The sequence below is a fragment of the Hemiscyllium ocellatum genome, chromosome 12, assembly GCF_020745735.1.
Source record: "Hemiscyllium ocellatum isolate sHemOce1 chromosome 12, sHemOce1.pat.X.cur, whole genome shotgun sequence".
Classification (NCBI taxonomy): domain Eukaryota; kingdom Metazoa; phylum Chordata; class Chondrichthyes; order Orectolobiformes; family Hemiscylliidae; genus Hemiscyllium; species Hemiscyllium ocellatum.
The window spans coordinates 85,566,437-85,854,794 of record NC_083412.1 but is presented as its reverse complement, the minus strand read 5'-3'; the positions used below and the strand labels follow the sequence as shown (position 1 = coordinate 85,854,794).

At 42.9% G+C, this 288,358-nt stretch overlaps 3 protein-coding genes and 1 pseudogene across 9 annotated transcripts; 2 read left to right on the top strand and 2 right to left on the bottom strand.

Annotated features, from left to right (window-relative positions):
• Positions 1 to 77,832: 77,832 nt before the first annotated feature.
• LOC132821185 (interferon-induced GTP-binding protein Mx3-like) lies at positions 77,833 to 117,958 on the bottom strand. Of its 2 annotated transcripts, XM_060833825.1 has the most exons (15): positions 117,689 to 117,958; positions 113,102 to 113,202; positions 107,083 to 107,307; positions 105,566 to 105,758; positions 98,855 to 98,992; positions 95,083 to 95,237; positions 94,518 to 94,656; positions 92,369 to 92,567; positions 90,419 to 90,497; positions 89,361 to 89,483; positions 88,088 to 88,232; positions 84,830 to 84,988; positions 84,173 to 84,249; positions 82,742 to 82,939; positions 77,833 to 78,843 (listed from the first exon to the last, which is right to left on the bottom strand). In XM_060833825.1, exons 2-15 carry the CDS (start codon positions 113,156 to 113,158, stop codon positions 78,616 to 78,618), a joined length of 2,115 nt encoding a protein of 704 aa, XP_060689808.1. In that variant the 5' UTR covers positions 113,159 to 113,202; positions 117,689 to 117,958; the 3' UTR covers positions 77,833 to 78,615. The 2 variants fall into 2 exon arrangements, with proteins under 2 accessions (XP_060689808.1, XP_060689809.1); XM_060833826.1 differs by lacking the exon at positions 113,102 to 113,202.
• A 12,640-nt stretch (positions 117,959 to 130,598) lies between these two features.
• On the bottom strand, positions 130,599 to 157,406 carry LOC132820622 (interferon-induced GTP-binding protein Mx-like; annotated as a pseudogene).
• Positions 157,407 to 170,952: 13,546 nt separating this feature from the next.
• Positions 170,953 to 217,437, top strand: LOC132821183 (interferon-induced GTP-binding protein Mx3-like). 6 transcript variants are annotated; one of them, XM_060833821.1, is made up of 14 exons: positions 170,953 to 171,031; positions 176,866 to 176,933; positions 178,576 to 178,768; positions 181,588 to 181,725; positions 183,715 to 183,869; positions 187,145 to 187,283; positions 192,318 to 192,516; positions 201,338 to 201,416; positions 202,027 to 202,149; positions 207,421 to 207,565; positions 209,518 to 209,676; positions 212,114 to 212,190; positions 213,438 to 213,662; positions 215,926 to 217,437. In XM_060833821.1, exons 3-14 carry the CDS (start codon positions 178,579 to 178,581, stop codon positions 216,148 to 216,150), a joined length of 1,854 nt encoding a protein of 617 aa, XP_060689804.1. In that variant the 5' UTR covers positions 170,953 to 171,031; positions 176,866 to 176,933; positions 178,576 to 178,578; the 3' UTR covers positions 216,151 to 217,437. The 6 variants fall into 6 exon arrangements, with proteins under 6 accessions (XP_060689804.1, XP_060689802.1, XP_060689807.1 ...); XM_060833819.1 differs by having other exon boundaries at positions 176,866 to 177,047; XM_060833822.1 differs by having other exon boundaries at positions 170,960 to 171,053.
• A 13,237-nt stretch (positions 217,438 to 230,674) lies between these two features.
• LOC132821182 (interferon-induced GTP-binding protein Mx1-like) lies at positions 230,675 to 287,924 on the top strand. The gene is made up of 14 exons (XM_060833818.1): positions 230,675 to 230,696; positions 236,969 to 237,079; positions 240,863 to 241,055; positions 251,985 to 252,122; positions 259,851 to 260,005; positions 268,335 to 268,473; positions 271,319 to 271,517; positions 272,586 to 272,664; positions 272,774 to 272,896; positions 274,582 to 274,726; positions 280,332 to 280,490; positions 282,691 to 282,767; positions 285,247 to 285,510; positions 287,664 to 287,924. Exons 2-14 carry the CDS (start codon positions 237,014 to 237,016, stop codon positions 287,886 to 287,888), a joined length of 1,962 nt encoding a protein of 653 aa, XP_060689801.1. The 5' UTR covers positions 230,675 to 230,696; positions 236,969 to 237,013; the 3' UTR covers positions 287,889 to 287,924.
• Positions 287,925 to 288,358: the final 434 nt, after the last annotated feature.

Sequence of the window (288,358 nt, the reverse complement as noted above, 5' to 3'; positions counted from 1 at the left end):
GCTTCCTGATGGCTTTTGCCCAAAATGTCGATTTTCCTGCTCCTCGGATGCTGCCTGACCTGCTGTGCTTTTCCAGCATCAAATACTCCATTGCCCCAGGCCTTGTCTAACAGACTCTCTCCTCTTCCAGGGCTTTGGCCTGTAGATTCACATCTACCCTGAGCTTTGTCTGGCACTTGTCAGGGAATTGGGTTCAAATCCTGCCATAACAGAATTCAATAAATATCTGGAATTAAGTTGAATGAGGACCACAAGCCCATTGTCAATTGTCAGAAAAAAGCATCTGGTTTATTAACGTCCTTCAGGGAAGGAGACTGCTATCCTTACCTGTCTGGCCTGTATGTGACTCCAGACCCACAGCAATATCCTCTGGGCAATTAGGGGTGGGCAATAAATGCTGGCCTAGCTGGGGATTCCCTCATCCTGCAAAAAGTTAAAACGAACCTCCCATTTCTCTGCCATCTTCTGAGCTTGCAGACTCATTAGTGTTTCCCCTGCCAACCTGTCCTCCCTTCTCCACCGTCGGACCTCTTACTGAAGACTCTTCCCGTTAGCCCATCTAGGCCTAGCCTGACAGACTTGCTCACCCAGCACTGCTTCTCCAATCACAGGCTACGACCCTTCGCAGTAAATCTGGGGAGAAGTGGCCTCCTGATTGGATGAGGAGCCTCTATCAAAAAGTGTCAACCCATGTGTTGGGGGTGGGTGGGATTTCTTCCCCTCTCATCTCACCCTTCTCTCCATTATTCACTTTTCCTGGCCTTTTGGCTACTTCCAGAAGGGATTTCACCTTCCACTTCTGTGTATTTAAGCATTGCTGAAGGGGCCTGTGTATCCGTAACTAGTCCGTGCCCCTCCTGGGACTAACCCTTGAATGTTTGCCATCCAGGTGAGAGTTACCAGTTTATAATAAATAATGTGGCTTGTGGAACGCAGAGTGAATTATACCAATCAAACCTAAGGATTGATCAGAGTCAGACTCTTTGTGTGTGCTAACTGGGATGCATGTATTTGAAAATACTTCATAACTAATTGACCACAGAGCTGAGCAGATGGGGAAGAAGGAGATATCTTCCTCAAATATCCCATGTTCGAAGCATTTTGTTGTATTGTATCGTGTAATATTTTCATGAATCAGAGCAGTCTCAAAGGCGTACTTTTTAAGATTAGGTTCCCTACAGTGTGCAAACAGGCCCTTCGGCCCAACCGATCCACACTGACTCACCAAAGAGGAACCCACCCAGACTCATTCCCCTACCCTAGATTTACCCTGACTAATGCGCCTAACACTACGGGCAATTTAGCATGGCCAGTTCACCTGACCTGCACATCTTTGGGTTGTGGGAGGAAACTAGAGCTCCCAGAGGAAACCCCCACAGACACGGGGAGATTGTGCAAACTCCACACAGACAGTCGCCTGAGGCAGGAATCGAACCCGGGTCCCTGGTGCTGTGAGGCAGCAGTGCTAACTGCTGAGTCACCGTGCCACCCAAGGCTGTCTCGATTTTCTATGTTTCAATGTTCTCCAGAAGTGAATGCCCAAATCATTTTTAGACACCATGATAGATCCTGAAAAAAAATCTCCTAACTTTCATTAAGCAATTATCCTAAATGCATCATCTTTAGTTACTCACTCAATGAAATAGTGTTCCATTTCCTTATCAAAAAACTTCACAATTTTGACTTTTGATCAGATCTCACCTTTACCTTCTCTGTTTTAATAATCAGACGCTTGTTTTTCTAAAATTTCTTCATAGCGGAATCCATTCATTGTTGATATTAGCTCACACAGAGATTTGTGAAACTTTATTTCTAATATTTGTGCCTGAGCCAAAAACTATGACAGCAATGATTTACAATGAGTTAAGTTGCATAAAGATTTGGAACAAACATGTGAATATAAACTCCAACGGCATTTAATTCTGGTCTCCCTGCTATAGATTAGATTAGATTCCCTACAGTATGGAAACAGGCCCTTCGGCCCAACCAGTCCACACCGACCCTCCGAAGAGTAACCCACCCAGACCCATTTCCCTCTGACGAATGCACTTAACACTATGGGCAATTTAGCATGGCCAATTCATCTGACCTGCACATTTTTGGACTGTGGGAGGAAACCAGAACACCCCTAGAGGAAACCCACACAGAGAATGTGCAAACTCCACACAGACAGTTGCCCGAGGCTGGAATTGAACCTGGGGCCCTGGTGCTGTGAGGCAGCAGTGCTAACCATTGAGCCACCATGTGTGAAACTTGAAAGGGTTCAGAAAAGATTTACAAGGATGTTGCCTAGGTTTGAGCTATAGGAAGAGGCTGAATCAGCTGGGACTGTTTTCCCTGGAGTGTCAGAGGCTGAGGGTTGACCTTATAGAGGTTTATAAAATCATGAGGGACATGGATAGGATGAATAGACGAGGTCTTTTCTCCAGGCTGGGGGAATCCAAAGCTAGTGTGTATAGGTTTAAGTGAAGGGGAAAAATTTAAAAGAGACCCGAGTAGCAATGTTTTCACACAGAGGGTGGTACGTGTATGGAATGAGCTGCCGGAGGAAGTGGTGGAGGCTGGTACAATTACAGCATTTAAAAAAAACATTTGGATGTGTATTTGAATAAGAAGGGTTTAGAGGGATGCTGGCAAATGTGTCTACACTCAGTTCTTCCATAACATGATGGTTGCGTTTTCAGCAACTTTGCATTAAAGAAATATTGTGATTTAGAAACAATGCTGAAAGTGTCGGTGATGTAATCGCTTTACAACCAAACTATGTTTTAAAAAGTTGTGCTTTAGAAATTGTGTTTCCAATTTGTTAACCGCGTTACACTAAATACATGTTGATGAATTGTGCATTATAGCAGAATGACCTGTAGATTAATTTAGGATATCTGGTCAGCATGGATGAGTTAGGCTGAAGGGTCTGTTTCCCATGTTGTGCAGCTCTGTGACTCTATGACTGGTTAAATGTGTGGAGGATTGTGGTTGTTAAGACTGTAACATCTATATGTAACCTTCGTACCTCTTCATACATTTCTAAGAGAATGGATGCATGCCAATTAAATGGGCTGCTACTCCTCCCAAATTTGGTATCTCTAAGCATGGTTCCAATGCACCCTCTACCCACTATCTGCCAGTGCTCCCGCACCATCGTTTGTGACATTAAATGCCACTATCAGTGCTCTCTCCTCCTATTGTCAGTGTCCCTTCACCACTGCCAGTGATCGCTCATAAAACACAGGAGGATGACGAATAGGAAGGCCATTCTGCCCTTCAAGCCTGCTCTGTCATTTGATAGCAACATTGCTGAGTTGACTAATGTCTCAACTCCATTTTCCTGACTGCCCCACTCCACAAGCCCTATTATCTCCAGGCTGTGCTCCCTCCCACAAATATCAGTGACCACTAACACACCATGAGGAGCCCCAGTGCCAATGCTTCTCAGCTGCTTTCCTTCCCACCCTACTGTTAATGCTTCGTCTCACCAATGACCTTACTCAGTCCACCCATTCTCAAGCGCACCCTCCTTTGACTATCAGTGCCTTCTCCTCCACTGAAAACACCTCTCCTTCACCAACAGTGGCCCCCCTCACTCCTCCATGCAACAGGAAACTCCCTGAGACTTCACTCCACAGTCTGACATTTCCCATGCACCCCCACCCCCCAACAATGACCTGAAGTAATCCGGGACCCGGCGCTTCCTTTCTGACTCCACTCGGTGTGCCTTCACTCTTGGAAACTGCAGCTAGGGAACTATGGACAGCCAAGTGTTTGTGTGGCACATCAGTGAACACCGCCGAAATGCTCACTCAATCATGTCCCTCATAGTATGCTCTGTGCTCTGTGCTCTGTGACTGTGATAACTAAGTGAAGAAGATTTGGTGTTTGTGGACAAAATTATCACAGAAATCCATTTTACCTGAAGACGTTTCTTTTGCAGGAAAGAAACCCCTACTTGAATTCGAAATTTTCGCACAGTAATCATCATATATTTCATGAGTATGCATCCAGTCACTACCACTCACCAACCTACAATGTCTATGAACCTCCAATTTATGGGACTCAATCATTCAATCAGAGAAGTTTTGTCGCTGTGCCAGGTATGCACTTCTTCCTCCCTTAGCATTTGCTCCTATAGATGGTTGTGTGCACTTCTGATAAAGATAGACTGAAAAACCTTTTCCTTCTCATGGTTGGTTTGAGACAGTTTAATTATGCCCAGGAGAGACAATTAAACATCAGTGTGTAAGTAAATCACGGGCCTTGGTCTAAACTAGGCTGAAATTGTGGGGGATATTGAAGGCAAACTACAACATTTACAGTTTCAGGACATCCTAAATCTCTCTCCTAAAGGGAGTTTCCTTGACGGAACACCTCCACTCTGCTCATAGGAAAGGCCCCACACCCTTTTCATTGTAATAAGCATCTTGATTGGGGAGGCGTTGGCCGAGTGGTATTATCACTAGACTATTAATCCAGTAGACTGTTAAACTCAGCTAATTTCCTAGGGGCCCAGGTTCAAATCCTGCCACACGGCAGTTGGTGGAATTTCAATTCAATAAAGAATCTGGAATTAGAGGTCTAATGATGACCATCAAATCATTGTTGATTGTCAGAAACATCCATCTGGTTTACAAATGTCCTTCTACTATCTTTATGTGGTCTGGTTTCCATGTGACTCTCGACCCACAGCAATGTGTTTGACTCTTAACTGCCCTCTGGGTAACTCAGGATGGGTAATAAAGGCTAATCTAGCCAGAAGCAGCCATTTGTGAATAAAAAGAATCTCACACTAGCATGTCCATTTTGGGTCTGTGACAATGTTCCAATGAAATACAAGCTCAGTTTCTGCTCATGCACCATACAATTTCTAACACTCAATATTGAAATCCACAACTTCAGAGTCTCTGTATCATTTGTTTTACTTAATTTTCTCATTTCATCCTGTCTTTACCACCTCCCCCCTCACCCTTGACAAATACAGAGACACACAGACATATAGCTGTGTCTTGTTGACATTGCTCAGCAGAGCAGATCCATTCTCACCTTCATTTACACTTTTCTTACATTTCTATCTTTCCTTCATGACCATCAGCAAAACTTTTGACATTGGCTCTGGGCATCCTCAACATCTGTTCTATGTTCTCCTCTGGATATAGCATTGAAACATCACTTTCCAACCCCTTTCAGTTTTGATGAAGAGTCATGTTGAACTTGAAATGTTAACCCTATTTCCCTCTCTCTGCAGATGCTGCCAGACCTGCTGAGCTTCCCCAGCATTTTCTTTTTTCAGATTTTCAGTATTTTCCACAGAATCCATACAGTATGGAATCAGGACATTCAGCCCATCAAAACCACATGGACCTTCCAAACAGCATCTCACCCAGTCGCACACCCCTACCCTTTATCTGTAACCTTACATTTCCCATGGTGACATTCACGTTCCTGATGTGGACAATTTAGCATGACCAATCCATCTAACCTGCCCATCTTTGGACAGTGGGAGGGAACCGGAGCACCTGGCAGAAACCCACGCAGACACGGGGAGAATGTGCAAGCTCCAGACAGTTGCCTGAGGCTGGATTTTCAACCCAGGTTCCTAGTGCTGTGAGGCAGCATTGCTAACCACTGAGCCATCGTGCCACTGAAATCATTCGGTTTGCTGTTGTGTCTGCTTTGTAACTTGCAATCTGTTACAAGTTAACCCGTGGAGTTAACCAATCCTTGATGAGCAGTAGAATATTGCTTTTCCTAAAAGTCTCTTTCGTTAATGGAGTATTTGATTTGAAGTGTAACTCTCAACCTCATGTAAGAAATGTGGTGTCGACCAATTTGCACAGAGTACAATGAATAAGAGACATAGAATTAAATTGTGGCATAAATATTGTCTGGGACAATGGGGAGAACACCTTATCTGAAACAGCACTGTGGGATCTTTTATACTTGCTTGAGAAAAGGCAAGATCTCAATTCAGCATTTTATCTGAAATAGAATGCATACACAATGGTGTACAGCTCCCTCTGTGGTGTACTGTACTGAAACGCAAACTGAGATTATATGTTTGAGTTTCTGGAACAGGACTTGAACCCAAAACCTTCTAACTGTAGAAGTGGGTGTGCTACAAATCAGTCAACGCTGACACTAGAGCACATAATAAGCACCTACAGAAGTATGGATCTATTGATGCTGTGTATTATTAGTGACAAAAAGAGCTGTTACTTGTCCTTCTGGCTTGCGGTTTCATATATAAAGTAGAACATAACTTACTGAGTAATGTTATAAGTGAGAGCAGTCCTTGCCTTTCCAAACTGTAAGAAGTCAGTCCTATCAGCCCTCGGATATCATTGCAGGAAGTCCTTGTGGTACTATCCTTGGCCCAAATATTTTCAGCTGTTTTATCAATGACCTTTTGTCCATCGCAAGGTCAGAGATGAGATTATGTGCTGATGACTGAGCACTGTTTGCCGCCACTCAGACTCTGAAGCAGTCTGTGTACATGTGCAGCAAGATCTGGAGAACACTCAGGCTTGGCCTGAGAAGTGGTAATTAACATTCATTTCATACAAATGCCATACCATGACCATCTCCAACAATTGAGGGTCTAATCATCTCCTCTCGAGTTTTTATGGCATTACCATGATTGGACTCATCAAAACTTTTTCAACAGCGTCTTCCAAACTAGAACATCTACCACCAAGACAGCCTAGAGCGGGAGATGCATGGAAACACCAACACCTGCAAGTGCCTTTGCAAGTCACGCAGCAATTCGATTTGGAGGTATATCGCTGTTCTTTTAAAGTCACTAGGTCAAACCATGATAGTCAATGGGACAAAGGATAAAGGCTGGAAGAACATTTTTTGGTGGGAGAAAGTGAGGACTGCATCTGCACAGCACCACACTCTCAACTCTGAACTCCGGCATCTACAGGTCTCTCCACTTTCTGGATCTCTCCATCACCATCTCTGGCGACTGACTAACCACTGACATATACTACAAGCCCACTGGCTCCCACAACTAACTAGACTGTACCTCCTCCCATCCTACCTCCTGTAAAAACACCATCCCTTATTCCCAAATCCTCTGCCTCCTCTGTATCTGTTCCCAAGATGATCAATTCTATCTCAGAAAGTCTCATATGGCCTCCTTCTTCCATGATGTAAACTTCCCTCCCCACAATACCACCTGCTTTTCTCCTTTACTTCATGCACTGCCATCATTGAACCCCACCCCACCCAAAGCAACAAGGACAGAATCCCGCCCCCACCATCCTCACCTTCCACCCCACCAACCTCCGCATCAACACACCATCCTCCATCACTTCTGCCACCTCCAAACAGACCCTACCACCAGAAATATATTTCTGTCCATACCCCATCAGCATTCCGAAAAGACCATTCCCTCCGCGACTCCCTCGTCAGGTCCACACCCCTGACCAGCCCACACCCCACTCCTGGCACCTTTCCCCGCCACCACTGCCTTCTTGCAGATCGTTTCAGAGAACATCTCTGGGACACCCACACCCACCAACCCCACTGCCCCATGGTTGAACACTTCAACTCCCCCTCCCACTCTGTCAAGGACATGCAAGTCCTGGGTTTCCTTCTCTGCCAAACTGTTACCACCCGATACCTGGAGGAGGAACACCTCATATTCCACCTTGGGACCTTGCAACCACATGGGACTAATGTGGATTTCAACAGCTAACTCATTTCCTCATATCCCACATTATCCCAATCCCAAGCCTCCAATTAGTCACCGCCCTCTGAACCTGTCCATCACTGCCCTCTCTGACCTATCATGTTCTCCCTCACCTTCATCTACCTATCACTTTCCCAGCTACCTCCCCCCAACCCCACCCCCTCCCATTTATCTCTCAGCCCAGGCCCACAAGCCTCATTCCTGATGAAGGGCTTATGTCCGAAAACGTTGATTTCTCCTGATCCTCGGGATGCTGCCTGACTGGCTGTGCTTTTCCAGCACCACACTCTCAACTCAGAACATTTTTTGTGACTTGAAGGTTGCTTCCTGCATGACTTAATACTCTTTACTATTCTGTTCATTGTGTATGTCAATAATCTTCTATACTCTTCGTATAGGTGACGTTGTCATAATGTTTACAGATGATCTAAAATTTTACAGTGGATTCCTGATGAAGGACTCATGAAACATTGATTTTCCTGTTTCTTGGATGCTGCCTGACCGGCTGTGCTTTTCCAGGACCACACTCTTGACTAAAATTTACAATGCTTTTAATTGTGAGGAGATAGCTGTTGACTGCATGAAGTAATTGGCAAAAGGAGCAAAAGTGATCTCAATAAAACAATTGATGACAGTCTCATGGCCAACATTATGGAAGTTAGCATTATATATCAATTTATTAGTTGCATTCGAATTCCTTAAAAAGTTACAGATTTGTGTGTCATTAAGAAGTGAGTACATTTGCAGTAAGTTGCTGGTCTTGCCAAAGTTACCTTTGAAATAACTTGCTCATGGAAATGGCAGACATTACTGGAGAGAAGTCAGAGATCATAACCAGTAAATAACCTGCAGCCGGACAAGCTTAATGCCCCAGTGAGTATCATTACAAAGTCCCATTAAGGATGTTTAGAGGAACATTGGTTACAGAATTATCCATTTGTGAATGCTAAGTGCTACAACTATGCAAGAAGATGCACCATCTCACCACCACATGTTGGAAGAAGGTACAAGGAGGATGGAAAGGATAAATGGTACTTGAACAGCAGCAGGTTGATGAGGTGTCAACTGAGATCCCTATAAGAAGAAGCACAAGAATGTCCAATGAAAATTCCTTGCATTTGCAGTAACATTGAGTGAGCCCCTATGGACATGACCCATTCAGACATAAAAAGACAAAGAAAAAGAGTAGGTAAAAATGAGGACTGCAGCTGCTGGAAACCAGAGTCTGGATTAAAGTGGTGCTGGAAAAGCACAGCAGGTCAGGCAGCATCCAAGGAGCAGGAAAATCGACATTTCGGGCAAAAGCCCTTCATCAGGAATAGAGGAGACCACTCAGCCTATTAAGCCTGTTCGCCACCATTCAATAAGATAATGATTTCACCATCAACTCTGCATTCCTGCATACTTCTGATAATCTTTTACCCCTTTGGAAATCAAAAAATCTATCAACCTCTGGCTTAAAGATTCTGTATCCGTTCCCTTTTGAGGAAGGAAATTCCAAAGATTCTCAACCCTCTGGAGAGTTTTCCGCCCTCATTTTTCTCATAAGTGGGTGACCTCTTATATTTAATCAAGACCCTTAGTTCTAGATGTTCCCACAAGTGGAAACATCTGATCTACATTCACCTGGTCAAGTCCCCTCAGGATCTTAGATGCTTATTTACATTACCTCTGACTCTAAACTGCAGAGGATATAGGCCTAGCCTTTCTAGCTTTTTGTCATAAGGCAATCCATTCATTACAGCTGTTAGTCGAGTAAACTTTCTCTGAACTGCTTCCAATGCATTAACATCCTTCTGCAAATATAGTAACCAGTACTGTGCACAGTACTCTAGATGTGATCTCACCAATATCCTATGTATCTGAAGCCACCCAGAGAACAGTTAAGAGTCAACCACATTGTTGTAGATCTGGAGTCACACAAAGGCCAAACCAGGTAAAGAAGGCAGTTTCATTCCCTCAGGGACATTAATGAACCATTAGTAAACTGTTCATTAGTGAACCGTTCTTTGCTCTAAGGAGTGAGAAAACAGTAGAAAGTTATGTTGACAAAGTTAGATGTTGAAGTGTTGAAGAGGCGTTTTATTTAACATCAACTATCAAGATGTCTGTTTCTATGCTGTGTCATTCGATATAAAGATGAGCATACTGTCCGTCTGATGATAACTGACTTAAAGTCATGTACTGGACTGTCAGTTTTGCTCTAACACCCTTGATATGGTTGTAATATTACAGCTAAGAAGACAAACCTATTGGTTGCTTTGATTATTGGTGGTGTGCTGCTTTTTTTGGGGATTGCATCTGCTGTCGCCTGGTATTTTAGTGAGTATGACAATAGTATTTTCCCAACGCCCTTTTTTACAAATGTATTAAGCTTTAAAGTTTAAAAATATGTACCATCTCTCCAATCTCTTCTTTGAGAAATACTAGGCAGATGAATAAGAACAGTGGAGCTCATTGTATGGTGTGTAACTGTCTGTAACATCGTATTCTGAGGCTAAAGCAGAAAGTTTGATTGGTTAGGAAACATTATAAAGGAAAACGGAGAATTAGTTTACTTAAATATGTAAAGCTTTATGCAGATGTTAAAATTAAAAAGGATGATCACACATAGAATTATAGAATTGGAGACAGATTAAGTAAGAAAGAATTTGCATTTAAATAGAGTCTTTTATGGCCTGTGGATGTCCTGAACCAATCTCCCCATGATCCCGCTCATGGGAATCCATGTTAAGTTCAGGTTTCTCCTGCAAGAATAAGAGTGCTGCCCACCTGCCGCTAATATGGAGGTGGCAGATGACTTAAAGGCCTCAGTTGGAGGTAGGGAGGGAAGCCTCTTGACAGAAAGGTCAGAAAGATTTAATCAGAGCAAAAGGTGAAAGGTGACATTTCCACCTGCCTCCTTCCCTTGCGTCTTCGATGTAATTAGGAAAGTGTTTGCTCAAATGGAATCTAATCTTTTCCTTTTTATTATTTCAGTTTCGACTTCCAACTGTATACCCTGTGGAAAGAGTGATGGATGTGTGAGTCCATCACATTGGTGTGATGGGGTTCCTCAGTGCCGTCATGGCGAGGATGAAGAATGCTGTAAGAGAAACCTTGCTATATAGTTTTGACTTGTATTGAAAGTGCTGATATAATATTCTTGCTCCCCATTGTGTATTCCAGACTGTAGTATTCTTTAATGTTTAACCATGTGATATTTGATCACATGGCACTTAAACAAGTCACACTGCTTATTTTCTGCTTGATCAAGTGGCATTTGGTTGCATATTCACCCACCATGTTATACGTAGCAGTAACGGTACCTGTTATTGGATTCAACTTATTTGAATATCACCAAGCCACGAATAAAATATTTTGAATTTTTTTAAGTGGGATTAATAATTCAATTTAAAAATGAACGGGTTTCAAAGAGAAAAGAATTTAAGGATAACTATTTTTAAATAATCACTGCTCCACTGATCGTCCTAAGTATTGCCCGCATAAGAAACATCATATTTAGATTTATCATAAGCATGAAGGAAATTAACATTTGTACAGGAGAAATTATGAGGCGAAAAGTTGACAAATTCCCAGGGCCTGATGGTATTTATCTTAGAGTGTTGAAAGAGGTGGCAATAGAAATAGTTGATACATTGTCAATTATCTTGCAAACTTCTGTAGCATTTTAGAATGTTTCCTGTGGTTTGCAAGTTAATAATACCATTTGCTATGGAAAAAGGAAGTGAGAGAGTAAACAGTTAACTGTAGACCTACAGTTACCTGTAGCCTTATATCAGTAGGAGGGAAAATGCTAGAATTGGTCATAAAATGGGCATGGACACATGGATTTGTGAATGGAAAGTTGCATTGCTAAAAACCGTTTTCCTGAAATAAACTTCACTTGAATATTCCCAAGTCCCATGCCATTATTTTTTCAGACTGCAGGGAATTTCATTTTAGTATTTAAAACATCCAGAAAGCTTTCAATCAGAATTAGGGAATAAAGGTTTCTTCACATAAGAGTTTCTTTACTATGCTTCAATACCATATAATATATTAGTTTAATCACAAATTATCTTTATGTATCTCATATTGGGTTCATGAGATTGGCACAGTCTGGTCATGTGCCCACTACATCACAGCTCAGTGCTTCTTTCTTTTCCTTTATCATGTAAGTGCTACAACGTCACAGTTTTTCATTTAAGGGAAAATTTGTTTTAACTGGCAATCTATCAACCAGCACTCTAGATAAACCAGCAAATGTACATACCTCAAATACCACAATCTACTGCGATGTCCAAGTGTTTATGCTGTAAATGTATAACAGTGATGTGTATACCCACTACATTACATTTCTATCGCATACTGTGTGTTTTAGGAACTGTGTTGATGCTTTTACATAGATTTTTTAAGGGATGTTGATGTCTGTAATCTTCATTTGGTCAGGATTTACTGTGGTTTTACGTACCTTTTGATTAACTGGAATATTTGTTCAAGTAACACAGACCCGGTCCTGAAGGTGTCAGTTAATAAAAACCTTGCTGTATTTCAATACCAAATCTCTTCTGTAAATATTTCCAACCAGCACAGCTTCTGGATGAGTAAGGAAATCTGGGCAACATCTTTGTAAATTCCATATTTCCCTGTGGATGGAAGTTGCTGTCCAACTTACTCTTTTACAATAGTTAATGCTGATAACCTTATCATTATCCTTCTTGCAAAGTCAGGACTAATAGCTCATGAATGAGTCTGCAGAATTAAAACATCAGGTTGCTGGCATATTCTAATATTTCTTATTATGTCTCTGTTATGGCATGGATGCCTTTGATTTAAATATGTTTGCTAAGTCTCAGCACGGCGTAGAAAATAGCATGTTTAAAATCTGAAATAAGATAATTCATGTCTCTGCATTCAAGAGGATAACAAAACAGGAGATGGAGTGTCATAAAATTTTGAGATTTAAAACAAAATTTTACACAATTATATCATACAATACAGCATAGGAACAGACCCTTTGACCCACCAAGCCTGTGCCGATTCCTAACCCTTATTTAGACAGTTATTTACTGTCATGTGCAGTAACTATCCCTTTGTTCACCTTCCATTCATGTGTCTAATAAGAAACACTTTAATGTTGCTAATGTGTCTGCTTTCACCACCTCCACTGGCAGTGCATTCCAGATACCCACCACCCTCTGTGTGAAAAACTTTCCCTGCACCTCTGTCCTAAACTTATCCCCTCTCACCTTGAACCTGTGCACACTTGTAGTTGACCTTTCCACCCTGGGGAAAAGCCTCTGATCATTCACCCTATGTACACCTCTCGTAATTTTGTCGACTTCACTCTACCAGGTTGCCCCTCACCCTTCACCTTTCCAGTGAAAACGATCCGAGTTTATCCAACCTCTCCTCATATTTAAAGCCATTTGATATTACCCCCAATACCACTGCATCTTAGACTAGACTACCATCTAAATGAGGTGCTCTTTTATCAAGGAAAGAGTAAATGCCATTCGTTATGTTGCAGTCACAGTTACACTAGGAGAAAGTGAGGACTGCAGATGCTGGCGATCAGAGCTGAAAAATGTGTTGCTGGAAAAGTGCAGCAGATCAGGCAGCATCCAAGGAGCAGGAGAATCGACGTTTCGGGCATAAGCCCTTCTTCAGGAATGAGGAAGGTGTGCCATGCAGGCTAAGATAAAAGGTAGGGAGGAGGGACTTGGGGGAGGGGCATTGGGAATGCAAAAGATGGAAGGAGGTTAAGGTGAGGATGATAGGCCGGAGAGGGAGTGAGGGCGGAGAGGTCGGGAAGAAGATTGCAGGTCAAGAAGGCGGTGCTGAGTCCGAGGGTTGGGACTGAGATAAGGTGGGGGGAGGGGAAATGAGGAAGCTGGAGAAATCTGCATTCATCCCTTGTGGTTGGAGGGTTCCTAGGCGGAAGATGAGGTGCTCTTCCTCCAGGCGTCATGTTGCCATGGTCTGGCGATGGAAGAGGCCAAGGACCTGCATGTCCTTGGTGGAGTGGGAGGGGGAGTTAAAGTGTTCAGCCATGGGGTGGTTGGGTTGGTTGGTGTGGATGTCCCAGACATGTTCTCTGAAACGTTCCACAAGTAGGCGGCCTGTCTCCCCAATATAGAGGAGGTCACATCGGGTGCAGTGGATGCAGTAAATGATGTGTGTGGAGGTGCAGGCGAATTTGTGGTGGATATGGAAGGATCCCTTGGGGCCTTGGAGGGAAGTGAGGGGGGAGATGTGGGCTCAAGTATTGCATTTCTTGCGGTTGCAGGGGAAGGTGCCGGGAGTGGAGGTTGGGTTGGTGGGGGGTGTGGACCTGACGAGGGAGTCGCGGAGGGAGTGGTCTTTCCGGAATACTAATAGGGGAGGGGAAGGAAATATATCCTTGGTGGTGGGGTCAGTTTGGAGGTGGCGGAAATGACGAAGGATGATACGCGGTATCTGGAGGTTGGTGGGGTGATAGGTGAGGACCAGTGGGGTTCTGTCCTGGTGGCGATTGGAGGGGCGGGGTTCAAGGGCAGAGGAGCGGGAAGTGGAGGAGATGCGGTGGAGAGCATCGTCAACCACGTCTGAAGGGAAATTGCAGTCTTTGAAAAGAAGGCCATCTGGATTGTTCAGTATTGGAATTGGTCCACCTGGGAGCAGATGCTGCGAAGACAAAGGAATTGGGAATATGGGATGGCGTTTTTACAGGGGGCAGGGTGGGAGGAGGTGTAATCTAGGTAGATGTGTGAATCGGTTGATTTAGAGTAAATGTCCATGTTGGTCGGTCACCTGAGATAGAAATGGAGAGGTCTAGGAAGGGGAGGGAGGAGTCTGAGACGGTGTAGGTAAATTTGAGGTCGCGGTGGAAAGTGTTAGTAAAGTGGATGAACTGTTCCACCTCCTCGTGGGAGCACGAAGTAGCACTGATACAGTCGTCGATGTAGTGGAGGAAAAGGTGGGGGGTGATGCCAGTGTAGTTGCGGAAGATGAACTGTTCCACATATCCGACTGGCAACAGTCCATTTTCCGCAGCTACACTGGCAACGAGGAGGTTGAACAGTTCATCCACTTTACTAACACCTTCCACCCCAACCTCAAATTTACCTGGACCATCTCAGACTCCTCCCTCCCCTTCCTACACCTCCCCTGTTCTATCTTGGGCGACCGACTCAACACGGACATTTGTCATTTCCGCCACCTTCAAACAGACCTCACCACCAAGGACCTATTTCCCTCCCCTCCCTTATCAGTGTTGCGGAAAGACCACTCCCTCCGTGACTCCCTCGTCAGGTCCAAACCCCCCACCAACCCAAACTCCACTCGCGGCACCTTCCCCTGCAACTGCAGGAAATGCAAAACTTGCGCCCACACCTCCCTCCTCACTTCCCTCCAAGGCCCCAAGGGATCCTTCCATATCCGTCACAAATTCACCTGCACCTCCACACACACCATTTACTGCATCTACTACATCCGATGTGGCCTCCTCTACATTGGGGAGACAGGCCGCCTACTTGCGGAACGTTTCAGAGAACACCTCTGGGACACCTGCATGAACCAACCCAACCACTCCGTGGCTGAACACTTTAACTCCCCCTCCCACTCTGCCAAGGACATGCAGGTCCTTGGACTCCTCCATCGCCAGACCATTGCAACACGACAGCTGGAGGAAGAGCGCCTCGTCTTCCGCCTAGGAACCCTCCAACCACAAGGGATGAACTCAGATCTCTCCAGTTTCCTCATTTCCCCTCCCCCCACCTTATCTCAGTCCCAACCCTTGAACTCAGCACCGCCTTCATGACCTGCAATCTTCTTCCCGACCTTTCCGCCCCCACCCTCTCTCCGGCCTATTACTTTCACCTTAACCTCCTTCCACCTATCGCATTCCCAACGCCACTCCCCCAAGTCGCTCCTCCCTACCTTTTATCTTAGCCTGCATGGCACACCTTCCTCATTCTTGAAGAAGGGCTCATGCCCGAAATGTCGATTCTCCTGCTCCTCAGTCACAGTTACACGTCAAAATTGAACATGCTTCAATCCTGTTCAAAGAACTTTGTGATGTAGGCAACAGGTTTTCTTACAACTTTGTGTTTCCTTCTAAACTACAGTTCTGTTGGCAAACTCAACTTTTGTGCTTTATGCCAAATCTGCGGATTATGGCTGGAGACCAGTATGTCATGACCACTGGAACAAGGATCATGGACAGCAAGTCTGCAGCAGGATAGGTTACCCCAGGTAACAGTAAGAGATTGTATCAATGTATTTTCTAATGCAGTTCCTCCAAATGTAGTCACGTTCACTTCATAGATGTTATCCCAGTGAAAGCCCTCTAAATAAAATAGCATTACATGTTGTAACCAAATTTCTTGAGGGCACGGAATTTACAAAGTAATATTGGAAGTCACATTGAGAAACCTCACAAGGATGGGTCGTGGAGGGATTCAAATGCTATATTGTTGCAATTGAAATTGGTCTTGAGTGTCTTGGGTCATCATTTGAAGAAAAGTAAAGGACCTTTATTCTAACTTTAGGCTGTGTGGAACCTAACGACTTAATATTGAGTTCTCAACCCATGAAAAGATAGGGAACAGTATTACTTCTTAAATTATAGAGTCATCGAGATGTACAGCATGGAAACAAACCCTTTGGTCTAACCCGTCCATGCTGACCAGATATCCCAACCCAATCTAGTCCCACCTGCCAGCACCCAGCTCAATCCCTCCAAACCCTTCCTATTCATATACCCATCCAAATGCCTCTTAAATGTTGCAATTGTACCAGCTTCCACCACTTCCTCTGGCAGCTCATTCCATACACGTATCACTCTATGTGAAAACGTTGCCCCATAGGTCTCTTTTGCATCTTTCCCCTCTCACCCTAAACCTAGGCCCTCTGGTTCTGGACTCCCCAACCCCAGGGAAAAGACTTTGTCTATTTACCCTATCCATGTGTCTCATAATTTTGTAAACCGCTATAAGATCACCCCTCAGCCTCCAACACTCCAGGGAAAACAGCCCCAGCCTGTTCAGCTTCTCCCTATAGCTCAAATCCTCCAACGCTGGCAACATCCTTGTAAATCTTTTCTGAACCTTTTCAAGTTTCACAACATCTTTCCGATGGGAAGGAGACCAGAACTGCATGCAATTCCATGTCTGGAGGAAAGATGTTCATGACAAACAAAGCTCAATAATTTTTAAAAATTGAATGGAAGCAAGCAACATAAAGAGGACATTGTAGAGGTGCAAGAATGTTAAAAATTCTTTGAAGAAAATATTTTACTGATAGAACATAGAACATAGAACATAGAACAGCGCAGTACAGGCCCTTCAGCCCTCGATGTTGCGCCGATCCAAGCCCAACTAACCTACACTAGCCCACTTTCCTCCATATGCCTATCCAATGCCCGTTTAAATGCCCATAAAAAGGGAGAGTCCACCACTGTTACTGGCAGGGCATTCCATGAACTCACGACTCGCTGAGTAAAGAATCTACCCCTAACATCAGTCCTATACCTATCACTCCTTAATTTAAAGCTATGCCCCCTCGTAATAGCTGACTCCATACTGATCTTGAAGACAATTTCATTTCAGATAATGCTGGAAAAAGATTACCCAAATTCATTAGTTCAAAAAAAAATTATTCATGGCTGTGGGCATCACTGGTCAAACCAACTGTTTAGACTCAGCCATGTTGCTGTGAGTCTTGACTCACATAAAGGCCAGAGCAAGTATTGATAACAAATTTCCTTCGTGGAAGGATATTAGTGAACCAAATTGGTCTAATGGTCACCATTCGACTAGTTGCTTTGTAATTGAATTCAAATTTTAACCACTTGCTATGGTGGGATTCAAACCCTTGTCCTCAGAACATTATCATGGGACCGTGGGTAATTGATCCAGTAACATTACCACTGCACCATCACCTCTTCAGATGACTGAGCCTTTTTCACCAAAAGGATAGACCTCATCTACAAACAATTGACCAATGAGAATTATTGTCATTTGTTGATAACGTATTTTGAATCTGTGGTTTCTTGTTAACTAGTAAATTAAGTGTTTGCTTAATCTTTCAGGCCTGTGGTTGGATGGGAGACAGTATTGTAAGATGGCAGATTGACTAAATTATTCACTTCGCTCCTCCTTTTAGTGTTAACTCTTTCTGCATCTTTAAAATTAAGAACGCAGATGCATTATCACCATTCATTTAGGCAAAATATGTAGAGAGAAACCAGTCAGTCCATTGGGATTCTGCTCGTTATGGACAGCCTCCAACTGATCTCTCATTGTATAGCGACCTGTCTTCTCCTTCTCATTATATTATCCATACAACTGTGGTCAGTGTTATCTAAACATTCTTCACTTATTCCAAATGAGGAATAATATTCTTTCTAAGGTTGTTTCTTTCTAAAGCCAAGATTCCCATTCTGACATTCTATCCCAAGTTTTTAAAATGAATAAACTTTTCTTTTCTGTTCCTGCAGTGTTCAACTTTTATCAACTAATGTAATGTTACCGATTGATTAATCCATGATACGTTATTCTGTCTGTCACTCTTGTCCCTCTTTATCTCCATATTTCTTTGTTATTGTCACAGCCTTTGAGTAGTATTAGAATATAAACATTTCATATAGATTCAAAAAAGTTGACGACGCTTTCCAAAGCTCGACACCACTGGGATTGTCTCTCATTCATGGTTTGTTGTCGACTACTTGATCAACATTAGCTCCTCAGGTCAGCTCATCCATGATCATTTACCAAGATGGTAAAATCTGAATGAAAAACTTGATTGCTTGTTGCTTCAGTTATATGTTTCTATATTCTAGTGTATTAGTGTAAAGCCACTCACCTCCTGTGAGTGTGGTGCTGTCTCCAGCATTTAACACCATCAAAAAAGTAGACTGTACAATATCTAACGCAAATGGAAGAGGTGTGTGTATGTGTGTATAAGGCATGTTTTGTTCCTGGGGCTTTCTGATGTGAAGTGTGTTCCACCAAAACGATCGTGATGACCTCCTAACTAAAATTCAGTCACTACAATCCTCCGAATAAACGGACAGCAAAAACTGTTTTAGTACAGGAGTACAGAGTTTTCCAGGGGTTTTTTCCAAAGTGGGAGTGCGATGCACCAAACTGATTGCTATGAGTTCCTATATCATTTAACTGCCAGCATCTCTAAATTGAAAAGAATTTTCTTTGTAACAATTTCTTAGCACTGCATCAGCTGTTACTGTATCCCACTTGGAACAGTGCCAAGTGCAGGAATGGTCTAGGGGAGCCAAACTTGAACAATTTCCAAAGTATTGAATCACAGGAAGCTGGGAAAGGAGTGCATCATTTGTCAATCTGCGTCCACTGCACTAATGAGTTGTACAAATGAATGACGCTTTTCCCCATTCATATCGACATGTGTAATTTCGAGTTCTTTGTTTCCATGCAGATTGTGGAATTTCTTCCATTCTTCCAGCTGGCCAAAGCCATTAAGGAAACATCCCTAGCTTGATATAAAGTTGTTTTGTGGTTGCTTGTACTGGGCATTCCAGCTAACATACCAATGCTTTTTACCGCTAAACATGTGTTTCACAGCAACAGCTATTCCTATTATGGATCAACCTCAGCAAGCACAGTTGAATTTTCAGAGTTCCTGTTACTGAATGAGAGTTTATCAACAAAAAACACATACCAAAAGCTGAGCATCAGGTCAGTTCTTTGTCACATTTCAATGTATCACGCAACTTTTGATGTTTGTCCATTATCTGTTAACACACTACTCAGAAATATATTTTTCATTTACAGCCAAAATTGCTCTTCTGGATTGCTGGTCACATTACGCTGCATAGGTAGGCATTATTTCATTATTTTGTGTTTCACATTATAAGTTCTCAACCAATTAATATTTTCTATCTCATTCCACTTCACATTTGCACCAATGTGTCCATCACAATCCCAACCACAAGACTAAGTTGATTACACAAAGGTTAACTGAGCGCCATCTGACGTGATATTATTGCATTTCAATCGGTACCTTTAATCTTTTAAAACATCCAATGGTGCTTGCGATTAAACTAGGAAACTGTAGACGGATTATCTTAGCACGTATTTTAAGGCTCGTTGAGACTTTTCAGATTTTTTTTCATGGTATATTTGTGTCTCTGGCATGGGCAGGATTTATTGCCTAGCCCTAATTGCTTTTGAAGTGAGTGATTTGGAAAAAACATTTCACAGTGCAGCTCAGACTCAATCAAATTGCTGTGGATCTGGAGTCTTGTATAGACTAGACCAGGTAAGGAAGGCAGAGTTGTTTCCTTAAACAACATTAGTAAACCAGTTTTATACAAGTAATGAGCCTTTGAAGCTTGGATTCAAACCATTAACTCTGTCTCTCTTCTACTGTTGTTTCCAGACTTGCTGAGTTTCTCCAGCACTTTCTGATTTTATTTCAGCCTTTGGAGCATTCTACTATTTTGCAGTTTTATGAAAATTAATAGTTCTTTCACTGCACCATTTCTGAGACTAGCTTTACAATCCCTATGCATGAATTATATTTGAAGTCTTAAACTTGCAGGTTTTAAATTCATATCCCCAGAACACTCTGTCACTATGTCTCCATTAAAGATTGGATGGCAGATGTCTTGAAAATTTTTAATTGATCAGATTTGCAGAATACATCAACACTGATTAATCTAATTATATTTTTTTTAGAAAAAATGATTAAAGAGGAGGACAGGGGAATGTGTAAGGGTGTTGTGCATATAGACTTTGAAAAGTTATTTTTAAGCTGGAGAGGGTCAGCAGAGATTTACCAGGACGTTGCTGGGAATGGAGGGTTTGCATTATAAGGAAAGGCTGGATAGGCTGGTACTTCCTTCACTCGAGTGTAGGAAGTTGAGAGGTGACCTTACCGAGGTTTATAAAATAATGAGGGGTATGGATCAGGTGAATGGCAGGTGTCTTTTCCCTATAGTGGGGTATTTCAAGATGAGGGGGCATCTTAAAGTGAGAGGAGAAAGATTTAAAAAACACATGAGAGGAAATGTTTTTACACAGACAATGGTTCATGTGTGGAATGAACTTCCAGAGGAATTGATAGGTGTGGGTACAATTACAATATTTAAATGACATTTCAATGAGTACATGAAAAGGAAATGTTTGAAGGGATATGGGATAAATGCAGGCAGGTGGGATTAGTTTAGTTTGAGATTATGGTCAATGTGGAGTGGTTGGACCAAAGGATCTGCTTCCATGTTGTATGACTGTATGTATTTGATAAAGTCCCTCATAAAAGACCATTAGCTAACATTGAATCTTATAGTGTTGGAAGCAGATCATTGACTTGAACAGCCGAAAACTGAAGAAGAATAACACATTGGTGCTCTATTAAACAAAGTCTTGTGGTGTCCTCCTTCATGTTGTCTAGTACTGCCACTATGGAATCAATTTTACTCAAACCTAGGAACCCATGAATCACTGGGGACCATCAGCAGTTGCAGAACTATACTCAACCATCATCTGTAACATCAAGGCCTAACAAAATGCCCCTCTACAGATCTGCTCTGAGCTGGTCTAATCTGCACATTCCAAGTTCCAGATTGGATTTGAATGGAGGCAGCCACTCAGTGAAATAGCCAGCTGCCTTGGGGAACCTTGCATGTCTCAGTCATGGACTGTCCTCTATACCTGGTCCCTGCAAAAATGGCAAAAGCCAGGCTTCAAGTGAGACGTAGGACTTTGAAAATCTTTCAGAATATCTTTACCATGATAGGTCTCCATTGTGGTGAAAATCTGGGCTGTAGTCTCACTGATACACTGAGCAGCTCAGTAACACTTTCTTACTTTTTTATATTCCATTCTCAGTTACAATGCAAAACCTAATTGAGAATCATTGAATCGTCCAATGGATTTCATTCAGCTCAACATATCCGCTCCAGCTCTCTGAGTAACAATGTCATATTTCTGCCTTTTTCTCATAATCCTGCAGATCATTTTTATTTAAGTAGTCATCCAATACCCTAATTAATGTCTCAAATGAAACTGCCCTCCACCAGATTACCAGGCAATTCATTCCAGAGAAACGTTACTCACTTGGTGAAAAAGTTCCTTCTCACATAACGTTTGCTTCTTTCACAAATCTGTGTCCTCTCATTCTTAGTCCATTTATGGGTAGGAACAGTTTATCCATATTTCTCCATTTCTCTCACTACTCTCACTTCTGGTTGTAAGAGCTTGCAATTAGCAGATTGGCTGAAGTATTTCCCTATTATTACAGCTGGGTTCAAACTATAACACACACAGGCGATGGGCTGAGGAGTGGCAGATGGAGTTTAATTTAAATAAATGTGAGGTGTTGCATTTTGGAGTGGAAAATCAGACCAGGACTTATACACTTAATGGTAAGTTCCTGGGGAGTATTGCTGAATAAAGAGATCCTCGAGTCCAGGTTCATACTTCCTTGAAAGTAGAGTCATAGATAGATAAGATAGTGAAGAAGGTATTTGGTATGCTTTCCTTTATTTGTCAGAGCATTGAGTATAGGAGTTAGAAGGTCATGTTGTGGCTGTACAGGACATTGGTTAGGCCATGTTTGGAATACTGTGTGTAATTCTGATCTCTCTGAAACTTGAAAGGGTTAGAGAAAGACTTACAAGGATGTTGCCAGAGTTTTGGAGGGTCTGAACAATAGGGAGAGGCTGATTAAGCTGGGGTTATTTTTCTGGGAACACTGGAGGCTGAGGGATGATCTTATAAAATTGCGAGGGGCATGGATAGGGTAAATAGCCAAGGATAGGGGAGTCCAAAACTAGAGGACATTAGTTTAAGATGGGAGGGGAAAGATTTAAAAGAGATATAAGGGGCAACTTTTTCACGTTGGGGCTGGTGTGTACATGGAATGAGCTGTTGGAGGAAGTGGCAGATGCTGGTACAAATATGACATTTAAAAGGCATCTGGATGGATATATGAATAGGAAGGGTTTGGAGGGATATGGGCCAATTTCTGGCAAATGGGAATAGATTAATTTAGGATATCTGGTAGCTTGGATGAGTTGGACCGAGAAGTCTATTTCTGTGCTCCCCAGCTCTATGCCTCTATTATTCTAATAAGGGGGTGCCAATTTAAGACTGATAAAAGCAGGAATTTCTTCTCTCAGAGGGTTGTGAGTCCTTGCCTCAGAGAGCTGTGGGGCAGAGTCTTTTGGAAAATTAAGGCTGAGATAGATAGGTTCTGGATCAATAGAGGAATTAAGAGTAGCAGCGAGTAGAATCTTCGGAGCAGCGAGAGGCAGGAGCCAGGAGGAGGTGACGTTGGTGCGAGGTGATTGTCAGGAAGGCCGGTAAGTATATTTAAACTCCTTACCTTGAGGCCAGCGAGAGAGGAGCAAGCAAAGGACTTCTGGGAAGGGTAAGTAGAACAGTTTATATTTGCGTGGTTGCGTTACCCGAGACACTACTCGGGTAGTGTCTCCCACCCATCCTCCTCCTCTAACCTAAAAAAAGAGTTTAGATTACTTACAGTGTGGAAACAGGCCCTTCGGCCCAACAAGTCCACACCGACCCACTGAAGCACAAACCACCCATACCCCTACATTTACCCCTTACTTAACACTACAGACAATTTAGCATGGCCAATTCACCTGACCCGCACATCTTTGGAATGTGGGAGGAAACCAGAGCACCCGAAGGAAACCCACGCAGACACGGGGAGAACATGCAAACTCCACACAGTCAGTCACCTGAGGCGGGAATTGAACCTGGGTCTCTGGCGCTGTGAGGTAGCAGTGCTAACCACTGTGCCACCATGCCACCCATTAAGTTGTGGGAGCCAGGTTGACAAGGTGAGGTAACTAGTTTATTTCTTAATTTTTTTTTAGTAGTCACTTTGGGAGTTAGAATAGTGGGAATGGAGCTTAGGGCAGTGGAATGTTCCTCCAGCAAAATGTGTGAAGTAAGGGTCACCACTCGTGTCCCTGCTGACTACATCTGAGGGAAGTGCATCCAACACCAGCTCCTCAAAAAACCCATTCCTAAATGTGATGGTACAGAGAACACCTAATGGAGAATTCACCACAAAGGTATACAGGAAAGCCACACACACAGACCAAGTCCTGAACTATGAAAGCAACCACTCCAACACACACAAAAGAAGTTGCATCAAGATACTGTTCAAAAGGACCACAACACACTGCAGTACACCAGAACTGTAAAAAGAGGAAGAAGAACACCTATACAATGTATTCGCTAAAAACGGATACCCGCGCAATTTCATCAACAGATGCCTAAGGGAAAGACAACGGAACGAGGACATGCCGCAACCCAAAGGACTAGCCACACTACCATACATCAAGAGCATTTCTGAACTGACAACCAGACTACTGCGACCACTAGGACTCATAACAACACAGAAACCAACAGCCACTCTCAGGCAACAACTCACCAGGACAAAGGACCCGATACCCAGCATGAGCAAAATCAATGTAGTGTGCAAAATCCTATGCAAGGACTGCACAAAACACTACACAGGACAAACAGGAAGACCGCTAACGATCTGCATCCATGAACACCAACTAGCCATGAAACGACACAACCAGCTATCCTTAGTAGCCACACAAGCAGATGACAAGCAACATGAGTTCAACTGGGACAACATTACTATTGTAGGACAAGCCAAACAGAGAACAGCCAGGGAATTCCTAGAGGCATGGCACTCATCCACAAATTTAATCAATAAGCACATCGACCTGGACCCAATATACCGACCACTGCAGCGGACAGCTGGAGCTGACAACCGGAAGCGGCAGAGACAAACCACTATAAATGCCGGAGGAAAGATCACAGAAGTGCTTCACAGGAGGCTCCCAAGCACTGAGAATGTCACCTAGAGGTTCACAAGGAAGAGGTATTAGAAATACTGCAGAATGTGAAAATAGACAAGTCCCCTGGGCCAGATGGGATCTATCCTAGGATCCTCTGGGAAGCAAGGGAAGAGATTGCCAAGCCTTTGGCATTGATCTTGAAATCATCATTGTCTACATGAATAGTGCCTGAGGACTGGAGGATAGCAAATGTGGTTCCCTTGTTCAAAAAGGGTAGTAGAGACAACCCTGGTAATTACAGACCAGTGAGTCTCACTTCAGTTGTTGGTAAAGTGTTGGAAAAGATTATAAGAGATAGGATTTATAGCCATCTAGAAAAGAATAATCTGATCAGGGACAGTCAGCATGGCTTTGTGAAGAGTAGATCATGCCTAACGAATCTTATTGACTTTTTTGGCAAAGTGTCCAAACAGGTAGATGGGAGTAAACCGGTTGATGTGGTGTATGTGGATTTCAGCAAGGCGTTCAATAAGGTTCCCCACAGTAGACTATTATACAAAATGTGGAGGAATGGGAATGTAGGAGACATAGCAGTTTGGATCAGTAATTGACTTGCTGAAAGAAAACAGAGGGTTGTAGTTGATGGAATATGTTCATCTTGATGTCCAGTTACTAGTGGTGTACTGCAAGGGTTGGTGTTGCGTTCACTGATGTTCGTCATTTTTATAAATGACCTGGATGAGGGCTTAAAAGGGTGGGTTAGTAAATTTGCAGACGACATTAAGATCGGTGAGTTGTGGATATTGATGAAGGATGTAATAGGTTGCAGAGAGACATAGATAAGGTACAGAGCTGGGCTGAGAGGTGGCAAATGGAGTTTAATGTGGACAAGTGTGAGGTGATACACTTTGGACGGAGTAATTGGAATGCAAAGTACTGGGCTAATGAAATCTTGGGGAGAGCAGATGAGCAGAGAGATCTCAGTGTCCATGTACACAGATCCCTGAAAGTTGCCACCCAGATTGACAGGGTTGTTAAGAAGGCATACAATGTTTTGGCCTTTAATAATAGAGGGATTGAGTTCTGGAACCAGGAGGTTATGCTGCAGCTGTACAAAGCTCTGGTGCGGCCGCACTTGGAGTATTGGGTAGAGTTCTGGTCACCGCATTATAAAAAAGATGTGGAAGCTTTGGAAAGGGTGCAGAGGAGATTCACTAGGATGTTGCCTGGTATGGAGGGAATGTCTTACGAGGAAAGGTTGAGGGCCTTGAGGCTGTTCTCGTTAGAGAGAAGAAGATTGAGAGATGACTTAATAGAGACATACAAGATAATCAGAGGGTTAGATAGGGTGGACAGTGGGAGCCTTTTTCTAAGTGTGGGAACGGCAAACAGGAGGGGACACAACTTTAAAGTGAGAGGAGATAGGTATAAGACAGATGTCAGAGGCAGTTTCTTTATTCAGACAGTAGTGAGGGTATGGGATCTTTGCCTGCAACGGTAGTAAATTCGCCAAGTTTAAGTGCATTTAAGTCATCATTGGACAGGCATATGGACGTACATGGAATAGTGTAGGTGGGATGGGCTTCAGATTAGTATGACAGGGCGGCGAAACATCGAGGCCCGAAGGGCATGTACTGCGCTCTAATGTTCTATGTTCTATGTTCTAAGAGTGTTAGGGAGAGGGCAGGAAAGTGGAGGTAAGGAATGTCAAATCAGCCATGATCCTATTGATTGATGGAGCAGACTTGAGCAGCCAAACAGCTTCCTGCTTCTATTTCTTATGGTGCTATTGTCTCAACCAAAGTTAGGAGTTGGGTTTCCTGCTCATTTTGGGGCAATGGGGTGGACTGTCAAAGTTAGAGGGGTAATTAGAGATTGTTAAGCTTCAGAGAAGCACCCACCTGAAGTAGAAGGTAAAAGAAAACTGAGCAAACATTTCAGAAAGGATATGTTGGCTCAGCTGTTAATTTAAAAAGCAGTAAAAGCAATCACAGAGGTAGGGGGGAAGAAGAAATATACCCTATTTTAGCATGGCTTCCAGCTACAACCTGCTCAGATGGTTAGGCAGAGCCTGCAGACCTCCTTAGAATGCCAGACACTGACAGCCAATATCCCTATCATCGTTCTTCTTCCTAACATGCAGGCATTTGGAGGTCAACAAAAAAGCAATAGTTTGGTCTTTTGAATGTACCCTTTAAGATGGCTCTTATTGAACCTAATTGCCCATCTTGTGGGCTCACGCATACCCACATCACACGCTTTATGAATGGAGGCATTCCATCTCTTTAGCTTAGTTAGTAGACTCCTTGAGAGCTAGGTAAAGTAAGTATATTACTGTTAGCCAGGGGCTGCAGAGAGAGAGAGAGAGAGAGAGAGAGAGAGAGTTAGAGAGAGAGGGGTGCAAGCTGCTGACATGCTGCAGAGAATACTGAATGCAAAACTGCTGACACGTAGGAAAAAGCAGCTTGTGAGCTAAAAATGGCTTGGGTCCAACTATTGGTTTGAGCTGATTGAAACCGGTTTGAACTAATTAAGTTCTGCAGAAAGCAAGGAAGATGGAGTAATGGAAAAACATTATTTGGACAAGGAGTAATGAGGAAATCTTACCTTAGTCCTTGAGCCAAGACCAATAAGGAAAAGACATGCGATAAATGAATGAGCCTGAGCCGACAGGAAAGAGACAGCACAGCTTGAAAGAGATAAGGAAAAGAATAAAAATGAGGACTCATGGGCATAGAGCTAGTGAAAACTCCAGAGACTAACCATCACAAAAGTGGACCCTACATCAGAAATGTGGTGACAACATTGTGAGAGAGAGATAGAGGAAATGGAACGCCTGGCCAGAGTCAGTTCACGTCAGCATCAGCAGCTATCTTGCTTGGGTATTAGCTTTTACATTCTGTGACTACTCAGGGAGTGTCAGAGGAACCTATTGGGTGTACAAATGGGCTCTAGCTTTTGTTTTATGCCAAAAAAATGTATAATCCACATGTGTATTGTCTATCAACATTAATAAAGTGACTTGTGAGATTGATTCTTCTCCTGTCTGTGCAAGCCAATAGCCAGATCTCACATTTGCCGAGCTCCAACAATTACACTGCTTTAAACTTGGAATAAATTAAATGAGTACTTATGTCAGTTTTGCTGTTCCTCCTAGAAGCCTTTTATGTCTCTTCATTGACTGTCCCAGACTAACTCTGTGTATATGTGATATCATCACAATGAGTGATGCTAATTGCACACCTCCAGGCATAATCTTCTCAGGGCTGTATAAAGAACAAAGAATAAAGAACAGGCCCTTCCGTTACAAAAATGTGTCTGATGAGGACTCATGGGCATGGAGCTTGTGAAAACTCCAGAGACTAACCATCACAGAAGCGGACCCTACATCAGAAATGTGGTGACAACATGGTGTGTGTGTGAGAGAGAGAGAGAGAGAGAGAGGGAACAGAATGCCTGATGCCTTTCTAAACTAAAAATCTTTCGCCTTTCCATGGTCCCTGTCCCTTTGCTCCTTGTCTATTCATCTGTCAAGATACCTGTTAAGCATTGTTATTATATCTGCTTCTACCATCTCTTCTGGCAGCACAATCCAGGCACTTATCACCCTCTGCAGAAAAATGTTGGCTTTCACATCTCCTTCAAACTTACCCGCTTTTATCTTAAACCTAAGTCCTCGACTAAATGACATTTCTGCCCTGGGAAAAATATACCTCCAACTATCCATTCTATTCATGCCTCTCATAATGATAATTTTATCAGGTTGCCTTAAGCCTCCAAGGGTTCAAGTGAAAGTAAACTAAGTTTGTCTAATCTTTCCTCAGAGCTAATACCCCTCAAACCAGGCACCATTCTGGTAAACATTTTCTGTAGCGTCTTTGAAACCTCTTCATTCTTCTGGCATTGTGATGACCAGAACTGTTTACAATATTTCAAAGTTCTATAAGCTGCAACAAGACCTGCCAATTCTTATATTCTATGCCTTGGCTGATGAAGACAAACATGCCATATGCCTTCTTCACCTCCTTATCCATCTCTGTTGTCACTTTGAGGGAACTGTGTATCTCTATGTCTAGATCCCTCTGTATGTTGATGCTACTAAAGATTCTGCCATTTCCTGTATACTTCCCTTCTACATTAGATCTTCCAAAATGCATCACCTCACATTTATCCACATGAAATCCCATCTGCCATTTCTCTGTCCAGGTCTCTGGCTTATTTATATTCTGCTGTTTCCTCTGACAATCCTCTTCACTATCTACAGCTCCCTCAGTATTTGTGTCATCCAGAAGCTTACTAATCAGCTCAATTATATTCACCTCCAAGTCTGTTAATATATATTGCGATCCCAACACTGATCCCTGTTGAACACCACCTGTCACAGATGTCCAGTCAGAAAAATGTGGTATCAACACAAATGTGTCTTCTATGACTAAGAACGTTCTGGACCCATCTTACTAGTTTCTCATGGATCCCATGTGACTTCACCTTCTGTAGCAGTCTGCTATGAGGGACTGTGTCGAAGGTCTAGTTAACGTTCAAACAGACAACATCTACTGTCCTGCCCTTATCAATCATTTTTGTCACATCCTCAAAAAATTCAATTAAGTGCATGAGATACATGGATGAAGCAATGCTGGTAACGCTGATAAGTCTTTATTTTCTCAAATATGAATAAATTCTGTTCCTAAGGATCTTCTCCAGTAATTTTCCTATCAAGAATCTTCTCCAAAATTTCATGTACAACATCTCCTCACAAGTCTTTGCCCAAACTATTGTATCATTATTACATACATTCATCATTTTTTATGTCTATATTTAAGGGGAGTATCAGTGAACTAGATGGATTTTTACTAAATTCAAATATAGGTCATTCTGCTATACTGTGCTTTCCGTTAATGCAAATTTGCTATAACGTGATTGACGAACTGGGGACACTGTTTCCAAAGGGCAAACGTTTAAAGCATGTATTGGTTATAGTGCGAATCTGATTCCATTAGTTTAAATGGTGCTGCTATTACGTGATTTTCTTATATCATGGGATTGCATGAGAATGGAACAACTGCATTATAGCAGTACCAACTGTATTATCACCGACCATGGCAGGATTTGAAGTGATTACTCTCGAGCATTATCTGAGTCACTGATGAATAGTCTGGTGATAATTCCTCACAGGTATCGCCTCACTAAATTTCTTTGCTACACTTATTATTTCAAGCGATTGTGATTTTCATCACCTTGATTGATCTGATCCTCTCTGCTTTGATCACGTAATCAGACCTTTTTACTTTCCCACAGCTTTGCTAAATTCTAAGTATGGCATACTTTATTAAAAATCTTGAGTTGTCTCTTTCTCTATGGCTTCTCTTTGTCTTTAGGTTGCATTCTTGGCAATAATTACTTAGGGAGAATAGGAAGTTTATTTTGAAATATTTTTCCCATCAATAATTCTAGAGATTCCGGTCCCCTTTGTCAGGGAATGGATCTGTAGGTCAAAAGTACTGTTGGAAATACATCATTCCTTTTCAAAAGTGCCTTATTCAGCTTTACCTTTGGGCTGAGGATATGTTGGAAAACTTTGTAATATGTTCAGTACAGGTAGTTCTGGGATAATGTACATTTCGGCAGCACAATTTGGCAATAACTTTGCTGAAGAATTAGGGAAAAAAATGAGGTCTGCAGATGCTGGAGATCAGAGCTGAAAATGTGTTGCTGGTTAAAGCACAGCAGGTTAGGCAGCATCCAAGGAATAGGAAATTCGACGTTTCGGGCATAAGCCCTTCATCAGAAGAATTAGGGAATACAATTTTGGGAATGCTTCCTCTGTTCAGAATAGCGCTGTTCCAGCATGCATTGGTTCACGCGCTTTGTTCTGTTCATGTGCAATGACAGTGCCAGTGTTCATGTTACCGTGTGCATGTGCTGATGTCCGTGCTGAAATCTCCACACCATTCTGCACATGCACTGTGGTCCACGCTGAAATCTCCACACCATTCTGCACATGCACTGATGTCCATGCTGAACTCTCCACGCCATTCTACATGTGCACTGATGTCCACACTGAAATCTCCACACCGTTCTGCACATGCACTGATGTCCATGCTGAAATCTCCATGTCATTCTGCACGTGCACTGATGTCCATGCTGAAATCTCCACGCCATTCTGCACGTGCACTGATGTCCACACTGAAATTTTCGATAAAGGGTTGTCTTCCAGTAGTGTGTTAAATCTTCAGGGTGATGCTGGCCTCGCCTGTGACATCACATCCCATGAACCAACTAAAAATATTAAAACTTGTCAGTTGCAGTTTTAACAAAGCTGAAAGGAAAATTGTGAATACTTGAAATATGGAATTTGGAATCTCAAATCAATGTCAGAAGAGATTGGGAATTATGTCAAATAATAGAAAGACTGGCTTTTATTGGGATTTTGATCAGAAAGTATTGTCTAAGGAATTAAGCTGAAATTAACATTGTTTTGCTGCTAAATGTCTGAATCATGATTCGCTACAATTCAAGAACCAATCCTGTCCCAACAGTTGTTACTTTGCTCCATGTAGATTCAGCTACTAATTGGTCTCAATGCCATGACCATTCTATTGCCCGACTCATTACCAACACTTCTTTTGAACAATCCACTTTTGCAAACAAATGCCAATCTCTCTTAAAAAAAACTCACAGACTCAACTTCAAGATCCATTCACGTTATTAGACTTACAGTGTGGAAACAGGCCCTTCGGCCCAACAAGTCCACACCGACTTGCTGAAGTGAAACCCACCCATACCCCTACATTTACCCCTTACCTAACACTACGGGCAATTTAGCATGGCCAATTCACCTGACCCGCACATCTTTGGACTGTGGGAGGAAACCGGAGCACCCGGAGGAAACCCACGCAGACACGGGGAGAACGTGCAAACTCCACACAGTCAGTCGCCTGAGTCGGGAATTGAACCCAGGTCTCAGGCGCTGTGAGGCAGCAGTGCTAACCACTGTGCCACCGTGCCGCCCACAAATGCAGATCCATCTCCTAATAATAACAGCTAAATGTAAATCTAAAATCGCCTTTTGTTATGGCTCACTGGGGTGACACACTGGAAATCAAGTTACACTATACCTGGAGTTATGGCAAATATTAAAGGTTTTATGCAGGATTCCCCAGTTTACCTGCTCATGTTGACAAAAAGCATGGACCAAGTTTCTGTATTTAACAAGAATCACTATTTAAGGTGATTGATAGATGAGCTCTGTATGTTTTTGATGCAGGAGTGCAGGGCTTTACTGGGACTTTCCAAAGGGAAGTGTTATAAACCAAACTGATCGCCATGAGTACCCATATTGAATATACCAATGAACATTTAACTGCCCTAAACTACCATAATCCCCCTGAAAAAAAAGAATTTACTTTGCGTCACTTTCTTAGCACTGCATTAGCCGTTACTTACTGAACTTGGAGCATTGTCGAGTGCAAGAATGGGTCGGGGCTCAAAAAGTCAAACAGTTTCAAAACTATTGAAGTGCAGATAACCTGCAAAGGAGAGCATCATTTGCTTCTCCTCAATGAGGGCACTTTTTAATCAAAATTTGAAGTAAGTAGAGCAGACTTGAAGTTTTCTCTTGGATGGTGTGGAAAAAGGATCTGCCACCCTGCTCACCCACAGCATGGCAACATTAAAAAAACACAGAAGGTGACCTGTAAAACACTGAAATCAAGCCTGCCAAAATATACAGAAGCTACCCAGAGTGCTCTAGTCTTGACCAAACAGGCTAACACAAAAAAAAACAGACATGGCCAAGCCCCTTCCCTAGACCAGAGAATACACTCCCTAAAATAGTTTTTCACGATCAGCTTCCAGCCCGATTAGCCCTGCAGTCTCAACACTCCAAGGGCACGCTAATTTCCCATTGAAATCAATACCGCATAAACAAACAGGCAGACCGAGAGGCTCCAGGAGACTTCACTTGCAGGACGATCACAATGGACACACCTGGATGCCAGGAGAAAGGATTTGCAAATATGGGGCATACAAAGAAGAATCATCCAGAAGACATTCTCACCCACACACTGAGATGGCTGGAATCTCCTGTGTCAACTGCAAATGAATTGCTATCGCCATACTCTTGATAAATTTCCATTCTGTTTATTCTTGTTTTAATCTATTTACAATTTTCACCGATGTACTGTAACTGCTTTACAATTATCACCTTTGAGTTGTACCCTGACAAAAATATGCCAACACTTCTGTTCCGGGAACAGCATTTGGCCATCTGTGCAGAGAATCAGTTCTGAGTCAGCCTGGTTAGTTTCTCTTCCGCAATATCGTTTTGTGTAATAAACCGCGCGTCTATTTCACTATGATCCTCGTTTGTGGCCTCTGTTCAATTGGGCTCAATTCTCCGACAGGTGGTTTTGGGGAAAGGTTAAGGAGGTGGATTTGTAACAACGACCTGTGACTGTACAGTACAACTGTTGCGGCTTTAACAACCTGATCTTCCTGTAATCAGTGTCAATAACGTGACATTTTTTAAACTAGTTTTTACTTCACTGTAGCCATCGTGAGAGCAATGTCCAGTGGATCATCACTGAATACTGATCCCAGTGAATGATTATCCCACTAAATGATCCCTGACATCTATCTGATCAACAACGTCAATAGATCTCATTCAATATTAAAATCATCACCATGACTTTGGTCCAATGGGCCAACTATTTACAGGTAAATAGATTCTACATACAGATAAACAGCATATAACACTGCCATTTATAACTCTAAACCTCTTATAAACTCCCTTTTGCACACATACACACAAATCAACACACAGGAAAAAGAAACGTGGGTGCTATGGACAGAGGGGAAAACTGAGAGGGCACTCTTCTGCTTTGTTTAGGGAATTGCTGAGCTGATTTTCATGATTGTTGTACTGATCAGAATGCTGCTTTTCAATTTTCCTTCTCTGGATACTTTCACTGGTTTCTAGGAGGTGCAAGGGATAGGTTCACTCTTACAGCAATTGCTGAAGGGCATTTTAACAGGTTTTCTTCAGACAGTAAATAGTTTTTAACTGCAGAGAGTGGACACAGGTCTGGAGTTTGTGGAGATCTCTTGTGACTCCTCTGAACCATGTTCACAGCCCAAGTTGTTCAGCCATCTGAGAAACAATGACTTGGTTGTTAGTAGGTCAGATGTCTTTGTCATTAATAACTGGTTACTAGTCTTATTTACTAAGTTGTTACAAACCAAAGCTCTCTTTATACATAACCCTTCGGTTCCAGCTCATCTCAAAATACATTCCAACTACTGCTGGAATCAGCAGCTGTGTAAACAATGTTTAGACTGTCAGGTTACTTTCTTTCAAAGCAAACAACACCAGGTTAGAGTCCAACAGGTTTAATTGGAAGGACTAGCTTTTGGAGGGCCACTCCTTCATCAGGTGGTTGTGGATTTTTAACTTTGTACACTCCAGTCTAACACTGGCAACTCTAAATCTTTCAAAACCATGGAGTAATACTTCAACAAACCTAGGTCTTAAAATAGTTGTCCACTCATTTCAATCCACAACTAAACAAAATACAGAAATAACGTTGTCACACTTTCCAGAGGCCTTTATCTTTTCAGCTGTGGTTTAAATTCCGTCTCCTCTGTATCTCCCCATGCAGACTGTGGAGTCCGCAAGCACAACAGAAATATTTCTGGACGAATAATTGGTGGACAAATGGCAGTACCAAACGAAGTCCCATGGCAGGTCAGCCTCCACTTGGACAACCGCCATATCTGTGGGGGCACCATTCTCACACCCTACTGGGTGATTACAGCCGCACATTGTGGAGAAAGGCTAGTCAATTTTTATTTTTAATTCAGACATTATGACACATATCCATAGTAAGTTGCAATGTTCGAATGGGCTAGTCATTCTGTATACCTTAAAAATTTTGCAGATTCTTTCTTTTGAGGTACGTAATTGATTAAAACAATCAAGTAGCCTTGATAAAGATAAGACTCTTGATAAGGTAAATATACAATGAGTGAAAAATAAATTAATATTAGATAATTAACATTGTTTTGCCAAAGACAGGTCATGTCTGTCAAATTTAATTGAGTTATTGGAGAAAGTGACACAGGTAGTGGATGAGAGTAGTGCTGTAGATGTTGTGTATTTGGACTTTAAGAAAGTATTTAATATGGTGCCACATGACAGATTGGTTACCAAATTAAAAATGTTTGGGATTGATGGGTCCTTGGCAGCATGGATTAGATGTTGGCTAAAAGATAGGAAATAGAGGCTAGATAAGAGTTCAAAATAGTGCTCAGATTTTATTTCTAAAGTATGGAAATAGGCCCCTCGGTCCAGCAGATCCACGCCGACCCTCCATAGAGTAACACACCCAGACCCATTCCCCTACTCTATATTTACCCTGACTAATGCACCTAGCACTATCGGCAATTTAGAACGGCCAATTCACCTAACCTGCACATCTTTGGATTGTGGGAGGATACTGGAGCACCTGGAGGCAACCCATGCAGACATAGGGAGAATGTACAAACTCCACACAGACAGTCACCCGAGGTGGAATCGATCCTGGGACCCTGGTGCTGTGAGGCAGCAGTGCTAACCACTGAGCCACCGTGCTGCCGATGCCAATCAATGTTGGGATTCTTGTTTATTTCAGATTTATATAAAGAGGTGGGTGTTAAGGGCAAAAATTCTAAATTCGAAGATGATACTAAGTTAGGGAGAACAGTGAGTTGTGAAAATTATGCTGAATGCCTTCAGAGGACTATTGACAAGTTTGCTAAATGGGCAGGCACTTAGCAGATGAAATTCAATGCAGCAAAATGTGAGGTAATACATATTGGTAGAAAAAACATGGAGTGAGAGTCCAGGCTCAATGGTAGAACTTTGAGAGGTGTACAGGAACGGAGAGACCTAAGAGTTCCAGTAAATAATTCTCTGGAGAGTAGGTTGGAACAGTTGTTAAGAAGGCTTACAGGATCCTTGGGTTTATAAATTGAGTCACAGCATATCAAAGCAAGGAAGTGTTGCTGCACCTCTATAGATCATTGGTCAGGCCACATTTGTGGTATTGCATTTAATTCTGGGCACCTTATTTAAGGTGGGGGAGGGGGGAGGTGGGTTGGGGATGGGGAAAGCAATGCTAAAACTTTGGAAAGAGTGCGAAGGAGATTTACCCAGAATTACACCAAGAATAGATACAAGGAAAAATTAGAGAAATTAGGCTTATTCTCATTGGAACAGAGAAGATTAAGAGGTGAGCTTAGAGAGGCGTTCAAAATGGTGAATAATTTTGACAGGGTAAAGAAGGATATTCTGTTTCCACTACATCAATAAGCAGGGGTGACATTTTCAAGATTGCCAGCAAGGGAGTGAAGAGTAAGATGAAGAGAAGCTTCTTTATCCAGAGAGTTGTTAGAATTTGGAATGTGCTGCCTGGGACAGTAGTGGAGGCAGATTCCAGAGGAGGGTTCAAAACAGCGCTGGATATACATTTAAAAGTAATAAATTTAGAGGGCTATGGAGAGTGGGTTGGAGACTGGAGCTGGCTGGGTAGCTCTTTCAGGAGCTGGTACAGACATGATGGGCCCAAAGGCTACCTTCTGCACTGTAAATTCTATGACTGTAAGTAGCCTGTTGTGGATGGCACCCTCCTGTCAGTGTGCTTCAGCTATAGGTCATGGATAGTGAGCCTGAAAGTTATAAGGGACCTGAGAATGAGCACTTTAGTTTGAAAGCTCTCCATTTGGCCAGCTCAGCCAGCTTGATTGTGTTAACCCAAGGATTTAAGGTTTTCACGTCTATCAGGTTATAACTGTCTTTCTTTCAGTCAAGAGAAGTATATTCAGATCTATCAAAGCCTACTTGCTTGGCATCCATTCAGTAACATCCAGATACATGCTAATTTCCTCACAGTTTTCACTGAGAGCATTGAGAGTCTCCTGAATTAGATTGAAAGCATCCTATGGCCTTAACACAGAAGGAGCAAATTACTGCATTTGTTGTTTTCAGGCCTTATCTCTGTGACTGTCACGATTTCAGTGTTTGAGACCAGAAGAGAGAGCAAGCTTGATGAGGATTAGGAAAATAACTAACTTGAATTGAGTGTCCTGCAGGACAGCAGCTGTTGGTTGAACACACAATGTCTGACACACTGAGTGATGTCAGCAAGGAAATCAGAAAGTTGTTGGACAAGACTCTGTTAATCACTCAGTCTTGTCAATCCCCACTGTCCTCTATTTTGCCTGGCAATTCTGGGAAGCGCAGGAATCTTACATGTGAAGAATTAAAGTCAGAATTGCAAACTAAAACTGCCTGGATGAGATTCCGTCTTCCATTTCTCTGCCCAAATCTCCAGCCTATCTATATTGCACTGTATGCTTTTGCAATCCTCGTCACTATCAGCAGCCTCCTCAATCTTTGTGTCATCGGCAAACTTACTAATGAGACCATCTACATTCTCCTCCAAATCATTGATTTACACTTCCAAGCAATCATATATATTTGAAGCAAGTAGTCCACAGTCCAATTATGTGGGAGCTGCTGTTGGTCAGGGGGTCCTGGTCCTGTTTGTCACAGCAGACCCCACACCCAATCCAAGGATTTGGCCACTGTCACTCGTTTGCTCTGGGGCAGTTAGTGGATCTGTCAAACTGCAGTCCAGGGAGTGGCAATAGTGTGTTCTGTAGGGCCTACAGGAGTCAGGGGAATCATGGATCCTCAGTTAATGGAACTGCAAACAGCATCCAGTCAGGTCTAGGAGTTACTTATCAAAGTAGATTAGAGATAATGTGATGAGATTAGGGATCCATGTATTGAACATTGAGGACAGTTTGTTGAGTGCCAGTATCCAATCTAGATATTTTTCAAAGCAATCCACTCAGAGATATTATTACAACCTCTAGAGAAGGTGGGACTTGAACCCGGACCTCCTGGTTCAGAGGCAATGATTCTACCATTACATCATTAGAGCCCTCAATGACCAATGTAATCTGTTTAATCTCAGCTGAAACACCTTTGAATGCTTTATCAAGTTAAAATAACGGAATTAGGTTGGAACTAGGTTCAAGTTCTACCTGCACCATACATGTGTAATAATGTCTCTCATTAGGCTATTTCGACAATATCTGAAATTGGACTTAATCGGAGGTGGAGGCTTGTATGCGGAACATAAAGACCGAGGTAGACCTTACTAATAATGAAGAGGCAGGAGTATGTCCCTCAACTCTTTTAAAACAGGAAAATAAAAGTTACTCCAACTCTTGAACTGGAAGAAAGTTCCAGTCACTCTGGGAAAGAAAGAAAACAAATGAGCAAACAAAAAATAGCTTTCCTCGAATCTGTCCCCACACTTGGGGTTGGGACAATGAGTTGAAATGTGTAATAAACATTCCTTGACTCAGTCAAATGAAAATGAAACTAAAAGTCAGACCCCATCAGCTCCGTTGTCATCAAATGCTCCTGGAATAGTGACAACAATGGTCTAAAGGCTAGGGGGAATGGCACCTCTATCCGTTGCAAATGAAAATAAAGGTCCTCTTTACACTGTCCCCATCAAGGACTTCTGGGACAGAGACAACATAGGGTTAAAATAAAAGCCCCCTTGGCTTTTTCAAGAGGCCCAAAGCTGATACTAGGGGAAAATAAAACAGGTCCGTTCCTGGACACCAAACCAAAAACAAATGCAAACTCAAAATTGATGAGTAGGCTCTCTCAGCCCCTTGATCCTGCTTCACTATTCTATAAGATCATGGGTGATCTGACTCCTCTCCCCCAGATGAACTATCACCTCCTTGATTGACAACTTTCCATCCAGCTCTGCCTTAAAAATACCCAAAGGTTTTGCTTCCACCACATTTTGAGGAAGGGAGTATCAAAGACTCCAAAGGATTTATATTGAGAGTCCAGTTGCCTTGGTGAGTATGGTGGTTCAGTGGTTAGCACTGCTGCCTTACAGTGCCAGGGGCTTGGGTACAACTTTAGCCTTGAGCAACTGTCTGCATGGGTTTCCTCTGGGTGCTCTGGTTTCTACCTACAGTCCAGAGATGTGCAGGTTAGGTGAATTGGCCATGCTAAATTGCCCACAGTGTCCAGGGATGTGTAGGTTTGGTGCATTAATCAGGGGAAATGCGGCATAACAGGGGAGGGGAATAGGTCTGGGTAACTCTTCAGAGGGTTGGTGTGGACTTGTTTGGTCAAATGGCCTGTTTTCACACTGTAGGGATTCTAAGAAGAAGGCAGTGCATGCTGACATGACATTGGCTGGTGTGGGAACAGAGCCTGTGTTTTAGGTGCCATTCTGCATCAGAAACCAGCCGAGGTAACTGACTCCAACCCCTTTAATTTTAATCAGGGTCGCTTTATTCTAGATGCTCTCACAAGAGGAAATATCCTCTTCACATGCTCCCTGGGAAGGGGTGGCATGGTACCTCAGCAGTTAGCACTGCTGCCTCACAGTGCCAGGGACCTGAGTTCGATTCCACGCTGAGGTGACTGTGTAGTGTTTGCACGTTCTCCCTGTGTCTGTGTGGGTTTCTGCTGGGTGCTTTGGTTTCCTCCAAACTTGAGATGGATTGGCCATGTTAAATTGCCCGTTGTATTCAGGGGCAGACTATGTAGATTGAACATAGGACATGCAGGGTTTCAGGAATGATGGGATGCTTGTCGGAGGGTCGGTGTAGATTCAATGCGTCAAATGGCCTGCTTCCGCACTATAGGGATTCTACGATATTATATTTTCAATCAAGTCACATCTTACCAAAGAGGTACAGTGTCATGCTTCAGGAGCCTGTGTTATATGTTGTTGCTTTGAAAGCTCTAACTAGATTTTATAAAATTTGGAGGAGGTTATTTTTATAAATCTTTTGCCCCTTTTTTTTGCAGGCATCCTTTCTCTTCCCGCTGGCGAGTGTATGGTGGCATTCTACATCAATCTGAAACACGTGTTGTAGCTCCACGTTTTGTACAGAAATTTATCACTCATGAAAAGTTTAACAAGGCAAACAAAGATTATGACGTTGCTTTACTGAGGCTAAAAACTCCTTTCACGTTTTCAGGTAATTTTCAATGTATTTTGTGAAAATGCTTGGCTCATCTCCCCTCTACACTCATTGGATTACAAACCCTGGGGATTGAATTCAATTAGGAATTTGATCAGATGACCTTACATCTGGATTTTCCCACCTGGTTCTTCCCAATAGTTTAATGACCAAGTAATAAACAACAGAAGTGACTTGTATTTATATAGTGCCTTTAATGTGTTTGGAGATAGTGATACACATTATTATTTTCCCAAAAATCCTTCAACAGTTTTTTCTAAACCAGCAACCTTGACCACCTGGAAGATTAAAGGGATCAGATATTGAAAGCATCACCTGTCCCTCCAAGACACTTATCATTTTGACTTAGAAATATATCACTTTTCACACTGGCTCAAAATCCTGGAATTAATCTCTTAGCACTGTGAATGTACCTACACCACATGGACTGCAGCAGCTCCAGAAGTCAGCTCATCAATAAGGGTTGAGAAGCAAATGCTAACTTCGTCAGATCCATGTCCACCAACCCCCCCCCCAACCACCAACACCAGCCCAGACCCCAAACCCAGTATCTTCCCCAGGAAGTGCAAAACCTGCGCTCATACTTGCCCTCCTCACCTCCGTCCCGGGCCTCAAAGGAGCCTTCCACAATCGACAGAAATTTACCTATACCTCAACCAAACTCTTCTACTGTGTCCATTGCACTCCTCTACATCAGAGAGACAGGATGCCAACTTTTGGATTGTTTCAGAGATCATCTCTGGGACACCTGCACCAACTAACCCCACTGCCCTGTGGCTGAACACCTCAACACCCCCTCTCACTCCACCAAGGACATGCAGGTCCAGGGCCTCCTCCATCGCCAAACTCTGACCACCCAATGACTGGAGGAAGAAAGCCATATATTCCACCTTAGCATCCTGCAACCACAAAGGATCACGTGGATTTCACCAGTTTCCTCATTTCCCCTCCCCCCACATTATCCCATTCCCAAACCTCCAACTTGGCACCACCCTCTTGACTCGTCTATCACCTTTCCACCTCCTCTCTGACCTATCACCTTCTCCCCAAACCCATCCCCTTCCCAGTTATCTCTCAGCAGTCCCCCACCCCCACCCCAGCTAACAAGTCTCATTCCTAATGAAGGGCTTATGCCTGAAATGTTGGCTCTCTTGCTCCTTGGATGCTGCCTGACCTGCTGTGCTTTTCCAGCACCACACTCTCGACACTTAACAATGATGCTCACATCTCAGAGCTGGATAATAGAAAGCCTGGCAGATCAGAATGCATCTGTGGAGAATTAGAAAAACAATTGAAGACAAGACATGCTGGTGTAGAGTCAGGGAAGTGAAGGGAGAGTACAGAAGAAAAGAGGAATTATAAGGTGGAAGACACAGCTATTTGGAGAGCATGTGTTTTCAGTATTGCTGCAGAAATATTGTCAGGGCCCAGTGCCTCCAGCCCTTCCTTGATATCACATGGAATGAATTGAAGTGGCTGGGAAAAATGGCATCTGGTACTGGGGACTTCTTCAGGAGACCAATATCCATCCATCCACTCATTACTTTTGGCTGAAGAAGGATGCGAATGCACAGCCTTGTCACTTGCATTGATGTGCTTGGCTCCACCATCATCGAGGATGTGATAATGTACAACACCATCCTTCTGTAACTTGTCACATTGTCCATCACCATTCATAAATGGTTGAGGCAGGACTGCAAAGCTTGAGATCTGATTTATTAATAGCGGGATCTGTGATGATGCTGTCTCTTTAAAAACATTATACTGTCCTGGGTTGTTATTGAAGAAAGGCAAAGATACTGAAGTGTCTACTAGAGTCGACCTAAGTCAATAATTTAAGAGGCATTCTGTTTTTTTTCTACAACAGAAGGGGATTGACTAGTTCTCCCAGATCAGGATTTCTAGTTTTTTTAGCTGTTGCTCTCAGAAGCTGTTTCGGTCCCAGAAAAGTTGGAGCTACAGTAAAATGACTCTCAGCTGTGAATTTCCCTGAAATCTGTCTCGGTGTTGAACAGCATGTAAGAATCTGCGTCTAAATTTACCTTTTCGTCAAGGGATGTGTTCAATGTGTTCATACCACATTGGAACAGGAATTAGTAATAGGTGTTATAGCTATTATTTGGTTAAGTTTTTTAGTGCTGAAAATGTGTTGCTGGAAAAGCGCAGCAGGTCAGGCAGCATCCAAGGAACAGGACATTCGACGTTTTGGGCATAAGCCCTTCCTCGAGAAGGAAGAGCTTATGCCCGAAACGTCGAATCTCCTGTTCCTTGGAGGAGGAAGGGCTTATACCCGAAACGTCGAATTTCCTGTTCCTTGGATGCTGCTTGACCTGCTGCGTTTTTCCAGCAACACATTTTCAGCTCTGATCTCCAGCATCTGCAGTCCTCACTTTTTCCTCTAAGTTTTTTAGTGGTAAGTTATTATAAATTCCTCTTCCTTTTGTTTGTATTTTACCTATAGTGTTTAAATGAATTATATTTTGCTTAATATTGAGTGGTTTAGCCAGTTACATCACACCTAGAACACTGCTGTTCACATCTCCCTTTGAAATAAGAAAAAGCTAGGGTCGAGGCTATCTTTTCAAACTATTGTGAGGGAGTCTGATCTGGTCCATACCAAATCACTTCTCCACAGATGCATTTTATTTCCATTGTTTGAGATGTTAAGTAGTCTTGTTTGGCAGCTTCACCAGGTTGACACCTTATTTTCAGGTATGCCTGGTGGTGCTCCTGGCATTCCTGATGAAGGGCTAATGCCTGAAACATCGACTCGCCTGATACTCCGATGCTGCTTGACCTGCTGTGCTTTTTCTGGCACCAACTCTTTGACCCTGTTGCTCTTGCAATGCCCTCCTGCACTCTCCATTGAACCAGATTGATCCCCTGGCTTGGTTGAGTGGGGGATGTGCTAGACCATGAAGGTGGAGATTGTGCTGGAGTACCATTCTGCTGATGTTGATAGCTCAAAGTGACTGCCCTGTTTCTTGTGTTGCTACATCTGTTCAAAATCTACCCACTTAGCATGGTGATGATGTCACACAACACGATGGAGGGTATCCTCAATGTTAAGAGATGACTTTGTCTCCATAAGGACTATGCGATGGTCACTCTTACGTCTACTGTTGGTTCTGATGTAACGCTTGTTTCTTCAATGCGAGTTGGCTGTAACAACTGAAGAAATTAGATCGTGATTTGTCGAACCCGAACTTTCCTTATTGGTATTGGCTATAACATGACTCCAGTCCCATTAGTTTAAATAACATGGCTATTGCGCAATATTCTTATAATGTGAGATTGCATGAGAATAGATCTCTAGCATTATATCAGAACTGACTGTACCACCATGGACAGGTGTATCTGTGGTAGGTGGGTTGGTGAGGATGATGTAAAGTACAATCCACAATGCCTCTGATCCTGCTGAAGAACCCCCCCGCCTCTGCTGCAGAAACCTTGGACAGGACCCTCCAACGGAGCTGAAGCCATCATATTGCTTCCAGGAGAGCAGAAAGAACCCACCAAATTGCTAACTCTGAGGCCATCCATCAAGGCCACTCCAGCCAATGCCAAAGCCAGGAGACTATCTCAACTTTTGAGAATTGAGGGACCACCCAAGCTCCCAAGGACTGAGGGACTGTACATATCCCTGAGGATCAAGGGACCGTCCAAACTCCTGAAGATTGAGGGACCATCCAAATGCCCGAGGATTGAGATTGCAACAGGATCTGGACCAGATGGGCCAATGGGCTGAGAAGTGGCCGATGGAGTTTAATTCAGATAAATGCAAGGGGCTGCATTTTGGGAAAGCAAATCTAAGCAGGACTTGTACACTTAATGGTAAGGTCCTAGGGAGTGTTGCTGAACAGAAAGACCTTGGAGTGCAGGTTCATAGCTCCTTGAAAGTGGAGTCACAAATAGATAGGATAATGAAGAAAGTGTTTGGTATGCTTTCCTTTATTGGTCAGAGTATTGCGTACAGGAGTTGGGAGGTCATATTACAATTGTACAAGACATTAGTTGGGCCACTTTTGGAATATTGTGTGCAATTCTGGTCTTCTTCCTATTGGAAAGATGTTGTGAACTTGGAAGGGTTCAGAAAAGATTTACAAGGATGTTTCCAGGGTTGGAGGATTTGTGCTACAGGAAGATGCTGAACAGGCTTGGGCTGTTTTCCTTGGTGCGTCGGAGGCTTGAGGGGTGATCTTATCGAGGTTTACAAGATCATGAGGGGCATGGATAGGATAAACAGACAAAGTCTTTTCCCTGGGGTCGGGGAATCCAGAACCAGAGGGCATAGGTTTAGGATGAGAGGGGAAAGATATAAAAATGATCTAAGGGGCAACATTTTCACACAGAGGATGGTACGTGAATGGAATGAGTTGCCAAAGGAAGTGGTGGAAGCTGGTACAGTTGCAACATTTAAAAGGTAGTTGGATGACTATATGAATAGGAAGGGTTTGGAGGGATATGGGCCGGGTGCTGGCAGGTGGGATTAGATTGGGTTGGGATGGGATGGATGGGTTGGACCAAAAGGTCTGTTTCCATCTGTATGACTCTATGACTGAGGGACCATCCAAATGCCTGAGGATCGAGGGACCGTCCAAATTCCCGAGGAAATGCAATCACCTGCCACGTTGTTCCAGCTACAACCTCCATGGCCATGAGGAAACAGATAGGATCTGTTCCTACAGCAGCTCCCTTCTTTCACCACAGCCACAGAAAAGAAGAAACAATGAAGTTGATACGACAGGGAAGTGGAAAAATAAAAACGAAAGAAGGATGCAGGTTGCAGGGTGAGCTGGAGCAGACGGGTCCCGGAACCCGAACACTCCTTACCTTACTGCCTCTGCAATCTTTAGCACAGGAGATCAGGCCCTTCCTCCTTCCAGCTCTAGTGGCATCAGAATTTGGAAGAGAAACAAAAAATGAACTTTATATGAACTTGTCTCAAGTATTTCTTTTTATAATTACTGTAGTTAACATGGCACATGCATTATGGTGACTTATAAACATTTCTTGCATTTTCATTGATATAAGTGACAATACATTATAAACACCTGAGAATGAGGGTACTACTTGCCATAGACCCAAACTAGCAGCAATGTCCTTTAGGTACAGTATTTGTCTTGATGGAAGTGGTCTGTTGCTTGCTCCACGCAATGGCTTCAGACTTCCAAATGTTTAGTTGGTGGGAGTTCCTGAGCATTGGCCTGACAATGACTGATGGTTTGTGAGAGATGCTGATGAGCTCAATCTCGGTGTCATCAGCAAACATGTGGAAAGCCATCGCCATATTTGAAACCAATCCAGCTTGGAGCAGCACAGAAAGGGGAAATCGGAGTGGGCCAAGGAAGAGCATCTTACAAGTGATTCAATGGCTGCGTCTGGGTGAATTAGAATGGAGCTGAAAATGTGTTGCTGGTTAAAGCGCAGCAGGTCAGGCAGCATCCAAGGAATTCCTGATGAAGAGCTTGTGCCCGAAACGTCGAATTTCCTGTTCCTTGGATGCTGCCTGACCTGCTGCGCTTTAACCAGCAACACATTTTCAGCTCTGATCTCCAGCATCTGCAGACCTCACTTTTTACCCTGAATTAGAATGGAATCAGGTGGGTTTAGTCCGGCCCATTTGCAAAATGATGGTGAGAAATTGAAAAGGATAGATAGAAGACAGGTACATGAAAAACTGCTGACAGAGGTTTGTTTTGCCACAAAGCTTATGTCTCCTGGTTCAGTTCTACACATCGGAGAGATGACTATTCTTCTGTCTTGTGGCAGCCTATGGCCTGTAATTGTTTCCCTTACCTATGAATGACCACGATCTGTTTCAGTTGCTGCAGACTCTTTTGTTTACACATTGTTCATAATACTAAGTACATCTCTCACAAGGACAGTCTATTTTTCATATGACTACTGTTATCATTGTTACCTCAATGAGTACAACACCATCTTATTACCCCATACATTCTCATTGTGCTATGGACAGGTACCAAATGCATCAACAGGGATGTCAGTAATCATTCCACTTCAAATTAGTTCACAGCTTGAGGTGCTTTGAAGAGATATGATGAGGTGCTATATAAATGCAAGTTTTTTTTGTTCTTTAGTAGGATACTGCCAAACCTGAGAAACCATGCAGTTGGAAGAGATGTAACTAGCCCATTTATGAATTGGTTTTGAAACGTTTCCACTTGCAGATAACAGCTCCAATATTTTGTTCTGACACTAGATTCGATAAGACCAGTGTGCTTGCCAAATTATGGGCAAATATTTCCTACCGGGTCTAATTGCATAATTTCTGGATGGGGAGACCTGTTGGAAGGAGGTAAGAGAGTACAGATTGCTATTCAGTCACACAATGTGCTTACAGCTCACCTAGAGCTAATGGGCTGAGGTTCAAGGAATGGCAGACTGGTATCTCAGACCTGCCCCTCCCTCTGGTGTCTGCAACATCCCGACTAGGCGCTTATTCCTCCACCACCACCCCCCACATCCCCTCCCCGCTGCCGCCCCCCCTCCACTTCCCCCAACCTCCTGACATTGCCCACACACACTCTCAGCCACAAACTCCCCCTTGGGGAGGCAGAGAAATTAAAAGGCAGCAGCAAGGGCCAGTAATTGAAAGAAAGTCTTCTTCCCATCTCGGGTGATCAAAAACAGTTCAGTAACATTATTCTCACCTTCTAGCTGACAGAATTGACCAATCCAATCTGGCCAATTAACTGCCAGACAATCTACCCTCAATTAAATCATAGAGTCCTTACTGTGTGGAAGCAGACCATTCAGCCCATCGAGTCTACACCGACCACTCTAAGGAGGATCCCACAGCAGACCCACACACCTACTCTACCCTCATAACTCAGTATTTTCCACAACTGTCCCTGGACTCCCATGGGCAATTTAGCATGGCTAATCCACATCGCTATCATAGCCTTGGACAGTGGGAAGAAACCGGAACACCAGGAGGAAATCTATACAGACGTCAGGGGAATGTACAAACTCCACACAGATAGCCGACTGAGGGTGGAATCAAATCTGGGTCTCCCATGCTGTGAGACAGCAGTGCTAACCACTGTGCTGCAGAATTGTCAACAAAGTGATGGAAAGTGGGCACATTTTCAATAATACCTTCAGTTCAAACGGTCCAGTTTCAGCAGCAGATCTCAGCTCCAGAATTCATTGTCACCTTGATCTAAACATGGCCAAAAGAGAGGTTAGAATATAATAGGTACGCTTACATAACGTGAGAGAGGAGAGTGACTGGCCTTGATAGAAAGACCATCCTTAATCAAATGTGACATTAAGGAACCCTAGCAGAGCTGAAGTCAAGGGAGGGGGGAGCCTGGTTGGAATTATCCTTTGCATGATGGGAGTGGTATCCGCCTCCAAACGTCTCAATCCTGAGATCATTGCAAGATTTTCCCAGGGGTACTCCATCGATAAAATGCTTTCAGGTCAGGTGTAGGTATGTTGATAGATAATCCGTTTGTGACTCCTCAGGTCTAGCCTGTGCCCAGATGCAGTCAGACCTGAACAACATTCAGGTTTAGGTTTTGATAAGCCATAAGCAATCTTGATGCCATGTAAGTGAGAGGCAATGACCATCTCGAACAATAGAATATTGAACCATCTCCCTTCGGTATTCAGTGACCTTGTTATCTCTGAATCCACCATCATCAACATCTTGTGGGCTACTATTGACCAGAAACTCAACTGGACTCATCACATAAATACAGTGGTGACAACAGCAGGTTGGAATCTTAGAATACTGCAACAAGTAACTCAACCCAGACTCCCCAAAGCCTGTTCACCATCTACAAGGCACAAGTCAGGAGTGTGAGGGAATGCTCCCCACTTGCCTGGATGGCTGCAGTTCTAATAACACTCAAGAAGCTCCACACTCTCCAGGACAAAGCAACCCGCTTGATTAGCACCACATCCACAAACATCAATTCCCTCCACAACTGACGCACAGTGACAGTAGCATGTATCATCTACAAGATGCACTGCAGCAGCTCACCAAGACTCGACCAACACCTCCTTCCAAATTCACGATCACTTAGAAGGGCCATATCAGCAGATGCCACCAACCTGCAAGTTCCCCACACACATCATCCTGACTTGGAAATATACCGCTGTTCTAACACTGCCACTGAGTCAAATTCCTGGAGCTCCCCCTCCAAAAGCAATTTGGATAAATGAAAACAATGCGAGTAGTAAAACTTCAATAACAAAACTCACCACCACCTCCTCAAGGGCAATTAGGAATAGACAATAAATGTAGGCTTTGCTGATGAGGCTCAAGTCTTATATTATAAAATCTCAGTGGTCTCTTCCCTAATCAAGGCCCTTTCTAGCTTCCTGTTCCTCAACACCAATCAGTACTGTAGCTGTGGTCCTTCATTAACCACTGCATCAGCTCAGGGTAATGAACCTTGACTCTTCTCTGCTCTTGCTGCAGATTGTATGTCGGGTTAGTATTGGATCAAGCAGGATTAATGTCGCTTAATCAGTTATTACATTCTCTGTTCATTTCATCAGGATCTCCAGCAGCCACTCTACATTGGACTGTTGTGCCATTACTTACTCACTATGATTGTAAAAAACGATATTACGATACCATCACACCTCGCATGTTGTGCGCAGGTTTGGAAGAGGGTGGACGTGACGCTTGTCAGGTATTGTTAACATTCATCATGTGTAGTATGAACCCTTCCCCCCTCACCCCTCCCTGGTTAAATCTCCGCTCTGCACAAACATCAGCTATACCACCAAATAGAAGCAGAATGAATGCTCCCGTTAGTTTTGGTGACAGCATGTAATCAGGCAGCTTGCTCACTTTGCTGATTGAAATGGTAAGAAATTTGGAAAAGATGACCTTTGAATGTTCACAAATTGTGAACTGCGTGTGCTGATGTAGGGAGCAGAGTGTACAGAGAATGAATTCATTAAAACATGGAAACATAGAAAATAGCTGCAGGAGTAGGCCATTCAGCCCTTCAAGCCTACACCACCATTCAATATGATCATGGCTGATCATGCAATCTCAGTATCCCATTCCTACCCTCTCCCCATTCGCCTTGATTCCTTTAGCTGCAAGGGACAACTCCCTCTTGAATATATCTAATGAACTGGCCCTAACGGCTTCCTATGGGAGAGAATTCCACAGGTTCACAACTCTCTGAATGAAGAAATTCTTCCTCATCTTGGTCCTGAATGGCTTGCCCCTTCGTCTTAGACTGTGGCCCTTCCTTCTGGACTTCCCCAAAACCAGGAACATTCTTCTTGCATCTAATCTGTCCACTTCCATTTGGATTTTATGTTTCTATGAGATATCTCTTCATTCTTCTGAAATCCAGTGAGTACAAGCCCAGACGATCCCGACTTTCTGCATATGTCAGTCCTGCCCTCCCGGGAGTCAGTCTGATGAACATTTGTTGGACTCTCTCAATGACAAAAATGTCCTTTCTCAGACTCAGAGACGAAAACTGCACACAACACTCCAGGTGTGGCCTCACCAAGGCCCTGTATAACTGCAGCAAGACATCCCTACTCTGATACTTACATACTCTGACTATGAAGGCCAGCATGCCATTAACTTTCCTCACCACCTGCTGCACCTACGTGCCAACCCTCAGCGACTGTTCCACCATGACACCCAGGTCTCGTAGCACCTCACCTTTTCGTAAATTGCCACCATTCACAGAATGATCTGCCCTTCTGTTTTTGCGATCAAAGAACCTACCCCCTCAATTGAATGAGGCCTTGGTTTCTCTCCAAGCCAGAGGTATGAGTGGCTTGATGGATGGAGGAGAAATCTGCAGTTTCCAAGCTATAATAAGGTTGCTTCCCCTCCTTTAAAGTGAATGCTGCCATATGGATTCTTTAAAGAATATATTCCCTTAGGAAAAGTGTGGGCACAACGGTTCCTTTACAGAAGGAAGGGCCATGGCCTGAGAGGAGGAAGTGCCGTATCCATAAATGAGTGTAGCTGCATGAAGCTTCACAAAGACATAGCATGAATTACAATGAAAAGAATGAAGGAAGATTACTTAATAGGACATTTTGTACAACCTTAGACATCACAAAATGTTGCACAACTAGTTCGGTACTTAAGGAGTGCAGCTACATGTGTAGTGTAGGATAGTTTGCCATTAATTTGTTTCAGGTAAATGCGAGGTGCTGCATTTTGGGAAAGCAAATTTTAGCAGGACTTACACATTTAATGGTAAGGTCCTAGGGAGTGTTGCTGAACAAAGAGACATTGGAGTGCAGGTTCATAGCTCCTTGAAAGTGGAGTTATAGGTGGATAGGATAGTGAAGAAAGCGTTTGGTATGCTTTCTTTTATCGGTCAGAGTATTGAGTACAGGAGTTGAGAGGTCATGTTACGGCTGTACAGGACATTAGTTAGGCCACCGTTGGAATATTGTGTGCAATTCTGGTCTCCTTCCTATCGGAAAGATGTTGTGAAACTTGAAAGGGTTCATAAAAGATTTACAAGCATATTGCCAGGGTTGAAGGATTTGAGCTATAGGGAGAGGCTGAACAGGCTGGGGCTGTTTTCCCTGGAGCTTTGGAGGCTAAGGAGTGATCTTATAGGGGTTTATAAAATCATGAGGGGCATGGATAGGATAAATAGACAAAGTCTTTTCCCTGGGGATGGGGAGTCCAGAACTAGAGGGCATAGGTTTAGGGTGAGAGAGATATAAAAGAGACCAAAGGAGCAACTTTTTTTTCACTCAGAGGGTGGTACGTATATGGAATGAGTTGCCAAAGGAAGTGGTAGAGGCTGGTATAATTGCAACGTTTAAAAGGCATCTGGATGGGTATATGAATAGGAAGGGTTTGGAGGGAAATGGGCTGGGTGCTGGCAGGTGGGACTAGATTGGGTTGGGAATCTGGTCGGCATGGATGAATTGGACCGAGGGGTCTGTTTCCATGCTGTACATCTCTATGACTGTATGACTCTACAATATGATTGCTCAAAAAACATATGGGTGGCACAGTGGTTAGCATTGCTGCCTCACAACGCCAGTGACCCGGGTTCATTTCCCACCTCAGGCAACTGTCTGTGGAGTTTGCACATTCTCCCCATGTCTACGTGGGTTTCCTCAGGGTGCTACGGTTTCCTCCCACAGTCCAAACATGTGCAGGTTAGGTGAATTGGCCATGCTAAATTACCTGTAGTGTTAAGTGAAGGGGTAAATGTTGGGCAATTTGTTTGGGTGGGTTGCTTTTTAGAGGGTCAGTGTGGACTAGTTGGGCCGATGGGCCTTTTTCCACACTGTAAGTAATCTAATCTAATCTTAATGTGGAAGTTAAGGGACAAATGTTGTCTGGGAGAATTGTTATTCTTTGAATAATCTTTTAGGTTGATTGACGTTCACTTGAGAAGGAAAACTTGACCTTTGTTAACTCTCATCTGAAAGAGAACACCTCTAACAAAGTAGCACTCCCTCAGAACAAAAGTGCTGGGTTGAACTATGCACTACCATCACTGGAGTGAGGCTTAAACACTTGGCCTTCTAATGTTGGTCATTGACTTCATGTTTCTCTGGCCATAGTAATGAGGGTCCTTTCATTATTGCTGATCTATGAGGGCCTTATGTTATGCCTGCACTTTGTGAAATTTCTGTGACCTGTCCAGCAGATTCTTGGTCCAACATTGAAAATAATAAATCCCTATGACTATCATCTGTGAGGTCAATCTATTGACTGCCTGTGTCCCATATTTGATTAGATTTATTGTAGTCACATGCATCTAATTAGAGTGAAAAACTTTGTTTTATGTGCAGTGCAGGCAGATCATAAGAAAGACTTCAGATTATTGAACAGAATGAGGCTTGCAAAGTTACAACTGTACAAAAGCAAGATCAATACTAAATTTGAAATTTGAGTGGTTCATTTGGCAATCTAATAATAGGGTGATGAAGCTGTTCTTGAACCTGTTGAATTATGTGTTTAAGCTTCTGTATCTACTGCCTGACTGGAGAGGTTGGAAGAGATCATAACTGGGGTGGGAGGGGTTTTTGATGATGTTAGCTGCTCTTCTGCAGCAACAAGAAGTGTAGATGGAATCAATGGATGGGAGGTGTGGCTTGTGTGATGGACTGGGCTGTGTTCACAACTTTGGGTAAAAAATGAGGTCTGCAGATGCTGGAGATCACAGTTGAAAATGTGTTGCTGGTTAAAGCACAGCAGGTCAGGCAGCATCCAAGGAATAGGAAATTCGACGTTTTGGGCTTAAGCCCTTCATCAGGAATGGGAGGGCTTATGCCCGAAACGTCGAATTTCCTATTCCTTGGATGCTGCCTGACCTGCTGTGTGTTCACAACTTTCTCTAGTTTCTCTTGGTCTTGTGAAGAGCAGTTGCCGTACCATGCTGCGATGTATCCAGATAGAATGCTTCCTATGGTACATTTGTCAACGTTGGTCAGGGTCCATATAATGCCTTGGATAGTTCGAACAGCATAAACATTTAGTCCTGTGGAAATTTTCATGGGAATAGGAAGAGTTTTCCTTTGAAGTTGTCTGTTGGTCAATAAAAATCTCTGCCATTAAGAAATTGTTTGCCACAAGTTGCTTTCCAGTAGGAAACAGTACTGCAGGAGAAAGAGCTAAACAACATTCGAATGGGCAAATGGTGCCCTCCCCAGGATGAGCAAAGAAAGCAGGAAGCAACATGTCACCCAGAAAAGATCTCTCTGAATAAAACAACTTAATTGAAGAATGACAGTCTAATTTTAAACGTTGAGGCTAATGCATTATTTCAAAGGCATAACTTTGGAGTGAAGGGGTACATTTAGTGTTAGACGTAAATACGTGCTGTTGAAGGGCTTATGCTTGAAACGTCAACTCTCCTGCTCCTCGGATGCTGTCGGACCTGCTATGTTTTTCCAGCGCCACACTTTTTGACTCTAATCTCCAGCATCTGCAGTCCTCACTTTCTCCTGTAAGTTCATTCTTTCAAGGTTTTTGTATTTGATATTTTAAATTGAGTCCGTGAGCATGGAAAATCTTTTGAGACCTCTCATTAGGTTTTCAAGTGAACTCAGAGCTTGTACTCTAGTGTATAATTGGTAAGGGTCCTGCAGCATCTAAGGATCTCCCTGAGGCATTGATGAGAGAGTGAATTGGATCACGGACAGACCCATTTTGCTTGCTTCTTGTACAGGGCATGAACCTAAATCCACTGGGTTTTGCTACAAATTAGCCCCTCCTCTGCTACATCCCACCCACTCCCACAGTTGATGCATCCTTGCACGCATGATTGTCAAATTTTACAGCATGGATGGAGGCCATTCAGCCAAGTGTAATTTTCTATTGAAACTTATCCATCCTAATGCACTTTCCATCTCTTAATCTAGGATGCAATCCGCTAAGTGTAATTTGGTTAAATGAGAATAATTTCTGCCACTTCCATTCTTTCAGGCACTGAGTTCTCGACTCTCCACTAAACATGCGCGGGTCTGAGGGGTCTTGGCAGGGGTAGTTGTGGAAAGGTTGTTTCCGTGTGTTGGAGAGTCTAGGACCAAAGAGCATAATCTGCGAACAAGGAGTCACACATTTAAGATACAGATGAGGAAGAATTCCTTTTCTCAGAGGGTTGTGACAGTGTGAGACTCTTTACCACAGAGGGCTGTTGAGGCTGGTTTGTTAAGTATGTTCAAAGCTGAGATAGAGAGAATTTTAGTGAGTAAGGGAATCATGGGGAAAAGGGAGGAAAGTTGGGCATTATCAGATCAGCCATGATCCCATTGAAAAGTGGAGCAAACTTGTTGGGCTGAATGGACTACTCCTGTTTCCACGACTCATGGTCAATATCCTTTAGAGAAAAAAAACCTCTCAAAACTCCTCAAGGTTTCATAGTTACTCAGAGAAAGCTCTGGACATCAATACGTTGAAGCCTCTAATAATAACGTACTGAATAATAAAGAACTAAGGGGAGGCACTGAGGGTTATGAGAATGTGTGGTCTGCAGATGCTGGAGATTAGAGTTGAGAGTGTGTTGGTGAAAAAACGCAGCAGGTCAGGCAGCATCGAGGAGCAGGAGAATCGACATTTCGGGCCGAAGCCCTTCATCAGAAATGGATTTTTGTCACTTTGTACCCTCAGCAGTCACGAATCCAGTGTCAGGGACAGCCCAGTAGATCTAGAGTAAGGATCATTCATACTCCATTGTGAAATACTGCCTCAGAAAATGCAAGCTGAAAATGTGTTGCTGGAAAAACGCAGCAGGTCAGGCAGCATCCAAGGAGCAGGAGAGTCGACATTTTGGGCATGAGCCCTTCTTCAGAAAATGCAATACAAACATAAGTACAATATATGAAATACACCTACAAAATGGTAATTTATCACAAAATTATTACAGGTGCAAAAGGAGGCTATTTGGTCCATTATGTCTCCATCAGCTCTGTTATCTAGTCCAGCTCTGTTATGACTGCCACTTTCCTGCCTTTTCCCTATATACCTGCACACCATTTCTATCCAAATAAATATCCAATGTTCACTTGAATACCACAACTGAACGTGTCTCCATCACATTTCCAGGGATTGCATTCCATTCCCTAACTATTCACTGTGTGAAAAAAGCTTTTCTCTCACACACAATTGCTTTATTTCCACATCACTTTAAGTCTACGCTCTCTCGTTCTTGTTTCACTTACAAGAAGCTTCACCCTAGCTACTCTGTCCAACCCTCCTCGTGGCAACACTGCACTTCCATGGCAACTATCTTATACGGTCCATGACTGAGGTCAAGAAATAAAGAAAGATTGAGCACATTAGCCCCATCCTCATTTGGAATTGGATCCATGTTGCCTGCCATAACCAGCTGATCAATGAAGCCATTGTTTCTTCTGTAGGTAGTTACTGAATTATAAATACCTAAGTTAAACTGTTCTGCATTGCAAAAATATTTTCTTTTTGTGACACAGGGTGACAGTGGTGGCCCTCTGATTGCAAAGCAGAAGTCATTGTTGTGGTTAGTTGGCATCACAAGCTGGGGATACGGATGCGCCAGAATAGGAAAACCAGGAGTGTACGTGAGGGTCACAACATTTTTGGACTGGATTTATCTGCAACTGAAGGCAAGTGAAATGTATTGATGTGGACCAGATTATCTGAGAATTCGATTCTTGGCAGTGTGGAGGAACAGAGGGATCTTGGGGTCCATGTCCATAGATCCCTCAAAGACAGGGTTGTTAAGAAGATGTATGGTGTGTTTGCTTTCAAAGAACATAGAAAAGTACAGCACAGAACCCGCTCTCTGGCCCACGATGTCATGCCTAGGATTATTCCTAAATTAGCACAGGGATTGAGTTTATGCTGCAGTTCTGGTTAGACCATACTTGGAATATTGTGTTCAGTTCTGGTTCTGGTTGCCAGATTTGCCAAGATGTTGTCTGGACTGAAGAGGATATCTTATGAAGAAAGGTTGAGCGAGCTAGGGCTTTTCTTATTGGAGTGAAGAAGAATGAGAGGTGACTTGATAGAGGTGTACAAGATGTTGACAGGCAGAGATACAGTGGGTAGACAGAGACTTTTTTCCATGGCAGAAATGTCGATCATGAGGGGGCATAATTATAAAGTAACTGAGGAACATTTAGGGGAGAGGTCAGAGAGGTACTTTACACTGAGAGTGGTGGGTGAGTGGAATGCATTGCCAGCAATGGTAGTAGAATCAGATACATTCGGGACATGTAAGCACTCTTAGATAGGCACATGCAAGTTAGTACAATGAGGAGATGTAAATTAGTCTGATCTTAGAGTAGGACAAGAGGCCTGCATAACATCAAGGACCGAAGGACCTGTACTGCGCTGTACTGTTCTCTGTTCTATGTCATAAAGTCATAGAGTTGTACAACACGGAAACAGACCCTTCAGTCCAACCCGTCCATGCTGACAAGAGATCCTAACCCAATCTAGTCCCACCTGCCAGCACCTGGCCCATATCCCTCCAAACCCTTCCTATTCAGATACTCATCCAGATGCCTTTTAAATGCTGTAATTGTACCAATGTTAACCACTTCCTCTGGCAGCTCATTTCATACACACACCACCCTTTGTGTGAAAACGTTAACCCTTAGGTCCCTTTTATACCTTTCCCCTCTCACCATAAAACTATGCCCTCTAGCTGTGGACTTCCACTACCTCAGGGAAAAGACTTGTCTATTTATCCTATCCATGCCGCTCATGATTTTATAAACCTCTATAAGGTCACCCCTCAGCCTCTGACACTCCAGGGAAAACAGCCGCAGCCTGATCAGCCTCTCCCCGTAGCTCAAATCCTCCAACCCTGGCAACATCCTTGTAAATTTTTTCTGAACCCGTTCAAATTTCACAACATCCTTCAGACAAATGTTCTATGAACTTTCTACTTTCTTCTTCGGTTGTCTGGTGCCCTCTCCGATCGATGCAAGCAATGATTACAGCCCGTGCTGTTGCTGCAATCATCTTCTTTGTTTATCTCTCAGTTTAACACTGCAGCTTAAATTGACATCAGGTTACAGACAAAGCTGCCTCAGACTCATTAAGGGACTGAGGGAATACCTGCAGGGATGGGGAATACCCGGGAAGGCTCCAGTCACTCAGATGGATCTCTGCTTCTTTTCTGAACTCTGAACTCCTGTTTATGTGATGGTTGTTTCAAGGATCTGCCGCCAATAGCTTGAAACCATATTTTTAAGTATTTTCTCTTGAAATTTTCAGGAAACCCAACGCATGTCAAGGTCGATTGTGACTCTAAAATCATCCATCCAAGAGACGTTCATTTCATTGTCCTCCCTTCTATCTTTAATGTAATAGCCTTGATAACCACAAGGATCAAGCAGGCTTTTAGCAGTCCTGATCACCAGATTCCTGCTTAACAAGAGGGGCCTGGTTTTGCTTTGTGTTATTGTTCCTGTGAAATTCATAGTATTCCTACATATGGAAGTCGACCATCAGATCCACACCACCTCTTTGAAGAGCATCCCGCCCAGACCCACCCCATCCCTGCATTTCCCATGGCTACCTCACCTAGCCAACACATCCCTGAACACTACGGGCAATTCAGCACAGTCAAATCACCTAACTTGCACATCTTTGGATTGTGGGAGGAAACTGGAGCATCCGGAGGAAACCCATGCAGACACAGGGAGAATGTGTGATCTCCATATAGACAATTGCCCCCGAAGGTTTAATCGAATGTGGGTCCCTGCTGCTGTGAGGCAGCAGTGTTAATCTCATGCTGTCCCCAAGTTAGCAAACCTTTTTTCCCATTATCCTCGTTAACCATTCTGGTACAGTTCAGGAAGCAAGATATAGTCACACTTCTACAGAGAAATGACAAAGCTGAGCCATTGCCTCATGGGTTCCCTGTATTTTCCAATGTCAAATGTGGCTATTTGGACACGTGTGAACCTGGGTATGAATGTAGATAGATTATGTGGTAATACTGGGGCAATAGGGTTATGGAGTGGAAAACAAATCACAATTGAGTTCAGGGACAAATTACTGCAGATGCTGGAATCTGTACTGAAGACAGCAAATGCTGGAGATCAGAATGGGTTATACAACATCCATGGAGAGAGAGCAAGCTAACTTCGTCAGAGTTGATGAAGAGTCATCTAGACTCAAAACATTAGCCTTCTCTGTCTTCATGGATATTGTCTGACCCCCAGTGATCGCCAACATTTGTTGTCGTGAGTTCGCAATTGAGTTCAATCTTGTTTTAGTTCCAAGGCCTGCATTGTTACTGTGATTTGGTTTGTTGGACTCTTATAGATTTAAGACTGAGTGTTTAAGAAAAGGCAAGACCTGCATTTTCAGATGGCCTTTCCTAACCACTGGATATGCTAAATGCCTCTTCACTTACTTTGCTGTTACTATTATAGCCACATTTAAAAAGTGAGGAATTTGAGCTTTTGCAGGTTGTTAGTGAGACCTCTGCTGGAGTTCTGTGTGCACTTCCAGCTGCTCTGTTATAGGAAGGATATTTTTAAACTGGAGAGGGTTTAGAAAAAATTTGCCAGGATGTTTCTGGGAATGGAGGGTTTGAGATATAAAAATAGACTGAAGGGATTGGGACTTTTTTTTAGGAGGTTGAGGGGGGACCTTAATGAGGTCTATAAAATCATGAGGTGCATAGGTGAGGTGATTGACAATAATCTTTTCCCTATGGTGAGGGTGTTGAAAGTTTGGAGGGCGTATTTTAAAATGACAGGAGAAAGATTTGAAAAATGCATGAGGGGCAACTTTTTTATATAAAGAGTGGTTTGTGTGTGGAATGAACTGCCAGAGGAAGAGGTGGAGAAGGTACAGTTACAATGTTTAAAAGACATTTGGGTACATTCATGAATAGGAAAGGTTTGCAGGGATATGGGTCAAGCGCAGGCAGATGAAATGAGTTTAGTTTGGGAACATGGTCAGTGTGGATGGTTGGACCGAAGGGTCTGTTTCCGCACTGTATGACTCTATGATCCTATCTTGCAGTCAATTTGTTCAAGGCAAGAGCTTTAGAAGAAGGGTCACTGGACCTTAAACATTAACTTTGCTTTCTCACCACAGATACTGCTCGACCTGCTGAGTTTCTCCAGCAATTTCTGTTTTTGCTTGTGATTTCTAGCATCCCCAGTTCTTTGTTTTGTTTTAGTTGCTCTGAATGACTGAGCTGTGTCTCCAGCTGTTCTAAAAGTTATGAGATATCTTGTCACGTTTTTGTCCTCCCTAACCCACGCTCACCTAAATTATATTTTGCTAAATCAAAATTAGTTACGTGAAGAAATCAAAATCTACACAATAGGCTACATTGGTAAACTGACCTGAGCATAGTTCACAGTCAGCCTGGCCTTGTACCTCTCAAAATTAACCTCGTCTGACCTTTAGAGATCTCCAATTTCCACCCATTTTGGTGCATTCCACTTCCATGATATATATTGGTTGATGTGCCATCACGATTCTAGACCCAAAGTTTTGGAATGCCTCCTTTGCTGCTCGATTCTCTCCTACTTTTGGATGTCCCTTGAAACTTATCTCTTCGACTAAATGTCTACCTCTTAAAGGCAATTAAATTGTAAATGTTTTTTCATCATCCTCCCATTAAGCAACTTCAATCAATATTCAAGCAATATCAACTCCTATGTCTTATGATCTTATGGTTATATTACAGGTGCTATGTGAACCAGTTTAAGGCAAGGTATGGTTATATCTGAATGTCCAGACTTACATGAACAAAATTATATCTCTCTGAAATGGGAGAGGTCCCTTATTGAAGTATTCAGAGTAGAACACAGGTCAACTGAAATCTAAATCTAAATCTGATTAATTTTGAGCAAAGTATTGCAGCTGCTGCAATAAACATAGGAAGGTGCTGGGAGAACTCAGCAAGTCTGGCAGCATCTGTGGAAAGACAATATTGCTGATCACCTGATGTCTTTACATTGATGATCTTCATTTCGCTTATTATGTAATTGTCTGATTTCAGAAATACCGCTGATGATGGACAAGATTAGAAATGACTGCTTTTTTTGAGAAGATAAAGAAAGGACAAGTGTCAAGCTCCTTGATGCTTCTTTCTAACTACCTTGAGGTCCCTGCGACACTTTACTTAAGGATTTCTCTAATAGTATACAAAAACCTCATTTTTAAGAGAGAGGATAAGACCAATGACTTGCTGAGAAGATTTGGAGAAGAAATATAGCTTCCTGATCCAAATAGTGATGGTATACATATTGTGCTGGTTAGATACAGCTCTGTAAGGAAACCATTCAGTGTACATATTGTCGTATTGTTGAATGACTCTGAAGCAAAGTTCAGCAATGTCAGCTGCTTCTTTGAGTGAGTGAATACAAAAGGAAATGGCCTATTGAAATGACTGCAGCTGCTGAAGACCTTTTATAAAACATAGCCAATTGAATATGTGGTTCAGATTATCAACTGGGATACCTGAAAAGTATGATTCACTTACCATCTTGTACAGAATTTTGGTGGCACCATTGCTTACAACAAATTTAGATGAATCCATAGGAATCAAGAGCTCCTGAATTGAGTGCAGAGTTGGGAAAAATCTTGTCTCCGCAAACTCAACACGGAGGGGGAGATGCTCTGGATTTTAGTTTCGGTTGTGTGGGTAGGACCATAACTCAAGTTGGGCCCAATGCCCCTGGAGGGAGTTCTAAGGGGCTGCATTGTTAAAAAAGAACAATACAGAACAGTCTCTCAACTCTTCAACACCCCCACCCCCCACACACGCCTCATACCCAATCTATGCCAACTTGTGCCCTTGCATCATTTGTCCCATGGCCCTTTACAGTGACTATGCCAACTCATGCCAATTGAGGTCCCTAAACCTTCACCCTTTGCCCTGCACCTTTCACGCTAACACACCCATTATCTACCATGAACAGATATCAAGACCTAGCCTAAGGTGAAATTAAAAGTGTCCACTGATGAAATGACTTTTAGAAAAAACTTGTATTTATAAAAAAGCTACTCACTACATTTAGATTTCTTCAACCACTTAATCTCTGATAACGACACGTATTTGTATTTCTAGCCCTACTTCAAAGATTTTTTAAGGTCTTGGAGCTATCAATCAGACAGTGAATGCTGAACAGGCTATTTTTCCCTAGAGTGTCAGAGGCTAAGGGGTGACCTTATGGAGGTTTATAAAAGCACGAGGGCCATGGATAGGGTAAATAACCAACTTTATTCCTAGGATTGGGGAGTCCCAAAATAGAGGGCATAAGTTTAAAATGAGAGGTGAATGATTTAAAAGGGACGTAAGGGGCATGTTTTTCATGCAGAGGGTGGTGTGCGTATGATGGAGACTGGTACAATTACAACATTTAAATGGTACCCATCTAGATGGGTACGTGAATAGGAGGGGTTTAGAGGGATATGGGCCAAATGCTGTAAAATGGGATTAGATTTACTTAGGATATCAGTTTGGCATGGATGAGCTAGACCAAAGGGTCTGTTTCATGCTGTACAGCTCTATGGCTCAAAGACTTATGACAGATTATCCACTGTGAGATAAGTCATGCAGCACAAATTCTTTAATGATAACCAACCCTCATGTTATATCAACGCACAGAAACTCAGGAGCAGGAGGGAGCCATTGGACTGATCGAACCATCTCTACAATTCTATTAGTCATGGCTGATCATCTATCTTTGTTGTAGGGAACCAGACATAGTTTATTGAGTAAAACGCTTTCAGGAGAAGCATGTGACCTCACCAGGTGTTGAAACCAGCTTCTCAATAGTTACATGGTGCAGCTATCTTTTATACCGTTGTTTATGTTTTCCTAGTCACATACACACAGTTACACATTCCTGTGAGCCAAACAAATGCTGCCTTCTGATACTGTAGCAATAGTTAAAAATTCCGTGTGTCTTGATTTGGCGTTTTTCTTGGTAACAGCCAAAAGCTTATCTTGCTTGTTCCTGCAAACTCATGCTGGTCAGCATTTTTAGTAGCCATTAGTCAATCATCCCAGCATTCTCTTCAAATTTAGTCAACAATCCCAGCATGCTCTGCTTCAATCCCCCATAATGGTCAGAGGCTATGGTCAACTATGGACTCAATACCACTTACAGCCATACTTCAAGGGCCTCTTTGTCCCCTATCGAGGGATGTTCAAAGGGCATAACCCTTGCCATCAAAGTTTACTGCATTAGTTAAAGAGCCATAATAAGACAATGTGCAATTACATTCACAATGAGGACAGTAAATTCCTGCAAACGATACGAGCCCCATGAGTTACCTGGTAGCCAATCTAGCCATCCCGGTGGGTTATAATTTTGGAATTGTTTCCCTTCCTGCTGTATCTTATCAGCCTCTAGGCGTATGTGATCTGCTAGGTTAGTTATATTGTCCGAAGTGTCTGGAACATAGGTGCAGCACCCGGGGTCAATAATAACACAGATACCACCCTGTGCCTCTTGCAAATAGTCAAGGGCCAGATAGTTCTGCAAAGGAAAAGGAGTGTCATTTTTGTTTTCTCGCTATCACTACAGCTCACTATCATGATTTTGTTATAAATATTTTTATTGAAAAGAAAAATGTTTTTAAGTTTCTTATAAAATTACAACACTAATACAAAATAGTGCAATCATTTTACAGCATAATGACTATCAATATAAAAAAAACTAACTACTAATCTACTCTACAAACTACCATAATACAAAATAAAATATAAGAAAAAAACTATATATTAAAAAAAACACCACAGTATAGTAATAACTAACAATAAAAAGAAAAAAAGGAAAAAGTATATAAATAAGCATTCAAAGTAAAATTATATCAAGTCATAACAAAACCCGTATTTATACAGGATTCTTCCTCCCGGGGCCCTCGAACCAACTGACATAGTCCTCATGGCTAAACAAGGCCCTAGACAGTATGGTCAATACATATGCATCGGTGTAGCTCAGGAAGGATAAAACAATTCCATTTTTTGGTGCACCATATTCGTAAGGATGTCTCGAGGGATATGTTCCATAACTATCCTATGCCAATTTGAAAGTCCAGGGAGACGTTCAGACACCCAGCTTGCTAATATAAAGGAGAGGATAGAAAATAATTTCTTCCCATATCCATCTAGAGAGGGAAGATTTGAAGAGCCCAAAAGGAGAGACATTGGGGTCTAACCCAATCTCCGTTCCCAAAATCTTTGCCAAGGCATTCGCTACTTTGTCCGCAAACAATGAGTGAGAGTACCGACTTCAATTTTACATTTAGGACACATTGGAGACGCTCCTGCCTTAAACTTTCCAAGCTGCTCTGGTGATATATGGGCTCTATGAAGTAACTTCAATTGAATAGCTCGAGTCCTATTATATATAGAGATCTTCCTGGCATTTTCCCAGATGTCCTCCCACATCTCTAAGGAGATTCCTGAGTCCAGGTTTTATATAACCGTTCCATGTCCTTCAATGCATTGCTACATAGAGTGTGATAGAGAGTACTGAACAAGGGTGCACCCATTGGCCGAAGCACTCTCCTTTCCATGTCTGGTTTATAAGGATTGGTCATCAGTGTGGTTTTTTTTGTACAAAGTCTCATACTTGAAAATATCGCAAGAGATCCTTACTAGGCAACCCAAACTTCTGACGTAACTGTTCAAAGGGCATCATGACCTCCCCATCAAATAAATCTCCCAAACAGGAGATTCCTCTGGACTCCCAAGTTTTAAATCTAGCGTCTGTCAAGCCTGGCTGAAATCCCATGGGTTTCCACTATAGGGGTAAAGGGGGAGATTTTTTTGTAGATTACCCTCACCCTGTCGTATCATCCTCCAAACTTTGATTATGTTTAGGACAATCGGGCTTTTACAATGGTCCATGACGTTTCTTATTTTATCCAGAAATAATAGATTGATGAGGGGGCATTTTGATTAGGAAGCCTCAATATCTAGCCAAATTAATTGTGGATCACAAGAGACCCAGCCAGCCATACATGATAGCAGAGAGCTCAGTTGATACTTTCTAAAATCCAGAAAATCTAGACCTCCCCTTATTAGTAGGAGTTATAGTTTATGTAATTTAATAAGGGGCAATCTGTGATTCCAAACAAAGGAACCAAGCCAACCATAAAGTTTATGCAGTGCCTGTTTCTGCAACATCAAGGGAAGCATTCTCTTGGGGTATAATATTCATTTTAACCAAAGCTATTTTTCCTAACCAGGATATTGGGAGATTTTCCCAATGCTGGAGGTCCTGCCTTAGTTTATGTAATGGATGAATATAATTAGCTTTATAGAGCTGACCAAATGCCGGGGTAATAAAAATACCTGAATAGTGAAAACTGCCCAGTGATCACTAAAAGGGGCGGGATCCATCCGCAAAGTTGGATATGCTGCTCAGACCTCCTCGCGGTATGGCCTCTGATTTCATAAAGTTAATTTAGTACCCTGAAAACACACCAAATAAATTAACCACTTGAATTATGCAGGGCACAGATGTCAATGGATCATTTAAGAAAAGAAGAACATCATCTGCATAAAGAGTAATTTTATGCTTGCCTGATCCTTCCTCCGGGGCTGTTATACTGGGGTCAGTTCAGATGGCTTCCACCAGCAGTTCGATCACTAGTGTAAATAATAGTAGCGAAAGAGGGCATCCTTGACAACAACCTCTGCCAACACTAAAACTATCCAATCTTATGCCATTGGTAATCACCGCTTCTTTCGGGTCATTATATAAAACTGTAACCCATTTAGTAACAACCTCTCCAATACCAAACCGCTCCATAGTATAAAAAAGATATGGCCATTCTACCCGATCGAATGTTTTCTCTGCGTCTAGGGAGATAACTAATTCCTGTATCGCTCTTTGCTGGCAGGCTTGTACCATATTTAATACTCTTCTGATATTAGTAGATCTGCAACCTTAAATAAACCCTGTCTGATCCTATTTTAGATAGGATACTGAAGAAGGCATTTGGTATGCTTTCCTTTATTGGTCAGAATATTGGGTACAGGAGTTGGGAGGCCATGTTGTGGCTGTACAGGACATTGGTTAGGCCACTGTTGGAACATTGCATGCAATTCTGGTCTCCTTCCTATCGGAAAGATGTTGAGAAACTTGAAAGGGTTCAGAAAAGATTTACAAGGATGTTGCCAGGGTTGGAGGATTTGAGCTATGGGGAGAGGCTGAATGGGCTGGGGATGTTTTCCCTGGAGTGTCAGAGGCTGAGGGGTGACCTTATAGAGGTTTACAAAATTATGAGGGGCTTGGATGGGGTAAATAGACAAAGTCTTTTCCTTGGGGTGGGGGAGTTCAGAACTAGAGGGCATAGGTTTAGGGTGAGTGGGGAAAGATATAAAAGAGACCTACGGGGCAACTTTTTCACATTGAAAGTGTTACGTGTATGGAATGAGCTGCCAGAGGATGTGGTGGAGGCTGGTACAATTGCAACATTTAAGAGGCATTTGGATGGATAAATGAATAGGAAGGGATTGGAGGGATATGGGCTGAGTGCTGGCAAGTCGGACTAGATTGGGTTGGGATATCTGGTTGGCGTGGGCGTGCTGGACTGAAGGGTCTGTTTCCATACTGTACATCTCTATGACTCTATGACTCTAAATGGCAAAACCCTCTTAATACCAGCACTCTCAAGAGGATTTTAAAGTCCACATTTAATAAGGATATAGGCCTGTACAAAGTACAGGGGGCTTTCCCTTTCTTGAGGATGAGAGAGATATTTGTTTCTCTCAAGGAGGGAGGGAGGGAGACAACCCTGACTAAATGAGTAGTTGTGTATGTCTATAAGTGGTCTGGCCACTTTGTCTATAAACTCTTTATAAAACGCAACCTGGGATCCAGCTGGCCTGGGCGCTTTGCCACTCTGGAGCTGCCTTACCACCTCCTGCACCTCCTGAGTTGTCATACTTCGAGGCTATGCCTGAAAGATCCAGATTCTTAAAAAAAGACTCCATCCTCCTTGTTCTATCCTCACAGCCCTCCGACTGGTTCAGCTCAAAATAAAACTTTCTAAAAGCTGCGTTGATCTTTTTAGGACCACAAGTCAAAGTACCAGCACCATCTCTAATAGATGTAATGGATTGGAGAGCCTTCTTTCTGGCAAGGTATGCTAGGTACCTGCCCAGCTTATCGCTTCTGCTTTGCAAATAGTATCTCCCTCTTTGCTGTTTGAGTAAGTATATCATTCAAGGTAGTCCTGAGGGCTGCATTCCACTGTAATTTAATTATGGATGGCCTATCAGCATACGCTGACTCAGCTACCTTCAGGCGAGCCTTGAGCAGACACTGTTGTTCTCCACTCTGTCATTTCCAGGTCGCAGAATCTGAAATAATTAAGCCGTGCGCATATGCCTTAGCAATCTCCCACATCACCGATGGGTTACTGGCCGTACCTGAGTTAATGTTCCAGAGAGCTTTAAATTCCTGCAAGAAGTATTCTATGAATTTACTATCCTTCAGTAGGAAAGGGTCCATACGCCAATGTCAGGAGTCTATCTTAGCAACACAAGTCTTCACCTCCATATATTCTGCTGTATGGTAAGAAATAGCTGTAGTCCCTATATTGCAGTATAGTATCGAGGGGACAAAAAACATATCAATTCTGGTATGGAACTTGTGCGGGTTAGAATAAAAAGTGGGATCTCTACCCTCAGGGTGAACACACCTCCACACATCTACCAGTCCCAACTCCCTATTCAGATCAATCAACTGCCTAGATCACAGAGATATGCCTGCAGAGCTCCTAGGTATCAATAATACACCTTGTGATCAATAATACAATTAAAATCTCCCCCTATAATCATGTGATATAGCCCAAAGGCCATCAGCCTTTGTTACGAATCTGTTATGAATTTTAAAGAATGTGCCGGGGCAGTATTAATTCAAAATCCCATACTCCTCTCCATATATGAGAGCTTTAAGTATTATAAACCGTCCAGACTCATCTTTTATCTGGCCTAACATTGGGAATGAATGATTTTTCCAAATAAGAATGGCCACTCCCCTACTTTTTAAGTTGAAGGATGAAAAGAACACCTGACCAAATCCTCTTGCTGCAGCTCCAAGTCCTCCTTGTCACTTAGGTGTGTCTCCTGTAAAAGGGCTACATCAACCCTCTCTTTTTTTAAGGCTTTTTAATATCTTTATCCTTTTTATTGGTAAGTGGCTTCCTTTAACATTCCAGGTGCACCATTTAAATGAATGGCTAGCCATGATCGTTCAAGAAAGTCCAAGAGTCCCAGGAGGAGGAATCCCATGCAACAAACATTGAGTTAAGTCGTAAATGATTCACATAAGTTTTAAAAAAGCAACCTTTACAAAACTAATAAAAATTGCTCCTAAAAATAATAACGTAAAATATAACTAAAAGGGGACTTTCCTCCTTGTCCACAAGGGGACACTCCTACTGAACGATAATTCCTCCATGACTCCTTCAGCTCGAACTATGTCCTCGCCCCAGACATCGCAAAATATAATGAATAACTACCAATGTCTTATAACAAGGAAATTAAAAGTGGGCATCCAACTCATCCCCTCCATATTATTACTCTAGGCATTCTTAATAAAACGGCATCATGAAATTATATACATAAAATTACAATCCCAGAAAATATTAAAGGAAATCTCAAAAAACTCGAAGACACCCCCCAACAACCAGATAAACCAGGCAAATTAGAAATAAAAGTTAAAAGACAATCCCCCCCGCCCCCCCCAAGAGAAGATAAGAAAAAAAGTACAGGGAAGGAAAAATAGGGTAAAAAAAAATCCATATAATTCAGGTCCTTCAGTCTATTTAAGAGCATCCAAAAATTCTTTTGCTTTTTCCGGTGGTCTGAACTTATACACAGAAATCCGTGACTGAAGTGCAGCGTTGCCAGGTATCTCATGGAGTACTGAATATTTAAATCCCTCGTGGGCGGCACGGTGGCACAGTGGTTAGCACTGCTGCCTCACAGCGCCTGAGACCTGGGTTCAATTCCTGACTCAGGTGACTGACTGTGTGGAGCTTGCACGTTCTCCCCGTGTCTGCGTGGGTTTCCTCCGGGTGCTCCGGTTTCCTCCCACAGTCCAAAGATGTGCGGGTCAGGTGAATTGGCCATGTTAAATTGGCCGTAGTGTTAGGTAAGGGGTAAATGTAGGGGTATGGGTGGGTTGCGCTTCGGCGGGTCGGTGTGGACTTGTTGGGCCGAAGGGCCTGTTTCCACACTGTAAGTAATCTAATCTAATGCTTCTTTACCTTGCCAAATGCCTTCCTCTTACGTACCACGACCAGAGAGAAGTCCTGGAACAGCATTATTTTGGATCCTTTGTATACCAGTTTGGAGATCCTTCCCCAAAGCTCTGGAGACATCCAGCAACATTTGCTTATCCCTGTAGTGCTGGAGTCGTACCAGCAACCGAATATTCTTCCGACGACTTCGATTTTCAAGGTCATCAACCTGCTCTTCCAAGGCCTAGACTCGGTGTTGCAGAGCCTGGACCTCACCCACAGAGGATTCAGCAGCGGTCTCGGAGGCTGCGGCCCGTTGCTCTGCACCTCCGACACGCTGCCCGAGTTTCTCGATCTCTCCGTCATGCTTCTGCAGCACAACCGAGATTGACTCCCACCTGGACCGAGTCTCTTCCATCGAAGCATCGATCTTCTCTCGGAGCTTGATAAACTCCGAGATCAGGCTCGCCTCTGTCGCTGAGGGGGATGAGGGGTTTCCTGCCTGTTGCAAACTCCATGATCCTTTTCCTTTAGTCATTTTGAAATGTACCAAACTGCTATAGTTTGGTACAAAATGGCTATAGCAGCTGGGAGATAAAACTATTTTTCGTGGTTTAAAATGTGAGAGGGAGGTGGGTACCCTACTTTGTCTGCGTCTGGGCAGAGCTCAGCAAACTCAGACCTACTGGATAGCCGCCATCTTGAATCCACTCTCGCTGTTTTAAAGCTTCTCTATGGATCATGTGTCAATGCCTTATTGTTTAAGCTATGGTCCTGTGCCCTCCCAAGCCACACAAATCCATTTGTCAAGCAGTGTACGTGTCTAAGCCCTGTCCTTCCGTGCAAATGTTTTTTTACAGCATTTACGCAAGTCTGTTAGTTCTGAGGTAACAATCACATTTTCACACCTACATAGGTATCCCAAGACTGTCACACATTCTTGACTCCATATGATCTTATTGAAAGATCTATGAGATTTTACTCTTCTCCCCACGTAAAGTCCCGATGCCTCAGGTGGTGGCTTGATGACCAAGGAAAGAGAAGGACACAAGCATCACCAACAGAAAGCTATCAGTTCAATACTCTCACCTAAACTTCCTTTTCACTAAAACACACGATAACTTCAATCGCCATTTCAATCCATCCCCAGTTGTTGATTGTTTTTTCCATAATTTTACCCATATATCTTAAAATTACTTTATCGATCATTCTAGGCATTTGATATATTTCTATGTAAATTTGTCCAAATTCAAAATTCTGTTTTGAAACCTCCTATACTAATCCCTCTTTTCATCATTTGAACATTTTGGGCCCAACCTGTGTGTGTGATGGAGACAAAATCGCAATCAAAAAGGTGCTTACAATGAACAGTACCCGAGTGGGCACAATTCCATTGATAATCCAACTCACCTCCCCCCAACCCCTCTAACCCTTGGCTACTAGGCAAAGGGGAGTTATACAATGGATCCAAAGGCTGTACCACCCATACACAACAACCTGTGCTCCTGGTCCATGTGCAACAGCCATGCATACACAAATGAGGTCAGCGAGCTCCGAGACGAATCAGTCTGAAAACAAAGCAGAGGGTGAGGATCCTTACATTGGGACCAATGTTTCCAGACCCCCTCCCTCGCATGTCAACACAAGTGCACGTGTCCCCGCTAATGATAACCTCATAGGGACCATTCCACTTGGGGGCAAAACCAGGTTTATTGGGTAGAGTCCTAACCCTAACTTATTACATGGCAATTGGACCTTGGGACAATCCTCTAATTGCCTCTGTTCATGCTATCCTTCCTTTTTGTCCCGAACTGTTTTTCGCATTTCCTTCAGCTGGGCACTTAGCTCGAGCACATAGCGATGTGCTCTATCATGAAGAGGACCCAACATCAGAACCCTCCTGTGGTGATGATGGAGTCAGGTGGTTGCATTGCACTGCCCATTATTAACTCATAAGGGGTCAACTAGTCAACTGGCTTGTGGTCAACCTGAGTCACATAAGGATCGCAGGCAGGAACTCCGTCCAACACTTACGAGAGTCCTGCAAGGCCTTAGCAAGGGAGGTTTTAAGGATCCTACTCATATGCTCCACCATACCGAAGCTCTGTGGATGGTAGGGTATGTGGAATTTCGGTTTAATGCCCTTTCCCGCTGACATATGGTTTTTACGATTCTGCCAGTAAAATGGATCCTCTGATTAGAGTCAATCTGGAATGTCACCCCCCCACCTGGAAATCACTTCCTCAGCTAGAATCCTTGCAACAGTGTTAGCAGAGCAGTTCTGAGTAGGGTAGGCCTCCACACACCTTGTGAATTGTTCAATACTCACGAGGCAATATGTCTTCCCATGGGGTTGGAGGAGAGGCCCCGTAAAATCTATCTGTATATGCTTCCAGGGCCCCCTTGGGCACAGCTGGTGCCCCATTCTAATTTTAATTGGGCCTGCCTGGGCTGTGCTGGGCACATGTTACACAGCGGTGACAGAATTGAGCTATATCTCTGCCCATGCCTTTTCACCACCATTCCTTCCCGACACTGGTCACCATTGCATCGCACCCCAAATGGAATGTGCCATGGCCTAATTGCATAAGAGTATGTTGAATGCACTTGGGGACCATGACCTCGCCGTTTAATCTCCAGGCACCTTTCCCTTCTAGCGTTGCCCTCTGCACCCTCCACTTAGCGCTGTCACCCAAGGGGAGTTAGCAGTTGGGTGATACTTATGAAGAGGCCATTCTCAGCAAAGGTGGCAGACAAGGGATGGATGTCTTCCGTCTCTAGGGCTGACTGAGCAGCTTTGTCGGAAGGCGAAAGTGAGGACTGAAGATGCTGGAGATTCAGAGTCTGTATTAGAGTGGTGCTGGAAAAGCACAGCTGGTCAGGCAGTATCTGAGGAGCAGGAAAATCAAAGCAATGTTCATATATGACTCTCAGAAATATGTAGACGGGTGACCATGAACAGGATGGGCAGGTGTAAACGTGGACCTCTGAATTCTTTGAGCAGGTAGAATAGAGGGACACCTGTCAGCCCAGGTGACGGAATTAGTGGCCCTCACTCAGCTCTTCATGGAGGCAACGGGGAAAAGGGTTAACATTTACACTGATAGTAGATATACGTTTGGGACTGTCCACGATTACATGACTGTTTGGGGAAGATGGGGATTTGTCAACACAGGACACCTCTGTCAAACATGGGCCGTTAATAGAGACCTTATTGGAGACCAGTGAGTTCCCATTGGAGGCTGCGGTGTTGAATGTCAAGGCCCACCAGAGGGAACCAAAAAAAAAGAATCCTGAACCCTGGGGAAGTCTGGTCCAGGTATACTGTTTATCCCCGAAGGTAAATGCAAATTTATCTTGGGAATCACGATGGAGAGGGATGGACCAGAATCCATTTGCAATGTCCAGCACTGTAAAGAATTCTTGGGTCGGAGAGAGTCCATTTAAGATTGTGGATGGACTGGTGATTATAGGGTGTAATTTAGGAGTGACCCTATTTAGGGCCATGTAATCAATTGTGAGACAGTAACTCCCATCAGGTTTACTGACTAACCAGGCAGGGGAATTAGTAGTATCGTAATCTCTCGGAGAATTCCCCTCTCCACCAGTCCTTCCACAATTTCCTCAACCACCCTCTGGCTTCGGGTCTTACGCGGTATTGGTGGTACAGTTTGTGTTGTGGACCGCCTCCAGCTATGGGGTCGATTTTAATTAGGCCTGTATCCAATTTAGTTTCCGCCCATACTCCCAGGACAGAGCCACAAATGCACCGAAACGTTGTCCTCGAGTTGCCAAACACATCCCGTGGCGGATGCGAGTTGGGCAATGCCCAGGTGGCTCACATATGTTCTCATTTTTTCTTTCCTCCCATCAGGACGGGGTCAAACTAATTCACCCTTCCCACAATCTATAAGGACTTCGTAGTCCTTCATTAAATCATTCCCCATAATAGTTCCTTCATTATTTTTAAACATGTAAAAACGCATCAGTATGAACAGGTTATTGATTTCTACTAGAGTGCTTTCACTCAAATAAAAGGAGTTCGTTATCCATTAATGCCTGTCACATAAATCATTTTGTTAACTGTGGGCAGGGGTAGATCAGTAATTGATATGGGGAGTCCCTTGTCCACTAGCATCTCACACTATCCGTCCCCTACAATGTGGACACATAAATCCTACTCTCCTTACTTCCCGTACCTATGGGGGCTGCTGGATGTCAGTTTGACATATTCCGGTTGGCTGTGGGTTTGTCATGTTTCCCAGTTTTTGTTTTGGAATCAGGCCTGTAAAAACATACATGTAATAATTAGGCTTGTAATAAACATACATGTATGCTAAAGGTGTTCCCTTCTGAGGGTGCACCTCATGAGAAACCTTGTTCCACATTCTTTTGACAACTGTCTCACACACACACACACACACACACACACACACACACACACACACACACACACACACACACACACACACACACACACACACACACACACACACACACACACACACACACACCCGGGCACACACAGACAGACAGACACACACGCACAGACAGACACACAAGCACACCCAGACAGACAGACACATGCACACAGACACACACACCACACACACAAGCACACACAGACACACACACACAGACAGACACACACACACAAGCACATACAGACAGACAGACAGACAGACACACATATACATACACAAGCACAGACAGACAGACAGACAGACACACACCTTTAAGCACCAAACAGTATCTCTAACTCGTGGTTGTAAGATTTTTTTTCTCCTCTATGGTTAGGCCTATAAGGCTGGCCAATTGATGCACCATGAAGACCCCAGTTTTCTTGGTCCTATCTTTCTTTTTGTTCTAAGAGCTGAAAATGTGTTGCTGGAAAAGCGCAGCAGGTCAGGCAGCATCCAAAGAGCAGGAGAATCAACGTTTCAGGCATGAGCCCTTCTTCAGAAATGGCTCATGCCCGAAACGTCGATTCTCCTGCTCTTTGGATGCTGCCTGACCTGCTGCGCTTTTCCAGCAACACATTTTCAGTTCTGATCTCTAGCATCTGCAGTCCTCACTTTCTCCTTTTTGTTCTAAGAGCCAATTTCACTGTTGATTGAATTGAATTGAATTTATAGTCACATGTACCGAGGCACAGTGTAAAGCTTTGACTTGTGAGCAAGTAGATGATCTAGGGCCTGGGATGGATACCATTCCCCCCTTTTTCATCTGTTTCATGAGCGAATGTCTGTCTGTCATACACTGGCTAATGGGAGACCCTGGGGGTCCCCATTGATCTTCCTGTCTTGCCATAATAAATGATAGGTTTATACTCATGATCTCTCGACTGCGTTTAACCCACCTGCCACATTGTATTTGTGTTTTCCCACTGGCCACGTCTCACTCGGGGTTATCCCTATCAGAGTACGGTGATAGCCAAATGGAGAGTGATCAATTCCCTGTATCCTGCATTCGTTTAATATGGAGTAATATAGAAGATGAATTTGTTATGTTCATCAGAGATTGTTCTTAGAGCAGTAGCTTGCAGAATTTACCTGGAAGAGATTATTTTAGATTGAGAAATGAGCAATGAGGTAAAGTTAATAAGAGATCTCGTGTTTAGGAATTCTCTATGAGGTAATGATTATAACATGGGAGAGCAACAGGAGAAGGGAGTAATGATCAAAGAAGTGAAAGAAACTCTGATCTCAAAATAATGCCCTCAACTTAAATTAAGAAAAATTACGCAGATATGAAGAAATAGTTGTCTAATGTATGTTGGGAAAAAATTCCTAAGACAACAGTCAGTGGATGAGCAGTGTCAAACATTTAAGCAGATATTTAATAATCCTTAGCAAAAATGTATTCAGGTTAAAAAATGATTCAAGCAGATTCTGGGTAATCCAAGATGGAGGACAGGAAAAATTTCTGACCATAACAGGCTGCTCCTTTCTGAGGTATTTTAGGTGTTGGAGGTGATTTCCTCAAATTCCAGGAGCAGCAATTATGTTTTATATGCTATTGTATTGTTTTGGAACTTTGGAGAAAAAATAGTCAAAACAACAGCAGTTTCAAAAGGGAGAGGAACAACACATGGTGAGGTCAGTGCAGGACAGAGAGAAAGAAAGAAAGAAACCGAAATGCTAACTGACAGAGCAGTGAACCTGCACAGTTACTGCCTTTGCTGTTGATTTCATGTATTGCAGGACATCGGAGTGCATCTGGGAAAATTAACGAACAGTGACATTCACAACCGTTCTTGGAGGAACTTCTTTTGGAAAGGTCAGAGCACAGAGACAGATAAGTGAATAGTTTTATGTGTGGCCTTGGGATCAAGCTGTGAGTCTGTATTAGTGAACAGAGCGGGTTCTTTCTTGGTTATATGTTTTAAAAGAGATAATACTGTGTGCAATTCTGGTCTCCTTCCTATCGGAAGGATGTTGTGAAACCTGAAAGGGTTCAGAAACGATTTACAAGGATGTTGTCAGGATTGGAGGATTTGAGCTACAGGGAGAGGCTGGATAGGCTGGGGCTGCTCTATTCCTGATGAAGGGCTTTTGCCAGAAACATCGATTTTCCTGCTCCTCAGATGCTGCCTGACCTGCTGTGCTTTTCCAGCACCACTATAATCTAGACTAGGTCTGTTTTCCCTTGATCATTGGAGGTTGAGGGGTGACCTTATAGAGGTTTATAAAATCATGAGGGGCATGGATAGGTTAAATAGACAATGTCTTTTCTCTGGAGTGGGAGAGTCCAGAACTAGAGGGCATAGGTTTAAGATGAGAGGGAAAAGATATAAAACAGATCTAAGGGGCAACATTTTCACGCAAAGGGTTGTACGTGTATGGAATGAGTTGCCAGGGGAAGTGGTGGAGGCTGGTACAATTGCAAAATTCAAAAGGCATCTGGATGGGTATATGAATAGGAAGCATTTGGAGGGATATGGGCTGGGCACTGGCAGGTGGGACAAGGTTGGGTCGGGATATCTGGTCAGCATGGACGTGTTGAACCAAAGAGTCTGTTTTCATGCTGTATATCTCTATGATTCTATGCCTCCATGAAAGACTTATGGGCAATCTTAGTTTGTACAATGTGTGGCATCAGTTGTATGACACCATGACCTTTAGCTATACATTCTGTGTCCTTTGATCCTACCCCACTAGCTACCTGATGATGGACGATAACCTGGTGTCATTGACTTCTAAATATTTCCACCTCAGTCTAACACCGGCACCTCCACATCATAAATTCCAGTAAGATGTCAGTGGAATAGGGCGTCTGAGTCCGCGGCTTGTCCACTCCATCCACTTTTCTTTTTGCTTCTTTTGTCTTCCCTTGTTTTTTTTTAATTTTTTTTCCTCTTTTATTTTGCTAACCTCTTGTTGGAGAACTTGGGTCTGGCGACAGCATTGGCAGCGAGTGGGCCCCGTGTGGATTCGTGTCAGTGGTATCCGAGTTGAGTTTGGGTTCCCAGTGCTACTGCCTCAAAGTTGTGCCAATGCATGACTGCTGCTGGGGAGGTGAGTTTGGGTTCCTGGTGGCATCTGTTTCCATAGCACATTAATGGAGGTGGCGGCGGAGGCAAATTTGGGACTGGTGAGAGTTCTTGTGGCATTGGCAGTGGCTGCATTGGCGAGGTACAGCGAGGACTCATGGTGGCAATAGCTTCAGGGGAGGCAAGATGGTGCTGGAAATTGGCAACTTGCATTCCAGCCTCGGTGGCACGGTGAAGGTGACTCCTGCCTTGCCATCAAATCCATGGCCCATGATGGAGTGCTTTATCAGAAGGACTGTAAAGTTGGACACTTTTTCTTTATTCTTCTGCCTCTTTATTCAATGTTTTGGTTTATTTTTCTGTGTTTTAAATAGTATTGGAGAGTGACGACACTCTACAACATTTTTTTACTTTATGTTGTAACAAGTTACACGTGAAATGAATAAATAAATAAACCTACATATTAATTAAATATTTAGTATTTAAAGTATGAAGTTTGTGCCTGATATGATATTTGCAAAGTCTGGATAGGAACAATTGGATTATATTGAGGGCTATTGAACATTTTAATTTCAGCACATTGCAAATCCAGTGAGACAGAATCTGAATTGGCCTGGCTTACTGTCTCTGTGTTGAAAACCAAGTTTATGTAACTGTCTCACTTTATGTCCTTGTAACATTGTAGTGAATCTGTCAAACATAAGGTTTGTCCAAATCAATATCCATCACTTCCTCACTGTTGATTCCAGTCTATTAAGTCCAAATCCCGGCCTAAGTTAATATATTTCTTTTTAAATCAGGTTAAATAGTGAGATGCCATCTCTGGGTGTCAATTTCAAGTTTTAAAGAGGAAGGAAAAGTAAGAAACTTTGATATCCTGTGCGGGATCATGTTCAAATAGCGACCGAAATTGGTGAGTGACGGAAATAACCACTTTATCTGCAGTAGCACAGTTCAAGGTGATGATGGAATCTGATGTAAGTTCTTGCAGTAGCCTCTTTATACACAGTCGTTACATACATTAAAATTCAACCAGCATGGTGTCACATAATTGCATGTATTGTACACAAACTTCTGCGTAACCTCTATTTGGGGGAAGCAGGAAATGGAAAATGGGACTAGATTACTTGAGGATATCTGGTCAGCTTGGATAAGTTGGACCAAAGAGTTTCTTTCTGTGCTGTACATCTCCATGACTCTATCACTCTATTTGCTAAATGCCAGCTGTCACTCCTGATGGGATTAGAGTGTCGAGCTGGTCTCCTTGCATAATTAAGAGGTGTTAGTACTTTTATCATTAAAGTTAACGAATGGTAGTAAAAATATGAGACCTACACGATCTAAATAATTTAGAAATTATACATGTACTAAATAAAAGTAAAGAGGTTATGAAACTGATTCCCACAGCTGGGTTGTGAGATTTTATTTACTATTATCGGTTTGACAGTACTCATTCATTCATACAGTTTCAAGGAAGCATTGTTTTGGTCTTAAGTTTCTTCAAGTGGCCCAATTTAATATGTATTTAAAAGGTACATTCTGGTTGAGGAAACTGTTCGATGGTACTATAATCTATTCATGTCCCGAGAGACAGTTGCTAAGGGTTGATTAATATTATAATCTTCCCATAGTTTTGGGTGAGTCATGGAGACACGATGGCAGGGGTGGCATTGTTCTGAATAGGATACACGATTGATACTTATATTAGGGTGGCACGGTGGCTCAGTGGTTAGCACTGCTGCCTCACAGCACCAGGGTCCCAGGTTTGAATCAAGCCTCGGGTGACTGTCTGTGTGGAGTTTGCACATTCTCCCCATGCCTGCATGAGTTTCCTCCGGGTGTTCTGGTTACCTCCCACAGTCACAAAGATGTGCAGGTCAGGTGAATTGGCCATGCTGAATTTCCCAAAGTATTAGGTGCATTAGTCAGAGGGAAATGGGTGTGGGTGGGTTACTCTTCGGAGGGTCGTTATGGACTGGTTGGGCTGAAGGGCCTGTTTTTACACTGTAGGGAATCTAATCTAACAAAAAACACCGTTTTATGAATGAATGAAAGCATGACATCGTAAACATATTGAGCTGTTGAGTGAGTTAGTACAGAGTTATAAATGAATGAATGGGAATGCAGTATTGGTAAATATAGTGTTTGTGAGTGGGTTAGTAAAGCGACCTATAATACATTATCTCACACCTGAGACAGAATAAGAAGCACATATAAATATTTTGACATTGTTTACCATTGTCTAAAAATATTATATCCTGTAAATGCCATAATTTCCAAGTTCATCTTTAAAAAAACAGAAAAAGAGAAAGCCAGTTATTGAATAACTGGTCCTTTGGAGCCCAGGGAGGAGTCAAGCATTTACTAGCAACATATATCTTGAGAAATTGCTGCCATAGGTTTTCAATTTCCACTTATCAGGACAGGTTAAGAATGTTCAAATACAAAGGAAAGAAGAACTAATTTATTCAACATGAGAAAAGGGTGCCGATTGGTTTGCAAGTCAGCTCTGATTGGTCAAGGAGCAGTTCATGGAGAATACACTGGTGAACTATTATCCCATATGCTTTTAAATGTGAGAATATGTAGCCACTAGTTAAGTGTAAGTGAGCTACATTGTGAAGCCAACTGATAATCCTAACATACTCTGAAAATAGTGAAGATATTATCCTGTAATCAATCCCAGAACATTTACAAGGGAACTGGAATCCAGTTCAACTCAGGACCAGTATCTATTAGTAATCGCATTAGGATATAATCTTAGAAAGGAAGTAATACGTTGTCACTACATTGACTAACATCCTATCATTATTAAATAGCACAAACTCACCTAATTTGACCTAAACTGTGGGAAACTCTCAGCATAGTGGGGAAACATTAATTGCCATTTCCCCTTGTGAAAGTAACAACTTGTGATTATCAGATTTAATTTCTTCTGAATATGACAACAGAAAGTACTGGGGAAACTCAACAGGTCTGGCAGCACCCTGGGAGAGAGAGAGAGAAACAAAATTTAATTCTGCAAATGCAGATTACTCCTCTTCTGACTGAACAGGTTTCATACTAGACAGAGTTAACCTCGAGTCCAGTATGAAACCTGTTTGATCAGAAGGGTAGTAATCAGCATTTGCAGCATTAAATTCTGTTTCTCTCCTCACAGATGCTGCCAGACCTACAGAGTTTCTCCAGTACTTTGTTTCCGATGTGGATTTCCAGCTTCTGAAGTACTTTATTTACTTCTACATACTCCAGTCTAAACCTTTTATGAATTGAAACAGATTGTCACAGCAAGTTTCACAAACTGCATTAGATTCTCAATGCATGACATTCTTTTTAATTCAATCTGTTCAGAGATGTCATCATACACCTTTGGAGCAGGTGGGACTTGAACTCAGATTCCTGCATCTGGGACACTCTCAATGCACCACAAGAAACTAACTATTCTAGAGGTTTGTGATAGTAACTCTGAAGAAGTTAATTTTTCTTTGGAAGACATTATGCAACATCTCAAAGACAAGACCTTGAAAGTTCAATCCTCAGCGAGTAACTGAGTCATGCTACCAAAGAGATTTCAAAGCTCAGCCCATAGCCTATACCATGTTGGCCAACTTCAGTCAGTGACATTCAGAGTTATTGTATGACTGGAAAGAGTGAATGAGTGAAGATTGATCAGCCTGATGACTTCCCAGCGAATCTTGGTGAAAGTATGGATCTCAAGTGAGGAAGATAACGATGATCCTCCACCTTGTTGTAATAATTTGTCTATGATAACTGTCAGTAACCTTCAGACACATACATTCAGGTTACTAGCAACTGAAACTACAGAAAATTAACACTTGCATATGAGGTGATAATTAGGCAAGTAGAAAGAACTACGCATCAAGTTGTTAATCAATAAGCTTTTAAGCAAATTCAAACAAAGCCTTGTGTGCTTTTATCAGTCGACTCATTTGGTTTTGAAGGGTCTCTCTCTTCCTCTTTGTGTCTTGATCCTCAAACAGGTATTCATTGATGCGGTCTCGATCTTGGAGGATTGTGAGCATCTCTGCCTGTAGTTTATCAGCAAATTCATGTAAAATATGGTAGCATATTACCAGGGGAATCTGGTCAGCCAGTCGACAAGAAGCAATCTAAGACAGGAGAACAAAAATAAAGGAGGATTAAGTGTTATGCATTAGTTCTACTCCAATTGAACTGACACAATTAAATTAGAGAATCACTGATTCAAGTACAATCATACAAGTGGGTGTGTTACTGGAGTACAATTATGATGCCTGATCTAATGATGGGGAAACATGGAGTTCAAATATCACTTATAGTGGATGACAGACTTTGACTTCAATTAATATAACTCAGGCATATACTGTGTAGAGGTAATGCCTCTGGATTAGTCATCCAGTGGCCCAGGATAATGCTCTTGTGACCGTACATAATCTTAGAATAAGAAGATGTTGCACATTTCAGGTGGAAATGAGGAGGAATTTCTACGCTGAGGGTTGTGAATCTGTGGAAATCTTTACCACAGATGGCTACAGAGACCAGGATGGGACCATTTGCCACAGCAGATTGTCCGCCGATGATTATCACTGCCCTTTGACCACCGAGGACGCTTATCCACTGCCCATTGGCCACTGAAGACGATTCACCACCGCAAATAAGTCGTATATTTTGAATATTGGTGGTAGTGTTTACTCGTTTTAATAACCATTTATTTTTGTTAAAATAAATTTATTTTTATTTAATAACATTTAAAATGTTAGAGAACAAGCATATCTAAACTATATAAATTGTCGTTATATTGGTTAAGGTAATATTTGCGTTGTTACAATAACAACTTATTTTCGTTACAGGAGAGTTTTCTTTAAGCTTGTATTTTTTTTCAATTTACCCTCAAGTCTTCAAAATGGAAACAGAAATTATTAGTAAACATGGAAATAAGAAGTTTTACCACGATGGTTTTATATATGTTTTTGATAATACTTGAATCACTCTTGTCTGGTTTAAGTTTTGGCGATGTGAACAAAGGGGCCGATGTAATGGACGGATCCACACCAAGAGTGGCACTGTGATAAAAACAATAAAAGAACATGCACATTTCCCTTCCGCAGCAAGTGTCCAAATTGCAAAAGTGAAAACAAGTTTAATACATTGTGCAGAAGCAGCACAGGAAGTAACGAGTGTTCTTATTAACCAATGTGTAGCTGATGTCCCTCAGTTAGTCCTAGCATCTTTAATAATTGTTTAATATTAATGTGAGATTTTACTGCCATTATAAAGATTTTAAAAATATATTTCCTTTTTCTGGTTAAAGTTTGTAACTCATTTTTATATATAAACCAATAGGTGTTCAAAGTTTGGGAGAAGATTTGTAGCTCGGGTGCTCGTTGTTGTGGTTCTGTTTGCCGAGCTGGGAGTTTTTGTTGCAAACGTTTCGTCCCCTGTCTAGGTGACATCCTCAGTGCTTGGGAGCCTCCTGTAAAGCGCTTCTGTCATGTTTCCTCCGGAGACTATAAATGCCGGAGGAAACATCACAGAAGCGCTTCACAGGAGGCTCCCAAGCACTGAGGATGTCACCTAGAAAGGGGATGAAACGTTTGCAACAAAAACTCCCAGCTCGGCGAACAGAACCACAATAAACCAATAAAATGATATTTATTTTACCTCTTTTTTGATCAATATGTAGTACATAGTTGTATAAATAAAGGGGGCGGAGAAGTAGGAAAGAACAGGCAGGAGGGAAAACAATCAGTACATGTACATATTTTTCTGGTGGCGAATAGTCATCTCCAGAGATGAAACGACCCCAGAGGAGAAACGCTGGTGGAGAACTGGCAGTGGCTAATCATCAGTAGCGAATCTGCTGTGGCAAGTCGTCACCAATCCGCAGAGACTGGGTCATAAAGTATAATTAGGCCCAAAATAAACAGATCATTAATCTGTAAGAGAACCATGCATTATGGGGAGAAAAACTGGAAAGCAGAGTTGAGCTGAATTAATAGCTAGGGTTATGTCGATCATGCAATCATCATTGTCTGTCACAAAAAAACCCATCTCTTTCATTAATGTCCTTTAAACAAGGAAATCTGTCTTTATTACCTGGAGAAACATGTGGACCAGACCATCAGTGCTGTTGATTATTAAATGCTCTCTGAAATGGCCTGACAAGCCATTCAGTTATATTCTTCAAGATATTAACAAAAAAAATAAACTATTTTCACTGGTTGGGGACTTCAGAACAAGGGGGCAGAGTCTGGGAATTAAGGCCAGACCTTTCAGGAGAGATTGTTGCAAGCATTTCTAAATACAAAAGGTGGTAGAGGTTTGGAAACTCTTCCACAAATAGCAGTCAATGCTAGATCATTGCTAATTTTAAATCGGAGATTTTTTATTAAACAATTATCTAATGTATTAAGGAGTATGGGTCAAAGACAGGTTATAAAGAGTTAGACTCGGATCAGCTATGATCCCACTGAATGGTGGAACTGAGGGGCTGAATGGTCTATTCCTGCTCCTGTGTTCTTAAATCAAACTGTTGTGAAGCCTAAACGAAATAAAAATCAGACAGTCCACTTGGCACTGACCCAGGCAGCAGACATGACAACAGCAATGTCTGTCCTGTCAACAGTACAAACTCCTCCTTACTAACATCTGGAGGATTGTACCTAAATGAGGACAGCTGCCCCACAAACTAGTCAAGCATCAGCCTGTGACAGCTGTTCTGATGGAATCGTACTTTACAATGTCCCAGGCACCGCACTCACCAGAATGGTGGCGGCACGGCAGGGAGCAAAGCATCCTACAAGTCTGTGGCATTGACTCCGGACCTCATCAAGCCTCATGGGAACAGGTAAACATGGGCAAGGAAGACTCCTGCTGATCACCTACACTAACCTATTCATCACCTGATAAATCGAACCCCCTTCTCTCTGCTCTATCATTCCTGTCAAGCTGAAGGCTGCAACAGTGTACGGAAGGCAAATGTAAATATGATGCAGCTTAACAGCAGAAGCAGCATGTAACAGATAGGGCTAAGGTGATTCTGCAAATGGCAAATCAAATTTAAGGTCTTTGGTCCTGCCGCATCCAGTCATGAATGGTGATAGACAATTAAGCAACACACTAATAGCGGAAGCTACTGTACGTTTTCCCTGTGTCTGTGTGGATTTCGTCCGGGTGCTCTAGTTTCCTCCCATAACCCAAAGATGTGCGGGTTTGGTGAATTGGCCATGCTAAATTGCCCGTAGTGTTAGGTGCAGGGGAATGGGTCTGGGTGAGTTGCTCTTCTGAGAGTCGGTGTAGATTTGTTGGGCCGAAGGACATGTTTCCACACTGTAGGGAATCTAATCAAATCTAAAGTCCACACCAACCCTCTGAAGAGTGACCCATTCCCCTACCCTACACTATATTTTCCCCTGACTAATGCATCTAACACTATGGGCAATTTATCATGACCAATTCACCATGTCCATTTGGCATAATAGTGTCCTTGCAGGAAGGAAATGTTTTGCACTTTGACTTTCTGTCATGTATATTCCTTTAGATCTACAGAAATAGGCATGTTTCTGAACTGCTTTTTGAAATGGTCTTGTATTTTGCTCAGTTTTATTTTTGGGGGATGCTTCATTACCACTTACTCAAAGAAAATTGAAGGAAAGCAATAAATGATGATGTCTGCACTGAATAAACAGCATCAATGGAGACCACTTAGAGACCATACTGGGGCTTTGACAGAGATTTCTATTTTAACCCAGTCTCCTATTCTTTCCTCAGTTTTGTTCCATAATATTTTCCCTCCCAGTATTAATCCAATTATCGTGAACTATCGAACCTGCTCCCAATTTCTTTTCAGGCAATGCCTTTCAGATCATTACTGTGTTAAAAATTTTTAATCATGCCATTACTAATTCACTTGCCAATTATCTTAATGACATGAAATAGGGAAATAATCAATTGTCACTCATCAACAGTGCACAAGGTTTAGTGTTAACTGACTTTCCTTTGGTTATCTTGATGATGTATTTATAGTACCTTGTAGTATGTTTGTACATGGTGTGACATTTCCTGGACAGTGGCATTTGCAAATATTGTTGCTGTGTTTTTTGTTGTACTTAAATTACTGCTGTAGATTTTGTCTTGGGAGTACACCATGTTCTCAATCTTGAACTGTGCCTTCAGCATCTTCTCTGCTTCACTCTCTTGTTGATGGCTAATGGATTCGATTTTGATCTACATACAAAGACAAAGAGGTGCAGTCAGTTGCAAGGAAGTGAGGAGTGAGAGAAAGCATTTGCGTTGTGAAGCTTGTATTAAAAACTGCCAAAATTTTTAAGAACAGGAGTGAGTCACTTGATCTCATGCTTTAATTTCAACAAATTCCTCAAAATAAATTGCAAGTGGATGTAACCTTTCGATAGGATTGGTAATTGAGTTGGCAGCAAGTGACAGAGAAAGAGAATGCACTGTGCTTGGTGAGATGGGACAAATGGCTTGCATTGGGGTCTCAGGTTATCACCATGTACCAAGATCTCAGGTTATGACTGTGGTCTTAGGTGTTCACCGTGTACTACCAACGTGACGCCAATGAAGAAATGGACAGGGTTTTTTTTCAAAGGGTGAAAGTGAGGACTGCAGATGCTGGAGATCGGAGTCGATATTAGTATGGTGCTGGAAAAGCACAACAGGTCAGGCAGCATCCAAGGAGCAGGAAAATCGACGTTTTGGGCAAAAGCCCTTCATCAGGAAGGGTTTTTTTTAAATCCTGGCTTGCAGATGATACAAAGTGATAAGACACAGCACATTGTGCAGATAGAAACAGACATTTTAAAAGGGGGGCAGATAGATTAATTGAGTGGACAAAACTGTGACAACCTTAAATATTTCCTCAACCAACACATCATGGTTGCAGTGTGCACCATCTGTAAGATGTACAGCAACAATTTGTCAAGGCTCCACCAACCACAACTTCCAAACCTGCGAGTTTTACCTCCTGGAAGGACAAGGGCAGGGACACATAGGAATACCAATACCTCCTAATTCACTCCAAGTCACATGAACTTGGAAGCATATCATTGTTTCTTCACTGTGGCTGGGTCAAAATCTTGAATGTCCCTCCCTGAAGGGTGTGTCAATTGTAACAGTCCAAGAAGGTGGCTCATTGCCATCATCTCAAGGGCAAGCAATGCAACCTGATGACACCCACACCCCAATACAAATAAAGAGGTGAATGGAAGGTAATTAACAAGATGGATAACTGATTGGAAATCAATCACATTGGAATTGAAGAATGGACCATGCCTGAGGAACTAAGAGATCTCCTGCTGTTCCATTGTTCACATATGTTATACAAAATTCAAATATTTGAAATAGATGATTTGCCATTGATAACAAATCCCAGCCACTGCCTACCAATAGACACACCTCATTCAAATGATTTGTCATCGAGATATATTTATATCTTACCTTGGCAAATTTAAAAAGGTTGGAAAAGGCTTTGAAATGCTCTTCAGCAATTTCAATTGAAGCTGTTCTTGTCAGTTCTGGAACAGAAAACGCGGATAAAATCACATTTTCCACTCATGCGACCATTTTTAATGTTTCTTAATGGTTTCGTATTTTTTGGTTTCAACCTTATTTTAGGTCTTGATGAACGCACATTGGGAAAATGTCCTTTCTGGGAGTTAACAGTTCAGAAAAGTGATTGGATTGTACAACAATAAAGACAAAAAGTTCTAGAAATACTTCACAGGACTAGCAGCAGAAATGGAGAGAGTCAACATGTCAACACTCACATTTTGTGAGAGCTGGTAAAGGTCAGAAATGTAACAGAATTGAAGTAAATACAGAAGAGGAGTGTAGGGACCATGGGCAGAGATGGCAGAGGAAGAGAAGTTTTGTGATGGGTGTACAGTTAAAGGTAAGAGTAAATAAAACCAAAAGGGATGATACCACCATATAGATAATAGAAGGGACCAACAAAAGTAATTATTGAGGATTCCTTGATGATTCCTTGATGAGGAGTTAAATGAAAATCCTTTCATACCCTGAAGAGATAATTATTCTTGTCATTCAGGGTGTTCTTGCAATACAAAGTTAACATTTATTATAACAATCACATACCTGTGACAACCTTCAGTTTATTAATGGCCGGCTCTTTCAATTCTACAATGTTGTCTCTTACAAGTGATTCAAACGTCTTGTAGTTGACAAATCCTGGCAGTTCCCTTCCACGGTAGTTATTTTCAAAATCTCGAATTTCATTACGCAGGTCATCCCGGACTAATAAAGAGAAGAAACCAAGAGAGAGAAAAGTAACTCTAAGCTAAAAGTGCTTTTGTGTTTCACTGGTTTGATCTCAATCTCAATTTAATCACTTACCTCAATTAGTTACAAGTGATGGGAAGTAAAATAAAAGCTTGCATTTTTGATTTAGGAGATACCAAGATACTTTACAGGTACATTAGAAGTGTAGCCATGTTTCCTACATCATTGTGCATGCCAATGAGATAAAAAAAATTAATTAATTTGTTTCAATGTGGTTGAATAAGGGATATGTTTTGAGCACTACATTGTGAATATTAGTTTGCTTTTAGTCAATTAATAGCATCAGGCCTTTTATAACCAGGTAAACAAGAGCTGGGAGTGGCATGTTGGCTCAGTGGTCAGCACTGTTGCCTCATGCAGTGCCAGGAACATGGGTCCAATTCCAGCCTCAGGCAATTGTGTGGAGTTTGTACCTTCTCCCTGTGTCTCAGCGGGTGTGATCTGGTTTCCTCCCACAGTCCAAATATGTGCAGGTTAGGTGGATTGGCCAGGCTAACTGCTGTCCGTATTTTCCAGTAATGTGCAAGCTAGGTGGAGTAACCATGGGAAATGCAGAGTTGCAGGGATTGGGTTGGATGGTCTTCAGAGGGTTGGTGTGGACCTAATGGGCTGAATGGGCTGCTTCCACACTGAAGGCATTCTATTCTATTCTAAACAAGAGATGGTAGGGCTTTCATTTGACATCTCATCAAAGGATCGGTGCTGGGTCCTCTACATTTTGTCATTTACATAAATGATTTGGATGCGAGCATAAGAGGTACAGTTAGTAAGTTTGCAGATGACACCAAAATTGGAGGTGTAGTGGACAGCAAAGTGGGTTACCTCAGATTACAACAGGATCTCGACCAGATGGGCCAATGGGCTGAGAAGTGGCAGATGGAGTTTAATTCAGATAAATGTGAGGTGCTGCATTTTGGGAAAGCAAATCTTAGCAGGACTTATACACTTAATGGTAAAGTCCTAGGGAGTGTTGCTGAACAAAGAGACCTTGGAGTGCAGGTTCATAGCTCCTTGAAAGTGGAGGCAAATAGGACAGTGAAGAAGGCATTTGGTATGCTTTCTTTTATCGGTCAGAGTACTGAGTACAGGAGTTGGGAGGTCATGTTGCCGCTGTACAAGACATTGGTTCGGCCACTGTTGGAATATTGCGTGCAATTCTGGTCTCCTTCCTATCGAAAAGATGTTGTGAAACTTGAAAGGGTTCAGAAAGGTTTACAAGGATGTTGTCAGGGTTGGAGGATTTGAGCTATAGGGAGAGGCTGAACAGGCTGGGGCTGTTTTCCCTGGAGCATCGGAGGCTGAGGGGTGACCTTACAGAGGTTTACAAAATTATGGATAGGGTAAATAGACAAAGTCTTTTCCCTGGGGTCGGGGAGTCCAGAACTAGATGGTATAGGTTTAGGGTGAGAGGGGAAAGATATAAAAGAGACCTAAGGGGCAACTTTTTCATGCAGAGGGTGGTACGTGTATGGAATGAGCTGCCAGAAGAAGTGGTGGAGACTGGTACAATTGCAACATTTAAGAGGCATTTGGATGGGTACATGAATAGGAAGGGTTTGGAGGGGGCCGGGTGCTGGCAGGTGGGACTAGATTGGGTTGGGATATCTGGTCGGCATGGACGGGTTGGCCTGAAGAGTCTGTTTCCGTGCTGTACATCTCTATGACTCTATGACTGTATAGTACCTTCGCTGGTGCAGCAGTCATTCAGTATTAATGTGGGTTATGTGCTCAATCTTTAATGTAGGACTTGCTCAGAGAGCTGGCGCAGAAATGAGAGGCGAATGGCCATCTTCTACATCACAGCAGTTCTGAGATTCTGTGACTTGACCCAGATATGGGGAAGGTTTTATCATTGACCCTTATTGATGTAACAACTAACAATAAATCAAAATCTTAGTACACTACTTGGTTCATTGCGATCTTACTGCATGTGGGAAAATAGTTGTCAAAGTTAGAGGCTAGTGGGTGACTATGGCAATATTTTTCATTAGTGGGATAGAAATGATTGCTTGATCAACTCACAAGATGAATCTTCTGTCTGCAAGACTACACAGAATTGAAACAAGTGACAAAATATTGTATTTCTTTCTTGAATGTGTTGCCTTTTCCATTGGCCTGTCATAGTTTAGCATCAAAGTTTTAAAACAGGTCTGCACCCATTTTCTATTGCAATTCTTTTTAATGTTCCCTCTCTCCTCAATATTCATCCTGGATTATTCACAGCAATATTAATCTAGAAGACTAATCTTTAAAGTCTGAAGACTTAAGGATAGTATTTTAAGTTTGGTAGCATTATTTGTCCGTGGCTTTCATATTTGATTGGATAATACCAGTCTTTTTGATGTTAAACAGTAGTGGTGGGAATGTTACAATGTGAGGAACGTTTGTCATTATCTCCAATGTACACCTGCTTGAGATATATCCTCAATTTAGAGGGAGGTTGATGTCACTGACCAGTGCTCAAGAGGGCTAGGCATGCTCATGGTGGTTGGCAGTTGATGGAATTCATATTCAATTAATAAATCGGGAATATAAAGATCATCTAGTTCTGAAGGTTATTAAACCATTGTTGATTGCCATAAAAAACTACCTGGCTCAGTAAGGCATTTTAGGAAAGAAAATCTACCAATCCTCCTTGGTCTGCCCTACATGTGACTTCAGATTCATAGCAATGTGGTTGACTCTTAAATATCCACTGAAATGCTGGGGAAAGCCACTCAGGCCAAGTTTAGTTAGTGATGGGCAACAAATGGTGACGTTGCAAGCAATGCCTGCATCTCAAGAAAGAGTAGTAGAACCCACCATAGTCCCAGAGGACCAGAGGGTTGCTTCTTCATCAGAGAGAGATAACCTGTGGTGAGTTTGACTTGGAGGGTCACCACAACTTAGAACTGAACCCACGCAACTGGTTCCACTCTGCATTGCAAATTAGCCATCTTAACTGATCACCCCTCCTGCCTCCTTGAAAGAATAAAAGAATCAAAAAACTAGATTACTAAAGGTAGCCCAGCCAGGATCCCAAATTTAAAGCTCACTCATATGATTCCTACTCACAATTTAACGACTGCTTCTCCAGAAATGAATTCCATTCTTCAAACACCTTTCGTACTTTGGTGATGTATCTCATCCCATTTATGAGGATCTGAGTCTCTTCCCCGGATGTTAAATTTTTTATTTGATGACAGAATTTGTTGATTTTCTGTAATCAAATCAAAGGTATTGAAAAGTGGCCACTGTGAGAACAAAGAAAAGCATTAAAGAAGAAACAGTCGCTCAATCATAAAGCGTTGCTCCATCCATAATAGACTCTATCCATGCATTAAATCTTCTGAGGAAAACTTCAAAACATTTTCTCTCTGAAAGAAAAATAAATTCACCATAAAAAGGTCATGCTGCAGCTGCACAAAACTCTGGTGAAGTCGCACTTGGAGAATTGTGCACACTTCTGGTCACCGAATTATAGGAAGGATTTGGAAGCATTGGAAAGGGTTCAGAGGAAATTTACTGGGATATCGCCTGGTATGGAGGGAAGGTTTAAAAGGAAAGGCTGAGGGACTTGAGGCTGTTTTCGTTGGAGAGGAGAAAGTTGAGAGGTGACTTAATTGAGACATATAAGATAATCAGAGGGTTAGATAGGATGGACAGTGAGAACCTTTTTCCTCAGATGGCGATGGCGAACACGAGGGGACATAGCCTTAAATTGAGGGGTGATAGATACAGGACAGATGTCAGAGGTAGTTTTTTTTTACTCAGAGAGTAGTTGGGGCATGGAACACACTGCCTGCAACTCACCAACTTTAAGGACATTTAAATGGGCACTGGATTGTGATCTGGATGAAAATGGAATAGTGCAGGTTAGATGGGCACCAGATTGGTTCCACAGGTCAGCACAACAGAGGGCTGAAGGGCTTGTATTGTGCTGTAATGTTCTACAAAAAAGAGCAACCCTCAAGCCCAACAATTAATTCTCAGGCTGAGGTTTCCTCTGTGCGATGCTCCAACAATGATTTCCATGTCCATTGAAGTTGGTTTCGAGGTTGAGGTGTGACTGGGGATGAGTGTGAGAAGGAATCATAGGCTGGCCAGTCATACCCCAATCTTTCTGTCAGGAACTTGGTTTTTGATTAATTCAATGATCTGTTTCAAATCAGGGCTGGAAGTGAAAAGGATTGGAGATTGTAAAATTGACTTTCGATGGTAATATGAACTTTAACAATAGACTTTACATGTGATGTAATCAGATTTTCCATCGAGCACTGCTCCAGCTATCCACTGAATGTTAAAAAAACTGAGTAAAAAGGAAGTCGTTCAACAGAAACAATTTTACCTCGATCATGAACATCAATTTCTCTTCAGGTGCATCAGGAACACCATTGCTGTAGTCTTTCAGACTTTGCTTTGTTTTGTTCAGTTTCATTTCAACATCCTTTCTCAACTGTGGCAAAGATTTCTAACAAAGGCAAATGAGATGAAGATCACTTATCAAAATGGGATTCAGCATGCAGTGCCAGTCAGCTCTCTCTGAACACCAGATGTATCAACTTTAGATGTTATGTTCAAGATCTTTAGACTGGGGTTTAGTCCACAGTGCTATACTAACCCTCGTTTGACCATTTGCATCAATTCATGCTTTCTCAGTAGATGGGCCTCCCTCTTAGCTCATGCTTCAACTCAGATTTGACTGAATAAGAACATCAAAAATTGGACCAGGGCAGGCCATTTGGACCCTCAAATCTGCCCTGCCAGTCAACAAGAACATAGATGATATACCTGAGACTGTAATTCCTCTCTGATGCCAGCTCCTCTTAGCCATTAGCTCCTCAATATTTCAATAATCTGCCTATCTCCTCTTTAAAAACTTTCAATAGTCTAACCTCCACAATTCTCTGGTGGCTTATGATGCCCCTTCCCATGATTAAACGTTCTCATTTTTAAATTGTGCCCCTCCATTTAACTAATAATATTAACTCAGGAGATAGGTTTTTAAAATTAATGCTCTTGAGCAGAAAATTTTTAAAATTAATGCCCTTGAGCAGAAAATTGCATTCTGAGATCTCAGGTTGCTGGTCAGAAACCCGAGTGTGATTTTAATCTCTGTACAATCCCATTGGATTCCCAAAATGGACTTGGATGAAATGAAACTCTCACTGGGTAGATATTGTTAATCGACCTGCTCAGGTATATTATGACAGGTATCTGGAGCAAATGGGACTTGAAACCAGACCTGCATGTCTTGAGGTAGGGACACTGCTGCTGTAGCACAAGAATCCTAAGCCATATTGAGTATGCTTACTTGTAACAGCCTACCCGAGATACTAATGAGAAATCATTGTGACAATACAGGTGTGAAAGAAAATACAGATTGTTTCAGAAAATATAACTTACATTGATGTGGCTAACAAGCTCGTTTGTCAGTCTGCCAGCTAAGCATGGAATAGTGGCTACCCCATTGTCCAGAAGTTGCCTAAATATTAAATGTAAAGAAAAATCCCAGAATTAGATTAATGTATGAGTGAGAAATATAGCAAAATGCTAAATTGGTTAAAGGGATTTTTAAAATATATTGTCACATGTATCATTGTTTGCAAATCTCTCCTGGGTTCACCCCTCCCTACTTCTGTAGCCACGTCCAGCTCATCCAGCCTCTGATCTCTGCAGTCCTCCCATTCCGGCCTCTTGTGCTTCTCAGGTTTTCATTCTCCACCCACCAATGGTCATGGCCTCAGCACAGTTACTGAACCCTCAAAGCAGTGGACTGCCTTTTGTAAAGCTCTCACTGCTGTAATTCTTTCCCTAAGGTATTAGTTCTGAATGTTAGAATCTCCCTGGACCCCTGTCCAATTTTGGATGTTTGGGGGGGGAGGGGGTGGGGGGGCTGGGTCCCAGCACAAGACATTTGTTCAGTGCTGGCTGTTGATTTTCTTCTGCAAAATAAACACTACCAAAGGGCCAATGGCAGGAGTTGTGTGCCTGCCATTGCAGCAGTGACAACATTAGTAGAAATTCAATCTTTGAGCAGCACCTGAAATGACATACATTCTGCTAGGTAAGACCTGGTCTTCTGCCCTCAGATCTCTTGAGGGGAAGCCAATCTACAGCATCTCTGGGCTCCTGAAACAGCCAGGATGGAGAGGGGAGAGGAGAAGATAGGCTGTCATCTGGGAAATTTCAATCCATTGCTAAAATAGGAGGAGATTGCCTTGTATGTTCCCTGATTGACTACCCATTGCAGCCAGGCAGATGGCTGTCACCCACGGGTCCCTCCTCAGGGAAAAGTGTATGAATTCAGGAGCTAATTCAAGAGAATTTCGTCAAAACTACCCGGACCCCACTCACGGCCATCAAACTTTGTTTTATGTTATTTTGTGGAGTGCTTCAGTGAGAGGCACTATATAACTGGAAGCTAATTCCATTGTTGGAATTAATAATCAGGCTAGGAGTTGAGGGAAAGGTTGAGTCAGTTTTAGGCAGAGTGTACACTACTTGAGGGTGACAAGGCTGAGGTGGGACATTAAGGAGGCTGTAAGAGGACAATGTGGGTGCAGTGAAATAGAGGGTGCGCTGGGTAGGCTCCAAACTAGACTAGTGCCACCTGCCTGCTCCTGGTCCATATCCCTCCAAACATTTCCTATTCATGTACTTATCTAAGTGTCTTTTAAATGTTGTAACTGTGCCCACATCCATCACTTCCACAGGAAGTTCATTCCATACGTGAACCATACTCTGTGTAAAAAAAATGCCCCCCCCATATCTTTTTCTAATCTCTCTCATCTCACGTTAAAAACATGCCCCCTTGTCTTGAAACACCCACCCACAGAAAAAGACACCTCCCATTAATGTTATATACCCCTCATTATTTTTACTTGTTTATCTTTACTGCTCACTAAAGAACCAACATCCACATGCTGCTAGTTTGAATCCAAACTCCTAAAATAATACCAATAAACTTATAAATTCAGACATCCTTCATCATGGCTAAATATCAACATTCTTTAAATCACTTTAGATTACTGTGAAGAAGCTCTCTCAAATGTTTTGTGTTTGCTTCAAATACTAAATCCTGTCAAGCTAATATACTTTCACACCCAGTCTATTCCACACCATTGACCTCAAGATCTTTGAATATTCCTATATATTCAGATTAATTAAGTCACTGGAATCAACCTTAAGTTCTGATGTTGAGATCAATAATATGAAAAGTACTCACACCTGAAAAATTATAAAATTAAAGCAATGAAGTGTAAAATGAGCTGACAACAAATTGACAGACAGAAGTGCTGTAGTCAGAAACAAAGACAAGAGGATATTAATTGTAACTAGGTCTTCACACATTACCTAAAGTGTTCGTGATCTTCAAAAAACATTCTTTCCTTTGTGATTGCATCATCAAGGGTCAATTTGTCATCAATGTCCTTTTGTCCACGGCACTTGACAATCATGTAACCTTTCTTTAATTCCACTATTATGTTCCGCATAATGTCAACAACACTTGCCTCTGTTCCTTTGTCAACCAGGTCAGGCTTTGTTAAAATGCCTTTATATTTAAAATAAAGTCAAAATAAATTTCCTCGGTTATGCCATTTCATTTTGAAAAGTTCAAAGAGGAATTGAATTTGAAAAAGAATGTGGCTATGATGTAACCATGGATTTAGTGAGTACAGGTTGTTGGTAAGAGTGAGAATTTGGAGTGTGTGGGAATTTGGTGCAGTGAATGAAGTGGTGTTGTTCACAATATATATGAATAATTTGGTTGTGGGGACCAAATGTAATATTTCTAAATTTGTGGATGACACAAATGTATGTTATGAGGGAGCTGTAAAATATTTTCAGGAGGATTTAGATAGTTTTAATGAGCGGGCAAGAATGGGGAAAAATGTGTAAAAGTGTGAGTTTTCACTTTGGTAGAGGTTAGAAAGTGTGCACATTCAGAGGGGCCTCAATGTTCTTCTCATAAGTCATTGAAAGCTAACATACAGATACAGCCAAGGTTGTTAGCCTTTATTGCAAGAGGAATTGACTATGGAAGTAGTGAGTCTTGTTTTAATTGCATAGAAGTTTGGTTAGACTGCACCTGGAGTACTGTGTGCAGTTTTGGTCTCCTTATTCTGGAAGGATGCTTTAGTCATAGAGGGAGAGTAACAAGATTCACCAGACTTGTTCCTCGAATACTAGTACAGACCTATTTAGAGAAATTGGACAATGTGGACCTGAAGTTTCAAAGAATGGGGGGATGAACCCATTGAAACTTACAAAATACTAAAAGGGATTAGACAGGATACATGCAGATAAGATGTTTTCCCATTTGGGGATTCTAGAATTGGGGTGACAATTTAAAAGTAAGGGAGATACCATTTTGGAATGAGCTAAGAATTTTTTTTTAAACTCAAAGTGTTGTAAATCTTTGGAATTCTCTACTGCAATGTGTTGCCAAAGCTCAGTCTTTGAGTATGATAGATATCTGATTACCAGAATTGTACAGTTGTAAGGATAATGTGGGTAAAGAGCTTTGAATTTTTTGACCAGCCATGGTCATATTATACTCCAGAGCAGACTTGATGGTTTGATTAGTCTACTCTTATTCCGAGGTGCTTGAACTAAAATGTTGATCTAAATAAAATTAATAATTTAGACTAAGATATGCCAGAGCATGTTTCCTCTGCTGGCGTTTATCAGCAGAGTCACTGCCCTTCAAGGTGACAGTGTTTAGCCTGTAAGAACCACTCTCATGCTCCCTACTTTCAGGGAGGGATCTGACTTCAGATAATTTCATCTCCCTCAGCACAATTGTACAGCAAACGAAACTTCACAGTTTGGAACCATAAACACAGACTAATTTATTATTCATTCATGGAATGTAGGGGTCACTGGTCAAGCCAGCATTTATTGCTCATCCTTATTTGCCCAGAGGGTAGTCAAAAGTCAACCACATTGCTGTGGGTCTGGAGTCATGTGTACGCCAGAATTCTCTTTCTGAAGGACATGACTGAACTAGGTGCCACCATTACCTGCTCTGGTCCATGTGACTCCAGACCCACAGCATTGTGGTTCACTCTTAACTGAGCTGTGATAGGACAATGAAGGATGGGCAATAAATGCTGGCCTTGTCCGCAATATCCACATCCCATGAATGAATTAAAAAGCAGTAATATCTAACTGTCTTCGAGAGCAAACATAAATTAGTGATTGTTAGTGAGGCTGTGCCAAAAGATTATGGGTCATTTGGCCTATCTGTCTGTTCATATTAGCCAAACCTACAATCTCCAGCATGGCATTTATTATTCAACTTCTTTAAAATGGATCTGGATAAAGACCATGTGTGGAATAGGACCAGAGCTGCTCAGACACTTCATGACACATGATGGCTTTGACAATGAACCGTTCTTTCAAAACCTTTTAGACTATTCTCTGAGCAACACTGTAAAACTAACATTTTCTCAGCAGTGGGGCCTAAGGGCATCTTAATTCCCTCTCTTTATGTAATTACCCAGAGTCCTTTCTCCAGAAGGGTCCACTTCCTGGGCCATTTTCAGAGCTTCTGTAGTTGCTATGTCAACGTTGCATGGCACAACCACCAGGTTAATTGTTTCTTGTTTCTGGATGAATGACTTGATGAGTTTCTTAATCTGAAAGGAAACACAGATCACATAACTTCAGAATCAAAGGCAGACAGTGAATAACTGTATGCACAAACACAAAACACAACAACACAGCAAGTTATTTTTCTTTCATGGACAGTAAGATTTACCGCTTGCAAAAGTAGATCCAGAAACACCTTTAATGCATTTGAAGAGATACAATAATGTTGGCACAAGTACATAGATCGAGGAAGTAAGTGCAATATTTGGTAATGAGTCTTAAAGAGAAGACAAATTTGTAATTATGTCCCACAATGTTTTAATACAAATGGATTTGAAGCAAAGTCACATTTGTAATATAAGGATCATGGCAGTGGGCCTGTGCACATCAAGGCCTCATAAACAGCAACGAGTTAATTGTCCTTGTGTTTAGCAAATTGGTAACTGATAATCCATCAACTGAGTTCTCTGTACCTGGTCTCCAATATTTACTGGTTGGTCGCCAACTGCCACTCTGGCAATTCCTGGCAAGTCTATAAGGGTCAGATCAGGGACGTTGCTGGATTCGATTTCAAGACTGATTAGTTCAGGGCTGATTCCAACTCCTTGTCCTGCGATTGTGTTCTGGGCTGGAACGAAGTCACATATTGATAAACAACTGGATTAGACATCTTAATCAGGCATACTAGCAGTCGGTAATTGGCATGGCTTAAAAATAAATCGTGCTTAAATTTACTGGTGATGATGCTCATTACAACATCTTCCCCAGCTACGCCTTGCTGAAAGCTATGAACTTATTTTATGCCAATTACCCAACTGGTTGCAGCCAGCAATGTCAATAAGCATTCAATGCATTGTCACAAATATGGGATTCTGTATCACTGCACTTCGATTCATCATCTGGTGTTGGAGATGTTACATTCACCAAAAGCCCAAATATTTTTTATGGATCTGGTCACATCTCAGTCATAAGTCAACTTAATGTGGCAACGTCTCGGTTTGGTCTCAGTTAGAATACTTTTCCAGTTTCAAACTACTCACATGGTGGGTGATATGGAAGCTCTTGGAAGTGTAGAAAGGAGGGTGTTGAGCTTAATTTTAAGCCTAAAGCATTTTAGTTGTCTAGTTTAGTTCATAGACTTCGGGTGAAATTCAATCTGTTCTACTTGCTATAGGAAAGATGCTGTTAAAGTTGAAAGGATTCAGAAAAGATTGACAAGGACGTTGCCAAGGTTGGAGGATTTGAGCTACAGGGAGAGGCTGAACAGGCTGGGGCTGTTTTCCCTGGGGTGTCAGAGGCTGAGGAGTGACCTTACAGAGATTTCTAAAATCATGAGGGACATGGATAGGATAAATAGTTATGGTCTTTTCCCAAAGGTAAGAGAGTCCAAATTAGAGGGCATTGGTTTAAGGTGAGGGGAAAGATTTAAAATGGACCTAAGGGGCAAATTATTTCATGTTGAGGGTGGTGCATGTATGGAATGAGCTGCCAGAGAAAGTGGTGGAGGCTGGTACAGTTTCAACATTTAAAAGGCATTTGGATGGGTATATGAATAGGAAGCATTTAGAGGGATATGGGCCAAATGCTGGCAATGGGACTAGTGTTAATTAAAATATTTGGTCGGCAAGGACAGGTTGGACTGACAGTCTGTTTCCATGCTGTACATGTCTATGACTCTAAGTTTAGATTAGATTAGATTCCCTACAGTGTGGAAACAGGCCCTTTAGCCCAACAAATCCGAAGAGTAAGCCACCCAGACCCATTTCCCTCTGACTAATGCACCTAACACTATGGGCAACTTAGAATGGCCAATTCACCTGACCTGGACACCTTTGGACTGTGGGAGGAAATCGGGGAACACAGAGGAAACCCACGCAGACACAGGGAGAATGTGCAAATCCACACAGACATTTGCCCAAGACTGGAATTGAACTCAGGTCCCTGGTGCTGTGAGGCAGCAGTGCTAACCACTGAGCCATCGTGTTGCCCCTAAGTATTCATTAAGGGAAGAGCAGGCTGAGACATGTTCTTACTGATTAAAGTTCATAAGATGATTAAACACATTGTGTTTGATATTGTTCCAAATAAACAGAAACATGAGGGTTAGAGAGAAGGTTGAGAGGGGGCTGTGTGGTGCTACGTGCTTAACAATTAAAGCAAGAACTAGACTGCACATTTATCAAATGTGGATGAAGCTGGTCACTGATGTAATTGATGTCTATTTGCTGAATTATTTCAAGTAATCAGTTGGTACGGCTAAGGATTAGCAAGAGGAAGGCTTTATTTTGTTGCCTCTACATTGACTGGGCTTTCTGCTCCTTCCAGAGGCTTTTCATTGTGCTGAGTATATTTACTGTCTAAATAAACTGTGCAAGGCTGGATGATCTAATGGATCCTTTTCTGCTTGCCATTGTGTGCTGATCCGAAAAGAGGGTTTGGATCAGGGAAATTGTTAAGTCCATATTGTTCAGTTCATATTTTGAGAAGGTAGCTTAGACCCTAACTTTTTCTTATTTTAAAGTTATATGTGAAATGCCATGTTCCAAATGCAATACGACTGGTCAACTTACCCAATGTTAAGCATAATGCAAGTTATTTAAACACTATAATTCAAATGCAAACAAACGAAAGAGGAATTTAGAATAATTTAACTATTGGCATACTTAACCAAATAATAGATACAGTACCTAATACTTACACCAAAAACGTCAATTCTCCTGCTCCCCAGATGCTGCCTGACCTGCTGTGCTTTTCCAGCACCACACTCTCAACTTGATCTCCAGCATTTGCAGTTCTCACTTTCTCATATTATTTATTATTTATTCCAATGTAGTAGCATCCCATAAACACAGCCCTTGGCAACAAGGCAAATTCAGACACAGATTTTTATATGCAGTTTTCCAATCCAGGAGCAAGAAACATCAAGAGAAAATTAAGAGATCGGAGCCACCAAGGGACATTCACTGAAGCTTCCAACTCTTTTGAGACGCCAAACAGCTGCTGATGTTCCTGTAAAAACTAAAAGCCAGAAATCCGGGTCTTTCAGCCATTTAGGCTGCTTCCATTGTTCCAACTTAAAAAAAACCCGAAGTCCTCACGAGTTATTTATTCTAGTGGTTCTGGTAGACTATGCCTCTGCCTTACAACATCTCTACAAACAAAAATAAGGACAAAATAACCTTTTAAGGTGACAGTACCTTCACAATATGCTCTAACCCATTCAGAATGTTTGCCAGCTTCTCACCATAACATCTAAATCACAAGACATCTGTTCTTTTTGTTGTCTTTCTGAATTCTTTCTTAAACTGCAGCAAGTTTTACACTACGGTCAATTAACTGCAACCACAGAAAAGCAATTTACCTGAGGGAAGATTACCATTGGAGGCAGTCAAGAGTTGGGTCACTAGGTTGATCCTGGGTCTTGAGGGATGATCTAATGACTAGGGGCTGAGTAGGTTGAACATGTACTTATTGCAGTTTTGAAGAACAAGGTGACCTTATTGAAACTTGCAAGATTTTTAGCGGACTTGAAAGGTTAGATGTGGAAAGGTTGTTTCCTCTCATGAGAGAGTCAAGCACTGGAGAGTATAATCTCAGAATAAGGATTCATCCATATAAGACAGAGATGAGGAGAAATTTCTTCCTTCAGAGGGTGATGAGAAAGATGGTAGTGTGGAATGTTTGTAACAGCAGAGGACTGTAGAGGCTGGGTCCTTCAGCGCATTCAAGACTTTTTTAAAAAATCAATGGAGTCAAGGGCTGAGGGAAATGGCAGAAAAGTGAAACTGGGGGTTATCGAATGAATAGACTCATTGGGCTGAATGGCTTACTTCTGCTCCTGTGTTTTATGGTCTTATTTGATTAGAGAGTTAATTGTAGGATGCATTTGGTTAAAGTGCTCAGGTCTCAAAAGAGCAATTATATTAAGACATGATGTAATATTTATTCACCAGCTATTAAAACAAGGGAAGAAAATCCTTCTCATATGGGTAGAAAAAAGCTTTCTAAAGGCTTTGTTATTCATTCAACACACTTTTTAATACTTGGGAATATTTGATAAAGTGCTACGTTGGAGCATAATCACCGGGTTTGTAGCTGAGAGTATAAATTCCATCTATGACATTGACAATTCTATGTGCTCCCTCAGAGTAATTCTTACTGTGTCTCAAAGTAATCAAGTTCCAGCGCTAACCTACCCCACATACATGGCAATGATTATTGGAAAGAAAAAGAATCAGAACAAACCTTTGTGGATTTCTTGTTCCACTTCAGTGGTGCTTTTGAGTATTTGCACATAGTCCTTGTACTTTATTTTCCCTTTCCAAACATTCTCCTTTCTGACTTTTTTGAGCTTCAGTTCCAATGGGCATCTTGTCACAATCCCTGCCACACATTAAAACAACATGAGGATAAAAAGACCATGCCAATTCAGGTCAACCTTTGCATTGTGATGGGATTACATTTGAGAGTTTTCATCAGGACAAACCAACGTGATAAACACTTGTCTGCCGTACTGAATCTTTAAAAAAAAAATCATTCATGGAACGTGGTGTGATGGGATGAGCTATTATTTGTTATCCATCCCTAATAGTCACTTGAAATAAGTGGCATGTTTGGCCAAGTCAGAGGGCAGTTATGACTCAAGAACAGTGCTGTGGCTTTTGAGTCACATGTATGGCATACCAAGCAAGGATATCGAAAGAAATCCAGTTCTTTGAAGCTGTTGCTTTTGAGGGCTTCTTGTGAAGGAGTGAATAATCTGAAAGATTTGTGCCATTGACCCATTTCCTCAGGTTTTCCATCCCTCCATTCATAACATTTCAAATAAACAGCAATTCTTGTTACATATTGAAACTTGGTCCATGCGTTCTATTAACCTAGATCTAAAAAGACAGGTGAATTGGAAAATTATACACAATTTGATAAAAGTCTTTAACTTTTGTGATGTTACCAGGGCTTGATTTCCAGCATCCTACCCAAGTGAGGCATGACATAGACAATTCTGCCCATTTTGGGGACCTCATCTCACTGCCACTGCTGTTAACTTAACTGTAAGCAAGGGAGTTACCATAAAGGAAGATTGACAAACACACTTTGCAGGGATTTCATTTCTGAGGGGATATATGTCTGATCTTCGTTGTCAGGGACTAACTGATTGAGGGATGTGAGCTGAGGAAGAGGAATCTTTGAGATTACTGGAGATGTCTCCCCACCAAGTCACAACCCACTTGATGCCAACACTTATCCATGGCCTGGGTCTCTCAGCAAACATTGACTACCTACAGCTATCAGTGACACTGCATGCAAATGCCTCAGTGCCTGTTGATTGTCCAGCAGATAGGGGATACGGAAGGGGTGGGTTGGGCAACATGCATCCAGGAGTCTCGATTCAGCAGACCCTCCTGACAGTAGGTGACAGAGGTCTCTCAGGTGTCGCTGGGGTGGGGGGAGGTTACAGTTTTTGGGTTTGGGTCAGAGGGACGGTGTTGCGTTTCTAGCAGGAGGAGAGGATATCTGTCCAGGGTGGAAGGGATTGTGTGGCTGGCAGGGAGTGTACATAGAAAGATTCTGGGTAATCCATGATGGAGGATGGGAAAAATGTCTGGCTGTAAGAGCTGCTCCTTTCTTTGAGGCATTTTAGGTGCTGGAGGTGATTTCCTCAAATTCCAGGAGCAGCAATTACTGTTTTATATGCTGTTGCATTGTTTTGGAACTTTGGAAAGAAAGAGTCAAAACAACAGCAGTTTTAAAAGGGAGACAAAGGAAGCACATGGTGAGGACAGCGCAGGAGAGAGAGAGAGAGAGAGAACCTGCACAGTTACTGCCTTTGCTGTTTTTGAATTTGTGTATCGCTGGACATTGGAGTGCATCTGGGAAAATTAACAAACAGTGAAATTCACAACTAATCTTGGAGCACAGGTGAGGTGCCGGAAGACTTGAGGTTGGCAAACGTGGTGTCACTGTTTAAGAAGGGCGGTAAAGGCAAACCAGGGAACTAAAGACCAGTGAGCCTGACCTCAGTAGTGGGCAAGTTGTTGGAGGGAATCCTGAAGGACAGGATGTACATATATTTGGAAAGGCAAGGACTGATTTGGGATAGTCAACATGGCTTTGTGCGTAGGAAATCATGTGTCACAAACTCGATTGAGTTTTTTGAAGAAGTAACAAAGAAGATTGATGAGGGTAGAGCAGTAGATGTGATCTATATGGACTTCAGTAAGTTTTCAACAAGGTTCCCCATGGGAGACTGATTAGCAAGGTTGGATCTCATGGAATACAGGGAGAACTAGCCATTTGGATACAGAACTGGCTCCAACGTAGAAGACAGAGGGTGGTGGTGGAAGGTTATTTTTCAGACTGGAGGCCTATGACCAGTGGAGTGCCACAAGGATCGGTGCTCAGTCCTCTCCTTTTTGTCATTTACATAAATGATTTGGATGTGAGCATAAGAAGTACAGTTAGTAAGTTTGCAGATGACACCAAAATTGGAGGTGTAGTGGACTGCAAGGAAGATTACCTCAGATTACAACAGGATCTGGACCAGATGGGCCAATGGGCTGAGAAGTGGCAGATGGAGTTTAATTCAGATAAATGCGAGGTGCTGCATTTTGGGAAAACAAATCTTAGCAGGACTTATTCACCTTGGTGGTAAGGTTCCAGGGAGTGTTGCTGAACAAAGAGACCTTGGAGTGCAGGTTTATAGCTTCTTGAAAGTGGAGTCACAGGTAGATAGGATAGTGAAGAAGGTGTTTAGTATGCTTTCCTTTATTGGTCAGAGTATTGAGTACAGGAGTTGGGAGTCATGTTGCGGCTGTACAGGACACTGGTTAGGCCACTGTTGGAATATTGCGTGCAATTCTGATCTCTTTCCTATCGGAAAGATATTGTGAAACTTGAAACGATTCAGAAAATATTTACAAGGATGTTGCCAGGGTTGAAGGATTTGAACTACAGGGAGAGGCTGAACAGGCTGGGGCTGTTTTCCCTGGAGCGTCGGAAGCTGAGGGGTGACCTTATAGAGGTTTACAAAATTATGAGGGGCATGGATAGGGTGAATAGACAAATTCTTTTTCCTGGGGTCAGGGAGTCCAGAACTAGAGGGCATAGGTTTAGGGTGAGAGGGGAAAGATATAAAAGAGATCTAAGGGGCTCGTGTATGGAATGAGCTGCCAGAGGATGTGGTGGAGGCTGATACAATTGCAACATTTAAGAGGCATTTGGATGGGTATATGAATAGGAAGGGTGTGGAGAGATATGGGCTGGGTGCTAGCAGCTGGGACTAGATTGGGTTGGGATGTCTGGTCGACATGGACAGGTTGGACCGAAGGGTCTGTTTTCATGCTGTACATCACTATGACTCTATGTTGCTGGGATGTTGTCAGTTTTATAGCTTGCGAAAAGGTACAGCAGCTTTTAGTTCCTCTAACGTGTCTTAGGTAACTGTTCAAGTCAGTGAGTTGGGACACTCTGATTCTAACTCAACGTTGACGAAGGCTGGGTGATTTACACCAGTGTTTCTCAACCTTTCCGTTTTCAATGCCCCCTTCTTATTCTTGAAATCATGCAACGCCCCTAAATCACTAGAATCTGTTTTTGCACATATAACTGCAATACACTGCAGTGCTGAAAACGGAAAACTTTTGTGAAATATGTTTTCTTTGCAACAAAAAATAAATGTTATCATTTATTACTGTTGTTACTGTCCACCTATGTTTGGCTCACTCTGTATAAAATTTTGTCTGTGATAGCAAAATAGTCAATGCGATCCTTGTGGTTCATGTTGTCTTGCTAAATCATATACATCTGGTTCAATTTTTGTCAAAAGCAATCTCAGGTCACCATGCTGAACAACACCCATGCGATTGCGGGTCTTATCTTGTATTCTGTCGACGGCACTGAATCCTTTCTCAACCAAATAAGAGTTAGGAAATGGTAATGCAAACCACTTTGCCTCTTCGCTTAATAGCAGGAAACGACATCGGGTGGTATCTTGAATCCAAACAAGGGCTCACCCATTTGCAAAAACCGAATTTTCATGGCAGTGTCATTCTGGAGCACTATCATTTCTACCTGAAGGTGAATGTCCATTTCTTCTGCGCATGAGATAAAGGGGTCAGTCAGCTATGTAGGGATCTCCACCTCGATAAGATCAGCAAATCGTATTTTCATATCATGCTGCAGGACACGAATGTGAGCTGAGTAGATAAGTAATTGATCATCAGTAACATCCTCCACGATATTGTTTAAACTCGGGAACTGGTAAAACTCACAATGACTGATATTCCGATGAAAGAGATCAAGTTTTGCAATAAAAGATGTAACAGCATTCCTTGCTTTTATGAAACTCACATTATCTCCTTGTAACTGCAGTATCAGCGAATTGCACTTATCGAATATATCTGCGAGATATGCAAGTTGTGTTTTACGGTTTCGGCTTTCATACAAAGGTTTTCATTATTTCTGTGTAGGAATTCGATGATAGAATCGAACAGATCATGGAAACGATTGAGGCATTTTCCTTTCGAGAGTCATCTCATTTCTGTGTGTAGCAGCAATTGCAGAAATTCATCTTCATTATCTTTAGAGAGTTGGCGGAGAAGTCATTCATTCAGAGCATGTCTCTTTATATAATTTACCACATCTACCACCACTTGTAGAGAATGGTTGAGGGCTTCACTAAGTTGCTTTGCAGCCAGATGCTGCTGATGGATAATGCAGTGTACTGTGAAAACATGTGACACTTCTCTCTTTAATAATGCGACAAATCCCCGATGTTGACCAGTCATAGCATGTGTGCCATCCGTGGCACAAGCAACAATGTTTTTGAGGGGAACAGGCTTTTTAATCAAAAAAATCCTTGACACAGGTGAAGATAGTCTTACCTTTGGTATCTGTTGGTAGATCCAGAGCAAAACGTAGTTCTTCTCGTAATTCATTTTTGTCGATGAAACATGTGTACCCTAAAAGTAAAGCTTGATTTTTCATATAGTACTTTCATCAATTTGTAAGGCGATTTCTTTCGATATCAAAAGGGAACATAATTTATCCTCAACATTTGAGGCCATTTCATCGATACGCCTTCTCACAGAATCGTTGCTAAGAGGAATACACTTGATAGTCATTGACGGTTCCTGATGTAGCACAGTTGATAATACTTCGGCAATAGCTGGAAGCACCAACGATTCACCCACGGAATGAGGTTTACCACATTTTGCAATTAGCTTTGCTATGTTGTATGATGCCACCAGGCTATCCATATTTGTGACTCCCATCTTTGCAAAAGCAGTGGAAATCATTGGTCGTTGAGTGAGTTTTTTCTTTAATGTTTGAAAATATTCCAAACCTTTGTCCTTTTTGTCACTGTGTTTCTTTTCCAAATGTTTAATAAGATGGGAAGACTTCATGGCCTCGTTGGAAAAGCTTTGTTCACAGGGCAAGCACAGTGGTAACTGCTTATTAGATGGAGATTGAATAAAGCATATCGCAAATAGTCCATGCTATACTGTCTGCATTTTTTCTTACTTGATGAGGCCATTTTTACACTGTCGCTCGAATACCCTGATGGAATCATGGGCATTACCTTATCATAATAATTTTAAGACGCTCAGACTAGTGGCAAAATTTGATTGGCTAATTAGCTGTAATGAGCATTCATTCTGCCACCTGGTAGAACAGTTGAAAAGCTGTGTTTCGTCTTCCTAGAAGCGACACGAGTTAGGTAATATTGATCTCAGCAGTAGAATCAGTGCCAACTGCAAATGAGTTCAAATGGCGTGCCATTCACAGAGAAGACTATCAATAATAGCGCAGCAACCAATCAGAGCGCACGCCTCCATGGGTGCAGGGAGACTCGAGTTATGCAACTATCCATCTGCACACAGCAATGTCCTTCAAGGACACAGCCATCTTCCAAGTGATTAGTAAGCTCTCTACAAAGTCATTCAGTGCCTCCTTGCCGTCCCCTTTGACTTTAACGCCCACTGAAGGAAGGCAAATGCCCCTCTGGGGTGCTTCCGCCCCCGTTGAGAAACACTGATCGAGACAATTGGTCATTGGAAGTTTAAATTTCTCAGACAATTACTGTTCAGTGAGTGCGTTACAATTTCTGAGAGACTCTGACATGCAGCTATCAGGATACACCTGGGTTGCAAATATCTGGAGACCCGGAGATCTGTGGCTATGTTTTCAACATAGTGAGGAAGGAGTCCCTGCTGGATCAGTTTATGGGGAGTAAGGTGGGCCATGCCCATAAATGTAAGTAGAGGATTATTTTGAGATGCAGGATTATAATATCACGTGATTTGAGTTAGCTACTGAAGCAAAAGTAGTTTCTGGGGGAGACTCAGTGTTGATGGGGTGAGACCAGTCCTGGCCAAGGCAAATGGTAATTCTGTTCAATGGTTAAATAGAAAAAGATGTTGAAGTTACTTGTTTGACCATGATTACTATAAATTGTAATCAAGTGTTGGCTGGCAAAAGTCTAATGGACAATGGCCTGATTTTAAAGAGGAATAGTTAAGGCAAATTTTCATGAAGGGGAAAGATAGAATTAACAAAACCAAAGTTCCTTGCATGATGAAAGAAATAGAGGACAAGCTGAAGTAGAAGAATCGCGCGTAGGACAGATGTCAATTGGATAATAAAAAAGTGACCTTACCTGCTAGCTGTTCGGTTTGGGAATAAACTTATTGAATGTTTTTATTTTAATATGCTGAGTCTTTCAACCAATGAACAGTGTGAACTGTTTGAAATACTCAGCATTTTAAATGAAAACAGTGTGAACTGTTCATTTTCCTAATCTTGTAAACTGCACTACAGGGTGAACATGCAGCGTTTGGTAAAATAGTTTGATGGTATCTTACGACAGTGAGCTCATTGTTCATCTATTGATATATTTCCTTTTCACCCAGCGTGAGAGTGTTGAACAGGTAGTGACTGATTCCAAAATTTTCTTACCTTTTCCTCTGGGAAGTGACACCCCGGACAGTGCCTCCAGTACTGAGCTCTTCCCAGAGCTCTGGTCTCCAATCACAGCGATGGCTGGAAGTCCCAGATCTTTGTCGACACCAAAAGCTCTCAGTTGGTCAATGAGATCAATACAAGGTCGTACTTTACTTTCATACTCATTGAAAAACACAGTGTCCATTGCCTGAGGGGAAACAGCAGTCATTGTCAAAAAGTAATATCAACATCTTTTACAACTTAACCTTTGAACAACATTCCCATGGTAGGAATAAAAAATATGTTTCATTAACATGATAACTGGTTTTGCAAGACTGCAGATCTCTGCAACGTGTGTAGGGACATTCTGAGACCACTTCAATGGTTTGACTGCTCCTGAGGACGAACTAACATAGAAACATAGAAGATCAGAGCAGAAGGAGGCCATTTGGCCTTTTGTGCCATTCATCAAGATCGTGGCTGATTGTCCAATTCAATAGCCTAATCCTACTTTCTCACCATAACCTTTGATCTCATTCATCCTAAGAGTTATACCGAGCCGCATCTTGAATATGTTTGATGTTTTGGCATCAACTACTTCTTGTAGTAATGAATTCCACAGACGCACCACTCTTTGGGTGAAGAACTGTCTCCTCATCTCCATCATAAATGGTCTACCCTGAATCCTCAGACTGTGACTCTTACTTCTGGTCATACTGACCATCCTCCCTGCATATACCCTGTCTAGAGCCTATAAATCTCTATGAGATCTCCCCTCATTCATCTGAACTCCAGTGAAAACAATCCTAACCTAGTCAATCTCTCCTCATATGTCAGTCCTGCCATTCCTAACTGCTCCCCCCATACTTGATTACTTCCAGTTAGAACAATCTATTGTTGTATTATACAAGTGATGATAGTGCTGAAATTGAGACTCGATCTTTGCCCACATTAAGATTTAGGAGAAAGTGAGGACTGCAGATGCTGAAGATCAGAGTTGAGAGTGTGGTGCTGGAAAAGCACAGCTGGTGAGGCAGCATCTGAGGAGCAGAAGAATCCTGCTAGATTCTCCTGCTCCTCGTATGCTGCCCGACCGACTGTGCTTTTCTAGCACCACACTCCCAACCCACATTAAGAATTGTCTGCCAAGTTCTTCTGAAGAAGAGTCATACTGGACACAAATTGTTAACTATGTTTCTCTCTCTACAGATGCTGCCAGACCTGCTGAGTTTCCCTAGCATTTTGTCTTCTCATTGTCGGCTGTAGAGCTTACTGTGAGTAAATTGGTTGCTGCACTTCCTACATAACAATAATGACCACACTTCAAAAAGCTGTACGATGAGATACATATTCTTCCCATTTATTTCTTATGGATACTTAGAAAGAGTACCAAAAGGCCACTAGTTCCTGTGGAACCTTCCCTCCTGCAAGTTTATACCCTCAAGAGATTGTCTGGAAAAAGTGGAGGTCAAAGGTCAGGGGACAGATTGGAGGAAGTTGGCTGAAGTTAATGCATTACTTTCAAGACTTGCCTTAATTGATTTTCTTCTCCTTTCTTCCTTCTGTTCTTGTGTCTCCAACACACCAAGTGCACTCTTCCAGATGTCCTTCTGACAGGTAAACCCCTTGGAGTTAGCAAATCCTTGGCTACAGATCGGCACAGCACTCACACCAATGATTGTGGGTACCTCAGCTGGTATATGTTGTGTTTGCATAATGCCGTTTGTCTGTCCCGAATGTGTTTGCCTGTTTGGTTCCTAAAGGATTGGAAATAGCGTTATAGCTCTACATCAATGGTCACAATTTCAATAGCTCATTAAGCAAACTCCAGTCTAAATATTCAGTGCAAACTCTACAATATTAATCTCACCACCTTCAAACTCACATTCCATTCACTCCCTGCATCCAGCAGCAACAGAATCAACATTTCATGTTCCTGAACCTATTTGTACTGAATCACCTTGACACAGCCAAAAGAGGGAAGTGCAAAAGACTTAATGTAAGTCAGCCCGATTCCCTTATAACCATTGCTGTAGGAACATGAAGATCCTGCAAGGTACCTAAAGGTCTTTGTCTCATTCTATCCTGTAACCTTCAATTCCAATTAAATATTATGCTTTGTTTTGAAGAAATGATTAAGTTCGTTAGCTAGGAGTCTGTTGTATGTGCCCGTAACTGTGTGGCGTAAAAAACACGTTAGAGATTCCTTGGGGTTTCTAACTTTAAAATCTGTTTTCTTTTCTTGCTCTGAGTCCCTAGTCTGGAAATCCTTTAATGTGTTACATGGTTCCCTAGTTAACGTGAATAGGCGACTTTCACAAATGGAATAATATTATCTGTTGTAGGAATATCTGACTTGTATGATGAATCCTCACTATTGCACATCCCACTGTAACAGCTATCTGGATAAACAGTTGTAGGTGTAAAATCCCAGAACTCCATCCCTATCAGTATAGTCATGGACTGCTGCTGTTCAAAATGGCAGCTCAACACCACCTTTTTGATGACAATTAGTGTCAGGCAAGCTAGGAAAGCAATGGCCTAGTGACATTATTGCTGGACTGTTAATCAAGAGATCCAGAGAATGTTTCTGGGGACCTGGGTTCAATGGTAGATGGTGGAATCTGAGTTAAATGTTTTTAAAAAGCTGGAATTAAGAGTCTAATGATGACCATGAATCCATTGTTGGAAAAACTCATCTGATGCACTAATGTCCTTTATCTGTCATCCTTACTTGGTCAGGACTACATGTGACTGCAGTCCCATAGCCATATGGTTGACTCTTAATTGCTCTCTGGGATGGGCAATGAATACAGATCTTGCCAGTGATGCCCTCAGCCCATAAAAGAATAAAATAAATGCCTTTCCAGCAAGTGATGTCCATGTCCCATGGGTGAATAAAAAATAAACTGCTTACAGTAATGAATGCTTGCTGTTATCATCCTTACCTTTTTTCATGCAGCTCTCACCCAGCTAGCTACAAACACAGCCTTATTTACAACTCGTCCTGAGGATAAGTTATAATGGACTCGGAACGTTAAGTCTGTTTTTCTCTTCATGGACACTGCTGGACCTGCTGAGATTCCCTAGCATTTTCTATGCTTGTTTCAGATTTCCAGCATCCGCAGTACTTTTGCTGTTATTTTAAAAGGTACATGTGTCTTTTCCCCAATAACTTAAAAGAGTAGAAACAGGAACAGGTCATATTTTCCAAAGAAGTTGCTTCATCATTCAAAGGATAGTGAAGGTGGTGTTTGGTATGCTTTCCTTTATTGGTCAGAGTATTGAGTCCAGGAGTTGGGAGGTCATGTTGCGGCTGTACAGGACATTGGTTAGGCCACTGTTGGAATATTGCATGCAATTCTGGTCTCCTTCCTATCGGAAAGAAGTTGTGAAACTTGAAAGGGTTCACAAAAGGTTTACAAGGATGTTGCCAGGGTTGGAGGATTGGAGCTACAGGGAGAGGCTGAACAGGCTGGGGCTGTTTTCCCTGGAGTGTCAGAGGCTAAGGGGTGACCTTATAGAGGTTTACAAAATTATGAGGGGCATGAATAGGATCAATAGACAAAGTCTTTTCCCTGGAGTCGGGAAGTCCAGAACTAGAGGGCATAGGCTTAGGGTGAGAGGGGAAAGATATAAAAGAGATCCAAGGGGCAACTTTTTCACACAGTGGGTGGCACGTGTATGGAATAAGCTGCCAGAGGATGTGGTGGAGGCTGGTACAATTGCAACATTTAAGAGGCATTTGGATGGATATGTGAATAAGAAGGGTTTGGAGGGATATGGGCTGGTGCTGGCAGGTGGGACTAGATTGGGTTGGGATATCTGGTCGGATTGGACGGGTTGGACCAAAGGGTCTGTTTCCATGCTGTACATCTATATGGCTCTATGACTCTATAGCTGATTTTGCACAGTGACTCCATTCAGCAGTTCAGTCAGTAACACATACATTCCTGATGAAGGGCTTTTGCCCAAAACGGCGATTTTACTGCTCCTCGGATGCTGCCTGAACTGCTGAGCTCTTCCAGCAATTCCAGAATACAATGGGAATTGACCAGGCAAGAAATTCCAGGCTTGATTTAAAACAAAGCATAAAAAAGGGAATTGCTGGAGAAACTCAGCAGGTCTGGCAGCATGTGGGGACAGAGAACAGAGTTAACATTTCGGGACCAGTGATCCTTCTTCAGAACAGGTGAGAACTTGACGAAGAGTCTCTGAAGAAGCATCACTGGATCCGAAACATTAACTCTGTTTTCTCTCCACAGATGCTGCCAAGACCTGCTAAGTTTCTCTCATGCTTTCTTGTTATTTCGGTTGTTTCAGATCTCTAGCATCCACAGTTCTTTGTTTTACTTCAATATTTGACTTAATGTGTATAAACTCAGAAGATGTGTGAAGCCTTCCAGTGTTGATGAGGCTGACACTCATGTATATAAATGTAGAAAACAATTATTAACCTGAATTGGAGTTTCCTATCAGTTTGTTGAGTTCATTGATATATTGCCTGAGTCCTCGAGTTATTAAAAATCTATTGATCAATATGTTGGATACTCTCATTGAGTGAATTTCAATGATTTACAGTCAATGATTCAGAAGACAATTTTTTTATCTCTGTTCCAAATGGCCAATCCATTGTGCACATTTGTACAGTGATCATCCCACTGTAGTGTGAACCGGAGGCCAGAGTTAATACTCGAATGAGTGACCTTTGTGTTTTAAAAAAACTGCCATGGCTTAAAATTCAATTGATTCACAAATCTGGAATAAACATTGGACTCATTAATAACAAATATGTTTGAGCCAGATTTTTGTTAAAAAAAACCCAGCAACATCACAAATTTCCTTCCAGGGAGGAAATGTACCGTCTAAACCTGATCTGGCTTCCTAGTGATTGAATCCAATGTGGTTGACTCTTAACTGACCCTCAAAATGACCTAGCAGTTGTAGGTGATCCATGTCTACTATTCAAGGGCAATTAGGGATGGGCAATCAATGCTGGTAATGTTCACGTGCCTGGAATCAATAAACATTCAAGAAAATTTGGGCGGCACGGTGGCTCAGTGGTTAGTACTGCTGCCTCACAGCACCAGGGTCCCGAGCTCGATTCCAGCCTTGGGCGACTGTCTGTGTGGAGTTTGCACATTCTCCATGTGTCTGCTTGGGTTTCCTCCAGTGCTACAGTTTCCCTCCCACAGTCCAAGGACGTGCAGGTTAGGTGAATTGACCATGCTAAATTGCCCATAGCGTTAGGTGCATTAGTCAGAGGGAAATGGGTCTGGGTGGATTACTTGTCGGTGTGGACTTGGTGGGCCGAAGGGCCTATTTCCACACTGTAGAGAATCTAATCTGAGACTACTATCCTGAGTTCTGGACTTATCAGCCTTGGAAATACCTTCAAGACCTCTCAGTATTTTATAAGTGAACAAGATCACCACCTGTTAATCTAAAATCAATTTTCCTCCATCGCACTCTTGTCCCAGGAATCAGTCCAGTGAACATTTGTTGCATCCATTAAAGGCAAATGTATCCTTTATTAGATAAGGGGCCAAAGCAATCCAGAATACTTTCACTATGGTCTTAACTGAAGCCTACCAGCACCTGAGTCACCATAGTCCCAGAGGCCTGCTCTCTCATTAGAGAGTGAGAAAGAGAGTAGGAGAGAAGGAATGAGAAAGAGAGAAAGAGCGAGAGAGAACTCAGTTAATTCAGCCACATTAGAGCGATTTGAACATTCCTTGGATATGCATGTGGTTGATGATGGGATAGTGTAGGATGGGATAGTGTAGGAGGATGGGCTTAGATTATTTCATGGGTCGGTGCAACATTGAGGGCTGAAGGGCCTTTTCTGCGCTGTATTGTTCTATGTTCTATGAAAGAGTGAGGGAGAGAGTGAGAGGGTTTAACCTGAGGGTCACCATGCCTCAGGTGAGCAATGAGGCTGAGAAGATTGGACCTTCATTGTATCCTCAGTCGTTGTGGGAATTAAACTTGCGCGGGGGCTGAGGTGGGGGTGTCAGTTAGTTCAGTTGAATGGATGGTTGGTTTACAATGCAGAGTGATGCCATGTGGTGGAAAGTGCGACTATTGTAGATTCAGAACAGCTTTTTGTCAGTGCTGGAGGGCATCTTATGCACTGTATGATTCTGTGAATTTACAATTATCAGATTTAGAAGCTATCTGGGCCATTCTCGGCATGTAATATTGTCTTGGGGATAGAAGGCAGAGAGGTTCGCATAGTGTGAGTTCCCATAGATACAACTGAACTCTGAAGCAGCTTTGAAACAAGTAGAGGGGAGATCTGCCAGGAGCTATGGAACAACAATGACAACAAGAGCCAAGCATTATTTTCTGATCTGGAGTCACTAAGCAAGAAAGCAATGGGACTAATATTTGAATTGTATGTCCCACAATCTAGAGGGTTCTTGTAGGTTTCCTATAGTGAAAAGATGTCCAGAAATCTCTTAGTTTGCAGAATAGCAGGGGCAGTGTTTTTGAAAAGTGTTCACTGAAAGTGAATTCCTGAGAATTGTGGCATTGTTGCTTTGGTCCCAGGAGAAGTGAAGAAACCCTCAAGATCATACAAGACGAGGAAAATTTTTGAATGAAGATAGAACGAGAACAAGAATTGTCTTCTTGGGATGTTTTTAGTTTAAAAAGTATGTGTTTACAAAATATAATGTTAAGTTAGAAGCACCTCTTATTTCTTCTCTAGTAGAACAAAGTTTATTTGTTTAACATGTGAAATCTCATGGCACAATTTTTCCATTTAATAACTGGGAGTTTGAATTTTTCCCATAAAATTTCTGGTCTTCCTCAAGATCATTACAGAGGGATTGTACATTTGTGAAGAATTTTGAATCTACTTTTAACTGCTTGCCACTGCTAAAGTTTCCACTCCACTCACCTTTTGTACCTTCATAATTCACATTGTGTGAGACCTTAATTGCAGACTGAACCACACCTTCATACACAAACCATCATGGTTCAAAATTCCATTCTTAGTCTTTACTCATTAACTAATCTCAACACTATTAGAAACAGGAAAAGAGCAGCTTTCCTCCTGAGTAGCCTTGTGCTGCAGTGATAGTGTCCTTACTCCTGCGACAGGTAGACTGGGTTTAAGTCCCACCTGTTCCAGAGGTGTGTAATAATATCTCTGAACAGGTACAAGCATACATTTCCCCTTTGAACAGAGGAGAATAGTAAATAAGCCAAGACGACACAGGTCTGTTGGCCAATCGGGGAATGTCAATCAATATTGGTGTTGGGAAAGCAGAACATAACATCTTTAATATATTCAAATAGCATGTAAACACTTGGAAGTGGATCTTTTTCAGCTGATGAAGGAGCAGCACTCCAAAAGCTTGTGGTTTCTAATAAATCTGTTGGACCTGGTGTCATGTGACTTCTGACTTTGTCCACCACAGTCCAACATGTATCCCACTTTAAAGAAGTGGTGAAGGAGTTGTAATTGGATAGTGGGTCCTGACCCATCACTCTCTCATGTCCTTTGCCAATTTAGTGCCTTTTTACACTACAGACATGCAATACCTGTACGATCACCACACTTTTTCCTGATCTCTTGTTCCGGTGCTGCCTGGAATTCATGCTTGCCACCAAAAGCCAATCTCTAGGAAAGTCTTGGGATTAATCTGTGGAAATTATTGCAATTTTCTGTTCCAGTTTTATTTCTTTGCAACAAAAGACATTAACCCAAAGGGTAATATGTTCATGAGATTTGGGTTGTAAACAGTCAAATTTTGTTCATTGAAAAATAAAAATGTATAATAGATGAACTAGCTATCATTTTATCATTTCACATAGATAGGATATATTTAGGGAATTAAAAAAGAATCCAGCATTGCTTACATATTGAACTCTATAAAATATAATATAGAAGGTTAAAGCTTGATGTGATTGATGTATTTAAGATTCTGAAGGAATTGACAGGATAGACAGCGAGAAATGTTTCTCACTGTTGAATGACTCTGGGATGAGGTTTCAGGTCGAGTTAAGAAAGATTTTTGCATTCCAAGGCTGGCAAAAATGCTGAACTCTCTCATGACAAGCAATAAATACAATCTCGATTGTTACTGTGTCTCAAAAATCCATCAATTTCAAGAAAAAATGTGGTATGTTTGCTACACAAAAGTAAACAGTGGTCTTGAACCAAGGCACATGGATAAGGCTATGATTTCTGGCTCAAGGTAATGGCTCAAAGGGTAAAAACAAGGATTGCAGATGCTGGAAACCAGAGTCTAGATTAGAGTGGTGCTGGAAAAGCACAGCAGATCAGGCAGCATCCGAGGAGCAGGAAAACCAATGTTTCGGGCAAAAACCCTTCATTAGGAATAGAGCTAAATGTCATAACCGCTATAAGCAACCCTTTGTGTCACATGGAATGATATCCAGACATTACGGACAATATCGCTGTACACTATACCAATGAGCTTAGCTCTAAATGGAGCTCCGTGCCGAGTCCTCTGGGTGTGTTTTCGACAGGGGCCATGTGAAATAAATGTGATTGCCCATCCCCCCCCCCTCACAATTTCTCACCCAGTCCCAAGCTCGACGAAACAGAGAAGGGGTTGACATCAACCCACTTTATGTCAACGAATCCTGACCCTAAATCGAATCCCAACATCATGCGGCCCGCGCAGCATAGATCATGCCTAGTACACCTAGATTTCTCACATCTATGAACTGGAAGAACATGACTTACTTGGAATGTGAGGCATCCACTTATCTCAGGAAGCCTTTTCTAACATTTGTTTGAATCATGACTGAACTGTCACATACCTCCATGTTCCACATCCCTCAATACACTTTCTGAACAAAAGCCTTTCAATATCAGGTTTAACAAATGAAGTTATATGAAGCTGCTGTTCCAAGAAGATCACTCAAAACTTTTACCACTTGGGCAGTGTTTTCTAACTTAGTTCCTGAAAGACTTCAACCCAATTTCTCGACTAGTCCCCCTTGTCTTCTACTCACTAGCCAGCAGAAGTAAATAGTGCCTCTCTAACAAATGCAATGAATGCTGGAGAAACATAGCAGGTCTTGCAGCATTTGCAGAGAGAAACACAGAACTAATATTTTGAGTCTAGTAGGACTCTTCTTCAGATCTGGAAAGTTTCTCTCTATCTGCACTTGCTTTTCCCATATAATGTGAAAAGTTGGATCAAATCACACCTTAACATTTTAAATTTTTAGGAATACAACTTGAGATTATATCATCTCTCCTGGAAATGTAAATACTTGGTGTCCAGGAATCATTTCAATCAATCTATAATGAACTCCCCCACCCGGCCAGTATAATTTTGTTTTGTAATCAACCTGCTTACAGATGCTGTGACATACATCTAGAGCAGATCCTCCGGGTGCTCCGGTTTCCTCCCACAGTCCAAAAAAAAATGTGCAGGTCAGGTGAATTGGCCATGCTAAATTGCCCGTAGTGTTAGGTAAGGGGTAAATGTAGGGATATGGGTGGGTTGCGCTTTGGCGGGTTGGTGTGGACTTGTTGGGCCGAAGGGCCTGTTTCCACACTGTAAGTAATCTAATCTAATCTAATCAAATGAAACTTGAACACGGGTCTCCTGGCTCAGAAGTAGGGACATTACACAGCAACCCCGCCCCAAGTATATCCAAGCCAGTGTATCCTTAGACGTGGAACTCAGAACAGGTCAGTACTCCAATATGGTTCCCTTGTTCAAGAAGGGGAGTAGGGATAACCCTAGTAACTATAGGTCGGTGAGTCTCACTTCTGTTGTGGGCAAAGTCTTACAGAGAATTGTAAGGGATAGGATTTATGAACATCTGGATAGGAATAATGTGATCAAGGATAGTCAGCATGGTTTTGTGAAGGGCAGGTCGTGCCTCACAAACCTTATTGAATTCTTTGAGAAGGTGACTAAGGAGGTGGACGAGGGTAAAGCGGTAGATGTGGTGTATATGGATTTTAGTAAGGTGTTTGATAAGGTTCCCCATGGTAGGCTACTGCAAAAAATACGGAGGTATGTAATTGAGGGGGAGTTGGAGGTTTGGATTAGGAATTGGCTGGCTGGAAGGAGACAGAGGGTAGTAGTTGATGGTAAAGGTTCATCTTGGAGTGCAGTTACTAGCGGTGTTCCGCAAGGATCTGTTTTGGGACCATTGCTGTTTGTCATTTTTATAAATGACCTGGAGGAGGGGCTAGAAGGCTGGGTGAGCAAGTTTGCGGATGATACGAAAGTCGGTGGAGTTGTTGACAGTGAGGAAGGATGTGGCAGATTACAGCGGGATTATAGATAAGCTGCAAAGCTGGGCAGAAAGGTGGCAAATGGAGTTCAATGTAGGTAAGCGTGAAGTGATTCACTTTGGTAAGAGTAACAAGAAGATGGGGTACTGGGCTAATGGTCAGATACTTGGTAGTGTGGATGAGCAGAGGGATCTTGGTGTCCATGTACACAGATCTCTGAAAGTTGCCACCCAGGTAAATAGTGCTGTGAAGAAGGCATATGGCGTACTGGCTTTTATTCGTAGAGGAATTGAGTTCCAGAGTCTTGAGGTCATGTTGCAGTTGTATAAGACTCTGGTGCGGCCGCATCTGGAGTATTGTGTGCAGTTTTGGTCGCCATACTATAGGAAGGATGTGGAGGCACTGGAACGGGTGCAGAGGAGGTTTACCAGGATGTTGCCTGGTATGGTAGGAAGATCGTATGAGGAAAGGCTGAGGCACTTGGGGCTGTTTTCATTGGTGAAAAGAAGGTTTAGGGGAGATTTGATAGAGGTGTACAAGATGATTATGGGTTTAGATAGGGTTGACCATGAGAACCTTTTTCCACGTATGGAGTCAGCTATTACGAGGGGGCATAGCTTTAAATTAAGGGGTGGTAGGTACATGACAGATGTTAGGGGTAGATTCTTTACTCAGCGAGTCGTGAGTTCATGGAATGCCCTGCCAGTAGCAGTGGTGGACTGTCCCTCTTTATGGGCATTTAAACGAGCGTTGGATAGGCATATGGAGGATAGTGGGTTAGTGTAGGTTAGGCGGGCTTGGATCGGCGCAACATCGAGGGCCGAAGGGCCTGTACTGCGCTGTATTTTTCTATGTTCTATGTTCTATGTTCTAGAGACTAACCAGTGTGAAAGCACAATCTCTACTGCCACATGCTGTCTTCATCCCTTTCCCTGGGAAGCATCTGTGTCAGAATCAGACTGTTCACCACTTCAGTGTAAATTTTCATCATAGCATCCCTACAGTGTGGAAACAGGCCATTTGGCCCAACAAGTCCACGCCAACCCTCCAAAGAGTAACCCAACCAGGCCCATTCCCCTACCCTATTACTTTACATTTCCCCCAACTAATGCATCTAACCTACACATCTCTGAATACCATGGGCAATTTAGCACAGTGAGAGGAAAGCAGAGGATCTGGAGGAAATCCACACAGACACGGGGAGGACATACAAACTTCACACAGACAGTCGCCCAAGGCTGGAATGAAACCTGGGTCCCTGGTGCTGTGAAGCAACAGTGCTAACCACTGAGCCACCATGCCACCTTGTCTGTATCGCTTTATTTTCACCTCTGTAATAATGCCAACACCCTTTCTCAGCACATCTGCTGCTGAAATTGTCACTGATTTATTACCTCTTGATTTGACAATTCCAAAATGATTCCCATGGTCTACCCTTCCTAAGTCTGACTTCATGAAAAACTCTGAATTCTTTACCCAGAATATCCTGTTCATTCATCGGCCTGTTGTCCATTAATATGCATCAACTTCCTGTTAAAGAATTTGCAATTTTTTAATCTTCCCCATCAATAGGAAAGAATACAAGCCATTGTTAAAAACAAACTCCAAAGAAGGTACAGCCCTCAGAGGAACTGGCCTGACCAGTATCTCACAGTAAAGAATTCAACAGCAACAAAATGAACCAAAACAAATCTTGTTCAAATTCAAACTTAGTTAGAAATGCATGTGCCAGGTATTAAAAAAATGTTGCTAAATACAAAAAATATGACAAGAAAACATCAGCATTTATATTTGGAAAATGGTTCTTACAGAATTGAGGCAACAAAGTGATGTTTGAAATTGAAGTGATTTTGAATCTACAGTAAGATAAACAATTCAGTCAAGTGTTAAGAACTACATACCTGCTGTATTGGTCTGACAGACAGAAACGGATATGTTGAACTAAACCGGCCAATGTGTAATATTATGAAGACGTCGTTACTGTTCTCAATGAGAGGAGCTCAAGCAATTCAACTTTGAGCTCTGATGCCGAAGCCACATCAGAAATTTAAACGAATATCTCAGTCTGTGGAAAGAAAGTTGCTAAGATGTGTGCTGTCAGGAATACCACTGCGTGTGTGCTGCAACTATTGTACTGTCGACCTGGAATGATATACTATACAACTGAACAAATAATCTAATCTCACGGGAAATTGAATCTGTGCTTCACAATCAGCTGAGTTGTGTTTTTGGTGAAATGAAACTGAAACTTAAGTCTGACTGCAGACACTGCTGCCCTCTATGGCAAGGTGAAAAATCACACAACGCGAGGTTATAGTCCAAAGGGTTTGTTTGAAAACATTAATTTTTGGAACGCTGTTCCTTCATTAGGTGCTACTGAGAGAGGGAGACCTGAGACACAGAATTTATAAAGAAAAGATCAAAGGGTTATAAAACCCTTGCAAATGAATTGAACACACCTAAAATGACTCTTAAGTCTTGAAAGTGATTAAACTCCAAGGAAGGGTGAACTGTTAAATATCCTCCCCCATGTCCCTTTGGACCAATTAAATCAGGACATGAATTGATCAAATCTAATTGCTGACGTATAGAAACTATAGGTTTGGTTTTATGTGGTGATATTGGAAGAGTGGTAGCATAGTGGTAATGTTAGATTAGTACACCAGAAATTCAGGCTGCTATTGTGAGGGTGTGGATTCAAATCTCAGGAAGCTAAAGGAAATGTAAATTCAAATTTGCTTGCAATTAAACATCGATTATTTATGGAATTGATCATTTCCAGACCCAGATAATTGTACAGTTCAGGCAATTTCCAGTTCACATTGTTCTGTTGGCAGAACAGACCTCGTCATGTAGCACACAGTCTCTGATCAGGGTGCGGCCAAGGAAGTGTCCTCCTGCATAGTATTGTTCCTCCAGCCCTTCCTAGATGATTATAAATCCTATCTCTTATAATCCTTCCCAAAACCTTTCCTCCAACAGAAGTAAGGCTCACTGGTCTATAATTACCTGGGTCATCTCTACTGCCTTTCTTGAACAAGGGCACAGCATTTGAAATCCTCCAGTCCTAAACCTGTAGATAATGACTCAAGTATCAAAGCCAAAGGCTCTGCTATCTTCTCCCTAGCTTCCCAGAGAATCCTCGGGAAAATCCCATCCGGCCCAGGGGACTTGTCTACTTTCACTCCTTCTAGAACTGATGACATCTCTTTATAACTAACCTCGATCCTTTCTAGTCTAACATGTCATATCTCTTTCTTCTCCTCTACCATATTCTCCTTTTCTTGAGTGAAAACCAATGAGAAATGTTCATTTAGCACCTCTCTGATCTCCACAGGGTCCACACTCAACTTCCCACATCTGTCTTTGACTGGCTTAATCCTACCTTAGTCATCCTTTTATTCTTCATATACCTATAGAAAGCTTTAGGGTTCTCTTTTATTCTAGTTGCTAAAGACTGCTCGTGGCCTCTCTTTGCTCTTCTTAACTGTCTCTTTAAATCCTTCCTAGCTGATCTGTAACTCTCCATCACCTCATCTGAACCATCTTGTCTCATCAACACGTAAGCCTCCTTCTTCACTTAACAAGAGATGCAATTTCTGTAACAAACCACAGTTCCCTTACCTTATCACTTCCTCATTGCCTGACAGGGACATACCTATCAAGGACACACAAAACTGTTCCTTAAACCAGATCCACATTTCCATCGTCTGCATCCCCTGCATTTTGCTTCCCCATTCTATGCATCCTAATTCTTGCCTAATCGCATTGTAAGTGCCCTTGCCCCATCGATAACTCTTGACTTGTGGCATGTACCTATCCCTTTCCATCGCTAAACTAAATGTAACTGAATTATGGTCCCTCTCTCCAAAGTGCTCACCTACAACTAAATCAAACACCTGGCCTGGTTCATTACCAAGCACCAGATCCAGTGTGGCCTCCCTCTTGTTGGCCCTTTGACATACTATGTCAGGAAACCCTCCTGTACACATTGGACAAAAATTGATCTATCTGATATACTAGAGTTATAGCATTTCCAGTCAGTGTTGGGGAAGTTAAAGTCCTCCATAATGACCACCCTGTACCTTTCACTCCTACCCAGTATAATTTTGCTAATTCTCTCTCCCACCTCCCTGGAATTTTGTGGAGGCCTATAAAAAACTCCAAGCAATGTGACCTCTCCTCTCCTGTTTCTAACTTTAGCCCACATTACCTCAGTAGATGAGTCCTCATCAAAAGTTCTTTCAGCCACCATTATACTATCCTTGACTAACAAGGCCACACCTCCCCGTCTTTTACCGCCTTGCCCGTTCTTAATGAAAGATCTAAATCCTGGAACCTGCAACAACCATTCCTCACCCTGCTCTATCCATGCCTCCAAAATGGCCACAACGTCGAAGTCCCAGGTACCTATCCATGCTGCAAGCTCACCTACCTTATTTCAGATACTTCTGGCGTTGAAGTAGACACACTTCAAACCAGCTTGCTGATTGTCAGCACATTCCAATGACCCTGAAATCCTGTCCATGCTGCCTCTACTCTCATCCTCCTGTGCACTGCAACTACACGTCAGGTTCCCGTCCCCCTGCTGAGCTAGTTTAAACCCACCCGAATAGCACCAGCGCAAATTTCCCACCCAGGATATTAGTACCCCTCTGGTTCAAGTGAAGACCGTCCTGTTTGTACAGGTCCCACCTTCCCCAGAATGAGCCTCAATTATCCAAGTACCTGAGAACCTCCCTCCTGCACCATCCTTATAGCCACGTACATAGCTGATATCTCTCCCTATTCCTTGCCTCACTATCACGTGACATGGGTAACAATCCAGAGATAACAACTCTGTTTGTTCTAGCTCTCAGCTTCCACCCTAACTCCCTGAAATCCTGCCTTACATCCCTAACCCTCTTTCTACCTATGTTGTTGGTACCTACACGGACCACGATTTGAGGCCGGTCACCCTCTCCCTTCAGGACCCCAAAGACACGGTCTGAGATATCACGGACCTTGGCACCTGGGAGGTAACACACTAACCACGAGTCTCATTCATTCCCAACAAACCTTCTATCTGACCCTCTAACTATTGAGTCCCCAATGACTAACACTCTCCTCCTTTCCCTCCTTCCCTTCTGTGCAACAGGGACAGACTCTGTGCCAGAGACCTGCGCCCCACTGCTTGCCCATGGTAAGTTGTCCCCCCCAACAGTATCCAAAGCGGTATACATGTTTTTCAGGGGAACGACCACAGGTGATCCCTCCACTGACTGCTTGTTCACCCTTCGAACAGTCACCCAGCTTTTCTCGTGCCTAGAAATAACTACTTCCTTGTGATTCCTATCTATCACAGACTGCCTCCCGAATGATCCGAAGTTCATCTTGCCCCAATTCCCTAACATGGTCTTGGAGGAGTGAGAGTTGGGTGCGTTTCCTGCAGATGTATTTGGATGGGGCACTAATGGTGTCCCTCACTTCAAACATCATGCAGGAGGAACATTGCTCTCTCTGCACTGCCATCCCTGTTAGTCCCCTTATCAGAAAGTAAAAAAGAAGAGATGCTTACCTGATGTGTCCCTGGTCTTTAATGTTAGAGGAGTTGGGAGGCCCTACAAAGGTAGGGCCTTGGGTTTAGAAAACATTGACTTATGTAGCTTGATGGAAATAAAAGGTCCCTCCTTCATAGAAGCCTCTGCTCTCTGATTTCAAATATAAAAGCTCAAATCAGTGACTCACTGCTCCCAGCACAAGCCTGGTCCAAGCTCACGCCCTTCAAGCTGCTGAGAAACAGAAATGGAGGACTCCCGCACTCGAGGTAAGTTTTTAAAGGTTCACATCTGTGACTCATATACCCATCCAGGTGCCTCTTAAATGTTGCAATTGTACTAGCCTCCACCACTTCCTCTAGTAGGTCATTCCATACACATATCAACTTCTGCGTGAAAAAGTTGCCCCTTAGGTCTGTTTTATATTTTCCTCTCTCACCTTAAACCTATGCCCTCTAGTTCTGGACTCCCCGACCCCAGGGAAAAGATTTTGTCTATTTATACTATCTATGCCCCTCATGATTTTGTAAACCTCTATAAGGTCACCCCTCAGCCTCCAATGCTCCAGGGAAAGCATCCCCAGCCTATTCAACCTTGCCCTATAATTCAAATCCTCCAACCCTGGCAACATCCTTGTAAATATTTTCTGAATCCTTTCAAGTTTCACAACATCTTTCCATTAGAAAGGATACCTAAGGGGCAACTTTTTCACGCAGAGGGTGGTAAGTGTATGGAATGAGCTGCCAGAGGAAGTGGTGGAGGCTAATACAATTGTGACATTTAAAAGGCATCTGGATGGGTATATGAAAAGGAAGGGTTTGGAGGGATGTGGGCCAGGTGCTGGCAGGTGGGACTAGATTGGGTTGGGATATCTGGTCGGCATAGACGGGTTGGACTGAAGGGTCTGTTTTCATACATCTCTATGGCTCTAAGTCCAGAATTGCATGCAATATTCCAAAATTGGCCTAACCAATGTCCTGTACAGCTGCAACATGATTCTGGGTAATCCAAGATGGAGGACAGAAAAAATTTCTGGCTGAAACAGGTTGTTCCTTTTTTGTGGTAGTTTAAGTGTTGGAGGGGATTTCCTTGAATTCCAGGAGCAGGAGTTGCATTGAACAAAGAACAAAGGACAAAGAAAATTTACAGCCAAGGAACAGGCCCTTTGACCCTCCAAGCCTGAGCTGATCCAAATTCACTGTCTAAATCTGTCACCCATTTCCTAAGCATCTGTGTCCCTCTGCTCCCCACTAACTCATGTGTCTGTCCAGAACCATCTTAAATGAATCTCCCATGCCTGCCTCTACTATCTCTGTTGGCAACGCGCTCCAGGCACCTACCACCTTCTGTGTAAAGTACTTGCTGCATATATCCCCCTTAAACTTTCCACCTGTCACCTTTAAAATGTGACCTCTCATTATTGAATCCTTCTCTCTAGGAAAAAGCTTGTTTCTATCCACCCTGTCTATATCCTTCATGATTTTGTAAATCTCAATCAGGTCCCCCCTCAATCTCCTTTTTTCTAATGAAAATAAATCTAACCTACTAAACCTCTCTTCATAGCTAGTACCTTCCATACCAGGCAACATCCTTATAAACCTTCTCTGCACCCTCTCCAAAGCATCCACATCCTTTTGGTAATGTGGCGACCAGAACTGTACACAGTATTCTAAATGCGGCCAAACCAATGTCTTGTACAATTTTAACCTGAACTGCCAGCTCTTATATTCTATACCCCGTTCAATGAAGGCAAGCATACTATATGCCTTCTTGAACACTCCTACCACCTTCAGGGTACAATGGACCAGCACTCCAAGAACTCTCTGCCCATCAACTTTTCCAAAGGCTCTTCTGTTCATTGTATAATTCGCTTTAGAATTAGTCTTGCCTAAGTGCATCACCTCACATTTATAACCCCTCTGAAAAAATCCAGGATATGACATCCTTGAGAAAAGGAACAGCTTTTCAAAAAAAGGAACCAGCTTTGAAACACCTCCCATCTTAAAAAAATGAACCATTAATACCAAAAGATGGCTTCATTTGTAAAACTCTTCAAAACCCGGTTAGTAGTGTAAACACACATATACTCTATACTATCTATAAACATGCAAACATGTACAACCACATGCTAATTCAGTCTGCGTCACACCCGCCAATGAACACCTCCGTATCTCATTCGAGTCTCGATGACGCATCGGCAATCACGTTTTCGCAACCTGCCACATGCATAATTGTCAAACCAAATGGCTGCAACAACACGCTCCATCTAAACAGTCTGGCATTTTTGTCCTGAAATTTTTCCACAAGTGTCAAAGGGTTATGATCAGTGTATACGATTGTCTCAGATGCACTGCAGGCAATATAGGGATTGAAATGTTGTAATGCCAGCACCAAGCTTAAAGTCTCTTTCTCCACCGTTGAGTACTTCTGTTGATGATTGTTCAACTATCTGGAAAAATACCCAATGGATCTCTCTAGACCCTTGTCATCTTCCTGCAGGAGCACCGCACTGACACCCACATCACTGGCATCGATGGCCTCCTTGAAAGGCTTCATGTAATCTGCTGTGACTAATACTGGGGCAGTGGGTAACACAGCTTTGGGCTGTCAAATGCCTTTTGACAGTTCACTGTCCACTGAAACTTCTTGCCCTTTTTTTAACAATTCAGTGAGTGGAGCAGCCACGCTGCTAAAGTACGGCACAAATTTTTGGTAAAATCCACTCAATCCCAGGAACCGTCATACTGCTTTTTTCATTGACGGTGTGGGAAATTCCCCAATTACTTTTGTTTTCGCATCCCATGGGGCCATTGGTCCATGTCCAATAACATTTCCCAGGAAAGTGACTTCGGTTTTGGCAAATTCACTTTTAGCTTTGTTTACCACCAATCCTGCCTTCCAAAGTCGACCAAACAAGCCTAATAAATGCTCCTTCGATGAGTAACTAAAATTCACCAGGTCATCAATGTACACCACACCATTGGGTACTCCGGCTGTGACCTTATTAGTCAGTCTCTGAAATGTGGCTGGAGCATTTTTCATACCAAATGGCATGACTTTGAACTGGTGCAGTCTTGGATGTAGGTTTGCTCGCTGACTGCAAGGTTTATTTTCAGACGTTTCATTACAATACCAGGTAACGTCTTCAGTGAGCCTCCGGATGAAGCACTGCTGGTGGTTCCTGCTTTCTATCTATTTGATTTCCTTTGGTTGGTGATGTCATTTCCTGTGGTGACATTATTTCCTATGGTGATGGCATTTCCTGTTCTTTTCTCGAGGGTGGTAAATGGGATCCAAGTCAATGTGTTTGTTGATGGAGTTCTGGTTGAAATGCCATGTTTCTAGGAATCCTTGTGTGTGTCTCTCTTTGACTTGTCCTAGGATGGGTGTGTTGTCCCAGTCGAAGTGGTGTCCTTCCTTATCGGTATGTAAGGAAACTAGTGAGAGAGGGTCATGTCGTTTTGTGGCTAGTTGGTGTTCATGTATCCTGGTGGCTAGTTTTCTACCTGTTTGTCCAATGTAGTGTTTGTTACAGTTCTTGCATGGTATTTTGTAAATGACATTAGTTTTGTTTGCTGTCTGTATAGAGTCTTTCAAGTTCATTAGCTGCTTTATTTTTGTAAATATATTTATTAGCAATTTTTTTTAACTTTACAAACATATAATATTATTGAAAAATACAATCAGTAACAAATATCAGTATAATAAAAAGAAAAACAAATTACAATACAACTATCGTCTACTAACTACTAACCTACCCTATAATACAATACAAACCCTAACACTGTGCAAAGCAACACCAATGAATAAATAAATAACTAATAGATCAAAAAAAAGAAAGAAAAGCAAAAAAAAATACAGAACAGCAATGCTTGGTGCAAAGCTCCCAAAAAAAGGAACGGGAGCATTGTATATATATCCATATTAACTCAAACAAGTCTCCCGAACTAGAAACTCCTCTCACTGCCCATAGTTTGAATCCTGAGTCCATAATCCCTGGTCAGAACACTGGCATGCCAACTTTTGGCATAAGTGGCAGTCTTGCATGAGCAACCCTCACTGATGCATCTCCCTGCGTGCCTTGACTGTATTTTGACAATGGGGTTCCGGCAGTGGTCCATAACTGTCCTCATCTTATCCATGAACAACATTAATAAGAGGGCAATTTGCTTGGGAGGTCTTGATATCCAGCCATATTGAGTTTGGATTGTTACCTACCCAATCGCAGACAAAGGACAGCAGGGAACTCAATCGATACCTCCTGATGTCTGGGAAATCAACTCCTCCCCCTCCTTGAGGCAACTGCAATTTAGTAAGTTTGATGAGGGGCCGCCCACGAAGCCAGACAAAAGAACCAAACCACCCCATAAGCTTGAAAAATGTGTTGCTGGAAAAGTGCAGCAGGTCAGGCAGCATCCAAGGAGCAGCAGAATCGACGTTTCGGGCATAAGACCTTCTTCAGGAATGAGGAAGGTGAGCCAAGTAGACTAAGATAAAAGGTAGGGAGGATGGACTTGGGGGAGGGGCATTGGGAATGCGATAGGCGGAAGGAGGTTAAGGTGAGGGTGATAGGCCGGAGAGGGGGTGGGGGCGGAGAGGTCGGGAAGAAGATTGCAGGTCAAGAAGGCGGTGCTGAGTCCGAGGGTTGGGACTGAGATAAGGTGGGGGAGGGGAAATGAGGAAGCTGGAGAAATCTGCATTGATCCCTTGTGGTTGGAGGGTTCCTAAGTGGAAGATGAGGTGCTCTTCCTCCAGCCGTCATGTTGCCATGGTCTGGCGATGGAGGAGGCCAAGGACCTGCATGTCCTTGGCGGAGTGGGAGGGGGAATTAAAGTGTTCAGCTACAGGGCGATTGGGTTGGTTGGTGCGGGTATCCCAGAGGTGTTCTCTGAAACGTTCCGCATGTAGGCAGCCTGTCTCCCCAATGTAGAGGAGGCCACATCAGGTGCAGCGGATGCAGTAAATGATGCATGTGGAGGTGCACGTGAATTTGTGATGGATATGGAAGGATCCCTTGGGGCCTTGGATGGAAGTGAGGGGGGAGGTGTGGGCGCACGTTTTGCATTTCTTGCGGTTGCAGGGGAAGGTGCCGGGAGTGGAGGTTGGGTTGGTGGGGGGTGTGGATCTGACAAGGGAGTCGCGGAGGGAGTGGTCTTTCCGGAATGCTGATAGGGGAGGAGTGTGAAATATATCCCTGGTGGTGGGGTCTGATTGGAGGTGGTGGAAATGACAAAGGAAGATACGATGTATCTGGAGGTTGGTGGGGTGGTAGGTGAGGACCAGTGGGGTTCTGTCCTGGTGGCGATTGGAGGGGTGGGGCTCAAGGGCGGAGGTGTGGGAAGTGGAGGAGATGTGGTGGAGAGCATCGTCAATCATGTCTGAGGGGAAATTGCGGTCTTTGAAGCAGGAGGCCATCTGGGTTGTTCGGTATTGGAATTGGTCCTCCTGTGAGCAGCTACGGCTGAGACGAAGGAATTGGGAATATGGGATGGCATTTTTACAGGGGGCTGGGTGTGAGGAGGTGTAATCTAGGTAACTGTTGGAGTCGGCTGATTTATAGTAAATGTCCGTGTTGAGTCGGTCGCCCGAGATAGAAATGGAGAGGTCTAGGAAGGGGAGGGAGGAGTCTGAGATGGTCCCATAAGCTTCCGCAGCATTGACCTGGGAAACATTATAGGGAGCATACGCATGGAATAAAGCAAACGAGAAAGAACATTTGTCTTAATGAGAGATATTCGGCCCAGCCATGAAATCGGAAGAGCCTCCCATCTCTGGCGATCTCGCCTAACATTGTCGAGCAAGTGAGCAAAGTTAGTCCGAAATAACAGTTCAAACTTGGTGGAAATAAAAATGCCTAGGTATTGGAACCCTGTCCATGATCACTTAAAAGGGAACTTAGAGCCATCTTCTACTTCTGGCACATCCTTAAGGTTCCCCAAAGGCATAACCTCTGATTTTGCAAAGTTAATCTTATATCCTGAAATACCCCCAAATTCATTGTATCAAATAGGAGAATGGAGGTCATCGAGTTCGATAAAAACAGAAGGATATCATCTGCATACAGTGTAATCTTGGGTGCCCTCGATCCCACTTTGGGAGCAGTTATATGGACATTCTGACGGCTCTATCACCAACGTAAACAACAATGGTGAGAGGGGACAGTCTTGCCGACTATCCCTACTAATGCTAAAATCCCCAGACTTCACCCCATTGGTGATGATTGTGGCCAGAGGGTGGCGATATAAAACCTCCACCCACCTAGCAAAGACCCCACCCAACCCAAACTATTCTAAGACATAAAAAAGATACAGCCATTCCACCCAGTCAAATGCTTTCTCTGCATCTAAGGAAATCACCAACCCCATATTCAGCAACCTTCTAATATCATTAGAGGACCTATGGCCCCTTATAAAGCCTGTCTGGTCCTCTTTAACAATATAGGGCAACATCTTTTCCAATCTCAGCGCCAGGATCTTGGACAGAAAATGAAATCTGAATTTAATACAGAGATGCCCCTTTATGAGGCACAATCCTAAGGAACCTTCCCCTTCTTAAGAAGTAAGGAAATATTAGCTTCTCTCAAAGATGGTGGTAGGCATTCTTGCAGATAGGAGTGATTGTACATCTCCAACATCGGCCCTGACCGAATCCCTATAAACTCCTTATAAAACTCACCCGGAAGACCATCAGGGCCAGGCGCTTTCCCACTCTGAAGTTGCTCAGTTTCCCCTTGTATTTCCTGAACCATCTAGGGGGCATTAACGAGATAGGCCTGTTCCAAGGTTACCCCTGGGAGGTCCAGGTTCATAAAAAAGGCCTCCATTTTAGCCCTTCCGTCCTCACACCCTTCAGACCGATACAATTCAGAGTAAAAGCTCCGAAAAGCCTCATTCATCTTTTTAGCATCGTATGTAAGGACCCCAGCGCTGTCTCTGATTGCAGTAATGGATTGGGGAGCATGCTTTTTCCTCGTCAGGTACGCTAAATATTTCCCTAGCCTATGCCCATATTTAAACAGTCTTCATCTAGCAACAGCAAGTTCTTTCTTTGTGTTTTGTGTCAGTTTGAATTCAAGGCAGCCTGGAGGCCATGATCCGCTGTAGCTTAGTCACTGAAGGCCGCACAAAATGTGCTGCCTCGGCGGCTTTCAACCACATCTCAAGTAGACGTTGCTGTTCCTCCTTCTGTCGTTTACGGCTAGCCGAATAGGAAATAGCTAATCCCCTTAGCAAAGGCCTTAGCAGTCTCCCATAGCATAGACGGATGACTAGCCTGAGTTGATAGTCAAGAATTCCTGAAACTCCTTCAAAAAGTATTCCCCAAATTTGGAATCCTTAAGGAGAAAAGGGTCCAGATGCCAGTGCTGCAAACCTAGCCCCTCAGTCTTGGCCTTAACTTCCAAATATACCATTGCATGATCAGAGATAGCTATATTCCCAATTTTACAACCCATAATCAAATCCGGCAGGGCCGAGGGATCCAGAAAGAGATCAATCCTTATGTGATGTGGGTTTGAAAAAAAAGGTGAAGTCCCTGCCGGTAGGGTGAAGACATCTCCAAATATCCACCAGCTCCAACTCCTCGCATAAGTCAGCCACCTGCTTGGCTTGGGAAGAAATATTTGGGAGCCCATAAGGTAACCTGTTCACTGTTGGATCCAAAAGAAAATTAACCCCCCCCCCCACCCCCGTATAATAATGTGCCATGCTCTGAAAGCATTCAGCTTAGAGAAAGCACTAATCAAAAATTTGAGGGGATGCACCAGAGGGCAGTAGACATTTAAAATGCCATATTCCTCCCCATGTATCAGGGCTTTAAGTGTCACAAACCATCCCTGCTCATCTTTCACCTGATCTAATAGTGTGAGTGGAAGATATTATGGATAAATGCATTAACACATATGATCTGTTTTTTAAGGCTTGCTTCACCTCCTGGTAAGCCTGCTCACATTCGCGAGTCCATTTCCCAGCAACTAATGCAAGCATTTTAACACGGTTGAGAGATCAGACATGAACTTATCACAGTAATTTACAAAGTTCCAAGAATGATCTCAGTTCAGACACATTGTCTGGTCTAGGAGCCTTCATGATAGGCACCATCTTGTAGGCCGCTTTATGATCAAATGTCCAGATACTTGATGAAGTCTGCGTAAAACTCATTATTCTCCCCTTTTACTTATAGGTTGTGCTCCTACAACATTTTTGGGATTTATCCTAGGTTTTTCAAACGCTCCTCTTCAGAAGTACCTGTAACCAAAATATCATCCGAATAACATTGGACACCTGACAATCCACTCAAAATTTTATCCATGGCCCTCTGAATTAGATGTGATGTGACATCAAAGGGAATTCGCTTGTAGCAGGACAACCCTCTGTGTGTCACTATTCTTAGCAGCAGCTGAGACTCCTTTGTGACACCCATGTGCAAGTGAGCCTGGGACAGATCCATTTTTGAGAATTTCTTACCCGCAGCCTATCCACTGAACAGGTCCTCAATGCGTGGAAGTAGTTATTGGTCCTCACTCAGGCCTGGGCTGACTTTGACCTTAAAGTCACCACAAATCCTCATTCTGCCATCTGTTTTTAAGACCAGAACGATTCGAGTGGCCCATTCACTGCCGGTTACTGCTCTTAGATTCACCAGCCGTTCCAAATCCACTTCCACTTTAGGTGAGTGGCGTCCATTACTTTGTGTACCATCAGACTCCTTAGGCAAGCTTCCTGTTTCAATTGGTAAGTTTAATTTCTGCTCCTTTCATTGCTCCCAAGGCTTCCCTTGAAGCGATCATTATAATTGGTCCAAAATCTCTTGCAAACTCATTTTGGAGTCTGCCAGTTTATTAACCATGCTCTCTTAAAGGGGAAGCATATGCCCACTACTTATATAACAAGTATCACCTTTTCAAGGATTGGACAATTAAGGTTGAGCTGAGCTGTCTACATCCCAAGTATGAATAAAAGAAAACTCTCACGTAATATCTGTAAAGGCCAGTGGAGATTCAATGAGCTGAATCCAATTCACTTACACATGAAATGAATAACTCTGAAAAAATTCTAGGTGATGAAATTATTCGTACAAGAGGTAGGGAAAAAAATGAATGAATATCTTCTGTTATGACCAACTCAAAAAAAGCACCGAACAAAGCAGGATGCACTTAGCATTGTTTAATTACTGAGGAGGAGTGGTAAGGGGTAAGGGCATCATTTAGTGCAAGGATGGAACAATCATCAAAAAAGATGATTGTTCTGGTACTTAGAGAAGAATGATTTGGATTTCATTCTTTGATGAATAATGTTTCAGTTGACACACCAGTAACTTTCTTTAATGTCTGAATGGCAGGTCGTTGTAGTTTAACAATCTGTGCTTCACTATTGACTCAAACGTTTTGTAGTTGACGAACCCAGGCAATTCCCATCCACGGTAGGCCTTCTCGTATTCCATCACTTTATTATGAATCACCTCAAAGACTGTTATTGAAAATAAATAAATTGAAAATTACATTTTCACAGACAACTAATATTTCATTGTGTGATACAGTAGCAGCAATATAGTTGCTCTGGACATAGGCAAGAGAATTGGTTTTTTTTTGTAGATATTTTTATTGAAATTTAACATTTTTGCAAATTTACAAAAATAAACAAAACTCTCAAATACAAACATTGATGTACAATTAAATCATATATACAATAGTCATAATTTAACAAAGAAAAGAGAAAGAAAGAAAACAAAAAAAGAAAAAAAAGAAACGAAAAAAGAAAGAAAAAAAAAACTCAACTTTCTACTAATCTAACCTATAACTAACCAGAGTGTATACCTAAGTCTCTTACATGCTCGGAACGTATAAACATCAAATATAATAAAACCCGTATTCGCGCAGGATTCCTCTCCCAAGGGGCCCCGGAGCAGCCCGGTCTGAAATCTTCACTAAATAAAAGCCCTTGTTAGGATAGCCGAAATATCTGCATTTATATAATTCAAAAAGGGCTGCCATATTTTATAAAATAATTCAGTCTTTCGGTGCACCATATTTGTGAGGAAGTCAAGGGGGATATATTCCATAATTAATCTGTGCCAATTTGAAAGTCCAGGGGGGCCCTCAGCCACCCAGTTCACCAAAATATTTTTCCTTGCACAGAAAGAGAGAATAGAAAATAGTCTCTTCCCGTGCATATCCAGAGATGAGAGGTTCGAAAAGCCCAAAAGGAGAGATACAGGGTCCACCCTAATTTCCGTTCCTAAAATTTCTGTCAGGGTATTTGCCACTTTAGTCCAGTATCTGCGGATTTTCTGACAAGTCCACAGACAATGTACAAGAGTACCCACCTCTATTTTGCATTTGGGACACATTGGAGATGCTCCTGCCTTAAATTTTGCCAGTCGAGCCGGAGCTATATGGGCCCTATGAAGTATCTTTAGTTGGATAGCCTGAGTTCTGTTACAGATAGCAATTCTTCTAGCATTTTCCCAAATGTCATTCCACATATCCTCAGAGATTTCTAGCCCCAAGTCCTGCTCCCATGTTTTAAGCAGGTCATCCATGTCTCCTGAGACTCCTTCATGTAGCAAATGGTATATAGTACTAACGGAGGATGCCCCCGCTGGTCGTAAGACATTACGTTCTCTGTCTGATTTATAAAGACTATCTATTAATGTAGTCTTCCTCTGTATATAATCTCGAACTTGGAAGTATCGAAAGAGATCCCCATTAGGTATTCCGAATTTCAGACGCAGCTGCTCAAAGGACATCAGGATCCCATCTTTAAATAGGTCCCCTAAGCATGAGATGCCCCTGGATCTCCAGAGTTTAAAGGTGGCATCTGTAATCCCCGGTTGGAATCCCCATGCGCCTACTATTGGTGCATGGGGGGATGTTTTATGTGAGTTACCCTCATTTTGCCGCATTATATTCCAGGCCTTAATTGTGTTTAATATTATGGGATTTTTACAGTGGTCTGTAATGATTTTCCTCTTATCTGAAAATAAAAGGTTAATAGGTGGGTATTTTACTTGGGAGGCTTCGATATCCAGCCAAATTGATTGTGGATCAGATGAAACCCAATCAGCTATGTAACTTAGTAGGGAGCTTAACTGATATTTCCTAAAGTCTGGGAAGTCCAGTCCTCCCCTTGCCTGTGGAAGCTGTAGCTTCTTCAGCTTAATAAGGGGCCGTCTATGGTTCCAAATAAAGGAGCCCAACCAGCCATATAATTTATGTAGGGCTAGCCTTGGCAGCATCAGCGGGAGCATTCTCATAGGATATAAGAGACGGGGCAGAACATTCATTTTAATTAATGCTATTCTCCCTAGCCAGGAAATCGGAAGGTCTCTCCATCGCTGGAGGTCCTGCCTTATCCTTTCCATTAATTGTACAAAATTAGCCCTATACAGCTGATCAAATACTGGCGTGATAAAAATACCTAAATATAAGAAGCCCTCCAGGGACCAACGGAAGGGAAAAGGGGATCCGTCCATTAAGTGGGGTATCATAGCCAGACCACCCATTGGCATGGCTTCCGATTTTGAAAAATTAATTTTATAGCCTGAGAATGCACTAAATGTATTAATAACTTGAATTAGACGAGGCACTGACATTAAAGGATTACTAAGGAATAAGAGAATGTCATCTGCATAGAGGGTAATTTTGTGTTTACCTGTACCAATCCTCGGGGCCATTATATTAGGATCAGTCCGGATGGCTTCTGCTAATGGTTCGATTATCAGTGTAAACAACAATGGTGAGAGAGGACATCCTTGACGGCAGCCCCTACCCACACTGAAGCCATCCGATCTTAACCCATTAGTAATAACAGCTGCTTTGGGGTCATTATACAATGCTGAAACCCATTTGGTAAACACCTGTCCAACGCCAAATCTTTCCAATGTGTAAAATAAATATGACCATTCAACCCTATCAAATGCCTTTTCCGCATCCAATGAAATTACTACTCCTGGTATCTTTCCCTGATGACAGGCTTGGATCATATTCAAGACCCTTCTGATATTATTGGATGATCTGCGGCCCTTAATAAATCCCGTCTGGTCCTCCTTTATAATATATGGCAGTACCCTTTCTAGTCTTAGTGCTAACATTTTTGAGAGAATTTTAAAGTCTACATTTAGTAAGGATATTGGTCTGTAAGATGCACAATCTTCTGGGTCTTTTCCTTTTTTGAGGATAAGAGAAATATTTGCTTCTTTCAGCGTGGGCGGGACACAGACCTGACTATGCGCAAAATTATACATATCCATAAGTGGGTCAACCAATATTCCTGTAAATTCTTTATAGAATTCAGCTTGAAAACCATCCGGGCCCGGTGCTTTTCCGCTTTGAAGTTGCCTAATTGCCTCAAGTATTTCTTGGACTGTTAAAGGGGTATTTAGGGCCGACACCTGTTCCGGAGTCAGGCCCGGGAAGGTCAAATTTTAAAAAAATGACTGCATCCTCCTAATCCTATCTTCACAATCCTGCGATCTATATAGTTCAGAATAAAATTCTTTAAAGGTCGCATTGATCTTTTTATGATCATGTGTCAGGGTACCTGTACTTTCCTTGATGGTCGGAATAGTTTGAGGGGCTTTCTTTTTCTTTGCAAGAAATGCTAAGTATCTACCCGGTTTGTCGCCATATTCATATAATCTTTGTTTCGCAAATAATATTTCCCTTTTAGCCGTTTGAGTAAGCGCGGTGTTTAAAGCTGTCCTAAGAGCTGTAATCCTCTGCAATTTTGTGATAGAAGGTCTATCAGCGTATGCTGTTTCGGCTGCTTTTAGGCGAGCTTCGAGCAGACGCTGTTGCTCTCCCTTCATTTTCCTCTGGGTCGCTGAATAGGAGATGATCAAACCTCGTGCATAAGCTTTGATGGTCTCCCACATCATTGACGGATTGCTAGCCGTACCAGTATTAATTTCTAAAAAAGTTTTAAGTTCTTGGGAGAAGTACTTTAAAAATTTGCTATCTTTTATCAGGAAGGGGTCCATACGCCAATGCCGAGCAGATGTCCCATTGTTCTTTACCTTAGTTTCCATGTATACAGCGGCATGGTCAGAGATTGCTATAGTACCTATTTTACAGGTTGCTATAGAGTTTAGAAAAATCGATGGGGCAAAAAACATATCAATTCTTGTGTGACATTTATGTGGATTAGAGTAGAAAGAAAAATCTCTACCCTGTGGATGGAGACATCTCCATACATCTACCAATCCTAATTCTTTATTCAGGTCCGCCAGTTGTCTAGATCTGGGAGATACTCCAGCGGCACTCTTGGGAATCCTGTCTATTTCCGGATCCATAATACAATTAAAGTCTCCCCCTATAATTGTATGACGGGCACCAAAGGCCATCAGTTTTGAAAAAGCTTCCGTTATGAATTTAAAGGGGTGTGCCGGGGGGCAGTATACATTTAAGATCCCATATTCCTCTCCATTTATGAGGGCTTTAATCAAAATATATCGTCCAGATTCGTCTTTTATCTGATTTAGAATTTTCAAAGGGAAGTTCTTCCGGACAAGGATAACGACTCCCCTGCTTTTTGAATTAAAAGAGGAAAAAAAGGCCTGATCAAATCCGCCCTGTCGTAATTTTAAGTGTTCTTTATCCGACAGGTGTGTCTCCTGTAGGAGAGCTATATCAACTCTCTCCTTCTTAAGATTTGATAATATTTTCTTCCTTTTAACTGGCGAATTACTCCCCCTGACATTCCAGGTGCACCACTTAACCGACTGTTCAGCCATAATCATCTGGACAGATCCGAGACCCCTCGGGAGGGGAAACCCTATCTAGAACATCCCGAGCATGGAGCATACAAGATTTACAAAAGTAAAGATTCTCTGATACACTCAAAACAATATAACAAAAAACTCTTTCTAAGTATAAAAAATATAAAACATTCCGAATTGGAGATTTTCTCCCTTGTTCCCAGGGAGCGTCACTTCCTCTCCCACAGTCCATCTTACCCTCTTCCAACCAGTGCCCCACCCTTGACCCAGGTGTTCCTCAATAAAATGAGGAGAATTCAAATATAATATAAAGCTAGAGTTAACAGTGAACACCCCACCCCCACCCACACCCACATCTAAATATATTTGGGAATATTAATACCATATATAACTATAAGATTACAATCTCAACACGTAATACTTAAATATAATACCACAAAATAACAGGGGAAAGAAAAACAACCCCGCTCCTAAAAACAGAAGTAAAATAGAATAAGGTAACCACCTCCCCCCATCAACATTAACCAAACGCCCCAACATATATATATATACATACACACATAGGGGGAAAGATAAGAAAAGATGAAGGGATGTAAACCAAAATAATGGGAAAGGCAGACCAGCGTCCACAATCTCTTACAGCTTATTTAAGAGAGTCCAAGAATTCCTTAGCCTTCTCCGGTGATCCGAAGTTATATATGGATCCTTCGTGGCTAAGGCGTAGCGTCGCTGGATATCGTAAGGAGTACTGGATATTTAAGTCCCTTAAACGCTTCTTTGCCTCATCGAATGCCTTCCTCTTTCGGACCAAAGCTGGGGAGAAGTCCTGGAACAGCATGATCCTGGATCCTTTGTGGGTCATAGCTTGGGGATCTTTTCCCAGATTTCTTGAGGCTTCCAGGAGCATCTGCCTCTCCCTATAGCTCTGCAGCTGGAACAGGACCGGGCGTGGGCGCTGGGTTGAGCCGGGCCCACGTACTGTGATCCGGTAGGCCCATTCTACCCTTACCCGGTCTGATCCAGCCTGCAGTTTTAAAAATTGTGGCAGCCACTGCTCTAAGAATGCTGTCAGCTGGCCTCCCTCTTCCTGCTCGGGAAGGCCCAACAACCGAATATTTTTCCTACGACATCGATTTTCGAGGTCATCAATGTGGTTTTCTAGGTTCTGGACTCGGTTCTCGAGAAAACGGATGTGGTCGGCTGCCGATTTTATCGCAGTCTCTGAGGCTGCGGCCTTCGACTCCACCTCTCTGACTCGGCACTCCAATTCCTGAATGTCTCTGCCCTGCTTCTGCAGCTCGGCTGATAGTGCTTCTCTGCTCTGCCGAGACTCATCGATAAAAGCATCAATCTTCGCCTCCCACCTGGCAAACATCTCCTCAAAGCTCATCTTCATTGGTAAATCTCCTGAAGTAGCTGAAGACACCTTTGTTGCAGCTGAAGAGGGAGAGGGTGGGGGAGGGGTCCCTGCTTTCTTAGAGCCGCCTGTTCCCTTCCCTTTACTCATTTTCCAGCTAGTATTAGACTATTTAAATGTACTAATAGGTAACTATTTAAGGTTAACAACTATTATAAATGGTTTAGTGAGTGTGGTGGGGGTGGATAGCCCACTTTTCCCAAGTTTTGGGTAGAGCACTGTGGACTCAGTCTTGCTGGGTCGCCGCCATCCAGAGAATTGGTTTTAAAAGATTAAAAATCACACAACACCAGGTTATGGTCCAACAGGTTTAATTGGAAGCACACTAGCTTTCGGAGCGACGCTCCTTCATCAGGTGATTGTCACAATCACCTGATGAAGGAGCGTCGCTCCGAAAGCTAGTGTGCTTCCAATTAAACCTGTTGGACCATAACCTGGTGTTGGATGATTTTTAACTTTGTACACCCCAGTCCAACACTGGCATCTCCAAGTCATGGTTTTAAAAGAGGCTGTTGTGATCTCAGATGTAAGTAGCTATTCATTATTATATAAAAAACCTACTCTCTTTGTCAAAATTGAACACATTTCTGATTGAATTAAAGACTTTGTGTAGCCGTCTTTCCCCACATGATATTAGTAACTTTGAATAATACCAGAAAGAAGGATTGGTGGCAACAAATCTAATCAAGACTTCTCGCATCTATTATCAAATAAAGAAGTTTTCACTGGTCAGAGTATCAAAAACACTGGGACTCAGTCTCAGGATAAAACGCCAATCATTAAGTTCTGAAATGAGGAGAAATTTTCTTACTCAAAGAGTTGGGAATCTATGGAATTTTATATCTCCCAGAATTAAATACATCTTAAATACATTTTTTGTTTTTGGTCTTTAAGGGATATTTCTTCCATGAAGTGGAATGGAATCTGAAGATCAGTCATGTTCTATTTAAATGGCAGAGCAAATTAATTGGGCCATATTGTGTACTCCTGCTCCTATAGGTTGCATTCTTGTGGATGTGCGTTATGTTGTTATGTACAAAACCCTGAAAGGCATAGTAATGTCTCGTAAACAGTGGTGTGGTCATTGTATACAGAACAGTGTGGTTCCTGGCACTTTTCTTGGAGTTGCCGAGCAGTGAAAATCATGTCCATAGTTCTACGGGTTTGGCCACACTGACTGTCAGGAAGGATTTCCTTAGATGGGGAGAAGTTGCCAAGTGAGGATTTGGGCAATGATCTTCCCAAAGATGGAGAGCAGGAAGATCCCTTAGTAGTTCCCACAAGCCACTTAGCCTACTTCCTGGAAGACAGCAGCAATGGCAGCATCTCTGAGATGGGTAGGGATTTCTTCTTTGTCACAGATTTTCACAAACAGTTGATGGGGATGATGGCTGCGTTTTGCTCCTATAAGTTTGAAAATCTCACTGGAATCCCATCTACTCCTTTCCATTCCTCATGTGCCCTCGGAGGCTTCAACTTCTGCCAGACAAGACAGGAGCGGCAGATCATATTTGATGCGGGGTGTTGGGGGATTTCCTCAAACATGTCTTAAACATCCCTTTTCAGAGCTGTCTCCATTGGATGCTGATGTTTTCTCTGTCTTTCTTTACTCGGCACCAATTTGAGGCCAAGAGCCTTGATGGCACTGAAGAAATTCTTGATGTCATGTTTATCAGCAAGGTGTCTCAGTTTCTTGACTTACTCACCCCATCATTGCCTCTTGGTTTTCTTGCTCTTCTTTGTAACAACAATGTCCTTGCTGTTTGGCAAATTCCCCTCTTGACTCGTTGGTGTTGTATTCCCAGACATAGGAAGCTTTCATCTTAGAACCATAGAGTTATAGAGATATACAGCATGGAAATAGACCCTTCAGTCCAACTCATCCATGCCGACCACATCTCATTGATGAGGTCTTTGATGACAGTCATTCTCATTGAACCAGTCTTGGTGTTTCTGGGTATTGTAGCCAATGGTTTCTTCACAGCATGAGATGATGTCTGTCTTCAGCTCTTTCTGGATTTCTTCTACTCAATTTGCAATTTTAGAAGTTTGCTAGTCTGCTTGGCTCTTGAAGTCACTCAGTATTGAGCTTTATTTTGAACTATTTCTTCATCTTCAGCTGCTTCTGATTGCATTTGATGGACATTGAGGAGCAGATGAGCTGATGGCCTATGTTGATCATTCCCATCGCCCCTCCCCCAAGTCCCTCCTCCCTACCTTTTATCAACCCCACACCGAGCAACGTCACCACGTCTAACTCCGCCCCTACATTGATCTCTGTCTCCGCCCCTAACCCCGCCCCCACTCCCAGCTCCAGTCCCACACCAGGTCCTAGCTCCCAGCCCTGCCGTGTTTTCACCATCCCTCCAGACCTCCCCCTCTCTGAGGATGAAAGATCAGTCCTCAGCAGAGGCCTCACCTTCATTCCCCTACGCCCTCGGATCAATGAGTTCAACACGCGGCGAGATATTGAACAATTCTTCCGCCGCCTTCGCCTCCGCGCCTACTTTCACAACCAAGACTCCCGCCCACCCTCTGACGACCCCTTCTCCCGCCTCCAATGCACCCCATCCACCTGGACACCCCGTGCTGGCCTCTTACCCGCCCTCGATCTATTTATAGCCAACTGCCGCCGCGACATTAACCGACTCAACCTGTCCACCCCTCTTACCCACTCCAACCTCTCACCCTCAGAACGTGCAGCCCTCCACTCCCTCCGCTCCAATCCCAACCTCACCATCAAACCGGCAGACAAGGGAGGTGCGGTAGTAGTTTGGCGCACCGACCTTTATACCGCTGAGGCCAAACGCCAACTCGCGGACACCTCCTCTTATCGCCCCCTCGAACACGACCCCACCTCCCATCACCAAACCATCATCTCCCAAACCATCCATAACCTCATCACCTCAGGGGATCTCCCATCCACCGCCTCCAACCTCATAGTCCCACAACCCCGCACCGCCCGTTTCTACCTCCTGCCCAAAATCCACAAACCTGAATGCCCCGGCCGACCCATTGTCTCAGCCTGCTCCTGCCCCACCGAACTCATCTCCGCATACCTTGACACAGTTCTGTCCCCTTTAGTCCAAGAACTCCCCACCTACGTTCGGGACACCACCCATGCCCTCCACCTCCTCCAGGATTTTCGCCTCCCCGGTCCCCAACGCCTTATTTTCACGATGGACATCCAGTCCCTGTACACCTCCATCCCCCATCACGAAGGACTCAAAGCCCTCCGCTTCTTCCTTTCCCGCCGCACCAACCAGTACCCTTCCACTGGCACCCTCCTTCGACTGACTGAACTGGTCCTCACCCTGAATAACTTCTCTTTTCAATCCTCCCACTTCCTCCAAACTAAAGGAGTTGCCATGGGCACCCGCATGGGCCCCAGCTATGCCTGTCTCTTCGTAGGATATGTGGAACAGTCCATCTTCCGCAACTACACTGGCACCACCCCCCACCTTTTCCTCCGCTACATCGATGACTGTATCGGCTCTGCCTCGTGCTCCCACGAGGAGGTTAAACAGTTCATCAACTTTACCAACACCTTCCATCCCGACCTCAAATTCACCTGGACTGTCTCAGACTCCTCCCTCCCCTTCCTAGACCTTTCCATTTCTATCTCAGGCGACCAACTCAACACAGACATCTACTATAAACTGACTGACTCCCACAGCTATCTGGACTACACCTCCTCCCACCCTGCCCCCTGTAAAAACTCCATCCCATATTCCCAATTCCTTCGTCTCTGCCGCATCTGCTCCCAGGAGGACCAGTTCCAACACCGCACAGCCCAGATGGCCTCCTTCTTCAAGGACCGCAGATTCCCCCCAAACGTGGTCGACGATGCCCTCCACCGCATCTCCTCCACTTCCCACTCCTCCGCCCTTGAGCCCCGCCCCTCCAACCGCCACCAAGACAGAACCCCACTGGTTCTCACCTACCACCCCACCAACCTCCGTATACAGCGTATCACCTGCCGTCATTTCCGCCACCTCCAAACGGACCCCACCACCAGGGATATATTTCCCTCCCCTCCCCTATCAGCGTTCCGCAAAGACCACTCCCTTCGTGACTCCCTCGTCAGGTCCACACCCCCCAACAACCCAACCTCCACTCCCGGCACCTTCCCCTGCAACCGCAGGAAATGTAAAACTTGCGCCCACACCTCCTCCCTCACATCCCTCCAAGGCCCCAAGGGATCCTTCCATATCCGCCACAAGTTCACCTGTACCTCCACACACATCATCTATTGCATCTGCTGCACCCGATGTGGCCTCCTCTACATTGGGGAGACGGGCCGCTTACTTGCGGAACGCTTCAGAGAACACCTCTGGGACGCCCGGACCAACCAACCCAACCACCCCGTGGCTCAACACTTTAACTCTCCCTCCCACTCCACCGAGGACATGCAGGTCCTTGGACACCTCCACTGGCAGAACATAACAACACGACGGCTGGAGGAGGAGCGCCTCATCTTCCCCCTAGGAACCCTCCAAACACAAGGCATGAACTCAGATTTCTCCAGTTTCTTCATTTCCCCTCCCCCCACCTTGTCTCAGTCGGTTCCCTCAACTCAGCACCGCCCTCCTAACTGCAATCTTCTTCCTAACCTCTCCGCCCCCACCCCACTCCGGCCTATCACCCTCACCTTGACCTCCTTCCACCTATCACATCTCCATCGCCCCTCCCCAAGTCCCTCCTCCCTACCTTTTATCTTAACCTGCCTGCCACCCTCTCCTCATTCCTGATGAAGTGCTTATGCCCAAAACGTTGAATTTCCTGTTCCTTGGATGCTGCCTGACCTGCTGTGCTTTAACCAGCAACGCATTTTCAACTGTGATCTCCAGCATCTGCAGACCTCATTTTTTACCCTATGTTGATCATTGCTTTGGCAAGGAGAACATCATTTTGCTCTTGGGATTGAATGATGTCATATTCAGTCATGTGTCACTGCTTTGGGCATGGATGCCTCCACAAACGTCATTTTGGTGGAAGTGTGTTGGCAATGATCAGCTGGTGCTCTGTACGTTTACTGAGCAGGAGATTTCCATTGGAGTTGCTTTCCAGTTGCTCCTTCCTTTCCAGTGTTGGATGTCCTTTCTAACCTTGGGAGCGAATTCTCTAAAGGAGGATATTTTATCTCCCTTTGGGAAGTTACTGAATATGGTGCCCAGGATGATGGAGAAGCCACCTTCAGGTTGGTTTGTAGCAAGTTGTAGATGGAGGGACAGGAGACAATTGTGGATGCGAACAGGGAGCTCTGAGAGTTTGTTTGAAAGTGAATTCCATTCCATGTACCTTAGACTGATTCTTGGGTTTTCCTCTTGAGAAGAAGGTGTAACAACCACCTCCTTCCTTTAACCACCCTTGGTCCACTCTTCTGGTTTCCTGCAGGACGGTGATATTGATGTTGAAGTGCACAAGCTCTTTGTCCTGGAGAATTGTTTTGCTCATTATTCATGAGGGCTTGTATATTGCCGGTTCTGAGATTGAATCTGACTTTGGTTTTCAGACAGCAGGGCAATGAATACCCTGGATGCTGTTTTCCAGCCAGGCTGGTGATGAAACAGATTATATTTAGGGCTCCTTCCCTAGACGCTTCCCCATTTGGAGTGAGCAAAGTGGATGTTGAAGGGGATGGCTCAGTCATGAAGAAAGCTGCTGAAATGCTCTCCTCTTCCTAGTCCAAGAGCGAAGCAATTGAATTAAACTTCATTGCCCACTTCAGGTCTGAAGTGGATTCTGTTCCCTCTCACCGATCGTCGCATGGCTTGTGTTGAGTGTGTGTGTAGGGAAGGGATTGAATTCCTCCAGGCAGTCTCAGGATCACCAGGACACTCAAACCTCTCCACCACAGCAAGACTGCGATCCACAGAGAGCGAACCGTCTCTCAAACCAAAATGTAAGTCACAGATTTCTGTCAATCGGACTGGAAAATACAAAAGTTACCAGAAAGGAGAACCTATCGTTAAACTATCAGAGGAAAACATGACATGTGTGATTAAGGGGAAGTTTGTGCATGTAGGTGCCTTTGTGAGTGATAGCGATGTTGAGAAAAGACAGTTATGAGGGAATGTGAGAAAAGAATGTCCAGCCTGATATTGGATTAAATTAGATTACCTACAGTGTGGAAACAGGCCCTTCAGCCCAACTAGTCCACCCCAACCCTCTGAAGTGTAACCCACACAGACCCATTATTTCCCACTGACTAATGCACCTAACACTATGGACAATTTAGCATGGCCAATTCACCTGAACTGCACATTTTTGGACTGTGGGAGGAAATCGGAGCACTCAGAGAAAACCCACGCAGACACGGGGAGAATGTGAAACTCCACACAGATAGTCACCCAAGGCGGGAATTGAACCTGGGACTGAGAGGCAACAGTGCTAACCACTGAGCACGGAGCCAACCCATGGTTAGACAAGAACAATTTTTCCCCAGTTTTCAATCAGTAAGCCCTGGTTAGAGTTCTGTTAGGATTGAAATAACATACATATTCCCTCGATGCACTCACATTGATATCAAGATGAGTTTTCCAGTTTTCAACCTCCTTCCGTACTTTGGTGTAGAACCTCTCCTCATTGATGCAATCATCAGGTTCCTCTCCTGAAGATAAACTCTTGAGGTTTTGACCAAAATCATTGAGTTTCTATAACAAAATACAAGACAGTGAATTAAGGGATTACTTATTGCTATTCATAGCTTTGGATCAGAATTGGGAGTGGATGAGTTAGGTTTGTGTTTATTTTCTGACTAAATGCAGAATCACTTTGAGTTAATCAGTGGTTGGTGAAGCCATTTAGAAAAACCTGTAGTTCCAGCAGGTAGTAGAGAAACATGGTGAATAAAATATGTTTCTATAGTGACTGAGGATGGCAGGGGGGGTTGCAGAATGAATATTAAAACAGAACTTCCTCGCACACTTCCCAGATTTTTTTCTCTCTGCTAGGCCCATATTAGACAGGATCTGGGGAGTCAGGGTTCCGGAGGTGATGGTCAAGAGGTCAATGGAGGTCCATCCTCTTGTTAGAATCGAACTGCACAGGCTCCACTGACTCTTCAGTTTGCAATTCCTACAGGATACCCATTAATGTCCAAGCCAATGACTGGAACCACCATCATGAGTCGCATCTGGTCATCGCATTGAGATGGAAAGTTCCACGTCAAGTCCCATTTTGAAGACAGGTTCAGAGATCTCAAGTTCTTGCTTCTGGATGAGCTTTGGATGTACACTTAGCTGCGTTTGACAATTAAAACTAAAATAGGTTTTACATTTGAGGATTCTGGCTACAATCCCAACCTGAAATTCTAAGATGGACTGGACTTCTGCTATGTGAGAGTCTGGTAACACAAATACTACACCAGGTCCTCCTAATTGATAGAAATGAAGGAACCTGTGGTGTAGGGATCCTGCCCTTTGTTTAACCCTCTCTTAGACAATTGTTGAACTTGGACGGAGTGGATAGAGGTTTTGCCGAAATATGGAATCCTTGAAGATTTAGCCAGATTTTACCTGTCAGGGTTCTCGACTAAAATTTATTTTCATTCATGGGATTGCTGGCTGGGCCAACAGTTATTACCCATCCCTAACCACCCTGAGGGCAATTAAGAGTCAATCACATTGCTGTGAGTCTGGAGTCACGTGTAAGACCGGGGAAGGATGATAGTTTCCTTCCCTAAGGGACATTAGTGAACCAGATGGGGTTTCCCAACAATTGATAAAGAGCTCATGGCCATTATTATACTCTTAGTTTGAGATCTTTATTTAATGCATTTTCCACCATCTGCTGTGATGGGATTTGAACCCAGGTCCCTGGATGTTACCTGGGTCTCTGGATTAATAGGCCAGTGATAATATCACTAAGGGCATTATATATGGTCTATTGCTAATTAGGACTCACTACCACTGAAGTCACAATAGCAGTGTCTTATTGTTGGGTTTGAATATTTTTAAGGAGAAAGTGAGGTCTGCAGATGCTGGAGATCAGAGCTGAAAATGTGTTGCTGGAAAAGCGCAGCAGGTCAGGCAGCATCCAATTGGATGCTGCCTGACCTGCTGCGCTTTTCCAGCAACACATTTTCAGCTTTGAACATTTTTAGTCCATAGGAGCATGACCAACTGAATCATAAAAGTCATTCTACTATGGGCTGTGTCTGGAACTCCTTTCTCATATCTTTCCAATTCTTTGGCTGTTGCAGATAGTTTCGCGTCAACTTCCTTTTCTAAATCAGGCAATGATTGCCTTAAAAAAAAAGTGATTACAGTCCAACATCAGTTCTCGACAAAATCCCACAAGAAAGTAACTGATTTAACCTCTGGAAAAGTAGATATGGTTGAACTATAAAACATTTCACAAACAAACATACCAGGATGTGCTGGACAAGCTCTGTAGTGAGTCTTTCAGCCAAGCATGGGACAGTGGCCTTCTTATCATCCAAAAGAGGTCTAAGGAGCAAGAAATTGTACAACTGCATTAGCCATATGGTTAGTCATTTTGACAAACATTTAATGGAAATGAAGTTGGTTGAATGACAAAAAAAGAGCACTGCTGAATTATTAATGCTCAGAATGGAAGAAGCTATATATTGGTGTCACCAAGGGTTCAACACCATTGTCCTCTGGATATATAGGAATAAGTATTGCTGAAAGAAAGACAGATTTTGTCTGTTACAACACCCCTCTGTTAATTTAAACCAGCAACACAGAAAAGATTCAGCCTGTGCTGTAACCTGTTAAAATTTGAGAGGCAAAGAGTTATCCCAGTGGTCATTATTTAACATAAAAATTAACAACTTTATTCTTTAAGTCCAACAGAGAATATCAAAACCATCAACTATTTACAACTCATTTCCCTTAAACCTATCTTTTACCTCCCATTCTATAATACTAGTCCAATAAAAAAATCCCAATTAAGATTTACAAAAAAAATTCAACTTTCAAAGCCAGTGGAATCTTCTCTTTGTATCTTCCTCTGCAGAATTCCTCTGTTGTCTTTTCGATGTTTTGCTGCGCAAACTTCTTACAGCCAGGTGCCTCTCAGAGAGCTGTTCTGCTGACGGTCTGTACTTGTTGGTGGCTTGGCAGTTCTCCCCTAACTGTTTAAAGTGCCCAGTTTTATACCCCAAAACATCAGATCATTTCATTGGTTTTAATATTACCAAAATACTAAATTCAAATTTGATTGGATTCTGGTATCTTGGGGCATAATTTAAACTGATGGACCAAATTTGGATTTGTTTTTGTGTTCCATACCAACTCAGCTGTACTATTAGTTTTGACCAAGTGTTACGTTGTTACCTTTTTCAAAACACTGTGTTCTGTGTAAAGCAGCCCTTGCGAGCTTTTCAATTCTCTTAAAAGTATACAACCTCTACACCTTCATAACATGTCCAAGGTTTTTGCCTGGCACTCTTGAGAACATTGAGCGAGAATACTCTGGTAGAAGCATTGCCTGGTGACTGACAATTAACAGCCTGGCTTTGTTTAAATTTTAAATGAGGCATGTCAGACTCAGAGATCAGGGCATTGCCTTGAAAAAAGAACTTGCAAATGGGTGCCAGTTCTTTTGTTGAGTTCAAACATGTGCAGTGTGTGTCCATCTTCTTTCTATCTACAAAGGGCAATGTGCTCATGTATTAATATGTGTATTTTCTTGTGCAAGCAAGTGTGATTGACAATTCTAAATCGGTTCAAGAAAAATCAGAGTCCACTTGCCAACCGACAGCATGCATTGTATATGCTGGTTTTCCCCTTGTGAAATGCAAGGCAAAAAACTTCAACAACTGGCGTCTTTTTACAGCAATGCAAGAGACCAGTGCTATCAAATTACAACATTCATACTAATATTTTAAAGGTGGATGCTCACAGCACAATACAGTGATTGCAGATAAACCAAAACTTCAATTGACTTTGCCCCAATAAAAGGGCTGACGTCCTGCTTTGAAACAAGTAACAACAGCAGCAGTAGGTTGGTGCAGAGTAGCCGTTGGGCTCACGAGAATGTTCCCTGCCTCCTACCCTCACCATCTGTGGCTTCTGAGAAAAGACAGCCCTGTGATTCTACGTGTTGTGGTTGCTCAGGTCCTCAGCAGCTGAAGGCTTGGCCATTATTGAAGTAGGTGTTGGGATGCTTAAGAGGCTGGCATGAGATGAGCACAAAGGGTTTGAAGGGCTATGAGCCAAGGGCTGACAATTCAAGATGGTGGCAGAGTGTGGCACCATTTTGCGAGCTGTCTACAACAGATTTTATTCTTACATAGCTTACAATCGTTCTGCTCTTCGAAACCTCAATTCTACATCTAACAGGTTTACTAACAATGTTCTGTTAAATCTACTTTCAGGTTTACCCTAAGCACAAACTCATTTAGACACGAAACAAAAATTTTCACTATACCTAGGTACATGTGACAATAATAAATTAAATCCAATCAAATAAAATCAGGAGGAGGTTACAAGGAGGAGTTTACAAATTGGACTAAAGCCATGGAGGGACTTGAACAAAAAGTCAGAAGTCACACGACATCAGGCTATGGTCCAAAAGGTTTGTTTGAAATCACAAAGCTTTTGGAGTGCTGCTCCTTCATCAGGTGAAGTCAGGTGAACTATAACCTGGTCGAAAGTGTGGTGCTGGAAAAGCACAACAGGTCAGGCAGCATCCAAGGAGGAGGGGAATCAATTTTTCAGGCATAAGCCCTTCCTGATGAAGAGGTTGAGGTCAAATGGGTCCAGGAGGATTTTCCAACCATTAAAACCAAATAAAACCGATAATCCTCCAGCGCCTGTGTGAATCGTATGCCAGAGTTTGCAGTAAATACTCCCAGGCAATTTACAAACTTAATGTTTGTATAAATGCAAAACTTTTCAGATTTAGTGAATTTAATGCTGACTCTCCTGCTCCTTGTATCTTGCCTGACCTGCTGTGGTTTTCCAGAACCACACTCTCGACTCTGATCTCCAGTATCAGCAATCCTCCTGCTGTTGTGTGACTTCTGACTTTGTCCACACCACTCAAAAACCAGTTGCTTCCCATCATGGATTTCAAGACAAGAAGAGTTTTAAAATCAGAATGCAGCTAGTTCTCCTCCAACTAGAGTGCACAGGGTTGAGGTAGTTAAGGGCCTTGGTGCCAGAGAGGTTATAGATAAGACTTAATTCAAGATCTTGACATGACAGAAGTTCTTTATTGTTTTTGGTTTTACCTGTAGTCCTCACGGTCTTCAAAAAACCTTCTCTCTTTCTCTATTGCTTCACTCAATGACAGTTGGTCATTAATCTCTTGTCGTCCACGGCACTTGACAATAATGTAACCCTTCTTCAGCTCCACGACGAGGTTCTGTACAATATCCACCACGCTGCTCTCTGTTCCTTGTCAATCAGGTCAGGTTTGGTTAGAATACCTGCACATGATGAGAAAATAGTCTCACTGCGCTGTGTGACAAATTTCTTCTTATTTTTCTCCAATTGTGAAGCTTTCTCCTAGCCCACTCAAACCTTGTTCAACTGCAGATGAAAAAGAGTTTACAGACTTCACTTTCCTGGTGAGGAGTTTTGTCAGCCATGAAATAATTTGCAAGAGTCTGGAGCGGAGGTCAAATAGGTCCAGGAGGACTTTCTAACCATTAAACAATCCCGCAGCGCCTGGGTGAATTGTATGCCAGAGTTTTCAAAAATACTCCCAGGCAATTTACAAACTTAATTTTAGTATAAATGCAAAACTTTTCAGATTTAGTGAAGTTGATGTCAGAATTTGCCAGGCTGGGATTTGCATAAATCACCTCTGGCTTATGAAGTCATTCACGGTAACACTGCACAACCATAAACACACTGTGTGACATAAGCTTACAAATGTCTAATGGGTGATTTCCACGGGTCCATTTCTATGGAAATGAGTGGGGGAGCATTCATTCAACATCTTTGGCTGAGGATTGCTGCAAATGCTTCAGCCTTATTTTTTGCCGGGCTCCCCCACCATTGACCAATGGTGTTGGTCATAGGGCCTCCTCCTCAGGTGAATTATTTAATTGTTCACCACCATTCACAACTGAATGTAGAAGGACTGTGAATCTTAGAACTGATCCACTGGTTGTGGACTTGTTTAGCTCTGCCTATCACTTGCTGCTGGTGTTACTTAATAGAACATAGAACATTACAGCACAATACAGGCCCTTCGGCCCTCAATGTTGCACCGACCTGTCATACTAATCTGAAGCCCATTTAACCTACACTATTCCATGTACGTCCATATGCTTGTCCAATGACGACTTAAATGTACTTAAAGTTGGCAAATCTACTACCGTTGCAGGCAAAGCATTCCATACCCTTACTACTCTCTGAGTAAAGAAACTACCTCTGACATCTGTCTTATATCTATTACCCCTCAATTTAAAGCTATGCCCCCTCATGCTCGCCGTCACCATACTTGGAAAAAGGCTCTCCCTGTCCACCCTATCTAACCCTCTGATTATCTTATATGTCTCTATTAAGTCACCTCTCAACCTTCTTCTCTCTAACGAAAACAGCCTCAAGTCCCTCAGCCTTTCCTCATAAGACCTTCCCTCCATACCAGGCAATATCCTAATAAATCTCCTCTGCAACCTTTCCAAAGATTCCACATCCTTCTTATAATGTGGTGACCAGAACTGGCGGCCACACCAGAGTTGTGTATAGCTGTAGCATAAACCTCATGGTTCTGGAACTGGATCCCTCTATTAATAAAAGCTAAAACACTGTATGCCTTCTTAACAACCTTGTCAACCTGGGTGGCAACTTTCAAGGATCTGTGTACATGGACACAGAGATCTCTCTGCTCATCTACACTACCAAGAATCTTAGCATTAGCCCAGTACTTAGCATTCCGGTGAATAAGAGTGATCAACTTAGAGCATGGATCAGTACTTGGGACTATGATGTTATGGCCATAACAGGAACATGGGTTTCACAGGGGCAGGAATGGTTGCGAGATGTTCCAAGGTTTAGAAAGGAAATTACAACGCTATGATTCAGGAGTTGGGAAGTACAGACTCGGAGGAGCACTGCAGACGTGTGGAGACTGTTTAAGGAGCAGTTGTTATGAGTGATTGCGAGTGAGAACAGAAGAGCTTCTCGTCAAAAAGAAGAAGGCAGCTTACATAAGGTGGAGGAAGCAAGGTCCTAGCATAGCTTTTGAGGATTACAGGCTTACTAGAAAGGAGCTCAGAAATGGACTGAGGAGAGCCAGGAGGGGGTATGAGAAAGGCTTGGCAGGAAGGATTAGGGAGAATCCAAAGGCATTTTATTCATACGTGAGGAATAAGAGAATGATCAGGGAGAAGGTAGGGCCAGTCACAGATAGTGTAGGGAAATTGTGCGTGGAGTCTGCGCAGATAGGGAAAGAACTAAATTAGTTTTTTGCTTCAGTTTTCACTCAGGAAAGGGACCTTGTTGTGAATGAGAACTTTGAGGAACTGGGAAACAGGCTTGGACAGATCAAGATTGATGAAGTTGATGTGCTGGAAAGTTTGGCAAAACATTGATATTAAGATTGATAAGTCCTCAGGGGCAGGCCAGATTTATCCCAGGTTGCTCCAGGAAGTGAGAAAGGAGGTTGCTAAGCCGCTGGCGAAGATCTCTGCTTCCTTACTCTCCACGGGAGTCATACCGGAGGATTGGAGGAAGGTGAATGTTGTTCCTCTTTTCAAGAAGGGGAATAGGGAAATCCCTGGCAATTACTGACCAGTCAGTCTTACTTCTGTGGTCAGCAAGGTTTTGGAAAAAATTCTAAGGGATAGGACTTATCACTATTGGGAAAAGCATAGCATGATTAAAGGCAGTCAGCATGGCTTAGAAAGGGGCAGATCATGCCTCACAAAATTTATTGAGTTCTTTGAGGATGTGACGAGACAGGTTGACAAAGGTCGAGCAGTGGATGTGGTGTATATGGACTTCAGAAAGGCATTTGATAAGGTTCCCCATGGTAGGCTCATTCATACAGTCAGGAAGTATGGGATATAGGGAGATTTGGGCTCTCTGGATTCAGAATTGTTTCATTGACAGAAGGCAGAGAGTGGTTGTAGATGGAAAGTATTCTGCCTGAAGGTCAGTGGTCAATGGTGTCCGACAGGGCTCTGTTCTTGGGCCTCTGCTCTTTGTAGTTTTTATAAATGGCTTGGATGAGGAGGTTGAGGGATGGGTTAGTAAATTTGCCAATGACACAAAGATTGGAGGTGCTGTTGACAGTATCAAGGGCTATTGCAGGCTGCAGTGCGACAAAGATAGGATGCAGAGTTGGGCTGAGAAATGGCAGATGGAGTTCAACCTGAATAAATGTGAAGTGATGCATTTTGGAAGGTCAAGTTTGAATGCTGAATAAAGGATTAAAGACAGGATTCTTGGCATTGTGGAGGAACAGAGGGATCTTGGTGTTCAAGTACATAAAGCCCTCAAAGTTACCACCCAAGTGGATAGGGTTATTAAGAAAGCATATGGTGTTTTGGCTTTTATTAATGGGAAATCAGGTTTAAGAGCCATGAGGTTTTGCTGCAGCTCTACACTGGTGAGACCACACTTGGAATATTGTGTCCAGTTCTGGCTGGCCTATTATAAGAAAGATACGGAGGCTTTGGAGAGGGTGCAAAGAAGGTTTACCAGGATGCTGTCTGGACTGGAGGGCTTGTCTTACGAAGAGAGATTGACTAAGCCCAGATTTTTCTCTCTGGAGAGAAGGAGGAAGAGAGAAGACCTGATCGAGGTATACAAGATAATGAGAGGAATGGATAAAGTCAATAGCCAGAGACTTTTCCCCAGGGCAGATTGACTGGCACGAGGGGTCATAGTTTTAAGATATTAGAAGGAAGGCATAGAGGAGACATCAGAGTTGGTTCTTTATGTAGAATGGAATGCTTTGCCAGCGGTGGTGGTGGAAGCAGAGTCATTAGGGACATTTAAGCAACAGCTGAATATGCACATGGACAGCAGTAAATTGAGGGGTGCGCAGGTTAAATTATTTTATTTTAGATTAGAAATAATCCTCGGCATAATATTGTGGGCTGAAGGGCCTGTTCTGTGATGTATTTTCTATGTTCTATGTTCTAGCACAGAAACGTTATGGTGCTTCTTTGCTTGCCTGGTTGCATTGTGAATCCCAATGTCACTCACAGTGCTGGAAGGCTGGCTGGACAGGCTAAGGGGACTTCCAACTCCCAAAGGCAGACTGTCATTTCTCAATGGCAAGCTGCACAGAATGGAAGGAAGTCGTCGCTAACTGCCAATGATGCAACTGGAGATAAAGGAACACAGAGTAGACACAGGGTGCCAATTCACCTGGACGCCTAAGTCTTGGAGGTTGGCAGGAGGAGAGTTTATCGCTGAATGTGACCTGGTGTGAATTAAGATAACAGCAGCAGAATGTTGAACGAGCTCAGGTTTCGAAGGATCAGAATATGGGATGCTAGTCAGAGCTATGGATGAAATGATCTTTGCTGTATTTAAGATAGAAACACACCAGACAATGAAAATCTAATTCTTAAAGAGATTCTTCAATCTGCTGAGAACAAGAACATGTTGAATATTAAAATGGATGCTTCATATTTCCACAAGTCTGGCTCCGTACCTGATCACCAATATCTGCTGGTTGGTTCCCGATGGCTACTCTGGCAATTCCTGGTAGATCTATCAGCGTCAGGTCAGGAACGTTGCTAGATTCAATCTGCAGACTGATTAATTCTTGACTGATTCCCAATCCTTCACCTGCCATGATGTTCTGGGCTGGAGAGATGTGATCACAGAATCAGAGAATTGCAAACATTTACCACATCAGGAGGTCACCTTTCCACATAAGGTTTGGGTCGTGACAAAGGAACATAGAAACGTTTGCAAACCTCTTTTGGGAGGGGGGATGAATAAGAACGATGGACTATTTTGATTGCCATCAAGTCAAGTTAATCCAGATAGTGTTATTAATCCAGATGATGTTATGACACATTTGGCATACATTAAACAATCCTAGCTTCCACAAGGGAGGACACCACCCTACCCCTTCCCCTCTCTCCCCCACCCCCTCAGTTCATTGCCAAATAAAGACTGAAGTGCAAATTCCAACCTTGACTGTACATTGTACATGCCCGCTGTTTGTTCAGCACCAAAGTATTTTTAGTTGTTTAATTATCCATCAGCATTAATGATTGGATACAGCTGGACTGCTCAGCTTACATCTTATCCACTGTTCGTGGATCAAAGGGCTTTGTTTAGCGTTCATTCAGCTCTGTCTATTGCATGCTCCTTCCAGTGTTTGGCATGAATGTAATCTTGTGTTGTCACTTCATCAGGCTGACGTCTCATGTATAGCTTTGCCTGATACTGCACAGTTCATTGAACCAGATTTGACAGAAGGGGGGACATGTTTGGCCATGAGGTTACAGTCTGTAGTTGAATACAATTCTGTCACCAGTGAACTCTAAATCTCTGCGGAGATGTTTCCTGATCTGCTAAGCCTTTTCAGCATCTTCTGTTGTTGATTTTTTTTTCCTGATAACAAAAGACTTTGTCGCTTTAACCTCTAAAACATTACTGTTATTTTTATATAAAACATGAAGTGTGAAAGCCAGCAACGAATTTGAGTTTTACAGTACCTGCCCGGATTTCTTTCTCTACGTCTGATGGATCTGTCAGGTCCAATTCATGAGATCCATTAGTCAGTTGGCCCTTCCACACGTTGTCCTTTTTGGCTTTCTTCAGCTTCAATTCAAGAGGACACCGGGTAACAATACCTGGTGTGAAATAATGGAAAGGACCACATCATTTCAAGTGAATTACAGTCACATGATACTGGCAGGTAAGTGCAAAGTACAGACCACATTTAAATGAGCCAAGAAAAATTGGTTGGATCTCAGTATGATGGCGACCATGAACGATTAACTGCAGGCCATCCACAACTTCAAAGGGGACTGGTGGGGAGTCACATTGATCTTGTGATCTAAGTCATAAAATTGTGCAGAAACAACAAATGAAATCTCACTGATTGTTTAGAATTACAGAGGAAGGATCAAAAGGATTTAGTGGAGAAACCTTTGTGGCAGCCGATGTGGCTCAGTGGTTAGCACTGCTACCTTATATGCCTAGGGACCCAGGTTTGAACCCAGCCTTGGGTGACTGACTGTGTGGAGTTTGCATGCTCTCCCCTTGAGTGCATGGTGTGCAGGTTAGTTGGATTAGCTTTGGTAAATCTGGGGCCTGGGTGAAATGCTCTTTGGAGGGTCAGTGCAGACTGGATGGGCCAATTGGCCTCTTTCCTCATTGTAGAGATTCCTTGACTGGGGGTGATTTAACAGTTTCCTCTGGTGAATGAGTTGGAGACATATCATTAACTGGGCTGCACGGTGGCTCAGTGGTTAGCACTGCTGCCTCACAATGCCAGGGAGCCAAGTGAGGACTTTACACATTCTCCCCATATCTGCGTGGGTTTCCTCTCACGATCCAAAGATGTGCAGGTTAGGTGAAATTGCCTAGAGTGTTCAGGGATGTGTAGGTTAGGTGCATTAGTCAGAGGAAAAGTATAGCAATGTGGATGTGTCTGGATGGGATATTTTCAGATGGCCAGTGTAGACTTGTTGGGCCAAATTGCCAAAATGAGAGCTTGGTTGTTCAGGAATGTTTTAGGAAGTACTCAGTGACTCAAAAGTTGAGTGAAAAGTTGCCAAGATTGGTCAACCTTTGTTTGGTAATGTCATAGAGAGAATGGAACCAAGGTGGGAATGGGCATTTGTGATTCAGTCATAACCTAACAGAACAATCAAAAGGGCTCAAGAGACAACATGGCCGACTGCTATTCCGAAAGAATATTCCTCAGGAATTCTGGTCCAGCAGCTAAAGGCTGATAATAAAATTGAAAGAAAGAATTGAATTGTTATAGCAACTTGTCACACCTCTGATTCTACATCTAACAAGCCTGTAAGTTTAAGACATTGGCATGACATTTGACATTCCTGTATAAAAGGTACCTGCCTCACCTTCAGTCACTCTATTTATGTATTGGAGTGGGGAGATTGTTTGTGATGAACAGTAACAACAATAATCATAGACCCAACCTAATCTGTGTAAGTCTGCAATGTCACAGTCTTAATGTCGAAAATAATGTTTTATGACTCAACAGAACATAACTACCTACAGCATGTGATGTGGACTAACAGATATTAAACCACAGCCTACTTGGTGGCAGCAGGAAGGCATTGAAGGTTGGTCTGGATAGCTGGAAGTGTGCACAAAAGGCTGAAATGGTGAATGCGCTGAGCCAGTTGTGAAAAATTATTTTTCTAACAATGGTCCTGCAGTCTACCTCAGTTTAAAGCAGATGTTTCAACTACACCAATCTAAAAGCTGCAAAGCTGTCCTGGAAAAGTGACTATTACCTTTCTCTCCAATACAGAAAAACACAAGAAGCTGTTACTGATCCAATTTTTTAAAATGCTATTTATAAAGTGAAGAACAGCCCCAACCTAAGAAAAATTCTCCTTTGGCAAATAACAAGAGAAAAAAGCGCTGAACGAAAAGTAGTTTTCCACATCGAAAAGCTTTAATAATGTTCAACCCCGGTTAATTTCACTGCCTTTGGAGTAAAGCTAGGAAACCAAGGAATAATGTGCTTTCCTCATGTATGGTCATTGCACACATCCTGAGTGGATTCAGCAACAGCAGATATTATGATCACTGTTGCCTCGATACAAAACTGGCACACAGAACACGAGGAGACTGAAAATCACCAGCAAGCGCAGGATCAGGAGCAACCTCGGGGGGAACGCCAAACAGCCTCCACATAAAGAGATCTGATCAGGATGCAGAGGAAGTTCAGGAGGCGCAGAGTGCTTCACCCTCAATGCAAGTCCCTCCAAATGATGGAGGCACAATGCCTCCACAGAATAAGGATGCTCTGGGACACCATCACGGAACTGTGACATCTGTGGGAGCAGAATATTCCATCTGAAGGGGTTTGGGATGGGGGGGCATTCTAGCCTGGTGTCTGTCAAAGTGAAAGTTGCTCTGAACTTTCTCATAATCAACAGGGACTGTCCGTGGAATCTCTCGATCCCCGACCCATATTCACTGATGCAACCTGTGACCACGTCAATGCTGCGGCTCGGGTAATGGACGTCACCAATGGGGGCAGGATGCTATAGACTGTACATATGTCATGTTATACTGGAACAGGGTGGAACTCATTAAGGGATAAACTTTGTTGATGTCCAAGTCAACTGTATTATCACTACCACGTCTTAGAGGTTTGTGCCAAGTCTTGTGGAAGCTGCCATGATTCTTGACACCTATAGGGATTTTAGTTTGTTTCAAGGGCTGGATGCATTGCAAGAGTAGCTGCCAGGAGATAGAGGTCACCTTCTCCAACCAAGGCTGTTGACTCGGTTACTCAAGCCCCTGACTGAGGATGAGTACAGATACAGTGCAGCTCATTCTTCCCCCAGGGTTATTCCTGAGCAGAAGCTAGGGCGACACGGTGGCACAGTGGTTAGCACTGTTGCCTCACAGCACCTGAGACCCGGGTTCAGTTCCCGCCTCAGGCGACTGACTGTGTGGAATTTGCACGTTCTCCCCGTGTCTGCGTGGGTTTCCTCCGGGTGCTCCAGTTTCCTCCCACAGTCCAAAGATGTGCGGGTCAGGTGAGTTGGCCATGCTAAATTGCCCGTAGTGTTAGGTAAGGGGTAAATGTAGGGGTATGGGTGGGTTGCGCTTCGGCGGGTCGGTGTGGACTTGTTGGGCCGAAGGCCTGTTTCCACACTGTAAGTAATCTAATCTAATCCAAACTTCCTCAAGTTGGTGTTCCAATGCTTGGATTCCAAGCTGAGCTTCTAACAATACATCCAAGTCGTCACCAAGAGCATCTGCATTGACCTGCCTCAATGGTTCACACTACTGCCTGACAGTGCTAGGGACCCAGGTTCAATTCCACACTCAGCTGACTATTTATGAGGAGTTTGGACACTCTCCCCTTGTCTGTGTGGATTTTGACCAGGTGCTCTGGTTTCCTCCCACAATCCAAAGATGTGCAGCTTAGGGGGGATTGGCCATGGGTAATGCAGCATTACAGGGATAGGGCAGGGGGATGGTTCTGGGTGGGATACCCTTTGGAGGGTCAGTGTGGACTCAATTTAGGGATTCTTCTGTATGCTTCTGCACTGCAAGGATTCTATGACCTCTGTGTCAATGTTCAACTTTGTTTCTGCTGCTAACTCCCTTATCTATGTCTTTTTCACTTTGAGATTTGTCTAGTCCAAAGCACTCTGATTGACTACCTACCTTCCACTCATTCAACCTCTCCTGGCTCACACTGAATCCTGTTCACCCATCACCCCTGTCGTTACTGGCCCACACTGGCTTCCCATGAAAAATGCCCCAAGTTGAAAATGTTTATCTTCATTTTCAAGTCTCTCTGGAGCCTTGTCCTCTGTCTCTGCAATCTCCTCCAGCCTTATAGAATTGGGGATAACCACATTCCCCTAATTGTGGCTGTTTGAATATCCCTGATTCTAATTGTTTAATAGCTGTATCTTCAGCTGCTGAGGCCTTAAATCTAGAAACCCTTCCTTAAACCTATCCTTCACCTCACTTTCAATCTTCCCTTCCTCAAAATCTCCTCATATTCTCACTCCTAAGTTCATGTATTACTGCTCTCTTATGCTGCTCAGTCTCAAATTATTTTAAATAACATTCCTTGAGATATTTAGTACATTACAGGCACTAGATTGATGTTGTTCATTGCTGTTACCTTACCACTCCCTCTGGGTAGTGACACCCCAGACAGTGCTTCCAATACTGAGCTCTTCCCAGAGCTCTGGTCTCCAATCACAGTGATGGCTGGAAGAGCCAGATCCTTGTCCACACCCAATCTTCTCAGCGAGTTGATAAGATCAATGCAAGGACGTACCTACTCCTCATAGCTGTTATAGAACATCGTATCCATCGTCTGCAAATAAGCACAAGGAATAAACCCCTTTAGTAAAGTCCAAAATGATAGAAATATTTCTAAGGGGAACAAAGTTTTGACTATTGCTATGCAAGTCCTCTATTTCTTATCTGATATTTTTAAATCAAATGGAAGCTCTGGAGTTCTCTCCCTGTAGCCTCTATCTCTACTTCCATCTGCTCCTTCTGGACGCTCCTTTGTCCTTCATTTTTGATTAAGCTTTTGGACACCTCTCTCGGATTCTACCTTGTCACTAGTTTCCTGAATTTTGACATGTGCAATGAACACTTCAAGAAAAAGTTTTCTGGGATAAGTTTCCTTCAAAAAGAAATCAGCAACAGATTATAATTTTTCATCTGACAGTACCGTAACATCATCTTAATTTATGCAAAGTAAGCAATTAAGTGTTCACTGGTCTTAGAATGCGGTTAGGGCAAGAATCCAGGGACACACACTGTAAATCCTGGATTTGCATGTCATTCATAGCAGGAGGAAATTGTGGATGAACTCTTATTTCTATTGCACCTATTTCTTCTGTCGTCTGTCATTTCGCTCTTGTTCCTGATAGCTGGTAACATGTGCATCATGGTTACATCATTGAGATGGTTCCTTAGCCCATGTTCGTGAACATTGTACTGCTGGTCACATCTCTTAGTTCCTGATGAAGGGCTCCTGCCCGAAACATCGATTTGAATGTTGCAGTTCAACAATGGCTGCATTTCAAATGTCCATTATTGACTGTACAAAACTTTGGGACATTCTGAAGTTGGAAAATATGCAATATAAATGAAAACATTTCTTTCTTTACCCAGAGAATGATCACTAACCCATAACTAACCTTCTTCTGTAGGAGTATCCCTTTCTGGAGAGTGTTGAAGGCCCATTTCAGTCACAGGTAGGGGTTCTTTGAGAGTACATGTACTATGAACCTGGATACAATTTTGTACAGTGGGCACCAGCGTTGTTATTTTCTGCTGGCTGCCTTGTCGTGTAGGCTGGGATGAGAGATTAGATCTTCTTCTGTGCTTTCTTTTCACTGGAAATTGGTTTTGAGCAAAACCTCTGCACACGAATGAAAATGTAGATGAATATTAGTTAATATAGTGCAGAAACAAAGATGAGGTAAAAATGAAATCTGGAACCACGAAAACCCAGAGACTGTTTCACTCAACAAAATTGACTTTCTTTGGATGAAATAAATCATAGAGTCAAAGGAGGCCATCATCATTTTCGAATAAAGACCTTGTTGGAGCGAGTGTGATATGACTGCCTTTGATGTTGCAAATTAAATAAAGCGTAGTTCCATATTGCAATGTTGCTGGGAAGGACACATGCATGTGTGTTACTGCACTTTACCTTTCTGTACTACTCTCATGGAGAAGTAATTGTCTCAAGGATAATTAGAAGGGAGAAAGGCTATGAGACTCACCTTCATTCATCCATCCAGAAATCCCGACAAATCCTATGAAAGGAATTGGATACATACTTGAACAGACAAAGGAAAGATTTAGGGACTGGGGCTTGGACTAGTTGGAAGGTTCTTTCAAAGAAATGGGAATCGCACAATGGGCCAAATAAGCTCTTTTAGCACTTATTATAGAACAGGCTTTGAGGAATTGTAGGGGGTAAGGGGGCTTGCAGTGAACTGACTGCAGATTAACATGAAGATTCTTAATTTATAGTTTGTCAGTCAGAGCTCCAGCATAAGGATGAATTATGAATTGGCTTCCTCATTTTGTACTGTGATCTTTTGAAGGGAAAATCTTTTGTGAATATCTTTAGTGTCACCATGGTCCACTGATGCTCAGCACCTCAACAGTGTAACTTTACCAAAGCTGGCTTGACACTATTGCAGGGCAGTGAGCTTCATTGCTGCCTTAACTAGGCAACTGGTTAAATGGATGGTTAAAGGATCCTATGTTACTAGTTAAAGAAGGGCATGAAGGTCCTCCTGACATGCTGAATGAGGTTTCTCTCTCAAACAGCATTGCTATTGGCTGAGGATTTGTTACATGTAAATTGCTTATTGCTAGTCATAAAGCACTTTGGAACATCATGACATTTCAAAATGTGCCGTGAAAAAATAAAATATCTGTCGAGACGGTATAGGGTGACTTTGATTGTTCACTAACCTTCTTCTGTAGAGTATTTGCATTTGGAGGGTGTTGTAGGTGGAATTCAGTCACAGACGAGAGTGCTTTGAAAACATGTGTGAGCTTCTGGAAGTGTCTGTGCAGTGGGTACACTGTGGACTCATTAGAATTGGCATTTCATTAATATCAGTAAGAACTGCAACATTTCCTCCACCACATTCCTCCCTGTACATGGATGACGTCGCTGTTTTCTGCTCGGATCCGCTGTCCGTGCGCAGACTCATGTGCATATGTGACCAGTTCGAACGGGCCTTGGGGGCCAAGGTAAACCGAGGCAAGAGCGAGGCCATGCTCTTTGGGAACTGCGCTGACCAATCCTCAATCCCCTTCACCGTCAGGACCGACCACCTGAAGGTGCTGGGTATTTGGTTCGGGGGGGCTGGGGCGTGCGCCAAGTCTTGGGAGGAGCAAATCAGCAAAGTGAGGCAGAAACTGGGCAGATGGAAGCTACGGTCGCTCTCCATTGTGGGATAAAACCTGGTCATCAAGAGTGAGGCACTGTCATTGCTGTTATACGTGGCACATGTCTGGCCTATTCCCAGAACCTGTGCTGCTGCAGTCACCCGGGCCATCTTCCAATTTAAATGGAGGTCAAAGATGGACCGGGTCCGAAGGGACTCGCTGTACAAAGATCTGGGCAACGGGGGAAATAATACACCCAAATGCCACCCTCACCCTAATGGCCATCTTTGTGTGTGGCTGCATCAAGCTGTGCTTGGATCCCCGGTACGCAAACACCAAGTGTCACTACGTACTGAGGTCCTTCTTGTCCTCGGTGTTGTGAAGGATGGGCCTAACCTCGCTGCCGCAGAACGCTCTGAGTAGGTGGACCGTTCCGTATCACCTGTCCTTTGTGGAGAAGTTTATGAAGAAAAACACCTTTGACCACAAGTCCATCAGGAAGTGGTCGGCATGTTATGTCCTTGAGACCCTTCGGGAAAAGGAGAGGGCGGATGCTATCAAGGGGTTCCCTGAGCAGACTGTCAAAGCCATTTGGCAGAATGCCTCATCGCCAGAACTTTCCAACAAGCACCAAGACATGAGAAGGGCTCTGCGTGTGAGATCCTTTATACACACCCGGACTCTGCCGCACCGCACACTGCCCTCGAAGCCGCTGTGGTGGGGTGGGGGGTGGGGGGCACGAGACTGTCACACACCTCCTTCTGGAATGTGCCTACGCAGAAGAAGTCTGCAGAGGAATGCAGTGATGTTTGTCGAGGTTCGTCTGAGCAACGCCGTGACGCGGGACTCCGTGCTCTATGGTCTGTTCCCTGGGACGCATACCGAGACGAACATCAACTGTGCCTGGAGGATCATCAACTCAGTGAAGGACGCTCTCTGGGCGGTCCGAAACCTGTTGATCTTCCAGCTGGAGGAGTTGACCCCGACTGAGTGTTGCAGACTGGGACATTCCAAGGTCCAGGACTACGTGCTGAGGGTCGCACAGAAGCTTGGGGCAGCTGCCACCAAGGCGTGGTGGGGAAAGACCACCATGTAACATCTACCTGCCTAAGAAGAACAGGGAGTCCATGCAGTCATTTGGGCTCTGCTGACGCCCCAGCTAAATATATGGGCATATGATTGATAAACGTACAGACCTGTATATAAAAATGATAAATTCTGATCTCTGTATGTAAATGTTTACGTATGTATGGCATGACCAACTGTATAGACTGTCAAATTATTTTATGAATAAAGTATGTTTTTGAAATATATAAAAAAAGTCTGTGCAGTGGATACACTGTGGACTCATTAGAATTGGTATTAATATCAGTGAGAACTGCAACATTTGTGGGCGGCACGGTGGCACAGTGGTTAGCACTGCTGCCTCACAGCGCCTGAGACCCGGGTTCAATTCCTGACTCAGGCGACTGACTGTGTGGAGTTTGCACGTTCTCCCCGTGTCAGCGTGGGTTTCCTCCGGGTGCTCCGGTTTCCTCCCACAGTCCAAAGATGTGCGGGTCAGGTGAATTGGCCATGCTAAATTGCCCGTAGTGTTAGGTAAGGGGTAAATGTAAGGGTATGGGTGGGTTTCGCTTCGGCGGGTCGGTGTGGACTTGTTGGGCCGAAGGGCCTGTTTCCACACTGTAAGTCTAATCTAATTTCCTCCACCACATTCCTGGCAGACACCTGACCCCTAAAAATTATAGATTGTTCAGATTTGATTTTTAAAAATGTCAGAAGAGATTTTCATATTATTGCTGTTTGATTCCTGTCTGTGAATTCCTGCAATGTGATTGGCTGCTGACAGCTTGACTATAGTTCTTCTGTTGCATGTTGGGAAAGTCCCAGTATATAAACTAAATGACACAATTAATTACAGTAACACTGCACAGGGCTGGAGCTGGTATTCTTACGAAGGAAATCATTAGATCCCTCAGTGAGATGTTCTTCAGGTCCTTAGCAGGTACCCATGCTCCATGGTTGACCATAAACTTGAAACCAAGGCCATGATAAATGACACAAGAGTTTTTTTCTGCCTATAGTCTATTTGGGGGAGAGAAACTTTGGTTTCAACTTTGAGTTGGAAGATAGAGATCGTCTACAGTGAGAGTAAAATAGTGTTCTCTAGGTATTGGACTGGGTTGATGTCCAGTGGGAAACATACACTATTGACTTTGTTGGGCAATATTATATATCTTGCTGAGTCATTTGCCCTCACCTCACACTCAGATAGCAAAAAGACAGAGGATGGAGGGCTCAATACTGCTCTGGTAAGTTTCCAGAAGCCATTTATCATCCAATTGAGCAATGAACTGGCTCAGAGTAAGAATTTGGCACCCTCTTGAGGGGAAGTTGTGCCTCCAAGAAACAATGGCCAACCAGATGATTGTCAGCATGCAAGTCTTGGCAAGAGCACTGGAATGGGTGGCACTGCTGAAACTGGGAAACCCCGGGGTGAGCAGGAATAGATGGGGCGGGGTACTGGGGAGTAACCAATGCACACAGTGGAGTCTGAAAAGGACGCATCCCATCCCTCCATTACTAATGGCACCAAGTGGAACCCGGCTGGTTTCAACCCTAAATCACTCCTCCTTATGACAAACTGCCACAAACACATCCACTTGTGGACTTCCAATGGACTAAAAACAGGTGGACCATTCACTGTCAATTATAAAAGATGAAATTGTGACTCATTTGGATAGCAGTAACAGGATAGGTCAGAGTCAGCATGGATTTATGAAGGGGAAATTGTGCTTGACTAATCTTCTGGAATTTTTTGAGGATATTACTATGAAGATGGACAAGGGAGAGCCAGTGGATATAGTGTACCTGGACTTTTAGAAAGCCTTTGATAAGGTCCCGCATAGGAGATTAATGAGCAAAATTAGGGCACATGGTATTGTGGGCAAAGTACTGACTTGGATTCAAAATTGGTCGACTGATAGGAAGCAAAAAGTAGTGATAAACGGGTCCCTTTCGGAATGGCAGGTGGTGACCAGTGGGGTACTACAAGGTTTTGTGCTGGGATCGCAGCTGTTTACAATATGCATTAATGATATAAATGAAGGTCTTAAAAGTAATATTAGCAAATTTGCTGATGACACAAAGCTGAGTGGCAGGGTGAAATGTGAAGAAGATGTTATGAGAATAAAGGATGACTTGGACAGGCTAAGTGAGTGGACGGATGCAAGGCAGATGCAGTTTAATGTGGATAAATGTCTGGTTATCCACTTTGGTGACAAGAACAGGAAGTCAGATTACTATCTAAGTGGAGTCAAGTTAGGTAAAGGGGAAGTACAATAAGATCTAGGTGTTCTTGTACATCAATCAATGAAGGCAATCATGCAGGTACAGTGGGCAGTGAAGAAAGCTAATGGCATGCTGGCCTTCATAACAAGAGGAATTGAGTGTAGGAGCAAAAAGGTCCTTCTGCAGCTGTACAGGGCCCTGGTGAGGCCGCACCTGGAGTATTCTGTGCAGTTTTGGTTTCCAAATCTGAGGAAGGACATTCTGACTATTGAGGGAGTTAAGCGTAGGTTCACGAGGTAAATTCCCGGAATGGTGGGACTATCATATGTTGAAAGATTGGAGTGATTGGGCTTGTATACACTTGAGTCTAGAAGGAAGAGAGGGGATCTGATTGAGATGTATAGGATTATAAAAGGATTGGACACTCTGGAGGCAGGAAGCATGTTTCTGCTGATGGGTGAGTCCAAAACCAGAGGACACAGTTTCAAAATAAGGGGGAGGCCATTTAGAACAGAGTTGAGGAGAAACTTCTTCACCCAGAGAGTGGTGGATATATGGAATGTTCTGCCCCAGAAGGTAGTGGAGGCCAAGTCTCTGGATACTTTCAAGAAAGTGATAGATAGTGCTCTTAAAGATAGTGGAATCAAGGGTTATGGGGATAAGGCAGGAACAGGATACTGATTGAGGATGATCAGCCATGATCATAATGAATGGTGGTGCTGGCTAGAAGGGCTGAATGGCATACTCCTACTACTATTGTCTGTTGCCTGCTTCACTGCCTCACATTAAATGGTCATGTGACTAGGTGCCAGGAAGGGTGCCCATGGCATCCCATCTAAGTTTACACCCCCCCCCTCACCCCCACCTGCCCACCCCTTCTTACCACCTAGGGGCACAGGGTGACTGACATTCTGCCCCGTTATCCTGCTTCTGCGTCCAATGGATTCTGCTCAGATTCCCACGATCCCAGCTTGAAATACTGAACTGACATCCTGCAGAGGTACTTGCACTTCTCCACTCCTGTCATGAGCAGCAAGTATGACTTAGATGGCATGCTGAAGATTCAAAAACTGTGCGCAAATCACCTCTTACAGAGAGTTTGGCCAAAAATACAAAACAAATCATACTTGTTCAACAGGCTTTCATACATCTCTCCCGATTTTGAAGACAATGTCAATGGTAATAATGAGATATGTACACTCTCAACCAAGGTCAACTAAATTTCGCAGCACAATATATAGATTCCCAACACAGTATGGATTTCTTTTGAAGGGATTTGAAGTTAATGAAGTTCACCTGGTCGAGTGGACCACCCCCTTGGGTGCTTGCCGACAGTATTTTGTGAGGAAACCTGCTGACGCGCTGTGTGGTCAGGACTAAAGCAAACACTACCAAGGTAAAAACATTCATCCTTTCCTCAAATAAAGGGTGAAGGGCAAGAACAGCAATGTTGCATTAACTGATTATATGCGTTCTGCCTGAACATTGACCCCTGACTCATTGCCCGCTGGTGCATCATGTTGTGCTTTCCTTCTGTCAGTGATAGTTTCCCACTTTCAGGGACAGGGCCAGGAGGTAACGTCCCAAGTCAGCCCGAAAGGGAACTGAACCAACGCTGTTAGCATGATTTGACATCACATTCTTGACAAGTCAACCAACCATCCTTTGCAATGAAATGTATATCGGTCTCTTAATTAGGATGTTGTGAAACCTGTAAGGGTTCAGAAAAGATTTTCCAGCATGTTGTCAGGGCTGGAGGATTTGATCTATAGGGAGTGGCTGAATAAGTTGGAGCTATTTTCCCTGGAGCATTGGTGTCTGAGAGTTGACCTCATAGAGGTTTATAAAATCATAAGGGGTATGGATAGAGTGAATAGCCAAGGTCCTTTCCCCAGGGCTAGGGGAGTCCAAAACTAGAGGGCATAGATTTAAGGTGAGAGGGAAATATTTGAAAGCAACCTAAGGGCAACTTTCTCACGCAGAGGGTAGTGTGTGTATGGAATGAGCTGCCAGAGGAAGTGGTGGAGGCTAGGACACTTACGACATATAAAAAGACTCTGGATGGGTATATGAATTTTTTAATTTATTTGTTTTGAGGGAATGTGGGCTTGGCTGGCTGGCTAGAAGTTATTGCATGTTCCTAGTTGCCCTTGAGAAGGTGGTGGTGAGCTGCTTTCTTGAACTGCTGCAGCCCACCTGTTGAAGGTTGACCCTCAATGCCATTAGGGAGGGAATTCCATTTGGGAAAGGTTTTGAGGGATAGGGGCCAAATGCTGGCAAATGGGACTAGATTGAATTCGGATGTCTGGTCGACATGGACGAGTTGGACCAAAGGGTCTGTTTGCGTGATGTACATCTGTATTACTCTATTAACATGCCAGGCCAATATTGTCATTCATTAATGACCTTTGCTGAATTCAATTTTGTCTGTCATATATCTACCCATTCAACTGGTCTGTCAGTGTCCTCCTGAACTCTGATCCTATTCTCCTCTTTGTTTAGTAAATTTCTGAATTTTGTGCCATCCACAAACTTAAATATTGACCCTTAAACTCACCTCAACTTATCAATATGAATAGAAAGAGCAATTATCCTAGTACAAACTCCTGGAGAGCACTGCTGTATATCTCCCTGTGTTCTCTCTGGTTGTCTGACTAACATCTGTCAGCTGCCACCATTTTCATTAATGTGGCTGAGGTTAACAAGATAATTTGTTTTTGTGATGTTCATTGAGGGATAGATAATGGTCATGACCTTGGGAATAACTATTCTGCTCTTCTTTCAAAGCCCATATGCTTTGAACACAGATGAGAATGCTGCCAATGAGCCAAGGATGATCACTGGCCGCTGAATCTATTCAGTGCTATTTCTCAGTTCAACAACATGTTGTTGTTGTTGCTGTTGTTGTGATTGAGGTGGCCTTCTTTCATTAAGTCACAACATTTCACATGAATTAATAAAGTTTCTTCAAATCTGTCACATCAAAATGTCGGTTAACATAAATGGTGATTGCTGAGACTGGAGGTTAGATGCATTAATATCACAATATGAAGAGAAATATCTGACCCACACTGCACCTGTCCTCTGTGATATTGTAGATTTCAGAACTTTAATGACTGGAGAACTAGAGGGCATAGGTTTAGAGTGAGGAGGGAAAGATATAAAAGAGACCTAAGAGGCAACTTTTTCACACAGAGGGTGGTGTGCGTATGGAATGAACTGCCTGAGGAAGTGGTGACGGCTAGTACAATTGCAACATTTAAAAGGCATCTGGATGGGCATATGATTAGGAAGGGTTTGGAGGGATATGGGCAAGCGGGACAAGATTAGGTTGGGATGTCTGGTCGGCATGGACAAGTGGGACCAAAAGGTCTGTTTCCTTGCTGTACATCTCTATGACTCTATGACTCTAAGTGGTGCTATAAGATCTTTCACATTTACTTGATCAGGTACAGGGAGCCTTGTTCTCACATTTCATCTGAAAGACAAATTACTGTTATAGTCTGCTTTCTATCCCTGAATCAGTTTTGTGTCAATGCCGATGGGCTTCAGGTTTGTCTCAAAGTTATGCCTTCTTGATTTGTAACATTAAAAAGGGCAACAATTACTTTTCAAAACTTATGGGGAAGAAATAAAGAAGTAGACATAATAGATACACTGCAACATTTGATAGATAAATAATTGCATTGTGTGTAAACCAACAGAGCAAATAGTTAACAGAATGTAAAAAAAGTGAAGTGTAACATACCTGTGCACCCTCGATAGAGTACCTGATCAATCTGAGCCCCAAAACAGGAAGCTAACAGACATTATGAAGTCTATCTGACATGTCTCCACCCATCAACAAACTATTCTGCATAAATTTCTATTTTATTAAAGGAACGCTGCAGTTTCTTACAAATAACTATTTGCTCACTTACTGGCAGACAGATTTTAAGATGAATGTGAAGGAAAATAAGCACTTGCATTAATATAGCATCATGACTTCCTTTACAGCAAATGCAGAGTTTATTGAAACATGATATAGGCAATGTGGCAGCTAATTTGTGCATTGCAAGCTGCCACAAATAGCTTTGAGAGAAGGTCTAGAAGAATTGTATTAGCAGTGTGTCTCCTGGCAACCCACTTGAACAGGAAGTCGATGTCATTGCTATCATCCTTGTATGCCTTCATTACACTGGAACTGGAAACTTGTGAATTTGTTGTCGCTTCCTCCGCATCCCTCACTGCCCTGTCCTCTCTCACTCACCTCCCTGACCTCTATACTCTTAGCTCTTCCAATCTTCACTCCCTTTGCTGCCTTGTACTCCATTTCCCCCATTGCCCTGGCCCACCCTTCCACCTCTCTCTCCTCTGCTATCCTCCTGCCTCCACGTAACATGCTCTGTGTAAAAAAATTGTCCCTCATGTCCTTTTTAAATCTTTCTCTGCTCACCTTAAAAATATGCTCCCTAGTCTTGAACTCTCCAACTGTAGGGGCAAGATCCTTGCTATTCACCTTATCTGTGCCTGTAATGTTTTACAAACAGTCAACTGCACAGTTTGTAAACTACAGTGGGTCAATTTTTCTCTCTCCTTTATTACAGTGATTCCCATTCCAAATCTTTTTTCAAGAATGCATTGCTGGTATAATTCCTGTGCTGATATGTGCAGAACTGCGCGGCACTTATTTGGATCTACATACTCTGGAACCCAAGTTTCCTTGAACAATTCATCCCCTCCCCTTTGATGGGCAAGCACACTGAGGATAATTTTATTTTACTTATTCATTCATGAGATAAGGGCCAGCTTTATTGCCCAGATGCAGTTAAGAATCAGCCACATTGCTGTGGGTTTGGAGTCACACATAATTCAGACCAGGTAAGGAAGGCAGTTTCCTTCTCTATAGGACATTAGATTACAACAGATTACAACTGGATCTTGACCAAATTGGCCAATGGGCTGACAAGTGGCAGGTGCAGTTTAATTCAGATAAATGCGAAGTGCTGCATTTTGGGAAAGCAAATCTTAGCAGGACTTATACACTTAATTGTAAGGTTCTAGAAAGTGTTGCTGAACAAAGAGACCTTGGAGTGCAGGTTCATAGCTCCTTGAAAGTGGAGTCGCAGGTAGATAGGATAGTGAAGAAGGCATTTGCTATGCTTTCCTTTATTGGTCAGAGTATTGAATACAGGAGTAGGGAGGTCATGTTGCGGCTGTACAGGATATTGATTAGGCCACTGTTGGAATATTGCATGCAATTTTGGTCTCCTTCCTATCGGAAAGATGTTGTGCTCCTTGAAAGGGTTCAGAAAAGATTTACAAAGATGTTGCCAGGGTTGGAGGATTTGAGCAGAGGCTGAACAGGCTGGAGCTATTTTCCCTGGAGCATCGGAGGCTGAGGGGTGGCCTTATAGAGGTTTACAAAATGATGAGGGGTATGGATAGGATAAATAGACAAACTTTTCCCTGGGGTCGGGGAGTCCAGAACTAGAAGGCATAGGTTTAGAGTGAGAGGGGAAAGATACGAAAGAGACCTACGTGGCAACTTTTTCACACAGAGGTGGTACATGTATGGAATGAGCTGCCAGAGGATGTGGTGGAGGCTGGTACAATTGCAACATTTAAAGGCATTTGGATGGGTATATTAATAGGAAGGGTTTGGAGGGATATGGGCTGGGTGCTGGCAGGTGGGACTAGATTGGGTTGAGATATCTGATCGGCATGGATGGGTTGGACTGAAGGGTCTGTTTCCATGCTGTACATCTCTATGACTGTAGTGAACTAGACTGGTTTCCTCCCAAATATCAATTCATGGTCTTCATTCCAGACTTTTATTGAATTCAAATTCCACCATCTGTTGTGGTGGAATTCAAATTGGCGTCCCTAGAACGTTACCTGGGTCTCTGGATTAACAGTCCAACAATAATAGCAGTAGACTATTGCCTTTGACTTGGCACTGATTATATAATATGAAAGATATTGAATCAATTACCTGTTACAGATCTCTATTTTACTTTGATGGAATTGAAGATTGCAGAGGGTCTATAACAAACATCTCAATGCTAATTTTGCACCATTACTTAAAGTCAAAATTAACTCCATTATTTTAAAAAACAAATCTGTTTATCAGTAAATGGGGAAAACATTCACACTGTCAGATATTTAATAGCTTTTTGAAATTTCTATCCAATTAGGCTCATTTCAATCCTTCCTTTTTTTTTACCAATTTTAATCCTTCATTCTTCCAAGCTTGCCTGCATCTGTTGCACGTCCCCAATTTCCCTTCAGGTAGTGGTGATGAATCATTTTCTTGAACTGTTGCAGCTCACATGGGACTTAGGGAGCTGCAGCCTTCTGAACCCCCAAAGTACCAGGTTTGTGTGTGACTTAGAGAGAAATGTGCAACATTCCCACAGCTCCTACCAGCTGGTGGATCTGATACATTTGGAAGGTGCTGTCAGAAGAGGTGGTGAATATTGTACATAGTGACTACGTATATATATCTTGGACCAGGAGTCACATTTGGAACAGACCTGGAAAGGATTGAAGAATCTCACCCTCATCTCCTGCAGGACGTTAGTGAACCAGACAAATATTAACAAATCTGATTCACGGAACTGGCTGCCATTAGCTTTTAATTCCATGCTTTATGATTGACTGTGCTGGATTTGAACTCATGTCTTTGAGAGTAATAGCCAGGATGTCTGGGTTACCATTAACATTCCCATAATAACTATCCTCGACACTCATAAAGTTGACTTTTTCCAGTATGGAAAGAGGCCCTTCAGCTCATCATGTCCGTGCCAGTCATCAGATATCCATCATGCCATTTTCCAGCACTGGACCATTTGTATGCCAAGGTATTTCGAGTATTTGTCTAAATACTTATATATTTTGAAGGTTCCTGCCTCTACACTATTTTATATATATCTTTCAACATTAGCATCCAAACCTATGTCCTCCATGACCAGAAGGACAAGGGCAGAAGATACTGGGAACACCACCATCTGCAAGTTCCCCTTTGAGTCACTCATGATCCTGATGTGGAAATGTATCGCCTTTCTTTCCCTGTTGCTGGGCCAAAATCCTGAAAGTGTCCTATATCCTGGTGGTCTGGGGAGTGCACCTATAATACTGCCACAGACCACCATCACCATGGCAATTAGGGGTGGGAAATAAATGCTGGCCTCGATGATACTCAGGTGCCATGAGTATATAAAAACAAAATACTGTCCTTGTCAATATCTTATCTACCACTGTTAGCATCTTAATATCTTCCCTAAGGTGGCACGTGGTTTGAAAAGGGTTAAAATTTGTAGCCACATGGATTTCCTTCATCTATCCATTGCAATATATTTAGTATTTGTGTAAAAAATGATTTGCTGGGTTTCTGGATTTTTCTATTGTTCACTCCTGACAACTTGGGTGTCACTGGCTGGGCCAGCATTTATTGCCCATCCCTAGTTGCCCTTGAGAAGGTGGTGGTGAGCTAGCTGCCTTCTTGATCAACTGCAGTCAACGTGTGGTGGATCGACCCACAAAGTCGTTAAGGATTTAGGGGGGAGTCGCAGGATTTTCACCCAAGTTCACTGAGAGTTCATGGCACAGATTCTGAATTCAGTGCTGGATGTTGGGATGGGTGACGACAGATCTGTCCAGGAAATCAAAACTCTTGAGAGAAACGAAACTGCACCAAGTCATGTGATTCCTGGTAAAGGGAAATGAAACTGAGAGAAAAGAGAGAGAGGGAGACAGAGGGAAATAACAGCAGAGCTGGTTGAAGTGGTCTTTGCGGTAAGTCTGTAACTTATGCAAGGTAAGCTAAACGAGTTTCTGCTGTGATTTTTAACCGTTCCTCTGAGAGGATGTATTTTTTGAAAATTTAGGGGTTTTTTGGGTGGAGTATCAGAGCCTGATCATTATTTCAGGCAGGAGGCTGGAAGAACAACGCAGTAAGTCAGGGAGGATCAGGAGGTCGGCATTTCGGGTGTAACCCTTGTCCCGGACTGTCCTGAGGAAGGGTTACACCCGAAACGTCGACTTCTCCAGCCCCTGAACCTGCCTGGCTTACTGTGGTGTTCTTCCAGCCTGTCTATTTCGGATTCCAGCGCCTGCGGTTTGTTTTTGTGTCTCTGAGCAGTATTTCAGCCACCGTTAGGAAAATGGAGTTCTCCTCAGATTGCTATTTTGCCTGAAATTTCTTTGTGCAACTCGAGTCACGAGTAGAAGTTAGGTTTTAATGGAATTCAGTTTCCCTTTTAGAAATCTCCCACTGTTTCTGACGCTCCGGTTAACTCGCGCCTTGGTTAAACCCCACAGCGAATCTTTATTTGTTCTCTGGTCAATAGAGAGTTGAAGGTGTTTGTTTTTAAAGGTAACAGCATTGCCCTGTCTGCTAGTGGATTTTAGAGGTGGCGTTAAACTAGTTAAATCCAAACCAACAGATTTTCTACAGTGGACTTGAGCAGTATTGGGGGGGGAGGGGAAGGTTAATGCGTTAATGTGGATGCGTTAACCCTGTCGTTGGGAGTTATTGTTAAAATCGTGATGGGTTGAAGTTGGGGGGCAGTCATTGCTGGAGCAGTCTCTTCAGAGTACACTGTAATTTAAACCAGAACATAATCCCAATCTGACTGTCTCCAGTCTCAGATAACATTAACCTCACAGCTCAGGAACCTGAGAATCAATATGTGTGTTGCTTCAGGTTACAACGGGAGTGTACGAGCCAAGGATTTTACTTCTGGCTTTGGAGGGGGAGTGGTCTTGTCCACAAAACCCTCAGAACTCGCCCTGACATTAATGTCAGGATCATAATCACCTCCTGGGAATTCCTGCCCTGGCAAAAAAAACATTCCTGGGAATTTCCACCTGCTGGTGTGAGGTTATGTAATCCCCTTAAGTGAAGTTTAAAATCACACAACACCAGGCTATAGTCCAACAGGTTTAATTGGAAGCACACTAACTTTCAGAGCATCACTCCTTCATCAGGACTAGCACCTGATGAAGGAGCGTTGCTCCGAAAGCTAGTGTGTTTCCAATTAAACCTGTTGGACTATAACCTGGTGTTCTGTGATTTTTAACTTTGTACACCCCAGTCCAACACCGGCACCTCCAAATCACTCCATCAGTGCTAACTAGGTGAAAAGTGTCAGAAGGATATGGGCAATCTCTCCTGAGGGGGCAAGAGGATAGTTTAATATTATTTGCCAATGCAAGCTGGTTAGGGGAAAATAGATGGCAACAATATTTTCAGACGCATCTGAAAATTAAGCCAAGTGCCGATAAAAAGGGACAAAGGTCTTGGCAGGTGCTCGATGTTATGGGAATATTTCTCAGCTAATTACAGAGGCTCTCATTAATGCTCTTGGGGATGCAAGAACAGGCACAGGCCCTATGACCCACGTAAGATTGCACCAATATGTTATGTTTTGCTAAATTAAAAACCTTTCACTTCTCTGTGGTCTGTGACCCTCTATTCCCTGCCTATTTATATATCTGTTTTAAACACATCTGCCTGCAAAACCACCAGCACCTCTGGCAAGGTATTCCGGGCACTCACCTCCTCTGTGTTTAAAAATAATCTTGCCTCTCACATCTCCTTTAAACCTTCTCCCTTTTACCTTAAACCAATGTCTCCTAGTAACTGACATTTCTATCCTATAGCTTCAAATCAAATTCAGTCAAAAAAAATCTGGAATTAAGAGCTTCATAGAATCCCTACAATGTGGAAACAGGACATTTGGCCCAACAAATCCACATTGAACCTACGAAGAGTAATGCACCCAGACCCATTCCCCTACATTTACCCCTGAGTAATGCACCTAACCTACACATCTCTAAACAATTTAGCATGGCCAAATCACCTAACCTGCACATCATGGGAGGAAACCCACACAGACAGTCGCCCGAGGCTGGGATTGAACCTGGGTCCCTGGCACTGTGAGGCAGCAGTGCTAACCACTGAGCTACCTTGTAAGCAATTTCTTCTGAGTTCATATTGGGATCTAGTTTAAATTATTGATTTTAAACTTAATATAGATATAATATCTAATTAGTCATCTTGGTAACTGAGTGGGCCATTTCACTTTACATTTTGGCTCACAGAGTAGTGGGACTAAAGAAGATACATTGCAGTACTCCAGTCCTTGGTCATGACTCATGGTTAGAGATGAGCAGCAAGAGCAATAGCTCCTAATATGGACACAAAAACATAGAAAATAAGAGCAGGAGTTAGCCATTCAGTCCTTTCACTCTGCTCTGCCATTCAGCATAATCATGGCTGACCATCCAACTCCGTACCCTCTTCCTGCTTTCTCCCCATCTCCTTCAATCTTCTCAGCCCCAACTCCTGCTTCATAGAATGCCAACAGTGTGGGAGCAGATCATTCACTCCATTAAATCCACATTGCCACTCTTAAGAGCATTCCACCCAGACCATTCCTGTAACCTGCATATCCCTGGACATCATGGGCAATTTGGCATGGCCAATCCACCTCATCTGCATATTTTTGGACTGTCGGATGAAACCCATGCAGACACAGGGAGAATGTACAAACTCCACAAATAAATAGTTGCCCAAGGCTGGAATTGAACTCAGGTCCTGGTGCTGTGAGGCAGCCATTCTAACCACTGAGCCACTGTGCCTGCTCTTGAATACAGTATTTGACCTCGACTCCTTTTATGTGGCAGTGAATTCCACAGGCTCACCACTCTCCGGGTAAAGACATTTCTCCTTGTCGCTGTCTTAACCTATACACTTAGTGCAGTTTAAAACCCAATTAGACCAGCAAAAGTGAATAAAGTCGCTGATTCACCAATAACTTGTGGTGCAGTTGCTCACTCCCTTTCTGCTACCTTGACAAACAGACTCCACCATGTCACCTCTCGTGGTCACTTGAATTTCAGCAGCAGACATCCTTCACTGTTGATGTGCTTCTTCAGCTACCTATGTGTTTGTCCACCACTGCTGCTCAGTCTAATCCTCATGCAATGCATTGGTTCCTGCTCACATTCTCACCCGCACCTTTTTATCGAGGAGAAAGTAAGGACTGCAGATGCTGGAGATCAGAGTCGAGGGTGTGGCACTGGAAAAGGACAGCCAGCCAGGCAGCATCCTAGGAGCAGGAAAATCAACATTTTGGGCATAATCCCTTCATCAGGAATGAGGCTTGTGGGTCAGGGCTGAGAGATAAATGGGAGGGGGATGCTGTTGGGGGGGAAGATAGCTGGGAAAGCAATAGGTGGATGAAGGTGAAGGAGAAGGTGATAGGTCGGGGGGGGGGGGGAGATGATGGATGGGTCTGGAGGGCGGTGCCGAGTTGGAGGCTTGGAACTGGGATAATGTGGTTGGAAGGGAATTGAGGAAGCTGTTGAAATCCACTTTGACCTTGTGTGGTTGCAGGGTCCCAAGGCTGAATATGAGACGTGAGGCATACCTCCTCCAGGCGTCGGGTGGTAATGATTTGGTGGTAGAGGACCTGCATGTCCTTGATGGAGTTGAGGGTGGGGGGTGGGGGGGGCTTAAGTGTTCAGCCATGGGGCAGTGGGGTTGGTGGATGCAGGTGTCCCAGAGATGTTCTCTGAAATGATCTGCAAGAAGGCATCCTGTCTTCCCGATGTAGAGGGGACCACACCGGTGTAATGAATGCAGTAGATGACATTGGTAGAGTTACAAGTGAATTTCCAACGGATGTGGACCTTTTATCGACCCTTAGAACAGAAGGAGATGGGAACTAGACCCACAAATAGCCCAGATAATATGTGTAGAGGTATTCCTGGAGTTAAATGGACTCCTGGAATTGCTCATATTTGGAGATGGTGTACTGGTATTCTTGGTGGACCAGTGTAATCCAGATTAGACAAGCAGGAGGGTGGAAGAACACAGCAAGCCAGGCAGCATTAGGAGGGAGAGGGACTCAGCAAAGCAGGCAGCATCAGGAGGGAGAGGGACACAGCAAGGCAGGCAGCATCAGGAGGGAGAGAGACACAGCAAGGCAGGCAGCATCAAGAGGTGTTTTTCCAGCTTCCTGCTTATCTACCTTGAATTCCAGCATCTGCAGTTTTTTTGCCTCTCATAATCCAAAGACCCACATACTGCTCTGGGACTCCAGTTGGAATCCTATTCAAGATGATCGTGCAAGCTGAATGCAAAATATCTGATGAAGACTCTAATGGTGACCATTAAACCATTGCTTATTGTCATAAAAATCCATCTGATTCACTAATATCTCTTAGGGAAGGAAATTAGCTATGTTTACGGAGACCTGGGTCACACAGAATTCCAGACTCATTACAACGTGGTTCACTCTTAACTGCAATCTGAAATGACCAAGGAAGCCACTCACCTGTCTCAAACTATTAATAATGTCTCAGACCAGTCAAGCAAAAACCTGACATACTCTCAGGATTGTACCTTGCAGGCAATGTGCCAGACATCAGTATCACCATCGCTAGATACATTCTGTCTGACTAGCAGGATAGACCCAGCAAACCTGAACGTACAGTGGTATACAACCACAAGGGTCTCCACTGTTGACTACAGACCTGATGGAGTCTCACGGTTTCTTGCCCATGTTTGACCTGATGCCATGTATCCTTCCTCCCCTCTGTTAATGAATCAGTGATCCTCCATGTTAAACACCACTTGAAGGAAGCATTAAGGGTGGCATGGTGCATTCTGTACTCTGGATGCCAGACTTCAATGTCCACCACCAAGAGTGGCTTTGTAGTGCCACAACTGATTATACTGATGGATTCCTAAAGGACATAGTAACTATGACCACATCCAACAAGAGAGAATCAAAATATCACCCCTTTGACATTCAGTAGTGTTGTCATCACTGAATTCTCCCACAATCAACATCCTGGGGATTAGATTAAGCAAAAACCAAACTGGATTAGCCCTATAAGTACAATGGCTATGAGAGCTGGTCAGAGGCTAGGGATACCACAGCATGACCACCATCTAAAAGGCATAAGTCAGGAGTGTGATGAAATACTCCCTATTTGCCTGGACGGGTACAGCTCAACATCACTCATGAAATTTAACACCATCCAAGACAAAGAAGCCCATATGATTGGTACCACATCCACAGTCATTCTCATCTTCCCCACCATTCTCATCTTCCCCACCAACGGTCATTAGAAACAGTGTGTGCTATTTACAAAATGCACTGTGGAAATTTGCCAAGTGTCCTTGGACAGCACCTTCCAAATCCAAGACCACTTCCAAGTACGAGGACAAGGGCAGCAGATACTTGGGAACATCACTGCCTACAAATTCCCCTGCAAGCTTTTCTGAGTTGGGAGTATTTTTCTATTCCTTCAGTGTTGCTGGGCTGAAAATCCAGGAACTCCCTCCCTAATTCAAGAAGGCAGTTCACCATCACCTTCTCAAGGGCAAATTGGGATGAATAATAAATGTTGACCCAGCCAATGATGCCCACATCCCACAAATGAATTTAGGAAAAGATAGGAAACTTGCAGATAGCTGGTGACATAATTACAAAGATTTCTGGCACATGTGGTGATTGTATTTCACGAATAATTAAGTGAAAGGAAAACCATTTATTGTAGTTGCAAAGATTGCTACTTAATAACATATAACTCCTATGTTTTTCGATTTTAAGGTTCTCCATAAGATGAACCAGAGCTGCTGCTGAGGACGGTTAACGAAAGGAGCTTATTCCTTCCAAAGGTGCACTGGTACAAGTGTATGCCAGGATTGATATTTCCGCCTTTTGTGGATCCACCTAGACAGTTAATTGCATGTTCATCTGACTAACTCACAAGTGATCACAAACAGACACTGGTAATGGTCTTATTCAGGTTGGGGGTCAGGGAATTGCTACTCTCTCTGAGATCTGCACAGCTGCTAAAGCTGAGGGCTACCATTGAGGGGACCCTCCTGGAACTTAAAACAAGCAGAAGTTAAAGTTATTTTAAAATTCTCTTATTTCCTCATAACTTTGATATTAAATGCTGTTATTTTCCACCCTGCCATACCAGTGATTGCATCTCTGCCACTGAGTATGTTACTCACATTCAACTTGCTATACCTAAAGATTGTGTGTTGGAACGATTTTCTAGTCCAACTTTATTTCTAACACCTACTTGACCCCAACTCAGCCATTCCTGGACATTAAAACCACCCCTTACTTCCTGAAGCATGTAAAAAGACATCTATTCTTGTAACCAAGAACAGCATCAAGTTGGAGCTTTTCTATTTAAATGTTGCAGTTCCCCAATTCAACCACACAATTCAGCTACCTTGCGTATTCCAGGCCAGCAATAGACAGTGATTGCAAACACTTGTCTTAATTATTTCCTGGAGTTTATTAGATTAGATTAGATTCCCTACAGTGTGGAAATAGGCCCTTCAGCCCACCATGTCCACACAGATCCTCTGAAGAGTGATCCACCCAGATACATTTCCCTACATTTATCCCTGACTAATGCACCTAACACTACGGGCAATTTAGCTTGGGCAATTCACCTGACCTGCACATCTTTTGGACTGTGGGAGGAAACCAGAGCACCTGGAGGAAACCCACGCAGACACAGGGAGAATGTGCAAACTCCACACAGACAGTCGCCCGAGGCAGGAATTGAACCTGGATCGCTGGCGCTGTGAGGCAGCAGTGCTAACCACTGAACCACCCCGCCGGTATATTACATTACAATCTACTCCCAACAGCTCCAACAAATTAAACAACATCCTTTTGTTCACCTTTCCACTTCTAGTCTTTTTTTACAACAAATAAATAAAACACTTATATTAATGTCCTGGTGGTTGTGCACATGAATGGAGGGTTATTTTCCATTCCTGGAAATTCTAGATCAATCCTGGAAGATTAAAAGCTCTACCACATGTCCAAGTCCCATTACTACTTTAGAACTTTGTCACAGAAAATCTTTTATTCCATTTTTGGATGGAATGTTGGCATCACTGGCAAGGGTAGATTTATTATTGCCCCTGAGAAGATGGTGGTGAGCTGTCTTTTTGGTCAATGAGTGGTTTGCTAGGCCATTTCAGAGGGCAAGAGTCAACCATGTTGCTGTGGCACTGGAGTCATCAATAACCCAGGCTGCAATAAAACTTGGGATTGATTTTCTTTCTTAAAGGGCATTCATGAGCCAGATGGGTTTTCATGTCAAGCTGGTAACTTAATTGTTCCATTACAACCACTAAGTGCTTTTAAAATTCCAGATTTATTAAATAAATTGTTCTCCTAGCTGTGCTGGTCGGGTTTGAATTACTGATCCGTAATATAACTTTTGCGGTCAAATCTTGTTCAAAACCTCTTACTGTATTGTCAATTTTGCTTTTGTTTTCTCAGGCCATGGACGCAGCGCTGTACAATCACTATGAAGAGAAGGTTCGACCTTGTATTGATCTCATTGATTCACTGAGAGCATTGGGTGTGGATCAGGACCTCTCTCTTCCAGCCATTGCAGTGATTGGAGACCAGAGCTCTGGGAAAAGCTCTGTGCTGGAGGCACTGTCTGGAGTCGCTCTCCCCAGGGGCAGTGGTAAGATGGTACTGAATGTCAACTTGCTCAGCCTCTGTGATTCATCTCTACTCCCCAATGATGCTCCCTCTGCACTAGTTTTATTAACTTCATTGCAAGCTGAATTGAACGCAGCGGTGGCCAGATTTGTTGAACACCAACCCCCACCTCCAACATTCATATTTTGATCCTTGACATCAGGAATGAGGGATTGGAAGAAACCTGCATTCCTTTGTAAAGGGTTTAACGTGAAATTTGTGACACGATTGAGTAACTCCTGTGGCTTTGCTTTAAAGCTGAACCAAGTTGATGGTCTCAGCATGATGTTGGATAGGTCCTACATGACTCAATCCAATTTCTCATGGCAAAGCCCACAGAGCCACCATTAATTGGCATTTGCTGAAGATGAGGAGGAACTTCTTCAGCTAGAGGAAGGTGAATCTGTGGAACTCATTGCCGCAGAAGGCTGTGGAGACCATGTCATTTAATGTCTTTCACACCAAGACAAAAGGTTTCTTGCAGCATATGTGGAGAGAAACCAGAGTTAACATTTCAGGTCAAGTGACTATTCCTCAGAACTCCTGAGGCAGTCATGAGGAACGGTCTCTTAACCCCGAAATGTTAACTCGAATTTCTCTCCACAGATGCTGCCAGACCTGCTGAGCTTTTTCAGCAATTCTTGTTTTTGTTTCTGATTTAAAGCATCCGCAGTTCTTTTAGTGTTTGTATATAGGTTCTTGACCAGTAAGGGGATGAAAAGAAGGGAAGAGAGTGGGGTTGAGAAACATATGATCAAATGGCAGAGCAAACTTGACGGGCCAAATGGGCTAATTCTGCACTGAAAGTTTAAGAAAACCTAAGCAGTTAATTATACCTTTGTAGCTGGATGCCTCAATAATCTGAGTGCCTTGGAAATGGGAAACGTCAGATCAAGTTTTCAAACTAAAGTTCAAGCTAAGAAATCCTTCTAACAGTCTGCTGTTGTAAAATATTATGTAAAGAGAGAAGGTTCAGCAAGTGTAATAATCGTGTACTGGTGTCATAAGATTTGACATTCGCTAAGTCTTATTCAAAGTCTTTTTTAATAAGATCAAAACGTTAATGCAATGTTTCTAGAGTATGTGCCAAATTTTCAATCTAAGTACTTAGTGGGCGGCACGGTGGCACAGTGGTTAGCACTGCTGCCTCACAGCGCCTGAGACCCGGGTTCAATTCCCGACTCAGGCGACTGACTGTGTGTAGTTTGCACGTTCTCCCCGTGTCAGCGTGGGTTTCCTCCGGGTACTCCGGTTTCCTCCCACAGTCCAAAGATGTGCGGGTCAGGTGAATTGGCCAAGCTAAATTGCCCGTAGTGTTAGGTAAGGGGTAAATGTAAGGGTATGGGTGGGTTTCGCTTCGGCGGGTCGGTGTGGACTTGTTGGGCCGAAGGGCCTGTTTCCACACTGTAAATCTAATCTAATTTACTCTACTAATAGATTGATGTGGAGGTGCCGGTGTTGGACTGGGGTGGCTAAGGTCAGAAGTTACACAACACCAGGTTACAGTCTAACTTGATTTGAAAGCACAAGCTTTCGGAGCACTGCTCCTTTGTCAGGTGAACCTGTCGGATTATAATCTGGTGTCATGTGATTTCTGACCTTGATCACTAACGGAAGTGAGAGATGAATCCCTTGCCTGCAGCAACTTCATACGCGTGTTGTGATGGGATTTTGCACATGAACACATGGTGCTCCACTCGTGGTATTCTTGTCCATTAACACAGCCAGAAAACAATGGACTGTTTAGGCACAAAAAAATTATTAAAAAGGCTAGTGGAATGAACCGTAATCTGAAAGGCTGGAATAACTAATGGCTGAAATTAAGTTTCAATTACTGTATGTTAAAATTTGATTGAATCCCACTTAAACTATTATTTTCATTTTGGGGGGGTGGGGGGAGGGGAAATCGCTGTAGCACAGGAAGGATAAAAGTTTAAATAAAAAATTAAAATCATCACTGTCCCAGAGGGTTGCTGTCTCATTAGAGAGACAACTGGTGATGATTTAATCTCAGGGTCACCACACCTCAGGCAAAAGGTGAGGTTGAAAAGGCAGGACTTTAATGGTAACTTCAGCTGGTACAGGAATTGACCCCACGCTCTTAGCGTCATGATGTATTGCAAACCAACCATCCAGCCAACTGAGCTAACTGGGAAGGATATATTGGCATTGGAGTGGATGCAGTGTAGATTCTCCAGGAAGTAAGTTCAGAAAAGCTGAATTGTAGGGACAGTTGATTTGCTTTGTATTCCATTGGATATAGACAATTAAAGAGTGATGTAATTGAAAGATGATTTGATGAATTACTGTGAGAGATATAAATTAATTCCCTAAGTGGGGCCTGAGCTTAAAGTGAGACACTGCTGTTCAGGGATGTTGACAACAAGCCCCTCTTATTGCAATCTATTGGACGCTCTGAAGCTCATCAGTGGAAAAGCTGTCTGAGGCAGGGAGTTGGTTAAAAATGCCAAAATTGAGAGTGACTGGGTTTGGCAAGGTTGTTTGTGACGGTGGGCAAAAGATTGGCCATGGTCCAATTGAACTGTGGAACAGGCTTGAGGAGCTGTTTGACCTATTTCCTGTTTCTGCTGGTCAATAGAAAGCCCATCAGTTTTATCATCAAAAGTGTGAATGTTTGCTCATATCCGTCCTGTCTTAGTGGAAAATGGCGAAGTCTATCTAACTTAATTCTCTTTCACTTTCCATCTCTCATTATCAACAGGATTAAAGCATCTTCTGTGCAGAACTCTTTTTTTTTTTGCGTGAAAAGATTGACTGACATTACTTCTCTCTATTTGACAGGAATTGTGACAAGATGTCCTCTCGAACTGAAGCTGAAAAATGTCAGAGACACCAAAATATGGAAGGCACAGATAAGTTACAAGAATTACTTGAAAGAACTGTCAGACCCATCTGAGGTGGAGAAAGAAATTGTGAAAGGTGATGGTCCTAGTGATCATAGCCTAGTGTTACCAGGTTTTGGTGTTGGTAATGGTGAAATATTTGTGATTTGTTTAATAATATACTGCAAATTATTTATATTTTTCCTCACAATTTTCTCTTCACTTCTTTGAACTTGAAAGCCACATTCAGAGATTCGTTGGCAGAAATGTCGGGTGCTCTCTGGTACATCCCCCTGGTGGCCATTTCTTGTGTGGTATTTCTGACCACGAGTGATGGGCTAAATGACTGAAGGGGGAATCACTGCGGCCAAACTCTGCCCTGTCTATGTTCAACATGCCTCTTTCCACCAACAGCACTGCACAGCAGGTGGGAATGGGGACTGGCTGCTTTGTCCTCACTCTCTTTCTACAAGCTTGTTCACACTGAGGCTAATGCTGGGCCACAAATTGTCCCTGTGGCGATTAGCACAGGCAGATAATGAGCGATGAGGGAGGAATTCATTTAAGGCTGCAACACAAAAACAGACAATTTTATCATCACTCCAACACTCAGCACCTGATGATTTAATTCCATTGCCCTCAGTAACAGTGAATAGATGATGGATAGAATGGATAACAGATCGGATTCTGCCCATTTCATGCCATTTCCCTGTGTTTGAAAAGTAGAATTCCGTATTGGGATCTGGTTTCAGGTGCATTGCTAAGTCTGCAGATCAGGTGGAAGTTCTATCCTGGGAGTTTCCATCTTGGCTTCAAACACAACTCTTCATTCAGCAAGGATGGTATTGGGGCAGGGAAGAGGGTTAACTTTGGGCTGGATTCATGGAGTAGCCTGAAGGCATGTGGATCTCCTGGCTGACCACAGATTGTTTGCACTGACTCTGTGTCAGCAGCCTTGAGCTAATTCAGACAAAGCAAGAGGCCAAAGTCAGTTTCAAGGAAAAATCTGAGATGCTCTTGGCCTGGAAGAGCAGAGGTTCTTCCCAGTCAGGCACCAAAGCAGCCTTTGGTTCTCCCAGTCTTTTTCCTCCTTTGCACTGTAATCAACTGTCAAAGTCCTTGCCAAATGCTAACTGCTCTGAGGAACGTTCCTTTAGATTCAGAGATTCCAGATCATACATTTAGCACTTTCAGTCCTAGTGATTTTTGAGATTTCTAGGTTAATGATAAGTATGTAAGTTAGCTTGCTGAGCTGGAAGGTTTGTTTTCAGATGTTTTGTTACCTTGTCCAGGTGACATCATGAGTGAGTGTCTTCAGTGAAGCACTGGTGGTATGTCCCGCCTCTCTGTTTATAGGTCTTGGTTTCTTAAGGTGAGTGATGTCATTTCTGGTTGTTTTTCCAAGGGAAGGTAGATCGGATCTAAGTCGATGTATTTATTGATGGAGTTCTGGTTATGCCATGCCTCTAAGAATTCTCATGTGTATCTTTGTTTCACCTGTCCTAAGAAACCCAAGACCTATAAATAGAAAGGTGGGACATACCAGCAGTGCTTCACTGGAGACTCTCACTGATGATGTTACCTAGTCATGGTGACGAAACGTCTGAAAACAAACCTTCCAGCTCAGTGAGCTAGCTTACATACTTATAGTCCTATTAGTTTCAGGCGAGGGAAAGAGAGACTGCCTGTCTTGGATTACTTCAATAAGGCCTGAGATCTACTTTTGGAAGGTGAGATGCTTTTTTTCCGGTCGACCCACCCATCCAAATGTGTCCACCACCACCACTCCTACTGTTCATCTCCCACAAAACTCCAATTGGGGTCAGCGCCTCTTGAAAAGGTAGAGACAGATAAAGCAGCAAGTAGAGACCGGGGAATATAACTGAATCACTATACTGTGGATTTCTGCTTTGACTCAGCTGCTCTTGGGAGTCTTGGGTCACGTTTACTTATCCACAGTTGAGAAGGATAACCGATAGTGACTGATCTGACAAAGAGTGGAAAAAGAAATATTTCATTGAAATCCATGGATTTGTGTCAGAAAACTGTGCAATGTGGTTGATGCAGAGTTTGGTTCGATTTACAGCTCAGAACATCATGGCTGGAAATGACCAAGGGATCAGCTCTGAGCTGATCAGTGTGGAAGTGGAGTCTAGCAAGGTCCCTGATCTGACATTGATCGATCTGCCGGGAATTGCAAGAGTGGCAGTTGGGAGCCAGCCACAGGATATTGGAGACCAGGTAACGTCGCACAGGAGAAAAACAACCACAGCAGTCTCTCAAAAGGGAATGTATTGGGTGATTCCCAATTCTCCTCGATAACCCTCTCTATCCTCATGTCAAGCAAGGATCAACTCACTTCTGTCTTCAAAATATTCATTTTTACTGCCTTCTGAGGCACGGAGTTCCAAAGTTGCAAGGCCCTCAAAGAAATCTTCTTATGTCTGTCCTAAAATTTTAAAACAGTGCCCCCGTGCCCCCCCCCTCCTCCCACTTCTGGACTCACCCACGAGAGGGAAACAACTTTGTCAAGACCCTTCATGATCTTGGACATGACAGTCAAATCACTCCTCACTCCTTTGAACTCAAGTGGAAACTGGCTCAGTCTGTCCAACTAAACCTCAAAAGACAACCCACGAATTCCAGGTGTTGACCTAGAACCACCCTCCAGCACCATTAAATAAGGAGACCAAACCTTCTCTCAGTATTTGTGATGTGATCTGACTAATGCCCGATATCACTGAAGTATTTCATTTAAGTTCAGTTCCTCCTGTGATAAAGAATAGCATCCCATTACCCTTCTTTATAACGTTCTGCACTGCACACTAACATTTTGACTCTTACATGAAAACACCTAGCTCCCTCTGCACCTTGGTATTGTGCAGTGATTTTTTTTTTGTTTTAAGTGATACTCTGCTTCAGTATCCGCCCTGCCAAAGTAAATGAATTCAAATTTTCCCACATTATACACCTTCTACCAGATTTTTCTCACTGGTGGAACCTAGCTCTACCTATCTGTAAACTCCATGTCTTTTTCACACTTCCCTACCTACCTCTATCATCTACAGATTTAATTACCATACCTTTACTTTTATCTAAATTATTGATATAAATTGTAAAAGGCTGAGGCTGCAGCACAGACCGTTTGGCTGCTCCACTTATGAAATCCTTCCTGTCATTCAAGGGCTCTTATGCACACACTTTGTTTTCTGTAAGCTGGTGTTTTATCATGTTAATATTTTACCTTTTACGCTGTGAGCTTTCATTTGTGCAATAAGATTTGATATGGCTTATAATCAGGCAATGTGGAAATCCAAGTATGGTATGTCTGCGGGCTCCCCTTTATTTATGGCACATTGCTGCTTCACCTGTTTTTCTAATCAACCTGTTAAGAGATGGAGCAGGTGGGAGTCTAACCTCGGCCTCCTGGTCCATAGTTAGGGACAATACCACTGTACCACAAGAATGCCTCTACTATTTCAGTTTCTTTTTCAAAGTTTATTCAAATGATGCAAAAACAGAGCCAACGTCAACAGAGTTTTTACTGTGCCTGTCACAGACAACCCAATTATGTAGATATTCCTGCTTCTTACAATGGAGCAAGGGAAGGTCATTCAGACTCTTGAGCCTGTTCAACCACTCGGTGAGATTGCGGCTGATCTGTGGCCTAACTCCATTGTTCTTTTTAACTTAATTTGTTTTTTTTCTAATCAACCTGTTCAGAGGTGTTGTTATTACACACCTCTGGTGCAGATAGGATTTTAACCCAGACCTCCCAGTCCAGGGGTAGGGAGACTACCACTGCATCACAAGAACCCCATAACTCCTTCAAAAAAAACTAACCAATTAGTTAAGCATGATTCCCCTTACTGGAAGCCATGCTAACAGTAATTGGCAGCTCTGATATTTTTAATGACTAATTGACAAACATTAAGCAAAGTGGTCTATAGCTTCATGTTTATTGCCTCTCATTGAATGGAGTGGTAACATCCGTTGTGCCTTCTGCATCCTTTTTTCTTATCCACTGTTCTGTCTCTTTAGGTTAACCCATCCAACTCACTCTTTATTTCATTTGCCTGATTAAATCCCACACCTCCTCTTCTTTCTAAAATCTTTCTGAAACTCTTTTATTTTTCCGCTTCATACAAACCCACCAGTGTCACACATGGTCAAACATTGTGGTGTTGGAAAAGCCCAGCAGGTCAGGAAGCATTCCAGGAGCAGGACAGTCGATGTTTCGAACATAAGCTCTTCATCAGGCATTCCTGTGCTTTTTCAGCACCATACTTTTTGACTCTGATCTCCAGCATCTGCAGTGTTCTCTTTCTCCTGGTGTTATGCATAGGACTGGTGAACAACAAGTCACTTTGATTTACAGATTCCCAACTGATATTACATATGAACATTGCAAGATTATTAGATATACTCTTGAATTACAGCAACAGATGCAATTCTTGCACCATCAATAGTTTGATGCTTTCCATCCTGGCTGTTCAAGACTTTACATTTTCTCTTAAAGTAATACTTCCATCTTGTTTGCACTTGCTTGAACCAAATTGTCCCTTACTCGTTTAGGTCCAGTCCTTTCTTGCTCACTGCTGATTCTGGTTTGAATTTGTGTTTAAAATCCACCTTTTCTTCACTGTGCCAGCTGTGTCTCAATGATAACATCCTCACTCTATTGAAGGAATGCTGCACTGTCAGAGATACTGTCTTTTCAAGCAACCTGGTTTCTCGGGTGGACGCAAAGGATTTCACTATTTTGAGCAAGCTTTAGGGAGAAGGTCCTTTGTTGTCCTAGTGAACGTGTTCTTAAAAAAAAGGTAATCATGATATTCCTATTTGAAAGACACTGAAGTATACGGCATTAAGGATAAATTATTTAGCACCAAATATCTGCTCCACCCTCATGTTACATTGTTAGCCCAACCAGGTCTTTGTAAAATTGGAGTATGACTTCTATCTTTTTTATTACAATCCAAAAAGCTTTTGAGGAAGGATATAACTGGAGCCAATCTTTACACGCTTTCATAAATATTTAATGTCAGATTTAGAATATTAAGCAAGCACCATAGCTTCAGTCTGGGTCTAAGTTTACTTTTGGGATATTAATGAATCCCCTGTGGATGTGATATGCACCACTTAATAGCAAATAAATACAATTAATGTACAATCAAAATATTTGCACAGTATTTTATTCCATTAGATATAAATATCAACATTCTGGTAATCTGCTCAAAGTTAATTTCTACGCATAAGTTACCTACTATTTTAAATTACTTCATCGATTGTACATTGTTTTGGGATATCCTGAGGTCATGAAAGGCAGAATATAAATTAATGTCAAAGTGATTCTTGTGGCATGGTGGCAGTGCCCTATCTCTGAGGCAGGAGACTTGGTTCAAGCCTGATCTGCTCCACAGGTATGTCATTACGTGTTTCAACAGGTTAATTAAAAACTTCAAAAAAATCATGTCTTTTTTTGAATGAATCAATTTTATTGTATGTTCCTTCAGATCAAGCAGCTGATCAATTTCTACATCAGTGAAGATAAGACCATTAATCTTGTTGTCATCCCATGTAATGTTGATATAGCTACGACAGAGGCCTTGAAAATGGCCCAGGAGGCTGATCCTTCAGGGGAGAGAACTTTGGGTAAGAGACAAATTCCCTATTTCTTCTAGAAGTTCATTCAGGTAAAAATGTATTGAACTGAATTAGTTCTGTTTGTAGAATTAATCATCGTGCCTTTAATGGACTTTAAAATCTTGAGGTACTTCACAGATAAATTTACAAAAAAAAACTCTGACATATATGACAGTGTGAGGAAAGATGGCCCCCAAGTGCCAGGTCAAAGATATGTTTTTGAAGAGCAAAAGAAAACGAGAGGCAGAGAGATTGAGGGAGGAAGTTCCAGAGTTAGCAGCTTGGCAGTCACAGAACAACCAATGGTTGTGAAAATTGAAGCTACATAGGATTATGATTAGAGCAGTGCAGGTATCTTGAAGGGTTTAGGGTTCAAAAAATAGTGATGAAGAGGATGAAGCCCAAGAGTGTTTTGTAAACAAACAAGAGAATCTTCAATAGACACCAGATCAGGAGCAGATGTCAATCAGGGTGGGTGCAGTGTGCTAGAAGTTAGGAAACAGGCAGCAAACTGGAATGTTTGATGGGTGAAAGCACTGGCCTAAAGTGACTTGGAATGGTCTAGCCTGGTGTTACAAATACATAACAAAATGCATCAAGAGTCAGTCAATTCATTTTGCTTTAAATTAAAATATCCATCTTTCAAGGTACTCAGTTAGAGTTATCCAGCCCTCTGCAGGAAAGCTGGAAGCTCCATTTCAAATGGGTCAATCAAGGTATTAACAGGAAAAGACAGAATTGACAAAGATAACTTATTGCTACTGGTTTGGGATTCTAGATCTAGGGTCAAAGTCTAAAAATATTAGGGCCAGGCAGTTCAGGAGAAATGTTTGAAAGCATTTAGAACTTAGAACATTGCAGCACACTCGATGTTACGCCGACCTGTGAAACCAATCTGAAGCCCACCTAACCTACCCTATTCCATTTGCATTCATATTTCTATCCAATGACCATTTAAATGCCCTTAAAGTTGGTGAGTCTACTACTGTTGCAGGTAGTGTGTTCCATACCCCTACTACTCTCTGAGTAAAGCAACTACCTCTGTCCTATATCTATCACCCCTCAATTTAAAGCTATGTCCCCTCATGCTAGCTATCACCATCTGAGGAAAAAGGCTCTCACTGCCCACCCTATCTAACCCTCTGATTATCTTTTATGTCTCCGTTAAGTCACTTCTCAACCTTCTTCTCTCTAACGAAAACAGCGTCAAGTCCCTCAGCCTTTCTACACACAAAAGTCCAAAAGTTCAAGTCCATAGCTCCCTGAAAGTGGCTATTCAGGTAGGTAGGGTGGTAAAGAAGACGTATGGCATGCTTGCCTTTACTGGTCAGGGAATTGAGTACAAGAGTCAGGATGTCATGTTGCAACTTTATAAGACTGTTTAGATCACACCTGGAGTATCGCATTCAATTCTGGTCGCCGCTAACAGGAAGGACGTGGGGACTTTTGGTGGTGAGAGTGGGAAAGGATGTGCAGAGAGGTTTAACAGGTTGCTGCCTGGATTAGAGGGTGAGCGCTATAAGAAGAAGCTAAAAAAAACTCAGGTTGTTTTCTCTGGGCTGAAGCTGAGGGGGAGCTTGATAGAAGTCTATAAAATTATGAGCTGCATCGACAAAGTTGACAGTCAGAATCTTTCTCCCAGAGTTGAAATGTCCAATACTACGGGGCAAGCATTTAAGGTGAAGAGAGAAGTTCAAGGGAGATGTAAGGAACAAGTTTTTTTGCACAGAGAGTGGTAGGAGTCTGGCAAGCACTGCCAGCGGTGGTGGTGGGGGGCAGATACCATAGGGACGTTTAAAAAACTTTTAGATATGTACATAAGCAAGGAATGGAGTAATATAGACCAAGGACAGGCAAAAGGGATTAGTTTAATTTGGTGTTGTGTTCTGCACACCATTGTGGATCGAAGGGCCCATTTGTTCTCTGTTCTAAAAGATTGTGGAGGTTTGGAACTACACTCCTCAAATGATGGTTGATGCTAGACCAACTGTTAATTTTAAGTTTGGAGATAGGTCATTTTTTGTTAAGCAAAGGTATTCAAACATGTGGGCCAATGGCAGATGCATGTAAGTAGTCCACAGATTAGCCATGATCTCAGGCTTGAGAGGCTGTCTGGCCTACTCCTGTTCCTGTGTGGTGAAATATGGACCAAATCTTAGAAGCTGTGTTTTTTTAAACAAATGTTGTTTATTTAGGTCCTCTGATCAGGAGATGTTAATTGAAGTGAAAATGATTTGAGGCAGTCCATGAATCCGCTGCTAATTACAACAATAACCCTTTTAACCCACCCCAACTCCCCGCTTCAACTGACCACCATACAGATCCAGATGTTACAAAATGGATAAAAGCCAAATACTGTGGATATTGGAAGCAGGAAGTGCTAGAGAAAACCAGCAGGTCTGGCAGCATCTGTGGAGAGAGAAAGAGAATTAACATTTTTGAGTCCAATATGACTCTCTTCAGAACTGTATCTCCAGCACTTCCTCCTCTTTACGAAATAGATGATAACTCTCCATTGTCATCCATGGTTTAGAAACTGGTAGCAAGTAACATGCTTTCAGAACCTTATCCTTTAGCCCATTGATATTTATTGATATAATGATGTCTCTCTTTCAATATTGTTTAATGGCTCTATTTTAAGTAGAGAATTTAATGATGAGGTGTCAATGTAGTGGACTGTATAATCTATCCCAGATATTATTCTAAGGATTTTCTGTTTTTTGTCAAAGTTGCATGGAGTCAGAGGAAGATTTCTGCTTTGCATGGCAGTGGAAAGTGTCTGCAGTTGCAGGCATTCTAACATTTCAGCTTCTAAGATTTGGTCCACATTTCACATCATAGGTACAGGAGTAGGCCATGCATCCTCTCAAACCTGAGAACATGGCTGATCTGTGGACTAATTACATTTATCTGTCTTTTGTTCATATTTCTAATACCTCTGCCTTACACAACAATTATCTCTATCCAATTTAAAATTAACAATTGGTCAACCACCATTTGAGGAACATAGTTGCAAACCTCTATCACGTGTATGGAATGAGCTGCCAGAGGAAGTGGTGGAGGCTGGTACAATTGCAACATTTAAAAGGCATCTGGATGAGTATACGATTAGGAAGGGTTTGGAGGGTATGGGCCGGGTCCTGGTAGGTAGGTCTAGATTGGGTTGGGATATCTGGTTGGCATGGACAGGTTGAACCGAAGGGTCTGTTTCCATGCTGTACATCTCTATGACTCTAAATGGAATTGGAAACAATTCACCCACCTTCCAATTGCCATTGTGTAAGAGCAACTTTTTAATCTAATCTGAAGTCCTCTTTGAAGGTCCAGACACAATCATGACCTAGAATCTTAAATGGGTCCCACTTGTACAATCATTGGGTGTGGATTATGTCCCTGTCAACTCCGAAGCAGTGGAGGAGGGGGAGGTGCACAAAAAATGATATTTTACAATTACTATGACACAGAAGGAGACATTTCAGTCCATTGTACCTGCACCACTCTCTGACCAATTTACTGAATGCTATTTCCTTGGCTTTACCCTGTACCCCTGCACTTCATCCCTTTTTAAATTCCCTTTCGAAAGCTTTGATTAAACCCATCTCCATTGCACTTCTGGACAGCTTATTCCAGACCCTAAACATTTCATTGCATGCAAATGCTTTCTCCTCAATTTGCTTCGCTTCTTTTGCCAGTTCCTTTAAGTCTTATTCTCAATTCTTTCACATGTGGGAACAAATTTCTCCTGAGCTAGTCTATTCGTACTCTTCATGATTTTGTAAATTTCTGTCAAGCCTCCTCGTAGACTTATTTGCACCAACGAAAGCAGTCCATGCTTCCTGGATCAGTCTTGATCACAGTTCTACGCTGAGGAAATTTCATTTGCGTGAATCTGTTCTGCAGTCTCTTCAATGCCTTCACATCTTTCTTAAAGTACAATGCCCACGCTGCATGCAATGTTCCTGCTGAGGCTGAAATAATTTATTATCCAAGTTCCACATAACCTCCTTGCTCTTGTACTCACTGCTGAGGGTACTGTGTGCTTTATTAACTACTCACTGAACCTTTCCAGCCACCTTTGACTAAGGGACACCTCCAGTCAGATCCCTCTCCACCTAAGCCATTTAGAGTTGCTTATTACGTTTTCTCTCCCCGTCTTCTTCCTATGAATGAATCACATGTCTTTGCGTTGAACCTTATCTCTGTGTCTGCCCATTGCACCAAATTATTATAGTCTATTTGTAATTTCCTCATTCCATTTGTACAGTATCAAAATGTTGCATCTGCACTGGCCCTATGGAGGAGCAATTTTCTCGGTCCCACTTTTCCCGGAAATCCCTACAGTACTTTTCTTGCTGATCAATGACTAGAGCTCATGGTGTTTCCAAATATCTGTTGCCTGTGTCCTTCTTTTATATATCTGACACATGTTGGACCTGACTTAGTAATATTTTATTGGACACCAGATTCCCATTGTAAAAAAAGTATTCCATTTCCTAGCTGAAAAATAAGATGAAGTGAAGATTAAAGAGTGTGAAGGCAGTGAGGTTCATTTTATTCTTGTGTGGGATTTGATCATCACTGGTGAGGATGCTATATTTCCCATCCTTACTTGCCTTTGACCTGATTGGCGATCTCAGCCATTTCAGACACTGGTTAAGAATCACCTGTTTTGCTGGGATCTGGACTCACATTTAGGTCTGACCAGGTGCTGACAGCAGATTTCTCTCCCTGAAGGACGTCATGAATGAGAAGAGATTTTACCACAATGAGGACATGGTTGCCATTAGATTAGTTTTTAATTCTAAATTTTATTGAATTCAACTTTCACCATAAGTCAGATTTGAATGCTGCACGCAGAGCATGGGGATTCTGGATTACTAATTTAGTGACTTTATCATATGCCACTACCTCTCTAAGTAATCAGATGGTTTCTTATATACGTGACACATTTGCAGAGACCTGATGGTTCAAATGGCCCCTGCTTACGTTGTCATATTCTGACTCAACTGAATGTTGCTGCAGCATTATCATTGTTGTTTCCAGGGATATTAACAAAGCCAGACCTGGTTGACAAGGGGACAGAAGAAAGCATCCTTAAAATAATCAGGAATGAGGTTGTTGCTTTGAACAAAGGTTACATGGTTGTCAAATGTCGTGGACAGCAAGATATTAATGATCAACTGACCTTGGTGGAGGCACTGGAGAGGGAGAAAGCTTTTTTTAAAGGCAATGAACTTTTCAGGTAAGGTTGCATAAAAAAAAACATTGAATACTTTGTTGACAGTGAGTTTTGGCAAGATTTGTAGCTCAGGTTGAGGTTCTGGATGTAGGTTTGCTCGCTGAGCTGGAAGGTTTGTTTTCAGACGTTTCGTCACCATACTAGGTAACATCATTATTAATAAACACACTGACTTGGATCCCATTTACCACCCCCTGAGAAAAAGAACAGGAAATGACATCACCACATGAAACGACATCACAAATAAAAAAACAGGTCTTACCACCAGTGCTTCACCGGAGGTTCACTGATGATGTTACCTTGTCTGGTGACAAAACTTCTGAAAACAAACCTTCCAGGTCAGCGAGCAAACTTACATCCATATTTTCTTAACTTTGTAAGATCATAAGATGTAGAAGCAGACTAATTAGCTCATCAAATTCACTACTCCATTCAATGAGATGGCCGATTATCCTCAACTTTGCATTATTGCCTTATCCCCAGACCAGTTGATTTCCTAATGACTAGACCTTTCCTCAATGTAAACATATTTTTAAAAAATATATTGCAGCCATAGAGTCATAGAGATGTACAGCATGGAAACAGACTCCTCGGTCCAATCCATCACCATGCCAACCAGATATCCCAACCCAATCTGGTCCCACCTGCCAGCACCCAGCCCATATCCCTCCAAACCCTTCCTATTCATATACTCATCCAAATGCCTTTTAAATGTAAGAATTGTACCAGCCTCCACCACTTCCTCTGGCAGCTCATTCCATACACGTACCACCCTCTGTGTGAAAAAGCTGCCCCTAAGGTCTATTTTATATATTTTCCCTCTCAACCTAAACCTATGTCGTCTAGTTCTGGACTCCCCGCCCCCAGGGAAAAGACTTTGTCTATTTATCCTATCCATGCCTCTCATAATTTTATAAATCTCCATAAGATCACCCCTCAGCTTTCAATGCTCCAGGGAAAACAGCCCCAGCCTGTTCAGCCTCTTCCTATAGTTCAGATCCTCCAACCCTGGCAACATCCTTGTAAATCTTTTCTGAACCCTTTTAAGTTTCACAACATCTTTCCGATAGGAAGGAGACCAGAATTGCATGCAATACCCCAACAGTGGCCTAACCAATGTCCTAAACAGCCACAACATGACCTCCCAACTCCTGTACTCAGTACTCTGACCAATAAAAGAAAGCATACCAAGCACTTCCTTCACTATCCTATCTACCTGCGACTCCACTTTCAAGGAGCTATGAACCTGCACTCCAAGGTCTCTTTGTTCAGCAACACTCCCTAGGACCTTACCATTAACTGTATACGTTCTGATAAGATTTGCTTTCCCAAATGCAGCACCTTTAATTTATCTGAATTAAACTCCATCGGCAACTTCTCGGCCCATTGGCCCATCTGGTCAAGATCCTGTTGTGATCTGAGGTAACCCTCTTCGCTGTCCACGACACCTCCAACTTTTGTGTCATCTGCAAACTTACTAACTGTACCTCTTTGCTCGCATCCAAATCATTTATATAAATGACAAAACGCAGAGGACCCAGCACTGATCCTTGTGGCACTCCACTGGTCACAGGCCTCCAGTCTGAAAAACAACCCTCCACCACCACCTTTGAGGCCTTTTACCTTTGAGCCAGTTCTGTATCCTAATGGCTAGTTCTCCCTGTATTCTGTGAGATCTAACCTTGCTAATCAGCCTCCCATGGGGAACCTTGTCGAACGCCTTACTGAAGTCCTGATAGATTACATCCTCCGCTCTGTCCTCTTCAATCCTCTTTGTTACTTCTTCAAAAAACTCAATCGAGTTTGTGAGACACATGATTTCCCATGCACAAAGCCATGTTGACTATCCCTAATCAGTCCTTGCCTTTCCAAATACATGTACACCCTGTCCATCAGGATTCCCTCCAACAAGTTGCCCACCACTGACATCAGGCTCACTGGTCTATAGTTCCCTGGCTTGTCCTTACCACCTTTCTTAAACATGACACCACGTTAGCCAACCTCCAGTCTTCCAGCACCTCACCTGTGACTATCAATGATACAAATATCTCAGCAAGAGGCAATCACTTTTCTAGCTTCCCACAGAGTTCTAGGGTACACCTGATCAGGTCCTGGGGATTTATCCACCTTTATGCGTTTCAAGACATCCAGCACTTCCTCCTCTATAATTTGGACATTTTGCAACAAAGTGTCACCATCTATTTCCCTACAGTCTATATCTTCCATATCCTTTTCTACAGTAAATACTGATGCAAAATACTCATTTAGTATCTTCCCCCATTTTCTGTGGCTCCACACAAAGGCTGCCTTGCTGATCTTTGAGGGGGCCCTATTCTCTCCCTGGTTACCCTTTTGTCCTTAACATATTTGCAAAAACTCTTTGGATTCTCCTTATATCTACTTGCCAAAGCTATCTCATGTCCCCTTTTTGCCATCCTGATTTCCTTCTTAAGTATTCTCCTACTGCCTTCGTACTCTTCTAAGGACTCACTTGATCTATCCTGTCTATACCTTACATCTACTTCCTTCTTTTTCTTAACCAAACCCTCAATTTCTTTAGTCACCCAGCATTCCCTATACCTACCAGCCTTTCCTTTCACCTAACAGGAATATACTTTCTCTGGATTCTCGTTATCTAATTTAGATTAGATTAGATTACTTAGTGTGGAAACAGGCCCAGCAAGTCCACACCGACCCGCCTAAGCGCAACCCACCCATACCCCTACAGTTACCCCTCACCTAACACTACGGGCAATTTAGCATGGCCAATTCACCTGACCTGCACATCTTTGGACTGTTGGAGGAAACCAGAGCACCCGGAGGAAACCCACGCAGACACGGGGAGAACGTGCAAACTCCACACAGTCAGTCACCTGAGGTGGGAACTGAACCCGGGTCTCTGGCGCTGTGAGGCAGCAGTGCTAACCACTGTGCCACTGTGCTGCCCACTTTCTGAAGTGGTTCCCATTTTCCAGCCATCCCTTTACCTGCAAACATCTGCTTCCAATCAGCTTTTGAAATTTCTTGCCTAATACCATCAAAATTGGCCTTTCTCCAATTTAGAACTTCAACTTTTAGATCATTATTTTAAATCTAATAGATTTCCATCATTATTTTAAATCTAATAGAATTATGGTCGCTGGCCCCAAAGTGCTCCCCCACTGACACCTCAGTCACCTGCCCTGCCTTATTTCCCAAGAGTAGGTCAAGTTTTGCATCTTGATTACCTACCCTTCGACCCAACAAGTACACACCGACCCTCTGAAGAGCAACCCATCCAGACCCATTCCCCAACATTTACCCTGACTAACACACCTAACACTACGGGCAATTTAGTATGGACAATTCACCTAATCTGCACATCTTTGATGCACAGGGAGAATGTGCAAACTCCACACAGCTAGTTGCTCAAGGTGGGAATTGAACCTGGGTCCCTGGCGCTGTGAGGCAGCAGTGCTAACTACTGAGCCACCATTCTGCTCCACGTAGGTATATCCACATACTGAATCAGAAAATTATCTTGTACACACTTAACAAATTCCTCTCCATCTAAACTCTTAACACTATGGCAGTCCTATGTTTGGAAAGTTAAAATCCCCTACGATAATCACCTTATTATTCTTATAGATAGCTGAGATCTCCTTACAAAGTTGTTTCTCAATTTCCTTCTGACTTATTAGGGGCTCTATAATACAATCCCAATAAGGTGATCACCCTTTCTTATTTCTCAGTTCCAGCCAAATAACTTCCCTGGATGTATTTCCAGGAATATCCTCCCTTAGTACAGCTGTAATGCTATCCCTTATCAAAAATGCCACTCCCCCTCCTCTCTTGCCTCCCTTTCTATCCTTCCTGTAGCATTTGTATCCTGGAACATTAAGCTGTCAGTCCTGCCCATCCCTGAGCCATGTTTCTGTAATTGTATTGATATCCCAGTCCCATGTTCCTAACCATGCCCTGATTTTATCTGCCTTCCCTGTTAGGCTCCTTGCATTGAAATAAATGCAGTTTAATTTATTAGTCCTACCTTGCCCCTGCCTGCCCTGACTGTTTGACTCACTCCTTTTCCCAACTGTACCAGTCTCAGATTGATCTCTTTCCTCACTATCTCCCTGGGTCCCACACCCCCACCTTACTAGTTTAAATCCTCCCGAGCAGCTCTCGCAAATTCTCCTCTTGCCAGTATATTAGTCCCCTTCCAATTTAGGTGCAATCCGTCCTTCTTGTACAAAAGAGATTCCAATGATCCAAAAATGTGAATCTTTCCCCCATACACCAGCTGCTCAGCCATGCATTCATTGGCTCTATCCTCCTATTCCTGCCCTCACTAGCTCGTAGCACTGGGAGTAAGCCAGATGTTACTACTCTTGAGGGTCTCCTTTTTGAATTCCTACCTAACTCTCTGCAATCTCCCTTCAGAATCTCATCCTTTTCCCTTCCTATGTCATTGGTTCCAATGTGGACAATGACCTCCTGCTGGCCCCTCTCCCCTGTGAGAACATGTGGGATTGTATTATAGAGCCCCTAATAAGTCAGAAGGAAATTGAGAAACAACTTTGTAAGGAGATCTCAGCTATCTATAAGAATAATAAGGTGATTATGTCCCCTCTGAGACATCCTTGATCCTGGCACCAGGATTTTTCTGATTTTTCTCTGCTGGACACAGCAACATCTGTCTATAACTCGAACTACAGAATCCCCTAACACAATTGATCTCTTGGAACCCGACATACCCCTCATTGCTTTAGTCTCAATACCAGAAACTTGGCTGTTCGTGCTATGTTCCCCTGAGAATTATTCCCCCCCCCCTCTACATTTTTCAAAACAGCAAACTTGTTTGAAATGGGTATATCCGCAAAAGACTCCTGCACTAGCTGCCTAACTCTGTTACCTTTCCTGAAGTTAACTCATCTAAGTGACTGTATCGGAGACTTCCCCCCCCTTCCTATAACTGCCATCTATCACATACTGTTGCTGTTGCAAATTCCTCATTGCTTCTAACTGTCTCTCCAACTGATCCGTTTGATCTGATAAGACTCACAGCCAACAGCATTTACGGCAGATGTAATCTGCTGTAACCCTTAAACACTCTTTAAACTCCCACATCTGACAAGAAGCATGTATCACTCTATTAAAGGCCATTTTTGCTTCTTCACAATCTACAGACACAGAAAATAACACCATCTTATTCCTCTACAAACACTGTGCCAGGTTAAATGAATAGTTATGGCTTATATTTTAAGTTTAATCAAGACACATCTCTCCAAAAACATATAATCAAGAAAGAACCCACTCTACACACTACTGCAGATATTCTGTAGGACACACTAAAAACAACAATATACCTATCTGCTTCTGTGCTGTGAACTTCACCCAACATTTTCTCCAAGATTAGTTGTGATTTTCACTGTTTATTAATTGCCCCAAATGCACTCCAATGTCCAGCGGTACATGAATTTAAACAGCAAAGGCAGTACTGTGCAGGTACACTGTTGTATCAGTTTCTTTCTTTCTCTCTCTCTCTCTCCTGCAATGACCTCACCATGTGCTTCCTTTGTCTGTTCTTCTCCCTTTTAAAACTGCTGTTGTTTTGACTTTGTTTTCCCCAAAGTTCCAAAACAATGCAACAGCAAATAAAACAGTAATTGCTGCTCCTGGAATTTGAGGAAATCACCTTCAGCACCTAAAATGCCTCAAAAAAAAAAAGGAGCAGATGTTACAGCCAGAAATTTTTCCTGTCCTCCATCTTGGATTACCCAGGATCATTGTGTATTACATATTGGATTCAAACACACTGTGCTCATTTGCTAATGTGGTCACTTGCTTATCTTGTAACCTTGCCCCTGAATTCCTTGAATTCTGCTAAGGTTCTACCCTATTTACTCATATTGGTTAGCAATTAACAATGCCTCCGTGGTTTGGGTGGCGTGTCTTTCGTGATGCAGAGAGTCAATCACCTTAAAACATCTTATTTTATGGTTTTATATTATAAGTTTCTTTACTTTTGTACTAAGGTCCTTTTTTACCAAATTAGTCCGGGTGCTCTGGTTTCCTCCCACAGTCACAAAGATGTGCGGGTCAGGTGAATTGGCCAAGCTAAATTGCCCATAGTGTTAGGTAAGGGATAAATGTAGGGGTATGGGTGGGTTGCGCTTCGGCGGGTCGGAGTGGACTTGTTGGGCCGAAGGGCCTGTTTCCACACTGTAAGTCTAAAAAAAAAGCACTCTATATTTACTACTACTCTGCATTTCACTCATTCATTCAGAAAACTGTGGTCTCTCCACTCCCCAGTGTACTATGTCACCTGAAACTATGAAAAGATTATAATACTAATCCCCCTTCAGAACCATCTACTGGGACTTGAATAGCTTATGGGACATAAACCAGATTTTCTACGTCAGCATGTTCGATACATATTGAGTCGAGCCTCTGTTCCCTTTAAGCAAGTTACTATCAAAATGATGTTTCTGTGAAACTGAACGAATGAACAAACTGGGAATAGAGAGTGAAATCTCAAGACCCAGTTGCAATAATCACTTTATTACCCTCTCTGCTTTTATTAAGTGCACATATAATTTCTGATTTGGTTAAATCTCATAAGCCTGATATTCTTCCTATTTTTCTTGACCCTAATAGGACCCCTCATTCCCCTACTACAGTCCCCAATTCTACATTCTACATCCAAAACCTTCTTTCTGTTTCTACAATATCTCTCCCTTTAAGAAATCTATATGTTTCTTTGAGATTACCTCTCATTCTTCTACATCCCAGAGAGTACAGGTACAATATCCTCAAACTTTCCTCATAGGACGGTCTCAGCGACCCTGGAATCAGTTTGATGAAACTACATTGCACTCTCTGAATTGCAGGTATATCCTTCCTTTGGCAAGGGGACTACAATTGCACATAAACCCCCAGGTGCAGTCTAATCAGTAGTTTACTATACAATTGAAGAAAGACTTATTTGCTCCTGTACTTAATTCCTTTTGCAATAAAGGTTAACATTCTGAATTGCTGATTACGTTGTATGCCAGTTTTCAGTGACTTGAGGGTCAAGGATACCTAGGCCCCTTTGGATATACAGCAAGCTTTGTTTTAACCAGCACCTTAGTGAACCAGCACTCTCGATAAACCGGCAAAAGATACACACCTCAAACACCAGAGGTGTCTTGCATTATCACAATCTCTGCAATGTTGAGTAGTCAGCTGAGGGTGCGAACAAGAAGATTTTCTGCCAGTAAGTTGTATTTGAGGCAAAATTGCATTATTATTTAGGTGATTCATGTGGTAAATAAAGTATAACAATGATATGTACACCCCCTGCATTATGTTTCTACTACTTAGTGTATGTTTCTACATTGATTATATAGGCCCCTTGATCAATCATAATATTGATCGACCGCTGATGCCACAGGTGCTAGTTAATGACAAGTTTGCTGTAATACTTTCTGATCTCTCACCATTTAAGAAATGCTCTACTCCTTTGTTCTTTCCACAGATAAGAGAACAACCTCGCACATATTAATATTACATTCCATACGCAATGACCTTGCCCATTCACTAGCTTATCTGAATCACCTTGAAGTCCGCTTTGCATCCTTCTCACAATTTGCATGCCCACCAACTTTTGTGTCATTGGCAAGCTTTGAAGTTTCACAGTTGGTCCCCACATCCAAATCAGTGATATAGATTCTGAATAGCTGGGGTCTAAGTATTGATCCTTGTGGTAGTCCACTGATTAGACCCTGCTAACCTGTAAAAAGCAACCCTCTCATTCTTATTTCCTGCTTTCTGCCTGGTAACCACCCTTCAATCTATGCCAGTATTTTAACCGAATGCAAAGAACTTTACCTTTTTTTGGTTACCTCCTGTGTATAACTTAAGCAAAGTTCAGCTGAAAATTCAAATACACCACATACACTGGTTCCCCCATTATCGACTATGTTAGTTACATCCTCAAGAAACTCTTAGCGGATTTATCAAACATGATTTCTTTTCCAAACACCCATGTTGGTGATGTGCAATCAGACAGTTCCTTTTTAAATTTCCAGCAATCGCACCCTTTGTAATAGGTTCTAGTATTTTCCCGATTATTCATTTCAGAGTAACAGGTTGAGAGTTCCCTGTTTACTCCCTCCTTTTTTAAACAGTTGGGTTACATTTGCAACTTTGCCTGCCCAATAATGCAGTTGTATCGATGTATCAGTAATGGTCTAGCTCTCCTCTGGTGTTGTCATGTTAAATGTGGCTTCTGCCTCTTTGTGATTTCCAATGAGTCATATTTACAGTGACTCTGGACAAATAAACCTCTGCAACTGATCTCTGTGAGCCACAATGAATGGTCCTGGTGGAGTGCTCATTAATAACAGATGTTCAGCAGCTGAAGTACCATTGGGATGAGGCCGGTCTGGCCTAACTCCCAAAATTTGCACCTAGCTCCCAGTGCAAGAGCCTGCCTAGTAGCCTATCAAACATTTCGTGGATATTTCACTGGGCAACCAGAGGTCAGAAATTCCTCAACATGTAAAGATGAAAATTTTAACCTTTACATACTTCAGGAATTTCGGGGTTTATATTTTTAGCCATGATTTTAACTCTGCGATGAATGTGGAGCTGAGATGATGTAGTGTCAAACTGACTTAAGCCATGGTCCATTTTAAGTCCCAGTCCTCATAACACTCAATTATCATTTTGTTTGAGTAGCAGGTTTGGATTCCTAGTAGTCTAAGTTATTCTGAAACTCACTGAACTCCAGTTACCTTCCTCTCTTAAAAAAAAACTGTGATGTATTTATTTATTGTTGTTTTCCTTTCTTGTCATGAAGAACCCTTTTGGAAGAAAAGGTGGCAACGATTCAGTGTGTGGCTGCCAGACTGACCACAGAACTTGTCAATCAGATCCGGGTTAGTAATGATGTATACTTGTCTATTTTTATCAATGACACCATAGGCACCAGGTATCGTAAAGCAATCTGTGTTTTAAGCAGTAGTTGCACATAAAAATAATGGTGAGGGAAAAGCACAATAGTTTTTTACAGTTAGCTCAAACTAATTGCCTACTCCTGCATCAGAGATACTAACGAACAATGAGGTTCAGGAATTTGGCAACATTTCTTTCCTAGAAGGAAGAGAAATACAATTGCTGGCACAAAAATTGAAGTTGCTGGAAAAGCTCAGTAGGCCTGGCAGCATCTGTAGAGAGAAATCAGTGTTAACGTTTTGGGTCCAGTGACCCTTTCTCAGTTCTGAGACTGGACCCGAAACGTTAACTCTGATTTCTCTTCACAGCCGCTGCCAGACCAGTTAAACTTTTCCAGTAGCTTCTGTTTTTGTTTCTGATTTCTAGCATCCGCAGTTCTGTCATTTTTTTTGTACAATTGCTGGAGGTTCAATATCGTAAAAAGATGTGAAGTAAGAAGCAATTGTCACCGTGGAAGGGGTAGAGTTTCGGATGGTGATAAATATAGCTTTGTCTATCTAAGGTAACATGGTTTTGAATATTTTTCTCATTAAGAAAACCCTGCCAACCATCGAAAAAGAGGTTCGATGCAAAATTGCTGAAACGAGTCGGGAACTGGAATTGATGGGATCCGGTGTACCAGAGATGGATGAAGAGAGAGTCCCTTTCCTCATTGATGTAAGTGCACAAGAGATTTCTTTTTATTGAGACCTCAATCAAGGAAGAGCTTAGGCTTTTCCACAAGAGTGACATCTTTTGACATACATCAGTTTGACGAATGAGCAAATATTGATAACTGATGGCAAGATAGAGTTTGGTGAGCATTTTGCACTGAATTTTCAAAACTGATTCTGGATTATTGAGAACTATAGCTGACACTGTTTAGCATTAGGAAGGAGATGTCTGTAAGTCTATTGGAATTTTCCTTACTCTGGCATGAGGTTTGGCCAAAGTTGTTTAGCTGTAGCAGGATAATGCTCAATGTGATGGAAACACAGAGAATGCTGGAGAGCCTCGGCAGGTCTGGGAGAGAGAAAAACGTAGTTCTTGTTTTGAGTCTGGTTTTCAGAATTTAATGTGATAGAATGGCAGTATTCTGTTGGGTATTCAAAACAATCTTAACAGCAGCATAATGGCACTTCCTGACATTAGCTTATTATTTCCTGATCTCAATTGAATTCTCATCTAAAATTCTCAAATGCAGGAATTTTGAACTTGTTATTGCTGGGCAACAGTTATGTCTGAGCAATGTAACATTGCATGACAGCACTAGACTACAATTGTCCTTATAATTCCCTTGTCAGATCCACACACCGCACCCCCCAGCCCACATCCCACTTCCAGCACCTTCCTCTGCCACCGCAGGAAGTGCAACACATGCGCCAACACCTCCCTCCTCACCTCCGTCCAAGGCCCCAAAGGATCCTTCCGCATCCAACAGAAACGTACCCTTGCCTCCACCAATGTCATCTACTGTATCTGGTGCACCCGATGTGGTCTCCTCTACATTGGAGAAACAGGACGCCAACTTGTGGATTGTTTCGGAGAACATCCATCAACCAACCCCACCGCCCCTTGGCTGACCACTTCAACTCCCCCTCCCACTCCGCCAAAGACATGCAGGTCCTGGGCCACCTCCATCGCCAAATCTTTAACACCCAACACTGGAGGGAAGGACGTCTTATATTCTGCCTTGGGACACTGCAACCACAGAGGATCAACGTGGACTTCACCAGTTTCCTCATTTCCCCTCCCCTCACATTATCCCCGTCCCAAGCCTCCAACTTGGCACCACCCTCTCGACCTGTCCATTGCCTTTCCCAGCTATCCGTTCCACTCTCCTCTCCGAACTATCACGTTCTCCCCCACCTTCATCTACCTATCGCATTCACAGCTGCCTTCCCCCAGCCCACCCCCCTCCTATTTATCTCTCAGCTCCTCCCTATCCCCAGCCCACAAGCCTAATTCCTGATGAAGGGCTTACACCTGAAACGTCAACTCTCCTGACCTGCTGTGCTTTTCCAGCACTCTTGACTCTGATTTCCAGTATCTGCAGTCTTCACTTTCTCTCTGTCCTTATAATTACCCCTGCATACATTGAGAAAGTATTATTTTCACTTGATCCAGAAATCTTCATTTTACCAAGTACTACTACGGTTATAATCTCCAGGTAAAAACAATGACTGCAGATGCTGGAAACCAGATTCTGGATTAGTGGTGCTGGAAGACCACAGCAGTTCAGGCAGCATCCGAGGAGCAGTAAAATTGACGTTTCGGGCAAAAGCCCTTCATCAGGAGGTAATAATCTCCAGATTACTCCAGTGCTTTGTGCTATTGAAGTGTTAGAATAGGAAGATGACCGCATGGCTAAAGGGATGGTATAGGAAGGATGGTTTCAGATTTTTAGATCATTGAGACAGTTCCTGGGGTAGGAGGGATCTGTACAGGCTGGATGTGTTGCCCCTGAACAGGAATGTGTCCTAATTCCTTGCTGAAAGGCTTGCTCATGTTGTTAAGGAGGTCCAGCAGGGGGATGGGGCAGAACGTCAATGTAAAGTTGGCAGGAAGATCCAATCCGATGTAGAAGAAAAAATACTAGAATAGGCTGAGAATTCATGGGTGCATTAAGGCACATGGGAGAACCGGGAAACTAAATTATATCAAATTTAATGCAAGGAGCTTGATGGTAAGGCTGATGAATTTAAAGCATTGATCGGCGCATGGGAATATGATGTTGTTGCAGTCACTGAGACATGTTTATAGGAAAGACAGCACCAGCAGCTCAACATTCCAGGGTATAGAAGTTTCAAGATGATGTGAGGGTGGGGATGTAAGAGATTTGGGGCATTACATTATTGTTGAAGGAGACCATCACTGCAGTATTGAAGGAGGATATCTTAGGCTCTTCAAAAGAGGCCACCTGGGAAGAAATAAGAAATATAAATATATGCTCTAGAACCTCACTATCTCAATTGAAGTCCCCAGCTATATTATCTTTTTCTTTGTAAATACAGATGCAAAGTATGTATTCAAGATCACTTCAACTCCATTAGCTCCAACCACATGTTGCTCCTTTGGTCTCTACTGGGCCCCATCTTCCTCCCTGGCAATCCTCTTGGTCTTAATATACTTATAAAATGTCTTTGCTGGGATTATACTACATGCCTCCCAATAGTTAGGGGGAGATGGAGAAACAGATATGCAAACAAATCATAGAAAGGTGTGAGAGGAATAAATCTTCGAGTAAAAAGTGAGGTCTGGAGATCAGAGCTGAAAATGTGTTGCTGGTTAAAGCGCAGCAGGTGAGGCAGCATCCAAGGAACAGGAAATTCGACGTTTCGGTCCAAAGCCTTTCATCAGCCTTCCTGATGAAGGGCTTTGGCCCGAAACATCGAATTTCCTGTTCCTTGGATGCTGCCTCACCTGCTGCGCTTTAACCAGCAACACATTTTCAGCTGAGAGGAATAAAGTCAGAGTAACAACAAATTTCAACTGTGCTGGGATCACCTTAGTGCTAAAGGCTTAGACAGAATGGAAGTTTTAAAGCTCATTCAAGAAACCATTCTGTGCAAGTACTTGAACAGTCTTACTAGAGATGGGGCAATGATAGACCTAACCCGAGGGGCTGTAGTGTCATTGGGTGAGCATTTTGGGAATAGTGACCATACCTCTTAAGTTTCAAAGTCCTTATGGAAATTGATTCAAATAGTGCAGAAGTGAAGTGTCTAAATTGGGGAAAGACCAATTTCAATATCATGAGGCAGGATCCGGCAAATGCAGACTATGAGCAGCTCCTTACAGTAAGTCTCCGTTTGGAATGTGGGATCTTTGAAAAACACTTCCTGTGAAATAAGAGGCAAGGGCAGCAAGTCCAGAAAAACATGGAATATCGATTGTTTGATAAAGAAAAAGAAGGAAGCATATGTCAAATCTAGTGCATTTGAATACAGAACTCTTTCGAAGAGTACAGAGGAGGGGGGGATGCTTTAAAAATGAAATTAGAAGGGCAAGGCTGCCTTTCTAAGAGAGGCTGCGAAATATTTTTGGCAGAAGGGATTACAGAAAACCACAAGGCATTTTATAAGTAAGTTAAGGACAAGAGGATTACCAGGGAGAAAGATGGGGCCTATTAGACACCAAAAAGGCAACTAGGTGTGGTGCCAATGGATGTGCAGAGGTCTTAAAAAGTACTTTGCATCTGTCCTTTCCTTTATGAATATAATGTAGGGAGGGATTTCATTTGCAATGGTGAGGTTCTAGAGCATATCAAAATTACAAAGGAGGAGATAGTAGATTTGGGCATAAAGGTACATAAATGCCTGGGGCCTGATGATTTTTATCCCAGGCTGCTATGGGAAGAGATTGCTGGAGACCTGATGGAAATGTTTAATACTTTATTGACCCCAGGGGCAATACCAGATGACAGGAAGATAGCCAATGTGGTTCCTTTGTTGAAAAGTAGCAGCAGGGATAGGCCAGGTAGTTAGACCAGTTAGCTTGATGTCAGTGATAGGGAAATTGTTGGGAAGAATCCTGAGGGACAAGATCAAAACGTCACGAGGCAGCGATAGTCAGCACAGATTTATTTAGAGGGAGATTGTGCCTTGACTAATTTACTTGATATTTTTGGAAATATAAATATATTATGATCATGCAATATATGTAGTTTACATAGTTGTCAGTAAGTCTTTGACAAGCTGCCACATGGAAGGCTGGTCCAAAAGCTAAGAGCCCATGGGATCCAGGGCAAATTGGCAAACTGGATTCAAAATTTCCTTGCAAACAGGAAGCTAAGAGTAATGGCGGAGGGTTGTTTTTGTAATTGGAAACCTGTGACTATCTGCACCACAGGAATCAGTGCTGTGCATCTTGCTGTTTCTTATTTTCATTAATGACTTGAATGTAAATTTGTACGTTTGTAAATGATATGAAAATTGGTGGTATTGTTGACAGTAAGGAGGATGGTCTCAGCCTATTGTCTGATATTGATCAGCTGGCAAGTTGGGCAGAGCAATGGCAGTTGGAGTTTAATCCTGATAAATATGAAGTGGTGAATTTTTAGAGGCCGAATAAAGGGAGAATTTACACAATGAATGGTGGGTCTGCAGGGAGTACTGAGGAACAAAGGGACCTTGGTGTACAAGTCCATAGATCCCTGAAGGTGTCAGCATAGGCAGACAGGGTGAAAGTTACATGCAGGATACTTGCCTTCATTAGCCAGGGGATAGAATATAGGGGATATCCTATTGCAGCGGTGTAAAACCATTGCTTAGGCTATAGATGGAATTTTGTGTTGCTACATGAAGGAGAAGGATGTGATAGCACTAAAAAGGGTTCAGGGGAGGTTGTCCAGGATGAAACGTCTCAGTTATGAGGAGAGACTGGATAGGCTGGCTTTTCCTTGGGGTGGAAGAGGCTGAGGGGGGAATCTGATAATTTTGTATATCTCAATAAATGAGAAGCATCGATAGAGTAGATCGTGAGAATCTCTTCCTCATGGTAAACATGTCCAAGACCTGAGGGCACAAGTTTAAGATGAGCAGTAAGTGGTTTAGAGGGGATCAGAGGAAAAGGTTTCCTTTCACCCAGAGAATGCGGATGGTAGAAGTATGGAACATGCTGCCTGAGAGGTTGGTGGAGGCTGATACATTTGCAATATTTAAGAAGCATCTGGATAAGTAATTAAAATGCCTGAGCAGTAAGTGGTTTAGTCGGCTATGGATCAAATACAAGTAAATGGAGTTGGTGTAGTTTAGTGTTTTTGGTCAGCATAGACATGGTGGGCCAAAGGGCCTGTTTCTATGCTGCATTACCCTAAAGAGATGGCACATTTTTCTTCCTAATTAATTGTGAAGATGCTGAAGAGGAAGTGAAAAATGTTTTTATAGGTTTGATGCTCAGGTTATAGTTAAAGACGATCATAAACACTAATTTTTCAATGCACTGCAGAAAATTAGAGCTTATGGTGAAGACCTTTCCAACTTAACAATTGGAGAATATTCAAGGGAATATGAGGATAACATGAAAATATACACGGTGGTCCGAAAGAGTTTTGGGAAATGGCATGATCTCCTCGATGAAGATCAGACAGAATGTAAGTGACCAATCAACTTCCATTAACATTGTGATTGTCCAATAAATTTGATCAAGTCTATAAAAGCCTTTCTTGAAAGAATGTGATTCAGGAATTACTAAAATGTTCACAGCCAATGTTATATTATGACAAAACACCAGTCAATTTGTATTCTGTGAGTTCCCATAAATACATGAAGCACCAGGTGATCCGTTGGTAATGGATCATAAATGGTCAAGACATTGGAAGAATCCTTGCTGTTCTTCTGATGGTGCCGTGGGATACTTTCACGGCTGGCTGAGTCAGCTCACAGTTCCCCTGCTAAGAGTTGTATCTGACAGTGTAGCACTCCCTTAGCAGTGCACTGAAGAGTTAAGTCTAGATTTTGTTCCCAATTCCCAGGAGTTCAATTTGATTCCATGAACTTCTGAATCAGTGTATGATCATTAAGCCAAGTTTTATGCATTGTCCTGCCCCATCTCATCCATCATGAATGGTATTCAGACATCTTAATCATGGCCTCTTGAGCTCCCTCAATCATCATTTTTCTCTACATCTTAAAATCTTCCTGAATCTATTTGAGATACTTTGGAATTTTGGTTTTCTCTTAAAGGATTATATATATATATATATGTTCTTATGGGAATAGAAGCAACTAGACTGCTGATGAATGAAATATTAGGGTCACATTTCTTTGAATTCCACCCTCCCCCCTCCATGGGACACCCATTTTCTTTGGAGCAAAGGTAAGGTTGGATGAAATGGCAGTTAGGTAAATGTCAAGGCGAAAGTGAGGACTGCGGATGCTGGAGACTGGAATCAAGAGTGTGGTGCTGGAAAAGCACAGCAGGTCAGGCAGCATCCAAAGAGCAGGAGAGTCAATGTTTTGGGCAAAATATTCCTCCAGGAATGAGGCTTGTGGGTTAAGGGGGAAGTGAGATAATGGGAGAGGGGTGGGGCTGGGGGGAATGTAGCTGAGAATGCGATAGGCAGATGGAAGTAGGGGCAATGGTGATAGGTCAGAGGGGAGGGTGGAGCGGATTGGTGAGAAGGAAGATGAACAGGTTGGGCAGGTTATGAGGGCGGTGCCGAGTTGGAAGGTTGGATCTGGGATAAGGTGCGGGAAGGGGAAATGAGGAAACTGGTGAAAGCCACGTTGATGCCATGAGGTGGAAAATGAAGCGTTTTTCCTCCAGGTGTCGGGTGGTTAGGGAGTGGCGATGGAGGAGGCACAGTACCTGTATTTCCTTGGCGAAGTGAGAAGGGGAGTTGAAATGTTCAGCCACAGGGCAGTGGGGTTGGTTAATGCGAGTGTCTCGGAGATGTTCTCTGAAGCGCTGAGTGAGTAGGCATCCAGTCTCCTCAGTGTAGAGGAGATCGCATCTGGAGCAACAGATACGGTAAATTACACATGTGGAAGTGCAGGTGAAAATTTGATGGATGTGGAAGGCTTCTTTGGGGTCTTGGCAGAGATGCGGGGGAGTTGTGGGTGTTGGTTTTGCAATTCCTGCAGTGGCAGTAGAAGGTGTTGTGAGGGGAGGGTGGGTTGGTGGAGGTGCGTGGACCTGACGAGGGAGTCGTGGAGGGAATGGTCTTTATGGAAAGTGGATGGGGCGGAGAGGTAAATATATCTCTGGTGGGATCCATTTGTAGGTGGTGGAAATGGCAGAGGATGATGTGATGTATACGGAGGTTGCTGGTGTGGAAGGTGAAGACCAGGAGATTCTGTTCTTGTTGCGTTAGGAGGGGTGGGGTTTGAGGGCAGAGGTGCAGGATGTGGATGAAATGCATTGGAGGGCATCATCACCCACATGGGAGGGGAAATTGCGGTCTTTAAAGAATGAGTCAATGTCCCTGTTATATTAAAGAAAAATGTTCAGTTGCACTGGAGAGTAATAGTCCGCGAAACGCAAAAGTCTCACAGGATTTAACAAACAGGTCCAACGATAGCATTGTTTTACTTTTGTTTGCAGTCAAAGAAATAATGAGTGACCAAGTGTCAGAGTACACTGAGAGGTCCCGTGGGAGAGAATTGCCCGGATTTACCAATTACAGAATCTTTGAGTCGCTAGCCAAGAATCAGATCATGAAGTTGGAGCCTCCTTCTCTCACCATGCTGAAGGTGATAGCAGGTAATGTCGAGTCCATATGGCACTCAGCAAGAAAAATTCTGTGTGTTATAAAGAAGGATTTGTATTGGTATTGTGCAACTCTGAGTCCCCCAAAGCATTTCACAATCAAATGTACCTTGTTGAAGTGTAGTTATTGATATAATGTAGGACACAGGGCATTCAACAGCGAGATCCCACAAATAGTAATAATATTGTGGCCACATATGTTGTTACAATGTTAAGAGATGAACATTGACTAAGACACCAGGATTAACTCCTTGATTCCTCCTTAAAGAAGTCTACAGCAATTTTATAAAATAAAGAACTATGGATGCTGGAAATCCGATACTAAAATGGAAGTTTCTGGAGAAAGTCAGTAGGTCTGGCAGCAGAGAGAAAAACGAGTCAATGGTTTGAGTTCATTGATGCCCCAAGCTGTGATACATTTGCCTTACTATTCACGCACTTAGAATTCGGAAGGTCTGATTTTAGCTGAAGCTAATATAGATCAGATCCACTCTGAAGTCTGGGTTAGTTGATCAGGAGTATTATATTTGTACTGTTGTGGTCAGTCCCTGAAGATATTCAGACAAGACTTCCAATGTCCTTTTCAAAAAAAACATACACAAGCTTGTTGAATTTTTAAAAAATCTGCATAAATAGAAGGTCATTCATAAAAGATCAGAACATGGACGGCAAAGAGAACATTCAACCCTTTTCTCAGTAATATACCTTACAGACACTCCATCCCACTGAAGTATCTCTCCTACATTAACTCTTCAATTTCAAACATAACTGATCAGATTGCAAGCATTTCCTTTCAGTGAATCCCTATACATTCATCAGGTATGATTCTCTCTTGCGTCTCTGTCCCTGAGATATACAGACACTGGCTATTTCATTGGCTTTCCTCACTGAGCATTATAAAGAGCACTATCTACTTAAACTGCGAAAACAGTTGTCAGATTTCTTTCCAACTCTGAAAACCTGGGCTTGCACACGCTGAAAACTGCCGTATTGGTAGTATGAAACTATTTCTCAACTAAAACCTGATTTTGGTCCCCATCCTGACTTCTTTTGTATGTCAAAAACATTTAACATTGCAAACATTTCATCAGGTAAATCCCCCAGGTAAGTTAATGTAATCTGAACTCACATGCTTTCTTAGAAATTATGTTCAAACTTTACATACAAAACTGACTTTCTGACCTTCTGAGACCAATTACTCATCAGTGCAGTTAAATCCAAAAATATGAATGTCCAAATTATTACCGTACAGCTGCACAATTCTTTATCCGAAATGCTCGGGACCAGCTGGTTTTCGGAATTCAGAATTTTTCAAATTTCAGAATAAGTGACAGTTTGATGGGGAAGTTTTAAAAAATATCTTACCGGAGGAGCAGACTCACTAAATAAAATGGGCCTTGAGACAGAATTGAGGGTAGCCGGTGCTGGGCCACGCCCCCACATGTCACATCTGAGTGACAAACATCAAGTGGGTGTCGACTTGGGTTAACTGTTTGCGCAGGGCAGAAGTGGGTAATGCAGACGCGGGAGATTGGAGTCAAGATCAGAGTGGTGCTGGAAAAGTGCGGCAGGTCAAGCAGCATCTGAGGAGCAGGAAGATCAACGTTTCGGGTGAAAGCCCTTTATCAGGAAGGACCTTTGCCTGAGACGTTGACTTTCCTGCTCCTCGGGTGCTGCATGACCTGCTGTGCTTTTCCAGAACCACTCTAATCTTAACTGTTTGCATGCTAAGCAACCTCATTACTGAGAAAAAAACTTCACAAAGAAACCTGTGGATTTTGGAGCTTTTCAGACTTGGGGTTTTCAGATAAAGGGTTATCTACCTGTGTATTTATTCTAAAGCTTTATCGCACTATAAGATTGGACAAATCCTCTAGAATCTTACTTGATTGGATTTTGGGTAAAAGCAAGATTGTAGAATCATCCCTTGGTACATTACAGGAATAGGCTATTCAGCCCATTGAACATGCTGTCCCAATCAGTTGAATCATAGTCAAGCAGTACTATCTGATTTTGGACTTGTTGATGCTTTCTCACAGCTACCTTTTCCCCCTTCATCACTTGTAGAGTCATAGTCATTACAGCATGGAACAGACCTTTTGATCCAACCAGTCCATACTGACCATAATCCCAAGCTAAACTAGTCCCACTTGTCTGCGCTTGGCCCATTTTCTTCCAAACATTTCTTATCCATGTACCGATCTAAATGTCTTTTAAACATTGCAACTATACCCACATTCACCACTTCCTCTAGAAGTTCATTACACACATGAACTTTCTTTGTATATATTTTTAAAAATTGCCCCCATGTCTTTTATAAATCATTCTTGTTAGGATTGCATCACAACAGAACTTTTATAAATGAAGGCTGTTCAAAACACAACCAAAGAATTGTCTTCCTTCTCTAATTGGCCTCTTTTTGTCATTCCAGACCAGGTCCAGTCAGTATTTAACAATTTGGCCGTGCAGCATTTTGTAGGGTTGCCAAACCTAATGAGAAGTATCAAGGTGTGTAGACGACTAATTTCTTGGTTTCTGTACAAAGGATGGGGGAAGGGAGGGGGGAGCGGGGGTGTGGTGATATGTTTCTCTGACTGACGTGCAGTATGTAGTAGATGGATCTGATGGCACTAGTTAAGCTTAGATTCAGAGCATTACTGGAGAATCCACTGATTCCAGGTTCAATAATAGAGATCTGCAACCGCTGATTGGCTGGCAGCTCTCGGGGATTTGATCCAATGTGATCTTTGATGCTAACCAGTTAAGTCCTTGAGGACTTTCATGTTGAAAGTCTATCATAAAAACTAACACTGGGCACTCACTCAGTAAGAGTGATTCCCATTAGGTCGGGCAGATCCAATGTAGTGTTAAGTTCTGGCTGGGTTGTGGGAATAAATAGGCTAGTTCTCTCTGAGTTACTGCCACAGGCACAATGAGCCAAATGGTCTGTAAGATTCTGTAACTGCTTTGACTTTAGTTTGAAGATTTCCCAATGTTATCCATCTTGGTATAGTGATAATGATTGTTTCCCATCAGTTACTCATTGGAAAAGTCGAAAATATTAACCCAAAAGTGACATTGTTAACTACAGTGTTAATACCTTTATTAAAAGGTGCCAGTCTCTTTTAAATGGCACTAGGGATGGTTATTTCCATCATGAAGTTCTAAAATGACAGTACGAGTTTGCTCTCCTGCCCATCATGAGGATCCTGATGTAAATACAAGGTTCTTTTTAATATATTTTAATGATGCATTTGTTTTAGGTGACCATTAGGGATGGTTAATGGGCTCTCAAACCAATCAGGTGGGCTCCTGCTTATTGGGACAGGGTAGTGCAAAACTGGGCTCCATAGGACCTATTTGAAACCCAAGAAAAGGATATAACCCATGAGGAGAAGGTGAGGATTGCAGATGCTGGAGATCAGAGTCAAAGAGTGTGATGCTGGAAAAGCACAGTCGGTCAGGCAGCATCTGAGGAGCAGGAGAATCGACGTTTCAGGTGTTCCTGGTGAAGGTCTTATGCATGAAACGTCGATTCTCCTGTTCCTCGGATACTGCTAAGAAAAGGCTCCACATCTCCAATCCCCCATGTTCTTGCAACAACTGGCTTTTGGTGGGTTAGGCTGTCTCCAAATGGAATCAAATATTGCATTTAGAAAGATGGATAGATAGCAGTCTCCAGGAAAGGAAAAGACCATTGCACACCATCCGACCAGTTCCATACTGAGCAACATGTTGGCTTATCTCCCCTGCAGAGTAAGATTGATGAAATTCGTGAGATCCAGGAACAGGAAGCTGAGCGGATGCTGAAGACTCTATTCCAGATGGAGAAAATGGTCTACAGTCAGGACATCATTTATTCCAACAAGCTGAATCAAATCCAGACCGAATATGAGGTACCAGAGGAGGAGAACCAGCAGATAATTTCTATCAGCACCGACATCACTGCAATGTCCATTCATTTGGAAACCTATTACCTGGTGAGCTATGTTATTCTATCTTTAATGATAAACTGAGAGAGTCGTTGTAATTGATGTCATGGCTGATTGTTGCTTTGACTTCATGTTACACATGTGAAAGGCAGTTAAATGTATGTTAGAGATGAAACGCCACCTCTGTACAGAGGGGAAGGTGAAGTGGATAATGGCACTGGGGAGGGAGAGCAGCTCAAATTCAATAAGAAATATCCGTGTCTGTTGGTCAAAGAGCTTGGGTGGCTAAAGCACATGTATATTTTAATAGCAGACTCTTTTCATCCTATCATGAAGTTTTAAAAGAAATAATTCCTCATCCCCATCATTAACAGGAACCTCCTTATTTTTAAACTGGATCATAGTTCTCAATTTCAACTACAAGGCTTCTCAACATCCGGATGTCAGATCCTCACAAATTCTTGCGTGTTTCAAGAAGATCACTTCTCCTTCTTTGAAACTCCAATGATTATCAGCACAACCATCCTCCAGGAGTTAGCCTGGTGAGCTGCCTTCTCTGAACCAGTGCAAGTGGATCCTGTCTTAAGAAATCAAAACTATCCAAGAACTCTACGCCATTCTAACCAATTGTCCTGTGCAGTTGTAGCATGGACCACTTTAAAACACCAACCCATTTGCACTAAAGGCCATTGCTCCATTTGCTGTTCTCATTACTTGCTGTGTCTACATGCTAATGTTGTGATTCATGTGGAAGGATACCCAAACTACTCTGCTTTTCTGCATCCTGCAGTCTCTTTTCAATTGAAGTAATATTCTTTTCTCTACTCTTCCTGCCAATGTGGACAACCTGATTTTCCCACATTTTGCTTCATCTGATAAGTTTTTGCCCACTCACTCAAACTATCAAAAATCTTTTATGTTTTCTTTCAATCCTCAAAGCATGTTTCGGCCAACAGAAATGGTGTCCCTTCATCCATGAAATAATGAATTATTGAGAGCTCAACGCAGATCCCTGTAGTACCCCTCTAGTTATTATAGGTTGCCAACTTAAAAATTGTCCATTTATCCTCACTTTATTTCCTGTTAGCCATTTCTCTGTGCATTTTCTTAACTATTGTGGCACCCCAACATATTCCTATTGAAAAACCAATTACACTCCATCTACCTACTCCCCTTTATCCATCCTGGATGTTTCACATTCCAAGAATACTCGTAATTTACTCAGCCACCATTATATTATGTTTCAAAATGTTTATTGTAACAAATAATCTCAATATTGATAAAACATTACGTAGTGGAAAATTAATAGTGTCCAACATTAAAGCAGCGTGAAACCCCAAGAGACATTTACAAATTATATTCTTGGACACTTTCAATACATATGAAGCCTTGTAGTTGAAATTCCAAATTTCTCCCATTGTCCAACTTGTTTCTTCTTGTGATACACCGAGGCAATTTGTCTGGGACGTCCCTTCACTCAGACTCCAGAACACAGTCTAATGGACTTTCAGCAGCAAGACACCTTTGTGTATTTCCTTGGTCTTTAAACCTCGGTGAGTTCCAGTTCTTCAAACAGGAAATTCATTACCATCAACATTCTGCCTGACAATTAACAAACAGTCTCTCCTACTGCTTCACCCGGCAGCCATTGTTTTTAGTCTTCCCCTTCAGGTCTTTTTGTCTGATTCTGAGTGTCTATATCCAAAAACTAATGGTCAGTTGCCCTTTAGTTATTTCAAATTTTAACACTGGTTTCAACGTCAGCCTCTGAACCCATGTGTCTGTTGCTGGGTGGATTGATTTCCATCTGATTTCCCCTTGATATCCCCACACTGTTCAACACCAGCACCATTGAAGACTCTCATTTACCTCAAATTAAAAGGGTCAGTTTAAAATGTAACCACTTAGAAAGTCTGCAGTTCATAACAGTTTTATCCTCATCGGGAAAAGCATAACTTGAGGCCATTATTACAAGACAGTCGCCAAGAGATTCAAAAGCAATTCACGTGGAACGTGCACCAAAAGTAGTGAGAAAATTTGAACTTGTACTCACAGGGAGTGACTGAAGTTTGTAGTACAGCTATATTGAAGGGAAAGTTTGACAGGTATATTGGGAAGAAGGGAGTAGAGTGTTACAATGGTATATTTATATTAGAAAGGATGGGAGGAGAGCCAACTGGAGAATACTGGCACAGACTGGGTCAAAGTGCCCTTTTCTCTGTGCTACATAATCCAGTGTAAGCTTCCAGAACAAGGCCAGCAGAGCTCCGAGGGGAAAAGTGTTGATGGTGAATCTATTTCTGTGTTTCAGATTGCTTCAAACCGACTGGCGGACCTGGTCCCCATGGTCATTCGATTCTACCTCCTGCAGGAGTATGCAAACAAGCTGCAGCGTAACTTACTGCAGTTACTGCAGGGTCAGGAGCGGATGGAGGAGCTGCTGAGGGAAGAGGAAGATATCTTTGAGAAGCGCAGGTTTCTGAACAGTCGTTTGAAAAGGTTGAGAAAGGCCCGTCAGATCTTGACCATGTGTTGAAGCAAACCATCTGCCAATAGATTTAATGCATAGTCAATAAACTACAAATGGTTTGAGAATTGATGACCTCCAAATAGAAATCTTGGAGAAAATATGCCGATGAGAAAACATTTCTGTCTTTTGGCATTGTATTCCTCCATCTGTGAAATCAATGACCCATCTTGTCTGTTCTTCCCATTATATCATAGCGGATCTATGTCTTAACTCCATCTATTCACCTCCATCTATATCTCTATCCTTGCAAGATAAACATCTCATGTTATTGAGTTTAGAATGATCATAGAATCACAAAATTGTTACAGTGCAGAAGGAAGCTATTCGGCTCAGACAGTTGTACCATGGACAGAAACAGAAAGTGCTGAAGAAACTCCAGGTCTGGCAGCATCTGTGGAGTGAAAGCCAGAGTTAACTTTTTGACTCCAGTGACCCTTTATCTGAACTCTCAGCCTCCTATTTATTTTTGATTGATCTAGGAAGAAAGTTCTTGATTTCCTCTAATGTTTGAATGAAGAAGTGTATTTCTCCATGGCTCTAACAGAGTTACACCCCCCACTTGTTCTGGATTTGCCCAACAGAAGAAATTATTTCTTTCTTTCCATCTTGTCAATTTTATTTGATCATCTTAAACACCTCCATTAGATCACACGTAATTATTTACAGTGTAAGTGGCCGATGGGTAAGAACCGCAACCAGCCATAGTTCTTGAAGGGACAGGAAACCATAATTAACATGATCCCAAATTTCCCATAGACGTGAGCAGCACAGGCAACTAGAATAATCTCCCTAGTGTGAGATATTGATCCTGTTTAGTCAGCTTTATCCATTTCCCTTCTACAACACTTAACCCCTTCCAAGAGTTTGAGTTTTCAAGAAAAATCTTGTGGATATTTTTTGCTTCCTTCACTGTTACCAGTTCTGGTTCTGACCTTTTGTTTTTGGTGAATTTTATTTTATTCTTGGTAAAGGTTTTCCAAGAGGTTGCTCGGTAAAAATAGATGGTCTAACGTGAGTGTTTTATGTTACTTGTTTTCATGCACTGGAGCACAGTTTCTCAATCACGATGTGAGATGTGCTGTTCTTCTATTGTGTATTAGAATGATGTTTTTTTTTCTCAAAGTGTAATGGTTTATTGAGAGATCTAGCTGGCATCTTAGGTGAGACTCTGATTCCAGCATAAACTGACTGGACGGGAACTTCACACCGGTGACAATCAAGACTTTCTGCCAGGTTGGTGGTTTAGTGCTATAATGAATCTCTGACTTGTTCAATAAAGAGACAATTTAAGTAGTGTCTACTTTTTTTCTATTTCTTATTTGTTAAATCATTAGGACTTTCACTCCTTTCCTATGTGTCTGATCTCAAACTGGAAACAAATCTTTATTCACCAACAGTACTCCCTCTGGACCATCACTGCATTTGTCAACCTGAGAAAATAAAGACTTGTATTTTTATCACTTCATGACCTCAGGACACTCCGAATTGTTTTATAGCCAAAACAGTACTTTTTATAGTAGCAGACGTAGACCATTTGGCCCATCGAGTCTGTTCTGCCTTTCAATAAGATCATGTCTGATCTGATAATCCTCAACTTGCTTTCCTAGCTTTTTCCATAATCCTGATTCCCTGATTGATTTAAAAACTCTAGACAAAAGTGAGGACTGCTAATGCTGGAGATCAGAGTCGAGAGTATGGTGCTGGAAAAGCACAGCAGATCGGGCAGCAGCCGAGGAGCTGGAGAATCGACATTGTGACCATAAGCTCTTCATCAGGAACATATCTAAAACCCTATCAGGAACCTATTTATAAATCTATCTCAGCCTTCAGTACAGTTAATGAACCAGCCTCAGTAGCCCTGTATGGGGAAAAAAAACTCCAAGGATTCACAGCCTTCTTTTGAAAAGTAGGCACATTTACTGGGCAAGTAGAAAGTGAGGACTGTAGATGCTGGAGATCAGAGTCAAAGAATGTGGTGCTAGAAAAGCACAGCTGGTCAGGCAGCATCTAAGGAGCAGGAGAGTCGATGTTTCGGGCATAATCCCTTCATCAGCCCTTCCTGATGGAGGTGCTGGTGTTGGACTGGGGTGTACAAAGTTAAAAATCACACAACACCAGGTTATAGTCCAACGGGTTTATTTGGAAGCACTAGCTTTCTGAGCGCTGCTCCTTCATTAAGTGGTTGTGGACATCTACTGCTAACTTAAATAGTTTGTTAAAGTTAGGTGTAGTTAATACAGGTTCATTCATTACAATCGCTTTTAGCTTTTCAAAGGCTTCTGGCATTCTGTGGACGTTACTTTCTTTGTCTATTTAAGTAGCAAATTAGTAAAAGATATGGCTTCTCAAATTTGGTACAAATTTTCAATAAAATTCATACATTCCCAAGAATCTTATTACCTCTCATTTTGTTTTAGGGGTGGGAAAGTCATTTTTAACTTTTGCTGTTCTGGATGACACCTTTTCCTTCAACAGGTCCAAACTACATTACTTTTGCAAACTTTTTTTTTGCTTTTTAATCTTCATGCTATTGCGTCAACAACCAAACTCCTCCCAGAAAATAGTCCCAAAATCCAGTTCAAACTCCAGATGCTCTCTTTCAGACTGACCACTTCCCCGTGTGGTCCCTGTTACCATTCAACATCTGCCATCCACTTCACGTAGATCTCTCTTAGACTCTTTGAAACTAAGTCCCAGGTATTGACTCTTTACTGATCAACATCAGCCAAAAATGGAGGTCTTTGGGGGTCGTTAGGGCCGACTGCCTGCCCCTCTTCCGCGGTTACGTTAGGGCCCGGGTGTCCTTGGAGAAGGAGCACGCAGTGTCCACCAACACCTTGGAGTTGTCCAGGGAGAGGTGGGCGCCGCAGGGAGTGGAGTGCATCATTTCCCCCTCCAACGCTATTTTAATTTAGTCCTTGCCCTCCCCTTCACTGTTTTGATCACACAGCATTGCCCTTTGATGTGAAGGGCACTGCTTGTCACAGGCCACTCGGGTGTTTTTCCTACTTTTCCTGGTGGTGGAAATTGAATAAAGATTTGTACACCTTGTCTCTCACTGTGTCTCACACCTGCACACACACACCATGGGTGCTGGGGATAAAAATAATAAGCACTACCGCAGTTAGGCGGTAGTGTGGGGGTAAAAATAAAAAAAAGGAGGTCCTCAAGGGTAGTAATATCTGGATTACTCTCGGTGCTACAAACTAATGAGGGTAGGAATAGGAGGATAGAGTGGATGACTGTGTGGCTGAGGAGCTGGTGCAGGGAAGAAGGGTTCACATTTTTGGATCAATTGAATCTCTTCTGGGGTAGACGTGGCCTGTACAAGAAGGATGGATTGCAGCTGAATTGGAAGGGGACTAATATACTGGTAGGGTGATTTGCTAGAGTTGTTTGGGAAGATTTAAATTAGTCAGGAGAGGTGTGGGTCCCAGGGAGATAGCGAGGAAAGAGATCAGTCTGAGACTGGCACAGTGGGGAACAGGAACAATGTAGGACTGATAAATTAAACTGCATTTATTTCAAGGCAAGAGGCCTAACAGGGAAAGCAGATGAACTCAGGGCATGGTTAGGAACATGGGACTGGGACATTATAGCAATTACAGAAATGTGACTCAGGGATGGACAGGACTGGTACCTTAATGTTCCAGGATACAAATGCTACAGGAAGGACAGAAAGGGGGTCAAGAGAGGAGGGGGAGTGATGTTTTTGATAAGGGATAATATTACGGCTGTCCTTAGGGAGGATGTTCCTGAGAATATGTCCAGGGAAATTATTTGGATGGAACTGAAAAATAAAGGGTATGATCAACTTGTTGGGATTGAACTACAGACCCCCCCTTCCCCCCTGCAATAGTCAGCAGGAAATTGAGAAATAAATTTGTAAGGAGATCTCTGTTATCTGAAAGAACAATAGGATGTTTATGGTAGGGGATTTTAACTTTCCAAATATGGACTGGGACTACCAGAGTGTTAAAGGTTAAGATGGAGAGGAATTTGTAAAGTGTACAAAAAACATTTTCTGATTCAGTATGTGAAAGTACCTACTGGTAAAGGCAAAACTTGACCTACTCTTGGGAAATAAGACAGGGCAAGTGACTGAGGTGTCAGTGGAGAAGCACTTTGGAGCAAGAGATGATAATTCTATTAGTTTTAAGATAGTGATGGAAACGGATAGACCGGATCTACAAGTTAAGGTTCTAAATTGGAGGGAGGTCAATTTTGACGGTATTCAGCAAGAACTGTCAAAAGTTGATTGGGGATGGATGTTCACAGGTAAAGGGGCAGTTGGAAAATGGGAAGCCTTCAAAAATGAGATAATGAGAGTTCAGAGCTGAAAAATGTGTTGCTGGAAAAGCGCAGCAGGTCAGGCAGCACCCAAGGAGAAGGAGAATCGACGTTTCGGGCATAAGCCCTTCTTCAGTCCTCACTTTCTCCTAATGAGAGTTCAGAGACAGTATGTTCTTGTTGGGGTGAAAGGAAAGGCTGGTAGGTGCAGGGAATCCTGATGACAAAATAAATTGAGGGTTTGGTTCAGAAAAGGAAGGAAGCATACGTCAGGTATAGACAGCAGAGATCCAGCGAATCCTTAGAAGACTATAAAGGCAGTAGAAGTATACTTGAGAGGGAAATCAGGAGGGGAAAAGGGTGACATGAGATAGTTTTGGCAAATAGGGTTAATGAGAATTCAAAGAGACTTTATAAATTCATTAAAGACAAAAGCGTAACTAGGGAGAGAATAGGGCCCCTCAAAGATCAGCAAGACACCTATGTGTTGAACTGCAGAAGATGGGGAGATACTACGCAATTATTTTGTATCAGTTTTTACTTCCATTCTATGGAAGACATAGAATGTGGGGAAATAGATGGTGACATCTTGAAAAATGTCCATATTACAGAGGAGGCAGTGTTGGATGTCTTGAAATGCAGAAAGGTGGATAAATCCCCGGGACCCGATCAGGTTTACCCGAGAGCTCTGTGGGAAGCTAGAGAAGTGATTGCTGGGCCTCTTGCTGAGGTATTTGTATCATTGATAGTCACAGGTGAGGTGCTGGAAGATTGGAGGTTAGCAAACATGCTGCCACTGTTTAAGAAGGGTGGTAAAGACAAGCCAGGGAACTATAGACTGGTGAGCCTGAAGTCGATGGTGGGCAAGTTGTTGGACGGAATCCTGGAGGACAGGGGTTACATGTATTTGGAAAAGCAAGGACTGATTTGGGATCATCAATATGGCTTTGTTTCATGGGAAATCATGTCTCACAAACTTGATTTAGTTTTTTGATATAACAAAAAGGATTAATGAGGGCAGAGCAGTAGATATGATCTATATGGACTTCAGTATGGTGTTCAGCAAGGTTCCCCATGAGAGACTGGTTAGCAAGGTTAGATCTCATGGAATACAGGGAGAACTAGCCATTTGGATACAGAACTGGCTGAAAGGTAGAAGACAGAGGGTGGTGGTGGAGGGTTGCTTTTCAGACTAGAGGCCTGTGACCAGTAGAGTGCCACAAGGATCGGTGCTGGGCCCTCTACTTTTCATCATTTATACAAATGATTTGGATGTGAACATAGGAGGTTTGGTTGGTAATTTTGCTGATGACACCAAAATTGGAGGTGTAGTGGACAGCAAAGAAGGTTACCTCAGAGTGCAATGGGATCTTAATCAGATGGGCTAACGCCTGAGGAGTGGTAGATGAAGTTTAGTTTAGATAAATGTGAGGTGCTGCATTTTGGATATTCAAATCAGGGCAGGAATTATACACTTAATGGTAAGGTCCTGGCAAATGTTGCTAAACAAAGAGACCGTGGAGTGCAGGTGCATTGTTCCTTGAAAGTGGAGTCATTGGTAGATCAGATAATGAAGAAGGCGTTTGGTATGCTTGCCTTTATTGATCAGAGCATTCAGTGAAGGAGTTGGGAGGTTCATGTTGTGGCTGTACAGGACATTGGTTCGGCCACTTTTGGAATATTGTGCACAATTCTGGTCCCCCTCCCATTGGAAGGATGTTGTGAAACTTCAAAATCTTCAGAAAAGATTTACAAGGACATTGCCAGGGTTGGAGGATTTGAGCTAGAGGGAGAGGTTGAATAGGCTGGGGTTGTTTTCCCTGGAGCATTCAGAGACTGAGGGGTGACCTTATAGAGGTTTATAGAATCATGAGGGGCATGGATAGGGTAAACAGACAAGATCTTTTCCCTGGAGTGGGCGAGTCCAGAACTAGAGGGCACAGATTTAGGGAGAGAGGGGAAAGATTTAAAAAGGACCTAAGGAGCAACTTTTTTCACGCAGAGGGTGATGCTTGCATGGAAAGAGCTGCTCAAGGAAGTGATGGAGGCTGATACAATTACAACATTTACAAGTCATCTAGATGGGTATGTGAATAGAAAGGGTTGAGAGGGATTTGGGTCAAGTGCTGGCAGGAGGGACTAGATTAATTTAGGATAGCTGGTCAGCATCGACGTGTTGGGCTGAAGGGTCTGTTTTTGTGCTGTATACCTGTATGTCTCGACATTTTGTTTGGGTAGCCATGTGTAAACATACTGCTCTCTGCCGGTGTCAAAGCATCTGTACAAACATTTTGAATAAAGCCAGAAATCACACAACACCAGGTTATAGTCCAACACATTTATTTGAAATGACAAGCTTTCGGAGTTTAGCCCCTTTGCCAAGTGCAGTGAGAGAGAAGCAGACAGACACAGAACACATAGGTAGAGAGACCAATAGGCTGTGAGATGAAAAAGTCATGTAACTGATGAGTGCAGTATCGACAAGCTGAATAACAAATCTCTGCAGGTGATCAAAAGTATCAGATGGTGTGAGTAACGTGTCAGCAGCTGAAAAAACAGGCAATGGGATGACTTATAATCTGATTAATTGAGGCAGAGAGATAATTACAAAAAATTAAAAATAAGATGGTGCTGGAGATAAACCAAATGGCTGTAATAACGTGCGAGGTATAAGAGTCAAATGTCGAGGGTCTAACCAAAATAACCAGGGGTGATCCAAAATTGTACAAACTATTTAAGGTAGAGAGATCATAACAATTTGATAAAAACAATGACTGCAGATGTTAGAAACCAGATTCTAGATTAGAGTGGTGCTGGAAAAGCACAGCAGTTCAGACAGCATCCGAGGAGCAGGAAAATTGATGCTTTGGGCAAAAGCCCTTCATCAGGAATACAGATCGTAGCAATATATCAAGGTGATGGTGTCAAAAAAGGACAGTAGGAAGATTTTACAGAACAGTGTGGTGGGGTCACATGTAGTACAACATGAACCCAAGATCACAGTTGAGGCCTTCTTCATGGGTATGGAACTTGGCTGTCAGTTTCTGCTCGACCATTCTGCATTGTTGTGTCTTGAAGGCCATTTTGGAGAACACTGAACCAAAGATCGAAGGCTGAATGTCCTTGACCACTGAAGTGTTCTCCGACTGGGAGGGAACAGGTTTTGAGCAAGAACCAACCTGCAATTAACTTCTAGGCCTTGCCTCCCAAACAAACAACAGCTTCTTTGTTCTACTTCTTTTTTCAGCATGAAAAAGTCCAGAGATTTTGCCTTATATCCCCCTCTAATGCACTCATTAGAACATAGAACAGTACAGCAAAGGAGCAGGTCCTTCGGCCCATGATGTTGTGCCAAATATGACACCAAATTCAATTAATCCTTCTGCCTGCTCTTGGTCCATTTCCCTACATTCCTTGCATATTTATTTGCTTATCTAAAAGCCCCTTAAATGCCTCTATTGTATCTGTCTCTGCCATCACCCCTGGCAGTGCATTCCAGACTTCTATCACTCTCTGTGTAAAAGAACTGCCCCCCACATCCCCTTTGAACTCCTCTTTGGTTTCAATGCAGAATTAAGGGGAAGCACTTTAAAGGCTTGTGGGGGTGGGGAGGGTTACACTACACACAGACTCTATAAATCTTGGTTAGAATACCAATCTGCCGTTTGGATCAGATGTGGTAAAATGCAGCACCTCACATTTATTGATTTGGAGGAACCGATGTTGGACTGGCATGGACAAAGTTAAAAATCACACAACATCATGTTATAGTCCAACAATTTTATTTGGAAGCACTAGCTTTTGGAGCGCCGCTCCTTCATCAGGTGATTGTGGAGCAGAATCATAAGACACAGAATTTATACCAAAAGATTATAGTGTCATGCAGCTGAAATGATACACTGTTTGTTATAATCTATGTTTGTTTAATATATCATTTCAGCTGCATGTCATTAATCTTTTGCTATAAATTCTGTATCTTATGGTCCTGCTTCACAACCACCTGATGAAGGGGTAGCACTCTGAAAGCGTCTGCTTCCAAACAAACCTGTTGGATTATAACCTGGTGTTGTGTGATTTTTAATATGGTAAAAATAGCTATTAAATGGCCAAGCACTTGATCAAAAAACACAGCACTGAGTTAGACCTTGTCAGTTTGTGTAACCCCATGTTAATATGATACAAGACTCTATTTGCTGGCATCACAGCAAGAGGAAGCAAATTCCGTTTTCCCAGTGGTTGCTCAGATACTTTCAGGCTGTAATAGTCCACCCGTAAACCCTGAGATTCTCAAAAAAACAAAAGAGGCGAAGTGTTACAGAGGAATTGTCAGAAACCACAACAGAAACTCATTCACTTTACCTTTAAGTGCATCAACTGCAAAACACATAGCTCTGTTGTTCTTCTTCTCTGAATGCTACGTGCTTGATGTGGGAGGTCAACGACTCTGGTGTGTCTGGCTCGTTTAAGTGTGGAAAGTGTGTGCATGTTCAGCTACTGACAGAGCATATTGCAGCACTGATGAAAGAACTCGAGGACCATAGGGTCATCCGAGAGAACGAGATCTTTCTGGACAAGACCTTCAGCGAGGTTATTACACCAATCGTACCAGAAGAGAGCAGACGATGAGGAAGGTAGAGAGGAGACAGGTGCAAGAGACCCCGGAGAAGTACCTGTCAGGAACAAGTTGAATCTTTTGGAAACAGTAGAGACAGATGACACTACCAGTCCACAAGGTAGCCAGGTCTGTCAATCAAAAGTTGGCGCAGAGGCAGAGCCGAAGAGTTGGACATCGCACAGAGCCGTGGTAATAGGGGACTCCATAGTGAGAAGAACTGACCGGGGTTTTTGTGGCAGCAGACGGGACTTAAGGATGGTGTGTTGCCTTCCTGGTGCCAGGTTAAAGATGTCACAGAGTGCAGAAAATCCTCAAGGACGAAGGTGAATAGCCAGAGGTAGTAGTACAAGTCGGCACAAATGATGTCAGGAAGAGGAGGAGGAACATGCTACAGCGGGACTTCGGAGAACTAGGAAGAAGGCTGAAAAGCAGGACGTCTATGGTGGTTATCTCCAGTTTGCTTCCAGTTCCTCGGGCTGGTGAGGCCATAAACAAGGGAGATAATGGACTTGAACGTGTGGCTGGGGAACTGGTGCAGGAAGCAAGGATTTAAATTCTTGGATCACTGGGGTATGTTTTGTGCTAAGCATAAATTCTACAAGAGAGATGGTTTGCACCTTAATAGGTTAGGGACCTGCATTCTGGCAGGCAGGTTTGCTACTGCAACACAGATACGTTTAAACTAAGTAGCGGGGGATAGGGGACAAACTGGATGTTTAAAAGGAAATTGGAGGGAAAGTTAGAACAAGGGAAGTCAAGAAAGACAACTGTATCAATGAGGCAGAAAACTCAGAAAGAGACCATGCTGTAAGGTTGAGTGAAATAGGAGTTGATGGGAAGGGTGAGGGCAGTAACAAATTAAAAATACTTTACATGAATGCACGAGGTATTAGAAATAAGATGGATGAGCTTGAGGCTCTTTTGGAAATTGGCAGATATGTTATTGTGAGGATAACTGAGACGTGGCTTCAAGTGGACAGGGCCTGGGAAATGAATATTCAAGGCTACACGTGCTATTGTAAGGACAGATTGATGGGCAGAGGGGGTGGGGTGCCCATGTTGGTAAGGGATGATATTCAGTCCCTTGCGCAGGGGGACCTAGAATCGGGGATGTAGAGTCAGTATGGATAGAGCTGAGAAATACTAAGGATAAAAAGATCCTCTTGCGAGTTATCTACAGGCCCCCAAACAGTAGTCTGGATGTTGGATGTAAGTTAAATCAGGAGCTGAAATTGGCCTGTCGCAAAGATGTTACTACAGTTGCTATGGGGGATTTCAACATGTGGGTAGACAGGGAGAATCAGGATGTATTGGACCTCAAGAAAGAAACTTTGTGGAGTGCCTCAGAGATGGATTCTTAGAACAGCTGGTGCTGGAGCTGACCAGGGAGAAGGCAATTCTGGATCTGGTATTGTGCAATGAACCAGAATTGGTCAGGGACCTCGAAGTGAAGGAGCCATTGGGAAGTAGTGACCATAATACAATAAACTTCAATCTGCAATTTGAGAGGGAGAGGGTACAATCGGAAGTGACAATATTTCTGTTGAATAAAGGGAACTATGGAGCTATGAGGGAGGAGCTGGCCAAAGTTCAATGGTGCAATACCTTAGTAAGGATGACAGTGGAGGAACAATGGCAGATATTTCTGTGTATAATGCAGAAGTTGCAGGATCAGTTCATTCCAAAAAGGAAGAAAGATCATAGGAGGAGGCATGGGTGGCCGTGGCTGACAAGGGAAGTGAAGAAGCATATAAAGTTAAAAGAGAAAAAGGATAACATAGCAAAGATAAGTGGGAAAATGGAGGACTGGGAAGCTTTTAAAGAACAACAGAGGATTACTAAGAAGGAAATACGCAGAGGAAAAATGAGGTACGAAGGTAAACTGGACAATAATATAAAGGAGGATAGTAAAAGTTTTTTTATGTGAAAGGCAAAAAAATGCTTAAGACTAAAATTGGGCCCTTGAAGATAGCAACAGGGGAATATATTATGGGGAACAAAGAAATGGCAGAAGAATTGAATTGGTACTTCAGATATGTGTTCACTGGGGAAGACACAAGCAATCTTCCTGAGGTAACAGTGGCTGAAGGACCTGAACTTAAGGGAATTTATATTTGCCAGGAATTGGTGTTGGAGAAACTGTTAGGTCTGAAGGATGATAAGTCCCCGGGGCCTGATGGTCTACATCCCAGGGTACTGAAGGAGGTGGCTCGAGAAATCGTGGATGCATTGGTGATTATCTTCCAGAGTTCGATAGATTTGGGATCAGTTCCTGCGGATTGGAGGGTGGCTAATGTTGTACCGCCTTTTAAGAAAGGCGGGAGAGAGAAAGTAGGAAATTATAGACCAGCTAGTTTGACCTCAGTGGTGGGAAAGATGCTGGAGTCTATTATAAAGGATGAAATTATGACACATCTGGATAGTAGTAACAAGGTAGGTCAGACTCAGCATGGATTTATGAAGGGGAAATCATGTTTGACTAATCTTCTGGAATTTTTTAAGGATGTAACTCTGAAGATGGATGAGGGAGATCCAGTACATGTAATGTACCTGGACTCTCAGAAAGCTTTTGATAAAGTCCCACATAGGATGTTAGTGAGCAAAATTAGGGCGCATGGTATTGGGGGCAAAGTACTAACTTGATTGAAAGTTGGTTGGCTGATAGGAAACAAAGAGTAGTGATAAATGGCTCCATTTTGGAATGGCAGGCAGTGACCAGTGGGGTACCACAGGGATCAGTACTGGAACCGCAGTTTTTTTACAATATATGCTAATGATATAGAAGATGGTATTAGTAATAACATTAGCAAATTTGCTGATGATACAAAGTTGGGTGGCAGGGTGAAATGTGATGAGGATGTTAGGAGATTATAGGGAGACCTGGACAAGTTAGGTGAGTGGTCAGATGCATGGCAGATGCTGTCTAATGTGGATAAATGTATGGTTATCCACTTTGGTGGCAAGAACAGGAAAGCAGATTACTACCTAAATGGAATCAATTTAGGTAAAGGGGCAGTACAGAGAGATCTGGGTGTTCTTGTACACCAGTCAATGAAGGTAAGCGTGCAGGTATAGCAGGTAGTGAAGAAGGCTAATAGCTTGCTGGCCTTCATAACAAGAGGGATTGAGCATAGAAGCAAAGAGGTTCTTCTGCAGCTATACAGGGCCCTAGTGAGACCACACCTTGAGTACTGTGTGCTGTTCTTGTCTCCAAATTTGAGGAAAGACATTCTGGCTATTGAGGGAATGCAGCGGAGGTTCACGAGGTCAATTCCTGGAATGGCGGGATTACCTTACACTGAAAGACTGGAATGACTGGGCTTGTATACCCTTGAGTTTAGAAGACTGAGAGGGGATCTGATTGAGACATATAAGATTATTAAAGGATTGGACACTCTGGAGGCAGGAAACATGTTTTCGCTGATGGGTGAGTGCCGAACCAGAGGACACAGCTTAAAAATTCGGGATAGACCATTTAGGACAGAGATGAGGAGAAACTTCTTCACCCAGAGTGTGGTGGCTGTGTGGAATGCTCTGCCCCAGAGGCAGTAGAGCCCCAGTCTCTGGATTCATTTAAGAAAGAGTTGGATAGAGCTCTCAAGGATTATGGAATTAAGGGTTATGGAGATAAGGCAGGAACAGGATACTGATTAAAAATGATCAGCCATGATCATATTGAATGGTGGTGCAGGCTGGACGGGCAGAATGGCCTACTCCTGCATCTATTGACTATTGTTTATTGTCTGTCTCTCAGTCTCATTTTCCATCACCGGCAATCACACCACTCCTCGATGCAGTTTCGTTCCTGCCAGAGTTTCAGTTTCCTGCACAGTAATTAAATTCACCAATCTGTGGTACAGCTGAGAGGGCGGTCCCTATGATGAACATGAAACTCAAACTAAAGCATTGCAATGAATCAGGGAGGTAAATCCAAAATTCAATCTTTTAAAAACTCTCAGCAGAGAGAAAAAAATGATCAAGCTACTAATGGAATTAGAATATACATATCGCAAAGGACTGTATTTTTCTTATTGATTTCTGGGATATGGGTATTATTGAGAACAGCATTTATTTTCTATCCCTAATTGCTCCGAGGAGAAGTTGTTGATGAGCTGCCTTCTTTGATCATTGCAGTGCATTTGCTCAGATTTAAGGAAGTCCCAGTGAAGGAACAGCCATGTCACTCCAGGTCAGGATGGTGTGTGGTTGGGAGGGGAACTTGCAAGTTTTCCCACGTATCTGCTGTACTTGCCCTCCTTGATGGTGGCTGTTACCGGTTTAGAAGCTGCTGTAGAAGAATCTATCTATAATGGGGCAGTTAATGCTGTGGGAACATTACTCAACTAGTAACCCATAATCCTTAACTCATGCTCTCGGAGACATGAGTTCAAATTCCACACAGATTAATGAAAAAAAAATCAAAAAGCTAATCCCACTAATGGCAGTCAATTCTATGAATCAGATTGTTGATATCCATCTGGTTCACTAATGTTGTGCAGGGATTGGGGGTGTGTGATTCTGCTATACTCTTCTGGTCTGGTCCAGACATGACTCTTGATCCAAGATGACATGCACAGTCACTATGTACAAGGTTCACTCCCTCTTCTGTCAGCACCTTCCAAATGGATCAGATCCATCACCTGGAAGGAGCAGTGGGAATGTTGCAGATTTCTCTCCAAGTCACATGCCACCCTGGTACGTTGCTGTTGGGGGTACAGGAGCCTGCAATGCCCTTGTGGTCCCATGTGGATTGCAACAGTTCACAGTGGTCAGCACTGCTGCCAGGGACCTGGGTTCGATTCCTGCCTCAGGCGACTGTCTGTGTGGAGCTTGTGCATTCTCCCCATGTCTGTGTCCCACAGTCCAAAGATGTGCAGGTCAGGTGACTTGGCCATGCTGAATTGCCCATAATGTCAGGTGCGTTGGTCAGGGGTAAATATAGGGTAGGGGAATGGGTCTGGGTGTGTTATACTTTGGAAGTCAGTGTGGACTTGTTGGGCCAAAGGGCCTGTTTCCACAGTGCAGGGAATCTAGTCCAATAAAAAAAATGGCTTGTCACTCCTGCCTGAATGTCAACAAGGGACATGCAACAAATGCAGGCAAGCTCACCCTTGGAAGAGTGAAGGAATAAGATTGGCACTTTTTGTGAAAGCATTAAAATGGAGACTTTATGGGAAAAACAATTTGGAGCAATGACGGATTACTTATAAACCAAAGCCCCGTCTGAACATAAAAGATTCCACACTCCACAATGCTGATGAAAGGCAGAGATGTTTTCCTATGGTCCTGACCATTTATTCACCAACACACATGCTTATGGTTCTGATCACAATATGGGAGCTCGCATGAATAAATTAGCTGTTTCCTACAATACACATTCACAAACTTTTCATTGATTGTAAAAGATGTCCTGTGGCTTTAAAAGGTGCTACCGAAATGCCAGTACTTGTTTTTCTTCCGTACATCTTAAAATGCTGTTCTTTTTTTTAAAAAAAAGCTGCATGCTGTATTTCAAGGAATCGAAACTTATGCAAAGTAGATTGGTAAGACGTCAGTGGGTGGAGACATATCAGGCAGAATTTAACTTGTCTGTCAGCTTTGCATCCTCCCACACGGACTGATCAGATTCTCTGTCGGCTGTGCACAGGTTTGTGACTTTTCACTCAACTACATTTTGTCACCTAATTGCAAATACAGATATGAGAGGGAAACGGTTGCTAGATTGTGAGGGTGAAGGGGTATGTGTGAGGGTGGAGGCGGAAGAGGATGTGTGGCTGAGGGGAAAGGTGGGTGAATAAGTTTGGGGGGATATGTGAGGAAAGGAGGTAGAGGGAGAAAGTGTACAGAACAAGGAATGTGAGTAAATGTGCATTGAGTGCAACAGGAAAATCGACATTTCGGGCAAAAGTTCTTCATCAGGAATAAGGCAGGGAGCCTCCCAGGTGGAAAGGTAAATGGTGGGTGGGAGGGGGAAGAGGGGTGTTGGGGGGAGGGAGGGGTGGCTGGGGAGAAGGTAGCAAAGAGTGCAATAGGTGGATGATGGGAATGAAGGTATTGTAGAGCTTCAGGGCAGAGGAGATGACCAGGGGGTTGCAGTGAGATAGAGACTTGTGAGATCTTTGTAGAGAGAGGAGAACTTCTTCAAGATAGGCATCCTTGCAAGAGGATTCGCAGTAATGTTCCACAGTCTATCAAAATGAAAATTGGGTTTTCTGCCATTTCAACTTGATTTTTGTCATTCACACTTTTTAACAATTTCTGGCATCAATATCCTTTTTTGCTGTTGGAAGAGTAGCTTCCTGTGTGGCATGATATTTGTCTTTGTACTGGACTATTTTCCATGCTTTCAGTTGGTGGGTATCTCCATTAAAGGATTGCCTCAGCTGCATCTGTGCATCAATGATTTTAGATTCCTTTGGAGATTTTCACTGACACCTCGGGCTTTTTCATTTTACTGGGAATAGTGTAGAGATGATGTGTACTCTTGAATTTCTCAATCGTTTATGAGGCAACTAAATTTTTCACTTTTGAATTTAGGGTGACTGTTGCTCATCACAATAGTTGGAGTACTGTAATGCCCAAAATGTGCTTTTAGGCATTTGGTAATCTCTGCAGTAGACATTTAACTTTACTGGTCCACCGCCCAGTGGTCAGAATAGTGTGCTGCAGTGACAAGATAATCCACTGATGCAAGTGCGAGTAGATCTACTCCCAGTTTCATCCGTGGGCTGCCTGGGAGGTCAGGTTAATTCAATACTCATTACTGTCACTACATTGCTCCTTGCTTGTATTTGACATGCATTAGATGCAGAGACTGGTGGGGAGTAGGAGAGGACAAGGGGGACTCTGTCTTTATTGTGTTGGGGGGGGTCTTTAGAGCGATGAAACGCAGAATGGAGATGGTGCAGCAGAGGGCTGTCTAGGTGACAGAGGCAGGAAAAGTACATAGTTCATGCTCACAAGTGGAATATCTTCTCATCTGAGCAGATGCGGCAGAGGCTAAGGAATTGGGAGAGTGAAATGCAGTTCTTGCAGGATACTGGATGGGAGGAGATGTAGTCCAGGTAGTTATCGGAGTCTGTAGGTTTGTAGTAAATGTCTGTGTGGAGACTGTCGCTGGAGATGGAAATGGACAGGTCAAGAAAGGGGAGAGAGGTATCCGAGATGGACCAAGTGAATTTGAGGATGGAGTGGAAGTCATGGGTGAAGTTGATGTAGTTCAGCTCCAGTTTAGCCTGGGTGTAGGGTGCTGCACTGATGCAGTCATCGATGTAACAGCGGAGGACTTGGGGCACAGCGCCTGTGTAGGTACTGAAGAAGGACTGTTTGATATAGCCGGGGCCCTTGATTTGGAGGAAATGGGAGGAGTTAAATGAAAAATTATTAAGAGTGAGGACCAGTTCGGCGAGACAGAGAAGGGTACTGGTGGAGGGGGACTGGAAAGGTCTGCAGATTAGGGAGAGGTGGGGGCACGGTAGTGAAGTGGGAATAGGTAAAGACAGGTAGAGGGGACGACCTGGTTTGTCAATGCGAAGAATAAATCCAGTTTGTGGCAGAGAGCAGGGGAATAGGCTGGGAAGGGAGTCAGGGGATGGGGAGGTTCATGCCACTCTCGCTACCAAACCCCCAGATACCTTCCCCTGCAACCAGAAAAGATGCAAAACCTGCTGGTACCCCACCCCCCCTTACTTCCATCCAGGGCCCCAAACAGTCCTTCCAGATGAGACTGAGGTTCTCCTGTCTCTCCTCCAACCTAGTTTATTGCATCTGGTGCTCCCAGTATGGTCTTCTCTACTTCAGGGTGACCGAACATAAGCTTAGGGAATGGTTCACTGAGCATCGCAGCCGGGACCGCAGGGATCGACATGGCCTTCCAGTCACTGCCCAGTTCAATTCCCCCAACTACTCTCTTTTCAATGTGACCATCCTCAGCTCCTCCATTTCCACATCAAACCACAGTACCTTTTGGAGGAACAACATCTCATCTTCCACCTGGGCGGACTACAGCCCGGAGGACTCAACATTGAGTTCTCCAATTTCAAATAACCTCCCTCCCCATCCCCTGACTCCCTTCCCAGCCCCTTTCCCTCCCTTCCACTGCTCTCTGCCACCAGATTCATTCCTCTCATTGATCAACCAGGTCATATCCTCCACCTGTCTTCACCTATCCCCACTTCACCAACCTGCCCCACGCCATCCGCTTCATCTGCAGCTTCCCCTACACCCACCCCCAATCCTGAAGAAGGGTTACATCCAAAATGGTGATTTCTCCACTTCCTGATGCTGCCTGGCTTGCTGTGTTCTTCCTGTCTGTCTACTGCAGATTTTTGCTTTAGCATTTTTGGCAAAAATACCTTCAATGGTAAGTGTGGGATCACTTCAGAGCTCTACTTAGATTTAAACTCTCACTTACTTAGAGATTATATTCTTCTTAAAGACTTCTCAATGTTGTGATCGCATCATTGTACTTCAGTAGGGTTTTTCTGGGCTCAGTTGTCTAATGCATGACATGCATTGTAAATTGCATTAAGGATATTGAGGGTTACTATTCTAAGCTTCAGTCCTGCTCTGGCTGAGACCAGTGGCTTCTGCTTTCCAACTATGTTCTGGAACCTCAGATCCTCATTCATGTTATTGCTTTGGGTTTGGAGTGTAACCTATCCTCTCAACAAAACTGTGATGCCATCATACAGTCTTTATCCTATTTGAAAGATTAAATTTCTGGATCACGTGCTAAGTGATTCCACACAACTCTGTGAAAATTGTGATGTTGCATGATGCGCCATTTGCGCCATATCCAACACTTTGTGTTGACTCTGCTCAAAGTCATCACTCCAAAATTCATAAATCACTGCGCACTAGACTGTTTTATGATGCAGAATGATTAATCAGTATTTTTAGCTGATATCTCTCCAGTGTCCACTACCTGGAAAACTAAATTGTCGGGCCTGGGGGGCGTGTCCTCGGCGTTCGGAGGTCACGTGGTCCTCTGGTGCGCGCGCAGAGGATGATCACGTGATGCTCCGGGACGCTGGCGCGGTCACGTGGTCTCCCTGTTTCGTGCTCCGGGAGGTCACGTGATCGGCCGTTTCGCTCCCCGGAAGTGGGTGAGACTGCCGTTTCGCGCTCAAAAGGAGGCCGCATGGTGGTCCTTTGTCTCCGAAAAAGGGAAGGTCACGTGAGGTCGGATAGCCGGAAATGCGAGGAGGCGGGGAATGGAATCGGAGCAACAGCCAATGAGAAGATAGTTTCACTTGAGTGATGGTATGATGTTTTGTATAGTATAAAAGACTGGAGCAGGGACAGAGAGGGGATTTTTTTCTTTGTGAACTGACTTACTTAGTAGTTTGTCAGGGACAGAAAGGTTTAGACCCAGAGCTCTGTATACTTTATCCACTTATTGTTAGCATAAAAATAAAAGTGCAAGATTAAATGTTTTTTCTTATTGCTTTATTTTAAAGAGCACGCAGGACTTGGCTCACACATAAAAGATAATAAGTTTATAGATTGAGCCTAAAGTCCATCACCATGCACTAATGTGCAAAATGATTCAGCTTCTTGCATTGAGGATAAAGCTTCCCTCAGGCTGAACATGCTTTTCTGTCCTTTCCAGGATATCCTCCGCAGTATTTGCTTCCTATCTGTTGCCTGTGATTCTTCTGCCCTTTGGGCTTGGCATAGCTATCTGCATAATGCAATACCTGTTATGGGTATTGTGACAATGCTGCTCCTTTAACAAGGTTATGTTGTCCTTGGTTTTCTTTTTCAGAACCGTTGTAAAGGCAGAGATTCCGATATATCTGGAAATATTGACTTGAGAAAGCTTTTCAAGTGTTTTTTGAAAACACTTGTACAATGAAAGGGGAGTGGCCTGTTCACCCAGTTCAGTGTTTGGTTTAGTTTTCTTCAGCAAGCTGTTTTGTTTGCTCCTGTTGGTCTAGTTTTAGCTGGGAACCCAGAGGAGCTGCTGGGGATCCAACGAAGCAGTTCCACGCTGATCCTCTCTCTCTCTCTCTCTCTCTCTCTGATGTCTCTCCTGTAAGAACCTGTGTCTGATTTTATATTTTTTTGGCAAAGTGGTGTTTATGTGGATATTGCAAATATTTGGAATGGTATCACTGAGTTGCAATAGAGTTGATTGGGTTTTCAGATAGGTTAAGTTATTCTAAATTCGGTTCTCTTTTGTTCGAGTTTCATTCAGTAGTCTGTAAAGAAATTCTGTTTTGTTTGAAACAGCATGGTTGGCCAAGCTGCATCACTCCTGGAATATCCACTAACAACTGCTTAAAACAACTAGAAAATATGGGTCTGGGCTGCTTTAGATTACTTAGTGTGGAAACAGGCCCTTCGGCCCAACAAGTCCACACCGACTGGCAACCCACCCAGACCCATACCCCTACATTTACTCCTTCACCCAACACTACGGGCAATTTAGCATGGCCAATTCACCCAACCTGCACATTTTTGGATTGTGGGAGGAAACCAGAGCACCCAGGGGAAACCCACGCAGGCATGAGTAGAACGTGCAAACTCCACACAATCGCCTGAGGTGGGAATTGAACCCGGGTCCCTGGCGCTGTGAGGCAGCAGTGCTACCCTTTTGAGGGAATCTGGCCTGCTCCATAACAGTATGCTCTAGATGTGGATTTATAACCTTACAACTTCCAAAGTCATATTTTTCCCTGAGAATAGATTGCCTCTTTGTCAGTAGGTGTGCTCTCATTACAGGATCTCTTATGCCTCATACTTTCTTGTCTTTAATTAGAAATCTTTTGGTTGTGTAAATTAACAAAATTCTGTGTGATGAAATAATGGGGTACATATTTCACCTTGGGTCCTGACACTGAACACATACTATTCATAAGTTATAGTCACTTAGGGTTCAAAGCGTATGTTCAATGTTTACAAACTATTTGCAATTTGCTGTTTCTTTACAGGGAAATTCAGGGTGGTATGCACTTTGAAACAATCCCTATCCAACAGAATTAAAAAAGTTGTGATATATAACCTGCTGTGGCTCATTAAACAAATCTGTTGCTTGTGGTTTTTGAGATTTGTAGCTCAGATTGATGTTAAGTATGTAAGTTCGCTCACTGAGCTGGAAGGTTTGTTTTCAGACATTTCATCACGGCACGGTGGCACGGTGGTTAGCACTGCTGCCTCACAGCGCCAGAGACCTGGGTTCAATTCCCGCCTCAGGCGACTGTCTGTGTGGAGTTTGCACGTTCTCCCCGTGTCTGCGTGGGTTTCCTCCGGGTGCTCCGGTTTCCACAGTCCAAAGATGTGCGGGTCAGGTGAATTGGCCATGCTAAATTGCCCGTAGTGTTAGGTAACGGGTAAATGTAGGGGTATGGGTGGGTTGCGCTTCGGCGGGTCGGTGTGGACTTGTTGGGCCGAAGGGCCTGTTTCCACACTGTAAATCTAATCTAATCTAATCTAATCTAATCACCATGACCAGTTAGTGAAGTGCTGGTGGTATGCCCTGCCGCTCTATATATAGGCCTTGGTTTCTTATGGTGGGTGATGACATTTCCAGTTCATTTTTTCAAAGGAAGGTAGATCTGTTGCTATTTTATTATTTTGCCTTTACCAATTAGGAGTTGCTACTTTAGGTCAGAGACGAGGAGACTACTTTTACCTGAGGGTTGTTCTACATTGGAACTCTCTGAATGTGGTGGGAGAAGGATCATCTAATATTTTTAACATGGACATAGGACGGGAATCAAAGGTTAGCGGAAATTACAGGGAATGCAGCATTTTGAACACAAGAAGATCAGCTATGATCTTATAGAATGACAACGCACACAAGTTCCAAATGGAATACTTCTGCTCCTAATTTTTTTGTTTGCATCCTTGAATATTGTCCAATAACAAGTACATTGTAATTGGTTCTATATTAAGCAAATGAAATTATTTCAGTCCACCAGCAGATCAGAAAAAAAACAGCAGGCAACGACTTTGAACATGCAGACGGAGGATTCAGCTACTTCACTCCCTTTACCTGGTCACGAATTGCAATCAATCAACAAGGTATGTCAACCTACAGCAACACAACCACAGGTACTGTATGGAGCACATGGGATCAAGACAAAAAGGAAAGGAAAACACAACCTGTATAAGTGGTTGGTAACAAAAGAGTCATACGGTGGCTCAGTGGTTAGCACAGCTGCCTCACAGCACCTGGGACCGAGGTTTGATTCATGTTATAGATTAGATTAGATTACTTACAGTGTGGAAACAGGCCCTTCGGCCCAACAAGTCCACGCTGACCTGCCGAAGCGCAACCCACCCATACCCCTACATTTACCCCTTACCTAACACTACGGGCAATTTAGCATGGCCAATTCACCTGACCTGACCTGCACATCTTTGTGACTGTGGGAGGAAACTGGAGCACCCGGAGGAAACCCACGCAGACACGGGGAGAATGTGCAAACTCCACAAACTGAACCCAGGTCCCTGGCGCTGTGAGGCAGCAGTGCTAACCACTGTGCCACTGTGCCGCCCACAAATGTCTCAGGCAATTGTCTGTGTGGAGTTTGCATGTTCTCCCTGTGCGTCCATGGGTTTTCTACGGGTGCTCTGGTTTCCTCCCACAATCCAAAGCTGTACTGATTGGATGAATTGCCCATGCTAAATTGCCTGTAGTGTTGGGTGCATTAGTCAGGGGTAAATATAAGGGTCTGGGTGGGTTACTCTTCAGAGGGTTGGTGTTGGCTTGTTGGGCCAAAGGGCCTGTTTCCATACTGTAGGGAAACTGACCTTTTGGTCCACACAGTCAACACCAACCGTGTTCCCAAACTAAACTAGTCCCACCTGTTGCCCTTGGCCCACATCCCTCCAAACCTTTCCTACTCATCAACTTATTTTTTAAATGCTTTATTTGTATCTGCATCTATCACTTTGTCTGGTTAGAGACAAAATAAACTGCAGATGCTGGAATTCACAGTTGTACCTTCTACCTGTCTTCACCTATCCCCACTTCACCACCCACCCCCTGCCTTCCCCTTTATCTGCAGCTCCCCCCACACCCACCCCCAGTCCTGAAAGGGGGTTACACATGAAATGTTGACTTCTCCACCTCCTGATGCTGCCTGACCTGTTGTGTTCTTCCAGCCTTCCACCACTTCCTCTGGCAGTTCATTCTGCACATGAACCACACTCTGGTTAAAAAACAAAATTGTGCCTCATGTCTTTTTTTTAAATATTTCTCCTCTTATCTTCAAAAATGTGTCCCCTAATTGTGTAACCTCAGGCAAAATACCATTGACATTCACCTTATCTCTGCCCCTCATGATGCTATAAACCCCAGTAAGTATATCCCTCAACCTCCTGCACTCCAGTGAAAAATAGTCCAGCCTTTCCAGTCTATCTCACACCTTCTGTTCCTGGAAACATGCTGGGAAATGTTTTCTGAACCTTCTCCAGCTTAATAATGTCCTCCCTATAACAGGGCAACCAATACTCCAGAAGAGGTTTCACCAATGTTCTGTACGACATCAACATGACGCCTGCCCCCACCCCCGCCATCAACTTCTATACAGGACTAGAAGTAAGACTTTGTTATGTCAGCTTCTCCATGGGGAAATGGATCTGAAAACCTGAATCAGACAAATGAATCATTCTGGCCAGTTAATGCAATTCTGCCATTTCTAGTGGGTTGAACAAGCGGTCAATTCATGCACCAGACCACTGACATTTAACATCCTGGAATGATTTAATCCCAATTGTCCTACAACATTAGCCAAAGCAATACGCAGAGCTGTCCTCTTCATTATTTCTTGGAATAGACAGAGACATGCTTAAGAAAACCGACATTCTTCCCCACCAGCACCTGGAATGTGTCTGAGCAAAAATGATGATGGGCTTAAGACCAGGCCAGTATCATCAATTAAAATTAACAGTGTAATCACATTTGCATTTCTGATTTATTTGTTCTTTCCTTCAAAGCACATATTGCTGGCAAGGCCAACATTTTTTAACAAACCCTAACTTTACTGGAGAAGTGGCTTGTGGATTTTTAAAACTTTGGTGGTTTACATGAGTGTCAGGTCATCCTGAACATGTTTCTTCTGTAATCACTGTCATCCAAAACTGCAATCATACCTGTTCCATTTATGGGCGAAAGTGAGGACTGCATGTGCTGGAGATCAGAGTCGAGAGTGTGGTGCTGGAAAAGCACAGCCGGTCAGGCAGCATCCGAGGAGCAGGAGAATCAATGTTTCAGGCATAAGCCCTTCATCAGAAACCAACCTGATGAAGGGCTTATGCCCAAAATGTTGATTCATCTGCTCCTCAGATGCTGCCTGACCGGCTGTGCTTTTCCAGCACCACACTCTCGACCCTATTCCCTTTACGTCAGCAAAAACATATATTGTTGTCAATTTAGCTGTGGTTATCCTGAGGGCATAGGTCTGGAGTATCCTATCCATTGCTGCCTCATGTCAGATAGTCTTTTTTGATTACAGGAGGAGATGGTGGCAGTGAGGTAATATCATTAGGCAAGTAATCTAGAGACATGGGCTAATTGGGAATGTTGTATCAGGATTTGGTTCTGAAAGAGTTAATGATGAAGAGCTCCAATAGAAGAATGCCGAAGGAATTTAGGTGTTTTTTGGATCTCAAAGAAGACCGATCATCCTGCATCTTCTCATATTCTTTCTAACAATACCTGTCTTACCGATGTAACTTGTACCTGATTGTGATCATGCAATCTGGGTTTAAGACAAAAATCTCTTCTGACTTGGCTAGTAATTCTCCTCTATAACACTGGGCTAAGCAGGCCCTGTAGGTCAGAGGCTATAAGGAAAATGGTGGCACCAGTCTTATGGTGACCATCTGTATTAGGGCAGCACTGTGCAGTATGGTCATCAGCAATCAAATAGCACAGAGCACATGGGTTCAACTGTTCCCCCACTGCTCACAACAGCCCTCTCCACTACCATGGGAGCTTGTGGAACTTCAATTCACTGAAGTAATGAAAACCTGGAATCAAAAGCTGGCTTCGTTTTCAGTGATCATAAAACATTTATTGTTTGATGTAAAAACTCAGCTGATTCACTAAAGTCCTGAAGAGACAGCAATCTGCTGACATACCTGGTCTGGCCTACCTGTGAACTGCAGCAAAGTGGTTGACTCATCACAAGGACAAAGGAGGATGGGCAATAATTTACCTTCCGCCACCCTCCTCTCTGATCTATCTCAGTGAGTCTCTCTCTCACTGCCACCCCCAGGTCAACTCCTCTGCCATGGTTGAACTCTTCAACCATGTACTGAAACAAACTCGCTACCACAGCCACATTTGAACTTCCTTTCCACCTATCTGCTCCACCCTCCTCTCTGACCTCCATCCCCACCCCCATTCACCTAGTGTACTCTATGCTATTTTCTCCCCACCCACATCCCCCTCTCATTTATCGCTCCACTCTGCCTCTACTCCTGATAAAGGGCTTTTGCCCGAAACGTCGATATTCCTGCTCCTCGGATGATGCCTGACCTGCTGTGCTTTTCCAGCACCACTCTAATCTAGACTCTGGTTTCCAACATCTGCAATCATTGTTTTTACCTAATTCCTGCCTTGTCCAGCTATGTCCATGCCCCATGAGCTGCAGCTTCAGAAAGGAGCAGAGGGACTCAGATGAAAAAGTTTAGGAGAGGAATTCCAAAGTTTAAAATTGATGTAAAGTGATCAACTAAAAAATAGAAAGCTTGGTTACGATATTGAGTACTAACTCAGTCACAATATTAAGTACTAACTTAGAAATATTTATACGATCATTCTAGTTTCTTGAACCTTTCTTTGTTTATTTTCAGAAAATGGAGATGATGTTCTATAACAGCTATGAGGAGAAGATACGTCCTTGCATTGATCTTATTGACTCGCTGAGAAGATTGGGTGTGGATAAGGATCTGGCTCTTCCAGCCATCGCTGTGATTGGAGACCAGAGCTCTGGGAAGAGCTCAGTGCTGGAGGCGCTGTCTGGGGTGTCACTACCCAGAGGGAGTGGTAAGATAACAGCGATGAACACCATCAACTTCCCTGTAGTGTACTTAGTTATTCTGGTAATGTTATCAAGTATAATTTAACACTGAATAATAAGTGAAGATGGGCAAAATGGTAGGCTTTAAGAGGTGCTTGAAAATATGAAGAAAGGCAAAGAGACTTGGAGAAGGAATTCCAGAGCTTAGGGATTTGGCAGCTGCAGACATGATCAAAAACAATACACAATTAAAAATCAGAGATGCTCACTAGCTCGGTTATGTGGCAATGCAGATATCTTGGGGTGATATATGGTTGAAGTGGATATGGAGGGTTGAGGCCATCGAGGGATTTGAAAATGAAAAGGTGCATTGTGAAATGGAAGGTAACATAGGTCAGTGAGCACTGGGCTAATGAATGGTCTGGAGCGGAGTTTTGGATGAGTGGAAAATTTGGAGTTGGCCGGAAGTGCTTTGAATCAATCAAGCCTGAAGATTAAGAAAAGATAATCAATAAGAGTTTCAGCAGCAATGGAGCTGAGGCAGTGATAAAGTTGAACAATGTTACAGAAGTGAAAACAGGTGCTGTTGCTGATGACATGGGTGCTGCAGATTAGGATATTAAGCACATATTGGATTCAGCTGATTGCAGTAAATTGAAAACGCTGGCTAATTAATTATTCCTGGTGCTCATGGGAATTGAATGATAATGTGCTTTTTTTTTAAATCCCTGCAACTTGCAGAAACTTAAGAGATTCTTCCCCTTTCACTGTAAACACTGAGGGACAAATACTCAGTCATCAGCATGTTCTTACTTCAGACTGACAACATCAGCATTTTACATCGTTACAGCGACGGCTGGGTTAAATGGCGATGATTTGGTTGGTTGGGGTGTTACAATTTGTGGGATGTGAGATAACACAAATTTTATATTGCATTGTTGGATGCTTACCTTGGCATCAAATATGATAACATCGGCTAGGAAAACGGGTGGAGCTGATGGTGACAGAATGGAGTTTGTGGTGAGGACGAAAAACTATGGCTTCAATCTTTCCAAAAATAATTATTGGGAAGGAATTTCTGCTGATCCAGTGCTGGTTACCAAACCAGCAGTCTGAGAAGAAGGAAGTTTTCCTGGTGAACATGACATCATCCTTCCTTTATTTCCAGATTCATGTTTTCCTCTTTGACCTCTCTCTGCCTTTTCTGGAATCTTGCTGTGAACGAATTCTGTCCAAGCACTAGTTTCCCAGTGATTTTGTCATATACGAACCACAAAGAGACATTTCTGAGAGACGGAATAAGTTGCCCTAGCAATGCATTTCTTTCTCTGAACGTAAGAACATAAGGAATAGGAGCAGGAGCATGCCATCTGGCCCCTCAAGTCTGCTCCGCCATTCAATACAATCATGGCTGATCTTTTCATGGACCCATTCACTCGCTCACTCACCATAACCTTTAATTCCTTTGCTGTTCCAAAATCCATCTATCTTTGCTTTAAAACATTCAACAAGGTAGCCTCAACTGCTTCACTGGGCAGAGAATTCCAAAGATTCACAACTCTCTGGAAGAAGAAGTTCCTACTCAACTCAGTTTGGATTTTATACTCCGCCATTACCTAGTGTACAAGAAATCCCTATGACAGGGATGGAACACGTATTAGCTATTTCTCCCCTTGAGCTTATTTCACCATTCAGTTAGATTTTGGCTGTATTCTATTTCAAATCCTCCTGTCCATGTTGGCTGCATTCCTTTAACAACAATCCCCCAACAAAGTGTAATCTATCTCAGTTTTGAAATTCTCAATTCAAACTCTCAATAACTCTTTGTGGAAGGAGGTATAGATTTTCACTAACCATTGTTTGAGTAAATGCTTTCTGATAACTCTCCTCAACAATTAAGCTTCTAATTTTAATGTTATATTCTTTGTTGTTCTCAGCTCCCCCCTCATCAGAGGAAATAGTTAATAAGGTAGATAGAGAGAAACTGCTTTAATCATATTAAACTCTCCAGTTAGATCGGCCTCAGTCTATTCCACAAAGACATAGGGCGATCTTTTCTTCATCCCTTCATGGACCCTCTTTTAACTTTCTAACTGATCAGCTGGGTTTTATTTTCTGTACAATGGCTTAGATCAGAAGCTGAATGTGGCACACCAGCATTCACACGGCTCAGTACCTTGCACTGTTGTGAATGCAGTAGACTTCACGAGTACTGTTATAATTAGGTGTGCCTGGGGTCATGGGTTCAAATCCCACCAATTAATAAATCTGGAATTTTAAAAACTGTATTCTAATGGTAACTGTGAAACTTCTCTGGCTTTTATAAATTCCCATCTGGTTCAGGGAAGGAAATATGTTTTCCTTACTTGTTCTGACTTACAACTGCAGAGATATAGTTGACAGTAAGATGACATCAGAAACCCACGAGAAAGGAATTCAGGTTTGTGAAGTCTAAGAAAGGGAATAAAACCAGCAGGATCACAATTCATCAATGTATGCACGAGAAATGATCAGGGCAAATCCAGACCTGTTGACCTTGCATGGTCTTCCTTAGTAACATCTGGGAATTTGTGTGAAAATTGAGAGAGTTTACCCACAGAGTCAAGCAACAGTACTTCATGGAACTATACCTAACAGACAATATTCCAGACACCATTATCACTTTTGCTGGGTACACTCTGTCTCATTAGCAGATGTGGCAGCACTGGTGTACAGTCAGGAGGGAGTTGCTCAACATTAACTCCAGGCTGATGAGGTCTTAGAATCATAGAATCCCTACTGTGTGAAAACAGGTCTTTCAGCCCAACAAACCCACACTGACCCTCCAAAGAGTAACCCACCCAGACCCATTCCCTTACCCTATTATTCTACATTTACCCTGACTAATGCACCTCAGCTACACATCCTTGAACACTGGGCAATTTAGCATGGCCAATTCACCTAACCTGCACATCTTTGGACTGTGGGAGGAAACTGGAGTCTTATGGCATTAGATTAAAATGGGCAAGGAATCGTACAGCTGATAACTACCTGCTGCTTCCACCTCCTCCCTCTCGGCTGATGAATCAGCGATCCTTCATGGTGAACTCCTTTTGGATAATGAATTGAGGGCAGCGGAGGCACAGAATGTAATCTGAGTGGGGTATTTCAAGTGTAGCTAGATGACACCACTACTGACTGACTGGCAGAATCCTGAACAATGTAACTGCAAAACCTGGTCAGTGGCAGACCACAACCAGATCCCCACCTCTTCTTCCGCTACATTGATGATTGCAATGGCACCACCTCGTGCTCCCGCGAGGAGGTTGAGCAATTCATTAACTTCATTAACACGTTCCACCCTGACCTTAACTTTACCTGGACCATCTCTGACACCTCCCTCCTCTTCCTGGACCTCTCCATCTCCATTAATGACAATCAACTTGACACCAGCATTTTTTACAAACCCGACTCCCACAGTTATCTGGATTACACCTCTTCCCACCCTACCTCCTGCATAAATGCCATCCCATATTCCCAATTCCTCTGCCTCTGCCTTATCTGCTCCCAGGAGGACCAGTTCTGCTACAGAACACACCAGATGGCCTCCTTCTTTAGAGACTGCAATTTCCCTGCCCACGTGGTTAAAGATGCCCTCCAATGCATCTCATCCACATCCCGCACCTCCGCCTTCAGACCCCACCCCTCCAACCGTAACAGGACAGAATGCCCCTGGTGCTCACCTTCCACCCTACCAACCTTTGCATAAACCAAATCATCCACCAACATTTCCGCCACCTCCAAACAGACCCCATCACCAGGGATATATTTCCCTCCCCACCTCTTTCTGCCTTTAGCAAAGACCATTCCCCCCGTGACTACATGGTCAGGTCCACACTCCCTCTACAACTCACCCTCCCATCCTGGCACCTTCCCCTGCCACCGCAGGAACTGTAAAACCTGCGCCCACACCTCCTCCCTCACCTCCATCCAAGGCCCTAAAGGAGCCTTCCACATCCATCAAAGTTTTACGTGCACATCCACCAATATTATTTATTGTATCCGTTGCTCCCGATGCAGTCTCCTCTATGTTGGGGAGACTGGACGACTCCTCGCAGAGCGCTTTAGGGAACATCTCCGAGACACCCACACCAATCAACCACACTGCCCTGTGGCCCAACATTTCAACTCCCCCTCCCACTCTGCCAAGGACATGGAGGTCCTGGGCCTCTTTCACCGCCACGTCCTCACTACCAGATGCCTGGAGGAAGAACGCCTCATCTTCCGCCTGGGAACACTTCAACCCCAGGACATCAATGTGGACTTCAACAGTTTCCTCATTTCCCCTTCCCCTACCTCACCCCAATTCCAGCTCAGCACTGTCTCCATGACCTGTCCTACCTGCCTATCTCCTTTTCCACCTATCCACTCCACCCTCCCCCTGACCTATCACCTTCATCCCCTCCCCACTCATCTATTGTACTCTATGCTACTTTCTCCCTACCCCCACCCTCCTCTCATTTATTTCTCCACTCTGCAGACACTCTGCCTCTATTCCTGATAAAGGGCTTTTGCCCGAAACATCGAATTTCCTGCTCCGTGGATGCTGCCTGAACTGGTGTGCTTTTCCAGCACCAGTCTAATCTAGACTCTGGTTTCCAGCATCTGCAGTCATTGTTTTTACCCAGATAAGAATACACTTGAAGTCATCCTGACCAGCCTACGTGTTGCAGATGCATCTGTCCGTGAAACCAAGTCTCTGCTTTCATATTTAAGATATCCTCCATACATTTTGTGTGGCACTACCATTGTGCTAATCAGGCTAGATTTCAAACTGGCTTAGAACTACAAAATTGGACATCACTGAGGTGTTATTGAACAGCAGAAGCAGTAGAATTACATTCAACAGTAATCTATATACTTATTGGCTGCCATATAGTCCACTCTACCAGTAGCGTGAATCAGAGTTGATCTTCCAGATTCAATGAAGAGTGTAGGAGAGATCAGGAACAGACATACGTAAAAAATGAGGTACCAACCTGGTGAAGTTACAACACAGGTCTTCTTGTGTGCTGAACAGTGGAAACAGCACACAATGGACACAGTGGAGCAAACCCATAATCCAAGGATTAGATCAAAGCTCCGTCGTCCTGTCACATCTAGTCATGAGCGGTGGTGGACAATTAAACAACCAACAAGGGGACATCGTTCCATAATTATCCCTGTCCTAAACTACTGGGGAGAAAGCAAGATTTGATGCTGAAGCATTTGCATCTACCTTTCGCCTCAGCTGCCAAGTGAATGATTCACCTTGCCCTCCTCTTGAGGTCCCCTGCCTCACAGCTGCAAGTCTTTAGCCACTACAATTCACTCCATGTGAGATCAAGACCCAGCTAAGACCCGGGTGGCATGGTGGTTCAGTGGTTAGCACTGCTAACAGAGCCCTGGGTTCGATTCCAGCCTCTGGCAACTGTCTGTGTGGAATTTGCGCATTCTCCCTGTGTCTGTGTGGGTTACCTCCAGGTGCTCCAGTTTCCTCCCACAATCCAAAAATGTGCAGGTTAGGTGAATTGGATAGGCTAAATTGCCCATAGTGTTAGGTGCATTTGTCAGGGGTAAATATGAGGAATGGGTCTGGGTGGATTACTCTTTGAGGGGTCGGTGTGCACTTGTTGGGCTGAAGGGCCTGTTTCCATACTGTAAGGAATCTATAAAGGCAATGAATACTGCTAAGGACTGAATTAGCTGCACCTTGGCCAAGCTGTCCCAGTACATCTACAACACTGGCATTGACCTGACAATGTGGAAAATTGCCCAGATTTATCTCACCTGAAAAAGGTAGGGCTAATTGAACCCAGCCAATTCCTGCTGTATCAGTTTGTAAGCAATAATCAGCAAAGTAATGGAACAAGTCATCAATAGTGCTATCAAGCTGCATTTACACAGCAATAGGAGAAAGTGAGAACTGCAGATGCTGGAGATCAGAGCTTAAAAATGTGTTGCTGGAAAAGCACAGCAGGTCAGGCAGCATCAAAGGAGCAGGAAAATTGATGTTTCGGGCATAAGCCCTTCTCCAGGGCTTATGCCCGAAACGTCAATTTTCCTGCTCCTTTGATGCTGCCTGACCTGCTGTGCTTTTCCAGCAACACATCTTTACACAGCAATATCCTGTTCACTGACCACCAATTCTAGTCTCTTTATTTAAGAAAGGATATGCTTACCATAGCATGGTGCAGAGGAGGTTCATGACACTGACCCGAGGATGACATGAAGAGAGATTGGTCCAACTGTGCCTGTATTCACTGGAGTTCAAAAGGCTGAGGGATTTTCGCAACCTCTCCCCTCACCTGGGGCATGGCGGCCCTCAGGTTAAACCACCACCAGCGAGTCTCTCTGAGAGTAGGACTACGGCAACTTCACGTTTACAGTCTCAGGATAGAGGGTAGGGCCTTTAGGACTAAAATGAGGAAAACATTCTTCACTCAAAAGGTAGCGAACCTGTGGAATTCTCTACCATAGAGAATTGGGAAGACCAAGTTGCTGGGTATATTCACGATATTTTTTACTTATTAAAGGCATCAAGTGGTGTGGGGAGGAGTTTGGAGATGGCATTGAGCTTGAGGATCAGCCATGATCACACTGAATGATAAGCAGGTTCGGAGGGCTGACTCCTGATCCTAGTTTTTATGTTTCCATTGAGGCAGCAATTCACCAAGTCTGGCATTAAGAGGGTCCAGTAAAACTGGAGTCAGAGCACATCAGGGAAAAGTTCTGGTTGGATTCCTACCCATTTGCATAGGAAGATGGCTATGGTTGTTGGAAGTCAATCATCTGTGATAGAGGACATTGCCACAAGAGTTCCTCAGGATGGTTCTTAAGCCTAGCCATTTTCAGCTGCTCCATCATAAATTCAGAATTGGGAATATGCACTGCTGATTATGCAATTTTCAGCTGCTTCTTATTCAAATAGTCCACAGAAATACGTGATAAGGGAGTTAGCGAGGAAAGAGATCAATCTGAGACTGGTACAGCTGATAACAGAAGTGAGTCAAACAGTCAGGGCAGGCAGGGACAAGGTAGGACTAATAAATTAAACTGCATTTATTTCAATGCAAGGGGCCTAATAGGGAAGGCAGATGAACTCAGGGTATGGTTCGGAACATGGGACTGGGATAGACCATAGAACAATACAGCACAGAACAGGCCCTTCGGTCCACGATGTTGTGCCGAACATTTGTCCTAGCTTAAGCACCTATCCATGTACCTATCCAATTGCCGCTTAAAGGCCTTATTGAAGTCCATATGGATCACATCTACTGCTCTACCCTCAATCATCTTTGTTAATTCTTCAAAAAACTCAATCAAGTTTGTGAGACATGATTTCACAAAGCCATGTTGACTATCCCTAATTAGTCCTTACCTTTCCAAATACATATACAGCCTGTCCCTCAGGATTCCTCCAATAACTTGCCTACCACTGAGGTCAGGCTCACTGGTCTATAGTTCCCTGGCTTGTCTTTACCGCCCTTCCTAAACAGTGGCACCATGTTTGCTAACCTCCAACCTTCCAGCACCTCACCTGTGACTATCGATGATACAACTATCTCAGCAAGAGGCCCAGCAATCACTTCTCTAGCTTCCCACAGAGTTCTAGGGTACACCTGATCAGGTCCTGGGATTTATCCGCCTCTAACCATTTCAAGACATCCAGCACTTCCTCCTCTGTAATCTGGACATTTTGCAAGGTGTCACCATCTACTTTCCTATGGTCTATATCTTCCATATCCTCTTCCACAGTAAATACTGATGCAAAATACTCATTTAGTATCTCCCCCATTTTCTGTGGCTCCGCACAAAGGCCGCCTTGCTGATCTTTTAAGGACCCTTTTCTCTCCCTAGTTACCCTTTTATCCTTAATATATTTGTAAAAACCCTTTGGATTCTCCTTAATTCTATTTACCAACGTTATCTCATGTCCCCTTTTTGCCCTCCTGATTTCCCGCTTAAGTATACTCCTACTTCCATTATACTCTAAGGATTCACTCGATCTATCCTGTCTATACCTGACGTACACTTCCCTCTTTTTCTTAACCAAACCCTCAATTTCTTTAGTTATCATAGCAATTACAGAAACATGGCTACAGGAAGGATAGAAAGGGAGACAGGAGAGGAGGGGAAGTGGCATTTTTGATAAGGGATAGCATTACAGCTGTACTTAGGGAGGATATTCCCAGAAATACATCCAGGGAAGTTATTTGGGTGGAACTGAGAAATAAGAAAGGATTAATCACCTTATTGGGATTGTACTATAGAGTCCCTAATAGTCAGAGGGGCTATCTGTAAGAACAATAGGGTGGTTAATGTAGGGAATTTTAACTTTCCAAAAATAGACTGGGACTGCCATAGTGTTAAGGGTTTAAATGGAGAGGAATTTGTTAAGTGTGTACAAGACAATTTTCTGATTCAGTATGTGGATATATCTACTAGAGAAGGTGCAAAACTTGACCTACTCTTGGGAAATAAGGCAGGGCAGGTGACTGAGGTGTCAGTGGGGGAGCACTTTGGGGCCAGCGACCATAATTCTATTAGATTTAAAATAATGATTGAAAAAGATAGACTAGATCTAAAAGTTGAAGTTCTAAACTGGAGAAAGGCCAATTTTGACGGTATTAGGCAAGAACTTTCGAAAGCTAATTAGGGGCAGATGTTCGCAGGTAAAGAGATGGCTGGAAAATGGGAAGCTTTCAGGAATGAGATAACGAGAATCCAGAGAAAGTATATTTCTGTCAGGGTGAAAGGAAAGGCTCATAGATATAGGGAATGCTGGATGACTAAAGAAATTGAGGGTTTGGTTAAGAAAAAGAAGGAAGTATATGTAAGGTATAGACAGGATAGATCGCGTGAATCCTTAGAAGAGTATAAAGGAAATAGGAGTATACTTAAGAGGGAAATCAGGAGGGCAAAACGGGGACATGAGATAGCTTTGGCAAATAGAATTAAGGAGAATCCAAAGAGTTTTTACAAATACGTTAAGGACAAAAGGGTAACTAGGGAGAGAATAGGGCCCCTCAAAGATCAGCAAGGCGGCCTTTGTGTGGAACTGCAGAAAATGGGGGAGATACTAAATGAATATTTTGCATCAGTATTTACTGTGGAAAAAAATATGGAAGAGATAGACTGTCTTGCAAAATATCCATATTAGAGAGGAGGAAGTGCTGGATGTCTTGAAACAGGTAAAGGTGGATAAATCGAGTAAAAAGTGAGGTCTGCAGATGCTGGAGATCAGAGCTGAAAATGTGTTGCTGGTTAAAGCGCAGCAGGTCAGGCAGCATCCAAGGAACAGGAAATTCGACGTTTCAGGCAAAAGCCCTTCATCAGGAACCCCCATGAACTGATCAGATGTCCCCTAGAATTCTGTGGGAAGCTAGAGAGGTGATTGCCGGGCCTCTTGCTGAAATATTTGTATCATCGATAGTAACAGATGAGGTGTCGGAAGACTGGAGGTTGGCTAACATGGTGCCACTGTTTAAGAAGGGTGGTAAGGACAAGCCAGGGAACTGTAGACCAGTGAGCCTGACATCAGTGGTAGGTAAGTTGTTGGAGAGGGTTCAAAAAAGATTTACGAGGATGTTGCCAGGGTTGGAGGATTCGAGCTATAGGGAGAGGCTGAACAGGCTGGGGCTGTTTTCCCTGGAGCGTCAGAGGCTGAGGGGTGACCTTATAGAGGTTTATAAAATCATGAGGGGCATGGATCGGGTAAATAGGCAAAAATCTTTTCCCTGGGGTCGGGGAGTCCAGAACTAGAGGGCATAGGTTTAGGGTAAGAGGGGAAAGATATAAAAGAGACCTAAGCGGCAGCTTTTTCACACAGAGAATGGTATGTGTATGGAATAAGCTGCCAGAGGAAGTGGTGGAGACTGGTAAAATTGCAACATTTAAAAGGCATTTGGATGGGTGTTTCAAAAGATTAGATTACTTATAGTATGGAAACAGACACAGAGAGAATGTGTAAACTCTATGCAGACAGTTGCCTGAGGCAGGAATTGAACCCGGGTCTCTAGTGCTGTGAGGCAGCAGTGCTCACCACTGTGCCACTGTGCTGCCCCTAGGAAGGGTTTGGAGGGATAATGGCTGGGTGCTGGCAGGTGGGACTAGATTGGTTTGGGATATCTGGTTGGCATGGACAGGTTGGACTGAGGGGTTTGTTTCCGTGCTGTACATCTCTATGATTCTATGACTCTATGAGTAGGCTTTTGTCTTAAACAAGATGTTGTCTGTACAATGTTCACAACACATTATTGATAGACATTGTTACAGACCACGAGGAAGACCTGGATGGTTTTACTCCTAAGGATCCTAAGTTGTTCTTCCACCAAGTCTGAACATTAAGTGCTTCCCTCTTTGTAGACAATGTACTTTACAGTATTAAATCTATAAGACTTTATGCTGTTATGCACAGCTTCTCAAAGGCAGTTTGGGATGGACAATGCTGTCTTTCTTAACTGTTTTAAAATGTGCTGTGCACATTCACAGAGATTTTCAAAATCATGAACTGGCTGGTTAGAGTAGGTTGGGAGAAACTGCTACTTGTAGAAGGAGCACGAAATGAGAGAGTGTAGATTTTAAATGGTCTGTAAAAGGAACAAAAGTGAAGTGAGGGGAAATGTCTTCACTCAGTGAATAATTAGGGTAAGGACTGTGCTGCCTAGAAGTGCGATAGAGGCAGGTTTAATTGAGGCTTTCAAGAAGGCATTGGGTGATTAGATATCTCAAAATAACATGCAAGAGTATGTGGAGAAATCAAGAAAGTAGTATAAGGTAATTCTGGTCATTCAACGTGCTAGTACAATAGGCTGAGGGGCATCCTTCTCTGCCGTAACAATTCTGTGATTCCATGTTTGATGCATCTAACTAGCAGTATCATGTGACTATAATTCACTTGAAATGATGTCGTCCTTTTCAATATTTCACACCAGGTATTGTTACCAGATGTCCTCTTGAATTGAAGCTGAAGAAAGCCAAAGAGGACAATGTGTGGAAGGGCAAACTGACTAATGAATATTTTCAAGTGGAACTGACAGACCCATCAGAAGTAGAGAAACAAATCCAGACAGGTACCGTAAAACTGAACTAATTTTGCTTGTACCATTTGGAAGGAAGGCTTTAGCTTCCTTTCACATTCCATGTTCTTATATTTAAAAAAAAAACTAATGATATTTTGAGGTTAAGGAGGCAAATGCTTTGTTATCAGAAGGGAAAAAAATCAAGGACAAAAGATTTTGAAAAGGCATAGCAGATCAAGAAAGATCTGTGAAGAGATCTCAGCGTTTATTTGTCAGATGGACGAATTTCATCAGAATTGAGGAAAGATAAAACTGTTTGAGTTTTAAGCCAATAGAAAAGCCAAGTGAACTAGAAGTACAAAGGCAAATGTCTGTGACAGGGTGAAGGCTGGACGAGATTAACCAACAAAAGATTTCATGATGCAAAAGCCAAAGAGAGTGTTAATGGATAAAGTGAAAGGCTGTGTTGAAATGAGGTGTGAATTGCTGCATTAAAAATATCTGAAAGGAACATAACAACAAGTTAAAGAAAGAAATATTTGGTGAGCCTTTGGTGTGGATTGAAACAGTGCCTAGGTGACCAGGGACCCAGGTTCAAATCCACCCTCGGGCGGCAGTCTGTGTGGAGTTTGCACATTCTCCCCTGTGTCTGCGTGGGTTTTCTCCGGATACTCTGGTTTCCTCCCACAGTCCAAAGATGTGCAGGTTAGGTCGATTGGCCATGGGAAATGCAGGGATAGGGGAGGAGTGGCTCTGGGTGGGAGGGTTGGTGTAGATTCGATGTGCTGAATGGCCTGCTTCCTCACCATAAGGATTCTATGATTGGTTGTATACCCTGGGAAATATCTGATTTTATCTTCTGCTTGTGCTCAGTTAGTATCTCCTAGTGAAGTGGCATTCAGATTTCCGAACTGACTTCAGAGTTCCTGGTTAAGGAGACTTGAAATCATTCAGCGTTGTCAACCTCACTGCTGGACACTTCTCATTAAGGCCCCACACTAAAGTAGAAGCAAATTACTGCGGATGCTGGAATCTGAAACCAAAAGAGAAAATGCTGGAAAATCTCAGCAGGTCTGGCAGCATCTGTAAGGAGAGATGCTGCCAGACCTGCTGAGATTTTCTAGCATTTTCTCTCCCAGCTCGGAACTGTTGTGGCCTCCCTGAGTTTTTCCAGCAGCAGTGTCAACCTCAGTGGATAAGGAGACCACTCACTCAATAGAAGCGGCCACCTTGCAAAAAGCTTGAGACTCCAGGCTCCAGTTGTGAGTTTGTTTGGGGGGGGGGCGGGTGGGGGGTTGGGGGGAGGTTTGGAATAAGAAAAGTTGCAACCTCATCGTAAGTAATTAATGCAGCAGGAGCTTCCCATCGGTGCTGAGGGACCTATCAAGTTCCGTCCTGATCATTTTCGTAAGACCAACATCTCAGAGTGGCTCTGTGTCGAGGTGGCTGTATTGACCCTAAGCTCCCTCACCACCCTTAGATAGCTGCAGAGTCTCTGGCACTGTTGTTCCTGGCTCCATGCTCTCTCAGTATAGAATGGATTCACCAGAGGTAGCAGCACAGTGGTATTCAGTCAGGAGGGAACTGTCTTGGGAGGCCTCCAAATTGATACGGAAGTCCAAGCTCTCCTGGTATATGTACACACAGGCAATGAGAACCATGAGTCTGACTGGGACAACACAACGATACTAGGACAAGCCAAACAAAGAACAGCAAAGGAATTCCTGGAATCATGGTACTCATCCTTGGATTCCATCAACACATACATTGACCTGGATCCAATATACAAACCACTGCAATGGAAAAACCAGAACCAGTACCAATTGGAAACAGCTCAAACAGAACCACATCAATTCAAAGTGGAACAGTACAGCAGTGCTTCACAAGAGCTAACATAGCACTGATGGTATCACCTAGAAAGGGGACAAAATGTCTGTCAATAAAACTCACCAACTCGGCGAATGGACCAACAAGGAATCCAACTAGCTCCCATGCTACAGATCTTCACAAAAACTTGAAACAGAACCCCTACCACATGGAAACAGGCCATTTGGCCATTTGAGTCCACACCAACTCACAAAATAGCATCCCTCCTAACACCCACGCTGACTCATCCCCCAATACTGACCCATTCCCTTCCCCACCCTTACCCCATCCTCTCCTACCCTGACCCCATCCTCCCCCACCCTGACCCATTCCCTTCCCCACCCTGACCCCATCCTCCACCCTGACCCCATCCTCCCCCACCCTGACCCCATCTCCTACCCACCCTGACCCCATCCTGCCCCACCCTGACCCAATCCTCCCCCATCCTGACCCCACCCTGACCCCATCCCTCCCCACCCTGACCCCATCCTCCCCCACCCTGACCCCATCCCCTACCCACCCTGACCCATTCCCTTCCCTACCCTGACCCATTCCTCCCCCACCCTGACCCCATCTGCCCCCATCCTGACCACATCCTCCTCCACCCTGACCCATTCCCTTCCCCACCCTGACCCCATCCTGACCTATTCCCTTCCCCACCCTACCCATCCCTCCCCACACTGACCCATCCCTCCCCACACTGACCCCATCAGCCCCCATCCTGACCCATTCCCTCCCCCACCCTACCCATCCCTCCCCACACTGACCCATCCCTCCCCACCCTGACCTCATCTTTCCCCACCCTGACCCCATCCGTCCCCACCCTGACCCATCTGCACCCCTCCACCCTGACCCATCCCTCCCCACCATGACCCCATCTGCCCCCACTCTGACCTATTCCACACGTCCACCCTGACCTGTCTCGCCCCACACTGACCCGTGCCCCCCAATGCTGACCCATTCCCCTCCCCACCCTGACCTCATCCTCCCCCACCCTGACCCATCCACACCCCTCCATCCTGACCGTCCCTCCCCACACTGACCCATTCCCCTCCCCATCCCCCCAATGCTGACCTATCCTTCCCCATGTTGACCCATCCTCTCCCACCCTGACCCCATGCCCCCAATGCTGACCTATCCCATCCCCACCCTGACCACATCCCCTCACCCCCCCCAACCCTGACCCCATCTACCCCCCTCCCCTCCCCTCCCAACCACCCTATCTCTGTAATCTTTCATTTCTCATGGCTAACCCACTGAGCCTGCACATCCCAGGACACTACAGGCAATTTAAAATGGCCAATCCACATTCCTGATGAAGTGCTCATGCTCGAAACGTCAACTCTCCTGCTCCTTGGATGCTGCCTGACCGGCTGTGATTTTCCAGTGCCACACTTTTTGACTCTGATATCCAGCATCTGCAGTCCTCACTTTCTCCCAATCCACCTGACCTGCACATCTTTGAACAGTGGGAGGAAACTGGAGCACCTGGAGAAAACCCACCCAGACACAGGGAGAATGTGCAAACTCCTCACAGACAGGCGGTCGCCTGAGGGTGCAAATCGAACCCCAGTGCCGTGAGGCAGCAGTGCTAATCCATTGAGCCACCGTGCCACCACTTCAGGATTTGGCCAGTTCTGCCACTGGGATTAAAATCAGAAAGTGCTAGAGAAAGTTGAGCACCATCTGCGCAAAGAGAAACAAAGTTAGCATTTCAAATCTACTTCTGGTGCTACTGAGTAAGCCTTGGTGATGGGCATTAAAATCCCCCAGCCAGTATAAACACTGTGCCCTTCTTCCAAATGGAATCTAATATGGAGGAGGACTGATTCATCAGCTGAACTGGATGTAATCAGCAGGAGGTTTCCTTACCCGTGTTGACCTTAGTAGCACTTAGTGCAGTCGCTGCATGAGAATTTGTAAATTGCACTCGTCCTGCTCATAGTGGGTATTGGGTCCTTTATTCTGGCTCTCTTGAGTGTGTTGGTTTGTGTGCTGTCAAGGACTGTGGTGGTCAGAGCAGTCTAGTTGTCAGTTCTGACATGTTTTCATGGACGGGAGAATAGCATTAGGTTGGGGCATGTCTTGTCTTCTTGGTGTTGCTTGTCTGCCAGGAATCTCCTGACAAAGCCGTGGGGGCTATCCGTTTTTGGCAAAGACTTTGTAAAGGTGTTCTTCTTCCTCTCTTCACAGTTCCGGGGTGCTGCAGTGTATTGTTGCTCTTTTGAACAGGGTCCTACCGCAGCTCCTCTTGTGGGTGTTTGGGTGGTTGCTGTTTTAGTTTAGGATTTGATCGGTGTGTGTGGTCTTTCTGTGCACTTTTGTTGTGAACAAAGAAAATTTACAGCCCACGAACAGGCCCTTTGGCCCTCCAAGCCTGAGCCTGAGGACAAATATACTGTCTAAATCTGTCGGTCAATTCCTAAGAATTTGTATCCCTCTGTTCCGCACCTACTCAGCATCTGTCCAGACGCATCTTCAATGAATCTACCGTGCCTGCCTCTACCACCTCTGCTGGCAATGTGTTCCAAACGCCCACCACCCTCTGTGTGGAGTACTTGCCTCGTGTACCCCCCTTAAACTTTCCACCTCACACCTTGAAAGCATGACCTCTCGTTACTGAATTCTTCAGCCTGGGAAAAGGCTTGTGTTTATCCACCCTGTGTCTATACCCTTCATGCTTTTGTAAACCTCAATCACGTCCCCCCTCAATCTCCTTTTTTCTAGTGAAAATAAACCTAACCTACTCAACCTGTCTTCATAGCTAGCACCTTCCATACCAGGCAACATCCTCATAAACTTTCTCCCCACCCTCTCCAAAGCATCCACATCCTTTCGTTAATATGGCGACCAGAATTGTACATAGTATTTTAAATGCGGCTGAACCAATGTCTTGTACAATTTTAACATGACTTGCCAGTTCTTATACTCAATACCCCGTCCAATGAAGGCAAGCATACTATATGCCTTCTTGACCACTCTATCCACCTGTGCAGCAACCTTCAGGGTACAATGGACCTGCACTCCCAGATCTCTCTGCCCATCAACTTTTCCCGAGGCTCTTCCATTTACTGTATAATTCGCTCTAAAATTAGACTTGCCTAAATGCATCACCTCACATTTGTCTGGATTGAAAGCCATCTTCCACTTTTCCGGCCAACTCTCCAGTCTATCTATATTCTCCTGTGTTCTCTGACAGTCTCTTCTGCTTTCTACTACTCCACCAATCTTTGTGTCATCTGCAAACTTGCTGATTATACCAACAGTGCCCTCTTCCAGATCATTTATGTATATTACAAACAACAGTGGCCCCAGTACTGACCCCTATGGAACACCACTGGTCACCTTTCTCCATTTTGAGAAACTCCCTTCAACTACTACTCTCTGTCTCCTGTAACTCAACCAGTTCTTTGTCCACCTAGCTAGAACACCCTGCACTCCATGTGACTTCACTTTCTCCATTAGTCTACCATGTGGAACCTTTTCAAACGCCTTACTAAAGTCCATGTATATGACATCAACAGCTCTTCCTTCATCTCTCAACTTGGTCACTTCCTCGAAGAACTCTATTAAGTTTGTAAGGCACGATCTCCCCCGCACAAAACCATGTTGTCTATCACTGAGAAGCTCATTCTTTTCTAAATATAATTAGATCCTATCTCTTAGTACCCTGTCCAGCAACTTCCCCACCACTGACGTCAGGCTCACTGGTCTGTTACCCGGAATATCCTTACTACCCTTCTTGTACAGGAGGACAACATTAAACTACCCTCCAGTCCTCCGGCACCTCACCTGTATTTAAAGATGCCACAAAGATATCTGTCAGGGCCCCAACTGTTTCCTCTCTCGCATCCCTCAGCAACCTGGGATAGATCCCATCCGGTCCTGGGGATTTGTCCATCTTAATAACCTCTAGCCTACCCAACACATCGTCCCTACTTATACCAACATGATCCAGACTAATCAAACTTCCACCTATAATCTCAAGATTCATCATGTTCCTCTCCTCAGTGAACACTGATGCAAAGTAATCATTCAGAATCCCACCCATTCTCTCAGGTTCGGCACATAGCCTTCCTTCATTATCTTTTAGTGGACCAATCCTTTCTCTAGTTGTGCATTCACCATTCTGTGTCCTTGTAACCATTACATCCCGAAATGGAAGTTGGTTTTTGTTCTCCTGCTCTCTAGTAAATTTGATCTCGGTGAAAATGTTGTTGATCTTCTGGAGTGTGTCCTCGATTTCAGCTCCTTTGATCATCACCAAAGTGTCACCCACGTACCTGATCCATAGCTTGGTTTGGATCTGTGGGAAGGCTATCTGTTCAAGTATTTGCATTACAGCCTCAGCTATAAGCTATAAACCCTGATATGGGTGAGCCCATAAGTGTCCCATTGATCTGTTCACATTCCTGGTAGCTGAGGATGAAGTATGTTGTCAGGCATAGATCAAGTAGTTTCAATGTGCTATCTTTGTTGATGGATTCGTAGTCTGTTTGTCTGTTCTGGTTATCCAGGAGTTTTGCTATAGTTTCTTTGGCTAAAGTTATGTCAGTTGAAGTAAAACATACCATAACTTTGAATGAGACCATTACCTCATCGTTGTTGATATCCATAGCCCTGATGTTGTCCAGGTGTTCCTGGGATAAGTGTATGGGGTGTGTACCTCCGCTAATAAAGTGTTGAAGCCTTTGATGTAGTCTCTTAGCTAGCCTGTAGACGTTCCCAGTAGGGACACGATGGGTCTGAGGGATGTACCTTTTGGAGTCCGTAAAATCGTGGGGTATTCGTACCTTCTGTTTTCATTCTTTGTAAGGGTTGACGTAGGTTCCGTAGTGTGTTAACTCTGTTGGTGAGATATGGTATGGAGTCTGACTCCCTCTGTTGGTAGATGTCAGTATCTGCGAGCAGTTTCTCTGCCTTTTGGATGCAGTGTTTTGTCCATGATCACTGTCATTCGGCCTTTGTCAGCCGGTACTATTACTATGTTTTTGTCCTTTCTTTGTTCTTCTAGGGCTTTTCTCTCTTTTATGTTCAAGGTATTCATTGGTCCTTTCTTGTTAGTGCAGGTGCTTATGGTTTCATTGTTAAGTTCGTTAGTTTGCAGTGTAAGTCTAAGTCTGCAGTAGAGGATTCTACCTGTTTATAACAATATTGGTAAGAGTGATCACCGCACAGTCTTTGTGAGTGTAAAGTTCTGTCTTCACGCTGAGGGTGTTGTGAGGCACTACCATCATGATGAATGGAAAAGACTTAAAAAGACCTGGCATCAGCAGGTCATCAGCAGGAGCAGGATTGTATTCAATCACGATCTGATAATGTCTTGACATGTCAGCCACTCTACCATTACTGTTAAAACAAGGGTTCACCTCCTGTTCAAAGAAGAGTGCAGAACCAGGCATATCTAAAAGTGAGATGCCAACCTGGTGAAGCGACAACATTAGACTACATTCATGCCAACACTGGAAAAAGCAGTCAATAAACAGAGCTAAGCATTTCCATAATAATCGATCAGATCAAAGCTCTGCAGTCCTTTATATCCAGGTGCAAAAGGTGGTGGAAAATTAAAGAACTAAATATTCTGGGGTGCCTGCTATCCACGTGGTACCGATTGGAGATTGAGACTAGAATTTCTACCTCTCTGTTTATTTGTGGGGGTGAAGTGCCTGTTTGAACACCCGAGGACAATTTATCTCATTTCAAAGCATTTTATGACACAATTGAGATTAATTAGACTCAACTGCAATAAAAACTAGTCCATCATCCTTCTCATACTATCCCCTTCCCAAAGAAAAATGAAGTTGCAAGCCACATTTTCAAGATTTATGTTCCTCTGTCACTGTTGGAACCTTACCTGGGAAGGTAGCCTCCTGCTGTTTACAATTCTCTGACTCTGTTTTCACATCTCTCCAGCCCAGAACATCATGGCAGGTGAAGGATTGGGAATCAGTCAAGAATTAATCAGTCTGCAGATTGAATCTAGCAACGTTCCTGACCTGACGCTGATAGATCTACCAGGAATTGCCAGAGTAGCCATCGGGAACCAACCAGCAGATATTGGTGATCAGGTACGGAGCCAGACTTGTGGAAATATGAAGCATCCATTTTAATACTCAACACATTCATCTTCTCAGTAGGCTGGAGAATATCTATCGATGTCTGCTGTTTTGAACAGATTGAGCCTATTCCAGTGATCTGTCATATCTCCAAAACTCATTCAACTTGAGCTAATCCAACATTCTGCTTTCAAGTTTCATTCACCTATTCCCTTTATCTCACTGAACTATGGAGATATCCAGATCACCATTTGCTCAAATTCTTCCACAGCTTCAGCTTTCCCAAGTTATTTAGCCTCCTCCAATCTTACAACAGCCGGTTCACCCTCTGGGATTTCTGCATTTCTCTAATACTGTACTTCCTCATGAAGGGCTTTTGCCTGAAACGTTGATTTTCCTGCTCCCCGGATGCTGCCTGACCTGCTGTACTTTTCCAGCACCACACTAATCTTGACTCTGATCTCCTCACTTTCACCTCACTATATTCACTGACTTGCTTGGCTTTCTCTTGGTAACTTAATACCACCTCCTGGACTTCTAAATTATGATCTACATTCCTAAACCTTTCAGTGTTCCCAAATCTGAGCCTTCCTTTAGAATATTCCCAAAAACCTATTTATTTTCGATCAATCTTTTGATCAATCATATCTGCAAATGTGCCTTTACCAGTCAATATATGTCTAATTATGTTTCTGTGAGAAACTTGGAATGTTTCAGATCATAATGTGTCATTTAACACAGAGCACAGTTTTTTTTTCCCTGTGTTCTTCATCATTCACTTGTTTGACAAATTGTTGAGGTTGTAGATAATTATAGTTGGGCAGTGACAAACAGTCCATTGTCAAAACAGAACTTGCATATTGCTGAAAAATGTTGAGAGTGTGTTGCTGGAAAAGCACAGCAAGTCAGGCAGCATCCGAGGAACAGGAGAATCAAGGTTTTGGGTGTAAGCCCTTATTCAGGAACGAGGGAAAAACTCATTCCTGATGAAGGGCTCATACCCAAAATGTCGATTCTCCTGTTCCTTGGATGCTGCCTGACCTGCTGTGCTTTTCCAGCAACACACTCTCGACTCTGATCTCCAGCATCTGCAGTCCCCACTTTCTCTGATTGCTGAGCAAAAACATATTATCAAAGCTTTTCATCTCACACTCATCAAGACAATTCACAAGAAACACCAACATAAGGGCAAACAAGGATTTATGCTGCAAGAGAGATAACTACTGATTGATTGGCAAGTAGACTCTGATTATGTAAGCAATTGCCATGGAGAATACACCCAGTAGATTTGATTGACAGTTAACTGCTGGGCTTTGTTTAGATTTTAAAAGAGGCAAGCTCGTTCTAACTGGTCAGGAACCTGCTCTGAGATATGAACCAGCAATTTGCTGCAGCAAAAATAGAAGTGCTGTAGAACAAAGAACAGAACAAAGAAAATTTACAGCCCAGGAACACGCCCTTTGGCTCTCCAAGCCTGAGTTGATCCAAATCCACTGTCTAAACCTGTCGCCCAATTCCTAAGCATCTGTATCCCTCTGTTCCCCACCTACTCGTGCACCTTAAATGAATCAGCCATGCCTGCCTCTACTTCCTCTGTTGGCAATGCATTCCAGGCACCCACCATCCTCTGTGTGATGGAATTGCCACATGTGTCTCCCTTAAACTTTTCACCTCTCACCTTGAAAGCATGACCTCTCGTTATTGAATCCTTCACTCTGGGGAAAAAGCTTATCCCTACCCTGTTTATATCCTTCATGATTTTGTAGACCTCAATCAGTCCCCCCTCAATCTCCTCTTTTCTAATGAAAATAAATCTAACCTACTCAACCTCTCTTCAAAGCTAGCACCTTCCATACCAAGCAACATCCTCGTAAACTTTCTCTGCACCTTCTCCAAAGCGTCCCCATCCTTTTGGTAATGTGGTGACCAGAACTGTACACAGTATTCTAAATGCAGCCGTACCTATGTCTTGTACAATTTTAACATGACCTGCCAGCTCTTATACTCAATACCCCGTCCAATGAAGGCAAGCATACTATATGCCTCCTTGACCACTCTATGCAGCAACCTTCTGGGTACAATGGACCTGAACTCCCAGATCTCTCTGCTCATCCACTTTTCCCAAGGCTCTTCCGTTTACGGTATAATTCGCCTAGAATTAGACTTCCCAAAATGCATCACCTCACATTTGCCTGGATTGAACTCTGTCTGCCACTTCTCCACCCAACTGTCCAGTGTATCTATATTCATTTGTATCCTTTAACAGTCCCCTATGCTTTCTGCTACTCCCATCAATCTTTGTGTCATCTGCAAACTTGCTGATCATACCAACAGTGCCTTCTTCCAGATCATTTATGTATGTTACAAACAACAGTGGCCCCAGCACTGATCCCTGGGTCACCTTTCTCCATTTTGTGAAACTCCCTTCAATTACTACTGTCTGTCTCCTGTTGCTCAACCAGTTCTTTATCCACTTAGATAGAACACCCTGCACACCATCTTCACTTACTCCATTAGTTTACCATGGGGAACCTTATCAAATGCTTTGCTAAAATCCATGTTTATGACATCTACAGCCCTTCCTTCATCTATCAACTTGGTCACTTCCTCAAAGAACTCTATTATGTTGGTAAGGCATGATCTCCCTCACACAAAACTATGTTGCCTATCTCTGATAAGTCCAATCTTTTCCAAATACATTCTCCAACAACTTTCCCACCACTGACTGGTCTGTAGTTACCCGGAATATCCATACTACTCTTCTTGTACAGGGGGACAACATGAGCAACCTTCCAGCCCTCCGGCACCTCACCTGTATTTAAGGATGCCACAAAGATATCTGTCAGCGTCTCAGCTATTTCCTCTCTCACCTTCCTCAGCAACCTGGGATAGATCCCATCCGGTCCTGGGGATTTGTCCACCTTAATAACCTCTAGCCTACCCAACACATCTTCTCTACTTATGCCAACATGATCCAGAGTTATCAAACTTCTATCTCTAATCTCAACATTCATCATGTTCCTCTCCTCAGTGAACACTGATGCAAAGTAATCATTCAGAATCTCACCATTCTCTCAGGTTCGACACACAGCCTTCCTTCATTATCCTTTAGTGGACCAATCCTTTCTCTAGTTACCCACTTGATTCTTATATAAGAATAAAATGCTTTGGGATTCTCCTTAATTCTGCTTGCTAAAGCTATTTCACGACTCCTTTTAGCCCACTTGATTCCTCATTTAAGACTTGACCTACTCTTCTGATATTCCTCCAGGGCCTGTTCTGTTCTTAGCTGCCTGGACCTTATGTATGCTTCCCTTTTCCTCTTGGCTAGTCGTACAATTTCTCCTGTCATCCATGGTTCACGAATCTTGCCCTTCCTATCCTTTGCCTTCAACAGTTCATGCCTACCCTGCACTATCTTTAACCTATCTTTGAAAGCCTCCCGCGTCTCAAATGTGGACTTCCCTTCAAATAGCTGTGTCCAATCCACATTTCCCAGCTCCTGCCTAATTTTGATATAATTGGCTTTGCCCCAGTTTAGTACTCTTCCTTTAGGACCTCTCTCATCTTTGTCTACGAGTATTCTAAAAATTACAGAATTGTGGTCACTGTTCCCAAAGAAATCCTGCACCCACAACTTCTACCACCTGGCCTGGCTCATTCCCCAGTACCAGATCCAATATGGTTCCTTCCCTCATCGTGACCATATTGACACACTGCTCTAGAAAACTCTCCTGGACGCTTCTTACAAATTCTGCCCCATTCAGACCTCTGACACTAAGTGTATCCCAGTCAATGTTGGGAAAATTAAAATCTTCCATCACCACCACCATGTTGTCTCTGCACCTTTCCATAATCTGTTTACCTGCTTGTTCTTCTACCTCACACTCACTGTTGGGAGGTCTGCAATACAGCCCCAACAATGTGACTGCACCCTTTTTATTTCTCAGCTCCACCCATAATGCCTCACTACTCAAGCCCTCCATAGTGTCCTCCTTTAGCACCGCCGTGATATCATCCCTGGCCAGCAATGCAACTCCTCCCCCCTTTTACTTCCCTTCCTGTCTTGTCTAAAACATCTATATCCTGGAACATTTAGTTGCCAATCATGCCCTTCCTTCAACCAAGTCATTGTGATTGTAATAACGTCATACTCCTAGGCACCAATCCAAGCCGAGGTTCATCTGCCTTACCCACTATACTCCTTGCATTAAAGTATATACACTTCAGGCTGCCAGTTCTTTTGCATTCATCTGCTCACTGCCTACTCTTCCCCTTATTAATGCTAACTTCATGATTTCCACCTCACTATCTACTTGTCTTTACTTCTGCTTCCCAGCCCCCTGCCACATTAGTTTAAAACCTTCCCAACAGCAGTAGCAAAAACTTCCCGAAGGACATTAGTTCCAGTCTGGTTCAGGTGTAGACTGTCCAATTTGTAATAGTCCCACCTTCCCCAGAACCAATCCCAATGTCCTACAAATTTGAACCCTTCCCTCCTACTCCATCCCTCAAGCCACATGTTCATCCTGCCTACTCTTTCATGTCTATGCTGGCTAGAAAGTGGCACTGGTAGTAATCCCAGTTTGAAACTCACCAAGTCTGGCAGCATCTGTTGGAGAAAATAGAGTTAACGTTCCGAGTCATCAGAAATCAGCAAATTGCTGTCATCTACTTTGTTCAGTTGAACCAGTCGCAGTGTGTGTACATATTTTTCTTGTCTGCAGTGAATAAGGTCCTGTGTATTGATATATGTAGCTTCCAACTCACACAAATACCCGACACAGTGAGCCCAGATGAGAATCTGAAATTGGTTGTCAGCACAATTCTTTGCAATGTCATGGTGGTCCAGCAAATGTTGTCCAATTGCAGAATCACACATAATGTCAGACACTCTGTTCCGAGTTTTGTAAACAGGGGCTTGGGAATGTATGGTCAGTGCTTTAGTTGTTGTGAACAGCCTGACGAATTTGCTGTTTGGTATGATCCACTAGTTTTTGGGATATTGTACCTGGCATAACACCAGTACTGAAATTTACATACTAGATTACTCAATTATGGGATAGTCAGAGCATCTTTTTGGTTTCATGATGGCATTCCATTTGTGGTGTACCCCACTTGTATCGGTCCTGTGAAACAGCTGGCTTCTTGTGTTGCTCAGATTTTGGAGATACTTTACCCTTCCAGGGTAATCTGAGATAGACTTGGCACTTTTCAGGAACTAGAATGAGCAACTTACTGCCTTTCATGAGTTTGTATGATTGATACTGAGAAATGGTTTGACCAGTTTAGACATTATCGCATATGGTGACTTTAATATGCCTCGTTTCAGCATCAAGCTTGCAGGGTGAGCAAATGGCTTGGGACTTATTTGTAAATTTCCAGATAAAGCCAAGCTTAGAGTCCATGAAACTGTAACAATCCTAGCATGTATACTGACTAGTGAAGTGCAGTAGAACATTGTAGAGAACCCCTTGGCAGATTTCTCAATAAGGAGGTTAAGGAAATCCAGGATAGACCCACTTGGAGTCCTGTGAGAAGATCTGGGCACCACACCTCAGGATGGATATATTGGCCTTAGAAAGAGTACAACATAGGTTTACAAGAGTGTTATGTGAAATTCAGGGATTTAGTTCTGAGGTGAGATTATAACAAATTAGGCATATAATCTTGAGAATTTCGTAGGTTAATGGGGTGTCTGATCAAAGTCTTCAAGATACTAACAGGAAAAGATAGAGTAGATAAATTATTTCCACTGCTTGGAGATTCTAGACCCATGCTGGAAGACCGGAGGTTGGCAAACGTGGTGCCACTGTTTAAGAAGGGTGGTAAAGACAAACCAGGGAACTATAGACCGGTGAGCCTGACCTCGGTGGTGGGCAAGTTGTTGGAGGGAATCCTGAGGGACAGGATGTACATGTATTTGGAAAGGCAAGGACTGATTAGGGATAGTCAACATGGCTTTGTGCATGGGAAATTATGTCTCACAAAGTTGATTGAGTTTTTTGAATAAGTAACAAAGAAGATTGATGAGGGCAGAGCAGTAGATGTGATCTTTATGGACTTCAGTAAGGCGGTCAATACGGTTCCCCATGGGAGACTGATTAGCAAGGTTAGATCTCATGGAATACAGGGAGAACTAGCCATTTGGATACAGAACTGGCTCAAAGGTAGAAGACAGAGGGTGGTGGTGGAGGGTTGTTTTTCAGACTGGAGGCCTCTGACTACTGGAATGCCACAAGTTTTGGTGCTGGGCCCTCTACTTTTTGTCATTTATATAAATGATTTGGATGTGAGCATAAGAGGTACAGTTAATAAGTTTGCAGATGACACCAAAATCGGAGATGTAGTGGACAGTGAAGAGGGTTACCTCAGATTACAACAGGATCTGGACCAGATGGGCCAATGGGCTGAGAAGTGGCAGATTGAGTTTAATTCAGATAAAGGCATGGTGCTGCATTTTTGGGAAAGCAAATCTTAGCAAGACTTATACACGTAATGGTAAGGTCCTAGGGAGTGTTGCTGAGCAAAGAGACCTTGGAGTGCAGGTTCATAGCTCCTTGAAAGTGGAGTCGCAGGTAGATAGGATAGTGAAGAAGGTATTTGGTATGCTTTCCTTTATTGGTCAGAGTATTGAGTACAGGAGTTGGGAGGTCATGTTGTGGCTGTACAGAACATTGGTTAGGCTACTGTTGGAATATTGCATGCAATTCTGGTCTCCTTCCTATCGGAAAGATGTTGTGAAACTTGAAAGGGTTCAGAAAATATTTACAAGGATGTTGCTAGGGTTGGAGGATCTGACCTAGGCTGGGGCTGTTTTCGCTGGAGCATCGGAGGCTGAGGGATGACCTTGTGGAGGTTTACAAAATTATGAGGGGCATGGATAGGAGAAATAGACAAAGTCTTTTCCTTGGGGTCGGGGAGTCCAGAACTAGAGGGCATAGGTTTAGGGTGAGAGGGGAAAGATATAGAAGAGACCTAAGGGGCAACTTTTTCACACAGAGAGTGGTACGTGTATGGAATGAGATGCCAGAGGAAGTGGTGGGGGCTGGTACAATTGCAGCATTTAAGAGGCATTTGGATGGGTATATGAATAGGAAGGGTTTGGAGGGATATAGGCAGGGTGCTGGCAGGTGGGACTAGATTGGGTTGGGATATCTGGTTGGCATGGACGGGTTGGACCGAAGGGTCTGTTTCCATGCAGTACATCTCTATGACTCTATGAGCCAGAATATTCAGGAGAGTTATTTGGAAGCTCTTCTACACACAGAAGGAGGAAGCCATTTGGAAGTCTCTTCCACAAATGGTAGATGGTGCGAGGTCAATTTTAATTTTAAATCTGAGATCTAAGCAAAGGTATTATGGAATATTGGCCAAAGGTGGGAATGTGGACATAGGCCACAGTTCAGTCATAATGTTGTCATTCATCTTGAGATGACTAGAATACAAAAGCAGGGATGTACTTCTGAGGCTTTATAAGGCTCTAATCAGACCACATTTAGAATATTGTGAGCAATTTTGAGCCCCATATCTCAAGAAAGATGTATTGGACCTGGAGCAGGTCTAGAGGAGACTCATGAGAATGACCACAGAAAGAAAGGCTTAACATATGAGGCATGTTTGAGGACTCTGGGACTTTACTCGATGCAGTTTAGAAGGATAAGGAGGAATCTGATTAAAACTTTCAGAATATTGAACATTCTGGACAGAATGGACGTTAGATGTTTATGTTGGCAGGAGAGATGAGAACCTGAGGGCACAGCCACAGAGTAAAGGGAAGACCTTTTGGAATGGAGATAAAGAGAAATTTCTTCAGCCAGGAAGTGGTGAATCTGTGGAATTCATTGACACAGAAGGCTGTAGAGGCCAGGCCATTGAGTGTATTTCAAACAGAGATAGATAAGTTCTTCAGTACCAATGAATCAAAACTTATGCAGACAAAGTAAGAAAATGGGGTTGAAAAATCTATCAGCCATGATTGATTGATGGAGCAGACTTGATGGGCCGAATGGCCCATATCCTATATGTTATAGTCTTATCTCATTGAATGATGCAACAGCCTCGAGGAGCTGAATGGACTACTAATCTTCCAATGTCCTTCTGAAAGGGAGCTTACTTAATTGCTCCATTTCACTTGAATATTGAGAACAGTGCAATGTTAAAAAGGTCAGAAAATGTACCTTTTTTTCAGCCATAGTCAATAACAGTTAAGTAAGGAAACACATAAAAATTGTTATGGTTGGCTTCATTATGTGATTCTTGCTTCTGAATTATTTTACTACTTCCCATGAACTTTGTTTTGGTTACTTCCAAATTCTAATACATTAATATTTTATTGCAGATTAAGAGACTCATTAAGTCATTTATTAGACGACAAGAAACGATTAACCTGGTGGTTGTGCCATGCAACGTTGATATAGCAACCACAGAAGCTCTGAAAATGGCAAAGGAAGTGGACCCTTCTGGAGAGAGGACTCTGGGTAATTAAAATAAAAAATGTCCGTGCAGCCATGATGATACTGAGACAGTTTTAAATTAAATCCTGAACACATTTGCTCAATCATCAGATATATTGGAAATAAGAGCTATTGAATTTTTGGGTCTGAAGAGAGTGAAAGGATTTGGGGATACTGAGAAAATTGTTGGGTTTTTAAAATTTATTCATGGAATGTAGGCTTCATGGCTAGGCCTCGACCTATTGTACGCCCCCTGCTGCACTTGAAGATGGTCCTTCTTGAACTACAGCAGTCCGTGGGTTGTTGGAACACCCACAGTGGGAGTTCCAGGATTTTAATCCATTGACGCTGAAGGAGCAGCAAAACATTTCCAAGTCAGGATTCAGAGTGGTTTGGAATGGAGCTTGCAGGTAGTAATTTCTCTGCTGCCTTTGTCTTTCTAGATGGGAGTAGTTGTGGATTTGGAAGGCACTTCTAGATTCTTATTGAATTAAAAGGTCAGTTATCATCTTTTTGAATGTTAAAAGTACTGAGTCCCGCTCTTAGTTCTTATGTTCATGTGAAAATGGGCAGAATCAAGATCAACTTGGATAGTTTCTTGCCAATGAATAAGAATCAGGGCCATCACAGTATGTGAAGAGAAGTAGGTAGGTAGACATATAGGAAGACCAAACGCTTTGTCCTGACACAAATGATTGAAATGCAGCACTTTTATTTTGTGCCACCATATTAATTAAAGTTAAACATCACACAACACCAGGTTATAGTCCAACAGGTTTATTTGGAAGTAGAAGCTTTCGGAGTGCTGCTCCTCCAACAGATAGCATGATCCTACTCCACAACTACCTGATGAAGGAGCAGTGCTTTGAAAGCTAGTGCTTCCATATAAACCTGTTGGACTATAACCTGGTGTTGTATGATTTTTTTTAACTTTGTCCACCCCAGTCCAATAGCCGCACTTCCTCATCATGTTAATTAAAGTTGTACGATGATCATCAATGCTATATGCAGCCCTACAGATCAGTCTGGATGCTGTGATTTTATGCCTTTGAAAATCACAATTCATCATGAAAATACTTCAGTTTCCTCATGGAACACACTCTGAATTGTTATTTTAAGAAAGAAGTCAGTCTGTTTAAAATATGGACACAGTGGCTTCATCCATTAAACTACTTTAGCATGTTAATATCACATAGTACAATTATAGTAGTGTAATATTTACAGTTGGTAGTTTAATTGCAGAGATCGTGGGATTAATTCCCATCCTGGCAGATTTTGTCATTGAATTCACTAAATTTCAAATGCTTTGTATCTATATTTTGAAAAAATAAAGTTTGCAAATTTACCCAGGATATTAGACACTCTAATGAAGAACTCTGCAGGTGTAGGATTTTTGTTTGATTTGTTTGAATGAATGGAAAATCCTCTTGGGCCCACTGACATCAGCACTGAAAGCTTGTGTACTTGCTCCTGGCCAAGGAACCCCAGAGACAAACGCAAACAGCACACACTCACTGAACACAACTGGGTCATGTTGCAAATGGATCTGAAAGTGTTAATATTGAGGAGTGCAATAAGCACCACCCACTTTGTAGACCACCTCAAAGGCTGTGCAAACAATGTCACTCACAGAGTCAAAGAGCTGGACAGCACAGCAACAGGCCATTTGGTTCAGCTCGCGCTTCCTGACCAGATATTCTAAATTAATCTAGTCCCATTTGCCAGCATTTGACCCATGGCCTCTAAACCCTTCCTATTCATATACCCATCCAGATGCCTTGTAAATGTTGTAATTGTACCAGCCTCTACCACTTCCTCTGGCAGCTCATTTCATAGACGTAATACCCTCTGTGTGAAAAAAGTTGCCCCTTAGGTTCCTCATAAATCTTTGCCCTCTCACCATAAATCTATGCCCTTTGGCTATAAACTCCCTTACCCTGGGAAAAAGACCTTGGCTATTCACCCTATCCATGCCCCTCATGATTTTATAAGCCTTTATAAACTTTTGTAAGCTTCTGTAACACCGCCGCCGCCCCCCCCCCCCCCAGCCTCCGATGCTACAGGGAAAATAGCCCTAAGTTATTTAGCCTCTCCCAATAGTTCACACCTTCCAACCCTGGCAGCATCCTTGTAAATCTTTTCTAAACCCTTTCAAGTTTCACAACATCTTTCCTATAGCAGGAAGAACAGAATTACATTAGATTAACTACATTATGGAAACAAGCCCTTCGACCCAACAAGTCCATACCGACTCTCCGAAGAGTAACCCACCCAGACCCATTCCCCACATATACCCCTGACTAATGCACCTAACACTCCGGGCAATTTAGCAAGGCCAATTCACCTAACCTGCACATCTTCAGATTGTGGGAGGAAACCGGAGCACTCAGAGGAAATCCACGCAGACACAGGGAGAATGTGTAAACTCCACACAGTCACTCGGCCAAGGCTGGAATCGAACCCGGGTCCCTGGCGCTGTGAGGCAGTATTCCAAAAGTGGCATCACCAATGTCCTGCACAGCCACAGCATGATGTCCCGACTCCTGTACATATCAAATCAACCATTAACCAGCTGCTAACATACTCTGAACTATATCTCATTAACTGCAAGAGATTCTTCATGCTCGTCCAGGAAGTGGTTTCCTCTAGTCCAGTATGATTGAGCATGGGCTGCACTTTCCTCCACTTAAAGAGGAAGGTGGCATCAACTTTCATCATGAACAGCAGCTCACTCAGTCCAAAAAGCTGACATGGCCCTAGAACAGATGGGACAGGAGAGGAATTCACACTTGAACAACAATAACTAATGCAACAGCAAAGTGACATTGTTTTCTCATCAATTCTCAACACTCAATTGTTGGAATTGCAGGTATTTTAACCAAACCTGACCTGGTTGACAAGGGAACAGAAAGCAACGTGGTGGATATTGTACAGAACCTCGTTGTGGAGCTGAAGAAGGGTTACATGATTGTCAAGTGCCGTGGACAACAAGAGATTAATGACCAACTGTCATTGAGTGAAGCAATAGAGAAAGAGAGGAGGTTTTTTGAAGACCATGAGGACTACAGGTAAAACCAAAAACAATAAAGAACTTCTGTCATTTCAAGATCTTGAATTTAATCTTATCTACATCCACTCCAGCACCACGTCCCTTTAACACCTGAACCCTGTGCTCTCTGGTGAACACATGCTCCCACTCTAGTAACGTTTTGATTTTAAAATATTTGTCCTATTCAAATGTTTCCATAGCTTGAGGATCTGAGCTCTGGAATTGTCTCTGTAAACCTCTCTCTCCCTGTCTCTTTTCTCTTTTATAAGATTCCTTAAAATGTAACTTTTGGCCAAGATTTTCATCACCAGCCCTAATATTTCATAATATAGTCAATGTCAAAATTGAGATACTTTCTTGGAACATATTATTATATTAAACATTCTCTATACATTTAAGTGTTGTTCTTCTAATTCAGAATATGTCTCTCCTTTATTTTTATTGCCTTACTTGGACTCTTTCTTTGTTCTTCCTTCATATCCTGCCTTCTTCTCACTATTACATTCTAGCTTCCCTCCAATAAGTAGGAGCTCTATAATGTCCAGGATCGTCACCCAAAATCAATATTGTTTTGCTGTTATGGCTTACCAGTCTTCACTTTGAGAACATCATAAGGTCTTTAAGCACCAGTGGAAGGAAGGTCATTACCATTTCCACAGGTCAACAATAGATAACTGATGATGATGCCGCTCCTTTACCAAGATTATGCTGTCCTTGGCATTTTTTTCAGGGAGGTCATGAAAGTGGCAATTCCGAAAAATCTAGGTTTGAAGGGTTTTAGGGGCAATTTGATTATAGCTAACAGATACCGCCTCAGGCACAAAGGCTTTCAAGTTTAAAAAAAACACTCGTACAATGAAAGGGGAGTGGCCAAGGCTCCCAGCTGAGCTTTTCTCTGGTTTGGTTTTAGTTCCCAGTTTTAATCTCCTTGTAACCATGTCCTGTAATGGTTATCTGATTATATCCATTCATCTTGATTTACATCGTCAGTTCGTGACCTTATTCCAAAACAATTTTGCTTCCACATGTTTGTGTTCCTGGAAATGACTCACCATGTGGCTAATTTGTGCAATTTCTTGCCCCTTAGACCTCTGTTGGATGATAAGAAGGCCACCATCCCATGCTTGGCTGAAAGACTCACGACAGAGCTTGTGGCACACATCATAGTAAGCTTTTGTCACATATTTTATGTTTCAATTTCCAGTGGTTACATCAGTTACTTCCACATGGGATTTTGTACATTGTTGATCACCTTCTTGTGTGTGTTTTTTTAAGCAATCATTGCCCGAATTATCAAAGGACATTGAAGAGAAACTGTCTGCAACAACCAAAGAGTTGGAACAATATGGAGAGGGAGTTCCAGACACTGTCCATGAGAAAACAACTTTCTTGATTCAGGTTGGTATTGCAACTGTTAAATCCTACAAGGATTGAAAAGTATCCAAACTAACAATGAGAAATAGCCAATGTGATTCTAATGGGCATCCTCAAATTAGATCTGAACCCTGACATCAGGGATTCCATCGAACATTAACAAGGCAAAATCTGCACCACTTCATACAAGTCCAGTAGCAGAAAAAAATTAAACCAAGGTCAGAGACTCCTTAAAACAAGGCTTCCTCAACTTCAATCTATCACAGGAACGTGATATAGCTGCACCAATATACTATACTTCCAGACAGCTGAAGTCCAGTCCGTCTGTGGGATTCCTGGTAAAATTGTAGCTTTGATCCCCAAACAGAAAGCTTATTTTAGTTTTAATGCTTTAATCACAGCTGCTTCACAAAAGGCGTACATCCAAGTTTATTTAAAAGCAGGAATGTGGCCTCCTTGTACAGAGACTGCTAACTTTGGATAATATCTGGAGATTTTGTCTTATGACATTCCTCCAATCTCCAACCCCCCATTCCCACCGGCCAACTCAACAAGGAGACCTACTTCACCAATATTTCTATAATTAATATTCCAATGTGCAAAGAAAATGGGGAAAACAAACATTTTTCAAACATTGCTATGTTTCTTGACCCCAAAGCTGCCTTCAAAGTGGGACCTGATGTGAATTATTCTGGACCAATGATAGGAACGGGCGCTCCTCATGCCGGTGGTGCCTACTATTGGCTGACAAATTAACGAGCTTCCTCTGGACTTTGCATACTGAGGGGTTGGTGGTGGAGGCCCCATGCTTGTGAGTCAGAAGAGGATATCTCTCCCCTGACCTGATCCGTCACCACTTTCATAAACCCTGCCCCACCAGATCTTGTGCAACATGGGCACTGCTTAGATAGGGGAATCTGCAGTGTGTGAATCTGCAGTATTGCATGCAATTCTGCTTGCCCTGTTGTAAAAAGGATGATGTTGACTTGGAAAGTGTACAGAAAAGATTTGCAAGGATATTACTGAGACTGGAAGGTTCGAGTTATAAGGACAGGTTGGATAGGCTGGGACTTTTATTCTCTTGATCGTAGGAGGCTGAGGGGTCACCTTTTATAGTGGCTTATAAGATCATGAAGGGCATGGATACGGTGAATAACCAAGGTTATTTCCCCAGGGTAGGGGAGTCCAAAAACAGAGGGCATAGATTTGAGGTGAGAGAGGAAAGATTTAAAAGGGACCTGAGGGGTCACTTTTTCACACAGGGTGTTGCATATATGGAATGAGCTGCCAGAGGAAGTGGTAGAGTTGGGTACAGTTGCAACTTTTAAAAGACATTTTGACAGGTGCGTAGATACGAGAGGTTTAGAGGGATATGGGCCAATCCTAGGAAACAGGACTAGGATACCTGGTCAGCATGGATGGGTTGGGCTGAAGGGCCTGTTTTTATGCTGTATGACTCTATGTCACTGTTCAATCATACTTTGTCATTCTGCAAACTTGTTTTATTCAGCATGCATCTTTAATAACTATTAGCATTACAAGATTATAAAGAAATGTCTCCATGTCCACAGAAGTCAAAGTGGTTCATTATTTCATGTTTCATCACATTAAACACATCCCCAGTGCAATCACTCTCCACAGTTGCATTAACCCAGAGATATGAGTAACCAGCGATCACCATTATTCACTGCTTTGTATTTTGTTCACAGAAACTCAACGATTTTGGTCAAAACCTCAGGAGTTTATCTTCAGGTGAGGAACCTGATGATTGCATCAGTGAGGAGAGGTGCTACACAAAAGTGCGGAATGAGTTTGAAACCTGGAAACATCAGCTCGACAAAGTAAAACATCAATGTGAGTGCTTGAGGTGAACAATTGTGACGTGACTCCTTTCAGTGCCAAGCAGGGCTTTTGATTGAAAACTGGACAAAAACTGCTGTTAAAACTATCTCCTGTAGTTTCATGTAGCTTATACACTTTAATCCTCCTTTTAATTTGTAATCATTCATGTTAAAACAAACCAGCATTCAAGCCATGTTTGAACAGATTTAAGGTTCATTTGTTACAAGTTATTGCTGAAGGTTCTGTTCATATGAAAAGATGACGTTATTAACAAGAAAACACAGGTACAAGGTTAAAACATATTACACAAAAAGAATACTTAAAAGAAACAATCGCAATAATCCTCGATGGTCTAACTCTAGTGTCCATTATTCTAAGTTCCGTCTGACTTGAAGTTGAGAAGTTAACATTTGAAGTAAAGTGTGCTGAGTCCCTTTGGAGTTCTACCTGATGTCTGCTATTTCATTGCAAACTTTGAATTCTTACACCTCCATTGTCTGTTTGGAAACACCTGGTATTTAAAGGGTCTTTAAATGTCTCTCTGCAATTCACTTCAATCTTATAGCTGTATCGTCAGCTGACTGGTAGCAGCCATGCTTTTAGTTTTTTTTTTGCCTAGTTCCAGCCAGTTAATCCTTTATTGAACAGTGGTTTTCTTTTCCCAAAAAATACCAAACCGTAATTATACAATTGTGACACTGTCATGATGATCAGATTGGATCAGACTAGACGCAGAGTGAAGAAACTCATTGATGCAGAGGGCTGTGGAGGCCAAGTCACTGAGTGTATTTAAGACAGAGATAGATAGGTTCTTGATTGTTAAGGGGAGAAGGCAGGAAAAAGGGATTGAGAAACATATCAACCATGATTGAATGGTGGAGCAGACTCAATGGGCTGAATGGCCTAACTCTACTCCTATACCTTATGGTTATCTCCATGGTTCTTTGTTTTTTTGTTACATTCCTTGACAACTGTCTTTTGTCCAAGTATCTATCAACATCAAAGATTGCTGCTTTGCTCTGCCTCACACATCTATCCCTTCGACACATGTCAAACTTTCTTGGTTGTCCAAGGATATATTCTCCATCCTGGTGATTGTTTAGCCTTTGTGTTTTACATTTCAATTGAAGGAGAACGGAGGTCTGTGTTTCTCTTTCAGAGATCGAACTATAAGCAGCAGGATAATTTGTCCTGCCGTACATCTCACAATGTGTTTTGTGTTTCTGTTTCTTTCTCTGTCTGTTTCATTACCTCATTGCATGTTGTTGGAGACTTAAAGTCAGAGAGTCATAGAAATGTACAGCATGGAAACAGACCCTTCAGTCCAACTCATCCATGTTGACTAGATACCCAATCTAGACCCACCTGCTAGCACCTGGCCCATATTACTCCAAATCCTTCCTATTCATATACCCATCCAAATGCCTTTTATATGTTGCAATCATACTTGTCTCCACCACATACTCTTGCAGCTCTGTCCATGCACATACTACCCTCTCCATGAAAACATTGCCCCACAGGTCTGTTTTATGTCTTTCCCCACTCACCCTAAACCTATGCCCTCTCGTTCTGGACTCACCCACTCCAGGGAAGAGACTATGGCTATTTACCCTATCCATGCCCCTCATGATTTTATAAACCTCTATAAGGTCACCCTTCAGCCTCCAATGCTCCAGGCAAAACAGCCCTAGCCTATTCAACCTCTCCCTATAGCTCAAACCCTCCAACCCTGGCAACATCCTTGTAAATCTTTTATGAACCCTTTCAAATTTCACAACGTCCTTCCGATAGGAAGCAGACCAGATTTGCACGCAATATTCCGATTGTGGCCTAACCAATGTCCTGAACAGCCACAACATGACCTCCCAACTCCTGTACTCAATACTCTGACCAATAAAGGAAAGCATTCCAAATGCCTTCTTCACCATCCTATCTACCCGTGACTCCACTTTCAAGGAGCTATGAACCAGTACTCCAAGGTCTCCTTGTTCAGCAATACACCCCAGGACCTAATGATTAAGTATATAAGTCCTGCTAAGATTTGATGTCCTATTCCTAATTCTTGTGGTCCTTTGCAGTTTCTACTGGTGTGTCAGCAATGTAACATGTGGTATGAATGTTCTTTTGGTTTACCTCAGGCCGCTGAGCCAGATGTTTGCAGGTTCAGGTTCCACTCAAGATTTGAATGAAAAGATTCCATGGAATTCCTTAGATTCACGGTGTCTCCTCAACATAGTACTAAATAATGGGACCCTTCCCCGAGACTGTGTTGCCATGCTGTCAACTCCCTAACCAGCAGAAACAACCTCTCCATTTCAGTTTGGAAAATTCTTAATTGCTCGTGAAGCACTTTGGAACCATGGGGATACCTTCTGGAGAAGGTGGGAGCTGTACATGAAGCATGGGTTGCACCTGACTTGGAGGGGCTCAATTGACCTGGGTGGGAGATTTGCTCATGTAGTTCGGAAGGGTTTACCCTAGTTTGGCAGGGGCGGTGGGAATCAGACCCACATATCTGAGAGGGAGGCAGTGACAGGATGTAGTGAATCTGTTGGGAAGGTTTCTCACGCGATGAAACAAAGGGATTAGTTAAAGTGTGTCTGCTTTAACGGAAGGAGTGTCAGAAATAAGAATGACGAACTTACAGCATGGATCAGTGCTTGGAACTATGATGTTGTGGCCATAACGGAGATGTGGATTTCGCGGGGGCAGGAATGGTTGCTTGATGTTCCAGGGCTAAGAACATTTAAAAAGAACAGGGAGGGTGGAAAAAGAGGATGAGGTGTAGCATTGCTAATCAGAGAGTGCATCATAGCTACAGAAACAAAGATTGTTGAGGAAGGTTTGTCTATTGAGTCAGTATAGGTGGAGGTTAGGAACAGCAAGGGAACAGTCACCACATTGGGGGTTTTCTACAGACCCCCTAATAGCAATAGAAAGATTGAAGAACTCATAGGTGGGCAGATTTTGGAAAAATGCAGATGTAGCAGGGTGGTTGTTATGAGTGATTTCAACTTTCCCAATATCGACTGGAACCTCTTTAGTGCAGATAGTTTGGATGGAGCCGTTTTTGTCAGGTGTATTCAGGAGGGTTTCCTTACTCAGTATGTAGACAGGCCAACAAGGGGAGAGGCCATTTTGGATTTGGAGCCCGGCAATGAGCCAGGACACGTGTCAGATTTCACGGTGGGAGAACACTTTGGTTACAGTGATCACAACTGCCTCACATTTAGCATAGCCTTGGAGAGGGAAAGGAGCAGTTACCGAGGGAAGATATTTAATTAGGGAAAAGGAAATTATGACGCTATCAGACAGAGTTGGGAAGTACAGACTGGGAGCAATAGTTCCAGAAAGGGCAAAGCAGACATGTGGAGACATATAAGGAGCAGATGTTGCGAGTGATGCATGAACTTGTTCCTCTGAGACAGGTAAGAAGGGGTTAGATTAAGGAACCTTGGATGATGAGAATAGAGGAGCTTCCCATCAAAAGGAAGAAGGCAGCTTATGTAAGGTGGAGGAAGCAAGGATCTAGCACAACTTTAAAGGATTACAGGCTAGCTAGAAAGGAGCTCAGAAATGGACTGAGGAGAGCTAGGAGGGGGCATGAAAAAGACTTGGCAAGAAGGATTAGGGAGAACCCAGAGGCATTTTACTCATACGTTAGGAATAAGAGAATGCTCAGGGATAAGGTAGGGCTGATCAGGGATAGCAGAAGGAACTTGTGTGTGGAGTCTGAGCAGATAAGGGAAGCCCAAAATGAGTTTTTTGCTTTGGTTTTCACCATGGAAAGGGAATTTGTTATGAATGAGAACTTTGAAGAGCTGGAATACTGGCTTGAATAGATCGAGATTGATGAAGTTGATGTGCTGGAAATTTTGGCAAACATTAAGATTGATAAGTCCCTAGGGCCAGACCAGATTTATTCTAGGCTGCTCCGGGAAGCGAAAATGGAGGTTGCTAAGCCATTGACAAAGATTTTAGCCTCCTCACTCTCCACTGGAGTCCTACTGGGGGATTGGAAGGAGGCAAATGTTGTTCCTCTTTTCAAGAAGGGTAATCCTGGTAATTACAAACCAGTCAGTCTTATGTCTGTGGTCAGCAAGGTTTTGGAAAGAATTCGGAGGGATAGCATTTATGACTATTTGGCAAAGCATAGTGTGATTAAAGGCAGTCAGCATGGCTTTGTGAGGGTCAGGTCATGCCTAACAAATCATATTGAGTTTTTTGAGGAGGTGATGAGATAGGTTGACAAAAGTCGAGCAGTGGGTGTGGTGTATGTGGACTTCAGCAAGACATTTGATAAGGTTCCCCATGGTAGGCTCACTCATAAAGTCAGGAAGTATGGGATGCAGGGAGATTTGGCTATCTTGATTCAGAATTGGTTGGCTGACAGAAGCCAGAGTGGTTGTCGATGGAAAGTATTCTGTCTGGAGGTCAGTGTTGAGTGGGGTCCTGCAGGGCTCTGTTCTTGGGCCTCTGCTCTTTGCAGTTTTCATAAATGACTTGAATGAAGAGGTTGAAGGGTGGGTTAGTAAATTTGCTGATGACACAAAGGTTGGAGGTGCTGTCGATAGTATTGAGGACTATTGCAGGCTGCAGCGCAACATAGACAGGATGCAGAGCTGGGCTGAGAAATGGCAAATGGAGTTCAACCTTGATAAATGTGAAGTGATGCATTTTGGAAGGTCGAACTCTAATGCTGAATCTAGGATTATCGACAGGATTCTCGGCAGTGTGGTGGAAGAGAGAGATCTTGGTGTTCAAGTGCATAGATCCCTCCAAGTTACCACTCAACTGGATAGGCTTAAGAAAGCATATGGTATTTTGGCTTTCAATTAACAGGGGGATTGAGTTTAATAGCCGCGAGGTTTTGCTACATGTCTAAAAGTCCCTGTGAGACCACACTTGGAATATTGTGTCCACTTCTGGTCACCCTACTATAGGAAAGATACAGAGGCTTTAGAGAGGGTGCAAAGAAGGTTACCAGGATACTGCCTGGACTGGAGGGCTTGTCTTATGAAGAGAGGTTGACTAAGCTCAGACTTTTCTCTCTGGAGAGAAGGAGGAAGAGAGGTGACCTGATCAAGGTATACAAGGTAATGAGAGGCATGGATAGAGTCAATAGCCAGAGACTTTTCTCCAGGGCAGGATTGACTGGCACGAAGGGTCATAGATTTAAGATATTTGGAGAAAGGTATAGAGGGGACATCAGAGGAATTGTGAATGTATGGAATGCGTTGCCAGCTGTGGTGGTGGAAGCCGAGTCATTAGGGACATTTAAGCAACTGCTGGGCATACACATGGAGAGCAGTGAGTTGAGGGGTGCATAGGTTAAGTTATTTTATTTTACATTAGGATTAAACCTCGGCACAATATCATGAGCCAAAGGGCCTGTTCTGGTTCTATGTCTATGTCTATGTCTATGTCTAAAGTCATAAAATCCACTCTAGGATAAGAATGTCTTTCTTTTTGATTGATGATCTGTGATGTGACCACAATTATTAGTCTCTTGCCTATGTCCAGAGCAAAGTATATTGCTGCTAGAGTATCACACAGTGAAGTATTAAATGTCAATTAAAAATGTGGCAATTTCCAATTTATTTATTTTCAATAACAGTCTACGAGGTGATGTGTGATAAGGTGATGGAATATGAGAAGGCCTACCGTGGACGGGAGTTGCCTGGGTTCATCAACTACAAAACTTTTGAGTCAATAGTGAAGCAGCAGATTGTTAAACTGCAACAACCTGCCATTCAGACATTAAAGAAAGTTACCGGTGAGTCAACTGAAACATTATTCATCAAAGAATGAAATCCAAATCATTCTTCGCTACGTATTGAATCTTTCGACTTCACCAGAATGACTTATTCCCTTTTCTCTTTGTTACCCTATTCTTACCTTAAATTTATCTTATGTCCTTTAAGGTCCTTCACCACTCCAGTCACTGATCAAAGGGTATAAACTGCTCATATGCTCCCTGGCCTTGATTAATGGTTCCACTAATTTGGCCATAAGGGAAGAGAGATATCACTCTGGTGAATCTCTTTCCTTGAGTAATTTCATAATTTCCTCTGAGTTTCTTTCAGTCCTTGTGTAAAGGGACTTTCAGTTTTCTATGACATCACTAGTGATGTTGCAATGTCAGAGCAGGAATATATGTTGAAGCAATATCAAGTCATGTATGACACGGGTAAAATGTACTATTTTGCCATTGAGAAGGCTGATACCCTGGGAAGACTAGTTTCGGCGAGCACTCTGAGCCATGAGGGCTGAGAATCTGACTTAGTTTGATTCTGTTTTATGATCACCATAAGGGTGAGTATAAACCTTTTATTTCCTCTTAGACACTCAAATTTCTTTCTTTAACTATTTATTCACAAATGCTTGGGAGTTGTACATCTCCAAAAATGGCAGACAACTCAAATCTGTATCACAAGAACGAAAGTTTTGATACCAGTTTTACAGATAACAGCCTGTATCTATAATTTCTAATAAAAATGTTACACTTCACTTACTCCTATCTTGACCCAGGGGGACTTGGAAAGTTCAGATTCCAGATTAGTATAAATGACTCTATTATCCAATTGAGTGCAAAATAACAAACATGGCTACATTCTCCAATCAGTTACACCATTACACGTCCACAGCTCTCACTGTTAAAACATACTTATTGTTAGAGGAAACCTAGGCTGCTTATCAGTCCTTCCTTTTGCCTGTACTGTTTATTTTCTCTTTCGATCTCAGATGAGATTGTTGCATTTATGTTGAAATGTCACTGAGGACATTTGCTTCCTTAGACAGTAAAGTTACAGTTCTCCACTGTTTTGAATAAATAAATAAAACTTACCGTACAACATTAGAAAAATAAAATAACCAAGTTTACAAGTCCACACTTTTAAAGACCTAGCATTCAAATTCCCTCACAAGCCATTCCATCATTGACTGGGCGTTCACTCGCTTCTCCTGAAATTTCCCTCCATTAGAATCCTGAGGCTGTACAGATAAGTTTCCATTTCTTTTGAAGACGGTTAGCTTCCCTAGGATGGCACTAACTGTTTGTAAACTCCAGTACCTCTCAGCTGCATCAAGCAAATACTGCTTGATGGTCATTGAGTATAAATAAAACAGAGACAGATACGGTCTTGATTGCTGAGGGGATCAAAGGGTACGGGGAAAAAGCGAGCAAATGGGATTGAAAAACCTGTCAGCCATGATTGAATGGTGGAGCAGACTCAATGGGTCAAATGGCCTAATTTCTGCTCCAATGTCTATGGTCTTATGTTTGTGGTCATCCTTCCTTCCACTTTCTGTTTTCTGATCACTTTTAGCCATATCTAGCAATGACTTCCAGGCACTACCCCTGCTCTAACTACTTGAACCCAGCCAACAGCAGCACCGGTGATTTCTGAAGTCACTTGTTAAGTTTCTGAAAATGCTGAAAAGGTCTGGCAGCAGCTGTGGGGGAGAAATCTGAGTTAGCTTTTCTGGTTGACTGACCCTTACTCAAAACTCAACCTCCTCAGAAATTTGACTTGAGCTCTTCAGCTACAACACTACCCCGAGGAACCTCTGCAGTGAGACTGAGAGGATTGACAATCAATGACTACAACTGTCTTCTTTTGTGAGGTATGAGTGAAACTAGAGGAGATTTTCCCCCTGAATCCCGTTGACTTCAGTTATGCTAGGGCATCCGTGTATATACCAAAAATGAATGTTGTCCAGATTTTGCAGTATTTTGACACATTCTTCTTCTGTACTTGAGGAGACAAGGATGAAAGCTGAGAGAACATCACCGTTCTTGGCCTTTGATAGAGGGTAGATTACTGATGATGATCCTCGATGGTCAGTTGTGGCAGTCAGGTTAAGACTGATCTTTCTACCTCATTGTTAATCCTGTGCATTCACATCAATCTTAAGCATTTTGATTACTGTTGTAATTATGTTCCTGACTCTTTCTTTCCCACTTTCACTTACAGAAATTGTGCGCGAGGCTTTTACAGATGTCGCTTTCTACAATTTCAAGGGACTCCCTAATCTAATGAGAGCTGCCAAGGTACAGTGTAGATATTAGTCCATAGGTTAAAAGTTATTGCTTTTCACCTGCAAAGCTATTTTACAAGACTATAAGAGTACATGTTACCTCATGAAGCACAAGAGAATTTGGGTTGAGGAAGTCGATTGTAGAATTTATTATTTAAAATAAATTGTTTCATATCTTGGTATAGGAAGCATAAATAATAGTGGCATCTGAATCAGTCAAGTCTTCACATGTTAATATCATCACTATTTTCAGGCATCTATGTTATCGACACATTTTCCTCAGTTATCACTTGCAGGAAGAGCATTAGGGAGCTTTTCATGCTGTTGTTGACAATTATGGATGCTTATGGATATGTTGACATTTAGCACCATCTAGAATAGCAAGTCTAATGTCAGCAGGAAGCCCATTTGTAGGATGGAATGTTTATTGAAAGATATTGAGTAAATATGCTTTTTCATTTCCTTAGAGGGGTGGCACAGTGTCTCAGTCGGTAGCACTGCTGTCCCACGATGACCATGGACCCTGGTTTGATTCCACTCTTGGGTGAAAGTGAGGACTGCAGATGCTGGACATCAGAGTCTAGATTAGAGTGGCGCTGGAAAAGCACAGCAGGTCAGGCAGCATCTGAAGAGCAGTAAAATCGATGTTTCGGGCAAAAACCCTTCATCTCATTCCTGACGAAGGGCTTTTGCCCGAAACATCGATTTGCCTGCTCCTCAGATGCTGCCTGACCTGCTGAGCTTTTCCAGCGCCACTCTAATCCAGACTTCCACCCTTGGGTGACCATCTGTATGGAGTTTGCAGATTGTCCCTGTGTCTGCGTGAGTTTCCTCTGGGTGCATCGGTCTCCTTCCATTGTGCAAAGATGTGGATTGGCCACGTTAACTTGTCAATAGTGACAAGAGATGTGCAGGTTAGGTGGATTAGCCATGGGAAAATGCAAAGTTACAGGGATAGCGTAGGGGGTGGCTGTGGGTGGGATGCTCTTTGGAGGATTGGCGTGGACTTGATGGTTCAAATGGTCTGCTTCCACCCTGTTGGGATTCTATGAGTCACATGATGTAGTGACTTGAGTTATGCTGAAATACATCAAAGCAGCTGAGCAACTTACAAGGAGTGCATTCATTCAACAAAGTATGTGCTAACTTTGGATTGAGCTATCCAATGAGTCCCACCTCCCTGCTGTTTCCACAAGGGACTTTTTGAAAATCTGTTTCAAATCTCCATTTGAGATTTACTGTTGAAACTGCCTCCAACACACAATTAACTATTGCATTCAGATTATGTTACTGAGCAAAACAATTTGTCCTCATCTCAATCTTGATGAGAGATGATTCCATATACTCACTTCTCCTTTTAATGAATGAATGAATGAATAAGGGCGGCACGGTGGCACAGTGGTTAGCACTGCTGCCTCACAGCGCCAGAGACCTGGGTTCAATTCCCGACTCAGGCGACTGACTGTGTGGAGTTTGCATGTTCTCCCCGTGTCTGCGTGGGTTTCCTCCGGGTGCTCCGGTTTCCTCCCACAGTCCAAAGATGTGCGGGTCAGGTGAATTGGCCATGTTAAATTGCCTGTAGTGTTGGTAAGGGGTAAATGTAGGGTATGGGTGGGTTGCGCTTCGGCGGGTCGGTGTGGACTTGTTGGGCCGAAGGGCCTGTTTCCACACTGTAAGTAATCTAATCTAATCTAATCTTCATGCTATTTCACTGTTAGGATTGAATTTACAGCATACCCCCAAGTGAACACTTCCCTGGACTAATATTTGCTGAGGTTTTTTTTTCCCTGTGATGAATTCAATGACATTACAAAGAGGCTTAATCATCCCAGCTCCTGACACTACAAACTACTGAATGCAACGCATGATTCCTTAACCAAGAGTTCGCAATTACAGCCACATCCTCTACACCGCTTTTGAATTTTACTCAGGTCAGCTCAATTAGCAATGCCCCGTTATTAGACATTGGCTTAGTTTAAACAGTTAATGTTGAAACACTTCAACCATCGAGAATGCTGGTGTCTCTTTCAGAACTTGGACCGGAATTCAACATCCATCAAGGCTTCTTCTCCAAATCTATAAATCCATTGGTGGGGCTGCATGAAATTCTGCCCATAGCAACAGGAATAGTTAATTCAGTCCTTAGAGTCTGTACTCCTGTCCAATTAGACTGTAGCTGATTTGTACGTTAACAGCATTTACCATTAAAATGATGCCTTCTTACTTAGGAATTCCTCACTACAACCATTGGTCACTCCCTATAAAACAGTTAGTTATCATAATCACCCCAATTACCATTGCTCTATCTTTTTCTGCACTCAAAGTTATAAGAGGTTAATCAATTCATTCTTGCTTCATAATTTAATTACTTCATCCTCAGTACTATTCTGTTGAGCAAATACATTATCCTGACCAATTAGAGACAAAATTGAGATGAATGAATATATTAAATCTGGAACAAAGAATCATAGTGTTCATATTTTTGTCACTAGATAAGGATTGAAGACCTAAAGAAGCAACAAGAGAGCCTGGCTGAAACACAGCTGCAAATTCAATTCAAAATTGAAAATGTGGTGTATTCCCAAGACAGTATCTATGGTCAGAAGCTCACGAAAGCGAAGTCTAAATCTGAAGAAGGTTCACACAGGGATGACAAACGTTCAAGTACAAAGAACTGTGATCTTATCAATCCATCTCTGTCTAACAATGGTGCAACAATCCATGAAATGACAACTCATCTGAAAATATACTACACGGTAGGTTCAGATCCCTTCTGAATGGGTTTAAATTGATATTTGTGTAGATTGTAGAAAATTAAAACAGGAAGAATGGAGAGATTATGTTCATTTAACTCTTAACAAAATTTGAATTGATTGATATGCGATTAGTAGAAGTAACTGATGTGTTGAAGTTGTTTCATGCAAAGCAGAACAATGTCGACAGTAATTTTCTGAGTGGCCAATGAAATAGGTTTTATTAGAAACAGCCTTGGAAGAAGAATATTAGATTGCAAACTATGTAGCAGCACATCACAATCTGTGATGACAGCTTTTCTTTTGTAAAAAGATTCTTCCTTCTCTTACATGTTGAATATCTCAAGAATGTTCCAATACAGTAATTGATAAATCATTGGTAATGTTTGTACATCAAATTTCAGTGTTCTTAATCTCAGCATGATGTTTCTTGGGAATAGTGTAACAATTGAGAACCGAGTTGACATTCTGAAGACCCGTGAGTACCGGATGCTTCCAAGATTGGATCAATTGTGGCAAGTCAGTAATAATTGGTTGATGGATACTAGATTTTAGAGGCTAATCAGTTATTGGAAGAAAGGATGAGGGAAGGTATTGAGTTCAACATCTTTGTAGTCCTGGATAGTAATGAGAGACAGTCAGAGGCAGTGAAACAAGTCTTGCAATCAACATAATGAGGATGCAGAGTGGAGAAGTAATTTAGATAATTCACTAGGATCTTAGAATACAGAGACAGGTACACAATTCTTTGACGTTTGCATTTCTCACTGGAATGTAGGAGGTTGAGAGCAGGATGACCTTATTGAAGTTTATAAAATAATGAAGGATATAGATAAGGTGAATGGCAGGTGTCTTTTCCCGAGGGTGGGGGATTTCAAGACTTGGGTGCGTATTTTTTACGTTGAGAGGAGAAAGGTTTATAAAAGATATGAGAGTGGTTCCTGTGCAAAATGAGCTTCCAGAGGTAGTAGTGGATGTGGGTAAAGTTACAATGTTAAAATGACATTCAGAAAAGTCCATGAATAAGAAATGCTGGAGGGATATGGACCATGTGCAGGCAGGTGGGACTAGTTTAGAATTATGTTCAAGCTGCACTGGTTGGACTGAAGGGTCTGGTTCTGTGCTGTGTGACTTTCTGATGCTAAGGGAAATCAGGTTAAGCAATACAATCAGCGGAAAGTCTCTCCACTGGTTGGAATCATACCTGACACAAGGCCCCAAGGACCTACCCCCCACTTCCATCCAAGGCCCCAAAAGATCCATCCACATCTGGCAGAGATTTTTCTGCATATCCAAACACCTCATTGACTGTATCTGTTGCTCTCGATGTGGTCTCTTCTACATTGGGGAGACAGGACGCCAACTCGCAAAACGTTTCAGGGAACATCGCTGGGATGCACACACCATACAACCTACCACCCTGTGGCTGACCACTTCAACTCCCCCTCCCACTCCGCCAAGGATGTGCAAGTTCTGGGCTACCCCCACCTCCAAATCCAAGCCACCTGATGCCTGGAGGAAGAACACCTCATCTTCTACTTTGGGACCCTCCAACCACACCGGATCAATGTCAACTTCACCACTTTCCTCATCTTCCCTCCCAGTCACCTTATCCCAGATCCAACCCTCCAACTCAGCACCGCTCTCTTGACTTGACTTACCTGTCCATCTTCCTTCCCACCTATCTGCTCCACCCTCCCCTCTGACCTATAACCATCACCCTCCACCTCCATTTACCTATCACCTTCCCAGTACCTTACCCCTACCCCCATCCCCAGCTTCCTATTTATCTCTTCCTCCCGCTCCCACATTCCTTATGAACGGCTTATGCCCGAAACATCGATTCTCCTGCTCCTTGGACGCTGCATGACTTTTCTACCACCACACTTTTTGACTAACACAATTGTACAAATTGGGAGTCATTTCATCCAAGTCCTATTACAATGCCACTCATGCTCCATCAGGCTGATGTGCTAAGCCCAAACAACTTTCAACTCACTGTTAATACACAGTGACAGCAGTATATGACATCTATAAGGTACATTCAGCAACTCTGCAAGGCGGAGTACATAGCGTGCCAGTCCATATGAAGCCAGAACATTGCCAGGCATTAACTTGGAAGGAAATTCATTTTTACTTATGTTCTTCTTCCTCAGATTGCGACTGAACGATTGGCTAACCAGGTCCCTCTGATAATAAGTTATTACATCCTCCAAGAATTTGCCGCCAAGCTGCAGATTGAGATGCTTCAGCTGATACAGAAGGATCAAATTGATGAATATCTGCATGAAGAGACAGATGTTGCTGACAAAAGGAAAACCCTCAGAAGTAGACAGCAGCGGCTGGCTCAAGCTCATGATCACCTCTCCAAGTTTTATTGAGTTTTATCGAAAATTGAGAAGCATTCCAAATTGCAACCTAAGAATAAAATGTTAAAGCCTATCTTTATACATGGAGTATCATTTATAAGTAGAAGTGGAGGAATGATGCAGTAGAAAGCCAGAGTTTCAATGATATTGCAAGCTTGTATTACACAGAGAGAGTCAAGATCCAGTCGAAATGTGAAAAACCCACACTGTTGTGCATGAGATATCTTGTTTTCATCTTAATCATTTGTGCAGAGTCTCTTCCTTAGAAATTAAAGTTCTGCACACATGAGAAAGTGCCAATGTTACTGGTATATAAGGAGAAAAGAAAAGTGTCTATCATAATACCAGCATTGACCGTATAATCAGCATGTGGACAATGGAAAGAGTCACCATTCACGTAGCTTCTTGACTATCTGTAGTGTGGTTTCTCACTGATGGACAACCTGTTCTTAAGGGGGGTTAACAATAGATGACGTTCATTT

Bases quoted from the DNA above. Each gene is read 5' to 3' on its own strand.
- LOC132821183 (XM_060833821.1), top strand. From the start codon at position 178,579: ATGGACGCAGCGCTGTACAATCACTATGAAGAGAAGGTTCGACCTTGT. The intron at 178,769-181,587 runs GTAAGATGGTAC...TCTATTTGACAG, and splicing joins CGCTCTCCCCAGGGGCAGTG to GAATTGTGACAAGATGTCCT. The intron at 183,870-187,144 runs GTAACGTCGCAC...ATGTTCCTTCAG, and splicing joins CACAGGATATTGGAGACCAG to ATCAAGCAGCTGATCAATTT.
- LOC132821185 (XM_060833825.1), bottom strand. From the start codon at position 113,158: ATGAATTCCAGGCAGCACCGGAACAAGAGATCAGGAAAAAGTGTGGTG. The intron at 88,233-89,360 runs GTAAAATTGTTT...ATTTGATTACAG, and splicing joins AATTGATGTTCATGATCGAG to AAAATCAACAAATTCTGTCA. The intron at 84,250-84,829 runs GTATGTGATTGT...TTTCTGTTCCAG, and splicing joins TAAACTGAAGGTTGTCACAG to AACTGACAAGAACAGCTTCA.
- LOC132821182 (XM_060833818.1), top strand. From the start codon at position 237,014: ATGCAGACGGAGGATTCAGCTACTTCACTCCCTTTACCTGGTCACGAA. The intron at 241,056-251,984 runs GTAAGATAACAG...ATTTCACACCAG, and splicing joins GTCACTACCCAGAGGGAGTG to GTATTGTTACCAGATGTCCT. The intron at 274,727-280,331 runs GTGAGTGCTTGA...TTTCAATAACAG, and splicing joins CGACAAAGTAAAACATCAAT to TCTACGAGGTGATGTGTGAT.